Source organism: Xyrauchen texanus, chromosome 17 (genome assembly GCF_025860055.1).
Source record: "Xyrauchen texanus isolate HMW12.3.18 chromosome 17, RBS_HiC_50CHRs, whole genome shotgun sequence".
Taxonomy (NCBI): Eukaryota; Metazoa; Chordata; class Actinopteri; order Cypriniformes; family Catostomidae; genus Xyrauchen; species Xyrauchen texanus.
Window position 1 is genome coordinate 38,108,630 of NC_068292.1, and position 225,000 is coordinate 38,333,629.

At 37.2% G+C, this 225,000-nt stretch overlaps 12 protein-coding genes and 2 long non-coding RNA genes across 22 annotated transcripts in view; 5 read left to right on the forward strand and 9 right to left on the reverse strand.

The window, feature by feature from the left end:
* Window positions 1-2,704, forward strand: part of LOC127657941 (uncharacterized) — a 2,834-nt gene extending 130 nt beyond the window's left edge. The window contains exons 1-3 of the long non-coding RNA XR_007972339.1: window position 1; window positions 189-243; window positions 2,571-2,704. The exon at window position 1 is cut by the window's left edge and continues 130 nt beyond it. This is a non-coding gene — a long non-coding RNA (uncharacterized LOC127657941). The remainder of the gene's footprint in view (window positions 2-188; window positions 244-2,570) is intronic.
* LOC127657930 (thrombospondin-3a-like) lies at window positions 2,374-25,392 on the reverse strand. Of its 2 annotated transcripts, XM_052146931.1 has the most exons (23): window positions 25,213-25,392; window positions 23,872-24,078; window positions 23,533-23,786; window positions 22,642-22,744; window positions 22,490-22,516; window positions 22,293-22,375; window positions 22,150-22,201; window positions 21,595-21,743; window positions 18,515-18,655; window positions 18,169-18,243; window positions 17,924-18,076; window positions 16,053-16,163; window positions 14,269-14,376; window positions 13,994-14,153; window positions 13,786-13,904; window positions 12,167-12,219; window positions 10,603-10,805; window positions 8,056-8,234; window positions 7,457-7,505; window positions 7,172-7,368; window positions 5,310-5,482; window positions 2,979-3,118; window positions 2,374-2,771 (listed from the first exon to the last, which is right to left on the reverse strand). In XM_052146931.1, exons 1-23 carry the CDS (start codon window positions 25,286-25,288, stop codon window positions 2,710-2,712), a joined length of 2,874 nt encoding a protein of 957 aa, XP_052002891.1. In that variant the 5' UTR covers window positions 25,289-25,392; the 3' UTR covers window positions 2,374-2,709. The 2 variants fall into 2 exon arrangements, with proteins under 2 accessions (XP_052002891.1, XP_052002892.1); XM_052146932.1 differs by lacking the exons at window positions 2,374-2,771; window positions 2,979-3,118; window positions 5,310-5,482 and adding an exon at window positions 5,513-6,140.
* A 3,751-nt stretch (window positions 25,393-29,143) lies between these two features.
* LOC127658092 (metaxin-1-like) lies at window positions 29,144-44,933 on the reverse strand. The gene is made up of 8 exons (XM_052147190.1): window positions 44,829-44,933; window positions 36,031-36,100; window positions 35,597-35,676; window positions 35,367-35,459; window positions 35,107-35,289; window positions 31,070-31,146; window positions 30,745-30,902; window positions 29,144-30,019 (listed from the first exon to the last, which is right to left on the reverse strand). The coding sequence occupies exons 1-8, from the start codon at window positions 44,907-44,909 to the stop codon at window positions 29,796-29,798; spliced, it is 966 nt and encodes a 321-aa protein (XP_052003150.1). The 5' UTR covers window positions 44,910-44,933; the 3' UTR covers window positions 29,144-29,795.
* A 3,187-nt stretch (window positions 44,934-48,120) lies between these two features.
* On the forward strand, window positions 48,121-57,432 carry LOC127658280 (uncharacterized). Its single transcript, XM_052147485.1, has 8 exons — window positions 48,121-48,251; window positions 48,562-48,743; window positions 49,768-49,829; window positions 49,964-50,103; window positions 51,056-52,197; window positions 55,658-55,798; window positions 57,028-57,093; window positions 57,178-57,432. Exons 1-7 carry the CDS (start codon window positions 48,188-48,190, stop codon window positions 57,082-57,084), a joined length of 1,788 nt encoding a protein of 595 aa, XP_052003445.1. The 5' UTR covers window positions 48,121-48,187; the 3' UTR covers window positions 57,085-57,093; window positions 57,178-57,432.
* A 5,180-nt stretch (window positions 57,433-62,612) lies between these two features.
* Window positions 62,613-63,797, reverse strand: LOC127657556 (uncharacterized). Its single transcript, XR_007972301.1, has 3 exons — window positions 63,780-63,797; window positions 63,220-63,299; window positions 62,613-63,008 (listed from the first exon to the last, which is right to left on the reverse strand). It is a non-coding gene; the product is annotated as an uncharacterized LOC127657556 (long non-coding RNA).
* A 3,145-nt stretch (window positions 63,798-66,942) lies between these two features.
* On the reverse strand, window positions 66,943-74,330 carry LOC127658373 (uncharacterized). 2 transcript variants are annotated; one of them, XM_052147638.1, is made up of 8 exons: window positions 74,294-74,330; window positions 74,043-74,140; window positions 72,900-73,010; window positions 72,748-72,804; window positions 70,431-70,547; window positions 69,919-69,987; window positions 68,199-68,312; window positions 66,943-67,676 (listed from the first exon to the last, which is right to left on the reverse strand). In XM_052147638.1, the coding sequence occupies exons 2-8, from the start codon at window positions 74,100-74,102 to the stop codon at window positions 67,587-67,589; spliced, it is 618 nt and encodes a 205-aa protein (XP_052003598.1). In that variant the 5' UTR covers window positions 74,103-74,140; window positions 74,294-74,330; the 3' UTR covers window positions 66,943-67,586. The 2 variants fall into 2 exon arrangements, with proteins under 2 accessions (XP_052003598.1, XP_052003599.1); XM_052147639.1 differs by lacking the exon at window positions 69,919-69,987.
* Window positions 74,331-80,434: 6,104 nt separating this feature from the next.
* Window positions 80,435-94,333, reverse strand: LOC127658156 (semaphorin-4A). Its single transcript, XM_052147285.1, is given in 15 exon segments — window positions 80,435-80,965; window positions 80,967-81,397; window positions 81,948-82,024; window positions 82,195-82,358; window positions 83,132-83,247; window positions 83,355-83,544; window positions 87,624-87,765; window positions 87,865-88,046; window positions 88,222-88,355; window positions 88,623-88,745; window positions 89,152-89,245; window positions 89,320-89,415; window positions 90,134-90,190; window positions 90,338-90,498; window positions 94,188-94,333. Coding segments are annotated over 15 exon segments (2,349 nt in total). The 5' UTR covers window positions 94,330-94,333; the 3' UTR covers window positions 80,435-80,725.
* A 7,653-nt stretch (window positions 94,334-101,986) lies between these two features.
* Window positions 101,987-126,703, forward strand: LOC127657559 (RUN domain-containing protein 3B-like). 5 transcript variants are annotated; one of them, XM_052146415.1, is made up of 12 exons: window positions 102,008-102,129; window positions 110,356-110,752; window positions 112,426-112,541; window positions 114,518-114,651; window positions 116,612-116,697; window positions 118,733-118,822; window positions 119,091-119,171; window positions 119,694-119,868; window positions 120,930-121,087; window positions 122,309-122,455; window positions 124,613-124,740; window positions 125,103-126,703. In XM_052146415.1, the coding sequence occupies exons 4-12, from the start codon at window positions 114,622-114,624 to the stop codon at window positions 125,246-125,248; spliced, it is 1,041 nt and encodes a 346-aa protein (XP_052002375.1). In that variant the 5' UTR covers window positions 102,008-102,129; window positions 110,356-110,752; window positions 112,426-112,541; window positions 114,518-114,621; the 3' UTR covers window positions 125,249-126,703. The 5 variants fall into 5 exon arrangements, with proteins under 5 accessions (XP_052002372.1, XP_052002373.1, XP_052002375.1 ...); XM_052146412.1 differs by lacking the exon at window positions 110,356-110,752 and having other exon boundaries at window positions 101,987-102,129; XM_052146413.1 differs by lacking the exon at window positions 110,356-110,752 and having other exon boundaries at window positions 101,987-102,129; window positions 120,990-121,087.
* A 1,174-nt stretch (window positions 126,704-127,877) lies between these two features.
* Window positions 127,878-134,235, reverse strand: LOC127658147 (probable mitochondrial glutathione transporter SLC25A40). The gene is made up of 11 exons (XM_052147268.1): window positions 133,970-134,235; window positions 133,753-133,860; window positions 133,167-133,226; window positions 132,969-133,075; window positions 130,541-130,608; window positions 130,323-130,447; window positions 130,038-130,211; window positions 129,794-129,903; window positions 129,302-129,383; window positions 128,883-128,963; window positions 127,878-128,646 (listed from the first exon to the last, which is right to left on the reverse strand). The coding sequence occupies exons 2-11, from the start codon at window positions 133,850-133,852 to the stop codon at window positions 128,522-128,524; spliced, it is 1,032 nt and encodes a 343-aa protein (XP_052003228.1). The 5' UTR covers window positions 133,853-133,860; window positions 133,970-134,235; the 3' UTR covers window positions 127,878-128,521.
* A 297-nt stretch (window positions 134,236-134,532) lies between these two features.
* Window positions 134,533-141,032, forward strand: LOC127658267 (protein DBF4 homolog A-like). Its single transcript, XM_052147467.1, has 12 exons — window positions 134,533-134,750; window positions 135,102-135,265; window positions 135,618-135,800; window positions 136,584-136,634; window positions 136,760-136,829; window positions 137,040-137,116; window positions 137,597-137,642; window positions 137,775-137,820; window positions 139,168-139,299; window positions 139,438-139,558; window positions 139,724-139,839; window positions 139,961-141,032. The coding sequence occupies exons 1-12, from the start codon at window positions 134,714-134,716 to the stop codon at window positions 140,745-140,747; spliced, it is 1,830 nt and encodes a 609-aa protein (XP_052003427.1). The 5' UTR covers window positions 134,533-134,713; the 3' UTR covers window positions 140,748-141,032.
* A 1,147-nt stretch (window positions 141,033-142,179) lies between these two features.
* On the forward strand, window positions 142,180-211,161 carry LOC127657969 (disintegrin and metalloproteinase domain-containing protein 22-like). The gene is made up of 31 exons (XM_052147010.1): window positions 142,180-142,430; window positions 142,688-142,848; window positions 146,714-146,787; window positions 168,265-168,331; window positions 170,844-170,929; window positions 174,483-174,546; window positions 183,718-183,787; window positions 183,903-183,973; window positions 184,844-184,918; window positions 185,108-185,179; window positions 186,185-186,351; window positions 186,442-186,526; window positions 186,643-186,733; window positions 186,870-186,921; window positions 192,665-192,764; window positions 193,187-193,258; window positions 193,344-193,436; window positions 193,524-193,604; window positions 193,911-193,961; window positions 194,318-194,381; window positions 194,470-194,575; window positions 195,119-195,238; window positions 195,327-195,495; window positions 196,193-196,304; window positions 197,488-197,578; window positions 197,667-197,720; window positions 198,163-198,363; window positions 199,718-199,818; window positions 200,151-200,217; window positions 203,192-203,315; window positions 206,565-211,161. The coding sequence occupies exons 1-31, from the start codon at window positions 142,325-142,327 to the stop codon at window positions 206,583-206,585; spliced, it is 2,868 nt and encodes a 955-aa protein (XP_052002970.1). The 5' UTR covers window positions 142,180-142,324; the 3' UTR covers window positions 206,586-211,161.
* cldn12 (claudin 12) lies at window positions 177,803-181,659 on the reverse strand. Its single transcript, XM_052147011.1, has 3 exons — window positions 181,526-181,659; window positions 180,442-180,755; window positions 177,803-179,450 (listed from the first exon to the last, which is right to left on the reverse strand). The coding sequence occupies exons 2-3, from the start codon at window positions 180,716-180,718 to the stop codon at window positions 178,690-178,692; spliced, it is 1,038 nt and encodes a 345-aa protein (XP_052002971.1). The 5' UTR covers window positions 180,719-180,755; window positions 181,526-181,659; the 3' UTR covers window positions 177,803-178,689.
* Window positions 211,162-212,654: 1,493 nt separating the features above from the next.
* LOC127657532 (WASH complex subunit 5-like) lies at window positions 212,655-218,907 on the reverse strand. Of its 2 annotated transcripts, XR_007972295.1 has the most exons (5): window positions 218,866-218,907; window positions 218,589-218,674; window positions 215,426-215,541; window positions 213,441-213,535; window positions 212,655-212,982 (listed from the first exon to the last, which is right to left on the reverse strand). XR_007972295.1 is itself a non-coding variant. In XM_052146376.1 (3 exons), the coding sequence occupies exons 2-3, from the start codon at window positions 213,506-213,508 to the stop codon at window positions 212,715-212,717; spliced, it is 336 nt and encodes a 111-aa protein (XP_052002336.1). In that variant the 5' UTR covers window positions 213,509-213,535; window positions 215,426-216,353; the 3' UTR covers window positions 212,655-212,714. The 2 variants fall into 2 exon arrangements, 1 of the variants encoding a protein (XP_052002336.1); XM_052146376.1 differs by lacking the exons at window positions 218,589-218,674; window positions 218,866-218,907 and having other exon boundaries at window positions 215,426-216,353.
* A 2,582-nt stretch (window positions 218,908-221,489) lies between these two features.
* Window positions 221,490-225,000, reverse strand: part of LOC127657531 (zinc fingers and homeoboxes protein 1-like) — a 9,037-nt gene continuing 5,526 nt past the window's right edge. For both annotated transcript variants that reach the window (XM_052146375.1, XM_052146374.1), the window contains one exon: window positions 221,490-225,000. This exon is cut by the window's right edge and continues 370 nt beyond it. In XM_052146375.1, coding sequence (XP_052002335.1) covers window positions 223,017-225,000 — 1,984 coding nt within the window. In that variant the 3' untranslated portion in view covers window positions 221,490-223,016.

Genomic DNA, 225,000 nt, shown 5'->3' on the forward strand with positions numbered 1-225,000 from the left:
GGTGAGTAAATACACTCTTCATTAGGTCAGGGGAAAAGTTAAGGGTTCACGAATATTTAATGGTTATTTCTTGTTTGGGATCTTTAGTCATGCACGTTATTATGCAATTTAGTTCCCTTTACAGACAAATATTAACTTAAAAATTTTATTTTTTATTTTTGTCTAATGCACTACTCTTTGGTCAACAGATTACCATAGGCTACTAAGCAACCAGTGGTCCAGGACAGTGATTCGCAAACAGTGGTACGCGTTAAATTGTCCTGGTTAAATCTTAAACATTGAAATAATAATTAAAAACACATTTTTTTTTTTTTTGTAACAATAGGCTATAATATTGTAATAATAGGATATAGGCTAATGTAAATAGTAAGGTGAGAAAAAAAAAATAGGCTAAGTGATCGCAATAAATGACATTTATTTTGTGGCTTTAAAAATACCTTTTAACAAAATAAATCTGCTGTTAACGGTTTATACATTTGCGTGGTTGACACTTTGCAGAACAGAGGTCGATTTATGCAGCATGGCACTTTCTCTTATTCTCTAACGCTCTGTTGGCTACTCTCCTTTCGTAGCTATAATGTCTCAAAGCACAGAAAAAAAAATATTGATTAAATGCAGTTATAAAATAGCATGCACAATCCAAAAATCTCCAGTTGTATCAAATTTCGTGTAAACATTGAACTTGATGCAAATCCGCAATTAATTCTCCACAATGTAAACAGAATGCCTGCATGCCAGGCAAAGTCCCCTGACAGTCTTCTCATTCATTGAAATTACGGGTTTCATTATAGATTTATACTTGTTGATAAAAACGAATTTTTGTTTGGTGTCATTGGCATCAAGAAGTTTGTAAAATTTGGTTTTAGGGCCCTCGGGGGGCATTTGCCATGCATCCTTCAGAAAAGTAGAATTACCGTGAATAACTAAATGACAAATGTATTCCTTTTTTTCATATTATTGTTTTTAATTTATATATATATATATATATATATTTTTTTAAATCTAATAAATAATAAAAAAAATAATTTAACCAAGCACTTTATATGGATGTGTATCTATGTTAGTTCTTTAGTTTTACAGAGCTGTCTTAATCTTTGGAGTGTGTGTTTGTCGTCCTGAGGTCTGGCAGGTGTGGGATGTTGTGCACTGTTGTTCAATCTCCCGCCAATATTGCACTCGTCCCGGCCTCCCTGACCACGAGGAACACGCGACTCCCCGCTGGAATCTCCCGCCACTGCAACGGCACATGACCATCTCGACCGCTGGGGCGGCGCCAAACTGCAGGTGTATGTTCAGGTGTATGAACAGTGTTAAGTGTTAAACTGAGAGTGGGTGAATTTGGATTTCTTAAAGTTTTACTCTTAAAACCAATTGTGTTACTAAATATTTTGAGGATTCATTAAGTTTTAGGGAAGAATTGCTCATAGGTGTAGTATGAAAAGTGCTCCCACAGTGGCCGAGATGCTTGGTTTTATTTGTCTTAATTATTTTTAACAATATAAAAGTGAAATTATTATCTATGTCCATCTTTGTGCGTGAATTCCTGAGTAGAAAAACAGTTTATCTTTAATTCGTCATTAATTTTGTGTATTTTTAAAACTGATCTTTGCATTTGTTATGTATTATTAAAGATTATGGGACAAAGTAGGCCTATTGTAGGGTGTTCATTTTGTTCTAGAAAATACATAATTCCTTTATTTCAATTCATATTATTAATGCATACACATTAAACTGCCCTTTCGCACTTATACGCTCATATTCACTCACTCAACACACAAAAACATTAAAGGAATAGTTCAACCAAAAATTATATTTCTATCATTATTTACTCACCCTCATGTTGTCTTAAAATCGTATGACTTTCTGTCTTTTGCGGAAACACAAATTAAGATATATTAATGAGATGCGATGTCTGTTTGTCCAATGCAAGTAAATGGTGACCAAATTTTCAAGCTCCAAAAAGCACATAAAAGCAGCATAAAGGTAATCCATAAGACTAGTGGTTTAGTCTATATTTTTGGAAGCGAATCCAATCTGTTTTGGGTGAGAACAGACCAAAATGTAACTCCTTTTTCACTGTACATCTTGCCATTGCAGCCTCTAGGCATGATCATGACTTCAAGCTTGATTACACTTTCTAACACTTGACACATGCGCAGAGCGCTAAATTGCACTAGGAAGTGTAATTGAGCTTGAAATCATGATCACCAAGGAGACTGCTAATATCTAGATTTATAGTGAAAAAGAAGTTATATTGTGGTCTATTCTCACCCAAAATGGATTTGATCACTTCAGAAGACATGGATTAAACCACTGGAGTCTAATGGATTAACTTTATGCTGCCTAAATGTGCTTTTTGGAGCTTGAAAATTTAATCACCATTCACTTGCATTGTATGGACAAACAGACATCATATGTCCATTAAAATATATTTGTTTGTGTTCTGTGGAAGAAAGTAAGTCTTACGAGTTTGAGATGACATAAGGATGAGTAAATAATGAGAGAATTCTCATTTTTGGGTGAAATATTCCTTTAAAAGTAAAATTTGTCTTTTATCTCCTTTCACTCAGTCTCTTCAATCCAAAGTGACACAGATGCAGGGTAAATCTCTCTTCTGTCGTGATTGTTTGGTCCATCAAACACAGGAGTTCAGTGGCCCCACACTGGATTTCAGGAGGTCTTGAGAGAGATGGAGGCGTCTCAATCCCCTCACACCTTTATGTGCATTAGAACCTGTTTACGCTGCAGATTAAAGTCATCTGGAACAGTATCTGGGGGGAAAATGTAAATAAATGTTTTATTTACTTTGTGAGTATATCATATTGTTTGTGTTTTGCTGTTTTATAAAAATGTTATTGTAACAATTTTGTCAATAAAGAACTCTTATTCAGAATTTCTAGATTTTAGATTTCTTGAAAATGTATTCTGGGTTTTGAGGAGATCATGATTTAAATATCAAAGAGTGAATTCATATTTACCGTTACAGCGGTAGCGCAGATTGGACCAAATAATGCTCTCTTGAGAAAAGCAGAACACGCCCAAGCGCCCTCCTCTCATGTTGGTGTCAATCACAACGTCTGAGTCAGCCACCATTTCAGTGCCTTCATAGAGCTTCACCCTACAACAGGAACACACACACACACACACACACACACACACACACACACACACACACACACACACACACACACACACACACAAAAGTCCTTTTAGATGTACTGTACTGCTTGATTCTAGAATGTATATTCCAAATGAGGCAGAGAGCTGCTCATGCTACAGGCTGCAGCTACCCTCCACCTGCTGACCATTTAATCACCTGATAATAAATTAGATCTGATTTGATTTAGCAGTGTGCTGGATCTAAATTGCATTATGTATGAGCGGAGCATGTCTGCAGCACAGTCCTGCCTGAGTGTGTGTGTACTGAAGTCCAGTTCTCTATTCACTCTAACTGAATACAAAGCAGGTGTGTGTGTGTTTGAAAGGGGTCTTACAAAGCCCTGGCTACACATTGTCTCTCAAACTAGCATATACGTGAACACACACACACACACACTCTGAGCTCAAGACAGGCTCTCTCCCTGCTGTAGGCATTTATGCATGGAGATTTTATAAACTTCAGAGATATACAGCTTGGTAATTCTGATACTTATGGTTTAAAAGTGGGTAACATTTTCAGAACTATTTAACCATCAAATGAGCATTTATATTAGTCAACTTGTTATGTTTTATTTTTTTTTTCAAAACTAATTTCTGACTCGAATATTTGTAGGAGTTTGTGTATCGTTTTTGGGGAAAGAGTATCTGTTTTACACCCCACAATGCCAAAAAATTATCCAGTACAGGAAATTATACACAATACATCTTTGACTCCTCTGCAGTCTGTTCTCTCTCCGTCTCTTTTTTCAACACCCGTCCACTACAGTAGTTTCCGTTGGATCTGCATATGAACAGGCACCAAGAAAATTCTTGCCAAGGATTTCATTGGCATGGCAACCACAACAATGGATGGCCAGGGGGCCCATCCACTCAGCATAGTCTCATGGGTGTGAAGGGGCAAAAGGAGGGGGCAAGTGGGAAGAAATTTGAAGGATAACCAGTCAGATCATACCCCCATCCACTAGCCCACTTCCTGCCTATCAGCACAAGCTTCCTTCAACTCTAGCTGGTACCAGTGTAGTCCAATCTAGAACAGCACCCTCTTGTGACCACAGAAGATGACAAAGACCATCCACATTGAGATCGGCCCAAAAGTGCCATAAACCAAGATTATTTATTTCAAGTGGTACTAATTAAAAAGACTTAAGAAATATGTATCAGAACCAAAAATGAAAATTATTTTAACATTTACTCACCCTCATGCCATTCCAGATTTGTATAACTTTCTTTATTCTGCTAAACACAAACAAATATATTTAGAAGAATATTTCAACTCTGTAGGTCCTCATAATGCAAGTGAATGGGTACCAACATTTTGAAACTCCAAAAGCACATAAAGGCAATACAAAAGTAATCCATACAACTCCAGTGGTTAAAGCCATGTCTTCAGAAGTGATATGATTGGTGTGGGTGAGAAAGAGATCAATATTTTAGTCCTTTTTTTACAGTCAGTCTGCACTTTTACTTTTAGTTTCACAAAATCCTTCTTTTGTTTTTGGCAATTTGCATTCTTTTGCATATCGCCACCTACTGGGCTGGGAGGAGAATATATATAGTAAAAAAAAAAAGGACTTAAATATTGATCTGTTTCTCTCCCACCCTTATCATATCATTTCAGATGAAATTGATTTAACCACTAGAGTATTATGGATTACTTTTATGCTGCCTTAATGTGCATTTTGTAGCTTCAGAATGTTGGTACCCACTGAGATATTCTAAAAATCTTTGTTTTTGTGTTCAGCAGAATAAAGAAAGTCAAACACATTTGGAATGGCATGAAAGTGAGTAAATGAGAGAATTTTAAGTTGTTGGGGTAAATTATACTACTTTAAGGTTATTCAGAAAGATAAGAAGTTTCTGCAGTTTCAGGACTCCTTATTTTCTTACTGCTGCATTTATTAAAATAATACTCTGGGATAAAGCCTACTAACGTTTTATCAACAGCATCTGCTGCATGCTGATAACTACACAGAAAGTAATTTTGACTCATCCTCTAATTTGTAAACAAGATTGTAAAAAGTGTAATAATTTGGTGGGGATGTAACTATCTGATAGAGCTTGCATTGCAATTAACCCAGAATATTTCTTTAACATTCATAGAACTAAATTATAGTGCGTGGAACTGATTCTAGGTCATTTGTGGGTCTAACCTGATGTAGCCGACCTGTGGCCGGTGGGTGAGCTGCCAGCGGTACGAAGTTTTGTCTTGCCAGCCGATGTTTCGTGGGTCTTTCCACAGAAGTTTCACCTCTCCATCTGTATTTCCTGTGTGCCACAAAGCATTACGAAGAAACTCCCCAGGGCCTGTACGAGACTTCACCGCCTCCAGTACAAAAACAGAAAACCATATTGCAGGTCACAAAAGAGGCCTCTTGTTATTATTTTCCTATGTAAGATATTAAGTCTTGTTTTTAGAAAAATCTAACAACGTTAGTACTTTATGCTTACAACAACAACAAAAAATTATTTACCAATGGGGCAATTTTGTTTTTATTGTTCTTACTCCATTGGCAAATAGTTTAATTTGGTTTTTGTAACATATATTTTTTTAGTTCTCTGAATACTAGATTTAAAATATCTAGTATCCATTTAAGGGCGACTCCTGGCGCCCCAAGATCCGGGGGTCTGGGGGGGCGGCTTCAAGGCTGGGAATGGATCTGGGGGCCTGGGAGGCGGCCACAGGGCAGGGACAAGCGGGCGGAGCCCCGGAAGACACAGAGGGCGGAGCCGAGGAAGAGTCCGAGGGTGGAGCCGAGGAATAGTCCGACGGCAGAGAAGAGGAGGAGTCCGAGGGCGGAACAGAGGAAGAGTTCGAGGGCAGAGCCGAGGAAGAGTCTGAGGGCGGAGCCAAGGGAGGTGGATCCAAGGGAGGCAGCACCGTGAAAGACTCTGGGGAGGAGTCTGCAGAGGAGTTCTGCACCGCGACTGGACAGAGCACTTATTTGGAGAGCGAGATGCTGGACCTCCATTTTTCCCCACATCTGTTTACAAAGCATCGTCACGGTTACGCCTGCGTCGTTACCAAAGCAACCAATGCAGATAGGTTGGTTATGGCTGAACACGCAAATCTGATTAGATCACTTGGAATTAATAATGCGGACAGTTTGCCTGAAAAGATCTGATTTGTGAAAAAAAACCCAGATTTGCCAGCAGTCTGAACATAGCCTTAGAGCAGGGGTGCCCAATACATCGATCGCGATCTACCAGTCGATCGCAAAGGCAATGCTGGTAGATCGCACAAAATTTTAATGTATTTCCTTAAATTTTATTACAAATAAATATTATATTTTTCCATATTTTAGTTTCTGTCTGACTTGCACTTGACGAGTGCATTTTGTCCAGGCGAGATTTTTGTTTATTCAGTTGCCATGACAACTAGGTTCGCGCCTTCCAAGGGCTTCTGAGAACAGAGCGCGAAATTGCGGAGCTAGCAGTTTTTGAGGCTAGCCATCAGCAGATAATGCCCGGATTATACAAAACTGTCTGATTCAATTCAGTGCAAATCATCAGAATAAGGTAAATGCCCTGGCTATTTTTTATATTGTGCTGTAGGTGTTTTGGGTGTAGTGTTAAAATTGAATGATATCAACATTGAACATTATTATTATATATTTTTTTAATTAATTAGAAGATGAATTCCATGTAGGCATAAATGCAATAGTCCCAACAAGCATTTTTTTTTTTTTTAAAGAAAAACTGTGTTTTTTTTAGTTGGTAGATCATATTGAGTTGGTCATTTAAAAGTAGATCATCACGTAAAAAAAGTGTGGACACCCCTGCCTTAGAGTCTTTTGCCTCCACCTGCTGGCTAAAATATATAATGTCACAATATTAAATGGAAAGAGACAGATGGCTTTCAACTCATCTGCACTGCTTTTACACTTTAGTTTAGAACGGCACGAACACAAGCGGAGTGATACACACAGTAAATAAAATATACAGTATATATATTACATTGTAATATTTTATAATATATGTACTTATTTTTTAAGCAGTCTGTTAAGTAATGTACCTTGAGCTGCAGGCCTGGTTCAGCCATGGCCCTGAAGGGGATAGACTGCCAGTATGTCTGCTCTGTCTGCTTCCACATCACCACATAAAAACTGGATGAATCCTGATAGCCAAAGATGAAGCCGGCATAGTCATCGTCAGTCACTGTGTTAACGTGAAACGTACCCTCAAAGTCCACACCATTAAACGCTGTGTAACCTGTGAAGATAATATGTAGAGTTTAAGTCTGTTCAGCTCTGAAGCGTCTGCTGGGAGTTTAGCTCTTGAAATCTTAAATAAGACTCACCCACTGCCAACCCTGGGTCGCTGTTCATGGTTTGAACAATCTCCTTACCCTGAAATGCAAATTCATCTATCACAACACAATCACCTATTTAATGTATTAATTAAATTAATAGGAAGCACTTCTAAACCAAATGTAAAAAAACACAACAAAACTAAAAACATAAAAAGCTTCTAAACATACATTTTCTGCTTAAAGTTAAAGGTGCAATGTGTGATTTGGTTTGTTTGGTGGTTTGATTTTTGAACCACCAGTGGCACGAAACACAATCTTTTTGTTTGAGCAACCCGACTGGGCCAGACATAACAATGCCTCAAGAAATGGTGTGACTTTGGGGTGGATGACCTGCTTGCCTGAGAAATTGCAGATGAGGGGAGTATTTGAATTTGAAATCTGTTTGGTGCCACTAGTGATGCAGAAATGTCACACTTCAACTTGATATCAATGACATCATGGATACACAAAACATAAATGTAATATTTATTAATAATTCAAACCATATGAATCTCTGGGAAGAAAGCAGTACAGTAACCTTAAGTGCATGATGAACTTGTGTTAGTGAGATCAAGAATCAACAGGATTACCATTATACAGTAGTTTACCTGATTGAGCACCACCCAATTCGGGTCAATCTGAGCATCGCCCTCAGGATCCAGTATCACTGTCTGATAGGCTCTAAAATCTGTGAGTGTAACTTCAGCACTTTCGGGACACACGTCAATGAAATCCAGTACAGCATCATTGTCAAAGTCATTTTCACATACATCACCGACCCCATTACCTGAAATATGAAAAAGAAAGCATCAGCAAAAGAATTACATTGGCAGCCAAAAATTTGGAATAATGTATAGAAATTGGTACTTATATTCACCAAAGTGGCATTCAGCTGATCACAATGTATAGTCAGGACATAAATAACATGATAAATTACTATTACAATTTACAATTAAACTATTTCAAAGAGTTCTCATTAAAAATCCTCCATGTGCATCAATGACAGCTTTGCGGATATTTGGCATTCTAGCTGTCAGTTTGTACAGAAACTCCTCTAGCACTTGCCATAGATGTGGCTGTCTTGTCGGGCACTTCTCACTTCCAGTCTAGCTGATCCCAAAAAAGCTCAATGAGGTTAAGATCCATAACACTCTTTTCCAATTATCTGTTGTCCAATGTCTGTGCTTCATTGCCCACTCTAACCATTTCTTTTTGATTTTCTGTTTCAAAAGTGGCTATTTCTTTGCAATTCTTCCCATAAGGCCTGCACCCATGAGTCTTCTCTTTACTGTTGTAAATGAAACTGGTGTTGAGCGGGTAGAATTCAATGAAGCTGTCAGCTGAGGACATGTGAGGCGTCTATTTCTCAAACTAGAGACTCTGATGTACTTATCCTCTTGTTTAGTTGTACATCTGGCCTTCCACATCTCTTTCTGTCCTTGTTAGAGCCCGTTATCCTTTGTCTTTGGAGACTGTAGTGTACACCTTTGTATGAAATCTTCAGTTTTTTGGCAATTTCAAGCATTGTATAGCCTTCATTCCTCAAAACAATTACTGACTGACAAGTTTCTAGAGAAAGCTGTTTCTTTTTTCCCATTTCTGAACTAATATTGACATTAAGACATGCCAGTCTATTGCATACTGTGACAACTAAAAATAAACACAAAAGACAATATTAAGCTACATTAAATGAACTAAACAGCTTTCAACTGTTTTTGATATAATGGCAAGTGATTTTCTAGAACCAAATTAACAATTTAGCATGATTACTCAAAGATAAGGTGTTGGAGTGATGGCTGCTGGAAATGGGGCCTGTCTAGATTTGATTTTAGATAGATAGAATGTCTAGATAGACTTTTTTTCAAATAGTGATGGTGCTGTTTTTTACATCAGTAATGTCCTGACTAGGGATGCAACGATACCCCTTTTTCCCTTCCAATCCAATTCCAGAAATCTCTGTATCGGCTGATACCGATCTGATAAGTGTTGTTTTTTTGCATAATCAGTTTAGAATATCTTTACATTATTGTGTGGAACTAATTGTGAGTACTCTTTAATATGTAAAGAAACACAAACCTCTAACTACACATTTCAATATAAATATATAGTTTATTAAGAAACACTTTATTATTAACTAGTATACTGAATAATGTAGCAGCAAAATTAACAGTAATGCAAGTATAAGTCATCAGTAGAAAAGAAGCCATTTATTTTTGCAAAATGTTTTCAACTTGCATCTGGACATTAAAGGATTCAGATCTCTTTTATTGTTCAATTTAGGTGTAAGATATCAGCTCACTTTTCATTCACACAGTTATTTCTTTCGACTTAAATATTATTTAAATATTATTGTCATTTGTAAACAAATGATAATAATAATAATATATTATAATAGTAATATATCTCAATCATGCACCTTTAACTTTTAAACCCTCACACTTTCATTCTGACATTCTGAACTCTCCAGGAAGTCCTGGATGTGTCTGTTTGTAGGCAAGTTCACAGTAGTTTAATTCGCTTCTTATTCAGATTCTAGTAAAACAAAATTATAAGTGAAGTGACCTTTAGAGCATCTACATCTGAGATGTTGTTTGTGAGTAGCGCTCAACTATTGCGCACCACGTGAAGGCTAAAAATAGCCGCAAGTGTGTGTGTGTGTGTAAACAGAGCAGCATCATTCACCGACGTATTGGAGCTGCGCGTGCATTTTATATTTTTACTTATAAAACAGCCTTGTGTCTTCAAGTGGCTTTGAATAAAATGCACGAGTCATATGAACTACTTTAATGATGTTTTATTTTAGATACATTACTTTAATAAAAGTTTCATTTTTGGGGCTTGACAGTAACAAACATGACTAACACATAGTGTTGGATTTGGATCAGGCTCATCAGACCGATACCGATCAGTCAAAAAACGTCAGTATCGGAGCCGATACCAATCCAGGTATCGGATCGGTGCATCCCTAGACCTGACTACACTTTGTGATCAGTTGAATGCTACTTTAGTGAATTAAAGTACCAATTTCCTTCCGAAACATCAAAATGTCAACATTATTCCAAACTTTTGGCGCCAGTGTATGTGACATTGAGTTATCAATTAGCAAGATTATTCACTGTCAGTTCAGAAGAGCACTAGAATCTGACAGGTCTTACTGTCCGAGTCTTTTTGGTTGGGGTTGGAAATAAGTCTGCAGTTATCGGGTCCAATGCCATTGATGGTCAGATTATCTGGGATCCCATCGTTATCGTCATCATCATCACAGTCATCTCCAATGCCGTCATTATCTGAGTCCAGCTGAGAGCTGTTTGGAATGTTGGGGCAGTTATCTCGAGTGTCCTGAAGTCCATCTCCATCACTAAAATCACACACACACACACACACACGCACACACACGCACACACACGCACACACACGCACACACACGCACACACATGTAGTGTTTCCATGTTTTATGGGGACTTTCCATAGACATAATGGTTTTGTACCAGTACTGTACAAACTTTATATTCTATCCCCTAAACCTTACCCTACCCCTAAACCTAACCCTCACAGAAAACATTCTGCATTTTTACATTTTCAAAAAACATAATTTAGTATGATTTATAAGCTGTTTTCCTCATGGGGACCGACAAAATGTCCCCACAAGGTCAAAGATTTCGGGTTTTACTATCCTTATGGGGACATTTGGTCCCCACAAAGTCAATAAATTTTACTATCCTTACGGGGACACTTGATCCCACACACACACACACACACACACACACACACACACACACACACACACACACACACACACACACAATGAGCAGATCTGTGTCAATTAACTGATAATATAAACTACTGTAACTATCAGTCATTAGATGGCTGCAAAGCAATATTTCCACATATGGATAAATAAGCAAGTGGACACTGCCAGTGTTAATTTCATTAAAGGTGCACTCATGAAAAAAAAAATCCAGATTAAAAGGCTTTTCTCCTAAATAAATGAATAGTCATTTTGAAAAATATGTATACTACTCTTCTAATCTCATTAACTGCCCTGTTATTGAAAACTTTCACTCATGAATTCAATTATTCATGGCTGACTGTGATTAGTGAATTTCTACAATTGCAAGGGCATCTGAAACTATTGTGTATGAATGATGCCTCATCCACACCACTAGGTGTCAATAGCTGGCTGTTCAACCATGTATTTTTATATGTATTTTTATGTTTTATGATGAAAACAACAATAAAATCTCCAAAATGTGCATAAAGAATGCTCGCTTGAGGTGAATATTTTTTTTTAATTTAATAAGAAGAAATGTATATAAACTATGATGAAAACACATTTACTGAATAAACTTCAATTGAATTAATTCGGGGTACAAATGCACATCAAAAAATGTCATTTGACTGAATAATTGGTTCATAACTGGACTAACCAGCATACCAGTCATTGCATCTGAAACGTTCCTCCTTCCTGAAATAACGGTGCCCAGAAATCCCAAAGCCTGCAAAGAGTTTGTAGAACAAATAAGTCCAATAAAAACTAGAACTGTGCCCTAGAGCAGGTTTACTGACACTTTTAAAAAATATCTTCTGCATAAACTTCTGCATAACCTAAATTTGCAACTTGGATGGAGTTCAAAACAAAATAAACATAAAAATGACTGAGTGCACCTTTAAGTTGTGTGATGAGTATTTGGTGTATGAGTTTTGTGTGTGCGTACTCACGTGTCTTGGTTGGTGTCACAAACATCCCCCACTAAGTCATTGTCTATGTCTGTCTGCAAGAGCATTAATTCACTTAATTATACATACTATTAATATGAAGCTTATTATCATGAAAGAAATGTTTGTAAAAAGACCATTCGCTGCAAAAGTTACAGAGATAAGAACTGAAAAAGAATGAAACTTTTGTCATCATTTAGTCCGCCTCATGTGATTTTAAACCTGAAGCAATGTGTCTAAAACTGTAATTTGTGATTTCACAGCTGCTGCAAACTTAAATTTCAGTCTGTACCTTACAAAAAGCTATTGTATGGCTTCATAAGACTTCGAATATAGCCCACTGCTCAGTGTTTAGTCAAAGTCAAAATTTATTTATATAGCACAGTTTATACAACAGCTATTGACCAATGGGCTTTTTCGAAATCAGAAAATCTATAAACACACAATTCAGCAATCTAAAAACAAAAGGAGACATAAAAGAATAAAACAAAACACTGATTAGACAACATTAACAGCCAGAGAGAAAAAGTTCATTTTTAGTAGAGATTTAAAAATTGGTAGTGTCGGCGCGGATCTGATGCGAAGGGGCCAAAGTATGGGACCAGCGTTAGCAAATGCCCGTTCACCCCTTTGCTTTAATCTAGGCCTAGGTTGATTAAGAAGTCTTTGTGTCCCTGATCTAAGATTTCTAGAGGGGTTATAGTAACACGGTAGATCAGAGAGATAATTTTTTTTAAATCAACTCTGAAATGAACGGTAACCAGTAAAGCGAGGCTAAAATGGTCATATGTTCACGTTTTTGAAGACCCATCAGGAGTCTAGCCGCTGCATTCTGGACCATTTGGAGATGGTCCAGAGTCGTGGAGTTAATTCAATAGTATAGAGAACTACAGTAATCTAAGTAAGATGACCTAAACACATCGATCACTCTGTCGAAATCACGCAATGAGAGAAAGTGCTTGACTTTGATGAAAGAAACTAGCTTTAACAACTGAATTTACTTGTTTATCAAGTTTGAGATCACTGTCTATTAGGACACCTATGTACTTTACACATGTTTTAATTTGAAAAGCAAGGTGATCTAGATTAAGATTACTAGAAAGAGAACCATCTGAAGGACGAACAAGACAGACCGATCTCTGTTTTATTTTTTTATTTAGGTTTAGAAAGTTCAGGGACACCCAAAGTTTTATAGCATTTAAGCAAGACATAAGAGGATCAAAAAATATTGTTTCCTGTACGTTTGAGGGGCAAATAGATCTGTGTGTCATCAGCATAACAGTGAAAGGACATACTGTGTTTTCTAAAAATAGATCCTATTGGGAGCATGTATAAAGAAAAGAGAGCAGGGACCAGTATGACCAGTGTTTATATGGTGCTTTCTTGTCAATTTGGAGCTTTCCAGCAACTGCAAAATTATGACAGATTTTTCATTTTTGGGTAAACTCTTTTTTTTTTAACTGATTAAACTGACAAAAACATTTCATTTTGACATTGTAATTGTTTAAGTTTCAAAACTTATAATCATTTAAAGCTTAAAAAAAAAAAAAAAAAAAATCCATGCATTAAAATCTTTTCATTCAAAGTTTGATATAAGGTGGATGGATGTGTGATATCAGTACCTGCATGGGATTGCTAATCTCAGGACAGCTGTCACATGCATCACCCACTCCGTCTCCATCCCGGTCCGTCTGCATCGTGTTTGGCACTTTGGGACAGTTATCCAGCACGTTTTGGATTCCTGCAATACATGCACAATCATCACACATACTGTATAAGATACAGGATGGAAGGACGCAGACCAAATGTTTCATGAAGCTTATTTTTTACCATCTCCATCGATGTCATCATCACAGGAGTCTCCCTCTCCATTGTTGTCTGTGTCTTTCTGATCGATGTTGGGGACGGTAGGGCAGTTATCGCATGCATCACCAAACGAATCAGTGTCCGAGTTCTGCTGATCTTTATTGGACACCAGTCGACAGTTATCCTGAAATAAAGCACACCAATAGAGTCCGGATCACTCTACACACCGACAGACAAAAGTTTGGCTACAGCTCATGTGGGATTTTTTTGCCACAGGATGCAGTGGGCCACAAACACACCTCTACATTCTTTATTCCATCTCCGTCTGCATCCTCATCACACTGGTCTCCAATCCCATCATTGTCTGCATCGTCCTGGCCAGAGTTGGGCGTGAAGACACAGTTATCCTGGAAAGCACAGAGGGGCGAAATCATTTAAATTTTCATGGTATTTTAACATAAAAAATCGTATTTACCAACCACCCACAATCCAGTTCAACAAGCCACCATTTGCCAGGTATAGCGCTGGTTGTTTAATATAAGTCACAAGACCCTAATTTTAAGTGTAAAAATGCCTCTTTTCTGTGTAAATTAGGCTTACTATAAATATTCACAAAAGTCAGCACTATTTGCTTTGTGCAATTAAAGGAATAGTTCAAATTATAATGATTTCATAATTTTCTCAACCCTATGTCATCTCAAACTCGTATGACTTTCTTTCATCCATGGAACATAAGCAGGTATGTCCTTACAATGCCAAAGAATGGGGACCACATTTCTAAAAAGTTCAAAAAAGCACATAAAGGCAGCATAAAAGAAATCCATACAACTCCTGTGGTTTAATCCATGTCTTCTGAAGCAGTCCAATCGATTTTAGGTGAGATCAGTCAAAAATATAACACATTTTGCACTATAAATTTTGACATCAGCAATCATCTTGTCGACGACTGATTTCAAGCTTGATTGGAATTCCAAGGACCATCTAGCTCTCTGCGTATGTGTCAAGAGACAGAAAGTGCAACTGAGCTTCAAATCATAATCGTGCCTAGATTAAACTACTGGAGTCTAATTGTGGTGGTGGGGGTGTGGTTTAACACCGGTTTGTAAATGGAGAGCGAGATCGGGAGATGAAAATGGTAAGGACCATCACCAGCCAATGATTGCATCTAACAGCTGGTTGTCATTGCAGTGAGAGTGGAGAAGGGATTTTAAGGCCTAGCCAGACCCCAATGAGGGGGAGAGAGCTGCACGGAGCAGAGTGTTCCAGAGTGCGATATTTGTGTTGTGCTGTAAAGCCTTTTTTGGGTGTGTCCACTGAAAAGTGTAATTTATAAACTGTGAAAAGTGTGGGAAATAAAGTCCCCTTTGAGTTGGTTTTCGCCGTCTCCCGCTTCCTCCTTGCCACGAAAACTAAGAACTTTGTTACACTAATGGATTACCTTTGTGCTGCCTTGAAGTCCATTTGGAGCTTGGAAATTTGGTCACCATTCACATGCATTGTATGGACAAACAGACATCATATCTCCATTCAAATATCTTTGTTTGTCTTCCACTGAAGAAAGAAAGTTATATGAGTTCGAGACAATATAATGGTGAGTAAATGATGAGAGAATTATTATTTCTAGAACTATTCTTTTAATGTTGCACAGCACCTGCAAATGAACATTAACAGCAGGCGCAATTAATTCTTAGCGAATTCTCCCCTAAATATATAAATAATACACTTCAAGCAAAGACAAATCTAAAGAGCTGGATAAAATCCTGTGCTCAGACCATAATGAATCTATGAGCATTCATGAGAAATAGTTCTGTTACATCAGCTATGGTGAATCTATGAAATAAAACAGTCCAAACAAATACAAAAACAAACTTTGTTTATGTGAATGGATTACCTCATCTAGGATGATTAGCTTAATTTACTTGATAGATTTACAAATATTTTAGCTTTATTTATATAAACAATCTGAATAAGTAGAACAACATGGTTCTCCAGCACATAAAAATCTGATCAATTTAGCAAGTGTTTATACAGCGTCAGCGTGAGCAGGGAGGATGATTTTGGGTAAAAACATTGAGTTTCTGACCTGTTTGCAGTGCTTGTTGTTGTCCATGCAGGGCAAAGAGCGATCTGGATAACCGTCAATATCTGTGTCCTTTCCACAGGTGTGACCGTTACCTGCCCATCCAACATTACACTAAGAGAGAAAGAATGCTTATCAAATAAATGACAATCTGCAATCTTAAAGCAGACTTACAGAGATTTAAATGGTTAGTTCACCCAAAAATTAAAACTCTCTCATCATTTACTCACTCTCCTGCCATCCCAGAGGCATATGACTTTCTTTCATCTGCTGAACTGAAATGAAGAATTTTGGAAGAATTTCTCAGTTCTGTTGGTCCACACAATGCAAGTGAATGGGTACAAAAATATTAAAGCTCCAAAATCCACATAAGGGCAACATAAAAGTATCCAGACAATGGTTAAATCCATATCTTCTAAAGCGATATGACAGGTGTGGGTGAGAAACAGATCAATATTTAAGTCCTTTTTCCTTCACATTCAACTTCTTCTGTTTTTGGTGATTCGCATTCTTTGTGCATATCGCCCCCTACTGGGCAGGGAGGAGAATTTGTTTTTCTCACTCACATCTATCATATCGTGATAAAACACATTGTTTTAACCACTTGAGTCATTACTTTTAAGCACCTTTTATTTTGAAGCTTAAAAAATGTCTTAATTTGTGTTCTGCAGAAGAAAGAAAGTCATTCACATCTGGGATGCCAGTAGAGTGAGTAAATCACAATATAATTTTCATTTTTGGTTGAACTATCCCTTTAAGACTGTGGTGTCTCAACTAGTGGGTTGCAACCCAAAATGGGTCTGTTCAGGCAGGGTCACGAACCACAGGGGAAAATGATGCTGAATGTAAATAATTAAATGCAACTAACCATATAATCTTGCATAGTTAGGATAGTAAAATAAACTTTGAAAAGGGAGGAGTAAATGCTGCCAATATCTGCTTTTTTTTTCTTTGACAGCAAAGGTTTTGTGTCCAGTCAAACTTTATGGTATTTTGACAAATTCATCTGTCACTTGGTAATTTGGCTAAAACTAATACAATATTTGGCCCAGTGTTTGTGTCATGTGTTAGGCTGGTAAATCACACGCTGTTGTTTAGGCATTTGAAAAATTGTCAGTTTTCCTTTTCAGCCTATGTTATGTTAAAGGGGATTTAGTCTATTATCATTTACTCATCCTTGTGTTGTTCCAAACCTGTATCATTTTCTATCTTCCGTGGAACACAAAAGGAGACAGAATGACAGCTTTAGTTAAAGGGATAGTTCACCCAAAAGTGAAAATCTCACTCCAAACCTGTATGGCTTTCTTTCTTCTGTGGAATACAAAAGTAGCAATTCTGACGAATGTTTTTGTCCATACAATGAAAATCAATGGGATCCAAAACAATGGCTCCCCCATTGACTTTCATTGTATAGAGAAAAAATCTATATACATTCCTTTGTGTTCCACAGAAGAAAGAAATGCATACAGGTTTGGAGCGACATAAGGATGAGTAAATGATGACAGAATTTTATTTAGAATTTTTGGGGGGGTGAACAATCCCTTTTTCAATCACATTCATTTTCATCTTTGCTTTTTGTTTCACACAGTGAAGGTACATGTTGACTGACATTTTGCCAAACATACATTTTTGAGTTTAGAACAACACGATGATGAGTAAATTATGACCAGATATTCATTTTGGGGTGAACCATCCATTTAAATCCATTTTGGATCCTGTTGGGCCATGGTAGGTCATATTTGAATTTAAGAACATGTTTGTTTTCTTTTGTACGCTAAACAATTATGTTATTGTAATGGGTCAACACTTGATGTCCAATGAAACAAAACCAGTTAAGAACCACTGGTTTAAGTGACTGAGAATTTTAAACGTACAGCGCAGGTCACGTCTCCGTTCCGCTGAATGACGCAATGTGCGTTAACATCACAGGGGTTGAAACTGAGGGAAGAACATGATTTCCGAAGAAAACATCCAGCTGTCTGATTTCCAACATACCCAACCATACACTGCCCACATCTATATGATCCCTGTGAGAGGGAGAGAGAAGTTGAAAAACATTAGCACACTCTGTGTCTGACCTCTGCGAAAAGGCCAGGGATTTTATTTATTTCATACTCACGATGGTGTTGATGCAAACAGAGTTGGGTGTGCAAGCACTGGCCAAACCAACACACTCATCGATATCAGAGCATTCCTGAAACAGTAGAGCTTGATTTAAACCTTCACATTATTCACACTGCTAATGCCCACTCACACATTCAACACTGTTCATTATCCAAAGGGATTTACTGTTTATGCAAAGCAATTTAAAGTGCATTCAAGATATGCATTTTATCAGTATGTGTGTTTCTTGGAATCAAACCCGTGGCCTAGCGTTGCAATCACCATGCATTCACAGTTAAGCTAGAAGAACAACAAGTTTAAGTGTAACTTAAGTGTGCAAATACTTTTGGGGGCCACTGTACCTGTTGGTGCTTCTTAGCAAATTCCAGACCAACTCCAGAGAGAGGAGGGCCCCACAAACCTAATGGGCAGGGATCACAGGTAAAACCTTTTGCTGTGTTAATACAGGCACCTGGCGAATAACATGGCTGAGCCTGTGCACACTGAGGAGACAGAGAGAAACAGGGAGATCTTGAGCATTCAAATGAGTAAATATGAATCAACCTGGATAAATCACTAATAATTCAGGATCACAGGAAATAAAGCAAAGACTTTAAGACATTGTCAGTTGTCCCAAAAATGACAATTCCCTGATGATTTGCTCACCCTCATGCCATCCCACATGTGTATGACTTTCTTCTGCAGAAAAAAAATTAAATATTTCAGCTCTGTAGGGCCATACAAATCAAGTGAATGGTAAAAAAAAACTTTGAAGATCCAAAAAGCACATAAAGGCACAAAAAGTAATCCATACGACTCCAGTGGTTTAATTAATGTCTTCTGAAGGGATCTATTAGATTCTGGGTGAGAACAGACCAAATTGTAACTCCTTTTTCACTGTAAATCTGCCATTGCAATCTATATTGTGATTTCAAGCTTGATTACACTTCCTACTGCTTGGAGCATGCACAGAGAACTAGATGGTGCTAGGTAGTGTAATCGAGCTTGAAATCATGCTCGCCAAGGAGATTGCTGATATCAAGATTCATAGAGAAAAAGGAGTTATATTTTGGTCTGTTTTATTTGTGAAGCAAACAGAAATGCCAAAGAAATCTAAAAAGAATTTTAAGAAATTGACAGGGAAATCTAATACCATAAATAAAACAATAGAATTCAATATAGAGGGGAACGTGACCCAAAATCCATGTAAGGTGGCAACAGCGTTTAATAATTATTATATTGATTCTACAAAATCTCTGACTTAGAATTTCACTAGATCAAATTATTCAGTCGCTCCCCTAAATACTGATGTTCCCATTCTGACTTTTAGAGAAGTGACCAACTCCAAAGTACATATTGTAATTTTCTCTGTCAACTGTTCAAGGGCAAAGGATGTATATGGATGGCTACAGTATTTATCAAAACCCATAAGGAGGCACTCATTCCTCCTATTTCAAAAATTGTTAATTGGTCCATTAATGGAATGTTTTCAAGTGCTTGGAAAGCTGCAATAATTCAAATCAGGTGAACACATGGTTATTAGTAATTACAGACCCATCAGTATCCTTTGGGCAGTATCAAAAATAGCTCTCTGATCTCTGAACAGAAAATATCACTTTTGAATAGCACTTCATTCTCATTGCATCTGATACAACTTGGGTTTTGAAACATTATTCCACAGAAACTGCTAATTGTTTTCTTCTGGAAAATATTAAAGTTAAATTGTACAAGGGAGGTGTGGTAAGAGCTATCTACCTGGATTTAAAGAAAGCCTTAGATACAGTTAATCATGAGGTTCTATTAACAAGTTATCAAAGTAAAATTAAATTTAATAAAATGGATAACGTCATACCTTACCAATAGAAAACAATATGTTAAGGTAGACCATAAAACTTTCACAAATGGTTGATAATTTCATTGGCGTACCTCAAGGTTCAACATTGGGTTTTTTGTTATTTTGTTTGTATATTATCAGCACCTTAATGTCAGTAAAACTGTATGTATGTTTTCAAAGTCTACAAATAGAGATCCAGACCCAGATGTTATAATAGCAGAAAGAAGACTATAGAGTGGTGGTGGTGTAGTGGTCTAAACCACATAACTGGTAAACTTGTAATCAGAAGGTCGCTGGTTCAATCCCCACAGTCACCACTATTGTGTCCTTGAGCAAGGCACTTAACTCCAGGTTGCTCTGGGGGGATTGTCCCTGTAATAAGTGCACTGTAAGTCGCTTTGGATAAAAGCGTCTGCCAAATGCATAAATGTAAATGTAAGACTATCAGTAGTGCATGAGTATAAATATATTGGCATAATAATAGATTCATAACTCACATTCAAAACACCAGTTAAAAAAAGTTGTGAACAGAATCAAATTCAATTTGGCAAATTTTAGACACATTAGGAACAACTTGACTACTGAGGCCTCATAGTTGTACAACAGTGCCATGATTCTCTCACACATGAACTACTGTCTTACCAGCTGGACACAGACAAGTAGGACCACGTTACAATCAGTAGAAAGACTCCATAAGCAGGCTTTGAAAACATTGCATAAAAAGTCTAATTCATATCATCATTGTAAAATTTTAATTAAATATAATATCTTACACTGGGCTAATATGATCAGATTTGCAGATTTTGTACTTCTGTATAACATTTTCCATGGTCTGGCCCCACCTCACGCTCAATGAGTTAATTAAACAAAATCAAATCTCATTAACTAAAGCTACTACTAGAGTGGATTGTAAAATACCAAATAGAAAAAGTGCTTTTGGGCAGTCAGTCTTTTCTTATAGAGCAGCACATCTGTAGAAAAATATACCCACAGAACTAAGAAACATCACGTCTTTCAACTTCTTCTAAATCTATAAAACAGTGGTTATTAGATAATCAAACATGTTGTAATAACCTGGAGTAATAGCTGGGCTTTTGTTTTAATAATTGTCAGTGTTTATGTGCTTTTGAGTTTGCTTATGTTTTTTTGTTTTGTGCTTATGTGTCTATGTGCGTATGTGTCTTTGTATGTTTCTTTAATGTTTTATATGCCACATGGCTTTTATGTGCTTATGTGCTTTTGTCTATACTTATGAGCTGATGTGCTTATGTGTTTTGTATGTTTTCTATGCCATCAACCTGCCAGGAACTGCAGATGAAAATTAGCCTGTATGGCTAAATCTGGCACATTTACATGGTGGACATAAGTGCTCATGTTAATTATTGTGCATTGTCCCTTTTTTAAAACAAATAAACATAAACATAAAACTCTTCATTTGTGTTCTGCAGAAGAAAGTCATTCACTTCTGGGATGGCATGAGGATGAGTAAATGATGAGAGAACTTTCATTTTTGGGTGAACTATCCCTTTACACAGTCATAGCTGTTACTGGATGAAGACTCATGATAAGAATAGGAAAATAAATGTTGAAACAAATGATCACTCCCACCTCATCTATGTCCTGACAGTGTGTGCCGTTCCCTGTCATGCCCTCTGGACAGGGGCCGCAGCGGTACCCTGGGAAATCGAATGTCTCCATGCAAGGCACGCCATTAAAGCAGGGGTTGGGTTGGCAGCGCAAACGTGGCTCATGAAATCCTTTAAGCAAAGAAATAATATTATTAAGTTGTGTGTGGATGCCATGGAGAATAGCATGAAGCCACCACAAGTGCTATGTCTCTGCGGTAACGTGCTCAACAATCCACATGATAAGATGAGCGATTGATGGTCTCAGACATGGAAGTAAATGAGATTTGTCCACCGCCACCCGGATTGAGGTGAGTCACTACTACGCCACCATGAGGAAAAAAACAAATGAGCTCAGGACATCTCACTTCAAGTGAATTATACGCAAAGCATGAATGAATGTACAGACTCAGCTCAGCAGAGTTGAAATTTAAAGGTCTAAAAAACTATTTTTTCATTATCTTACATAACTGAACTGTATATGAACAACCTTATTTAGCACTCCAAACAGGACTGAAAACCATATTCTTCTACTCACCACACACTTGGCACTCTTGAATAGCATTCCTGATGAGAGACATTTCTTTCACCTAATGAGTACAAAACATTTGAACGTTAATCACACAATCTCAGAACAGATACACTTACATGCTCTACACAAACACGCATGCACTCCCACACCTGCTCTCGGATGTCCTCTCTCAGCTCTCCCAGGATCTGATTAAATATGATGAGTTGTCCAATCAGAGCTTTAGTGTGGTCACCTGTAAATAAACATCCAAAATATCTTCTAGCAAACAAGTATACAAAAAACAACAAATCATGCATAATCCTCACTTCAGTTAAAAACATGCCTTAGGATGCTGTGTAGAACTCACCTAGAATAGAATTCACCTCACCATTCACTGAAAACAGAGTTGAGACAAATGCAAGTTCAGACTTTTAGAATAAGACTTAGCAAGCAATCAAAAAAACATATTCAACTCTCATGTACTCTTTCATGCAGGAAAATGTGTTGGTGCTGTGTAACCTGTATTATATGAAGAGGTGTCTCCATGAAAGGGGCAGTCGGTGAGAGCCCCAGCTTGTGCAATAGTGCCCCCTAGTGCCAGTTTAAGAGACTCCACCGATCCCTGGAAGAGTTACAAGAGTTCAGCTTTCTATTCAGGATCTGATCAAAAAAGTATTTTTTAATATCAGTCATGTTAACTGTATTTCAGCTCTTTATCAGTTTTAGAAGAATAGCTCATCCATAAATGAAATTCCATAATTATTTACCTACCCTAATGTCATTACAAATCTCAGTGAATTTTCGAAGAACCTTCACATGGACAGTTCATAGTGACTACATCTGTTAAGCTAATTAACGACAAACAACACCATTAAAATATAATAAAAGTAGAACACATATATTCTGTCTTCTGATGCCAAACAATAGCTTTGTGTGCGGTTGTTATTTACTGAAAATCTTCCCCATTTATTCTCCAGTCCATATAAAACTGCAATTATTGAATCTGAATGCGAAGAACACTGAGAATTCAGAATTTCGGCAGAGGGGGAGATTATCAGTGAATAACAACTTAAGTTTTTTTGTCAAACACAAATCTTTTGCAAGGCTTCAGAAGACTTAAAATATAGTGTATGTGTCACATTGACTACTTTTATGCTGTCTTTGTTTTTTGTTTGTTTGTTTTTTGGAGCTTCACAGATGTGGTAGTACGACAATTTCTCCTTTTTTCACGCCACACATTTTCTTTGACATATTATAGTATACTGGTTTGGAAAAACATAAGTGTCAGAGATTAGCAACAGCTTTTTATGATTTTTTGTGTGAACGATTCCTTTCAAGTATTAGAGGCACATTCTAGAGACACTGACTGTCTAAAAGAGAAGGCCATATTGAGGTCGAAGCTAGTCTCACATGCATTCGAGCATAAGCCTTGTGGCCATTACGAATCTCCACCAGCTCTGCGTCTTTGGGCAGGGTGACCAATGGGGGCAGCCTCTGGGCAAGGTCAGCCAGACGGCAGTTCACATAAAGCTCAAGACTCAGGTACTCTCTGCGCAGACCACCGATGCGGAGAATAAGAGACTGAGGGCGTCCATCTGCAACATTGGGGCTCTGCAGATTCACTGTGTGCAGTTTTCCATCTTCACGAACGTACCGGACCAGAACTATAGTAGAACAAACCATTCAGAAAGATTTAAGCACCTACATTTGCCTTAAAATTTGTGTCTCAATGGGTCAGAGTAATGTTACCTTTGTTAATCTTGCTCATGATGGCAATCTCCAGGTATTTCTTGTTGTCCTGCTTGTTGTAGAGGCCCAGTAGAACTCCACCCAGTTTAGGAGGCAGACGGAAGGTAGACAACACATACACATCACTGAGTGTCTTCAGAGCAAAAGAGACTTTCTCCACTGTAGCCACGGTTTGCTTCACATCATGCAAACTCAACACATCTATCACTGAGAGACAGAGAATCAGAGAGAGAGTTCATCCAAAAATACAAATTCTGCTATTATCTATTCATACACCCATGTTGTTATTTTTCCTGAGGAACACAAAAGGAAACATTTTTACAAATCTTCAAGGTACTTTTTTCTATACGACAACATTGAGTTCATTGTGACCGCAATTGTCAAGCTATAAAAATGACTTTAACAAGTGAAAACCAATAACATTTTTACCTGAAACCTTTAACTTTTTTTTATTTAAACTCAAACAAATGAGATTTCAGAATTGTGTTGTTGGAGGAGAAAGAAAGATGATCAGTGAATAACTCACATTTTGTTCTGTTTCTCACACAAAACCATTGCATGGCTTATACTATATACTGTAGAATATAGACAAGATGCATGGACTACTTTTATGGTGCTTTTATGGAGGGTTGTATTGTCCTTTTGGGGAGCTTGACAGCTATGGTCAATATGAACTATCCTTGTCTGGATGCCTTGAAGCTGAGTGAAGATGTCTCCTTTTGTGTTTCACGGAAAAAATACAATTTAAGGGTTTGCAGGGCTTCCTGTTCTTCTATTCTAATCTTTTCTATTTGCAAAAGTAATGTTTGGGAGTCTAACATTTATATTTCCTTTTGACACACTAAAGCTGAAGATGTAAATAACCATCTTAAGACAAATGCTTTTGTGAAAAGTCTTAAGTGCCTAAGACTTTTGCAATATATGATTGCAATATATGAGCCAATATATGACAGATATGCTGGATTCCACAGTTCTACAGTCTGTGAGTCAATAAAACTTAAATACTGCAGTGATAAATGTAGTCTCACTCTCTCTCTCTCTCTCTCTCTTTCTCTCTCCTAAAAGTGCCTGGAAAAATCATAAATTTTCTAATAACTTGTCTTCTTCCATTTCATTCTCCTCATTTCCATTCACTCTTTTTCTATTGGTGTTTATATTAAACTTAAAATTTAAAAGCAGAAAAAAGGAGTGAATGAGTGAATTTTTAAAATGAGGAGAAGAGAAAAAGGAGAGCGAGGTTCTGAAATTGAAGTCCATATAAAGAGAACGAATCTAAAGGTTGTGACTATAGTGATTTTTAAAAGTATAAACACATGGAGAAAAAAAAATAAGAATAATTACCTGGCACATCTTGTTTCTGTGCGCTCTCTGCTGACCAGGCGAACATCAACACGAACAGACTGACCCAAACTGTCATATTTAAAAAATAAAAAAAAATACTCGAAGATGTGAAGCAGGAAACAAAGGAGAAGAGATACGTTAGTTATGCATACAAAAGCAAAATATGTCCACTGGAACGCAGGTTTGTGCAGGAGAGAGAGAGAGAGAGAGAGAGAGAGAGAGAGAGAGAGAGAGAGAGAGAGAGAGAGAGAGAGAGAGAGAGAGAGAGAGCTAGAGAGAGAGAGACGAGCTGATCTGAGAACTGGGGGGAGAGCGACTCTGCCCTCTTCAACATCACACACACATCATATTAAACGCGTGTAAAACACAGACGATTGATCGCTGGAATGTTTACAGACTCGGGGGCCGTTCACACAGGGCATGTTCTTGCGTTCCAAAACAGAATGCAGGGGTCTCGAGATGTATTTACCAGACACGTGCAACGCTTCAAGGCGCGAAAAACTTCCGACACTTTTATTTAGCACACAGAACAAAATGTAAACAAATAACGTAAACGGAACGTAATAATCGTTTTTTTATTAATAATAATTTCTATCGGTACTTTTGGGTCGCAATTTGATCGTCTCGAGCGATTCCAAAATTACATTTCGCTAAAATTACAAGACTTTTTAAACAAAACCTAGTTTTTCTATGTGACACACATATGTAGGTCTAAAATAAAGTGGTCAGTTATTATGTTCGGCCGATATTCCGTGAAATAAGGTAAGCGCTTAGCGTAGCTGTTTCGAGGGTAATCCCGAGCGCCTATTTGGCTACAAGTGTAACTTTTATGGTAAGTGAAATGTTGTTTGAAAACGCTTTTTAAAAACTTTCCTCGTGTAATATGAAGAATAATCTGTTTAGTATGTTTATTATTCTAGACCCCGTGCCTTGCTGCACCCTGACCTCTCAACTGACCCCAGACTGACACACAGACGCCAAATATGCAACTTTAAAATAAATAAATAAATAAATAAAACAACCCTCTACGATAAAATCAGTTTGCCAAAGTGTTTTTCTAGAATAGTTTACAAGTACTCTGCATTACCATGGGACAGCGACGGTAAGGTTGTACTCTCAAAATAAATTATTTTAATATTTATGTATTTCAATTTCACAACAAAATTCCATTAAATTAAATTGAATAATGTTAATAAAATAAAATAACCCTAAATATTTTTTTAAGTTTTATTTATTTAATATTGTTCAACATTACACAATTCAATTGAAATGCTTTAATCTTAACATAAGCCAAAATACTTTTGAGTGTAGCATGATGGAGCTAATAGTAATCATATTCATACATCATGGTATGTAGTGCCAGTTTGCATGCAAACACCATTTATTGGTAAGAAGAAAATGCTTTTGACATTTTAAACCAGAGCATTGTGAGAGGGCTGTTCAGTTTTAATGTCCAGTCGGCAGTCTGTCATGGAGTGAGGTTTATTTTTAATTTTCATTTTATATAAAATTTTCGTTTACTTAGAAACAGCTTTTAACAACAGGTGTCAGGGGAACAGTTCTGTCATACTTGAGCTTTACTGGACCCTGCAAGCAGAACAAAAGCATTTGCTCTACACAGGACACACCATCTGAAAGTGAGAGAGACTGCTTAAAATGAGTGGCTTGTTAAGTTGCTCTCTTCCCAGAAGGGAAATTAGGAGCTTGTAAGTGAAAACAATCATTTAATTTTGAGTCATGAATCAAACTTTTACCTCCTGAACAAAACAGAACCTTTCGGTCCATGACACATAGTTCAGAGCATAACCCACCACCCTCCAATTCCCTGTCTAAATCTCTATGGAAAAAGAGCAAAATCGCAAATTCTTTTCCAGATGATATTTTTGGAGGTCATAAAGCACTATTGTGTGGCTTTGGGAAGCTCTGGATTGCTCTGAAACTTCTGGTGGGGGTTCACTCTGTTTCCACAAGCACACACACACAAATATAAATACATGGAAACAAACTCAGGAACAAACAGGAGCCAGGGTGAGATTCCAGTCTGGTGCTGTAACACACAGCTGTGTGTCCCCAGGGCATAAATTCACAGAGCCCTCACTCATCCTCGTTGATGCTTGGAAACTGCTGGCAGGTAAATTGTAACTTAAAAGGTATAACTTTTTCTCTTAAGTAATCTCACACAAAATCTCCAGAGCCTCTTGTTACAACAATGCAACTGGTAAAATAATTATTTCTGAGAATATATACAGTTGACGACAGAAGTTTACATAGCTCAGTTTTTTTAATTGTAGAAAACATTCTGTTTTCTGGTCAGTTGGGATCACTACTTTATTTTAAGAATGTGACATTTCAGAATAATAGTAGAGAGAAATACTTATTTCAGCTTTTATTTCTTTCATCACATTCCCAGTGGGTCAGTAGTTTACATACACATTGTTAGTATTTGGTAGCTTTGCCTTTAAATTGTTTAACTTGGGTCGCCTTCCACAAGCTTCTCACAATAAGTTGCTGGAAGTTTGACCCATTCCTTCAGACAGAACTGGTGTAACTGGCTATCAGGTTATAGGCCTCCTTGCTCGCACACACTTTTTCAGTTCTGCCCACAACTTTTCTATCAGATTGAGGTCAGGGCTTTGTGATGGCCACTTCAATACCTTGACTTTGTTGTCCTTAAGCCATTATGCCACAACTTTGGAGGTGTGCTTGGGGTCATTGTCCCTTTGGAAGACCCATTTGTGACCAAGCTTTAACGTCCTGGCTGATGTCTTGAGATGTTGCTTCAATATATCCACATAATTTGATGCCATCTATTTTCTGAATTGCACCAGTCCCACCTGCAGCAAAGGACCCCCACAACATGATGCTGCCACCCCCATGCTTCACGGTTGGGATAGTGTTCTTCGGCTTGCAAGCCTCACCCTTTTTCCTCCAAACATAATTGTGGTCATTATGGCCAAACAATTCAGTTTTCATTAGACCAGAGGACATTTCTCCAAAAAGTAAGATCATGGTCCCCATGTGCACTTGCAAACTGTAGTTTGGCTTTTTTATGGCGGTTTTGGAGCAGTGGCTTCTTCCTTGCTGAGCAGCCTATCAGGTTATGTCGATGTTTTACTGTGGATATAGATACTTGTCTACCTGTTTCCTCCAGCATCTTCACAAGGTCCTTTGCTGTTGTTCTGGGATTGATTTGCACTTTTGCACCAAATTACAAAAATTTCTAGGAGACTGAATGCGTTTTCTTCCGGAGCGGTATGATAACTGCATGTTCCCATGGTGTTTATACTTGCTTTCTATTGTTTGTACAGATGAACGTGGTACCTTCAGTCATTTGGAAATTGCTCCCAATGATGAACCAGACTTGTGGAGGTCCACAATTGTTTTCTGAGGTCTTGGCTGATTTATTTTGATTTTCCCATTAAGTCAAACAAAGAGGCACTGAGTTTAAGGTAGGCCTTAAAATACATCCACTGGTACACCTCCAATTCAGGACACCTCCTAACAGAAGCTAATTGCCTAAAGGCTTGACATCATTTTCTGGAATTTTCCAAGCTTTTTAAAGGCACAGTTAACTTAAGTGTATGTAAAACTTCTGACCCACTGGAATTGTGATTATAGTCAATTAAAAGTTAAACAATCTGTCTGTAAACAACTGTTGGAAAAATTACTCATGTCATGCACAAAGTAGATGTCCTAAATGACTTGCCAAAACTATAGTTTGCTAATATTAAATCTGTGGGGTGGTTAAAAACATTGTTTTAATGACTTCAACCTAAGTGTATGTAAACTTCTGACTTCAACTGTGTCTAATATATATATATATATATATATATATATATATATATATCCTTTTGTGTTCCACAGAAGAATGAATGTCATATGGATATGGAACAACATGATGAGAAAATGACAAAGAATTTTCCTTTTTGGGTGAGCGTTAAGACTCCAAGTTTATTAAATATTGGTCATTTTCTATTTCACTAAATAGGATCCATCAGATTTATGAGTTTTTCTCTCTCTGGATAACAGCAGTATAACAGTAGACTGGTACTGATAGAATGATTTATGCAGACAGCAAATAAAATTGGCATTATAACAGCAGAAAAATAAACCAGCTGATGTTCAAAAATGTATCATTATTAGAGACAATAAAGCTATTAAATGGGTTCAAATCTCTCCATTGTTATAAATGTTTTGGTCCACTCAATGAAAGTTGAGGCAATCCCTCAGTTGATGACAAGTGAAGAAATCTTAACATTCAATGTATTGTTGTAAGTGCTTTCACAACTTGGCATATCTTAATGTAGCTTAAAAAGCAGCAATTAACAATTATGCTTTTGTGGTTTTGGTAGAAAAAATTCATCAACACTAAAATAAATTATCAGTCAAGAAGTGTCTGCAACATGTACTGCTCAATGGAAAGTTTAAAAAAAATGAGCAAAGATTATCATGCAATTAAAAGCTCAAGATAAGAAATAATAATAATACATAAATCTCCATCAGTATATGGTTCCTGTATGTTCCTCCTCCATGTAGAAGTGACCATCCTTGTGCACTTAACAGTAAGCCCTACTTTCATTCATTCATTCCTCCTCTTCTTCCTCATGGGTGGGGCCTCTGAGTGAGGCGGGGCCTCCAGGCCCCTCCTCCTGCACATGCTCGATAGCAACTATTCCAGTAAGGAGAGCGTAGCTCAACATTGCTGCCACAGCAACCAGCACTGACAGCAGCTGTTTGCGTCTCTTGTACGGCTCATTGTCAAAGTCACTCTCCTTCTGTGTGCTGGATACCGGACGACCAACATCCTCTGAAAAACCGAACAGACATTATCATCAGAGCCCAACAACCCCGAAACCATATTTTACACAAACAGGAATAACATCACCACACACTTTGTTTTTTTGCATGATTTAGGGACCTTTCACATAGGATGCATAATTGTGTTCAAGACAGCTAGACATATTGAGCCTTGGTGGAATGGAAAAGTGTGCAAGTGTCTCAAGACATGTTTTTAAAAGTTTAAAATCCTGGGGTCTGGGAAGCTCAGCGAGTATTGACGCCGACTACCACCCCTGGAGTCGCTAGTTTAAATCCAGGGTGTGCTAAGTGACTCCAGCCAACCAAAGGTCTCCCAAGCAACCAAACTGGCCCAGTTGCTAGGAAGGGTTGAGTCACATAACCTCCTCGTGGTCGAGATTAGTGGTTCTCGCTCTCAATGGGGCATGTGTTAAGTTGTGTGTGAATAGCAGAGTAGCATGAGACTCCACATGTGGAGACTCCTCGGTGTCATGCACAACGAGCCACGTAATAATTGTGCGGATTGACGGTCTCAGAAGCGGAAGGAACTGAGACTTGTCCTCCACCACCCGGATTGAGGGGAGTAATCGTTCCACCACAAGGACCTACTAAATTAGTGGAAATTGGGCATTCCAAATTGGGAGAAAAGAGGATAAAATAAAATAAATAGTTGGAAATTCTTATACCTTGACACTAAAATTCCCTTTGTGCGCGTGAAGGAGGTTGGTCGCTCACCTCTGCCCTCACTGGGGAAGTACAGACTAAGAATGTTCGAGCAAAATGTGTTCAAGTTTTCTAGATTCTTCAAGTGCTGTTGCAATGGACAGTTGGGCAGCCGAATCTTTAAAAGTGGAGCCAGATGACCAAACATGTATGCATCCAGGGAAGAGGGCCTGCAGAACACAAACACAGAAAACAAAAGTATACCAAATTGTACAGTATGCTGAACTCTCCCATTAACATATGAGATTTGCAAAGTGAGGTGCAAAGATCGACCGTAATACGTAAAACACAAAACATCATGTCACACAGTTCCTTTTCATTTAAGCATAGGACTTACGAATCTCCGAAGAAAAATTTGTTCGATCCCAGGCGTTGAGAGAGAAGATTCAGGCACTCCAGAGCATCACCGTAAAGCTGAGAGAAAGACAGACAAATCTAATCATAAAAAAGAATCCCCAGCAGTGTTACGATCAACCTGTTTTAAACAAAAATCAAATGTATTAAAATATGACAAGAAACAAATTGTGCAAGATATTAACAATACGATGACAACGTTTTTATTTCTCTATTTTTTTATAAAGAGAAATCTAGAAAGAATTGATTCAAATAATTTAGTCACGGTATGTAGATTTCCTGTACAACAATCTGTGCAATTAACTTTACTAAAGGGTTAATAACCTCACTCACAAATATCCTATATACTGTATGTGAGATTAATCAGTTATGTTCACAACAAAAACATAACCACTTACATCTGCACAGATAATGAAGTGAATGAACAGGTAACCCACGTTACGTTTCCTAAGTTTCCTAAACAAAACGCAATATCCCAAACTGTCAAAAAGTTACAGAATTAAAAACAAGCTAAAACTTCAGTATATTCATTATGTTGGCTTAATGAACACAGCGGACGACCATAAATAAGAAAAATCTCATAGACTTATTGACAGAATGTTTAAGCGGCCCAACGGAATGCTTGTTAATTCAAACTCCATCTGTCAAAAATTCAAATGTAAACAAACCCACAAAAGGCCTTTGATCTGGGTAGGGCTCTCTCTTTCTCTCACATTCAGCCTTTTCTAGAAAATGTACAGCATTTTTCAGGTTTGAGGTCATGTGTGAACACAGCCTTTTTGAAAATACTGGTAAATTTTGCTCTGGCAATTTCCCTTAATAAGAAGTTGTCCACCGCCACCCGGATTGAGGTGAGTAACCGTGCCACCATGAGGACCTACTCAAGTTGTGGGAATTGGGCATTAAAAATAGAGAAAAGGGGATAAAAAAAAGAATTTGCACATGTGGTACATTTACCAGTAAAGGCAACCCAATGCTAATTTAACTGGTTGCATGTGTGAATGAGGTTTATGTGGCATTCTTGCTGAATATTTATCTATCTAACTAGCTGGTGGTTTGTCTTACATGAATGTCTGTATAACCATCAACATTTTAAAACCAGGGACTAAAAACGTTTCAAGGAACAAAACAAAAACGAACAAAAATGTTTGTAGAACGTAACCGAAAATCGGAAACCAAGTAATTTTCAATTGTTCCGGAGTGAAAACGTATTTTTAAATGCTAGTAACCGGTCATAACCGGTTAATTTTGTTCCAATCAATTTTTCATAAAAACTGAAGGCTAAAGGGTTTATCACAGTACATTTTTGTAACTACACCACTTCATGCTGCCTCAAATGAAACTTTGAAATGAAATGTGCTTTGATCCTGAAGGAAACTGCTCCATTACACATTTCTTTGCCTAATTGTCTGTTGTGGATGTCGCATTCTCTGAAGACCTTTTTAACAACTATTTATAATTAAAACATATACATGCACAGCTAATCCAGGTACAAGAAAAACATTATTAGAGGTAAAAAGTACATTTCTCAGTTGTTTCAAGTCTTCACTGAAGTCTAGTCTTCACTACACAGGAAAAAAAAATGCCTTTCTTTCCACTTATTTTGGTGAGGCAAGTGGCTCATTTTGGGTTTTTTTTCCAGACCATGTTGTTTGATTCTCTTGCGAGATCTGGCAACACTACAATTGGTATTTCACCAACCACTTAGCGCAGAGTAGTCATTTTTAAAAGAACATTATTAACCGTTCTTTTATTTTGCTCTAAATTGTAACCTTTTGGAAAGGAAGATTCAGAACTGGAACGAAAAATACAGTTTTTGCACAGAACGAACTGAAATTAAAAACATAGTTTTTAGTCCCCTGTTTAAATCTAGCTTAAACTTTCACACAATGCTTTGTCAAGCCAACATCAATGTTTCTTGTGACAAATTTGACATCTCTAGTTATATGCTATTCTTTTAGGAGCTGTGGTTTTCAGGGCTTTCTCATGTTGTTTTATCCTAAATATAAAGCATTTCAATTTTAATATGTTTGGTACATTTAAATAATTGTTAGAATTATATAAAATATAAATATAATGCAAGTAGTTTATAAATACACATATTTCGATAAAGTCTGGTCTGTTACAGTACGATATGTGTTTATGTAATTTTGCCCATTATCATCAAATAAAATTTGTTAATTTTGTCGACTAAATTTTAGGGATGCACCGATACCACTTTTTCTCTTCCGATCCGATATTTGAAATCTCAGTATCGGCCGATACCGATCCGATATGTGTTGTTTTATTTGCATAATCAGTTTAGAATATCGTTTCAATATAAATATATAGCTTATTAAGAAACACTTTATTATTAACTAGTATACTGAATAATGTAGCCGCAAAATTAACTGTAATGCAAGTATAAGTCATCAGTAGAAAATATGCCATTTATTTATTTGCTAATATTTTTCAGCTTGTATCTGTACTTTAAAGGATTCAGATCTAATTTTTGTTAAATTTATTTGTAAGATATCAGCTCACTTTTCTTTCACACAGTTATTTTTTGGAACCCATTCAAATTAAATATTGTTATAAATTGTGAACAAATGATAATTATAATATATTATAATAGTAATAATATATCTCAATTGTGCACACACACTTTTTGTCTGTTCTCATCGATAGTATCTCTGAGACTCCAGATCTTTCTACTATGTCAAGCATACCTGTGTCTTCATTATTGCCTGCAAGTATCATAAGACTGTTGCGAGTTATCCGTTCATCGTGTCTATACCCTGTCTGGATATTACTCACCTGCTGTGCCACTCTGCTCAACTGGATTTACTCACAATGTTTACATCACTGTTTCAATCATCTGTTCAATAAACCCTGCTACTGAGTTTATATCTCTGCCTCCATGACACCTTTAACTTTTAAACACTCACACTTTTATTTTGACATTCTAAACTCTCCAGGAATTCCTGTATGTATCTGTTTGTAGGCGAGTTCACAGTAGTTTAATTTGCTTCTTAATCAAATTCTGTAAAAGAAAAAAATATATATATATATATTTTATAAAACTTTTATATATTTACTTATAAAACACAGCCTTTTGTGATTCACAGAGCTATTGCTCGTCTTCAAGTGGCTTTGAATAAAATGCACGAGTCATATGAACTACTTTAATTGTGTTTTTATGGTTCTTTTGTCATTTGTTTTTAGCTTGACAGTAACGAACATGACTAACACACAGTATCGGATTTGGATCGGGCTCGTCGGACCAATACCCGATCAGTTTAAAAACGTCAATATTGGAGCCGATACCAATCGGTGCATCCCTACTAAATTTATGAGTAAAACGTACTAAAATTAATATGACATTACGAAACATTTACAAGATTTAAAAGGAAATTTTCGTCAAAACAATACAATTTTGACAAATTTTGAAAATTTGAGTTTTGATTTAATTCAGATTCATGAAAATAAATTGCTGTTTGAATCACAAAACAAAGATTTATAGGTAACCTCATGAAAACAATACTTAGGAAATGCAATTTCTGAATAAAAAGCACATTAAAATCATTGCAATATTCTTTTCACAATATTGCTTAATTTTACTTTGAGAGCTAAATAGTTTCAAACATATCATGATGAATATTCAGTATATATCACCTAGTAAGTAGAAAAATCTCAGTTAAGTTGGTAAAACAAATGTTCCCAAATATGGGTGAAAATATATAAGTTTAAGAATATGCCACTGAAAAACCTATAATGGTTGACCACTTATCCAAATATGGAGGGCAAGGACGGACAACTAACAGAATGGAAATCCTTTGCTATCGGAGCCCAGATTCCTGAAATCACTTTATTCAAAATCAGTTTATCAGCATCCATTCCTCAGGGACCAGAACACTGTTGACTCTGGCTGAAGCCTAACAGCAGCCCTGATGTCTCATGGAGGGTGTTAAGTGTCACAATATCCAAAATTTTAAATCAAGCTCCCACCCAGAAAACAATATCCTCTTCATCCTTTCTTACCTCCTTCTCTGCCTCCTCTCCCGCCTCCAGTGCACCGTTTCCTCGGATCAGCCGAAGTCGCTCCAGTTGTCTGTTCTGCATACGACTCGGAAGAAAGAAGTTCAGCGGGAAGCAGATATTCTCTGCATACCAGTGCCGTGTCACCTCCATGTAGTTCTTAGGATCGATCCATAATGTATAGATCTGCCGGGAGAAGAGGAGAGTGTTTCATGATGTAAACACCAAAACTTCCATCTTCAGTGTTTGGATTTGAGTCTCACCAGCGCGGGTAACAGTCGCTCTTCCAACAGCGAGATGAAGGCCAGCGTGTCTGCACCCTCTTTGGCTGACAGATCATAGTCTGCATTGTATTTCTGAAACACAAACATTTTACTTTACTACAATGCTCCTGTGACCTCATGTACACTGTGATGTGAAATGCATGATGTAAAGCAAAAAGTGATGGTGACAGAGAAGCAGGTGAAATTAATTGTGGACAAGAGTTGATCACCTGTTTCCTCAACTGGATGATGATCTGACTGGGTTGGGAGCAGCTGCCTTCCTCTCTGGTCCTGAGAGCTGGAAGTGAACCTTCAATGAAGAAATATGTGTCAGTTACATTTCTTTTGTCTGAATGATCTTACAGAAGTTTCGCCATCTACAGCCATACAAAGATGACCAAAAGCACAGCCCATATAAGCTAGCTGTCCATCACTGAACATGCACAGATGGGTCAAACAATGAATGACAAAAGGAGATAAAAAGAAAAAAAACATGAAAGAAAGAAAAACAGACAGACTTAAGATATCAGCAGCACTATAGGAAAGAGGAAGTGGCCTGTGCATTTGAACCACAGACTCTAATTGATACGTGTGCTCAACAATCCTCTTTAACAAGTGTTGAGTGTTTGCCAAGAAACAGATCATTAAAACTGGCACTGCTTACCTGTGGGGCTCCTCCAGGGGTTGGAAATCTTGTGGATTTTGAGCGGAGCTCCAGCGAAGCGAGCATATGCCTGGAAAATTACATAAATGACATTATAAGAATATCCACATTTAATTACATTGGAATCAAGATGCTTAGATCCAATTTACTCTAAGGGCTTTTTCAGACCTGTAGCTTGCTTGATTTGTTCCAAAACTGGCTAAAAATGTTACAACGTTGCATTTTCTTAATGGTTAAGTTTGCTTAAACAAGGGAATATTGCAAAATGGACCAAAACTCAGTTAATTGAAGTCACATGTGAGCAAATCGTCACCTCATTGGTCAGAATGTTTGTGTGCTGTTCCGGGATTTAGCTGATTCACTGGCTGGAAGAGCATACTCAGCGGGGTAAAATTTGCCCAATTGGTGTTAAAGCATACTCACCAAGAGGTATGGCCTCCTCATAGACATGGACGAACAGTGAGTCTTTACAAGACTTATGTGTTTCGAGAAGACCATCCTGCTGCAAAACATTCGCATGGTTTTACAATAGACGTAACGTCTCTCTCTTCACAAGTCCTCTCTATTTAGAGCACTTGCTATTTAATTTGCCAAAACATACTTATGCCCCTCCCTTTTAGTACAGGCTCCCGTTCATTTTACACAACTGCCTGCATTCAGGCCATTTTAATTTACCATAAGTCACAAGCACTTTCATTATATATAAACTCCCACAGGACTGCAGCATCATGTTTTTTCTCTAGAAGGTCATGTCGTGTAGTGGGACGTGATGGGATTCTGTTCCCCATATGCATTAGCAAAACGCAATGTCAAATGTACTGAGTCGTATGGGAATGTCTCGGTAACCTAAGTAAACTTGGTTCCCTGATGCGAAAGGGAATGAGATATTGCGAACGCTGGCCGCACTACAAGACTCAAGAGATCTTTTTTTAGGCGTGAGCAATGCGCTCATTGTCCATCAGTAAGAAATGCTACAAAATGCGTGTTCAATTCAGAGGTTGTGCTGCAAATAAACATTATCTGACACACCGATGGATGAGAGTTTTAAAATTTCCGTTGTGGTTATTTTTATCTGTCATTAGTGTTATAGGTGGTTGGTTAATGACCCTCATCAAAAAAGCCCATCCCCAAATCATGTGGTCCCGAGATATGATTCTGGTCCTTCCTTCAGGCTACAGATTTTTTATTTTTTTTACATATCATAAAATTGCAAAGATAATTCTTTGGAATGATTTGAGGTATTGTTCATGTCTGTGGTACCAAAAAAACATGCAACTACACAACATCAAATTACTGAAAACATCAACAGCAACAAAAGCAATACAGCCAGACTAAACTACAACAAAACAAACTAATAAACAGCTCCAGGCTCTTGGACAGGGTTAGGAGTTCAGGACCATATGCCTTGCTTGTTTTATGATCATGTCTGATTGAGGAACATAATTTTTAACATTCCAGCACATGCAACTGAGAGCTGACAGATTCAACACTTCACACCTGGTAAAGAACGTCTGCACATAATTTAGCAAATTCTTTCCATTGAAAGCATCTTATACTACACAAGGCAGAATCCAAGAATGGGAATTACCAGCCCTGATTCTTTAAAGGAATAGTGCACCCGGAAATGAATATTCTGTCATTATTTAATCTCCCTCGTGTCGTTCAAAATATGTAATTTTTTTTTCATAGAACATAAAAAAAGAGAATGCATTAAGAATCTATACGCAACTCATCCATACAATGAAAATTAATAATGACCACGGCTGTTAAGCTAAGGACAAAAAACCCCATAAAAGAACTATGAAGGTAGACCATGTGACTTGTGAACTATATTCAGAATCTTATGAAGCCATAAAACAGTTTTTTGTTTGGAAGATGACAAAATTTAGGTTACGGTTAAACGATTAATCGAAAGAAATTCAAAATCGTGATATGCGATTATCAAACCTCAAAGGCTGCGATTTAATTAAATAAGTAGGCTGCACACACTGCTCACTGGGCTTAAGGTATGAGCGCAGCTATGTTCACTGTAGCGTATAGCACATACTCAAAGCATGCGTGAGGCTGAGCTGACCGTGTTAAATTTACAGTGCTCTAGATTAACCAATTGCACATTTGTATAATTCCAAATATGCTTGGCCACTAAAAGTTACTATCCAAATCTAAAGTAAACTCATAACACAGTGTTTTCTGTGAACAGTAGACTGGATGAGAACATTTCTACATGACATTACACAATGCATAATAACATTTCAAATGAATGCACAGATAAATCAAAAAAGTATATTCAATGTAGGGATGCTGGGGTGGAGATTTGACAGTTAGATTACAGTCTGAGAAACAAAACAAGTTAACGCGGTTAACCAGTTTTACAATTGTATGCACATTTACTTATTATGCAACAGCACTGATGCAACAAATGCATATCATAAAACAATTGTCTAAACTTATAAGTGGACGTGTTTCAAAATGTCTCCTTTGTGTTTTAAAAAAACAGCATACAGGTTTGGAATGATAAAAGGGCGAGTAAATAATGACAGAATTTAACTTCTGCAATACTAATCTATTCTTTTACTTTACATTATAAGTTCTAGTTTAGGACTCTAAAACTAATTTTTACTGTAAAAGCAGGGAGAGGAAACAGGATCAGTGTAAAAAGCTGAATATTGAGGTTCAGAGATTTTCTCCTTTTTCTGGTTGAAGTTGAGTGGTGAGCTGAAGCATCATTAATGGCATCAAAGGCTGACATAATAGCCTCAGATTTATTACTAAATTGATTCCTACAGAATCTTAAATTGTGGCTCGTAAATTGGAGAGGATTAAGTTTGGAAATCAATCTTTCGTATTAGAAGTACTCAGTATGGTCCAATACAAACATCTGGAGGGAAACTACAGCTGGCTGACTTCCACTTCGACAACTTGGAATTTACAGTTCACACAGTTAAAATAGTTCATCAGACTCCTGCTGTACACATGAACACTGAAATTAGGCCACAGATGACAGAACAGCTGCTCTTGAAAGTGCACATGGTAATAATTAGCTTAGGCCATTCATAAGATTGTTAAATAGAGTGGGGTAGTTGATGATTGGGCAGTCCTGACTTTATGCCCCTCCTCTACCCTGCTGTGAAACCAATCACTGCTCTGTCGTTGAGGAAAAGAGTACCGAAGCACCTTAACAAAGCAGCTTCACCAGGGGTTTCATTGATCAATAAACAACTGCTAGTGCTAATGATTTTGTTGAATAGTAGCATTTCATTGTATCTCTCACCAGAGCACTTATTTATATCAACACTGTAAGGGGCACAAAGTCATTTTTTCACTTCAAAACTGTTTTACACCAAAAGTTAATACTTTGACTAGATTTTGCCCAATACATTGGTTTTACTGATTAATCGGTGTAGAAAGTTTTGGAATTATCAGTTATATTGTTTTTCATTATTAATATTGCTCTGTGGTCCTCTGTGGCTGGAACTGGAGATGTTACAATGGCTTGGTTATAAGAATATAACAACAGCCTCTAGAGGTATAATAAAAACAATCACTGACAACTCATGGATTTGATGTATCTAATTCACATTTCATTCATATTTTAATCCTAAATATAATGCAAATTTTATTTTGATTACATTGATTCGATTATTTCAAATGTGATTATTTTGTTATTTTGAAATATATGAAGTGTTCTAAATTTCATCAAGTATGTATGTATGTGTATATACACTCACCTAAAGGATTATTAGGAACATCATACTAATACTGTGTTTGACCCCCTTTCGCCTTCAGAACTGCCTTAATTCTATGTGGCATTGATTCAACAAGGTGCTGAAAGCATTCTTTGGAAATGTTGGCCCATATTGATAGGATAGCATCTTGCAGTTGATGGAGATTTGTGGGATGCACATCCAGGGCACGAAGCTCCCGTTCCACCACATCCCAAAGATGCTCTATTGGGTTGAGATCTGGTGACTGTGGGGGCCATTTTAGTACAGTGAACTCACTGTCATGTTCAAGAAACCAATTTGAAATGATTCGAGCTTTGTGACATGGTGCATTATCCTGCTGGAAGTAGCCATCAGAGGATGGGTACATGGTGGCCATAAAGGGATGGACATGGTCAGAAACAATGCTCAGGTAGGCCGTGGCATTTAAACGATGCCCAATTGGCACTAAGGGGCCTAAAGTGTGCCAAGAAAACATCCCCCACACCATTACACCACCACCACCAGCCTGCACAGTGGTAACAAGGCATGATGGATCCATGTTCTCATTCTGTTTACGCCAAATTCTGACTCTACCATCTGAATGTCTCAACAGAAATCGAGACTCATCAGACCAGGCAACATTTTTCCAGTCTTCAACTGTCCAATTTTGGTGAGCTCTTGCAAATTGTAGCCTCTTTTTCCTATTTGTAGTGGAGATGAGTGGTACCGGTGGGGTCTTCTGCTGTTGTAGCCCATCCGCCTCAAGGTTGTGCGTGTTGTGGCTTCACAAATGCTTTGCTGCATACCTCGGTTGTAACGAGTGGTTATTTCAGTCAAAGTTGCTCTTCTATCAGCTTGAATCAGTCGGCCCATTCTTCTCTGACCTCTAGCATCAACAAGGCATTTTCGCCCACAGGACTGCCACATACTGGGTGTTTTTCCCTTTTCACACCATTCTTTGTAAACCCTAGAAATGGTTGTGCGTGAAAATCCCAGTAACTGAGCAGATTGTGAAATACTCAGACCGGCCCGTCTGGCACCAACAACCATGCCACGCTCAAAATTGCTTAAATCACCTTTCTTTCCCATTCTGACATTCAGTTTGGAGTTCAGGAGATTGTCTTGACCAGGACCACACCCCTAAATGCATTGAAGCAACTGCCATGTTATTGGTTGATTAGATAATTGCATTAATGAGAAATTGAACAGGTGTTCCTAATAATCCTTTAGGTGAGTGTGTATATATATATATATTACACACACACACACACACACACACATACACATACACAGTATCTCACAAAAGTGAGTATACCCCTCACGTTTTTGTAAATATTTGATTATATCTTTTCATGTGACAATGACTACAATGACTACAATGACTACAATGACTACAATGACTTTGCTGCAATGTAAAGTAGTGTGTGTGTACAGCTTGTATAACAGTGTAAATTTGCTGTCCCCTCAAAATAACTCAACAAACAGCAAAAAGGGATAGTTATCCCAATTTTTTTTATTCTGTTATCATTTAATTACCCTCATGTTGTTCTTAACATGAAAAAACATGTTTGTCTTAGTCACCATTCACTTTCATTGCATCTTTTGTGTTCTACGGAAGAATGAATGTCATTAGAGTTTGGATCAACAATGGGGGGGAGTAAATTATGATTTTCTTTGTGAACTATCCCTTTAAAGACTGGAGCATGAAAAATAAAACAAACAGAGCAATGTTTTGACCTCGTCATAGAGCCATAAAGTTCACATTTTGCAGGGAAATCAATTTACAAATGACTTATTTATAGTTGTCTCTGCATATTGAGCAGCAGCAATCTCTGACAGATCAACTATTGAAATATTTTACAACAGTTTGATTGAGGCCTAAGAATGCTTGGAGATTTGTTCTTCCACTACCAAAAAAAAATTAATGAAAAAAAAAATATATATATATCTTGGTGCAGTGAGATAATCTGAAAGATTCTATATAAACTTCACATTAAAAAACCATCAGAAAGAGGGAGTAAACACTGTTGTGCTTGATAGTCACTTTGATAGCATTGTTAAAAAATAAATGTCACTTTGTACAACCTTCACATTGCATTCCTTCAAAGGCCAAGGGAAGTTTACTCAGAATGAAAGCATTTTCATATGTTTCAGTGTGAACGAGCAACTTTTGGAAAACGCTTGAAAACGTTAGTGTGGACAGAGAGCATTTTGAAACGAAAACGCAGTTTTAAAATGTATCCGGATTAATGAAGACGTAGCCTGTAACACACAGGCATCAACCTAACCGCTACAGTGCTGGGAAAATCTCATCGCACTCAGAGAGTCCAAAACACACAGCTCTGATGTAACCTAATTACTTTAACATGCCATTTCAACAACAGTCATTTTTTGCAGTCAGGTTTTGCCCAGATACAACCTCTGTTGACTGGCTACTGAAGGGAGATGAGATTGATGCAGTGTGACAATGGTTTTGTGGTTTACATAGAGTAGCACAGACAGCGATGCCCTCGTGTGACCAAACTGCAGTGGAAAAGTGGAGGAAATGTATTCCACATTATGATTCATGCAACAACAAAACATTCTATGGATAAGAACTTTGGTTTGAGAATCAAACAGGGATATTAAATCACAAGAGCTTGAATAGGGATGTGAATCGAAGGCATTTAACAATTCTGGTTCCTTAAAGGGATAGTTCACCCAAAAATGAAAATGTTCTCATCATTTGCCATCCCATGTTTGACTTTATTTATTTTAGAAGAATATCTCAGCTTTGTAGGTCTACACAATGCAAGTGAATGGTGGCCAGAATTTTTAAGCTCCGAAAAGCTCATAATGGCAGCATAAAAGTAATTATTATGACTCAGGTAAATATATGCATGTCTTCAGAAGTGATATAATAGGTGTGGGTGAGAAACAGATCCACATTTTAGTTCTTTTTTTCTTTCAATCTCCACTTTAACTTTTGTTTTAGGCGATTCTTATTCTTTGTGCATATCGCCACCTATTGGGCAGGGAGAAGTATTTATAGTAAAAAAGGACTTAAATATTGATCTGTTTAACCCCCACACCTATCATATTTCTTCTCTAGACATGGATTTACCCACTGGAGTCATATGGATTACTTTTATGCTGACTTTGTACTTTTTGGAGCTTCAAAGTTCTGGTCACCATTCACTTGCATTATATGGACCTACAGAGCTGAGATATTCTTCTAAAAATCTTAATATGTGTTCTGCAGAAGAATGAAAGTCATGCACATCTGGGATGGCATGAGGGTGAGTAAATTATTTTTTTGGCAAATTTTTTATTTAATAAATTTTTGTGTGAACTATTCCTTTAACGATTATTTTAGTACTTCTGAGTGTAACGGGAGCCAACTGTTACGTGATAGCAGTGCGGTATGTGCAAACCTCACTCCCCTGTCCTTAAAGGGGTCATGACATGAGAAACCAAATTTGCCTTGATCTTTTGGTATATAAGAGGTCTTTGTATCATTAAAACGTCCTGCAAGTTTAATATTTTAAGACGTCCTCCCCATTCTAAACGAATCATTTATTTAATCAAGCTCAAAATACAGCTCGTTCTGGATTCATGGTTAGAAGTGACGTGTCGGTTAGAAGTGACGTAACAGCGTTTGCATATGACCGCCTCCAGCACAAGATAACTACGCTTTAAGCGCTAAGACAGCTACGCTCATTTCAGTATCGCCGTCGCCTCACAAGTGTTCAGTCGATGGAAAGCGAGCTCTGACAGAGACTACTTGTGCACAGGAAAATTACGATGCCACACAGATGTGCTGTTCCTGGCTGTGGTCAAACAAAACCTCTGAATAAGCTGCCGAAAGATCCAGACGTCAGGGAAAAATGGATGCAGTTTATTTTTTGCGGACGCTCCAGTCACGGCAGTGTTAACTTAAGCGTTTGTTCTGTACATTTTAAGGATGACTGTTTTGAGAACAAATCTCAATATGATGCTGGCTTTGCCAGAAAACTGTTGCTCAAAGATAAGTCCGTGCCGACTATTCTGGGAACAACGACGACGCAAACTGTAAGTAATCTATTTTAAACTTTAAACTACTTTTTAAAGCGCAATTTCATTCATTATGAATAATCACAGTGTTTTTACTTAGTTTACTTGCATATTGTTCTGGCTGGGAGCGTCAATAATTGATACATAGGCACTGACGTTAGCCAATCATAACAGTGGGCGTTAACACTGAAGTCTTAAATGGAAAACGCCCCCAAAACAGACTGTTTGAATCAGAGGATGAGAAACAGGGTGGGAAAAGGTCATAAATCACTAGATTTTAAAAGTTTTTCTTAAAAAAAAAATATATTAATACTATAATTGCACCTAAGGGAACATAATAATACAATAAAAAAAACCATGTCATGACCCCTTTAAGAGGAGCACTAGCGACTGACAATAGGGGCTGTAGTCTTTAGCCTCCTTATTAGTAGGCCTGCCTCCCATGCCGGCTGATGCCAGTTCGAATACCGCTCGGAGCGGGTCGAGCTGGACCGGTTACATGAGGAAGACCCCACTAATAATAATTTGACCTAACTACGTACAAAAAAAAAAAAAAAACAACAACAACAACATTTTGAGTAACAAATGTAATCTTTTTTTTCTCAACCGTTAGGCTATTTCAGAGCAAATGCATAAATAATATGAATATAAAAATAAATATTGATTATTATCAAAAGGCTGAAAAATCATTCACTCCTATCTAATACTCTAAGATAGATTATTCAAACGTCAAAATAAACATAGAAAAGGGCAAAATAATCAGTTACGTATTATTTATGTTATTTATTAAACTGAAACATAATATTTTCATAATCAGACTCATGGTAATACCATGGTATTCTTTGAAGTACCTGGTAGAACACTGTAAATAACAGCACACGAATAAGGAAGTCATTCAGTACCATGTTCTATATCAAAAGTACCATGGTACTGCTACAGTACTTTTCTGTAAGGGATCAGCTCAGATTAGCTGTCCCGAACCAAATCTCTGTACAAAAACACATGGATAGAACACAATCCATGCAAACCTCCAGTTTAAATGAGTCAGTAATGAAAACTCACCAGCACGATAAGACAGTCCGTGTTCACTGACGGTAAACCCAAACCTGCCTTCCAGCAAAACAGCTCACAGGGCGCCGCCATCTTCACAACTCAACACCTCTGACCCGGAAATGACGCTGCCGCAAATACAAGCCTCAACAACTCTATGTAAAACAATCTGCAATATTTTTTAAATTATTATTTTAGATTTATGTGTCGTATTTATATATAACCCTAACTGAAAGAAAAGATTGCCGTTTTTCTCATTCACTTTTCTAAATATATAGCTTATGGAAAGTGCCTCTGACATTTTGGTTGGCCTGTTGGCATTGTGCATTTTATCACTTGTAGGAGGATGGTCAATTGCAAACTTTACAAAACTTTACCACAGTAACCATATTTTTACCACAATACATTGGCTACTACAGTTAATGTTCCTACTGTAAAATAGTAGTACATTAATATCAAATTTGCTATCAGTGTAAGAATCCTACATGATGTTTCGGTCATTTTAATTTCTTCTTTGATGACAATGGATAGCTGATATCAAATTATTACAGGGTTATTGTAATAATCATTTTTATAAATTTTATTATTTGTAAGTGAATTCTTAGTGTTGAAATGTGTAATGTATTAGTAACTAGAAAATAAAGTTTCTCAAGACAAAATTTGACCAAAATTTCCTGAAAGTTTACAAAAATGTACAGGTATGTAGCTTGTATAATAAAGTTTGTATAATAACAGTATGTTGGCTTTATCAAGCCAGCAAAATTAGAAAACAGTCCTTCAGCATTGTAGCAACAGAACACTAACATGTCTGTAAATAAAAACATATTTTCTAAATAAGATCATACTTGCTGTGTGTGTATGTCTGTATTAGTGAGGAGAGAGGGGGTGAGATCATCTACATGTGTTGCAACTCTACATGATGACATCATCTTCAGAGTCCCATGAGATACATATAGTCCAGCACATTCCTATTCAGGACACGGTCACCCATCCCATCCCCTGTGTGAACTCCAGTTTGTACAGTGATTTTTCAAGTCCTCATCTCTCTCTTTACAGCACATCTTCTCAACTGATGGCCTATAATAAATCACATATGTAACCTGTATGTTCTCCTTTTAGATAATTGAGTTTCATAGAGGACAAAGACCAAGTGAAACATATGAAGCATAGCAGAATCTTTGGAGCTGTCCAGAATGGAGCTGTCCGTCAGGACAGGGTGATGTTGTTGACAAAGTGCTTTGGGCGTCATTGGAACATTCAGATTTCAAATTGTTCCACTAACAGGCTAAAGCATTTCACTGTGTTTACTTTACCACAAGAGCTTAGAGTGTGATTTTAGTATTTAAATATTTAAAAGCACCAGATAACAACTCTTACCACTGCACTGTTTGTAAAAATGTCAAACACAAAGATTGGGAAATACACTAAAACTATTGAGCAATTTTACTTTAAAGGGATTGGTGAAATTTCTGTGATCATTTCTTCATCATCTGTTTTTTTTTAAAACATGTAATACTTTCTTTCTTCCATGGAATACAAAGATGTTATTTAGCAGAATGCTAATCTTTTCCATGCAATGACAGTGAATGGTGTCCACAGATGTCATTGAAAAATGATTTGAATTTCTCCTTCAGTTCCTCACATTAAGTCATCATATTGGCTTCAGAACACTTGAAATATTGCACACAGGTCTTATGGACTACATTAATGGTGCTTTGTTGTCCTCTTTGACATTCACGGTCCCCGTACACTTTGATAGCATGGAAAAGAACAGCTTTGAAATTCTGGAAATCTCCTTTCCTGTGTTCCACAGAAGAAAGAGAGCCATACAGGTTGAACAAGGTGAGACGACCTCCCAGGCCAAGACCTGAGGGTGGCATAATGTACTTCAGTGAAACCCTGTGGAAAAACAAAACGAGGCATTTAACAACCTACATTTCAGACACAGACAAATACTCAGACATCAATATAATATCATTTATTCTGTGGAACACCAAAGGAAATGTTAGGCAGAATTTTAACCTCAGGTACCATTCACTTTCATTGTATGGGAAAAAGGATGCAAGGCTAACATTTTGCCTAATAACTACTATTAGGTTCCACAAAAGAAAGTCATATACTGTAGGTTTGGTGAGTAAATTATGACAGAATATTTATATCTGAAAGAACTATCCCTTTAAGTTCAACATGCTTCAGAGCAAACTTATGATTCAACCTGGTGGCAACGTGTAAGAGTATCTTGAATATTAGAGTGAATATTTAAGAATGATGGTAGCATGCATCTCCTGTGACAGACAGATGTGGTTGGGGCTTTTAAATTGATCAGGAGGAGAGAGATGCCCCCTGCTGCAGCTTGTGGAAACACACAGCTAATGTCACTGCTGATGTCACGGGTGATGTCATCCTACAGATTCATTTCAGATGGAGCAATGGTGAGATGTGACATTTATAGTGAGAAATCATGACCATAAATCTAAAAGCCAAGCCAGCAGGAGAATTAAAAAAAAAGGTTTTACCAGGCAGTGACTCCATACCACCATAACCCATTTTCAACAATCAGTAGTCTTTCTGGTTAGTTCTCAGCCTGAGCAAGAAATACATTTGGACCTCTAAACCCCTGAGAATACCAAGGTGTTCATTCTGTTAATGATTATTATATTTTCTAATAATTCAATCTCTCTCTTCAAACCTTATCAGATTAATAATCCAAGTTATTTAGGAATTTACAGAACTAATTCAGATCAACACTTTTGAAAGCTGTCAGTTCTTTTTCATACACTCGTATAAGAATATGTTTTAAAAAAACAGAGGCTCAAATGTTGCGCTTTCATTTCTGAGGAAACTTAATGGAGTTCTGTGTTAAGTTTAATTTAAGTATCAGCTTTGTCTCAAACTTCCTTAGGAGAAATAAGGAGAACATAGCTATAAAACTGATTAATTCGGATCATTTGGTTTTGGATGAATTGAATGAGAATAGTTTGAGTTCATATCAAAATATTTGATGTTGACTCTGTATCGTGGGAAATCTGAGCACAGTGTGAGTCTCTGTTTAGATCTCTTGAGACACGTGAGATTACAGGGGTGATTTTTCTCAGCAGATAAATCTAAGAAGCAAGAGACTTCAAATAAGATAGATCATATTTTTTATTTTTCTTGCCTATGGGGTGGTTTTTAAAAGTTATCTTCGTTGTCTCTCCTTTAGAAATAAACATTAGAGAAAACGAGGCCCAAGAACTCCACCCCCCTATGTGCAGTACCTGCTCAGGTGCTCAAACAATAAAATGACTGTTCACTCTGATAAAGAGGCACTTTCTCCAGAGCATTAGTTTGATGGCAGAGATCGCACACTGAAGGATAACGTCTCTTCAAAGATGATGGAAATTATATCAACAGCCTCTGCCACCATAGTTGCTGGTTGGCTTGTACTTTTCATGGGTAAGTAGCAACTTTGTTTTAAAAAGGTGAATCATTAATAATTGTTTAAAAAACCTTTATTATATCCTTTGCAAATATGGACATACGCCTACAGTATATACTGTTTTAAATACTGATGTATTGATGTTTTTAAGGTTGTTGTCACTTAAATTTAGTGGCACAGTCAGTACATTGAATATACTAATATCTTATATACTGTATTCATATAACTTAAGTAACCAAACAATATTGAAAGTGCCTGATTTTAACTGAAAGTCACATAACTCTGAATTAAAATGTTTCATTAACAATCTATCAAAATCTGATTCAGGCGTGAACTCGGTCGAAATGTCACTGGTGGAGTTCCCCAATGAAAGCACAGATGCCATGACTCCACACCCTTTAACCGCAGTTATCATGGATCTTAGAATCACTAACCGGACTTACAGTGACTCACTGGCTGACCAGCAATCAGTAGAGTATACAATACTCAGGCGAGAGGTGGAGGAACTGGTAAGGGTCTCTTTCAAATAAGTAAGCTGTTATTATCTAAATAAACTGTTTTAATTTAAGGCACAAATATAATTTAACTCAACTAAATCAAACTGACTTCATTTCGTTATACCAGTAAAAGTTATTTTTAACCCTTCTGTGCAGTTGGCAGTCAAGTAACACTGTAGCTCTTAGCAGGTCAAATTGGCCCAGCTCGTCAAATCGCAGTTCAGCTGTCACAATTTGCAAATTTCCCCCCCAAACAACTGTTTTATCATTAGTAACCAACCTTTCCCTTATATACAAATGTAAAAGTTACTGGTTTTATTTCAAGTAAATGCTCCAAATTGACAGTAGAGTATGTTTTATGTATAGTATAAAAGTATGTGTGTGTGTGTGTGTATGCGTGTACATGTGTGTGTGTGTGTGTGTGGGTCAGGATTTGATTAAACTACACACACACACACACACACAGACACACACATTTGATCCTATTTTCCCCATTAGTTTCCAATGACTCCTATTGTTTTTATATTGAGATAATAATATTTTGACAACCCATTTGTGTGTGTGTGTGTGTGTGTTTTTTGGGGTGTATGGGTGTGTGCAGGTCAAGTTTTGCTTGCACACACAAACAAAACCAAAAATGTCCCCATATTTTCCCCTTTGTTTACATTGACTTGCATTGTTTTATATTGAGCTAATAATATTGTGACAATTTATGGATGTATGTGTGTTTGTCTGCATGTGCTTGCTTTGGGTAGGTGTGGGTGTTTACAGAAACCAAAAAGTTAAGTTGATGTACATTTTGAATGGGTCAAATTGACCCGTAAATTAATTGGGTTAGAAAAATGGCATGTTACCACACTCTGCAGTATACTTCACAGAAAACCATACTATTACCAAGTTGAATGTTCAAGAAACCATGGTATTTCCTTAGTACCATGACATTAATTATTTAAAAGACATGAATTAAACCTGAATTCTACAGGTGATGATCATTCATAACAGGAATTATGTCCCTGTTGTATTTTCCCTTTTTTAGTTGAATGAGATCTATGACCCCACTCTTCTGACATATTTGGGGACGAATGAGATGACCTTCAGGTTTGAAATAAACTCTCATAATCTCCGTTTGCATTCATATATTTAAAGAATGTCTTTCTTTGTAGAGTTTAACTCTAACATGACACTTCACAAGGGTTTTAAAATGTCTGATCTTATGAGTTCTTCTCTTGCAGTTTTGGGTCTGTGGTCGCCAACTCTCGATTGTTGTTTGGGACGGCCATGCTTAATCCAGTGCTTGTGAGAAGCATTTTTCTGTCTGCGTACAAGCAAATTCCATCCGCAACATTAGAGATTGACCTCGGCTACTTTGAAAGTAAAATAACAGCAAAATAATTGTTGATTTCAGATCTGTATTTCCTATTGTTATTAAACAAACCAGTGCGTGACTGTTGTATGGCTTGATTTTACATGTGGGGTTTAAGTTGAAGTGTGTAATTTCTGCTAACGACTAGGGCCACTGAACAGAAAAAAAAAATCAACATTGTTATAATCTTTTCACTGTTCCATTTTGCTTTACAAATACAACCCCCGTCTGCTGTTGATCGAACAAACAGACAGTCCCCCAAACACATGCCATCGGTTAAACAGATGCTGTTGTTTCGGGCTAGATGTGTCTGTGTCGGGCTAGATGTGTCACTCAAAACACATTGAATATTTATAGCACCACAGAAACACAATGTTTACAGTTTTTAGTGGAAATCAACCTACAAATTGCTTCCTTATAATAAGTTGTATCTGCATTTTAAAGTATTTAACACTTTTTAAAATTTAAAGGTGGCGCCAGAGATAAATACTTCAAAAGAAAGGTTGGCACACCACAGCTCCAAAAATTTAGTTTTGAGCCATTATAAGACATTTTCTATTTTTGAACTGTGGTGTGCCCACTTTTTTTTTTGAAGCTTGGTCGATTACCTTCACTGAGCTTTTTTGCCACTGGATGTGCGTGCTTTTGCTTAGTGTTTTGCTAAAGATAATTGCAAAAATAATTACTGTTTTCAAATAACCCACCTCGTCTTCAGTTGGTTGAACAAAGAGTTTGTCCCATCCCACACTCATGCCATAGGTTGAGCCAATGTTGCTATGTAGGGCCAAGTTGGGCATCTCAAACAAATTGATAAAACTTCTGTTTGGTGGTGCTAGTGGCACAGAAATTACACACTTCACATTGTCCGAAGAAAATATAATCTCAGAACAAACATTTATGTACTTAGTGGAAAAACACAATATCATCAACTGATTCAAATTCTATTCCTATTCACTCACAGATGAACTACCAGTTCAAGAACCATTAGAAGAACAGGAGCCCACCAGCAGACCACCATCAACACCACAGACAGAAAAACCCATGGCCATGCCCCTCACTTCCACTCCTGACATCATAACAGATGCTGCATCCCTCACCAGTCGCCATCCAATCACATACACACCCAACATGAACACCTCCTTTCTGTTGAGCTCCAGTGCTGATGTCAAAAACACCACACACTCTTTCCTCTCCTCCATCACTCCGAGCCCCACCTCAACACGCCTTAACAACACCACAATGCACCCAAACACCACTCACTTACCAATGAGCAATACAAGCTTCATCTTTGCAGCCCAGAATGACACCACCGCTTCAACTCCCAATGAAAGCACCTCTGCAGCCTTCAAAAGATCCACCAATGCAGCCCCAAATGGCACCATCATTGCAGCCCCCTATGACATCACCACTGCATCCTTTAACAGCACCATCACTGCAGCCCCCAATGACACCACCATTGCAGCTCCCAATTACATCACCACTGCATCCTTTAACAGCACCACCACTGCAGCCCCAAATGGCACCACCATTGCAGCTCCCAATGACATCACCACTGCATCCTTTAACAGCAACACTACTGCAGCCACAAATGGCATCACCATTGCAGCTCCCAATGACATCACCACTGCATCCTTTAACAGCACCACCATTGGAGCTCCCAATGATATCACCACTGCATCCTTTAACAGCACCACCACTGCAGCCCCAAATGGCACCACCATTGCAGCTCCCAATGACATCACCACTGCATCCTTTAACAGCAACACTACTGCAGCCACAAATGGCATCACCACTGCATCCTTTAACAGCACCGCCACTGCAGCCCCAAATGGAACCACCATTGCATTCCATAACAGCACTACAACTGCAGATCCCAATGGCACCACCACTGCACTTGGCAGCACCCTTCCCTCAATCGACAGCACAACTGATATGAACTCTACAGTCAAGACCACTCCATTTACAACAACACAACCTCCAAATACCATAACTGTGAGCCAATCACCTACCACAGCCACTGCTCTGATGCCTGGCTGGGTCATCGCCCTCTTTGTGGTGGCGGCTGTCAGTCTCTTCCTCCTCATCATCCTCCTCATCGTTGTGGTGAGTGATCGAGGGTCAGGATGACTGTGATTGGGGTGTTTGTGTGGGTGTGAGTTTTCTTTAGAAGAACATGTCAGCAACTTTGCTGGCTGAAGTAGTTTGTAATCTGTTTAAAACATAAGTTATATATTCTTGCAAATTAATCAGAATGATTGAAGGAATGTCCGGGGTTCAAAACAAGTTTAGCATAATTAACAGTATTTGTGGTATAATGTTGATTTCAACTTGTCCCTCTTTCATAAAAGAAAAAGAAAAATCGTGGTTACAGTGAGACACATCAATAGAAGTGAATGGGGCCACTCCATTATGTTAAAATACACACTGTTTCAAAAGTATAGGCACAAGATGTAAACATTATGTAACATTGAGGCATAATGTTGATTACCCAAAATAATATTTGAACTCACCCCTCATTTATTAAACTGGTACAGTCAGGCATTTACAGTATAATGGAAGTGAATGGGGCCAGTCACTAAACATTAAAATACAAATAGTTTCAAAAGTTCAAGCCAAAACACATAAACATTATACATGTTATCATAATTTGAGTGTGATAAAATCACTTACTAACCTTACTTGTGTAAAGTTATATCCATTGTCATGACGAAACAAAACCCTGTAATTCCTGTATTTGATATAACTTCACACAGTGACAGTGAGTGGAGTGAGAGAGAGTTACCCTCACGCTGAAGCAGTATCAGGTGAAATGAATTAACAAAATATGCCAAACGTCTTGTAAAATAAGGAATCCTCCCGTAATTGAGGGAAAAAATTGCGTTCTGTATGAAATCCATACGTGAAGCCTTTTGTCCTGTATTTTAGCGTCATACACTCAAACTGCTGAGAAAGTTTCATAAATCAAGAGAAATTGACCTGAAACACACACCTTTCAAGTGAGTTGTGTGAGACATCGGCTGGTGCTTTACAAGGACACTTGACCAAAGATTTTCTTACATTTCCCTTGGGATAAACAATATTTACTGCCAAAACAACGATACTAATCCAAAGAGAAATACACTATTTTCATGTTAAGACTTTTCTCCCACTTTCTTTCTTCTTTATGGTAGTTTTATTAAAGCATTGCTCATTTTAAGTGTAGGGGAAGAGCTTTTGCATCTGTCCAACGCAGTTTTTTTTAATGTATATCATTGTCTCGAGCAGGAGCTTGTAAATTAGGGTCATTCCTACAATTTGGTGACATTTAAGTCCCCATTATAAGTGTGTGTCGTACTTATATTACTTAATTGTATTATTGTTAAAAAGAATAGACTATTTATAATGTTACACATGTTTGTCTGCTTAAAAGTTACATTTTAAATAATTGAAATCCTTTTCAACTATTTCCTCATGCCCCTAAACATAACCCCATATAATTAAGAGTTTAATATTACATCCTAACTAACATGTATTCATTTATGTTACATTTGTAATTTTAAAACTGATAGTGGAGTTTTTTTGTGTGTCCCTTGATTTATCACCCTGGTATGTCATGATACTATGACCTTTCATTGAAGATATATGTTAGGAAATTACATCACACACACTGGAGGTGGACATTACATTTACATTTATGCATTTAGCAAACACTTTTATCCAAAGCGACTTACAGTGCACTTATTACAAGGACAATTCCCCCGGAGCAACCTGGAGTTAAGTGCTTTGCTCAAGGACACAATGGTGGCTGTGGGGATCGAACTAGCGACCTTCTGATTAACAGTTTACCAGTTATGTGGTTTAGACCACTACACCACCACCACTCCAACTTGCATAATGTTAACTGTTCTCCTCAATTATTTTTGAGTTATTTGAAGTTTGTAACTTTATTGATTTATTTATGTTTTCATTTATTTTGTGGTGTTAGTCATATGTGGTCAAGCATAACATTTCCACCATTTTATGGGTAGATATATGGGAAATATGCATGTTACACCACTCTTTGTCTCTCTCCACTGGCTACCGGTTGATGGACGTATCAAATTCAAGGCTCAGATGATAGCATACAGAGCAGTCACTGGGTCTGCTCCAACATACCTAAAATCATTTCTGCAGAGCTACACGCCCACTAGAAGCCTACGTTCGGCTAAGGAACTTTGCATTGCTGTACCAACACAAAGAGGCACCAAAACACTTTCTCTGACTTTCAGATTCATCATATCACGTTGGTGGAATGACCTTCAAAACTCCATCCGTGAAGCTGTCTCACTCTCTGTCTTCAAAAAAACGGCTAAAAACTCATCTTTTCCATGAGCACTTAACAAGTCACTAACAAAAAACTAAAATAAATAAATAATATTTTGCAATTGTATATGTTTTGAATACTATTCTGATGCTAGTGAAACTTTGTAGTATGGCACTTTTGTACCACTGTATCCTTAAGATGATTCACTTGTGTTTTTCTCTTTTGTAAGTCGCTTTGGCGTCTTTTAAAAAAAATCAATTTACAGTATTTATGTTAACAAATAAAATCTAAATCACAGACCATGAAATGGCTAATTTATCCACTGAATGTGCACCCTGTTATTGTCCACCCTCATGCTGCCCATTTACCTGGATGGACATCTGAATTTCTTAGTAATTTAGCTTCACCAGTATGAGTAATACAATCTTTAACATGTCCCTGTAATTATGAAACATGACAAAACTTGTAAAAGTATGTTTTATTTTTCAAAAGTTTCAAAGACGGGAATATCAATGAATTGTAGGACTACGCCATTTATGATATGTACAGAATTGCAGGTCCGACAATAGTAATAGTAAACCATTTTTTTGTACAACTTTACAGCTCAAACAATACATGAGATTTAACAGAAGAATTAATTTAAATGTTTTCATAAATTATAAGCTTCACATTTCTGCACATTTCACAAACGCTCCAAAAATTGGTCCCATTCACTTCCATTGTAAGTGCCTCACTGTAATGTCGATTTTTGCTTTTTCTAAAGAAAAGGAGGGACAAGTCGAAATTAATTTGTGTTGTAATCAACATCATGCCACAAATGCTGTCGATTGAGCTTAACTTGTATTGAACCTGGAATATTGAGTTTCAGTTGAACTGAAACCTGAAAATTTATTTAAATACTATATTAAAAAGGATATTAAATATGTATTGTATTAAATATATTAAAAGTGCATTGATACTAATTAAGCTTCTATGTTTATTCCTATCTTTTACAAAACAAATGACAATAGCAGTACCATGGTAAAGTAATGTTATCATAACTGTACTTCAAAATACCATGCTACTAAATGATTACCATATTTATGTGCTATGCTATTTAGAAATTAATTCCAAGGTACTTGAATTCAAAAATACAATGGGATTACCGTGGAACATGTCCAAAAACAGAGCATAACAGCGATGGTTTTGTACTTTTTGTGATGTGATATTACTATTACTAATGTAGTAATTCTTGAAATCATGAAGTCAATTAACTGTGGTCAGATATGCTCTTCCTCTCAGGTGGTGCTCTGGTGCAATAAACCGAAACAAAGAGGTTTCGTGAATGAACCTGATGAGTCAAATCCCCCCATGTACTTCAATCCAGATATCCCCATGTACTCAACGCACAGCACATTCCATACAGCCAATGGCAAACAAGCGGTGAGTTACTTTTCACAACTTATTCTGACGCAACTCTGTGTTCATTTAAAAGATTGTTAAAAAAGACTCAGATGTCAGGACTTAATTTATCGAGAAACAATAAAAATTTAATGTAAAACCGTGCTTAACAGAATGTAGCATTTCTACCGATTTGCTAAATTATAACGTAAAATGAACAGATGAAAACATGCTCAAATGAAGTCACCTTTTTGTTATGTAAAAACAATATTAAAGCTTACAAATCATGATTTGCAACTTTTGAAGTTGAAGTGTGTAATTTCTGTGAAATTAGAGTTTCAAAGAGCTTTCCAGAATGCTTCCCCTGTTTTCCATTAGTTGCAAAAACAGACAGCCCTGCCCAAAACCGACTCCATTGGTTGAATCAGTGTTGCCACTGTATGTCAAGCAGGTTGCTCCAACAAACAGAGCAAACTAAATAAACCAACGAATTGGGTTCTTACAGTTGTCTCTGCATATTGAGCTGGGATAAAAGGAAGTATCCCAACATCACAAAAATGACACACTTCACCTTTAACCAAATAAATCAAATTGCTGATGCATTTGGAGGGAAACAGATGGGGTTTTCAGGAGGGCTCTGCAGGTCTTCTCCTCCACCATCTCTGTCTATGTAAAACACTGACCTCACAATCACAGATCAGAACTAGGGAAAGTTGGCTACTGTTACCAGGCGTTCCAGCATCCCTGCCATCTGCACAGGCTCCTCTTTGTGAAGCTCAGACTGGGAAACCTGAAGCGTGGGAAACTCGACTCCCACTCAGGGACCGTGAGGCCTCCATCTGCGTCTCCTCCACCGTCCAGTAGCCACAGCGTCACTGCTCACAATGCCCTGCCTACATCCGAACAATACCGAGAGCTAGAAGAGAAAGACTTAAACTCTTAATCTAACCCTCACTGAGGCCTCAAGGGCTGAATTAATCTGAGCAGCAGGTTTTGGTCAACAGCAGAGTAGAGAGTGATTTACTATTTCCTGAATGAATGAAACAGAGCTGCAAATGTTTTTAGTGGGTTACTTTTTAATGAATTTATTTATTGGCATTCATATTTATTAACAAGCTGTTCATAGGCCTACTATTCACAGTAATGATAATGAAATCTCCACAATAAGAGTGCAAGAACACTTCACATGTTCTAATGACATTAGTCTTTGCTGCAGGTGAATGTATAAAGCATGCATGTCATAGTGTGACTAACATTAACTGACTCTGTAGGATGTCAGAGAAAAACCTCCGAAAAACCGAACAGGAATGTACGTGGTGAACAAATGAAGGACACAGGTAAAAAAAACACACCTGCAGCTGTTGGGATGGCACATTTCTCTATCAAACACACTAAAGTTCACACTTATTTTCATAATTTAGGTTCTCTGCCTCCTGCACCATCAACCCTCCTGTGTGTGAAGTTTTGTTGAAAGAAAATTAAACCAGCACTGCTTTGCAGTATGCTGAATGGAGTAGGATTCATGAATACGGATTTATATGCCATTAAATACACTCTTTAAAATGTATTTTCCTAAACTTTGAACAAGACCTCAGTGTACTTTGAAGCTATATAAATGTTTCTTGTACGAATGGATTGAATGATGACAATAATGTGGTGTAAAAACAATGATTTAGCGAAATTAAAATGATTTTCTGAATATGGTAGTGTAATGTCATCATTTCAGGGGCTACAAGTCTAAAAATCAATGCTGAAATAAGTAATTAAACAATACATTTATGCATTTTGTTTATGCATTTCTAAAAAAAAGTGAAATCCAGTGCAAAAACTCTGGTGAACACAGCTTTGAGATGGAGTACAAATATGTGGCTCATGTTAAGCAACCGATTGAGACCAAAAGCAGCTATTTTGTGTGTCAGAGAACAGGTGACAAACTCAATACGGAACAAACTATCTGAACTACATGGCAATAACAGGAGCTCTGTGTCATGTCAGGTTAAATTCCATTTAAAAGTAAATAGGGAAAAATTTGCCAGGCACGTTCCTGGTGGTGAACAAAAGTTTTGAACAATATGAACAAATGATATGGAGAACAGACAATATGAAAACAATTCTGATAGAGAAAGAGTGAGGCTGATGGAATGCTCTAGAATATCTGTGGTGGAATGTGATCTGTTAAGAAATGTGTTTTTTCTCACATTTTGATGTCTTTTGTCAGCGTACAACCTCATTCCACCCGAACAGAATGACGCTGAAACTCAGTCTGATAACAGCTTAAACACAATGAAAGTAAATGGAGCTGTTTAATTATATGACACATTTATCTAAACCCGTGCAAGGCACACTGAATTCATTTCTGTATTACTCTGTCAGGAATGATAGTTTTATAAATTGTGCTTTTACAAAATCACACATGCTCTAGACAGTACATTTCAGCTCAGTCATTGTACATGTAGTTTGTGGGAAGATTTTCCTATTTCATTGTAAAAAACAAAAACAACAAAAAAAAACACGTTGAGCATGAAGGGTTGTCAAAAATGTCTGTACATACACTGCAAGTCAAACATTTGGACACACTCAACAGAATTTGTGTTTCTGAAAACCTTTTGATTTAAAGGCTTATCCTGAAATGCTTGAAATTAGTTTGTATATGAATATGAATATGTGACAAAGTATTAATTTCTTTACAAAACTAACATTTTTATTAAATGTTGTTGTTGTTGTTGTTAATGGATAAATTGGACTGGATAGTGGAGGAAAAGTCACCAAGTGTCCAGCATACATGGAAACACCTTAAATATGGTTTAAAAATCATACCAGGTGGCACCTAATGAATTTAAAAAAATACCAAGAATGTGCATAGTTGTAATCTAGGCAAAGGTGGCTACTTAGAAGAATCTAAAATGGTAAAATAGTTTTGATTTGTTGAAAATTTTTTGTCCCTACATAATTCTCATACTTGCACTGCTGTCTCGAATAAGTGTTATGTCTGTGTGCGTCGATAATTTACCCCATGTGTTTCAGGTGCTGCTGGTGGGTGATTGGCGTTTCCATGGGAATGCTGAGCGCCAGCTTGTCGATGACCTGCGTTTCCATGGGAACGCTGATTGCCTAGCTCATCAGCGGACCAATGGCACCTGCTCCACTTTAATTACCTTTCTGTGACGAGGAGGGGAGCATGACTGGCTGTGATGATGCATGCCTGGTGCTGAGTTGACTAATCAGCGGGGGGCCAGAGATGCCAGTTCGGGAGAGAGACGCACAAAGCTGTGTGTGTGTGTGTGTTTTGTTTTGCAGTTTATGTTATGCTTAAGTTCAGTTTGATATTAAAGTTTTACGTTGACTGTTCAGCTGGTTAGTCCCTCCTTGCTCATCTTAAGAACCTTGTTACACTAGCCATATAAGCTCTCCTGGTGTTGAGTACGGGTCAAATACTTTGTTGTTGTATTGTGATGCTTTGTATCCAGTCGGTCTTGTCCTGTTTTTGTTCACTTGGTCGGTTTCTGGTTTTTGAGTTTTTCAGTTTTATTATTGTGTTTCTGTTTTTCCCCCTCATGGGTGTTTTTGGTTTGTACTTTTGTGTTTTTATAAAGCCCTTATCCTTGCCTCCCTGTATTTGTGTCCTGCCGCTCTCTCCTGATTCGTGACAGAATGATTTAACCAGTTTTGGACACAGTAGAGGAGGTATGGGCATTTTTCTCCACCCAGCTCCTGGCCAGGAGCGGGCCTCTCATGGTGCCACCTTGGGTAAAATTTCACTGGATTGGTGTGGCTTTGGCATTTATGCTGAGAAGTTGGTCCTGGAGCCCCATAGGTGGTCCCATAATGAGACCTGTCTCAAACATCTTTTACTTTCAGGTCTGCATAACCCATATAGTTTTAAGGGGCTGGGAGCGGCCATTCCCGCAGCAGTGCTTCCGCCATTCCCCTGCCCATGTCATTGTTCACGGCAATGGAGCCCATTCCCACCATTGCCAAGGTGTTGCCAGCACTCCTGATCATAGCGGCCGTTGAAGAGCCTGTCCTGTTCCATGTGGTCATAGAGTCTGTCCATTTCCCTGATGCTATCAATGAGCCAGTCCAGTTCCATGTGGCTGTCGACAGTCCTGTCCAGTCCCCTGTGCCCGGCCGTCAGCCTAATCATTCCCAGCAGCCACTGCTCCACCTATCCAATCCAAAGTGTCTGCCACCCTGTCTGCTGACCCCTGCCCAGCGGCCGCTGCCCAGTCCAGTCAGACCCCTGTCCAATGGCTGCCCATGTCCAGTCAGACCCCTGTCCAACGGCTGCCCACGTCCAGTCAGACCACTGTCCAGCGACCGCCCTTGTCCGGTCTGACCCCAGTCCAGCAGCCGCACCTTTCCTGAAGCCACCTCCCAGGCCGCTGGAACCCGTCTCTTTTCTGAGGCCTCCTCCCAGGCTGCTGTTCCTTTTTTGGGTTGCCAGGAGGTGTCCCTTTGAGAGAGGGTAGTGTCAGGATCCTGACACTCTTGTTCTGTGTCTGTTGTTTAGTCGTGTTGTTTAGTTTTTTTTGTCTCTGTGCTAGGGCACTGTTTTGGTTTCTTTACCGTGAGCACTATGGTCTGTTTTGTGTTTCATGTTCAGAGCATGGTGTTGGGCTCCTGACTCTTTTGTCTAGTCCGGTTTTGGTTCTGCTGTCTTCTGCCGGACACTCATGTTCCATGTCTTGTCTTTCTTCCCAACCTCCCTCCCTGGTCGGTCTCCTTGTATCTTGTATCTGTTGTTGATGCCAGCAGGCGTCCATCAGGAGAGGGGTACTGTCACAGTCGGTTCTGACTGTGCCTCCTCTGACTGTCTGTCTATCTCATATTTGTGCAATGTCTGTGTGTGTCCATGTTTTCCCTCATGTGTTTCAAGTGCTGCTGGTGGGTGATTGCTGTTTCCATGGGAACGCTGATTGCCTAGGTCATCAGCGGATTGACGGCACCAGCTCCCCGTTAATTACCTCTCCATATAAGCTCTCCTTGGTGAGTCTGGTAGAGCTGGGGTACTCTAGTTTGCACTCGGATTTGAGTCTGAGTCACAAGTCCAATTTTCATGGACATGTACTTGTCATGGATTCAGATGCATTTTTACTCTGACTTGACTCAGACTAGTCCATGGCATTTGTGATGCAATAAAAAACAAACAAACAATAAATTAACATAACACAGGGTAACCATACGTCCTCTTTTCCCCAGGCATGTCCTCTTTTTCCGGGATTTGATAATTGCTTCAAAATGGCAAAATTTGGCTTTGTCTTCATATTGATGTGCTCTCTAGAGTTAGTACTATCATATATTCTATGTATTATTCCGACTGTGAGCAGCAGTGCGCACTCTTTCAAAGTACTTTTTAACTCTCGCCAGTGCAGTATGTGTGTGTGAGAGATTGCCATTCGCCAGACGTGCTCTGCCGCTCTCATCCAGAAATATCAATAAGATAAGCACACTTTAAAAAGTATGTTCCCAAACTCTGCAAATTATTTCATGGCACACACGTTTTATCAGGCTCACGCTTACTGTGCAAAGTCCTTTCTAACTGAAAATGTTGACTACATCGAGACAAAATCTAATTTACTACATATCAGGGACATTTAAACTAATACAACAGATTAAAAAGACCATGATTAAAATTGTACAACCTCTGTGTGCTATCTGTAAACCTGGCACTTGCTTTTCAATGGCAAAAAAGTCAGAAAATACAATGAAGTACACAAGTGAGGGGAGAAGTCTCTATTCACATATTATTCCTACTAAATATAGTGTGAAAGAAACATCAGCCCAACTGTGTGTTTGTCAGAAATTTGATCATGACTTGAGGGAAGTAGGCTATGCCTGGACACAGCAGGAGGACTGAAAAGTGTTTTTTTTTTCTTCTTCAAGTTTTCTGTTTTTCCCACTTGTGGGTGTTTTTGGTTTGTATTTTTGTGTTTTGATGATAAAGACCTTATCCTTGCCTCCCTGCATTTGGGTCCTGACTCTCTCTCCTGATTCGTGACACTATAGAGTGCAAGAGTGCCTGTCTTATTTCTGGAAGTGTTTTTCCTAGTCATTTTATAGGGATTTAAAAAAAGTCTTTATAACAGAGTTCTAAGCCATGAACCAAACCAATCAGCTTCAAGGTAAATCACAAGATAACAAGCTTTGATTTAAAGCGAAAAAGTCTTTGAAAATCTGACAAAAAGAGACAGGTACAAGACTGTGTCCTTAACGTCTTTCATGACAGAATGAACTACATTTCCATGAAGCAATGTGAATAATGAAAACAAGTTAAAGTTAAAACAATGGAAATATCTAAAATGGTTGATTATTGAAGGTGTTAATTCACAGTGCATCATGTGAGTGGCCAGTTACTTCTGTGCTTGGTTGCCACAATTCCGAAATTGTTGGATCTTTTTCTTCAGGATTCAAGGGTAGTGTAGTTCTTCACAACTAATTCTGCTATTAAACATGGGTTTAAAAAAATAATAATAAGTTGAAAAAAATGGACTGATAGCTTCAACAGAAGCATACAGTATACCATTTATTAAAAACCTTGGATCTAATGATAAATTTGTCTGTAGAGGTTTATAAGTTATCATAAAAAATCACCTCCCCTCCGGAAACATGAATGGGTTTTTACTTCCCTAACCCAAATGTTGCTGGTGCATATAATTGTGTAATGTGTGACATCAAATGTGCTATTAATTTCTTTATATGTAAAGCCAAAAACTTTACTTATTGCACATTAAACAAGCTGTCTATCTAAACAAGCTTTATGCGGAACAAAAGTAAAGGAATAAACTATATTGAATAAACTTTAATTTCTCAACTTCAACAGAGATGTCCACAGTTTTTACCTCCATCTTGTGGTGGATAAAGACATTGCTGATTGCAAATTGACATGCATGAAGAAAACCTGTGTGTTTGACATCAAAAGCAGATTATGGATTAAGGAAACATTTTGATTATTATAAAAACATATTTTAATAAAACCTGTTATTCCATGACAATCGGAGCTGGTTATGATCTAAATGTTCATTAAGCTTAAGTAGCTCAGTCTAGCAGGGGGTGTTGTGTTCATAAAGACAGATCCGAGAGATGAGCAGTTAACCCATCTCAGCAAGAGGCTCCATTGATTTTAACCAGAGCTCTAAGGCATATTTGGTTCTAGTGCTGACTTGCTCAATGTTCTCGCATGGTCCGGGGCTCGGTTACAGAACGGAGAAAAATGCAGTGAGGTGTCGCTCAGCTCAACGTGTGGAGACACCACCTTCACAATGAAAGCAAGCAATACACAGAAAACAAACACTCAATCAATACTACAAATTTCCATTAAAACATTTTTTTTTTTAACTTTAAATCATTGATTCCAGCCAGCGCAGGATTGCTGTTTGAAATGATCTAACTCTCATGTGACATTCGTTCCTCTGTTGTAAACAAAGAGCCAATGATAAAAAACTCCCAGAATTCTGTTAACACACCTCCCAAAGGCCTAGCAGCTGAGAGGAGATCTCACCAGGGCCCAGTTTCAAACCAGCCTCTTCCTGCAGCTCCCTGAGTCCTGCATCCAACAGCTACAGTTAAACACACACACACAGACAGAAAGATGCCACGGTCCAAATAACTGACATCAACATTTTTCCCCATTCTGATGGTTAATGTGAACATTAACTGAAACTCCTGACCCATATCTGGATGATTGGTTGATTAGATAATCGCATGGATGAGTGTTGGTGCCAGAGGACCTGGTTTGAGTATTTCATTAACTTCTGATCTCCTGGGATTTTCACGCAAAACACTCTCTAGGATTTACCCCGAATGGTGCCATATAATTTGTAATAATTTTTTTTTAATGAAAATAATACAAAATAGAAGCATTTGATTAGTGGTCTCAGGTTTTTGGACTCTACTGTAAAGCTTATAACATTTATTATAAAATGGAAAAGGTCAATGAATCACAAAAATCAATAAATCACAAACAAATTCTCTCAAATTAAAATAATTTGATTATATTTGTTTGTGATTGACTGATTGACATTACCGTTTATGCAATCTAGCAGGTACCTTTTCATCCAGTTCCACATGGCCACCTGAGTAAACAAATACATTTTTTTAGTCCTGAACACCTAGCATTCCCACTCACATATGCCACATTTCTGTGACTATTTTATTTCCATCTGATAACCCAGATGACACTTACAATGTCAGGATAGATAAATGAAGAAACTGTGTAAAAATAACTTTGCTTAAAACACGGTTTTCAAAACCTGACCTGACATTTAGGTAGTACGATACGACACACCAGAGATTATTTAGCATACATGGGCCACTTCTGTTAAAATGAATGGGCGAAATTGGAACGCCCAACGGCAACCAGCGGTCAACGGATATAGATAGGAAGTCCCGCCTTACAGGTGAAAGAGCCAATCGCCTTTTAGATTCAGAAGTCGCCTGTCAATCAACTCAACAACGCGCGTGCGTATTAGCTATACAAGCCGGGAACAATGCGTTTTTTTTTTTTGTGTAATCTAAAGTAAAGAAGCACCATTTATGATAACAGTATTATCAGATTTTACTGCTGATTTGACATATGTCCTTTGATCGTAATCTTGCCCAACCTTTCAAAATTTCGATCTTTTCCCATTCAAGTAGATAGGAGCAGCACTGGCATGACTGCCGAGAGAGTTTCAAAAATGGCCGACAGTGGACTGACTTGCAAGAAAGTCTTTGGACACACTCACTCGGGCGGAACCCATAACACTGGGGAAGATCCGAAGGCTGGAGGCGCGTCGCGTTAGCAACAGTCTCTGATTGGTTGACAGCAACGCCCACGTCTACTCCGCGGGTGGGGGTATCTGGGGCCAGGGAAATAAGACTCCTGGATACATCTTACATTTCATCAGACATCATGTCATAACTTTTATGAGGTAACATATGTTGATGATGATGAACATAAGTTCATGATTTAAATATATTAACTACTTATAGCTACACTCAAAACAATATTCTTGCTTATTTTTAAAATGTACACATTTCAATTTCAAAACAAAATCCCATCAAATTGAATTGCGTAATGTTTTACAAAATTAAATTAATAAAACGTAAAATATTTTTTTCTATTAATTCTATTTTAAATATTAATTCTATTTTTTATTTATTTATTTTTCTAAAAATTATTCAATTCTATTTGATGAAATTTTGTTATTAAATAGAAAGGCGTAAATCTTAGAATTATTTTTTGAGTGTATGTTGCAAACTCTGATCTAGGGAAAGTTGGTAACGAGCATCTTGATACCACTTAACCCTAATGAAGCCTGATTGGATTTGGTGAGTTTGGTCAAACTAAGACCAATCCTGGAATCCAGAATTTGTTCAGCTTTTTTTGTGACATCCTACATGGCACTGCATTTTCCTTCGACAGAAGCACCAGAACCTTTCAGTGCTTCTCCATACTGTATGACATCATCACAGAATATGATCATTAACTGCTTTCATCCATTTTTTGATATGTTACATTGTAATTCTACAATTTCCTTACAGAATTACATTATTCTATTAAATTACTATTGTCAGAGTATTTTAGGGAAAGTCATTAAAATGACACTAACTCAGGGCTTGGGTAGCTCAGCAAGTTGCTGACTGCCATACCTGGACTCGCACACTTTAAGGATTTGCTTTTCTCTGGGCACAAAGTGTAAAGATTGAATAACTAAAGTTATTATTATTGAATATTGATGAAGCAACATGATTTTTGTGAAAGTAATAATAATGGAAGGTTGTTTTAATATTGTTATAATTTTTATATATTTTAATGTATTTATATTTAAAACATTTGCAATGTTTTAAAAATAATTAAATAATAGATCAAATTACCTCAAAATCAAACTTTCGACATTGCACGCAATGATATCATGGTGATTTGCTTAATTATGATTTGCCTTTTTGATTCCTATCAGCAGACTTAACCTGTTTGTGCAAAAGTTAAAGTCTGTTGTGTCTAATAAAGTGAGAGCACCAGCTTGTGTATTAAATCAAGTTTATTTGAAATATCATTCAGACAAACACAAACACAGCCATGTTGCTACATACTACATTTTCATGTTACTACATGTCAAGAGGTCACTGACAACAGGCACAATGTAAATCTCACATGCTGTCGAAAGACAGAGATCTACTGACACAAAACAAACAACACATGCTTCCACAAGAGGATTTTACATAATCAAAGTCGAGCCCTTGACTGAGGGTTCAACCTCTGATCTTTAGTTATTAGGGTGTCCATGATTTTGGTCACACGTGGTGGCACTTACACAGTTGGCAGTCATCATAGCTTTCCTGAAGAATCAGTACGGATAAAACGAGATGACAAAAAAGCCAAGCAATGCTGTTTAGTTATTTCACTGGTGTTAAATTTCAGATTATTCTGCTTTAGAGGGGTTTCACTGAACATGGGCCACATTTATCAAGCCTCTTTATTTTTTACTTTTAATATTTACTTTTGTACTTTCAGATTATGATTTCAGATTCATATTAATGAATATCTTGATAAATGTCACCCTGTATGTCCTCACGTGGCTAAAACAAACATACCGATTTAAAGATTCATGCGAAAAATGATGCAAAATGCAAGGTAAATTCAACATGTACTTCTTACCATTCATATTCATGTTCATATTTTTTTTTCTGGTCAGTACCTAATGTATATAATGCATAATTTCACATATTCTGAGGAAAACAAACACACTTCCTTCTCTAACATATATCGATTCTGGTCAATATTTCTGGGTAGACATTTCATGCTAAGAAGCTATAGGTTGTTAGAGCAAAAATGATTGAGGTACGAACAACTACTATGTTGAGCATTCAAAAGTACAGCAATCCTAAAACCTGTGAGAGCAACAGCCAAGCAAAAACGAGACTTCTATTTAAATTCCAAAAACATATTTACAATTTCACAAAAGTCTTTTTTTTTTTTTTTTTTTTTTTTGTTTACCTGTGAGTGGTTGTTTGTAGGTGAAATAGTCCTATTTTGCAGTTGGTGGTAAAACTGTGGTAAAACTGTTCCCTTCTGCTCCCCAAAATGAACATTCTCTCATCATTTACTCACCCTCATGCCATCCCAGATGTGTATGACTTTCTTTCTTCTGAACAAACAAAGGTTTTTAGAAGAATATTTCAGCTCTGTAGGTCCATTCAATGCAAGTAAATGGACACCACAAATTTAAAGCTCCAAAAAGTACATAAAGGCAGCATACAAGTGATTAAACCCATGTCTTTAAAAGCTGTATGATAGGTGTGCATGAGAAACCGAAAAATATTTCAGTCCTATTTACTATGAAATCTCCTACCTGCCCAGTAGGTGGCGATGTGCACAAATAATGTGAATTGCCAAAAACAAAAGAAGAACTCTTAGAAGACGAGATCACTTATGAGGGACAGTGAATGTGGACATTTGTAGTAAATGTAGACTTACATTTTGATTTCTCACCCACACCCCTCATGTCACTTCTGAAAACATACATTTAACCTCTAGAGTCATCTGGAATACTTTTATGCTGCCTTTATGTGCTTTTTAGCTTCAAAATTCTAGTCACCATTCGCTTGCATTGTATGGACCTACAGAGTTGAGATATTCTTCTCAAAAACTTCACTTGTGTTCAGCAGAAGACAGAAATGTATACACATCTGGGATGGCATGAGGGTAAGTAAATGATGAGAGAATTTTTATTTTTGGGTGAAACATTCCTTTAATTTTCACTTTTAAACTATTACTATAATTTGTAATAAATAAATAAAAAAAGAATACATTTAGAAAATAATACAAAGTAGAAGCATTTGATTAGTGGCATCAGGCTTTTCCAGCATGGATTGTATTCTGGTTCTGAACAGCATTACCATAATTGTTGTTTGCTGTGGAGTGAGGGATGGGTGTCAGCTCCTGCAAACAGTGAAAGTAAAAATGGAATGATTCAAAATTGCAACAGAATAGAATCATAACTAGAGGTACATTTACACAGACCATGTAATGTTGCTCAGATCAGGCATAAATGCATTTACACATCAATAAAAACTGCATTAATAATGTTATAAGATTAATGTTTTAAATATAATGAAAATATGAAGTTATTCTTTTAAATATAAAACTAAATTATGAAATATATGCTCTATCGTAACGTTTAAGACTGCTCTGATGCTGCATTTCATTTACACAAAATCTAAGCAACATCAGAACAGAACTGCCTTTGATTCTAGGGGCTGAGGTGGGTCAGAACAGGCTTAATTTTGTCTGGATTTTGCATCTTTATACAGAATTTCGAGCAGGCTCAGAACAGGACTAACCTAAGATGTCTAAAACGGAAAATAAACTGTGAATATCAACAAGAGAAGCTATTTTATTATGAGACCACCCTTATAGTAATACTATATTGCCCCTGTAGTAATAGAGTAATAAAGGACATACCTTAATGGCACTAACAGAAAGGGAGTAAACTCCAAAGAGAGACACAACTAAACCAATGATACACGCTAGCACCAGGAAACCGATCAGTGTTGCCAAGATTCCATTCACTAAGAACTGTAATACAAGCCAGAAAACACAAACCAATAATAATAAGATCCGTATTTCAACAGCTCAGTTTTATGATATAACAACCAGCGTTGGGTATAATCTGATTTCAAGGCAATTTGTTACAGCAAAACTAACCCTAACCTTAACCATTTTAGTCAAAAAGTAGTGAAAAACATTACATTTTAAATTCTTGTAATCAGATTACAGTTACTGATTTTCAATTAAATTCATAATTTTTAAGTTCATTACTTGGGTTACACATATTTATTTTTATTAGGTTAATATGTACGTCTGTTTGTATTTCTGTGACAGCTTAATGGCATGCACACCTCATTGTTAGGGAAAAATGTCTCGGTTACTATCATAGTAACCTATGTTCCCTGATAGAGGGAATGAGAAGTTGTGTCAATGTAGTGACACTAGGGGTCCCACTTGGGAGCCCCAAACACCTCAGATCTTTAAGAAAAGGCCAATGACAATTGGCGAGTGGAATTTGCATGCCACTCCCCCGGACATACGGATATAAAAGGAGCTGGCTCACAACCACTCATTCAGGTTTTGTGCTGAGGAGCCGAGACAGGGTCTCAGGCATTTCAGCGGGTAGTACAGCATTGTGGCAAGGGGACACAATGTCTCATTCACTCCATCAGGGAACAGAGGTTACGACAGTAACCGAGACGTTCCCAAACAGTCACTCACTCGACGTAAAGTATTTCAGTTTAACCGCTGTCCGGCACCTGAATGAATTCAGGCAGTTCAGCACTGACTGCACGCACAGTGAGGCCTGCTATCATTAAAACCGAGTCTTACTCCAAGCCGAGAAAAGAGATGCTCTGAACAGGGGAGAGCTTGCTCTTTTCCCAGTTGACCCGAAGCCCTAGACGGCTGAGGTGCATGAGCACCAGATCCCTGTGTGCACACAGCAACTCTTGCGAGTGAGCTAGAATCAGCCAGTCATTGAGGTAGTTGAGTATGCAGATGCCCACTTCCCTTAACGGGGCAAGAGCTTTACTTTATTTGATGAGGTATCAATAAAGTAATCTGATTACAATTTAGTACAGTAAAAGAAAAATAATTTGACATTTGGTAGATAAACTTCCTTTGAGTTATTTACCCAACACTGATAACATATAAAACAGCTCATTCTTTCTACAATGGTAAATCAATCACATGTATATAATGGACACAAAAGAATGTTTTGACATGATTCTCAGATTGGAAATTGGAAAATGTTATACTTCAATAAAAAAATCTATTTAAATTCCAAAGGTTTAAATGATATATTTGAGATTATCGCCATTAGCAATAACTGGGCCCGCTTGACTGAAGGGCAAGCTCTCTGCACTCTGATGCATGCTATTCTAAATTAAGGAATTTCTGTGAGTTCATTCTCTTCTAAAACAGTGAGGAATGCACATTAAAAATGCTGTGGTCTAAAATGAACATAAATCTGAGGGGAACAGGTATTAAACCATGTTTTAGATTCATATTAAATGTAATCTCAAACTGAATAACAGTTTAAACAACTTTTTGAAGGCTTAATCCAGCTCAGAATCACAGAATTTTGTTTGTGATATTCTTGCTGCATCGTAAAGCTTGTAATATGACTCACCTCTTTCTGTCCCCCTCTCTCTCCTCCGCCACAGCAAGCCCAAACAGAGTGAAGTGGGTCACAACACCACTGAAACAAGCAGGACAGCCTGGAGTCACATCTCTCCTACTCCTGATACTGTACACACTCAACCACAGTCTGCCAGATGTGACGTTTAGTCTCGTTTGTAACTTTAAATTTATGAAGCTTTCTGCTTCATAATTCCTACGCTAAAATAATCTGCTCTTTGGTTCCATGCAGAGCACAGAAAGAAATAGGCAAATGAGAAATAATGATGTCAAAATATGAACAAAATCATGTCATAATCAAATCTTTTTTCCCCCGACAATAAACCAGGCAAACGGTCAGTGGCTTACTGAAGTATAACATTTCCCTTTTTTTTTTTTACAGTCATTAGTTTTGAATAGTCGATTCTATTATAACTTTTGTTCAGTATTTATAATGTTAAGTCACTTGTGGGAAAGTTTTTTGGCTCGGGGGTTAGCAGAATGGTTTTGTCTCTGTTTGTTTACCTCTGTGTCCCTGTAGTAGTATGACTCGCCCCTGAATGGGATGTGTCTGGCCATGAGCCCAAATCCAACGATATCAAATGCTGCTGTTAGTAACTGCAGAACAATAGTTGTCAGCACCTGTGACAAAGGAACAGAAATCTATTTCAACAATAGATAATCTTATTTCCAATTGGTGAAACATTTACAAATACAACACATTTTTACACACTTGACCTCTACTATAGGATGAATTACACCGGCGGCCAACAGTTTGGAATAATGTACAGATTTTGCTGTTTCGGGAGGATTGAAGGTACATTAAGTCACCAAATTGGCATTCAACTTATCACAAAGTATAGTCAGGACATTATGGATGCAACAAAACAGCACAATCTCTATTTGAAAAAATATAGACAGGCCCCATTTCCAGCAGCCATCACTCCAACACCTTATCCTTGAGTAATCATGATAAATTGCTAATTTGGTACAAGAAAATCACTTGCCATTATATCAATCACTGCTGAAAGCTATTTAGTTCTTTGAATTAAATTTAAAATAGTTTGTTTTTGAATAGTCACAGTATGCAATACACTGGCATGATTTAAGGTCAATTTTAGGTAAAACATTTAAAAAAAGAAACAGCTTTCTCTAGAAACTCACCAGTCAATCATTATTTTTAGGAATTAAGGCTATACAATTCTTGAAATTGCCACAAAAAAAAAAAAATGAAGATTTCATACAAAGGTGTACACTACAGCCTTCAAAGACATAGGACAACTGGCCCTAACAAGGACAGAAAGAGATGTGGAAGGCCAGATGTACAACTAAACAAGAGGATAAGTACATCAGAGTCTCTAGCTTGAGAAACAGATGCCTCACATGTCCTCAGCTGACAGCTTCATTGAATTCTACCCGCTCAACACCAGTTTCATGTTCAACAGTAAAGAGAAGACTCGGGGGTGCAGCCTTATGTGAACTGCAAATAAAAGCCACTTTTGAAACAAAAAGAAAAAGTTAGAGTGGGCAAAGAAACACAGACATTGGACAACATATAATTGGAAAAGAGTGTTATGGATCTTAACCCCATTGAGCTTTTGTGGGATCAGCTAGACTGTAAGGTGTTTGAGAAGTGCCTGATGAAGCATGGGGTGAAATGTCACCTGAGTATCTGGACAAACTGACAGCTAGAATGCCAAGGATCTGCAAAGCTGTCATTGTTGCTCTTGGAGGATTATTTGATGAGAACTATTTGATGTTTAAGATTCTAATATTTTTTTGTTTTTTTCAAATTGTAATTGTAATTTTTCACATTATTAATGTCCTGACTATACATTGTGATCAGTTGAATGACACTTTGATGAATAAAAGTACCAATTTCTTTTTATAAGTGCAAAATCTTTCAATACTTTTGGCCGCCAGTGTATAGTGTGTTCTGTAAGTGAAATGGAACTGCTACATTGGGGAATGTAGAGCAAAAGCTCAAACTTCATGTAATGAGAGAGAAAATATTGATTTAAGTTGTACTTTAAAGCCACAAGGTTGCTACACTAATTGTTTTTGATGATTGCCAAAAGCTTTATTGCCAGAAGCTTAATTGCCAGGTTAATGGCATCAGATCTTGGAATTTTGTTTGAGGCGTTTAGTGGTAAAATATCCAGATTTGCATATTCCGCTTAATATTCCGTATATTATTTCATACTTTACTGTTTATTATGTCTGTGAAATAATTTAGTCACTTTTAAACAGATAGAAATTCTGATTACAAAGTCTACAGACATTTTCCATTATTTTTTCAGTGTTTTCTATATAGCCACTTATGGATTGACGATGCTGTGCAATTATTTGAATGAGTTTTTTTCCCCTTTCTTCCAATGTCTTTCTTTATATCAACCACATCAGATAAACCTGCCCTTAAATGGAACATAAAAACTAAATCTGGTTACTTGACATTTCGGTCAGACAATCTCTTCCTATTGAAGAAGGTGGTTTTTTGGCAAAAAAAAGATGCAAAGATGACCTGACTTTATGCCATTGTCATTAAAATTTTGGCTGCGTGAGACTACTGTCGCTGAGACTGCGCTTACTGTAATTTGGTCAATACAGGACAGAGAGCAAGGTCCTTTCTCTGACAGACATTTTAATTCTGACAATAAGACAGTAGTTATTAGGTTCCTGATTGCACTCATAAATTGATGGCATGTAAATATAAATGTTTATATTAAGGCAAATATTTCACAAACATGCATCTTGTTGTAAGTCCCTGCATGTGCATCAGTCTTGAGCACTTTCTCTTAATTTAAATGATTGTGTGAAAATATTTGTGTATGTATTGTCATACCAGACATTTAGATGGTTTCCTCCCGGTATGCACCAGGACAATGCCAGTAATGGTGAGCTGTAGGAAACAGTGGCACGTGGTCACATGACCGATTTTAAACATTACTGTCCTAACCTGATATGAAAGGTCTTTAAATGTGTGTGTGTTTGTACCTGAGCACCATTGATGATAAGGATGATAATTTCACGCTGGATATGATAGTGTAGCTTATACACAATTGTGCTCATGATGACAGTCAGCACTCCAATTATGATCTCAACAGCCTAAACCAATGCGCACACACACACACACACACAAATGCATTAGATTACAACTACAAACAAACTTCACTTATACATGCTGAAATATGTTAGCATCCTTTGCAAAAAGTGTCACATCAGTTTGGTTTAGGAACTCTTATATGACTGTCTACTCCCTATTACTATGGGCTGAATTTAAAAATAATACTGCATTAGTTGAATCTCTTTTAAATCAAATACAATTAAAAAGCACTGTTTTTTCTTTTGTGCACATACATGAAAATTAACATTTCGAGAGAATAAATGTACGCCTTTTTGACATCTGTCTGCATTTGTGTGTGTGTGTGTGTGTGTGTGTGTGTGTGAGAGCGTGTATTCATCACTTTGTGGGAACAAATGTCATGAAATGTAGTAAAACCCAAAATGTTTGACCTTGTGGGGACATTTTGTCAGTCCCCATGAGGAAAACAGCTTATAAATCATACTAAATTAGGATTTTTGAAAATGTAAGAAAGTTTTCTGTGAAGGTTAGGTTTAGGGGTAGGGTTAGGGGATAGAATATAAAGTTTGTACAGTATAAAAACCATTATGTCCATGGAAAGTCCCCATAAAACATGGAAACACAACGTGTGTGTGTGTGTGTGTGTGTGTGTGTGTGTGTGTGTGTGTGTGTGTGTGTGTGTGTGTGTGTGTGTGTGTGTGTGTTTCATATGGGTGTGTCCATGGATGTCAGCCAGTTGTCATTCTATTAAAGACCATACATGTGCATGTATACTGAACTAAAGCTTTTTAAAGAACATCTTCTAAAGGATATAATTTCTAATAATTACAAATATGCCATCTGTTTGACTGTATGTAAACAATCCAAACTACGGCACTTAGTAAAATGATACAGCTGGTTGATCAGATATCTGTCATAATAGACGTAAGAAAGTGGCAATAATCGATATATATATATATATATATATATATATATATATATATATATATATATATATATATATATATATATATATATATATATATGATATTATGTTTGCTGTAGCAAAAACTCACGCCAAGCGTCTTGGGCTCTGCGCTCTTAAACGCTTTAATCTGAGACGCATACAGCGACATCCCGACAGTTCACCCACTCACCAATACAATACAATCCACTGCAAACAACATCACAACAGTATGCATTAACAAAACACATCTGCAAGGCACATTCATTGTGCATGCTCTCTGGAATCAAATAGGCTATACATTATTATTTGTAAGCCTCTGTGTAATACCGTGCACACGTGTGTTGAGGAGCGCTCACTTACCTTTGCGCACTGGCGTTCTACGGAGTCTGTGCGGCGGGTCTCTCCGCTCCGCAGTGTTGATGTCATGATGATGGGAGGCGGCTAAACAGGGAGAAAACCAGGTTGGCTCGGTCCCGAGAAAAACCAACAACTCTCTCATCCCGCCGGACTTTATTTCAGAAAAACACCCCTGCAAGTGCGGAGTATTTTTAACCCAGTTATGAATTATGTAGAACATATGAGCTGAGTCAAGAGTGCGCGCGGAGAAACTGCAAGCGAGTGGATTCATGAAACACCTGTTTATATTCTTCAACCAGAAGAATGGCTTGTTTCTAAGGGAAATGTGCACAGGCATGGGGGTAACTTTGTTTTAAGAAGTGATAGGCAGACTATTATATAAAAAAAAAATATCGTATAAACAACCAATTGTAGCCACAAACTTATTTAATCAACTAGCCTATTTCAAAAGAACATGAACTGTATTCTACCAAAAAAAATAAATAAATGTCCTTCAGTAAGATGTGTGTAATTGTTCTTTCCAATCAATTCCAGTGGTCAAATCAGTTTATTAGTTTATATATATATACTTGGTGTGCACTTTAGCCATGACTTATGACAATATTTACAAGATTATAATCATTTATTATCAATCAATTACTTATTTGTCTTCACCGAATTAAAAATGCTGATGAAAAAGTCTATGAATTATTTTAAAGGATAATTCATTTGTATGGTTTAGCCTTTACTAAAAGTACTGAGGCTGAAAAAGGCTGAGGCTTGGAGTAAAACACATACAAAAACAATCAGACAATATACAGTAGACAATATAATACAATACACAAACACCTAATATTTCAGTTAAATGAATAGTGAATACAGATTATAAAGTTTATATGTTTGTCATTCACAGGAAGTCCAAGAGTGAATATAATCTTAGCAGGCAGTGTGTTGATGACGAATGTGATGGTGCTCAAAGCCATGATTACCAAACCAGTAAACACCTGCACCAACTGCCCAAACAAACAAAAGTTTACTTAACACACACTACACATTCAATTCAAGGATGTATCTCTAATCACATCCCAGTATGCATAATTGTAAGTTCTGAACACCATTTATTTACAGAAATTTTCAGGGTTCAATAAAATGTAAGCTCTCGACACCATGTCGATGACCACAGAAAATGATTTACACCCATCTTTCAACTACATTTACATTTATGCATTTGGCAAACGCTTTTATCCAAAGCGACTTACAGTGCACTAATTACAAGGACAATCTCCCCGGAGCAACCTGGATTAAGTGTCTTGTTCAAGGACACAATGGTGGTGGCTGTGGGGATCGAACCAGCGACCATCTGATTACCAGTTATGTGCTTTAGTCCACTACGCCACCACCACAAACCAAAACAAAAATAGGTCCACAGTAATGCACTTACAATGGAATCTATAGGGCAATTAGATTAGAGGGTTTAGAAGAAGAAACTCATATTTTTGTTAAAGCACTTATATTCATTTAAGAATTGGTTATAACTTTGCACAGTCAAGGCTGGTTAGCAATCATACTAGCTTCATATTATCAGTTATAATGATTACGTTTTGTGTCCAGGGCACTAGTTAGTGGGGTGGAAGGTGGCAGCAATACTAGGGGCCCCCAGGTCCAGGGGGGCCCCCACAACAAATTCTAAACTTTTTTTTTTAATAGGAAAGGGTCCCTGACCAATACATTCAGGGGGCACAGAATACCTTGCTACATCGCTGTTCATTTCTACACTTTCAAAATAGTCTGCAATTTTAACATTGTTGTGGTGTGATGCCTTGCCCCATAGTCTTCCAATGTAGGTGCTTTACTGTACACATGCTTGTTTTTACAAACTGAGGGAGAGGTCAAAATTATTTTCTGCTGCCAATAGAGATTTATTTGAATGTTACTGTGAAACAGGGGCTTTCCCTTCAGGAACATCCTGGTTGCATGTGGCAGACTGGGCTTTTCTGGGACAACCAAGCTCTTTTTGGGTCCAGAAACAAATTTTTTTCCACTGTTGGGATGATATGAGTCATCACCGTCACTCCATTCACTGTAGTTGTCATTGAACATGCCATATCTTACGGGGATATGAGTCACACCTTTATACTGCAACTTTAAACAAAAATCACATGAAAAATGAGGACTAGCCAAATATGCTTCTTGTCTCCATATGTAGGATGAAAATCTTAGGTCTCCCATTTTAAGTTTGCAGTTATGAATGTTTATATTTGTTTTTGTTTTTAAATCTACTAAAATTGTATAATGAAACAGTTCTTTAATCCCTTTATATTACACAATTCAAACATTAAATGGCTGCGTTTTGAAACCTAGCGAAGTGAGCTGCCAACCTACAGCAGCTATGTTCAGACTGGAATCATACTTGACTAATTACTGATTACTGCAAAGTAAGGTATACTGACTGCTTACTATTTTTTTTTATATATATATATCTGAAACACAATATTTAAAAAAAGTATATGCTACCTTGCTGTCCCATGACCTCACTGATTCATGTTTTATATGTTGGTATATTCTGGGTATTTTGCATTTAAATATATATATATATTATTTATTTTTTTATAAAAATGTCATATAATCTCTTGGCAGTCTATTCAAATAATGAATCTAGAAACAAACTGTGGTCTGTGGCATAGTGCATATTTTGGCAAATACATAATAGGCCAAGGTATTCTGTGAATTAGAGAAAAGTATCATACTGTGCAAAGTATACATACTGCACACTACAAATATTTAACATGCCATTCTTAGAATACATTTAGGGTCCTTAATGTTAATACAGAGTATAGCCTACATACTGTAGAAGTAGTCATTTTTACTCCTCTGAACAGAGGCTACTCAAAAATCACCTTCTAGGCAGGCTCACTTTTGAGATGAATCGATTAGGTTTCATAAAATCCCATCTACAGCCGTGGCCAAAAGTATTAGCAGTAAGATACATTTTGTGTTTCGCAAATGTATTTGCTTCAGTTGTTGTGGTGTTGATTCACATTGTTTTTAGATAATTGTGCAGAGTGATCAGATGCATTTTAAATAATTGCAAAACGCTTAATTGGCCAAAAAAAGAACTTTATCACAAAAACCCAAATTTCACTGTTTTTTGGCCCTGGCACAAAATTACCAGCCAACATCATTTCACTAATCATATCAGCAGCACATGGGAAAGTGTGAACGAGTACTAGTCAGGTGGAATCACTCTATCATTCAGATTGGATTATAAGAGTAGACTGTTTGCTATAAAAGGAGGGGAGAATTGCTTCCAATCATTGTGTTCTTGTTAGCATTGGTTACCTCCAAAAAAAGACGGGCAGCCATCATTGTTTTGCATCAAAATGGCCTCACATGCAAGGAAATTGCTGCAAAGAATATATTGCACCTGAAAGAAGCATTTACCGGATCATCAAGCACTTCAAGGAGAGAGGTTCAACTGCAGTGAAGAAGGCTTCAGGACATCCCAGAGTGTCCAGCAAGCGTCAGGACCGCCTCCTCCTGAGGATTCAGCTACGGAATCGTGTCACCACCAGTGCAGAGCTTGCACAATATTGGCAGCAGGTGGATGTGAGCGCATCTGCACGCACAGTGACGCAATGACTTTTGGACAATGGCCTGGTGTCAAGAAGGGCAGCAAAGAAGCCACTTCTCTCCAAGAAAAACATCAAGGACAGACTGAAATTCTGCAGGAAGTACAAGGATTGGACAGCAGAAGACTGGTGCGAAGTTATTTTCTCTGATGAAGCCCCCTTCCGACTGTTTGGGACATCTGGAAAAACGATAGTTCGGAGAAGAAAAGGTGAACGCTACCATGAGTCCTGTGTCGTGCCAGCAGTGAAGCATCCTGAGACCATCCATGTGTGGGGTTGCTTTTCATCCAAGGGAGTGGGCTCTCTCACAATTCTGCCCAAAAACACTGCCAAGAATAAAGAATGGTATCAAAACGTCCTGCAAAGCAACTTCTCCCAACGATCCAGGAGCAATTTGGTGATGATCTGTGCATATTCCAGTATGATGGAGCACCATGTCACAAGGCAAGAGTGATAATGAAGTGGCTCGGAGATCATTACATTGAAATTTTGGATCCGTGGCCAGGCAACTCTCCAGATCTTAAGCCCATCGAAAAGCATCGTCAATCCTCAAAAAGCATGTTGACAAACAGAAGATCACAAATTGTGATCAACTAACTACAAGCACTAATCAGTCAAGAATGGATCGCCATCAGTCAGGATTTGGCCCAGAAGCTGATGTCCAGCATGCCAGAGCGAATTGCAGAGGTTATGAAGAACAAGTCAACACTGTAAATATTGACTCTTTGCATAGATTTAGTGTTTTTGAAATTAAAAGCCTTTAAATGTATTAAATGCTTATAATCCCCCCCCCAGTATAACATAGAAACATGTGAAAAAATAAGCAAACTTTGCAAAACAAAAAATGTATGTCACTGCCAATACTTTTGGCCATATGTAGGCAGCCCACTATAGTGAGACTATAACCAATAAAATGCTGTAGATAGGCAGCTGACTTAGTTTTGAGACTACGATGTACAAAATCACTGCTGATCAGTCGGCAGCTCATTTTAAGGCACAGCCAGAGCTCGAGAAGAGATCAATCAGTTGTTAATCACGTGCGCGGGCTCTCGAGTGTATTTATTTAGCGGAAGGTTTGTCACTAAACAAAAGAACGAACTGTAACCTGTTTACTTACCGATTATTCTGACAGACCCTTTTATTTGCCACGTAATTTACTGACTACTGACTAAACGAAAATGTATTCTCCTCCCACTAACCCGTATAAGACAGGTTTTATTTCTCACGCGTTCAATAAAACGAAACTAATAACCAGTAATAAATTATACACAAAGGGTCAAGTGTACCAACAAGCAGCTATCATTTATTTTGATACAGAACCAAACAAAGTGGTTTCATTTAACGTGCAATAATGATGACGACTCGTTTATACAGTTGGTTACATGCAGATTTTAGCTAAATGGCGAGATGTTTTATGATATATCCCTGTGAGAGAGAAACAAGCTGGTCTTAGCTGTTTTTAGAGGGGGTTGGAAACTTTTTAGCTGGGAGACCAAGCTAGATAAATCTTGGCAAGGTTGAGAGACCCAAGACCAATTCACAAGTTCAAGCTTGTTAGTAGGGATGGGCGGATCGATACTTCCGATACTGATGCGGTATCAAGAATATCGATCCTCACATAAAATATCGATTTTGAAGTTTTTATTTTTTACTAGTGATCTTATTATTTAGATAACATGAATATTAATGTATCCCATAATCTTCGAAGTGGAAAAGAATAATTATATGAGTGAATTGTTGCACAGGCTCCGGAACTATTTTTTCTTCCGCTCATTGTGATGCACAGAAATGCTAAAATACACCAGCAGACAGCGCTCACCCTTTCAGCCACAGCGCTCGATCAAAGAGGGAGCAGTGCTTTCATGAGGTAAATGACAGAAAAACAGCATCTGGAGTTATTCACACCAAGTAATGACAAACCAAGACATCACGTGTATTATAATGGGCTTGTATGACCATTTTTACAGGCTTATTTAAATTCAGAGGTGTTAACACATTGACAATGATCTTTAACCCTCGTTAATAATTATACCCTTATGAAAACTACCAATGGATTTAATGTAGAAATATTGTATCAACTACGACTTTAGTAACAAAGTTTTCTTTCTTTTTGGCAGTAACCAATGTTTTGATACAATTATCCACGGTTTTACTACAGCATTACTGTAGTATTAATTTGGTAACTTGGTTTTAGTAATAGTAGCCATATAATAATATCTATGGTTAATTTTGTGGTTTTAAATAATATCAAAAGAAGTGGCAGGATCCCGACAATCATAACCAATTTTAGGTCAGTCAATGAATAGCCTAAACTTAATTCTCCACCGAAATGCATTTAAATACCCCCATCAGTTCTCTTTCACCAAGGAAGAAAAACTAAATAATTTAAGCAGAAGGGATTGTGGGTATTCCTCATAGCATCAATTGTGTACTCAATCGTTATTAACACTTCAAATCTTAAGTCTATAGATTTTTTAAACAAACAAGTTCAAGGATCTTAGATATTTGATTTATGAGCCTAAAAATTAATTGACATTTCAAGTAATGTTTAATTAAGACAACTTGATTTTTCCAGTAATGACAACATTAGGGTTTACAGTGCAGAGCTGACATAGTTGCGACAGAACATATAAGAATGAAATAAATGAATTATAAATAAAATGGAACTATATTTGTGTCAAGAACATTTGTGATCATCCCTTTGACTAATTTCAAAGTGAAAATGTTGCCATTGTAAAAGTGTGGGACATGATTCGTATCATATCTCAAGAATATGCGTATTCTTTATGACAAACCCTTCTATTATTGGTACTGCAGGTTTTTGGGCTCAGCTGGTAGAGGTTTTATTTTCCTCCATTTCAGTTTGCCAGATATTGTCTGTCTCAGTGTCTTTAGGGGGTTTCTGAGGGGCAGTTCTGTTACATCGCAAACTGTGTCTCCACAGGACCACAAAAGCAGCAAATACACAGAGACACATGACAAACAGAAAGCAAAAAGCAACCATTTCAGTGTAGTAACTTTTCTGGGAGATACAAACAGCTTTTCCAGAAGTGTTTATGTGATTAGTCCTGCGCTTGTTGTGTATTGCCCCTGTCTGTCGTAATAAATTGATCTATCGTTTTCCATTTTGTAGGGTTTGATTCTTCAAACCCATGTGTTGTGTAGTATTCAGGGATTGGCTCCACTTCAGTGTCCTTGCTTTTGTTCAGGGCGATTCCATGATTCTGGTATGTTGGGTCAGAGAGAGAGCGAGGTTGAAAAGGAAGAATTACAGAGAAGGCAGCAATGGTTTGCTTGAAGTCAAGTTCCTCTGAGATGCAGCTGTAGGTGTTCACAGTATCTGGAGTGACACGGAAGGTCAGGCTGCCGTCTGTCTGCTGCAGGTATGGAAACTGGGACACAACACTGTTGTTTGCAAACCTCCATGTCACTTCTGCCAGTCTGGATCTCAATGGACATGGTAAAACCACAATCTCATTAAACTGTGCTATCTGTGTCACTAGAGAAAGACACAAGTATGAAATTTAATACTGACTGATGTTAAACATAAGTACATTCACAAAATATTCACAATCTATGACAAATTTTAGTTAGACTATACAAAAATTATTTAAAATGTTGCTAAAATATGCAAGAGTAGTTTTATATGAGGTCATATTAACTTATACATTTTCATTTGTAAATTAATTTTTCATTCGGAAATTCGTAAAAAAAGTATTTCAGAAGTATGCTTTGATGATAAGCTCTGTTTTTCATGGAAGAAAACACTTATAGTGTGGATGAGAGGCGTAAAGGTAGTAAAAAACGTAGTCATTGTGTTTCCCTCTTCTTCTTTTCAACAAAGCTAGAATTATAGATTGAGTGCAACTTAACTAGCAAAAACGCTGTCTCCATATAAAGCATTGTATGACGATGAATCTTCTCAGTTATCTAGATGAGTTAAGAATTTAGCCATTAATTGGTAAGATCTGGTTTTTAATATTTGTTTTGGTATTAGACATGTGGTGAGAAAATGTAAGTCTTGTAGGTAACACAGAAGATGCATTCACCTGTAGCAGGACCTGCAGCAGTATTTTTTAACTCTACGCAATTTTCATGGACGTCTCCGCCTTCTACGTCCTGGTGTCTGTGTTTGAAACACAAAAAAGATGAGCAGCATTAGGCCTATACAGGTTGTCATTTTCATGAACGATATACAGGTATAGCTTACAACAATTTACCCATTGGATCAGACATTGATTTAATAAAAAGAGTGCATTTAATAGACCAATTTCTGGTACAGAAAGGATAACTCACAGATGAGACCCAATACTAGACACAGTAGTGCACACTCTGGTCTCTGAATCCCAGCCACAGAATGGGTCACGTGCTAACACACACTCTGCACAGTTAGGATAGGCTGAGCAGTTGGACACAGGCACACTAAATACACCCTCAGAAGAGCCAATGAACAGCACACCCTTAAAAGAATTTATAAAAGTCAATAAAGGCCAAAGAATGAGACATGAACACATTATGCATTCAATTATTTATGGCTCTGGTACAAAACCTAGTGAGCTGCCTATGTAGAAGCATTTTCAGGCATCACAGATGTAAAGAATGTTTAAAAAAGTAGGCAGTAGGGATGCACCAATAAAAAAGGTTTTCTGCTGATATGATATCCAATTATTTCAGCCTGGTCTCATAAACATTACGTGACTGTGCAACATTTTTGCAAAAATGAAATGTGCTTCATGACATGTTTGGCTGCAGTTTCCCAGTGAAATGTTCCACAGGGGGTGCCAAAAGCCAGTGAAATGGTGTTGTAATCAGACACATGTTTTAAGGTGAATATTAGATAGATGGAGGTTTACATTAGTAAAACATACCTCCCTAACCTAAAACCTTAACCTGAATGTAACCAATAGTGATCTAAAATAAAATGAGAGTTACACAAAACAGGCATCCTTACCTAAACCAAATCCTTAGCCTAACGGATAGGGTTGGCGAATTCAGGCAAGCTACCGTGGAAGCTAATCACATTGGAATTAGTGTGTAAATGTAAGTCAGTCTGTAATATAAGTGTTAAAATGTATAGTTTTTCAAATTATGAATTAGAGTAAAAGTGGTTAGCAAGGAGGCAGGAGTTAGCAAAGCAGCTAACTAGGTTTTGTAACAGCCAATGTGTGTAAAATGTACCACTGTTTGATCAGCAAAGGGAAAAGACAAAGAAAGAGAATGAATGCTTTAAAACCTTGCTGGTGGAGAGGAGAATATTTTTCATGGTCTGTGGTTGCTTAAAAACCTGAATCTCCTCGATGATATGAGGACCTTTAGACAGCAGGACAACTTTATGAAGAAAGCCAGACTCTGAAGAAAACAGAAAGACAGGAATGGAAGGAGTCTAGCCTTAATAATCAGGAGAAATAACAAATAAACAGAAGTTAACAGTAACTAAATATTCATTATGTATTTACCAGTGATCAGGTATAGGAGGGTGTAGTTGCGTTTATTTGCAGCTTGAGTTCTCTGAGCAGCTATACGGCTATAACGCTCCACCGTGGATGATAGAAGCAGTTTCTTCCCCACAGGGCGCACAGGTTTTTCAGTAAGGAAGCTCTTTTTTACAGTGTTTAACACGCTGTCACTGTCGTTAAATAATCCACACTGTGAAGAGATAAGATAACTATGGAATATGCAAGTTTTGAGATGCAGCAATTTAAAATAGATATGTATATTTCTGCCCTCTTTGCACTTATATACAGAGCTCCCAACTACAAAAAGGATTTTATTCTAGAATTTTCTGAATTTTTATCTTCTGTGATAATTAATTGTGATAGCCTTCTAAATGTAGGCGATTTTAACTATCATGTCTGCTGTCCCAGTAAGCCTCTGGTTAGTGAATTTTTACATTTGCTGGACCCACTCACTCAATCTGTGGTGGGATCCACTCACAGGCAGGTTCACACTTTGGATTTGATGCTGTCATGGGGTGTGGTTTGTGATGTGGTCATAGACAACATTTGCCTCTCGGATCATATGCCGATTACTTTTAATGTTTCTCTTCTGGGTCAATTTCGAACACTAAGCCATTAGGCAGTTGTGTCCGTTCAATAAAGTCTTCATCAGCATGCCAGTTCTTTGATGTATATTATTCATTTCTGGTGTTCCATACCATTGAGTCTTTTCAATCTAGTCTGTGAACAGATGTGTTGGTGTCACATTTTAACAGTACATGCAGTGATATCTTGGACTCTATTGCTCCTTTTAAAACTGTAAAAACCTGAAGCTAGACACCAGCCATGGCTAAATAATGATACCCATATATTTAAACAAAAGTGGAGCAGAGCAGAGGAAGTGGAAAAAATATAAGCTTCAGGTATCTTGTTATATTCTTAGAGATTGTATGACTACTTACAGCACTCTGTTAAAGCAGCAAAGGCATTTCTGATAATCTTGAAGAATTCTTATAGTCACAAAGTACCATTTCACACAATACAGCACTCAATCCTGCCAATACCACATTTCCTGATGAATCTTTGACAGCATGTGAACATTTTCTACATTATTTCATGGATAAGATTGACACTATTAGATCTAGCGTTCCTTCTCTTGACCTTAATCTTGATCTTCCCCCCCGTTCTTCCCACATTATTAAGTTTGAACCTGTCACTCTCTCTCACCATCTGAAGCCTGCCTAATGCTCTGTAGATATTGTTCCCCCTCGCTTTTTAATCCAGGTTCTGGATGTTGTCGGTTCTAGTCTTTTGCCAATAGTCTACAGTAGTTTAATAAATGGCACGGTCCCGTCATGTTTTAAGCATGTGGTAGTGCAACCCCTCCTTAAAAAGTCTAGTCTTGACCCCACATCATTACAGGCTGGGGAGCTTGAGTAGCTCAGCAATTAAAGATGCTGACTACCACACCTGGAGTCGCAAGTTCAAATACAGGGCGTGCTGAGTGACTCCAGTCAGGCTACCTAAGCAACCAATTGGCCCAGTTGCTAGGGTGGGTAGAGTCACATTGGGTTAACCTCCTCGTGGTCGCCATAATGGGGTCCTTGCTCTTGGTGGGGCACGTGATGAGTTGTGCGTGGAAGATAGCACAACTCATCCCCACACGCACTAGGTCTCCATGGTAACATGCTCAACAAGCCACTTGATAAGATGTGTGGATTAACAGTCTCAGACATGGAGGCAACTGAGAGTCACTATACCACCACGAGGACCTAGAGCGCATTGGGAATTAAGCATGCCAAATTGGGGAGAAAAGGGAGAAAACTCACACAAAAAAATAATTATAATAATAATAATTACAGGCTGATTTCAAAATGACCTCTTTTATAAAAACATTTGTTGAATGTTATTTCCCTTCAGCTTTCTGCTTTTTTAAAAGAATATATAAATGTTTATACATTTTAGTCTGGGTATAGTGCAAAACACAGAACAGAGTCTGATCTCCTCAAAGTTTCGAGCAAATTAATTCGGTGGTAAAAGGGGGCTTTTTTCAACCGTTTCTGTCATTCAAGGATCTGGAGACTGTTATTCATTGCATTTGGGGCTTTCAAATGCTTCATTATCACATTTACAGTTAGTGCAAAATGCAGCAGCTAGACTCCTAACTGGCACTGGGAAGCACAATAGTGTTTCTCCTGTGATGGCCTCTTTGCACTGGCTTCCAGTTAAATATATAGTTCAATCTAAGGTTCTCTTGGGTCTGCATGGGGTTGCACCTGATTAAATTTCTGACTTTCTCCATCGATATCAAACCGCTAGACCATTAAGGTCTTCACAGAGTCCGCTTTTAAGTGTCCCCAAGTACCTTTGAAATCTAAAGGTGATAGTGCCCTCTCCTTTGGAATAGTCTGCCTCTCCTCATTAGATCCTGTGGTACAATTGTGTCTTTTAAAGCTCAACTTTTCTCTATTAGCCTGTATTTATATTTTGGTTTATGTTTTTATTGTGTATGTATTTAAATGTGGCCGTATTTAAATGTTTCTATTGTAAAACACTTTGGTCAACTTGTGTTGTTTTAAATGTGCTATAGAAATAAATGTGATTGATTGATTGATTGAAGACACAAAAATAACATGAAATCAGAATTGACAGTGCTATAATGTAATAAATTGCTCCTTCCCCTAAAGTGAAGTTTTTGCCATTATTTCTTTTCTCATATCCTGTTCCACAATATGTCACATTACGCATATATTTCAAATGTGTTGCAAATGTTGTTTCTTGTTCCACCAAACTCAGGCCACTGGTTCTGGGGCTGCTCAAACAAACAGTTTACAATAGAGCGCAACAGTCTGGCTCTGTGAGTAAAAATCACATTTACTTTTTTCTTAGGGAAATTGATTATTAACCATAACTTATAAACATTTAGAGACAGACTTATCATGAGCTCTGAGGTTGTTAATCGGGGGTTTGTGCTTCTGTTGAAGCCTTAAGTCTCTTTTTAAAATTGTGTTTAATAGTGGAATTCCTGGTGAAAGCAACACTATCCATGATCCTGAGGGGAAAAATCCACCAATAAGAGAATCACGTCAAACAAGCAGCAGCAAAAGAGCATTGCAGTGACCGCCCACTCCAGTAACACTTTGTGAATGACGTAATTGAGTCAATCCATAACTCTTGAAGTACTTGTAAATTTGTATTAATCTTAATATTTTACAATATTTCAACTTAATTAATTAATTAAAACAATTTAACATCTATACTGTAGTTCTAAAGTTTCCCATAGTTGTAAAAGGATTATTCAGGGTTCAATGCAAGTTCAATCAACAGCATTAATGTTGATTACCACAAAATATAGTTTTGCCTTGTCTTTCCTTTTCTTCCAAACAAGAAAAGCAAAAATCTGGGTTACAGTGAGGCACATAACATGGAAGTGAATGGGGCCAAACTGTAAATGTTAAATCACTCAATGTTTCACTTGTTTACGTCTTGTGGTATAGCCACGAGACGTAAACAATATTTGTGTTAGCATGATTTAACTGTGATAAAACCACTTACTAACCATTTATGTGTGAAGTTATATAACATTTTTTGAATTCATTGTCATGACCACGCAATGCCAAAAACCTAAAACGACCGGGGGAAAAAAAAATTTAAACAACTTTACAGCTCAAATAATTCACTATTTTTAACAGAAAAATGTATGTAAGTCAATTTTATAAAATTATAAGCTTCACATTTCTGCCTTTAAACCCACAAAAAATTGCCCCATTAACTTCCATTGTACTGTAAGTGCCTCACTGTAACCTTGAGATTTTGCTTTTATTTTTAATGAAAAGGAGGGGCGAGTCGAAATATATATATTTGTTTTTTGTGGTAATCAACATTATGCCAAAAATGTTGTCTATTGATCATAACTTGTATTGAACCTAGAATATTCCCCTTAATCTAATTACATCGTTTGCAATGCTTCATGGGATTGTAGTTTATTACCTTATTAAAGACATTAAGTATTCAGTCTTGTACCTTTGTCTTTTTGTCTGATTTGTTTTTTGTTTTTGCTTTAAATCAAAGTTTGTAATGTGATTCACCTTGGAGTTGATTGGTTCACTTCATGGCTTTAAAACCTTTATAAATGATTTTAAGAAATCCTATAAAAAAGTGAATGGAAAAAAGTCTTCCAAAACCAAGACCTGAAAAAGTGTGCGGGCACTCTGTGATAGTGGCGCAAACACTCTGGACCTTCAACCCAATGTTATAGTAGATGCACTTGGCTGTCTTAGTCTTTGTTACCTTGCCGAGTTTGCCGTATGTGTTTGGCTGGCGTGACCAGAAGTTTCCGTGTATATCATAGGTCTTGTAGTCCCCCGAAAAAGCTTCTTTAATATCTGTCAAACTGAAAGCACACACTGCTGACAGACCAGAGGAAGATGACCTGATAGAGAGAATGATAGATTGGAAGAGTTTAAACAAAAGTCAGAAAAGTTAATTTTTGTCTTGATGGAGGTTTTGATTGAAATGTATTTGTTGGCACCATTGGGGGATAAAGACTCCGTAGAACAGAGTTTTGTCTGGAGACTCATCGTCTGGTGGGGACAGTGTGACAATATCTTGCAACATGTTGAACTGGAGCTCTTGCGCTTGTTGGCAAACCAGCTGAGCCTTAGCAAAGGATGTCCAGCGCTTCTGTAGGACACGGTTTCCCCCTTTGTCATCCTGTTTAAAAGTAATTGTTTTGATGATACTATTAAAACTAGACAGTATCATATATGTAAATCTAAATGTAAATCCAGTTGTTCATGAAATATTTGCAAACAACATTCTAATGGACTAATTGATCTTTAGTTATAGAAGTAATTTATTCAGATTCAGAATGAGAGAAAGATCTCACCGTGCAAACCTGGGCCACACGAGACACAGTAAAAGAGTTCACAAATGAGTCCCCTTTCAAGTCCCCAACCTCAGTGAAGAATAATAGGACCTTGCCTTCACTGCCGATGTGTGTAGAACTTATGAATAAAGGGTCTAAGAGAAGTACAAAACATTTCACTATTAAAAGACTCAATATTTCACTCTTAAAGATGAAGATTGTCATTTTTACATCACCAAACAGAATTACACAAATAATGACTGTTTCCTGTCTGCCGTTGGTCAGATAAAAACAGATAGTTCCACCTCAAACTCACAAAACTTAAACCATTGATTGAATTTAGACAAGAATAATTAAGAAATACATTAAATACAGTGCTTTGTGGTAGCCTTATGTTTGGGTCAGACAGAGTTTATACAAACCATTTAACAATTTTGGCACACTTTCAAGCACCAAGTTGTTATGTGTGCCTTTGCTAAGACAGCGAGCAATGACACGTTTGTCCCCAAAGAAGCCAACATTGGTCGCTGTGTACAGCTCTTCATCTGTAAATGAGAGGCCACAGTTATGTATGTGCAGTGAAATTTTAGCATTTGAAGTGATAGTTTACATCAAGAAATACAATTACCTCATATTGTTCCAAAACTGTAGGACTTTTTTTCTTCTGTCGAACACATAAGCTGTTTAGCAAACTGTTAGCCTCAGCCCCCATTTACTCTCATTGCATCTTTTTCCATACATTAATAGTGCATGGTGACTGAGACTAACTTTCTGCTTAACATCTAATCTTTTTGTGTTCCATGAAAGAAAGAATGTCAAATAGTTTGAAACAACATGAGGGTGAGTAAATGATGACAGAATAAAATTGTTTTGGTAAACTGTCCCTTTAAAAAAGTATATTTCATTGGAATATTTTTGAGGTAATCCTAAATTCAGTTTCTGCCCTCTCACCAACAATGATGGCTGTGTTCCTCTGGGTGGAACTGTAGGGACAGCAGTTTTTGGCATCCTTTGTTTCTCTGTTGGCACTCAGAGAACTTGCTGGCTAAAAAAGAGATGTCCAATATGTTAGTGTTTAAGATTAAATCTATTGATCTTGTGCAATTCTTTTAAACTTACAATGATTATGCCTTGTGGTCCATATGCATTCGTTCCACAGACATAAAGGTGTGTAGAGTTGAAAAATTGTAGAATACGGATGAAGTTGCCACAGTCCTGCACAGTTATGGAGAAACGGTTATATGTTGTACAGTTATACGGTACCATAAATCACATTTAATGACAGGAAATAATAAAGTTTCTATCCCAGGAAATTCTTAAAGGAATATTTTGGGTTCAATACAAGTTAAGTTCAATCAACAGCGTTTGTGACCATCTTGTTTACCAGAAAACAAAAATTTATTAAAAAAAAAAAAGAAAGAAAAAGAAAAAAAGAGGCACTTACAATGGAAGTGAATGAGGCCAATCCATAAATGGTACAATAATCACTGTTCAAAAGTATAGACACAAGATTTAAACATTGTGCGTGTTAATGCGATTTTAGTGTGGTAAAATAGCTTATTAACCTTTTTTTGTAAAGTTATCACCAATTTCACAACTTCGTTGACATAACAATGTAATGTCAACAAACCCTTAAACCATAATACAACTGTAAAATTACAATTTAAACAAATTTACAGCTCAAATACTGCTTAAGTTTTAACAGAAGTGCTTTTATAAAATTATAAGCTTCACGTTCCACCTTTAAACCTTCCCAAATTTGTCCCCATTCACTTCCATTGTAAGTGACTCACTTTAACTTTGATTTTTGTTTTTTAAAGAAAATGTGTAATTTTTGTGGTAATCAGCATTAAGCCACAAGTGACGTTGATTGAGCTGAACTTGTATTAAACCCGAAATATTCCTTATATAGAACATTGGCAATAGCACTTACCGTCTTTGAGGCTGTTGTACATTTATTTAGATTGTCTTTAGATGCTGTCCAATCCAACTGTAAAAATAAATCTATTGAGATCTTCATGAAGGAAGTTCAAAGGAACAGAATCAAACATTCTTGCATATGCAAATTTAAATATAACAGTACTCTCTGTGTGCAAATTCTTCCCCCATCACTAAACTACTTCAAAACCTTACTCACCTTTTCTTTGAGTGTGATATTATCAGGCTGACTGACATCCAGTGAGAGCACAGCATCTCGAGCACCAACAAATAGTGTATGAGCATCAGTGCTGAGGAGCAGAGTGGTGGAGTTCTTCACTGTAGAGCTGTGGTAGATGCCCAAGACACGCTCTGGACTTCCTGTGAGAGAAAAACAGTGGTTAAGTTATATAGTGAATGGCATGACAAACCCATTTCCCAAACCCATTCATTTATACAGTATATAAATATATACATACTGTATATGTATATGTAGGTCCACCTCGTGCCGCCAAAACAGTGCCAACCCACATCTCAGAATAGCATTCTGAGATTATATTCTTCTCACCACAATTGTACAGGGTGGTTATCTGAGTTACCGTAGACATAGTCAGTTCGAACTAGTCTAGAAATTCTCTGTCTCTCTCATCAACAAGGCATTTCCATCCACAGAACTGCCACTCACTGGAAGTTTTTTGTTTTTGGCTCCATTCTGAGAAAATCCCAGGAGATCAGCAGTTACAGAAATACTCAAACCAGCCCATCTGGCACCAACAATCATGCCACGCTCCAAATCACTGAGATCACATTTTTTTCTCATTCTGGTTGTAGATGTGGACATTAACTCCTGACCCATATCTGAATTATTTTATGCACTGCTACCACACGATTGGCTGATTAGATAATCGCATGGATGATTGATAGTGCCATACTGCTGATCTCCTCGGATTTTCACACAAAGAAGTCTCTAGTAGTTACTCAGAATGGTGCCAAAAGCAAAAAAACATCCAGTGAGTAACAGTTCTGCAGATGGAAATGCTTTGTTGATGACAGATGTCAACAGTGAATGGCCAGACTGGTTTGAACTGGCAAAGTCTACGGTATCTCAGATAACAGCTCTGTATAATTGTGGTGAGAAGAATATCATCTCAGAATGCTATTATGAGATGTGGGTTGGCGCTTTTCTGGCGGCACGAAGGGGACCTATACAATAGTAGGCAGGTGGTTTATGTTGTGGCTGATTGGTGTGTGTATATATATATTAGGGCTGTTGATTTAATGCGTTAATTCAGTGCGATTCATTTTATAAAAAATAACGCTTTAAAAAAATTAACACAATTAATCTCATGCACTGTATAAGGAAGATTCCTGAGAAATGCAAGCTTGTAGTACCACCTGTTTACTCCAGAGGGCAGTAAGTGAAACTTCAGCTGTGTGAAAACGCGCAGTTTATACTGTGAAGAAAACCAAAATCTTCACCAGCAACAACACAGACATGCGTTACGTTCTTGCGTTCAAAACACTTGATTGAGCGCAAATCCGAACTAAGGGATCTCAAGATGTGTTTAAAGATGGAGTATTAAACTATATTTAACTTGACACAGTGAACTAAACATTTTATGTTTATGATGCAACGCACCCGAGACGCTACACAAGCATGTCTGACGCAGGTGTAGATTGATGGGTCCTTAAACAAGCCCTCATAATAAATCTCCAACTGATTGACAAATTCACTTGTGAAATGGATTGCTGTGAACTGTATGCCAATGATTGACTTATGATCAATAATATGGTAGTAAACAATACATTGTATTCTAAAGCCGCTTTTTTTGTATTGTCTTATCAATGATTAACTCTTCTGCATTTTAATTATCGGAATATTTTATATATATATAATTGTTAAATATTTAAAGATAACTATGTATAATCTTTTCATCATTATATATCGAATTATTGTTGTATGAGTGGCTTTCTCACCAAAAAATAGTTGTGCCACCATATTAATTTATTACTTTAAAAATGCACTTTGGGGTTGATCAGTGGCGGACTGGCCATTGGGCCGGTAGGTTGGGACCGCAATAAGCAAAAATGAGCTGCAGAACGGACCACAAAACGGCATTTATAAGGCAACTAACAAAAACTCCATTAGTCTTAAGATGTTTAGTTAGTGGAGATATGAAGAATGAAGAAAAACTTAAAAGGCTAAGATTCTTGAAAAAATACCTTTAGTAGTTTGGCACAAAGTTTTCTTTATTACACTTTAAAATAAGGTCACATATGTTAACATTAGTTAACAAATATTTTTAATATGAACTAACAAGGAATAATAATTTTACAGAATGTATTAGTCTTTGTAAATGTTACTTTCAATATATACTAATACATTTTTAAATCAAAAGTTGTATATGTTAACATTATTTAATGCACTATGAACTAACATTAACTATTTGTTTGAAAACCTTTTTGGAAATGATTTAAGAAAATATTATGAATTAAAAAATATGTGTGTTTACATATTTGGATATGTACACTAGAAAAATATATTGTAACTTCTTGATGGTTACCTAAGATTTTTAGAGTCTTAAAATCAAAACTTTTGTTGAAACATGAAACCAACACAAATACAAAGATCACAAATCTTTGCGCATGCATTTTAAATAAGATTGTTGTTTTCATAATCTTATTTGTAATTTAACCTATGTATGTTCACAGTTTTGAAATTAAGCAACAACAGAGACTCTTCCTCTTTTTGTTCTGAGGAAATAAGCATGGGCATGAGGCCAAGGGTTAGCAATCCTGCACACACATACAGAAATGTGACCATAATATGTTTTGTGCTTTACAGTAGTTAACGTAAAAAACAGTCTGAATTATTTATTTTTTCATGCTAATTGCTTTGTTAATGTTCTTATAGCAATTTCGAAAAATAACTTTCCATTTTCCGTTTCTATAGGGGCACCAAATTGTGACTGAGAAACCTCAGTGTGGTCATACATGCAGAGTTTTAATATATGTGAGCGTCTTTATTCTGAAAAAGTAAACGTGTAAGCCAAATATATCAAAGTGAGCTGTGAGTTTCAGAGTAATTTCCCTTCCAAAAACTCATTTATTAATAATTTTCATTTATTTATAATCTTCAAGACAGTGTACATTTAACTTGCCATGACAATTCTACTGATCTATGAAGGATTGTTGCATTTAGCATCTTAGTTATATTTTAGATTATCCGACTGTAGCTCAGATATCTTTGCCAGATATACTGTGTAGAGCAGAAACTAGGCCTAACCACAATCTTAAGATATACATTTTGACAGCAGTATGTTGTTGGTCTTAAAATATGTGGTTGGAGAGAATTGGTTAGTTTACCATCAGCACACTAGGGTGCTGCAATAAGACCATTAAGCATTTGCAAACAGCACTAATGTGTAATACAAAAAACAAAACTAACAAATTCACAGAACATAGATCGCAAGATCTTACAAATTGTGAGATCTTACTGATTGTCTGATTGACTATAGGGTAGAGCAGAGATATTGATATTCTGTTTCTATATCTCTCTAAACCCACATGCCTGAGAAAGGAAATCTTACACCCACTGGTCATTTCCTGGAAAGAATCTGATAATTGATTATATATTATTCTAGTCTAAACCTATACATTTGCATACACTGATGTTTGATTGATTTGTGAATTTCATACCAAACTAACTAACAGTTAGAAGATTGTAATAATCAGTTTCTGACATTTGGATTAACATGTTTACATGAATGATCAAATTCCGATTGATTTAGGAATAATTTTTGTGCATTTATAAGCAGTGAGTGTCTTGTAAGTAGTTGAGCTATTGTTTGATTTGTCAAAGTCACAGCACAAAACTGTAGTCAACAAACATTCTGTATGAAATATGGTTAAATGTGTGATATCAGCAGCCATCTGGATGAAATGTGTAATCAAAATGCAATCACTCTGAAAACGTACACTCTAAATTTGACACACTTGACTACATAAAGGCAAGTTTTCCATTAGTAAAGAATATTTAGCTATTGTTCATCAATCTGAGTTTCACTTACCGTGGGGGAATGACATGCGAGGAGAAAGCAGGGAGGCCTGAAACGAGTCTACTGATCCAAAGACGAGTACTATAAACATCCATATATTGAACAATCCTGCCATACTAACAGGCGATTTCAGATCAGAACCTGCCCTGATCATCTACCAAAACACTTATGAGTGACAGGCCCTTACTTCCTCTGATGAGCTCTTATATACACAGTAGGAAGGAAAGTGAAAACCTCAAACCACACTGAGTTTACTCCTCTTTTAACCAGCATCCACTAAAAACATCCTAATGGCTCGTTTTCTGGCAGCTGCCCAGAATGAGCCATTTGCAATATCTAATTTTTTATTTTATTAAATCAGTGCTCAACTCAAGAATAAATAATAAGTGTGCTTTACACAAAGTATGTTGCCTTTTTTTAGTTGGCCACATTCTATGATCCTGTTGACACCTGGTATTTGGTGATTCCATCACATGTGGTCAGCCCCAAATACAGGTCTAAACGGGTTCTTGTGATCAGACTACTATAAATACAAAGCCAAGGTAGTCAAAAATGCATGTGACCACATCGCATTTGAGGTATAAACGATAATCCATCCAGCCGGTTACAAACGGTTTTAAAAAGAAAGTCAGTATACATTTAAAAACCGTATACATACACAAGCCCGAGAACTTCACAGATCTCATTCAGTGTGTATTATATACACATGCACGGACACAGATGACAAACACAAACATCTGAGGCTCCTTTAATACAGGTAGTCCACTAAAATAACTGAGAATTCTATTCGAAATGTTGCGTTTGTGCTTAGATTGAATTTCAGATGCATCCGGGAGAAACAGCAGATTGTTCTTTGCACTTTCTTTGTCTTTTCTGCCGCTTGGTAGGCAGCTCACTACAGTAGGTTATTGCATGTGGCGAGAAGAAAGTATGTGGGAAAAAACCTTTACTGCACATGCAGGTTGCAATGAGAAAGGCCAGACTGCAATTTTATTTTTAGTCATGAAAGTCACCAAAAGATGTTTCCCTGAAATAGAAGCAGAAGCTGTGCAAAGCTTATACTAAGAGTTTTAACTTTTTCAATAGATCACAGGTAATTACATTTTGACATAAACGTTTGTGTTTAGCAGGAGCCGAGTGGGTGGGCAAGCAATCTTTTTAAGAGTTTAAGAAAACTCCAATGAAACAGTAAGTTGAAAGTCAATATATTTTTCTGCTGTAAGGAACTTCAACATCCTCTAAAGCTGCCTTGAGATCAAAGACTTGACCTTTCCGACTGGACACAGAACTGTGAATGTGCCTCTTCCCCCTACAGTAATTGTTATTACTGTAACAATTCTGCTATAATAATGAAGTACAGTAAAAACCACAGTAAAAATAAGTTTTACTCCTAAAAAAATGTATGGTGATTTTGAAACATATGTATATAATCATGAGGACTCACATGAAATGAAGACTCCAGTCAACTAATTAAAGCTGTTTTATTCTACAAGGAGAGGGCCCCCTCATGGGGGCTGCCACATTTTAACCATTACATTTTATTTACACTTGATTCATTTTAGTCACCCCTCAGACTGTGTATACTTGATAATAGTGCCAGTCAACTTAATTTATTATACTACAGGATTATGTAGTGATAATAAAACCTCTAAAAAAAGTATTCACCCTTTGCCATTATAACAGCTTTGCACACTCATCCAACTTCATGAGTGCCACTGCAGCCGGTCCTGCTCAACACGCTCCGAGTGGGATTCGAACCGGCTTCTTCGATATGGGAGGCGCGCATGCTAACGAGGATGCTAAAGGCTACAACCTCTAGAGCCAGTCGCTAGTGATCCTCCTGAGGCCAGGGGAGTGAGGTTTACACACACTGCACAGCATGTGCCAGCTGGCTACCGTTACACTCACCTCCCTAAACCTCACTCCCATCCGGGTCATGGCACCAATGTAACTGGACCTACTCGACCAACTCTGAGCGGGATGCGAACCAGCATTTCCGGCATTGGAGGTGGGCACGCTAACAAGGAGGCTAAAGGCTACAGCCTCTAGCATCAGTCGCAAGTGCGCCGGCCAGGGGAGGTTTACACACACTGCACAGCTACCGTTGCAACACCTGGAATGCTTTTCCAACAGTCTTGAAGGAATTCCTATGTATTCTGGTGTTATGTTGACAGATCTCCTTCACTATTTGGTTCAACTTTCAAAAATAAACTTTTTTTGTTAAACAACTTGTTTTTGACATACCTCAGTCCAAAAAAAAAAAAAAGCATAGAACAAAGCCGCACGTCCCACTGATGCAGGCAGATAAAGCTCCCACGCTGTTACAGCTCTTTCTCTCCCATCACACCGAAGTGACCTGTTCCCTCTCTGACATCTCACTTCTCTTTGAGGTGAGTGTAAGATATGCTGACCCCTGAAACCAGTTCTCTCTCATAGGCATCATTTAACTCTATGATGTATCTCTTTGATTTTTTTATTTTATTTCATGCACCCTTTTTGTTTGCCCACTATGGGTAAATTCACTGTACAGTTGTGCCACTTCTGCGTGTGGCATTTTTTTTGCATGCCATTTTTCTTTTCTTATTTACTAACCATCCAAAGTGATAAAATAGTATTAAAATTAAGTAATTGTCATTCCTTTCAGTGCAAACATGCCTCCTTTAAGTATTTATGTAAATTAGGCTCATTATAGGTTGTGCTTTTTTGACAAAAATTGCCCCGGGACAATTTATATTGCACTATTACTGCCAGATGAAAGCAGGCAGTAAAATACATTTGGATTAAAAGGGATGTTTGTGTTCATTTTCTGTTGATTATGTCAGCAGTAACTCATCAAATAATGATCAAATTATGGAGAAGAGCATTATAAACTGCAATATTTTCTATTTAGAAAGTAATAAAGAGAAAGGGGAAAAAGGCTCAATTTACATTTTCTTTCATTGTTTAAGCATTTTATTTACATCTTGAATATTTGAAATGCAGATGTGAGCAGCACTGAAATACCCCTTTTATCTGATTGGACAACTTGCCCCGTCTTCTGTAGCCTACTGCCTTCAGCTAGAATTAGAGTTGGGATTGCTCTGCAAATTTGTTCAAATATTCATTAAATATTGTCCCGAACCACCTTTATCTGTGAACTCTGCATGCCATATTGTTACGACCCCTAGGGTAGTCTAAGGGTTTGAGGGGGTAACATTTTAATTGTAAATGGATTTAAGGTGTGTGTTGGGTGGGCATATGACAAAAGCAACCAGGCAAGTAAAAGGTAAAAAAGGTCATTTATTCTTAGTTGTATCACCGTAAAGAAAAGTCAATGATAACTGAATTGGGTGTTTACCTGTTATGCAAAGAACATACTAATAATGAAACCAGAGGGAAAAAGGACATGAGTGGAGCCAAAGAAAAGAAAGAATCAAAGCAAAACAATTCTAACTTGTTTTTATAGCCCTCTAATCTCACTAAATTGTTAGTTCAAACAAATGCAAGAAAGAAAATAAAACAGGTCTTCAGCGTTGGAAACGCCAATGTCTAAACTATTCTGCCTGCTCTCAAAAAACACCAAAAGTACAGGGGTTGGCACTCACTCCTAACCTAAGGTGTCTAATACAAATAACAGTCTATGTGGTGCAAGGTGTATGTCACGTGATGTCTTACCTGTCCACTTTTCCACTCTGGTTAGATGAGCAGCGAGTTATATAAATAATACTGATGAAAAGTCACATAAACAACGAATGTGTAACGAGTGACTTTGTCAGTATACAAAAAGAATGTACAAGGTCACAAAGAACCAGGAACAATACACAAAATCAGAAGCTAACAAGCAAAGCTGTCATCGTGCTGTTGTGAGGTGTTGCCTCTAATGGACAATGCTTGAGAGATCACAAGCCACCTCACTTGGCCATATGCTGACTGGAAGTTGGTCTATTATATATTCTTTTTATTTTTATTTAAACTTTGTATGATTTTGCTATAACTGTGTATTCGTGTCCTATTGATAAATGTAATAAAAAAGAGTTATGTTGCTTTGAATAAAAGTGAATGATAAATACATTTTTAGGCATCATGAACATATCATTTGAATAGCTAAGATTCGGACACAATGCGATACTGTAAGAACTGTCCCTGTTATTGGGAAGTCTAATCGCCCATCTCCATAAGTGCAATGTTAAATTGCTGATAGAGTGTACTAACTCAGCCTGGATGAGCATTTAGTAAATATATTATTAACCCTTGTAAGACCTTGGGGACATTTTGTTCTTTTTATTTTAATTTAATTTGTATTTATTTATTTAGATCATTTTGGCTGTGTTAATGCCAATGTCATAAGTTTGTCATAAAAGGTGTGTATTTTGGGGGAATATTGATATTTCAACCTCAGTTCCTATAATACATCTATAATACTCTGTGTACACAAAATACTAACACTCAGGACCTTAAGGACAAAAATGTCCCCATTGAAACCCATTAAAACTGCAATATTTGATCCCAGTGCCATTAAAGCATAAAATCATGAATTCTATGATATTATGCTTCTTTAATTCCAAAGACCTGGCTTCACATTTTAACTTTTCTTTTCACCAGATGGCGCCATTTTTCTCATGTCTAGTCTATTTTTCCTATTTTCTGTTAGCTATAATAGTCAAGTCAAGTCAAGTGGTTTTTATTGTCGTTCAACCATATACAGATAGTACAGCACATAGTGAAACGAGACAACGTTCCTTCAGGACCATGGTGCTACATAAAACAACATAGGACAAACACAGAACCACATGAGACTACACTAAATAACATACCTATATAAAGTGCACATGCAAACGTGTGCAAAATGTATGGGACAGTACAATGAATTACTAAAAATTAACAGGACAATAGGCACAGTGATAGACAGTGCAGCGCCGACCAGTACACAGTAGTGCAAAAAGATGACAGTTTCTAAAAATGCCAAATGTAAACATAACATACTATGAGATAGTCTTCTATTTTATTCTAGTTATTGAGGTAGCAGCCAGTTATGAAGTGACAAAAATTAAAGTGCAACTCAGTGTGTGTGTGTGTGTGTATCAGTCCAGTCTCTGAGTATTGAGGAGTCTGATGGCTTGGGGGAAGAAGCTGTTACACAGTCTGGCCATGACGGCTCGAATGCTTCGGTACCTCTTGCCAGACAGCAGGAGGGTGAAGAGTTTGTGTGAGGGGTGTGTGGGGTCATCAACAATGCTGGTTGCTTTGCGGATGTAGTGTTTTTTGTAAATGTCTCTTATGGAGGGAAGAGAGACCCCGATGATCTTCTCAGCTGTTCACACTATATCCTCTGCAAGGCTTTGCTGTCCGAAACGGTGCAAGTCCCAAACCAGGCAGAGATGCAGCTGCTCAGGATGCTCTCAATAGTCCCTCTATAGAATGTAGTGAGGATGGGGGGTGGAAGATGTGCTTTCCTCCGCATTCGAAGAAAGTAGAGACGCTGCTGGGCTTTCTTGATAATAGAGCTGGTGTTGAGGGACCAGGTGAGGTTCTCCACCAGGTGAACACCAAGGAATTTGGTGCTCTTGACGATCTCCACTGAGGAGCCGTCGATGTTCAGCGGAGAGCGGTCACTGTGCTCTCCTAAAGTCAACAAACATCTCTTTTGTTTTGTCCACTTTCAGGGACAGGTTGTTGGCTCTACACCAGTCCATTAGCCGCTGCAATTCCTCTCTGTATGCTGACTTGTCGTTCTTGCTGATGAGACCCACCACGGTCGTGTCATCGGCGAACTTAATGATGCGGTTCGAGCTGTGCATTGCTGCACAGTCGTGAGTCAGCAGATTGAACAGCAGTGGACTGAGCACACAGCCCTGGAGGGCCCCAGTGCTCAGTGTGGTGGTGGTGGCGATGCTGTTACAGATCCAGACTGACTGAGGTCTCCCAGTCAGGAAGTCCAGGATCCAGTTGCAGAGGGAGGTGTCCAGGCCCAGCAGGTTCAGCTTTCCAGTCTGGTGCTGAGGAATTATTGTGTTGAATGCTGAGCTGAAGTCTATGAACAGCATTCAAACTTATGAGTCCTTTTTATCTAGGTGGGTCATATGTTGAACGGGGAGGTTGGTGCACTATAGAGCACTGCAGGCCAATTGAATAAATGATGCAGCTAAAATGGTGTGGGTGTGATTGTATGGATGTCAGAATGTGTTTTTTTATTTGTGTTTTGAGAAATGTATGTGTATGTGTGTGTGTGTGTAAAAACAACAGTGACATTATGTAAACAAACTGGCATTTAAAGGGAAAGAGGAAAATAATATGAATATATAATATTTATATGGCAGTTTTTTGATGTGGATATTTTTGTCCTCTAAGATCCTGAGTGTTTTTTTTTTTAATCTGACACTGCACAAAAAATAATAATGCATTCCCCTTAGCATTTTGTATATGGAAAATTATTCATTTTTTTGTTAGGGGGGGTTCATAAAAAACAACAGTGGCATTATGTAAACAAACTGGCATTTAAAGGGTTAAAATCATGAACATTTATGAATATTTGGTAGTTATGATCGACACTGATGTTGGTTTAAAAATGAACCGATTGAAAGTGGAAAATTATATTAATATAGAATATTTGTATGGCAGTTTTTTGATCTGGACATGTTTGTCCTCTCAGGACCTCTGAGTAACTTTTTTTTATTGATGCAAGTGTTGTGTTAAATACAAAGTGAAACAACTTTTTAAAATTACATTTATCAATGGGACGTGGCACTACAGTCACTACAAAATCAATGTTATTAAAAATACAAAATAATATATAATCAGAGTTGGGGAGTAACGGAATACATGAAACGAGATTACGTATTTAAAATACAAAATATAAGTAACTGTATTCCACTAAAGTTACAATTTAAATCGCAGAGAAATATTTGGCATACAGAGTGAGGGAGTAATCTTAATAAACATCTTAATAATGTGTGTAAAAAAAAAAATTTGTCATCGTATTAATTATTATAACACTCGATAATTCTCGTGACAAAAGTGTTAATAATTAGTGTTTTTACCCTATGCAAATTCGACGCTTAATGAAACTATAATCAGCACATGATCAGCACAGATGCTACTACAGTCAGCGGCACATGTCAGAGTCAATTGTTTTATATGAGATCACAATGGCTTCTTCCTCCAGGGGCGCACGGTGGCCCAGAATGTCATATCCCCCATTGAACCGTAATCAAGTCTCAGAAAGCTTTTTGTCTTATTGCTAACACGTGTATACTGATAAATATAGTCTGTTAAGTATATTAATTGCCTAGATTGGTTCCTGACATGCAAATTGGAATCTGTCCAAACAAAGTCAATACAATTATTTAAAAATAAAACATTATACAGCAATCTATGATTGGTCCACCCTGACCAGCGATGAGAAAAGTAACAGTTATAATGTGACAACGCTACTCGCTTCAGCAACGCTCAAAACATAACACATTGAATAGAGACTTAAAGAACAAACAATTTAATTAAAAATACCAATATAAAGTAAAAAAATAAAAATAAATAAATAAATGTATATATATATATATATATATATATATATATATATATATATATATATATATATATTTTTTTTTTTTATTTTTATTTTTTTATGTATTTATTTATTTTTTGCTTTACATTGGTATTTGTAATTCAATTGTTTGTTTTTAAGTTTATATATATATATATATATATATATATATATATATATATATACCCACCGTATCAGTCCAATCAGAACCCCCCACACACCCACTTTATGGATCTGTTTCACGCAAATGACCTTTCCACTCGTTTATTTTATTTCTATGGCTTTAGTAAGAGTCAGTCAGCTGGATATTGATCTAAAGCATCAGAAGAGAAAGGCGGTCATGGCATCGTTAAATCTCGGGTTTAACGGGGCTCGTAAACGAGCAGCGGCGCGAATCAGGTCCATAGAGAGGAGAAATCTGATAACCGTGTGCAGGTAAACTCTGATTACACATTAATCATCAGGTATATGTGGTATATTGCAGCACCAGCAGCAAACGCGTGTTTATGTCATTGTATATATATTTCACGTTTGCTTTTGCTATTTGCTTTTGTTGGATCATGGAAAATGAGATGGTATACATGCGCTGAACAGACGCTCAGATCTGAGACCAGTCAAATAGAGAGCATTACGTCATTATGATGGAGAGATTGTAAGTGCTGTCGTACTGAATGATAACCATGTACCATGGTATTTACATATGCTTAAAGATACTTCAAAGAAGGCCATGGTAACGTTTTGGACCATGTTCAAAAATAAATAATAATAATAAAAATGGCACTACCATGGTCTATAAGCCAAATCATGCTTTATGTCCCAAATTACATGATATAACCATGGTAGTATGCTTATAAAAATATCATCATTGTACATGTAAAAAAAAAAAATGATTACTATGTAACATGACAACAATCATTATGGTAATTTAATTCACCAAAGTGTCATTCAGCTGATCACAAAGTACAGTCACAGCACCATTACTATTTGAAAAAAGTCATTTTTGATCAAATCTAGACAGGCCTCATTTCCAGCACCTTATCCTTGAGTAATCATGCTAATTTGGTACTAGAAAATCACTTGCCATTATATCAAACACAGTTGAAAGCTATTTGCAATGCAATAGACTGGCATGCCTTAAGGTCAATATTAGGTAAAAAAATGGCAAAAAAGAAACAGCTTTCTCTAGAAACTCATCAGTCAATCATTGTTTTGAGGAATGAAGGCTACACAATGCTTGAAATTACCCCAAAAATAGAAGATTTCATACAAAGGTGTACACTACAGTCTTCAAAGACAAAGGACAACTGGCCCTAACAAGGACAGAAAGAGATGTGGAAGGCCAGATGTACAACTAAACAAGAGGATAAGTACATCAGAGTCTCTAGTTTGAGAAATAGACACCTCACATGTTCTCAGCTGACAGCTTCATTGAATTCTACCCGCTCAACACCAGTTTCATGTACAACAGTAAAGAGAAGACTCGGGGGGGTGCAGCCATATGAGAAGAATTGCAAAGAAACACAGACACTGGACAACAGATAATTGGAAAAGTGTGTTATGGATCTTAACCTTATTGAGCTTTTGTTGGATCAGATAGACTGTAAGGTGTTTGAGAAGTGCCCGACAAGACAGTTACATCTATGGCAAATGCTACAGGAAGCGTGGGGTGAAATGTCACCTGAGTTTCTAGACAAACTGACAGCTAGAATGCCAAATATCTGCAAAGCTGTCATTGATGCATGTGGAGGCAGTCAGCCTTTAACCCTCATGGAGGCATAATTAGCCTAATACAGGACCGGGTGCGTAGGATCACGACCCGGCCCCGCCCTCCGCCCTGCCACATTCACGTTATTAATGTCCTGACTATACATTGTGATCAGTTGAATGACACTTTGATTAATAAAAGTACCAATTTCTATCCAAAACATCAAAATCGATACATTATTCCAAACTTTTGGCTGCCAGTGTACAAATGATTGGACATATAACAGAATGGCGTGTATGTGCAAGTGGTAATGTAGTGCAAGACAGGGGTTTGTACAGTTATTGAATTAAGTGTATGAATTTCTATTTATACTGTTATCTTGTTTTATATTCTGTGTCTCACTGTAATGTTCTGTGTGTACTTGTTTCTCATATCACCATATACATATCATAAATTCCTTGTGTACGTGTGAATACTTGGTAATAAAGCTCATTCAGATTCTGATTTTGAAAAACCATGGTATTAGACATGGTAGATGCCCAAAAACATGGTATTACCATAGCACATGTAAAAAACAAAAACATGGTATTACCATAGTACATGTCCAAAAAAAAAACATGGTATTAACATGGTATAGCCTATGCCCAAAAACCATGGTATTACCATGGTGCATATCCCCCCAAAAACCATGGTATTACCGATGTACATGTCTAGTGAGATTCTGGGAGGTGACAGTCAGACTTCTGGATACTTACTGTGTTGTCCTGTAATCATTAATATAGATTTTTAAATTGAACAATCATCCAGTTGTACACATTTTCAGCTGTGTTCTAGTGATCTGCCTTCCTACACTGCACTTTTTGGCAAATATGGCAATGCCCAAAAATGCTACCAACTAGTTAGGCATCTCAGTATGTTAGACAAACCATTAGGTTAGACAAACCCACTCTCCATTTGAAAAGGGGCAGTAAGGAAGATTCTCTAATAAACACACTTAAGCTGCGTTCACACTGCCAGCAACTTTGTCGCTGCATGTCGTCAGTGGCTGGTGGTTAGGTCGCTAGTGGTGTGTATGGAGAGTCTAAACAGCACTGTTTCTTTACAATAAATATTAGGATCACGTGAGCACTACCATCTTCTCTCATATTGGCTGTCGCTGCCGAACGTCGCTCTTCATTTGCTCTCCTGCTGCCATTCTGTGCTGATCTGTCCCATCTGTTTTTAAGGTGTGTGTGCAAACTATTTCTCTGTTGCAGCATATTTTTTATACTGTAAAAGAAATGCTTTTACTGACTTTCTTTAAATAATTGCATTTTCTTTACACAGAGTAATCATTGGAGCTGCTCTGGTTTTGACATTTTATTTATGAGTGGTGATGAAGTCCATGTTATGGGTTTTTGAAAATGACTGACGACAACTGTTGGTGTCTTTATAGCAGGTGGTAATTGGATAACAAGAGAATGGCTTTAAGTATGCCCTTCCTTTCACTGTGTGTCTCAATGGGGTGTTAAGGAGGATGTTGTGAGCATTGATATATCTACAGCAGAACTTTCTGAGACCCTGTCTTTTACATTTATGCATTTGGCAAACGCTTTTATTCAAAGCGACTTACAGTGCACTTATTACAGGGCCAATCCCCCTGGGGCAATCTGGAGTTAAGTGCTTTGCTCAAGGACACAATGTTGGTGGATTGAACCAGCAACCTTCTGATTACCAGTTATGTGCTTTAGCCCACTGCGCCACCACCACTCCCACCACATTTTATTTCACTGAATGTATTACCATGACTGTGAAAGCTTGTGTTGTCAGTTGATACTTCGTGTCTGACATTCTTTGAGTATGGGATGCATAATGAGCACCTCAGAATCCAAACACTATATAAGAACGAGATCATGTCATGTCTGTTATTATCGGAACATACATTTTCACAGAGGGTACATTATCCATTACGTAGCTACCTAATGAATAAATAAATGGACATTAAATATTAATTTGAGTTGAATTTCTTTTTTAATGTGAAAAGAAAAAGACAATGAAGTTAAACCTGAAATGAGACAAAACACTAGTAGCACAGCTATGTAGAAAATCGGTGGCCTGGGACAACAATCAATTATGCAGTCTAGCAATCATCATACAAAATTATTTGACTGCAGAATGTCACAACTGACAAATCATAATAATGTTCAGAGAGCCGTGTTGGCAAATAAATATGAATATGACTGTGGATAAATCCATTTGTAAGTCTTTATTAGGTAGTGCCACACAGAGCACATTTGAAGCAGAAAAAGCATCAGTCTGAATACAAATGAATGTCATATCTATGAAGGAAGGCACAGCAGGAGTCAGCCAATCAAAAGACTTTGATGTGTATGTGATTAACATCCTCTGTAGACTGAAGCTCACGGCTCAGACAAACAAAGTCATTTTACTGAATGAAAGCGGGAGAGTAAACAGAGGAACAGATAAGCAGAAATCCACAGGGACAAAATAAATCTAGAATTCACTTTTTTGGTGAAAATGCTCTGACATTCATAGAGACTTGAGAGGAAGTTCACTTTCTTACTCGGAGTCCTCAATAAAGACATTTATGATTATAATGATAATTAGAATATTGCTTTGAATCTATGTTTTTTTTAAATTGGCTTGAAAGAAAACAAGTCTAAAGATTTTTCAATCTTTTCAACTACCTTCATCTCATATATTTTTGCAGGTGAAGTGTGGAATTTAGCTTCTAACATTAACAAATGCAACAAACAAACCTTATTAGAATCTGTTACAATTTAAAGGTGATGTTTGTCGCTTTTATTCTAAAATAATTTCTCCTATCTGGTTTAATATGCAGACACAATGTTAAGTAAGCCATTCGTAGATTGACATCCTGAAGAGTGGGAACACTTTCAAAACAGTGCTCTGTTTATTTGAGCGGTTTATTGCTTCCGCAGAACACAAATAAAGACTTTAAGAAGAATATCTTAGCTCTGTCCTTCCTCACATTTGCAAGTGAATGGTGACAAGACCTTTGAAGTACCAAAAGTCACATAAAAGCAGCATAAGGTAATCCATAAGACTCCAGTGGTTAATTCCATATATTCTGAAGTGATATGATAGGTGTGGGTGAGGAACAGATCAATGTTTAAATACGCATATACACAAAATAAATAAAAATCAACAAATAAAGGAGAAAATAAAAAATCCACAGAGGATGCAATTTACAATTTCAACCACAAACATGTTTCTCTCCACATGGTTCTCACTGAAAGGCCTCCAGAAGGGTCAAACATTTGTCCCATATATTTCAAGTCTGGCAAACTGTTTTTATAACATCTTTACAAATGACACCACCCTACCCAATTTGGTGAACAATTTTTTAAATGAGGGAGTGCCTTTTTGACTTCCGAATAATAGGTCTGCCAATCATTACACTAGTTTGGACCCATTTATTTGTATATATATCACTTACTTTAAGAACAGGCCCGTTACCCAATATACACAGTGTTTGAGACCATACAAATTGAGATGAAGAAATCCCAAATTGCTGTGTTATATTTCCAAATGATCTCGAAGCTACATTTTCATTAAGGTCACCAAGTGTAGCAACACCCCTCTTGATCCACTCCCTTAAGCAAAAGCAAAAGGGGGACTTCTCAATACATAACTTGGGGTTCAGCCATATATTGAGGAAACATTTGGTAAGTATCAGAATTTAACATTGTGATTTAACCTTTGTCCATACTGAATGTGAAATAATAGGATTTGTTCTTCTCTAGGCAATTTAATAGAAAGACTTTGGAATGGTAAGATTGGGGACAGGACAGCTTGTTCAGTGCTGTACCAGGGAGTGGCTCTCTCTGGTGGAAGAGACCAATTTGCCAGGTGTCTAAGATTAAAAGCATAGAATTAAACAACATTGTGTGGAGGCCTAAGCCTCCTTTGTCAGTTGGTCTATGTAAATTACTGAAATCCAAATAAAAGACTTAGATATTCTATCAAATTGTTTAAAATAAAAATAAGGAACTTCTAGATGGAGAGACTGCAGTAGATAATTTACTTTGGGAATACAATTCATTTTTACAACAGTGACCGTCCCAGCCATAGACAATTGTTGTGAAGCCCAACTATCAACATCGCACGAGAACTTTTTCATGAATGGGTCAAAATGAACTCTTAACTAAATCTCTAAAATTTTGCTGGAAATAAATTGCCTAAATACCTAATGCCTTGCTTTTGCCATTTAAAGGTGCCGGGTTGGAAAGCTATGGTAGGGCAATATGCTGTCAGAGCAAAAGCTTCCAATTTAGACCAGTTCAACCTGTATCCTGAAAATTTGGAGAAAGAATGAATAATTCAATGGAGGGTAGGCTTAGATCTTCAAGGGTCGGAGACAAATAATAATATATCATCTGTGTCGAGTAGAAGTTTATGCACCACACCTGCAGCAACACCAGGAAAATCATCTTCTTTTCTTATTGCGGCTGCTAATGGTTCCAGGGCAAGACAGAACAATAAAGTGGAGAGAGGACAGCGTTGCCGGGTTCTGTGACATAATAACATCTAAAAAATTCTGTGACAAAACCAACTGGCCCCGTTGCCTTACCTGTTGGCAAGGCTTTAATTACCTAAACAAGCTCCTCCAAAGTAATATCTGAGTAAAGAGATTTTTTTTTTAATCATTTGTCAATTTAGGAAGTTCTAATGGCTCTAAGAAATTACTAATATTCTTATCGGTAGATGAGGACATGGAACAATAAAGATTGATGAGTGAAGCATATTGTATGATCCGCCCCTAAGAACCGCCTTAAGTGCCTCCCATGCCACATGATAAAATGTGTGGATTGAAGGTCTCAGAAGAGTAGGCAACTGAGACTTGCCACCACAAGGACCTGATCAGCGATGATCATAAATGCTTCACGAGTGTTTGTAGCCTGCTAGCCTGCTTGGCATTGCTGATTCTTATACATTAGTCGTTTTATCCTTTGTCATTTTACCATGTGTTTCGGGTTTTTCTACTTTTCTACTGTTTCATCTGTGTGTATTTTACCTTTTGCTGTTGGCGCCTAGCTCGAGTTTGTATTTGTAGCCTGCTAGATTTTTTTTAGCATCACTTATCTATCCATTTTCAGCTATTAATCCTTAACATCTGCCATTTTTCAGCATGCATCAGGGTTTCCCCTTCTCTTATCGCGATTAAACTGCATGCATTTGCCGTGTACATCTGCTTTCTATTTTTATCGCGATTAAACTGCATGCATTTTACAGCGTGCACCCTTTTTCTCCTCTGTGTTACAAGGATTATTGCATTTATCTCAAAGCACTGCTTATTAAGAACAACTATAACAACAAACAATTGTGTTAGGGAATCACATTGATCTCAAATGGATCAAGAAAATGGAGAGCAATTGGAAGAATACAAAAAGGTATTTTGTGGTGTATGGAAGGATAGTGTCTGTAGCTACAGACAGGCATTAAAAGCTGCCAAGTCAGCATATTTTAGCAAACTTATAGAAAATAACCACAACAATCCTAGGTGTTTATACTGTACTGTGGCTAAATTGGGTAGGAATAAAGCCTCAACAGAAACAGATATTCCATCGCAGCACAAGAGTAATGACTTCATGAATTTCTTTACTGATAAAATTTAAATAATCAGAAATAAAATTGGAATTATGCAATCATCTGTCACAGTACAACAGAAAACAGTGTCTCATAATTTTCTATAATAACTTCAATCCTATGCTGTCATAGTTCCTGAAGAGCTAACAAAACTTATCGAAACATCAAAAGCCACAACATGTAAGTTAGATCCAATACCAACCAAGCTCTTAAAAGAGGTATTCCCTGTAATCTCAGAACCTCTTCTTAATATTATTAACTCCTCGCTATCCTTAGAACATGTCCTAAGAAACTTTAAAATGTCAGTTATCAAACTGCTTATTAAGAAGCCACAACTTGATCCTGGAGAACTGGCTAATTATAGACTGATTTCAAATCTCCTGTTTATGCCGAAAAATAGAAAAGGTAGTATCCTCCAAAATATGTTCATTTCTACAGAGAAATAGTATATATGAACAATTTCAGTCAGGATTTAGGCCTCATCGCAGTACAAAGACTGCAGTTATCAGAGTTACAATTGACATCTGACCGTGGCTGCATTTCACTTCTAGTGCTTTTAGATCTTAGTGATGCATTAGACAAGATAGATCACAACATTCTCTTGAATAGGCTAGAGAATTATGTTGGCATTTGTGAACTTGCATTAGCATGGTTTAGGTCCTATTTAGAAGACCGCTACCACTTTGTCTATGTAAATGAGTAATTGTCAAACCAAAGAAAAGTAAAGTATGGAGTGCCACAGGAATCAATTTTAGGGACTCTGCTTTTCGCCTTGCATATGCTTCCTCTGGGAGATATTATCAGGAATTGTGGAATAAGTTTCCACTGTTATGCTGACGATACCCAACTTTATATTTCTTCATAACCTGATGAGATTTCACAATTCTCAAAATTACCAGAGTGTATCAATGAAATAAAAGATTGGATGGCCAGAAACTTTCTGCTACACAATTCTGACAAAACAGTGGTATTAATTATTGGACAAAAAACCTCTAAAAACTAGCCAATTCTGGCCTATTAATAGTTCCTAGAATATCAAAATCCACATAGAAGAGGTAGATCCTTTTCATATTTGGCTCCTAAACTATGGAATAGTCTCCCTAACACTGTTTGGGACGCAGACACACTCACTCAGTTTAAGTCTAGACTTAAGACTCATCTATTTAGCCAGGCATACACCTAATTTACCCTTCAACTCACAATTAGGCTGCTTTAGTTAGGTCTGCAGTAACCAGAAACATTGATCATGATCTATATCTCTGCAATAAATTGAATGGCATCTATGCTAATATTATTCTATTTGTTTCCCTGTCACAACCTCGGGACTCCTATACTGAGGTCACCAGAACCGGCTGGATCCAGCTCCATTCCTGCTTCGTGTTGAACTCCACTGCTATGTCGCTGAATGATGATGACTAATTGCAGCCGGTGCCAGTCAAACATCACTTCAGTCTATTACGATGGACTTCAGAGGATGAACTGATGCCAACTTGAACCATAAGACATGGGATACTTCATATGCCATTGCCTGAACCTTGGATTTAGGATAGACCTCAACAAAATTACTGGCCAGGTTGAACTGCGATGAACCTAACTGATCTCTGCCTACATAACCTTGGTCTAATGATGGAATACATAGACTATCAATTAATTGCCAAAAAAAAATTCATCAGCCAACTAACAAGGACAATTTCATCTATGTGAACTTTTGCAGTTAATCCAGGATGGACTTCAAATACATTGGTCATTAATCTTACAGTTCAAACACAATCTTTGTTTAAACAATTACCCTTAACACTTACTTAGTTTAATAATTTTAAACCATGACTTGCACTATACACAATTATATTCATGATGTTAGCCAGAGGGGAACTGGCCCCCACAGTGAGTCTGGTTTCTCCCAAGGTTATTTTTCTCCCATTAACCAACATTTTATGGAGTTTTGTGTTCCTTGCTACAGTCGCCTTCAGCTTGCTCACTGGGGTTATAAATACAATTATTATTTATTTTTAAACACAATTCACAATCGCATTTTATCAAACTACACAATAAAGACATTATAGTTATTACATTTTCTGTTAATTTATGATCTTCTGTAAAACTGCTTTTAAACAATGTGTTGTGAAAGGCGCTATTCAAATAAAAATGACTTGACTTGACCTACTAAGTAGTGGGAATTGGGCATTCCAAATTGGGAGAAAAGGGGATAAAAAAAATAGAAATAACATTCCACGTGGAAATATTTGACCTGTATTAAAGTGACGTATTAACATATAAAGATAAATTGTGTACACGAGGCAAAATTATATATACCGCTTTCCAACATTGATGTAACCATCAAATCCTGAGCATCCCATAGAACAGAAAAAAATGCACTTCAACCACTCATAGAACAAAAGTCTCTGTCAGCCGAATGCATGAATCTTTCCAGGATAGATTGTGATGTGTCCCACCCTGGAAAGCTGACCGAAAACTCAGTTTCAAGCTGGCAGTCTTCTGTGCCGATCAAATTCTGAATAAGCCCGTCCAAAAACTTCACCAAATCCTGACCTTCCTTTGCCTTGGGGATTCCAATGAAACAAGCATTATTACATCTGCTTTGATTTTCCATATTGTCTAGTTTTTCTCACACCCGCTCCACATCAGCCTTGGTAGCAGACGGGTTAGCCTGTAGCTCTCTTTCAGCCGCCTCCAGAAACTAGACCCCGTTTTTCAATATCGTCCATTCTTGTGATCAGGGTGGAACGTTTCGCCTCCATAGATGTGATCGCTCGACGTATTTCTGTAAGGCCCTTCATGTCGGTCAATATTTTCGTCAGTGCTGCAGTAATGTTCGAGATATCCCTACCTACGTCATGAAGCTCACTGCCACTATTGATTGGATCTCCGCCATCTTGAACTGGCGAGGCATCCAACGTGTGAGAACGTAAGTGCTTTTTACTTTCCACACAGGCGATGTTCAATTTGATGACATCCTGCCCTCCCAGCACAGTTTAGCCAACAAAACGAATACAGTTCTCACCGGTTAAAATTGCTTAAAAGGATAATTGTAGCAAAGTTTACGTGAAGCTTGCCTAAGCACCCAACCCTTTCATAGCGTCACATGACTCCCCAAACAAGTAATCAGTAAACCTCTATTTCTAGTCCTGGATGCTGATTGGTCAGTACAGCATTCCAGCCGTGCTAAAATACAATAAAGAAACATCTATGACACGAAACACCTTTTCACATAGCTACTGTGTTTATCACTGTGCATAACCCAAAGAGGCCAACTATTTACATTAGCACATTATGCCATCACAAATCCTCAGTTTGTCAGTCATTGTTTAATGAGCTGTTGGACATGTTTGTGTTGCTTTAAACTGGCTTGTGTAGTAGAGTCAGTCATGGTGTTGTGTGTTTTTTTGTTTCCCCAGGTTTTCAGTGAAGACTCTCATTGATCGCTTGTGTTTTGAGACAATAGACGACACATCTGCTGAGTTCATCAACTTTGTCTCCATTCTGGAACATATTCTGAGCCATAGACTGAAAGGTGAGGCTGGGAACATGCATTTACATTTACATTTATGCATTTGGCAGACGCTTTTATCCAAAGCGACTTAGAGCACTTATTACAGGGACAATCCCCCCAGAGCAACCTGGAGTTAAGTGCCTTGCTCAAGGACACAATGGTGGTGGCCGTGGGGTACAAACCTGTGACCTTCCTATTAACAGCCCTGTGCTTTAGCCACTACGCCACCACATGCACACATAGATTTGTTTTTCTGTCTTTGTGAGGACTTACCATTGACTTCTATTGTTTTATACTGAGCTAACCCTGCCCCTAAAAATAACCCTCACAGAAACCATATGGATTTTTTACATTTAAAAAATACATTATTTAGCCGTTTCCTTCGTCCCCACAATATCAGAGATTTCAGGTTTTACCATTTTTCTAGGGATATTTGGTCCCCACAATGTTGGCAAAACCTGGCCCACACACACCTCTCTAAAACGCTTTGCACATTAATTTTGGGGGGGATGTTCATGAAAAATATAGGAGATATATTTGATAGTTCTGCTGGAATATTCAGGTCACAACAGAGCTGATGCATATTTGCTTATATAAAGACATTAATATCCAACACACATACAGTACACATAGCACAGAGAGACAGTGTAAGTGAGTTATCCAATAACCTTCTCATCTCACTCTCTCACACCATTAGATAATAATGCTGTGGTATATGGAGCTAGGTGCACACATACACACACAACGTCAGAGTTCAGCAGAGGTATAATTAGGTATAAATACAGCAGTGAGTGTCTCATTTTTGGCTAGAGGTAACTCTCACAGCCAGACAAAGCACTGCCTATCCAATATGTAAATGTATATCTAATATAATTTTATACCCTGATATTATTTGCTTTTTGACAGTATTCAGTTGATATCTTGATATTTAGATATTTGCCCTGAAATGGCTTTAAAAGGGTGACTTTGTTTTTAATCAGAGGAAGCATAATTTCAACATAACCATTGTTGCCAAGTAGATTCAAAATAGTTAATGTAAATAACATATTGAAAATCTAGTTCAAAATAACCAAGGCATCTTTTCTACACAGTTTTTCATTAAATTAACACAAGAATGATAGATGAAAAAGTAAAAGAGATGTGTCATTAGATGTTTCTTAAAAGTAGTTAGAGAATTAGTTGCTCGGGTGGAGTTTGGAAGGTCGTTCTATTAGCGAGCAACCGTGGAAGTGAAAGTCAGAGAAAGTGACTTTGTGCCTGTGCGATGGGACCATGAATTGCAGATCTCAAGTTTCTGGAGGGCACATAGACTTGAGTGTAGATAGGGGGGCAGGGAATCAGTGGCTATTCTGTATGTGAGCATTAATGCCTTAAACTTGTAGCAAACAACCATTGGTAGCCAGTGCAGTTTGATGAGGAGAGGTGTGACATGCACTCTCCTGGGCTCGTTGAATACCACAAGAGCATTGCAGTAGTCCAGTCTAGATATGACAAGAACTTGGAAAATAAGTTGTGTAGCATGGTCAGATAGGAAAGTTCTCATTGCTAGATGTTGATGGTAAATGAATCGTTGAAACAATTCAATTGTTGAACCAAGAGTTTTGAATCAATTTACTGATGTGAACATTTTAAACTGATTCACGGAACAGAATCAAACTTTATCAACTTTAACTCCGTTTTTACTTCTGAAGACTGAACTGGAGACGTTATTAAAACATCTTAACACTTGTGAGACATGAGACAAGCAAAGATTACAAAACTAGTCTAATGACAAGGTCTTTAGGAAACTTTATGGTCAGATTGAAAAGCATGTTGAAATGTTCACCATATTCACAATTTTGTTTAACTTTATATAGCCTGAAAATTCGTCATGAATGTATTGTGAATATTCGATACATTGCCCAGACCTGGTCAGCAATGTGTATTCAAATTGAGTGTGCTGTTTTACCTGATGTGTAAACTGCTTGTATTATGTGTTGTTTGTTTTCTCTCTGTAGGTCAGGTCAGTTGGTTTGGCTATGAAAGCACACGCGGTTTCTGGGATTACATACGTGTGGCGTGTGGTAACGTCCCGCACAGCTGCATCCACAGTATTGAGAACATGGAGAATGTCCGCAGTTCTAAAGCAAAGGTCAGGACACACACCTGGGGCGTAGCAGTTATTTTAAAGTTGGGGAGGACACAGCTGTCAATAGGTGGCTTGCATAGATCCAACACTTACAGTGCAGTATTTATATATTACAGTATATATTAATATACAAGTATGATATAAGCAGTGTTGGACAAGTTACTCTAAAAAAGTAATGAATTACTAACTACTACTACTACTATTACATCTTCTACAGTGTAACTAGATTACTGTACTAATTACTCTGTCTGAAAAGTAATTGCATTACCCTTATCAACCGCGACCAGATGAAAAATACAAGGATAGACATGAAACTGTTCTTTTAATTCTTTCAAATAAATCATATAATGAATATATATAGAATTGTTCTATAGTCTAAACTGTATTTAACACAATTATTTCTGAAGTAACTGTAATTAAATTAATTAAAAATTAAGAGTAATCTCTTAATTACATTTTTAAAAATAAAAATATTATTTAATTACAGTAATTGATTACTTAGGCATGCACCCAACACTGGATATAAGTATTATTATTATATTATTAATATATAAGTATTATATATTTGTAGTATTTTAAAGATTCAAGTATTGCAAATTAATGCAAAATTAGCTGCAAGTATCTTGTGGAGCACTTGCTTCTGTTTCACACAGTGCAATAAATGACTGAGCACTAGGTGCTCCTTGAATAAATAATTTAATCAGTTACAATAATGACATTCGTGCATGTGCACAATTACATTTATCGAACACAAAGTGTCCTAAAAACTGTTGGTGTACAGTTTGTCGACTGCACACCAACATAGAGGTAAAAACAGGACCTGATATTAAAAATAGCTTTACATATTTAATGCAGATCTAGTAATCTGCTTAAATTGGCTAAATGAACAGATCAAATTAGTACCTCACAAACATAAGGTAAAAAGTATAGCTTAATGTCAAGCACTGATATAAACTCCACTTACAATGTGCGCTTCAAGAAAGATTGTCCTTTGTTTTTGCTTTTTTCTGTAGTCCATTTCACATAATGGTGCCAATCAAAAACAATGTGCCAATTGTTTGTGTGTTCCTGATTTCTAGATTATTAATTTAGATCAACATCAATGGCCATAAATCAACATGGATAAATGAGCATTGTTGAAAGCAACTTTGTAGAAATGAACGGAGCCCCGCTGATTAGACTGTCTGACTGACGGCCTATTACATAAGGGTTGTTTCGGCTCATGAAACTCACCTGTGATTGGCTGGATGGTTGCTCAATCAGCCCAAAGTAACAGAACACAAATAATTCTGTATAGAAATCCGCCATTTGGACTCTGTATGGGTTTAGCTTGGAAAAGTGTGGTGGACCAAATCACCTTTTTTAAAGAGTGTGAGGGATGTATCCCCCATATCCCTCCTGTCTATTACGCCCTTGACAAACATGAATACACACATTGTATCAGATTTGTTGAGGTATTGCAGGTTATTACAAACAAAATCAGTGACTGAAAGCAAAATCTGTCCTCACTCAAAATCTATGTTACACCCTTGTTTTGGGTTAGGTAAGTTGTAAGTTGGCAGTACTTTCAGACAGTGTTTACACTATAAATTCCATGAGCTCACATGCGCTACTAGTTACCTTTTTAATGTGGTTTGAGTGATTGGAACACAAAGCATTTTGGACCCCATTACACCTGTGTTTAGCACTGACCACTAATTGGATCACCTGAGATGGAAAAATGAGTCAGTATGTTAGTTACAGTCACCATTCACTTTCATTGTATCTTTTTTCATACAATGATGAACATTCTGTCTAACATCCCCTTTTATGTGTCATGTAAGAAAGAAAGTCAGACAGGTTTGTAACGATATGATGAGCTATCATTTTAATACAGGTTGTAAATGGGCCCTCTGTCTTCTGAATTACTTTAGTTTTAAAGACCTATGTGGTTGACAATTAAAGCATTCTCTCTCTCTCTCAGGGTCGTGCCTGGATAAGAGTAGCGTTAATGGAGAAACGTTTGTCTGAATACATCTCTGCAGCATTAAGAGACTTCAAAACTACAAGGTATCTGTATACAACACACACATACATCCACTCAGCAGTTTACTCAAATAATAGAGTGATATTTCATGAAGTTTTGCTACAGTTGACAAGGTTTCAAGGTCTTTGGACAGTTTTTAAATTTTTATGTTGATATTTTGCTTAAGTCACGTTAGATGAGGACAATGGCATGCATGCTTTTCATTTTACGAATCTTTGACCGCATCAAGGCATATGAGGTTCTGAGACACCCCCCACCACTGACTTAACAGAAGGAAAAAACAGTGCCATATGGCACAAAACTTTGATTTAGCAAAATAATATTACTCTACAAAAATAAAATTGTGTCAGCACTTAAAGGAATAGTTCACCCCAAAATTTTATTTCTCTCATGCTTAAACTCACCCTCATGCTATCTCAGATATGTATGACCTTCTTTCTTCTACAGAACACAATTGTATTTTAGAAGATTATCTCAGCTCTGTAGGTCCATTCAATGCAAGTAAAAGGTGGTCAAGCATTTGAAGCTCCAAAAAGTAGATCAAGTCAGCATAAACATAATCCACAAAACTCCAGTGTTTAAATCAATGTCTTCTGAATGCAGTTGGTTTGTAGCTTCAAAGATCTAGTCACCATGTACTTGCATTGTATGGACCTATAGAGCTGAGATATTCTTCTTAAAATCTTAATTTGTGTTCTGCAGAAGTTATACACATCTGGGATGGCATGAGGGTGAGTAAATGATGAGAGAATTACAATTTTTGGGTGAACTATAACCAAATCAGCTGATCCGCAGCTGATTAGCAAAACTATTTAAACACAATAACATCAGGTTAGAAGAGGCCTACAGCTATGCACTGGGTGTACACAGCCGGTTCTCGCCTCCTCCTTTCCATTGATCCCTTTACACTGGTGCCGAAACCCGGGAAGGAGGCGGCGAGAACCGGCTTTTCAATAATAGGTTTAATGATAAACTTAAAAGACAACATAAACACACATGACGGACATGTCCGCTAACGATCTCTCTCTCCCGCACAGCCCTCTGCAGTCAGCCTTTAAACCTCACGGAGGCATAATTAGCCTAATGCGGGACCAGATGTGTAGTATCACGACCCGGCCCCGCCCTCCGCCCTGCCACACATAGCAACAACACAAAACTCCTCATTTGAACTCTCGGTAGCAGATAAATCCACAAATTTAGGTTGTGATCCTGAAGCACCAGATTTCCCAAACAAAGTGGGAACTGCACCATCTTTCAAGAGTAACCATCTTGAAAGTCTGGCATTGGTTGTGGTTGATCTGCTAATTAATTAAAATAACTTTTAACCGCTGATTCTTCAATTCGTCTGCCTTTGAAGTCCAAACAATTTTTGCTTTTGCAGTGAAGAAAACGGCATCTTCTCGACATGGCGACAACACTAACCCAACTCATCCTGGCCTTGACTATAACTACATTTGTTTGAGGGCAGCCAAAGTAGCCCTTAGGCAGCCATTATGCAAATGTGTTGCATAGTGACGTAGATATTTTACGGAAGAAATGGCTGGACTACAAACAGCCCATTTCTTGTCGTTCTTGAGCAGTGTTGTCATGGGAGAGAATAACTCTCTTTTGCTTGGACTTTGTGCTTTGTAACTTTGCAGACCTTTTACATGCACAAACAGCTATATTACTCACTAAAGGAAAGGTAAACTCCCAAAAAGCATTATAGGGCCTCTTTAATGTGCATAGTTAGATAAGTAAACCAATGGTAGGTTGACCTCCTGAAGAGTGTAATATTTATGCACTTTCAAAACTTTGCACTCTTTGTTTGAGTGGCATGACACGTCAACATCTGGCCCAACCAATGCCGTGAATCTGTTTTCTGACCAGATTAAGATGGACAGATTGTTTTGGAAACTGAGGGTTTTTCAGTTCTGTTTAATGCTGCTTGTGGTTCAGAAATCACAAACTTCACATGTAAAACACAAAAGTGCTGCTCATTGCTGATCTCATCTTAATTGGTTTTGTTTAGTCAGGATGTGTATTGACGATCTGTCTTGTGTTGTGTTTGTTTGGCAGGAGGTTTTATGAGGAGGGGGCAGTAGTTCTGGGGGAGGAGGCAGGTCATCTGGCTGACACTCTGATTGGCCTGAATGCCATTGACTTCAGGTACGTGTTCTTCAACATCCTGTCTGTGGGGTGGCAGTGACATTCAGCCGAGCCCCTGCAGGACAGGATGCTGATTACTCATTATATGGGTGGCATTCCATAAACACATGTTGACACAACTCCTGGACACACACTCTTTAAAGCTGCAGAGAACAACCAATGTATTTTAATGTAGGACTATCCCTTCCCATAATACTCTTACACAGTAACATTCTCATCATAAATGTATGTATAGAGTTATGCTGAAATTCTCGTCTTTGATTGACAGTTTCTGTCTGAAGGGGGAGGGGCTTGACGAGAGCTGTCCTATCGTCATTGACTATACACCGTACCTTAAATTCACACAAACGTAAGTTTTAAAAATGGATAGCACAAACACTCTTTTAAGCAGAGAAGTTTCTTTGGGTTTGAAGTTTTGTGCAGTTCAAAATTGAGACAAAAAGGATTCAAACACTTTCTGGTTGTCAAACTTATTGGAATGTGTCCATAGTTAATATGTTGAACTACACCTGTGGTTACTCTGCTAGGACTCCTGTGTGAACTTGAGGAGAACTGACTTCATACATTCACTAAAAATATGAGAAAATATCTAGCATCGTTTGTCCACAGATGCCACTTGGTTTGAAATGTTGTTCTTTAATTCAATGTAATTCATACAATTTTATGTGTGAATAAAGTGTGACAGAGTGCACTTGCTTCATGCTTTTTAATGCATTCGACTGAATATTATATCAGAGTAAATAATAAAGTGTGTGTGTGTGTGTGTGTGTGTGTGTGTGTGTGTGTGTGTGTGTGTGTGTGTGTGTGTGTGTGTGTGTGTGTGTGTGTGTGTGTGTGTTGTTTGTTTGTTTGTTTGTTTGTTTGTGTGCAGTAGGTCTGGCAGCATCAGCAGTGATGAAGAGGAAATGAGAACGCTGGGCAGCAGTGGCAGTGAAGCAGGCACGCCTGAGTCTCACATGGCCGCCTGTCTGATGGCCGATCAGAAAAGCTGGTTCAGCAAGAGCAAGCGAATAGATCAGAAATACAGAGTCGTGCTGGAACAGAAGGTTAGTGTAGGAATGTTTAGAATGACATGCTACAAAACAACTCTTACTGTTTCTGCAGTATGTAGTATGCATATACCGCAGAATGTGAATGGTGATGGCCTATTAGATTTTCCAAAATGTGCAATGTATAACAGAACAACCTGCACGCAATATGGTATCAGCTATGATCAGACTGCACATTTTTACACAAAATTGGATTTAAAAAAATGCAAAATAACCATGTTGACTCAATATGTTGGCTCACCCAAAAATGGAAATTCTGTCAGGATGCACTCACCCTCAAACTTGTATGACGTTCTTTCTTCTGTGGAACACAAACAAAGATATTTTAAAGGATGTATGAGTTTTTTTTTTTTTATCCATACAATGTAAGCCAATAGGGTCTAAATTATTCAACCTCCGCAAAGGACATAAAGGTAGCATAAAAGTAGTCCATATGACTCCAGTGGTTTAATCCATGTCTTTTGAAGAAATATGATCCTTATTCACCATAAATTTTAAGAGACAGATTGCTAATTTTTTGGGTGAACTATCCCTTTAAAATGTCTTTTCTTATGTTTCACTGAAGAAAGAAAGTCATATGGGTTTGGAACAGTATGAAGATGAGTAAATGATGAAAGAAATTTAATTTTGGGTGAACTAACCATTGAAACATGCATTTAATGAGGTCATGTAACAACAATGTAGCATTCTTCTGTTTGAAACGTTTATCGTTGCATACTGCATACGATTTCAAATACTGTAACACTAAAAAAATAGTATGCAGTATGTAAGTGGCAGTAAGCTAGTATCCATTCAGAACAGGTGTGTTTAGCTTTAATGTCAAACTGTGTGGTTGTTTTTAAATCAGTGTCTCTTTACTCTTACCCCCAGCGTTGCACATTTTAGGTCTCTCTCTCTCTAATCTGACACACCCAAAATCAGGACATGGTGCTTCTACTAATGAGCTGATGATTTCAGGTGTGTTCGATAAGAGAGACACCCTTGGGGCCCCCAGGAGCAGAGAAAAGAAACACTGACATTGATTGAATTAACTGTCACAATCGCGCGTGTGTGTTTAGGGTTATCTGGAGGAGTTGGTGCGTTTGAGGGAAGCTCAGATCTCTGAATTTGTCTCTCAGAATAAATCTCTCATGCAACGACTCACAGACACTGAAATCAGCCACAAACTGGAGAAAGAGCAGCTGGAGTTCATCATACTGGAGCTACAGGATCAACTGTAAGTCTGAACGCTGAGACCCATTTTCCATTTCACCCAAAAATTATTACTCACCATCTTGCCATCCCAGATGATTTTCTTTCTTCTGCATAACACAAATGAAGATTTTTAGAAGAATGTCTCTGCACTGGTCCATAATGTAATTATGTGCAAATGTGCAAGTGAATGGTGGCCAGAACCTTGAGGTCCAAAAAGCATTAAAAGGGAGCAAAAAAGTGATCCTTATGTATCCTGTATTTAAATCCATGTCTTCAGAAGTGATATTATAGGTGTGGGTGAGAAACAAATCAATATTTAATTCCTTTTTAACTATAAATCAACTTTCAAACAGCCCTCCTATTCACGTTCAAGAGACATTCTTCTGTTTTTTGGCGATTCACATTCTTTGTGCATATATCACCACCTACTGGGCTGTTGTGCAAATATGATTTATTTTTTCTTTTCCTTTGCCTGTTTTCCCATCCCTGCCCAGTAGGTGGCGATATTCATGAAGGCTGTGTGAAATTAGATTTATAGTAAAAAAGGACTTAAATATTGATCTGATATCACTGGAGTCGCATGGATTACTTTTATTCACTTGCATTGATAGGATTTTGTGACTATGTAAATTAATTACTGTTGTTACTGCATGCTAATAAAGTGCAAAAAAAAAAAAGTGTGCACCGTCTTTCTTCCGTGTATACTTCTGAATATAATTTTATTTGTTTTCTCCTCGCAAAATGTGACAATTCCAGTGTGCGTTACGGAGTCAAATGCTTTTGTAGAAATGGACATATCTGGCCGACTGAGAAGCGATCTGTGCAGTATAATTGTTTTCTATGAGTGAATTTGATGTGGTAACAAATGTTTAATGTTTCAGTTCTGTGATTGGTTGCCTCTTCTTTGCAGAGAACTAGACCAGAGCAGGGTTGCTATGGAAACAGACACAAATAAGTAAATGGACTATGGACCCTTTTTACAGACTGTGATGACTCGTTTCCACCTTATTTAGCAGCAAAAATGGGAACTTAGATGTTAAAAGCGTCTCAGAGCAGCCGTGTTTACAATCATCAGCCAGTCAATATGCGAATGGTTTAATTATAGCTGTCTCTGCACATTTAACTGGGATAAGGGAACATATTTGAACAAAATTACACAAATCACCATTAAATTGTCCACTGATTTTCTCAGTTGGTTAAATGCATGTTCATGACTGTATCTCCTCTCTGCTTGTTTCTCTAGAACAGTGTTGAAGAACCATGACCAGCGCTCCAGACAGGAGCTTACCTCTCACCTGACAAATCAATGGCCCTCACCTTCTGCCTTGGATACCAATGCAGTTGCCTTGGATACACTTCTGTACATGAAACGCACAGGACCATGGGAGGAGTATGTGCTTTATGTATCATACAAAAGTATCCCCCCCAGTTTACTCATCCTCTTAAAGAATACATGCAGCTTCACATCAAATGCCATCCACTGTTGGATTCCAGTCATGTTTCTCTTGTACAGCGAATGATCCAGAAAGGAGAAGTTAGTCAGCTATGGCCATTATCTCAGCCTCTGGTTTTAGCTCAGGCCTGCAGCTCTAAAATCACATTACAGTATTAGCACACTCCAACATCCACCACTTTCATGTATGGGGAACTTTCAGAGGGGTATTATGTAGGTCTATCTAATTGTTACCCAGATATCAGTGGTGTGTTGGTGAATCTCTCAAAACAATTTCCATTTATAATCCTGAATTCTCTTCTCGTGAAATCCCAGATGTGAACGGCTTTCTTTCTTTAGCAGAACACAAACAAAGAGTTTTTATAAAAAATATCTCAGACCTTTGTAGCTCCAAAAATCACATAAAGGAAACATACAAATAATCCATATGACTCAAGTGTTTAAATACATATCTTCAGAAGCGATATTATATGTGTGGGTGAGAAACAGAACAAGATTTATTCCTTTTTTACTCTAAATCTCCATTTTAACTTTCACTTTCAGATGTGAAACCGAAACTAAACAGCCACCACATGTGACTTTCAAAAATGTAAAAGTGAAAGTGGAGATTTAGAAGATTTTTTTTAAGTTAATTTTTTTTTATCTGTTTCTCACCCATACCTATTAAATCGCTTCTGGAGATATACTTTGATTACTATGTTTCCTTTATGTGATTTTTAGCTACAAAGTTCTAATCACCATTCACTTGCACTGTATGGACCTACAGACTGAGATACAGTATTCTTCTAAAAATCTTTTTAGAAAGTCGTACACATCTGGTATGGCATGTGGGTGACTAAATGATGAGTCATTTAGACACTCATAGCTACTTCTGATTCATTTAAATCAGTATATTTTAAAGGCAGTGTCATAATATATATATATATATATATATATATATATATATATATATATATATATATACAACAGTTAGTTCCGGTCCTCAAATCTGATTGGACGAGAGACCTTCCATGAGCACTGATGGTGTGATGCTTCACTGTGTGTGTATCACTCCGCGTTCATGCTGTTCTAAACTAAAGTGTATCTGTTAGGTGTTACTGGTTTTATTTTGGAAATTACATATGTTAGACAGCAGGTGGTGGCAAAAGATCATTTTTGTGTGTAATATGAGCCAGTTGGTGACAAAGTGAATCCTTTAGTCATTGTTTACATAGAACTGCGCTCCGTGATCATTACTAATACATTACCAAAGCTAGGAAATAGCTTTAAATGGCTTAAAACTGACAATTTGAGGATTAAGGCTCATGCTGAGAGACACAACAGACAGATTTATTACAGAACTCAAGTGCTTACCTTTTATCTGAGTTTCCACATTGGATACATACTGTTTAAAATGGCGGAGGACATCGCTGTTCCTATAGTGAATGACTCTTGCGGACCGGCTACCGTGAAATAGAGAGGAATACCACTGCTTGGACGTCTATATTCAACTGAGAAAGCTGACAGCTCTCTCTCTCTCTCACACACACTCACACACATCCAGCCGTCTATCCTTGTTTATCCAATAACTTGTTAGAAACAGCACAAGCTGTGATACTATTTCTGAAGTGAACTTTTTGAATTACTAACGGAGGCTTGGACGCATCATATGTTTTGAACCAGCAACAGCTGATTCTGATCCGCTGCATAAGAATGTAGTTTCATGCACAAATGCGTTTTTATGACCGTACTCAGTTTTTCCAAATTTTTTAAAATGTAGTTGTTCATTGAACTGTTGTATATAAACAATATCACACCCGCAATGGTGCAATATGGCCCTACCTGTAATTACCTACGGCACTGGGCCTGCGGCCAAATCACAGCAGTGCTGATGTAGGGCCGTATCGCCCTCTTGCTCATGTGATTGCTTAAATATATTATGGTGATGAATAAGCTTGTTTTAGAATAATATAATTTTTATAATAATTTTTTAGTTATTTCAATTTTTATACATTTTATTAGTTTATATAATTTTATACAGTATTTTGAGGTGAAATATGACCTGCGCATGTTCTTTCAAGATTTCTTAAGATTCAGCCATGTGTGTGTTCACAGGAAGAGCTTCCAGAGTTTGGAGCAGATGTCTGCTGATATGAGTCTCTCTCAGATGTCTCTCGATCCCGCACAACTGAACACACACAGTCTAGACGGCAAGGCAGGACTAACACACTGGCATAAAGAAGGTTTGTGATATGTGTGTTATGAGTCAGACATGGTGAGATCATTCTCTGAAAACGAGCTTGATTATAGATGATGTCATTTCATTTTAATGGTTGGTTCCACACACATCCTGAGGGAACATATCAGCATCCCTCGAATCACCCCTTTTTGTTTTTATTTGCATTTTCCAAACTTGGAAACTCGTTGTGGTACAAGTAGCCTGGTAGTATGCTATTCCGAACATAACCGTTGTTATCTAGACTGCTTTCTGTAAAAAATGTTCCTGTCTGCTGCTCTGCCTTTTATAACATCACTAGCATCATTGGAACATTTCACATGGGAGATGATGATGTCTCCAACTCTATTAATGTGTTTGTTTTTACAGGGAAAGAAGATACTCCTTCGCTGAGGGGTTTGTGTGGATCATTGACCTCAATGGCCAGTTACAAATCTCTGGCCAGTCTGAAGTCCAGTGAGTATCTGGCCAGTCCAACACCAGACATGACCAGCCCAGGACTCACTCCGTCCTGAACACACAGACATGTATGCGCACACACAAAGACACTCTACCGCTTGAGAAATGACGGTTTGGACTTCGAGTTGAAGTGAAGAAATTGAAGAGAAAAATCCAAAAGGAAAACTACCAGTCGGTACCATGCTCAGAGCTTCAATGGGACATTTCTGACAACCCAACTCTGTTCTTTCTGACTGTTTTAGTCTGATTTTAAGCTAAATCTGTTAAACAAATGAACATCCTGTCATTGCTAGTGTTCATTCATGTTTGACTTTATAACATTCACACAAGTTTAATGGATTAGAGTGAACGACAATCTTGACTCAGGACATCGATGTATTTTAGCTATTTGTGGAACTACTTAGATTTCAACATCAATTCAATAACTGCTGTTTTTGTTTAATTTTTTGCTTTTGTTTTGTTTTTTGCATGGCATTTTTATTTTGTGCTTGAGGAAATCCTGCTCTTAAAATCTGTCCTGTGTGGAAAATGAAGTTAAAACAATCAGCTCAAACTATAAAAATGAGCATGTTTCTCTTGCACATTATTCAACACATTCAGGTCAGCATGAAACTGTTTACAACCCATTTTACATCCACAACAGAACATACTGTATTTTAAACTAAGTTCAAATTATTCTATTAGGGGAGATAATATAGAATGAGACTTTTTATCCGTTAAAAAGAGAGCAAGAGGGATGCCAGCCAAAAGTAAATTTGTGGCGGAGCAAGTTATTACATTTTGATTCAAGTTAACAAAGATAAACATTTTATGTTTTCAAAAATTAACTAAATAGGGTCCGTGTTAATTTAATTATGCTAGACTTTAAAATGCACCACAGATGTCGCCCTAAAAGTATTGAATTTGTTATATGACAGAGACATCAGTGTTTGATCACCTTTTGTCTTCTTAAAATGAATTAGACATAGAGGTTTTTATGTGCATAGCGGAATGCAGTAAAGTAAAAGGTTAAGAATGACTCAAGTGGTGCTTTTTCTTCCGATTGTGTTTCAGGTCAGAGTTTTAGCCTTTACATTTTAGAGAAGTTATGCCTTTACTGATATTTTGAATGTATCCTTTCTCTCTCAAGGCTTTTAAGTCAGATTTGGTGATTATGCTTTTGTTTCTTCCTCTGACTTTTACATTTGTTCTGTTGCAGTGTGACAGAAATGAATGGAGTGAGGATAACAAGGGCATTCTAAGATGAATATCATATATTCATTATAATTATGCCTCAATATATTCCGTCATATTTAATCGTATGTGCTCATCTATGATTAGTCAATAATAAATTAATATATGAACTATATCTTGATGTTGATTTTTTTTTTTTCTCATTTGCTTTGGGCTAAATGAATATTCCGGATTTAATACAAGTTAAGCTCAATCGACAGCATTGTGGCATAATGTTGATCACCACAAAAATTTCGACTCATCCCTCCTTTTCCTTAAAAAAAGAAGCAAAAATCGATGTTACAGTGAGGTACTTACAATGGAAGTGAATGGGAGGACAATTTTGGGAGGGTTTAAATGTAGAAATATGAAGGATATAACTTTATAAAAACACATTTATTCTTTTGTTTAAACTGTCCATTTCGTCATGGCAACGAAGTTGTAAATTAAGCTATTACTTTACACAGAAAATGTCAGTAAGTGATTTTATCACAATAAAATTATGTTTACATGCATGTTATGTCTTGTGGCTATACTTTTTGAAAAGTGAGTATTTTAATGTTCAAAAATTCACCTCCATTGTAAGTGCCTCACTGTAAACTCAATATTAGCTTTTTTTTTTTATTTATTTAAGAAGAGGGACGAGTCAAAATGAAATCTTGTAGTAATCAACATTGCCACAAATGCCATTTATTGAGCTTAAGTTGTATTGAACCCAAGTGTGCCCCACAAGCCCTCAAAAGTGAAGCCAAAACGTCTCGATCGCCCCCCCCTGGTGACTGGTCCTAGTATAAGTCATAAACCCCGCCTCCCCATGTTATTCAACGGGACGTGAGACCAACTAAACAATTAAATTACTCTTCACATATCTTTTTTCCAAAGACAGAAACTACAGTAAATGACAGAAACTATAGTAAATGACAGAAACTATCACGTTGATGTAATTTCAAGTGTTTGTTTTTAGTTAGTTATTTGATGCTATAAAAACGGTGCTGTGACATCATGATTGACAGCTGTGATTGACAGGTTCTCTGAGCAAAGTAGTCACTGAAGCACCAACAGACTTTTTTTCGGGATCTTCGGAGGACTGAGGAGATTGGAGCTTTAAATTTAATATCTACATTTCTATAATTAACTATTTCACACTGTCAAAAGTGCAGGGGCGTGTGCTTGCGATTGATTCAGTGAGAGTGAGGGCGGGGCCTTGATTTCGCGGCTTTACTTCCTGCTCACTACTGCGCAGGTCTGGTCCCGAAATCGCAACTGCGCAGACTCAAGTCTCAAGATGTCAGCGCCATATCGGGACACTGGCGGCTTCAGTTCTCACCAATGGAAAAGAGCGAAGGGGCGTTGTCCATCTTTTTTTATAGTCTATGATTGAACCCAGAATATTGCAGGTGACACTGGCTATGTTTGGAATGGAATTCTAAAAAAAATCAAGACACAAAATGTTTAATCATTTATGCATTTTAAAAATGACATACAGTTCTACTATTTTAAATGCTGTTATCCAATCTTACTTTGTAAGATCAGGATCATTATGTTTTTATTTTAACACAGCATTCAGTTATATATATATATATAACACAATAGAGTTGCTTTAGTTTCGGCACCATTCACAGACATTGTCTTCACTTATAAACACAAAAACAGAAATAACAAATACCCAAACAGAAGGCTATTGATATTTAAATCTAACATTTAGATTAAAACCACCGAAATAAACACTGGGATGTATTAGTGTTTGGCGAGAATAAAATTTGTCAAAATATTAAAGAGCTTCTTGACGAGTTAGATTTAAGAGTTTTTTTATTCACCTCTCTTCATCAATAAATAAATAAAATAATTGAGAATATTAAATGTTCTGATTTTGATCCAAGTAGAAGCTGCATCTTAATATCCAAAACATGTGCATCATGTTCCTCCTTTACACTTTTAAATGAATATTTACTTAAGGCAGATAATTTCACAGCAACAGATCTCAAAGAATATCTGCTATAGACAGAAGCCTACAATGCATGCATGATGTGAAAATGTATTTTTCTAATGCATTTAAACAAAGTCCAGTGATTAAATGTTGTTCGTAATTTAGTGATTTGCTGCGTAGCTGCTGTGTCTCAGGTGTGTGTGGTCACAATTTGTTTCTCCTGGTTGTGTCTGCGGAAGAAAGCTTTTCCAATCTCATATGTGCTGATCATGATGGCACACGCTGGTGCCACTTTAATCAGCCTTGGCATAAAACCTGAGGATGAGAGAAATGAAGAGAGAGAGGAAGTTATTCAGTACTGCTGCGACATCTAGTGGACAATTTACAAAATGTTTCCACTCCTATGCCAACCGTGTGATTCAAAAGCAAGTCATTGTCACTTAGTGTCAACTGAATATAGATTTCTAAATGCCTTGTTAGACATCTAGGTGATCCAAGTGTTTGTGGCTTTTTTAATAAAATTGTGGTATACATCCAAAAGCATTATTTACCTGCAAATAGTCCCGATAGACCATTTTCTGATACTATCCTTTTCATCACATTATATGTGCTGGATGAGACGTGCGTGGACACTACAGAGACGAGAAATGCAGTGAATACCGCACATTAATATGCTATTCTAATATGATTACCGGTAGATATTAAAACACCAAAACTGGAAATCCAAATCAAATGATGGAATGCACTTTTAAGATCATTTGCCATTTCTCGATAAGAATTTAAAAAAAATTATTTATAGAGATTACCAGGATAACAAGGACCACTTTCTAGCCTTTGAAATATTTTAGAACAAAGCATAACATTTAATAACCAGTTAATTTTCCTTTTTTATTAATTTCACTAAGTTTTCCATGACCATTTTAAACCTGACAATAATACTTTAAAGGTTCACCTTATTTTTGATACTCACAATTCATTGCGTGCAGTTCACCCATTTCCACCTGTCGTCTCGTTTTCACCACATCAAACGGCAGAGTGACGATCGCTGCAATCTAAAATGAGAAAGCTTTAGTTTCTTTACAAATTTTAAGATAAAAAGGCAAGCCAAAAAATACAAAGCCTGGTGATTCTGCTGGTCAAAAATAAATGATTTGGAGTGTAAACTTCATTGCCCATAATTCCTCTGCGTATTAACCACGTGTGTCTCCTGTAACTGTGTGTCTCATGTGAATTAATTTAATCAAGGGGAGGATCTTTGATTTCATGACTGACATACATACATACATACATACATTATTTACTATGTTGCTGTGTAATTGTGTTAAAGCGCAAAACGTTTTTTACTAACATAATTGTAATTTACCAGATTCTCATTGATATTTTAGTCAAGCATCTTTATGAACTGAACTTGAGGTGTGTGCGCTTCACTTTTACAAATTTGGTTTAAATAACAGCGACCTACCGATCCAGACAGTGCTCCAGCTGTGAATGTGATAGTAAAGTTTGGATTGGAAGAGCCGTAGTATTCACAGAGCCAGGCTTTACCCTTCTCATAGTTATACCAGTACATCGCTGAGGAAAAAGACCAAACACAAATGTCCAATTAGAAAAGAGGACACGGCAGACAATATACATTTGAGATATTAGCACTGTTATATGAACATGCACAAGGCATGTCCCAATCAACTCAAGACAAAAAGAGTCACCTGAAAAGGGGACGTCTCGGAGCAGTGTGGGACCCCAGCCCCTCCACAAAGACTGCCAGCCTTCGCTGTGCACTGAAGACCAGATCACAGCGCTCAGCTGCCGGTATGACTGTTTCTCAGACTGAAGCTTTGTGCGGATCAGCTCCAGGGGGCTGATTACTGTGGCAGAGCCCACTGATAATCATACATACATGCACAAAACTCATGTGAAGCCGAGGACAATTTAATATTAGATCAACAGGTGGAGAACAGGTCAAACGTTTAATTAGAAGGGTTAAATGGTACCTCTTGCGATAGCACCAGCCAATAGTGGCGCCAAGTCTGATCTGTCTTCCATCCTGACCTTCAGAGCAGCACACAGCTGATCATAACATGTAAAATAGATCATGGTTGCAGGCACCGCCATCACACTGGGAAGCAGAATCAGTTCATCAATCTGCGTTCAAAGTTCATTCGTATTCAGACAGCAGGTTACAGTGCAGAAATTGTGGCTAAACACTCACAGTGTTGGAGGAAGGCCGCTCCACAGAGATCTAACTCCCTCCCGACGTATAATCTTAATGAAGGCATCCTAGATAACAAAAGGCAGAAACAAATCATTATTTAATGAAGTATAATTTCTATACCACTAGCAGAACCAAAGAGAAATATAATAATAATTGTCTCCACCTGGATTCACATATCCTCAAAATGACAGCCAATGAACTTTACATTTTATATATACACATACATACAACCTTAATTCCAAAAAAGTTGGGACAGCATGGGAAATACTAATAAAAACAAAACGGAGTGATTTGTAAATTCTATTCACACTGTGCTATATTATAGGAATGGTTCACCCAAAAATGAAAATTCTCTCATAATATACTCCAAGGTGTGTATTACGGTCTTTCTTTAGCAGAACACAAATGGAAGATTTTTACAAGAATATTTCAGCTCTGTAGGTCCATAAAATGCAAGTAAATGGGTGCCAACTATTCGAAGATCCAAAAAGTACATATAACCATCATAGAAATAATCCATACCATTCCAGTGGTCTTCTGAAGCAAAACGCTAGGTGTAAGAAATAGATAAATATGTATTTATTTATGTTCCTCTGTTGTAAACAACACTGCACTTTTCTTTTTCGTATTTCACGCATTAGCTCTAGCGTGAACTTGTCAACGGGCTTGACCTCGACCCTCATTAATTTTTCGCTTCAGAAGATATCAATTAATCCACTTGGGGTCGAACGGATTCGTTTTTGATGGCTATATGTGCTTTTTTGAGCTTCAAAATCATGTCACCCATTTCCTTGAATTTTATGGACCTACAAAGCTGAAATATTCTTGTACACATCTTAATTTGTGTTCTGAAGAAAGTCGTACACATCTGGGATGGCATGAAAATGAGTAAATTAAGAGAATTTTCAGTTTTGGCTAAACAAATCCTTTAAAAGCACTGCAACAACACATTATTGGATGATTAAAATTAAATTATTATTATTATTTTGAAAATATACACTTATTTAAAATCAGATGATTGTAATGTCACTAGTTCTTCTGATAAGTCTTATTAAGCTTTTGGGAACTGAAGACACAACTTTTTAAGTTTAGCAAGCAGAATGTTCCCCCATTCATCCATTCTGCAGGTCATCAGCTGCTCAATTATATGGACCTTCATTGCCATATTTTGCGCTTCATAATGACATTCTCAATTGGAGACCGGTCAGGACTGCAGGCAGGCCAATCTTGCAAACACACTCTCTGCTTACGCAGCCATGCACTTGTAATCTGGGCAGAATGTGGTTTGGCGTTGCCCTGCTGGAAATCTATTTCTTAAACATACCTTGCATATACGCTTCAGAAGACATTCATTAATCCACTGGAGTCGAACGGATAATATTTATGATGGCTATATGTGCTTTTTGGGCATTGTATGGGCCAACAGAGCTGAAATATTCTTCCAAAAATCTTTGCTGAAGAAAGTCAGTCACACACATCTGGGATGGGCATGAGGGTGAGTAAATGATGAGAGAATTTAGATTTTTGGGTGAACTATTCCTTTAAGGCTTTAATTTGCAAAGCAGAAGCCATACATCAACACTGTCCAGAAGCACTGCTAACTTCTCAGGGCTCGGTCTCATCGGAGATGGAAAGCAGAACAGTGGAATTATGTATTGTGTTCCAACAAGTCCACATTTCAAATAGTTTTTGAAAAAAAAAAAAAACAGCTGTTGTGTTCTCCGGGCCAAAGAGGAAAAGGACCATCCAAGCTGTTATCAGCATCAGGTTCAAAAGCCAGTGTCTGTCATGGTATGGGGATGTATCAGTACCCATGGCATGGGTAACTTGCACATCTGTAATGGCATGATTAATGCAGAAAGATATGTACACATTTTGGATGTGAAAGATATGTACACATAACTACATATACGGGGCGGCTGTGGCTCGGTTGGTAGAGAGGGTCGGCCACTAATCACAGGGTTGGTGGGTCGAATCCCGGCCCACATGACTCCACATGCTGAAATGTCCTTGGGCAAGACACTGAACCCCACCTTACATAGCAGCTCTGCCGCCATTGGTGTATGAATGTGTGTGTGAATGGGTGAATGAGTCACAGTGTAAAGAGCTTTGAATACCGTTAAGGCTTAAAAAGGCGCTATATAAGTGCAGACCATTTTACCATATACTGTAATCCAGATGCCATCTTTTCCAGGAATGTCCCTGCATTTTCCAGCAGGACAAAACCGAACCACAAACTGCCCAAATTACAAATACATGGCTGCGTAAGCAGGGAGTCTGTGTACTTTACTGGCCTGAATTGTCTCCAATTGAGAATGTGTGGTGCATTATGAAGCGCAAAATATGGCAACAAAGGGCCTTGCAGCCAAAGACTTGGATAACAGGGGGATACTCTATATATTTATATGGTTACGAGTATACTTACCACAGTGCCGCTGAAATGGCCGGATGCTTTGTACCATGCCTTTCCATTTCCGTTTTCACAGACACATAAATGATCCATCAAGCCATTACAGTACACGAAACATTTTCCTACCAGTCACCAAAAAATGAGGGTCAACCATGACAATTTCTGGGTATACAAAAACATTTTACTTCAAAACAGACAATGGCTAATATTCACCTTTGGGAAAAGGATTCTTCTGTGCTTGCAGTCTTATCTTCACAACATCCAGAGGAGTTACTGCGGACATGAACACAAGAAACTAAATTTGCAACTTAGCGGTAAAATTGATTGCACAGCTTACAGTACAGTGTCAAAAACTGTCAAGTAATTTTACATGAAAGAAAAGCATCCTGCAAGTTAATCTAAAACACTTCAGGTTCGATAAATATGCAACTAACTCCTTCCAGTTGCTCAACTTTTAGAGCATGCTGCTAGCTATGCCAAGGACATGTGTTTGATTCCCAGAGAACACACATACTGCTAAAATGTAAGCTTTGAAAAAATACCAATTTGCTTTGGATAAAACCATCTGGCAAATGTGTAACTGCAATGTAAATCGAACTGTCAAGCAATGTCATTTTATGCTATTCTGATCTGTAATCAAACATGTTTCTGTTATACATACATTAATACATCCAGCCTTCCTTATTAGGTTAATGCAAACCTTGGCATTGCCATTTCATTTGTTCAAAATCGAAATAAAAAAATGTCAGCACGACCAGCCCTGTGTCATCTGACCTACACCTAAACTACAGACCCTTACCGAACAGTGATGTAATAATTGCCCCAGAGCAGGACGCCACCATCTGCTGGAAAGGTGTAATGGCCTCCGTGGGTTCTAGATAACTTTTTGGAGAGGTCATCTCAAAGGCTGAGATGTAGAGAAAGTTCAGATGAAGAAGTACTGGGTTTTACAAGTTCCATTAAGCACCTTATTTAGTGAATGACAGTCTTTTGCCAAAAAATATTGGTTCACTTACCTTTAACTTTGCTTCTTCTGAATCACATGTTCCTAATAGATCTGAACGGAACACAAACACTCCCCCTGATTGCATTTACTTTCACAAGCTAATCAACAACAAACAGTCAACTGCTATCAGCTAAACATTTTAAATTATGTCAACATTGAATAGAAGCTACACCCGATAATAGAAACCAATGGCAAAAGGGTCGATGATATAATCAAAAGATATCGATGAATTCACACAAGTATGCTGTTTCACGCGTTTACACAACATCACATGTGATTATTGTGCCCACTGAGTATTTCAAGCCAGCAGATTCGTTACTTCCGGATATTTAAATTTCGTCATTCGATACAAAGGAAAACTCATGGACGTTACAATGTATTAGAGTCTACTGTCATAATTTACAGTATTTATATATTGTATACGCTACTTATAAATCAGTTAGTCCATATGTATGCAATTATCCTTAAAATTTTAACATTTTGCAGCGTCGTTTTTTTTAAACCACCAAAAATTAACGACGAATCTCACTACTTGGATCTCAAGATTACAACGAGTTTTGTGGGAGTGTAGAATCCGCTCGAGCGGGAAAATGGAAACGGGTCTCGTCGAGTGTTTATCAAGAATATATTTACAAACACTAACGTCATTTATTGTGTTCAAACTACCTTAAGTAATGGTGAGATAAATTGGTGATATAACTGGCTAGTTTGGCCAGTTTTTAGTCTTAACCGTTAGGACTGGAACCTCTCCATAATGAAACACGAATCTTTCACAAGGTGTAAGGACCGAGGTGTGTGAACTTCTTTTGTTTACGCATGTTTATTAACCTCTATTCGTTTTTACACATTATTACACTAACAAAAAATGGCTATGGTTTAGTTCATTTGTTTTGTAGTACCATATTGTTCTTTGAAGTAATTTGTAGGGTTATGAAAATACTACGTAGAAAGTGTTATATAGAAAAGTCTTGTAAAATGCATGCTGTGCTTTATATCGAAATACTACAGTGTTATCGTCTGAATCAATCACTTTACCACTGTACTCTATCCTTAAAATAGTGAAGGAAATGTGAATGCTGTTACTTATATATGTTAAATATCGATTGTTTTGTTGTCTTATACTGCTATGCTGATCTTCACAGATTCAAAATTGGAGGAACAGATTGGTGCATCATCCAAAAGTAGAAATAAAGCGACATGTGATATTCTTCAAAACAAACCCTTTAAAGGGAGAATCTTTTACTTGGATCTGCCATGCAATAGGAGGGTACAAACCTTGGAAAATGACATAAAAAATCTTGGTGGGGTAAGTGCAGTTTGTTTACTCTCTCACTGTTAATATGTCATAAGTATTGAAGGTGTTTTGTACATCCCTTATAAATACATAGCCTACTCATTAAGGAAGAGACTTTCTCCTATCAGTAGCTTTCTTTTCAGACAACATTGTTTGCAAACACTTAGAGAGAGTTTATAAACGAGCCCAATAGTTTAATATGTCTCACAATGTATACAATGTATACAATGCATTTATAGCCCTGTTGTTCTCTCTTTATTTAAACTAGGCTGTAGAGTTTTCAGTATATATTCAGCCCTTTTATTCTTTTTAGATCTGTTTATTTTAACTTCACATATCTCCTCCTATCTCTTCTGCTCATCAGACAGTGGAGAAGTTCTTCAGTAAGGAGATCAAGTATCTTGTGTCTAGTAAGCCGGAAGCACGTTTTGCTCATCGTCTGCTTCCGGACTCCCCGGCACCTAGTCCGGATTCAGGTGTCAGTTCTCCCCATCCCAGCAGCAGGAGGGACAGGCACAGGGAAAGCTCTCAGGGACCCACAGACACGGTTAGACATGATAATACTTTTGTGATACTTATATATGCTTATGTCCTTGTTATGGTAAAATGTTGTGTCTAATACAGATTTTATCTCATCTTCTGAGTAAAGATATTTCAGCTCAGGCTACCAATATGGGTTTTTATTGGGCAATGTTGATATGTAGAAAGCAGTGTGGCAAATAGCCGATATTATGCTCATAAAATATATACATATTGGACCTTATTAACAGCAGTGCCATTGATTTTTAACAGGATTGAAAATGAGGCTGTAAGGGATCGACTGCCCATCTTTTAATTGGCACACATTATATTAAGCTTCAAGATCCCATCTGATTTTCCACAACTCAAGTTGTCTAGAGTTTTAGTCTAATGAATACTCTTCGAAAGATATTTTTTTTCAATGTTTTGTGCGGAACAATCCGAACACTTTAAACTGCAGTACAGCCCATTGAAGAGACTTTGTCTATCCCTCACAGCATTGTTGTCATTCCCATCAAAAATCAAAGATGCCGCTACTGTGAATATGGCCTGTACAGTTTAATAAGTGAGAAGTATACAAAATCGCACCTATTTGCAGAATATTTACTCAGAATTCTTTAAAACACTAAATTTTCTTTCTGTTGACAAGGGTTTTGCTTGACAAGCCAGCGCGATTAATGGCTGATAATCTTAAATTGGCCTTTTCACTACTTGTGTCTTATTATATTTTTTTATATTGCACTCTCTTACATTGGAAATTGTTTGAAAAAAAAAAACACTGCCATTTTTGTCTTTTTCTGGTATTTCACAGGCAGCTGTAAGTCGAGGTAAATCTCTTGTGGAGAGAGTAGTTAAGGAACAAGTGAGTCATCTTTGTTTATCAAATCGTTTTTGTGGTTGTTTGTGAATTAACTCCCATAAGCAGTTTATCAGTGCTCAATTGAATGAATGAGCGAGTGATTGGGGGTCCTTTTGTTTCCATCTCAGGAACGTGTTCAGATGAATGGGATCTTGGCACATGCTGTGGAATGGGGGGTCAAAGTCCTGCATGTTGACGGTATCATCAACACCTTTGACATTAACATCTGTGTCATTATTAACACCTGCATTGTTAGAGTTTTGTTCCATTTCTGTGTGACTCGGGTCATTAAATAGGACAAAATAAGCAAATTAATGCAATTAATAGTGTTTCACTTACTTTAAGTTTTACATGACTTCTGTTTGTTTTGAAAAGCTGTTTAAACTTGTAATGCATGATTCCAAACAGATGTAATTTCGTATGTTGACAAGAAGAAAGCAAAAATCATTGCAGTAAATGCAGCTAATGCATTGGTCAAAGAAACTGTAAGTAGTTTTTCATTTCTGTTCTTTACACATTTTCCATTATATCTTCTTTAATAAAAGTGAATGTTGCATCCTAAATTTCCAAACGCTTATAGCAAAAATGTAACCAAATATGCAAGATTGGGAGATGAAAAGTTTTTCACTGAAAACCCCATATTTATTGACCACTATCATGAGTATTGGTGTTCTCCATTCAACCCATATTTAAAAATACAAGGCCCACATGGATTCTTTTTCTGCAATTATTGTGGGAGAAATTTGTGAAATGTGTTTAAATATAGTAAAATGTGTTACACAGAACAGAGTATCAACCAACTTGGCTACAAACGTTATTAAACAAGCATTCAACGTGGTGGGTGATGCGTAGAACTTGAAGAATGATGGGCATTAGAACTTCCAGAAACCTTTGGAAATTTCAGCTGAGTTTTGAGAGTGCAGTTATTTCAGTATATAATCAGTTATCTGTCCCTTTATTTGTAGGCCAAAATTCACCCCACTGGGAAAAATACATTTCAGAGATATAATGGTAAGTACAATATCATCATCTGTGTAAATTCATCATCTCTTCCTGATGGACAATATAAGAATGTTGAATGAATCACATGAAATTAACTATCAAGCTTTGAATGATTAAGAGCTCCTTTTATTTTATTTTTAGGTGGAAGAATTAGTCGATCATTTGTGAAAGTGGAAGACTCAAGCAGGTATGAAATATTTTTTTTTTATTATACAACCCCCTACACACACACACACACACACACACACGTTGGAGAAAGATCAGCATTGTCTTGTAAACATTTGTTTTTACTCCCTAGACATTTGACATCATGTAAGCATAATGGAACTGAGGAGGGGGCATCTTCATATACAGTATATTTTTGCAGGGCTGCAGTTTGAAAATTTTGGGCCTGGTACAAAACGTATTTAGCTGGCCCCCTTCCAGTTAGTTGTCCAAGGGGGTGGTGGATGGGACGCGGACAGTTCTTCCATCGACGTACTTTCTCCCGGCAGCGTTCGCTGTTGTGCACTGTCCGTGTTTATATCCGCACTTATATTAACGAGAGCAAAGTAGCACATGGATTTTCCTTCATCCGTGCAATGTATAATTAGCATTAATGTTTATTTATTTTATCACTAACTGATTGTAAATAACAGAAAGGACATTAAAGAGACATGAAATTAAAATGGAGTGTGTCTCTCTCGTCTTTGGACACACAATACACAGAACAAAGCAAAAGTAAACTTTTACTTGAATAATGTGTATGACTTGCTTGTACAAATAAGTTCTCAAATTCAAATCTACAACCTCTCGAGTTTTGCAACACTTTTACCTTCTAACAGCCGTCCAACAGACGTGTTACTGGTCTGTATCCATGATTTAATAAAACAGAGAATGTTGTAAAACAGTCAGTGGAAAAGTTTATTAATTGATAGTCTATGTATTCCATTTCAAGAGTATAGTCCATCAGTAATCAAAGGATATGTAGGCAGAGATCAATGAGGTGCATCGCAGTTCAACCGGCAGGTAATTTCTGTGAGGTTCTTTGGGGTCCAAATCATCATCACTCAGCGACACGTAGCAGTGGATATGAATCCTGAGGTTGAGACAGGAAAACAAATAGAATAATATTAGCGTAGATGCCATTCAATTTATTGCAGAGTTACAGATTATGAGAAATGTTTCTAGTTCCAACAGACCTAACTAAAGCTGCCAAATTGTGAGTTGATGGATAAATTATGCCTGGCTAAATAGATGAATCTTTAGTCTAGACTTAAACTGAGTGAGTGTGTCTGCACCCCAAACGGTGTTAGGGAGACTATTCCATAATTTTGGAGCCAGATAGGAAAATTATCTACCTCCTTTGTGGATTTTGATATTCTAGGAACTATTAACAGGCCAGAATTTTGTGATCATAGTGAAGGTGATGGAATATAGCATGGTAGAAGGTCACTTAAGTTGAGGGCTGTTATATCTTGTTTTAACTTTCACATCATGAACTGAATGAAACATGAGTCAGTGTTTGTGAATCTGTGATGATTTTTTTCTTCAGGCATTACCGTCCCATCTACTTCCCCATGCCCACCATGCCTGTGTGCAACCTCCGTTCTCCCCCACCCTGCAGTCCATTCTTGGTTGAGGAACATGGAAAAGGTGATCAAAAGAAGAAACCGAAAGAGCAAAGGTAAAATGAGAATCATTAACATCTGCCAAAATGTGATACAGATTCCCACAGTCATTGTGGATTTCAGACCTGGAAAAATGACAGAAATAGTTTTTTTGTTTTGTTTTTGCTTGAGTGAGAATCTGTGTTTTCCTTTAGGTCTGGAGAAGAACGAGGGACTCGAGGAAAGAAAGACAGACGCAGAGGGCATGAAGGGAGGGAGAAGAGGAAAGGAGGATACTGTGAGTGCTGTGAGGTCAAATTTGAAAACCTCAAGGCGGTAAGTGTCAAAAATATATTAAATGAAATCACTATACATTTTTGTGCATTTGCTACAAATGTTGATGTTTGTCCTAAAAGCAGTAATTATACATTTTTGGCTGAAGCAGACTTTGCATTCAGTCCAAGACAGCTGTTCTCACCTGTTTGACCTTCTGACCTCTAGCACCTGGAGGGTGAGCAGCATCTGGCTTTCTCTAAGTGTGAGGAGTACAGAGTCGTGGATCAAGTCATTGCAGGACTCACCTGCGACCTCATGAACATCAACTCACATTCAAAAAGGTACAGACAGACATTATTTTATTAAGCAAAATTATCTTTTCCTAGTTTATGACAGTAGATTTGAATTTAAAGCCTTTTACTGGATGTATGGCAGTGTTCAGTTAATGTGTCTCTCCTGTAGTGTGAAATGCAGCATATCCACCCCTCTCCTGCATTTTGGAGCCATGTTGGCGGTGAAGGAAGATGTGGGAACTAGGGGTAGTGATGGAAACCAGGAAATTAAGGGTTTTTTGCTTTGGGACTCTACATCAAATCAACCTCTGTCTGAACAGACCAGAGAAAAACCTCCTCTGGTTCGCAAGCGCAGCAGAGACCAATGTGAAGTTCCCTGGAGCAATAGGGACAGCTTGTTAGACCAATCTGACATTCCGGAGAAGTCCTTGTCCAAGCGTGTAACCTTTGAGTTGGAATTAGACTCAAAATCTGCTGTACAGGATGTTGAAGCTAGATCTTCACTCAGCAGAGATCAACAATGTGCCTCTAAAACTCTTGAATGCAGGACCACTCAAGACCAAAAGACCAGGACAAGCCATGATGTACACCCAGCTCAACAATTCAGTGAGAGAAACGTACAATCCTTAACTGGAAGGGAATGCTGTAGGACACATTGCACGCAGGAAAATCAAATTGAAAATTCAGCTCATTGTCCTTGGGCCAGTACAGCGCCTGAACCAGACATGTACATTCCCTCTAGTTCACTGCAACGGAAGGTTCGTAACGTCAGACCCAGAAGAAGAAAGAAAGAGACTGCTATGCACATCCAAAGCCGTGAAGAGAGTGAATCATTGAACTCTCCTTCAACCGCTAAACCTCTAAAGCAATGTGAGAACTTTTCAACATCTGTTCTGGAACTGTGGCAATTATTCCAGTCCAGTGACAACATGGATGAAGAGTTTAAGGGTTTCTGATATTTGAACTGGATGGAGGAATACAAAGCAAAAACCACGGAGAGTGTATAACATGTATAACTGAGTTTAAAAAAATAATAATATGCCAAATAATATATATTTGTTGATCTGATTTCTTTAATCAGTGGGATGAAAAACAACACTCTAAACCATAAGCCTTTAAGGATTTAAATGAATACATTGATTTAAAAATGGGAAGAAATACTTCCCACCTATGTATGTTAAAAAAAACAATTTATTTGTGTGAATTGAATATGTACATTTATGTTGTGTATGTAATTGAAAAGTATAATGGCATGAATCTATCTTTAAATAATTTTCTGCTTTCTGTAATAAATTGCAAATATTTTGGTAATATTGTTTGGGGTTCCATTTTGAGTGCCATGGTTATACTTAAGCAGCATTCTCTAGCATTAATCAAAAGCTGATTAACAACCTTGAGATCTGATTTGGTTTTGTAAAATGTAAGCATATTTCAACATGGGTTCAGCCTGAAGATTTATTCATAACATATATATGGGAAAATATTTTCCATTATCTACAGTGAGCCAATCAGTTTTTCCAATCTCCAATGATCAGTGTTTCAAGCCTTCACTCCAATAAACTGATTTATCATATACGGAGTAAAGAATCCATTATCCAAATGGAAATCCTGTGTTACACAATGAAATTTAAGCTCTGCTTTTAAGTTGTTCATGGGACACCCTAAAGAAAACATTAAGCAGTAAATTAGATTACCATCTCCTGTTTATTTCAAGCAGTTGTCATACATGCCTAGTTTTAAATAAGCATGAAAGCTTTCACCATGTTTGACATCCCTCTGCATTGTTTTAAATGCACTTTTTTAACACTGGTCATTTTTGGTCAACTGTTAATTCAAATTAATCATGACCTTTCATGATTTGCTCTGTCGGGTTCATGTTCGAGTTTAGTTCACTTATTGCCTTGAGTATTATTGCAGAGTATAGGCCTACTACTAATAAACATTACATATTGCATACTTACACTGTTTAGGATGTAACCAAATAAGGGAGTGACATGTCTATTGTGGTTAGGTCCCTGATTATTATTCATTATAAAGTATGCATTATTTGTGCATACACGATTTAAGTACTTACATCAATCAATGAAAAACAGTTAACTCAGTCTGTTATTCCACTGTCATGGTGCGGGATTCATCTCTGTCAATCACAGGTTTATGTGGTCGGTTTGGCGCAGAAGGTGACAGCAGGTGGAGTGAGCAGCCTAGGATCGCGCGCACAGTACACTACCCGTCATCACGCGTGCAGCTTGCTCATTTATATTTATGAGGCGTTTCTGCAGTGAGGCTGCTGAATATTATTGATGAGGCTTGCTTGTGCTCGGCGAAGAAAACGGGGCTGATTTCACTTTTCCACAGCGCGCCCGCTTTTCGACCAGTCATCCACCCGCGTCTCGATGCAGATGCTGCACGCGCGCGAGAGAGGATGTGTGCTTTTCTGAGGGAGACCGAAAGTCGTGTATAATTTTGGGATTTAAGTCGTATATCTCGTATAATTTGGGATATTTATGATTAATTTATTTTTTTTAAACACTATATGGATGCGGTAATGATGGTTCTTCGTGTCGGGATTTCCTTTCTGTGCCTCTTTGTAGCGGTGATGAGCTCTGTGGTACATGTCAACATCTCCCTTCCTCATTACGGTGAGGGTGTATTTTTATATTTTCCATAAACGAAATCATATAATTATGACGGTTTTTTTATCATAATAATGCCGTGTTTGTCAACCTCAGATAATGTAAACAAGAAACTAAAATGAGCGGCTGCAGCTTTGAGGATTGATTTATCATTATTTATCATTCCTGACCAGCATATTAGGCTCGATGTTATATGTTTACATGAGAGGAAAATATATAAATGTTAAAAGCACCGTGTTTTTTTTTAATTATTATTACTCTAGGAGACGCCTGGGTAAAGACGAGGACTCCGCGTGATGACGGCAGGTTCCTCGGGAGAGATAACTCGGTACCGGTCCGGTTAGTGTACCGAATGGACGGAGATAGTCAGACCGCTCATGATGTTATGAACACAAGGGTTCGAATGAGCTCTGACAGTAAACAGGTGCGTGTTTTTCCTCGTGTTTAGGTGTCAATTGTGTGTCACAGGGATGCTCTCTCCTCCCGTTGCCATTGGAGACGCGCAGCTGTTCAAACGATGTTTACTTTTCTCTTTTACTCTCTTTCTTAGTCTAAGTCAGTTTTTGCTTTTTTGAGAGCTACAAAGTTAATTCCTGTCATTTGAGAGTGACATAATGAACAAGAACAGCATAAATGTGCAGAAGATGCTGATGTTGAGGCCTCCTGAATCATCTCATGGCATCACGGCTTTGGAAACACAAAGGGCCAATAAGCAGTTCCTATAATTTATCTTTATCACCCAATATGTACACTGGTGGCCAAAAGTTTGAAATAATACAGATTTGGCTCTTATGAAAAGAAATTGGTACTTCTATTCACCAGAATGGCATTCAACTGATCACATAGTCAGGTCATTAATAACGTGAAAAATTACTATTACAATTTGAAGAAAAAAAATCAGAACTTTTTAACTACTTTAAAGAGTTCTCATCAAAAAAAATCCTCCATGTGCAGCAATGACAGCTTTGCAGATCCTTGGCATTCTAGCTGTCAGTTTGTCCAGAAACTCAAGTGACATTTCACCCCACGCTTCCTGTTGCACTTACCATAGATGTGGCTGTCTTGTCGGGCACTTCTCAAACACCTTACAGTCTATCTGATCCCACAAAAGCTCAATGAGGTTAAGATCCATAACACTCTTTTCCAATTATCTGTTGTCCAATGTCTGTGATTCTTTGCCCACTCTAACCATTTCTTTTGTTTTTCTGTTTCAAAAGTAGCTATTTCTTTGCAATTCTTCCCATAAGGGCTGCACCCCTGAGTCTTCTCTTTACTGTTGAACATGAAACTGGTGTTGAGCGGGTAGAATTCAATGAAGCTGTCAGCTGAGGACATGTGAGGCGTCTATTTCTCAAACTAGAGACTCTGATGTACTTATCCTCTTGTTCAGTTGTACATCTGACCTTCCATATCTCTTTCTGTCCTTGTTAGGGCCAGTTGTCCTTTGTCTTTGGAGACTGTAGTGTACACCTTTGTATGACATTTCAAGCATTGTATAGCATTCATCCCTCAAAATAATGATTGACTGACAGTTTTCTAGAGAAAGTGGTTTCTTTTTTGCCATTTTTTACCAAATATTGACCTTAACGCATGCCAGTCTATTGCATATGGTGGCAATTCAAAAACAAACACAAAGACAATGTTAAGCTTCATTTAATGAACCAAATAGCTTTCAGCTGTGTTTAATATAATGACAAGTGATTTTCTAGAACCAAATTAAGAATTTATCATGATTACTCAAGGATAAGTTGTTGGAGTGATGGCTTCTGGAAATTGGGTCTGTCTAGATTTGATCAAAAATGACTTTTTTCAAAAAGTGATCGCGCTGTTTTTTTACATCAGTAATGTCCTGACTATATTTGTGATCAGTTGAAAGCCACTTTGGTGAATTAAAGTTCCAATTTCCTTCCGAAACAGCAATATCTGTACATTATTCCAAACTTTTGGCTGCCAGTGTATAATACCCTATTCTTTATAGACCAGAGAATGGTATCGCTTCAGCAGTCATTATTCAGCAAATCACTGTATCTGGGAACTCAAATCATGGGCCATGATGATAAAACAATGAAAACAATAAACTAGCAAAAGCTTTTAATAAAGTGGCAAATAAAAGTTTTTATTTGTTTCTGCGTTTAATCGTGTAATGCTATTAGAGCTTTGCCTAATCACCATGTGCATTTCTTGAGTTCTTGCTTTGCCTGGCTGGGAAGATAGTGAATAAGACTCTTTAAGTGAGCTGAGATCATATTATGTCATAAATTAGCTCTATGCATTGCAATGCAATGAAAAATTGGAAATTTGGAAAAAGTACAGAGTGGAAGCTTTATAAAATATAATAGCATCTCAGTTCATTCTAACTGGTACTTTGGTCATATATGTCTCATCTTTGGTACTCTGCACGACCGAATCTTTCTCAAAGGCACAGACAGGCCAACACTCATGGCCTTGTTACTGTAACTGACTCTTTGGCTGCTTCTGTGCATGTCTGTACATGTGTCCCAACGTCGCCTTTTTGTGCTTCAGGCTGTGGTGTGTGTGTGTGTGTATGAGTGTGTGTGTGTGTGTGTGTGTGTGTGTGTGCACGTGTGGGGCTTAACCCTTTGTCTGCCATTTGGAGCTGTTCTCTATGTGATTCAAGTGAAAGCTCATTCATCAAGCCATTGAATAGTATTGATTTATACATTGCTATGTTGCTTAATTAGAAATTGGATTTGAGGCATAATTTTATGAAATATATACATTTGTCTTTTTAAAGATCTTTTATTTAAATTCGCCATCTACGGTACAGAAATACTGTATTCCAGGCAATACAAGTTAAGCTCAATCAACAGCTTTTGTGGCATAATTTTGATTACCACAGAAATAAATTTAGACTCGTCCACCCTTTTCTTTAAAATAAGGAAAAATCAAGGTTATAATGAGGCTCTTACAATGGAAGTGAATGTGGCCAAGCTGTAAACATTAAAATATTCAAAAGTTTAGCCAAGATGTAAATAAAAGTGAACATTCTGTATGTGCTAACATGATTTTAGAGTGAAAAAAATCACTTGCTAGCCTTTTTTTTGTACAGTTAAATTACATTTTGCCATTTCGTTGCCATGGAGGCTGCTCAAAAAGTATAAAAGTTTTAATAGAAGAATTAATATGTGCTTTTATAAAATTATAAGCTTCACATTTCTGCCTTTTAAACCCTACAAAAATTGGTCCCAATCACTGTAACCTCACTGTAAAAAAATGTTTTTAAGAAAAGGTGGAATGAGTAGAAATATATTTATCAACAATTAACTTGGATTGATTTTGAAATATTCCTTTGAGGATAAGCAAATTATTCTCAAGTCTGTTTTTAGCTTCAGTTCTGGCTGACGTTTCTTGTATGATTTTACATCACCTTCAGTTGCTCTTTGAAAATCAAAGACATTAATATCAATTAATGCCAAGAGCAAACAGATAGCATCTCTTGGCTTGCTAATTTTAGACCTTCTTTATTTAACACAGAATGCAGAAAAAAAATGAGTCTAGCAGTTTTGAAAGATGATATGTTGAAACAGCAATGATACCAAAGATGTAATGGACAGAGAGCGTCAGGCCTCTCATCTTACATAGTCATACCTCCTCTGAACTCTGAGTCTGTCTATTCGATTTGTGTGTGTGTGTGTGTGTGTGTGTGTGTGTGTATTGTGTGTTTATGAAAGAAGGGTTGACATTTTTAGTGTGCATTGTGCTTTAACACAAAAATACGTACCCAAACTGTATGAGGGGCTGTAAATGAATGTGGATGTGTCTCGAGGGGGTCTTCATTCAGGGGGTCATTCATGGGTGAAATTTAGAGGATTTCCCCCTCCTTGTTTCTTGATAACTATGTTTTGCTGGTTTAGGAGAGAGAGGTGTGTTCCCTTGGGGGTTTTAGACTCTCCTCAACTCCCCAATATGCTTCTATTTCTGCCCCCTCTCCCCATCCTCACACACACACATTCACTCATGAGCTTTGAGAACAAAACACTGCAAGCCAAAAGCTCCCCTCTCTCATGAGGGGGTGTTATACGGCCCTGGCCATATGGGCCCCAAGCAGGCAGTGAATTAACCATCAGCTAACACACACACAGCCACCAGTCCTACACACCAAAGTGTACCTATGATTAATTAAATCCAATTAGTACATCTAATTTTACTGCTGTCTCCCAAAACACCAAACATGTTCTAATTTTACAATTTATGTTGTCTCAGCTCATGTGTGGCATCGCTGAGATATGAAAATGACCCAATCTTATCTTGTTTTGTCTCTTCTATAGAATCATATGGCCCAGGCTAGTTTCCAGGTGCAGGCATTTGGGCAGACCTTCATTTTAGACGTGGAACTGAACCAGTGAGTACACGTTTTACCACAAGTTCACACAGCTGTTTGGGTTTAAAGCCACTTTGTTGGTTAAACATGTTATTACAATGTTATTATATAATTATAACTTTTGTTACAGTGCTGCATTGGTGATATACAGTGTGTGTTTGTGTGTTAGGGAAGTGTGTAAGGTATGACTAATGGTTATCAGATGAATTTGAGAAGGGTTTATGATGCTGTTGATGGACTGCAGAGTCATAATGGCTGTGGATTTATGCTGATGGATTGGGAAAGACCTGTCCACTCTATCGATCATGGCATCTGCCTCTGTCTCTTTCTATCCTTCATCTTGCAATGTCTGACGCTCTGTCAGGATTCCCTGTGTTACATATTGTCTTTTTACTGATAAACATGACTATGTGCACAGGTATACTTGTTCTCATTGGACTGATTCTGAAGTGAATGTAATTGCTGTTTTATAGGTTTTATAATTCTTTGGTGTTTCTAGTATTAGAGCTTGAAGCCATGTTGACAAACAAGCTCTAATATAGTTATAGTTATGTCCCAATACATTTTTTTGGAGACAGAGTACAAGTACGATACTTTTCAGTATTTGTGATACCGATACCTGTATTTTGGTTTAATGTTTTTCTATTGTTGTAATTTTGAAATACAATACTGTGAGACTGAGTATTTTAAGACAGTGTATTTATTATTTTTCAGCAACTGCTACTCAAAAAACATTATCACAAAATTATCAAAAATCACCAATCAAATTTCACAGTATAAAGTATATAAAAAAGAATCACTTAGACCTAATTGGGGCAGTGGTGGCTCAGTGGTTGAGGCTCAGGGTTACTGACCAGAGGGTCGGGGGTTCAAGCCCCAGCACCACCAAGATGCCACTGTTGGGCCCTTGAGCAAGGCCCTTAAATCCAAGTTGCTCCAGGGGGATTGTCCCTGTAATAAGTGCACTGTAAGTCGCTTTGGATAAAAGCGTCAGCCAAATGCATAAATGTAAATGTAATGATTATCACAAAATTATCCAAAATCACCAATCAAATTTCACAGTATTCTGTGAATGATTATTCACTGAATCGCTTATTACAAAACAAAGAGAGCTGACCTGCTGACTTTATTGGTTTCAGCAACTGTAACTCATAAAAAAATTCAAATTGTCAAAAACTTTAACAAATAAAACATTTCACTAACAAACCCATATAATAACCAATATGTAAAGGCTGTCTATCAATAAGGATTATTTTGCAAATGTAAGGTGTAAGTGGTAAGGCCTTTTTCACGAACAGTAGCATTTCTGCATGTTAACATGTAAAGCCTTACTAAATCCATTTTTATTTATTTTTCCCATGTTTTCCATTTTATTTAGCAGTTTAATTAAACGTTGTCATCAAAAGGGTGTCTAAATAAATGTATTCTTTAAAACTTTAATCAACCTTAATTCTTAAACTTTAATCAAATTAATTTTCAACATAATGTTGCATTATTTTTACAGAGTGTTTATTTGCACCCCGGTGTAAAAAGCATCTGCCACATTGTGCAGCTGTTTGCACCCAATAGTCTGGTGGAACTACAGAAATATTAGACAAACTAAACAATAGATGTTAAAATGATGTGTGAATGTGTGCTGTTGTCCTAGCCACTGCGGTTCAAATCCGTATTTTGTCCCACTCTTTTTACCACCCGATTTCTTGTTTCCACTCCTAATATTTCCTTTAATACTGCTTAAAATAATAGATAAAAATGGCAGGGTCTGTCGATCGCACTTGTTCCCTTGACTTTTGTGTGTAGATTGCATCACTGGATTACTAATCCTGTAATGACCATGTTTAGCCAGAAACTATAGTTTTAGTTACTGTTAGTACAGTAGTGTCATGGTTAATTTTGTGGTTACTGAAAATGTAAAAACAATACCATGGTGAAACTAAGGTTATTTTTTCTAAGGTAAGGTTAAGGTTAGGTTTAGGGGTAGAAGTTAATGTAGTGTGTCTGCTGGACTCTAAATAAACACAATAAACACACTGCAGTGATGCCCATTCTGTATGTTAGTATTTAAATATGGGTGCAAATAGTATCTGACACCATTTGCACCAGGGTGCAATTAGAATCTACCATTATTTGCACCAGGGTTGGGGTGCAAATAATATCTGCCACTATTTGCATTGGGGCATAAATAGCATATATCATTATTTGCACCAGGGTGCAAATAGCATCTGCCTTATTTTAATCAAATGAAGTGCAGATACTCACTGCACAATCCCAAATACAACATTAAAGTTATCTTTGTCAAATACAGAATAATGTGCTGCACAACAGAGCATCAAAGATGTGAGATATTTCTTAAATATAATACAATTAATATTGATTTATTATTATAGTAGTAGTGCTATTATTGTAGTGAATATTAAATAACTATACAGTAATGATATATTATTATATATTATTGACATATTTTTTTCTATTTAAATAAAAAATTGTGAAGCCCTTTCAGGTTCTGCGTTTTTTACGATAGGCTGTTATTGAATTAAATTAACATGGAGTCTGTATTTGCTGTGTGCTTCAAAGTGAATGAGCTCTCTGGTCTCTGTCATCCTCTACACACAAGAGCCATGTGAAGCTTTTGAGGAGTTATTTTCAGTGTATGAGTCACTTTGATGCATGAAGCACATTCAGATTATATATTTAATTCAATAAATCACAGCATTTGCGGTTTAAAAATCACACCAGGATACTGTAAATCGTTATTTTAAGTTGAATGTTTCTGCAATGACTTTCGAACATCAGTTGGTATCCGTATTTGATACATTGGTTCCCGGGACATCCCTATAATATTGTGTTCTCTCAGCCAACATGGGTTAATCTAATGTTAAATAAAATAAAACAATTTAATTCAATTAAATACTGTATATGAAATATAATTTAATAAGTATTTGTACCATTAAAATGGTAAAGTAAGCACATTTCCTCCACAAATTCTTATTAACATTTTGTGTTTGGATGTTTTACTTTTGAGTTTGTTCTAATTCTGATTTTTCTCAATGGCAATTCCCATTTCTGTAATACAGTAATTATATACTGTATTGCAGTAGAAAATTATTGCAATGCATTTATTATTGAATTTTATTTTTGCTTAGTCTGTATGAGTAATCCATTTGGGTCTGCACCAACACTCTTGAGTCATAACTCACAGTCATAACCTTGACTCTTTTTATATTCATCATGAAAATACAATCCATTAACTCTGTTACTGTTACAACCAGAACCGCCCCTGTACTTTAACCTGCTCCTAGACAGAGTCAGTGTCAGCAGATTTGATCTGATTATAATAATGCATCATGAATATTTCAGTGTCCTTTCTCTAGTCTGTGTGTGTTTCCTATAACAACATCTTGGTGGAGAGAAAATTTGGCTTTTACCATGCAACTCCCTCTGTGCCTTTGTCAGGCTCTTTGTTAATGGAGAGCGTGTGAGTGTGGTGAAAAGGTTGAGGAGCTGCAGTTGTTATACTGTTGGTGTTCTAATTTAGAGCAACCTCTGTAAATGTCTCATTTGTGTTCATGGAGCGACTGGCATGTTGTGAATTACGGCTGTTCAAATGGAAGGGCATTTGAGCCTTTAGGGCAGTCTTTCCTATTTGTATGGTGTGCAGATTGTGTGGAGACTGACTAATTATTTTACCCAAGTTTCTCTCTCCTCAGTCCCCTGCAATCAAAACCCTCAGTCCAAAACTAACTCTGCTGTTCTCTATCCTTATATTGTGACATTTTATCATATGCTTAAACGTTGACTGTTCCAAGTGAATCGCCTTAAGCCTGGTTTATACTTTGGAAGAAGATGAATTTTGTTCTCCTGGAAAACTAAATCACCCTAGGCGAATTATGCCACCATTTATACTACGCACTACATAATTTTAAAATTAGTTCATTTAGAGTGATGTCACGGTGTTTAATGTACTGTTCCAGCCACAAATAAAGCCAATAATGCAGGTTTTTCTTTCCGTGGGCCACCACTTTTAGTGCTGTGGCCCTTCTTTGCTTTATTAAATTTGTCACGGCCCATTTCAATTTGAAAATTCAAATCTCTCCCCACTCATTTATCGTGACTCCACTTTGTATAGTTTGTGTTGCAAATCATGTAAAAAGTATACTTCCACACAATCTCTGAGAAATGGGGTCTTCAAAGTTATCCATTTTAACAACAGTAACCTAGGTAACAACTCCTAAGCTGGTACGCAGGATTGTAAATAAAAAGTGTGACATCTAAACCACACCCATGAATAGTTTTAACCAATCATCAACGCTCTTCGACCAGCTGAGTTCTCATTTTGCCAAGCTAACAACATGATACTCATAAAAATACGTTGCATAAAAATAGTCCATTTGACAGAACTACTTTTATTGATACCTTTCTGTATTTAATGCATAGAGAGCAACAGTCTTGTTCTAGTTGTAAAAGTAATTTTCTCCATAGGGGAAAAGGCTTTTAACAGCAACTTATAAACCATTAAAGACAAACCTACTATGAGCTCCGAGGTTGTTAATCAATAGTAGCCTATATGCTTCTGTCTAATCCAGTGTTTCCAAAAATCTTTTTTGCCACGGCACACTTTTTATGACTAAAATAATACGGCATACCACTATCCCACATAGGCTAACCATTGTCAGTATTTTTCCTTTTCAAGAACTGCCCGTTTTAGTAGCGTGTTTACTTTTAATGTTTGAAATTCGGCTATATCAAGTTTACAATTGTGCAGAATTAGCTGCAAAATAAAGATTATTTTGGTGAGGCTTGCTTCTGTTTCTCAGATATGTTCAATTGTATTAACAGATTAGTTCAATGACCCCTTCTGGAAATGTCACTAGGTGGTGCCAATTGAGTGTCTTATGTGCTATGAGCGAGTCAGTGAATCATTTCAGTGAATCAGCGATTTTACGAGTTTGCCACATAAAAAAGCGGGAGTTATGCACAATAAACATTGAAAACATGTATTTGGAAGAGAGAAAAAAGCTTGCAGTTGCTTTGATAGCAGAAAGTAATAAAAGGACTCATTTATGTGTTTTCTTGTTGAATTTAAATGAGTTCAATAACTAGGGTCTCTGATATTCATAACGACGAGGTAATTTTATATTAAAAGAAATTATGAGACATTCAATATCTCTTCACAAATTTGGACAGTTTTTAAATATTTCTTGTTGCTTAGTACTCTCAAAGACATTATTGGCGATGCAAAAACGTGTGAAAAACACTTTGGTCTTACGTCACCTCATAGACTTCAATGTATTCTGCAGCGCTGATGCGTGTCATGTAAAAGACCCTTAACACGTATAAATAGCAGTCAATTTCGCACATTAATCATTGCTCCTCACAATCACAAAAGTGACCAATTATAGTTTCAAAATGGCGAATTTCTCAGAAAGTTGAGGATTTTGGCTCCCTGAATTGTTTCTTTTTTTTCATGCATTTATTTATTTTGTGGAATTTCATAATTTTCCATGGTACACCTGACAATCATCCACAGCACACTAGAGTGCCATGGCACAGTGGTTGGGAAACACTGAGCTAAGCTATCAGTCAGTGTTATTTCATTTTCATTTTTTTAGCTTCATACAATATACTTAAAATATATTGTTTATATACATATAAGGAACAACTTTAAATCAATAGATTAATGTTTCTCGGTTTCATCATTCACAGTCCTCCATGCAATTGTCATTCATTCCCTTATTAAATGTGTTAAGTACAGTCATGTACATTTGTCATTTTTGTCTGATTTTCGAAAATCTAAGTTTGTAACGTGATTCACCTCAGAACTGGTTGGTTTGCTTCATGGCTTAAAACTGTTTTATAAAGGATTTTATGAAAACCCTATGGTCAAAATTAATTGAAAAAAACTTCCTGAACCAAGATGGCTGAAAAAGTGGACGGGCACTGTTGTAATCCACTTTTGTCTCCTTTGTCCGTTGCTGTGGGTCATGGGATTGTTTTCTCCACAAAGCTACATATGATGCTAACTTAGCATTTGGCTAAAAGAAAATCTCTTAAAAGGCAGCACAATTATACCGCTTACATTTCAGTACACCCTTCACATTGGGGGTGCACATATGATACCTTAAAAAACTGTTTTATAGGAATCTAAATAGGTATTGGAACAGAGGCATTGTGAATCAGAATATTCTGCTCCACAATCTATGTTGTCTCTCTGTCTGTCTGCATTGGTTGGGTTTCTTTATTATGGTTCTGCTTTAATTGGTTCTGACTGGATGTCTTTGATTGCCTCTGTCCCTCTGAGATGGTGATGTGTGAGGGTGTGTGTATAGCTGAGGGAAAAACAAATGTGTGTGTTGTGTTCAGTTTGCTCTTATGTGTCCATGGAGAGCTGGCAGTTGGATTCGTCCATTCTGACCATGCGTCCAGATTACTTTCCCAGTGTCCACTGAGGACACCAATTCAGTCTCTCTCTCTCTCTCTCTCTCTCTCTCTCTCTCTCTCTCTCTTTCACACTCTCTCAAGGATTTTCTTTACTTGTTTGCCTTTTTACCAGCCTCCAACTTGGACCTACTTTCCTTTGGAAGTTTTTCTTTTTTAACGATCAGTGGTTTTGTTTCCCTGTTGTTCATTTAAATTCACAAATACAGAGTCATGTTTTTTTGTTTATGTAATGAGATAGCACAACAACACACTACATGGATAACTACATCTAACAAGTTTTCTTAAACTGTATCTTAGTATATTTACTAAAACTGTTTGATGCAGGTTTGTTTTTACTTGTATTATTTTATGATATATTAATATGGAGTAATTTTCCCCAATATTCTAAACTCTCACACACACACTGGCCTGCACCCTGCACCCTCTCACATGCTCTGAATAATGAATGAGTATGTTTAATTAAAGCGGTCGAAGCAAATGAGTTTTCTGCTTTTCAGTCATGCTGTGTCATCATGACGACGGGCCATGTGGCAGAAAGGAAGCATTAAAGTCAGTCCGATACCGCTGACACTGGGGATGGGAACAAACAGCTGTAACTGAAGAGATAACAAACAAATAAATCCTCACCTCTCTGTTCAAATCTTTGATAAATGCAATAAAGCCTCATGAATCACTGCCTATGTGACTATATGGTCTGCATTTTTTTTTTAATTGCTAGAATAGAAAAAAAAGACCAGTGAGAAATGTACAATAAACCTAATGTATTGTTCTAAACATGACATCCACAAAGAATAAAAGATAGGTTAACCAGTTAAGCAGTCAGTAAATTGTTGAAAACAGCCTTCTTGATCAGCAGGGTAAAAATAATAACAATAAAAAATTGGCTTCTTACTCTTCTTTCTAAAGAGCAAAATTAACATGTCAACATGGTCCGGTAAAATACTGGATCAGACTGATTATCCTGCACTTGAAAAAGCCTGCTTGTCAGGAAAATAACTTGCAAGCATGCACATATGTAAAGAATACTCAAATGTGAAAACATCCATAGCTACAATAATTGCAAGCCAGCGTTTCAGAAATCCACTTCCCACATCACCACCGAAGTGATTTCCATAGCCACTAGTAGCCTTCTTAACACTCGCGCCACTAGAGTGTTAAGAAGGACACACGACCTGAGGTGAATTTAAAGTTTGTATACTTCTGCTCCAGATATCTTTATTTAAATAATTGTGTTATTAATTGTATTTCAAATGTAATATTAACATGACAGTAATTTAAGTGCATCCTTTGTTAAAAATATTAAGCCAAACGTAAAATATTGACCGACTAGTAAGTCCAGTGTCAGTATCATTTAGTCCAGACTGATCTCACAGTGAGTTCGGAAACAATAGGTTGACTTTTCTTTACCTAAAATCAGTGTGTACTTACAGAAATTCTAAACACTGCCCCCTCTGACCAAAGCAGTAAGTGTTTTTGGGTGTAGGTGCATGTGTGACCTTTTCACCCAGAACATTTTCTGGGTGAAATGTTCACGGAGGGGCGTCAAAAACAAGATGTGAAGCTAGTTGTTTTCAACTGTACAGGCATTAATACAGAGAAGAGATGCCTGTTTTATAAAGTCTACCACCCAAACCAAACCTATGTCTATCTCTAACCATTAGTGGAGTAAAAATTTAATGTTAGTGGTGAAAAGGCAACATCCGAATTGTGTGCGTCACTGATTATGGGATCGCGATTACTCCCTGGTCTCGATGTGGAAACCGAATCCTGGTCTACCCTGCTGCTGATGCGACATGTTTCCGGCACGCTTTATTGTGCGCCACAGAGGAAAGCAATCACATTAGAGTCCGTGAGTCAGCATAATGTCTTCCAATCCTAGTGTACCGAAACTATCGGAAACAATATGCCGACATCCTATGTGTCATGTTGTTTAGTCATCTAGTCTCGCACAACCCTAGTTGTTAGTGATGAGTTGTTAGTTTAAATTGCGGTACAGCCCAATGAAGAGACTGTAAGTCTATCCCTCACAGCCTCATTGTCATTCCCATTCAAAATCAAACTGGGCGCTAGTGTGAATAAGGTCTATGAGTTGAGATGAATGACTTAGTGTAATAACTTCACAGTCTTAACTGACAAATGCTGAGGACAGAAATCTTATTGTATATGTGTGACTTTTTATATTATAAAGAGTCACAATATATTAAATGTTACTATGGATATTTACATTATAAACCTGGAACAGAAGTCATTCTAAAATCTTTAGCATTCACTGGCCAAAATGAGCTCTGTTCATGAAATTTCTCAGTGTTAGAGACACCTACAGACTCCTCGCAGAGCCTGAGCTCAGCAAAATGCTGTGCATAAGAATCACAGTGTCATCTGCCATCTGTTACTGTGAGCTTCTGTATGACTCTCTCTACACACATGTAGCTTCGCAATGAAGACACATGAGGCCGATCGCATAAACAGTGTGTTTATTTAAAGCTGTTGTTGGCCACAGCCATGCCCCATCTTGTGCCCCTAGCCAATTATAAATCAAGTTCAGATGACAGTTTGCTTTTAGGACACTTATACACATACTCTTATTCTGTACACACAGACTTCAGGTATTTATGGGAGTGACAAGTGCATTCTACAGCCAAATTAACTCCTGTAAAATTCAAGTAGTGTCAGACAAATTTTGGGAGTGACTCCCCTGTGCACACAAAGAACAATGATTACGTTTAAATGTGGTTGTCACTACCAAAACTTTGCAGTGTGGCCTCAGAGTGGTGAGTAAGTATGTCATGTGATGATTTCTCTGCTCACACAAACCTCTGATGGTTTTAGTTCATGCATTGTCATTTACATCATTATCATCATGTTATCTGTGTCCAACATGCATGAAAGAGGCTAATTGCATACCTCCAGACACATACACTGGTTTAATTTCAGTTGTCAGTTACACCTGGGGGTAGCTGATGTGGTTTCCGTTTATTGTCTTTGTTATTTTGTGGTGAGAAAGAGAGAGAGTATAAGTTGTTGGATAGCGGGAGAGTGAAAGTCTGACCAACAAACATCCTTCATGCAACCTTGAGTCTGTGTGGGTGTGTGACGAGGGGGGAGATCAGGGAGAGAGATGGAATCAAGGAAAACAGCTTGAGTCTGTTCCAAAATCTAGTGAGCATCTTCCGGAGGCAGCATTATTAAGGCATCATAGGCCTTAATAATGCATCTCCTGATGCAAATCCTGATGCAAAGTCTGTTCCAAAAGTAGGTACCTTAATTATGCGGGCTTCTAAGATATCCCGTTTTGGCCAAATTCTAAGGTATGTATTAGTGCTGCATGATTATAGCAAAAATCATAATTGTTGATTATTGCTCTTGATATTATAATCGCAATTATTAATGTCGATTAAACTTTTTTAATTACCATGAAGTCACAAATTAAGCAACCACGTGGTTCTTCAGAGTAGCGGATTTCAATGGTGGATATGTGCTGCGCTCCAGTTTCTTTTAAGCATCTTTTAAGCATTACAGTATATTGTATTGTATTGTATTTTATATTGTAATAATGCTTGTTAAGGTAAGGCAAATTAAAATTATTTTAAATTGATATCTATTGTATAGAATAAATAAAATTATTGCTAAATTACTGCTTAAATTATTAGTCCACGTACAGAAAATATGATGGCATATTCAATATTCAAACTTATTAACAGCTGATTTAAATCAACCAAGTTACTGTGTTCAGAAAGAACTTTCATGGAGAGACAGAGGACCATTCATCCTGTTAGATCTTCAGTGGGGATCTTGTTCATGTAAGATCATTGTTAGATAATTTTTGGCCTCAGTAGTTGCACTTTGGAAATTAAAAACAGTCATTTGCGATCAGAGTTTGTGCGATTCGTGAAAATGTTAAATCTACCAATACAAGCTGCGTGGCAAATGGAAGCACAGCGTAGTTCTAGCGGAAGACTAGCAGCTGTACATCATCACATCATTAGTTGGGTAATTCCTAGCCAATCGCATGTAAGCATTGCTTTATAAGTCTGCTCACAATCTATCACATTGCTGGTTCAGTGTGCTAACACGGCAACCTCCACCACCCCACCACCACCAGTTGAGCCCTGTCCCGCACGGGGGTAGGCTCCTCGCCCCTGCCTCCTATCTCCGGCAGGACATGACGGTTCCGGGTACAATTCCTCGGACCGCCGGACGGGGCCTACGCCGAAGAGAGAGACATTACTTTCTGTTTTACATTTATCAAATAAATAGCATCTTAAACTTCACTCAAGCCTGCGTGTCTTCCCGATAGAAATGGGTCTTATTAGAGCAGACGCAATAACAATGACGCTGATTCCTGAAATATTCTATTTATGTCATATTCTTTATGTTGGCTACACCTCCAAAACACACTAAGAACAGTTAAGCTGAATTATTTTATTGCTATTTTGTACAAATCAAATTCACATTGGCCCACTTATTAACATGACAAAACCAAACTGTGATAACATTTTTAATAAATTGTACACGGAAATCGAGCAACGCGACAAACTCTCCCATTACAATAACTGCTGTCACTCACTGTAGGTTTACACTGTTTGAGACCTGCATTTCGAAGTAAGCTCTTGACACTCTGCACAATGTTCTGCACTCTTGCAAATGCTCTCATTAAAAGCTGTCTAATCAGCATAACAACTCAATTATTTTCACTGCATCTGTGCCTTGATTAGAACGGGATCGTTTTAGTTTTGTTGTGTTGCTCATTTGCCATGTATTTAACATCTACGTTCAAAGCAAGCAGTGCAATATGCAATGAATCCAAAATATTTACAAAGTGCTTTTCGCTCTTGTTCTACAGCTTCTTTTCAAGTGTCAGGTGATGTTTTTTTCAGTATTAATTTTCATGTGCTGCACGAACAAGCAAGAACATAAAGCAAGCATCTGGGCATTCGATGGTTTAAAACTTGCGCATTAGGATCAGTTGTCATTACTGATAGGACGGAGGACTAATCTAAGCGGCTCTGATTGGCCATTGCATTTTCATTGCTCAATGGACATGTTAGTGATTGGTTAGAATACTCAACCACTGCAAAAATATGTTGTAAATAGAAACCATTGATGCAAAAGGAGCAGACTTAAATTGAACGCTGTAATCGTCAGTTTTCACCATTACATAATTGTGGCAGCCATAATCGCAGTTTATATGTCACAAAACCTAAGACACAAAAATTATATTTTACCCAAAATTTGTGTGTGACATGCATATTTAGGCTCACTAGAGGATCGCATAGTTTCTCTTGCATCATCTGTATTGAAATAAGTTGCAAGTCCAGTGTCCTATGCGCTGCATGCGAGAAGCTCTATTTGAATGTTGCACAGAGTTGCAGCCTATGTAGAGCATTCCAAATCGGTCTCTTATGAGGCATAATTTCAGTAAGGATACTGCCATAGCAGACAGCTGCCTATGTAGGCAGGAGACAGCAAGGCAGCTCTCTAAGTTTTGGAACAGACCCAATGTCTCAGAAGGATTGTTGCTCATCATGTATATATATATAGTATAGTTGTATACAGATGATAGTTACTGTGATTTGCGTGATCCCACTTTCAACTTAAGACAGTAGACTCTTCCAACTCTCAAATGCACAGGACTGAAAACTGCAGCTGTACTACCACCCTATTTCGAATCTTCCTTTTTTATCTAAAGTTATGGAGAAGTGTTTGCATCTCGTTTCTGTCCTATTTGGCCACATCTATCATCTCCGTAACATTGTTTCATCCGTAATGCCTTCTTTTCTGGCCTGCAAACTGCAACACATCCAGAATTCAGCAGCTTGGGTTCTCACCTACTCAAAGAAATCCTCTCACATCATTCCCATACTTTGTAGGCTACACTGGGTACCTGTCTGCTATCGTATCCAATACAAAATTCTCCTTTTTTTTGCGTCCTGCAAATCTGCCCAATTCTTCCCCGAAGTTCATAACAGTCTATCCAAGTCCTGGAGCGCAACCTTATATGGTGCGCTCGTGCAGTGACGCCATCCTCTTTAATGTGGATCACAGGGAAGAAAACGGTTCTGCCCAATTATCCCCTGTGGAAGCAGGTTTTTGTAAATAGTGAGTATATTTGATATTAACAAGCACTCAGTGGGAGGGGCTGGTGAAATTCACACACTGACAATGAGAATGTTTGCACCTGCTCCCCTCAGAATAAGTGTTACTGGGGGAGGGGTCTCTCTTTGAAATATACAATTGCAAAGCTCTTGTCTCATTAGTGTGTGCTCATCTGTACACATGTTTTAATGGTTACATTTTGCTGATTCTTCAGGCCTTTTTTGTGAGCACATTTAATTGTAGTGATTATTTGTAAGTACTGTGTGTGTGTGCGTGCATGCATGCATGCGTGTGAGTGTGTGTGTGTGTGTGTGTGGTTAAGATACAAATGCTTTCTGGTCTTTTGTTTGCTGAGGCTGCAGTTTTGTTTCTTTGGAAACACAAGCACATCTGCAGGTTTCAAATCTCCTGGACTGCAAAAGCACAAATTATCTGAAGCAATCAGCACAAACTTCACAATACTGACTTAAGCTTTTCCAAAAACACTCACACACAGTATTTTTGACAGTGTTGATGTTTTAATGTCTAATCAATGTTGGGGAGCAGCTAACTACATGTAGCGAGGCTACTAACTTAACTAAATTTTTCAGTAGCTTGACAGTAGGGCTGAAACGATTAGTTGTCATTATCAACAACGTCGACAATAAAAAATTTCCGTTGTCGAATAGTCATTTGATCTCATTTAACATAGCATGAGATCACATTAAACTGTAATGAATGTGCATGAGAGTAGCACTGCAGTTTGCACAAGACTGAGGAGAGAAAGAATTACACAGATCACAGTCCAGATGCACTTTAAACTTTCCAAACTCCTTCAGGTGGATAAAAACAAATAAGTAAATACAGAAGCACTCTCTTTGTGGAATAAGCAGAGCCAGAGCTCTTTAAAGGTAACATTACATCTTAAATGCAGTTGTAATGTGTTATAGCTTTATTAAAGTTCAAATATTGCAGCAGATCATGTAAATAATTTAAAACTCTGAAACTGGCATTTCTCTGTGCTATCAGTGCCTCTTCTATGAGTTGCGCAAATGTCCTGAGCTAAGGGGGAGAGATTGAAACTGCATCCCGGCTGATGCACATTCTGTCGCGGGGACGCTCGTCCCTCAAGCGTGCACATTTAATGTCAGCTAGATTAGAACGTGATGACTCGCGAATTATTGAGTCATAATATATGTGTCACTGTGCATTTCTTATCACGAAGAAAATTGGCAATAAACAGCTTTATTAATAAGAGGGAGTTCGTTTTTAGTGAGATAAAGATGGATTAGTGAGTTAAAGATGGATTGAAGTGAACAGAAAGGTGAGAGAGGGTAATCTGCAACAAAATAAGTTTTTTATTTCATTTTGTTTTGGCTTGTTTTCCAATATAAATATTTAAAACTCCTTTTAAACTATGTACATTTTCTTTAGCAGCTATATGAATGTTGAATATAATATTAAAAATACAAATATTTTAAAATATCTAAAAGCCCTTTAAAAAATATATTCTTTTTTAGACAATTTTAAATGGAAAACAAGAGAAAGAAACTTGATAACGTTAGGATTTTTGCAGTGAATTTCTTTACTGAATTAAACTTTATTTTAATTAATTCAGTTAATGTCATTTAGAGGTATATATAAAAGATGATTTTGTCCTCTTTATTGTTAGTAAGCACATTTAATCCAACCTTTTAAGTCAGGACACAAGCTGAATAATCGGTTAAGAGCTAATGATTCATCTTTCCAATATTCGGTGAATAGTCGAATAATCGTTCTACTAATCATTAGATTAATCGATTATCAAAATAATCATTAGTTGCAGCCGTACTTGACAGTTGCTCAGCTGCTTTTAAAACAGAGTAGCTTTTCCAGTAGCGAACTACGTTTTCCAGCAAGTAGCGGAGTAGCATGACCAAACGCTACATCATGTTGTTCAGATTATAACTATTAGCCTTCCTTATTGTGTAGAAGCCAAACTTTTGCCTTTTGTGGGATTTTATTTCTGTTCTAAATATGTTTATTTCCCTTCTCATCATCTGTGCGTTACTGGGAGCAGCGAGTGAATTATTATTATAATATTTATAAATATGCAATATATATTATTATAATAATTACTATAATGCAGAACTATTTGATTTCTCGATTTCTTTGCATTTAATTAACTATTATTTTCATTTAAAATAAATAAAAGGATTGGTAAAATAAAATGATCTCCAAGAACGCAAAATCTCGGAGAGCAATGTAGGGACTGGTCTAGCCACTCCTCAATAGTCCGAACAACCCTTGCCCAAAAGGGAGCAGCCAGATGTCAATCCCACATTAAGTGTAAAAATATGCCAATAGAATGACCACACTTCCAACATTCATTACTTTGCATTAAGCCTAACTTATGAAGTTTAACTGGCGTCCAATAATATCGATTGAGTATTTTATAATGTGTACGTTTGCTTCTAATATCCCTTACCAGCCACCCTACACCTGAAACTATAACATCCCTTATCCACTCTTCAAATTCCACTGCCAGGTCTTTTTCCCATATTATTCTCGGATTGTCACTCTTCCCATACAAATTATTTGCGGCCATTCTATAAAATGAAAATTTTTGTACCAAATTTGAGTTTCAAAAACTTGTAACAATATATTTTCTTCTCCTGATTTATATCCAACATATTTTATACTACTGCTTAATTGGAGACATTTCCAAAAACCCATTATCTAATAAACTGAACATGTACTTCAGCCCCTGAAATTAATTAAGCACCCCGTGTCCATACAAATCCTCAATCGTTTTCAGGCCCTTTCTGCGCTAATCATTCCAACACACTGTTTTCTTCCCTATCTGAACAGAAGGATTGTTCTATATTGAAGAATAACCTTGCTTGTAATGAAACAGATGAAATATCTTATGTGAGTGTTTAAGTATGGGGTTAACATCCCCATCTACATGTGAGCTGCACCCCCTCCTGACCAGTGCTTACATATTTTAATAATTTCAAAGGCTGTATTATAAAGCTCTATATCCGGTAGTGCTAATCCCCCCTTAGTTCTAGTGGCATACAATTTTTTCATACTTATTCTCGGTTTCTTTCCATCCCATTGATAATCCCTAACTAACTGATCATATTGTTAAAATATAGATGATGGAAAATTTAAGGGGATCGTCATAAAAATGTTATTGATCTTTGATGTTACCATAATTTTAATTGTATTAACCTTGCCACATAGAGACAAATGTAACATTTTCCATTTGTCAAAATTATTTCTAATACTTTGAAGCACAGGGGCCATATTTATCTGCAAAACATCATGTAAGTCTTTTGAAAGCCTAATACCCAAATATTTAATCCCTATTGGTATCTATTTAAAGGGAAAAGCACCAACATCAACAGGCAAACAGCCAATAGAGACCGGCATCACCTCAGACTTTTGACAATTAACTTTATACCCTGAGATCTGAGAAAGGTTTTCAATAATGTCCATCACACTAGGTATAGAGGTATCTGGGTTTGACAATAACAGAAGAATATAATTTGCATATTAAAAAAGTTTCTGCCCTTATCTCCCACCTGGTTGCCTTTCACTCTTAGATCATTCCTAATCGCAGTTGCCAAAGGTTCCACAAACAAAGTAAAAAGCAACAGAGACAGGGGGTCACCTTGTCTAGTGCCTTGCCCTAACTTAAAGAAGAGTGATAAAATGCCATTTGTAAGGACAGCTGCACGCAGAGCTGAGTAAGAACCTTCACCCACTTAATGAAACTTGGTCCAAATCCAAAAGCCTGCAGAGTATGTATTAAATATCCCCACTCTGTCAAATGCCTTCATCGCATCAAGCCAAAAGGCAGCAACTGGCAAATTCTCCTTACGGTTTTGCCAGATAAGATGGAGTAGACGTCGAAGATTGTCATAAGATGATCTCAATTTAATAAAGTCAACCTGATCAATATGAACAAGACGGGATACGACACCCTCCGATCTCAAAGCCAGCACTTTAGACAAAATTTTAGTCAACATTTTCCAAACTAATTGGCCGAAAACTGCCAGGATCATAGGGATTCTTGTCCTTTTTAATAATTTGAGTAATTAGTGCATCCTTAAATGTTGGAGTTAACTACTCCAGTGCCATTGTTTCTCGATATACGTCTGTTAATATTGGTGCTATAATGTCAATGTACTTCCTATAGGGTTCAGCAGGAAAACCATCCTGCCCTGGTAATTTAGCAGGCTTCTTTGACAATATTGCTGACCTTACTACAGATTCTTCAATTGGTGCATCTAACGTCTCAAGCTGGTCTGGGGACAACATAGGGAGCATGATTTTGAAAATAAATAAATAAATCACTAGCACTATCTGAAGCTGACTCTGCTTGATATAAATCTTTATAAAAGCTCTCAAAAAACTTGTTAATATCCAGATTGTCAATCAACTCACCTTTCTCATTTTTAATTGCTGGAATTAAGAATCCTTTTGTTTCAGCTGTCTTGCCAACAATTTACCAAACCTCTCTCCACTTTAGTAGAAGGCTGTATGCAGCCTAAAAATCACATACTCTGCCATCCTGTTATAAATATCATTAAGCTGATATTTCAACTCACATATTTGCTTTAATAATCCGTCTGAATAATTTAGTGACATCTCCCTGTCTGGACTTTTAATTTTGGATTCAATTGCTTTAACTTTTTCCTTATGCAGCCTCTTTAAATAGCTAGTGTGTTGCATTATCTTCCCACTAATAAATGCTTTTGAGGCTTCCCACACTGTCCCCCGCCTTTCAGTAGTGCCAAAATTAAATTCAAAAAAGTATTTGAAGTCAGTTTCAAGTGTCGTACTAAACCCGGGTCCTGTAACAAAGATGTTAGAATCAAAATCAGAATGAGCTTTATCTCCATGTAAGTTTACACACACAAGGAATTTGTTATGGTGACAGAAGCTTCCAGTGCAAAGAGTATGCAACCATATATACATACATAAAAACATGTACATTTAAACATAGTGTAATGTCATTACAGTTACATTACTAGGTTCACAATGTTCAGTGTTACGTTAGTCAATGATAATGTTGTGTTTATACCTCATTATGGGAGGGGGGTGGAGTTATGTGGGAGGAAGGGAGTTTCTTCTTGTTGTTCATGACTCTTCCGGAAGAGTATGTGTGTTAGAAGCAGTGTGAGACAAGAGCTAGGCGGCTGTGATATTTAGAAATGTAAAGGCATGGGTTACGGCCATAACAGTAGCCCTATCTTTGATTCTAACATCTCCATTTATTCAACATTGAAATAGATTTCAAAAGCACTATGATGTCAATATATAGTACTGTATATGTTCAATGTGTATTTACTAATGCTAGTCAATAAACAACACATCATAAAGTTATGAAGCACAGACTTCAGTGTAAACACAATAGTCATACACTAATATGCCTCAGTTGCTTTCTGTGTATTCTTCATGATTTAAAAGCAGCTCTTACATTGATAAAGACAGGATCATCACAGAAATTTTGAAATATTGACCAAATCAGACCAGAAAACAACACAAAAACATTTGTCAATTCTGAATGAGATATGTTTATGGGGATAAACCGATGGACATGTGTACTTGCCAGTCACACATCAGACTCACAGGTGTTATGAGATGAATCATGAACAAAATAAACTTAAATGTCTGTGAAAGTCAAATTTGGCAATATTTGTGCGTTTCCTGGGACTTGACATGGATCAAAAGCAATTATTGATGTTTTTCTTGATTTCGTTTCATGGGTGTTTTTCCATTTACTGCCATTGCTTCCACCCATTGATTGTCACAAATATGGCATCTGCAGTGAAAAAGTGACATCACTGAAACAGGTCAATACTGTCTATCTCTTCTCTTCTTTCTTCTTTATATCTCTCTATCTCTCTTTCTCCTGCCTTCAGAATCACATTCATGCTAATTTTGTTATGTATGTTTACATTTGTTTGGGATTTGATTTAGAAAGACTTACAGCAGAGCACAAGCAAATTATTTTCAAAATAATCCTTCACTTTATTAGTCAAAGACTACTCTCTCGATGTGCGCATGTAAGTACTGTATGTGTAAAAGAGATGCTCAGTGGGTTGCTGTAGGTTCTGTATAATGTCCTGCAATTGTGGGAACTGTGTGTGAGGTAAAACTGTGGATTCGTTTGACATTTGGTTTCTTCTACCCACGCTCTCTGGAGCCAAATATTTTACAACAATATCATTAGCACAATTAGGTTAAAGAATATATGATTATATCATACAGGCATAAAACATTGAACTCAAATGGTCAATGCTTGTTGTAGCTGGAGAATTATGCCTAAAAATGTTCCGATGGGCTCTCAACTAGCCCTTGTAAGGGACCGTCTGAAAATTCCACCCACAGCACTAAAATATCAGGGTGTCCAAGTATTAATTAATTAATTCATTCAATTAAAGTGTAAGTTATGCATACAGTAAAAAAAAGTGTTTTAAGACAGAACATGCATTGAAAACTTGGACACCAGTGACGTTTTAGCACAGTGTGTGGAATTTTCAGACAATCTCTTATTAACTATAATGAAAGTAATTATTTAATATTGAACTTAAATTAAACTTTACCCTGCTAAATATTATTATGCAGTCATAATGCATTGATGTTTTGTTTAAATATATATTTTTTGGTTTATTTATTATGATTTGGGGTCACTGATCTCTCAGTTGGATGTAAAATGTGAATTCCGCTCTTACCATTCTACCACTCCAATGTAGGGGGTCTAATGGGGGGCCAGGCCTATTGACGGGGACACATCTATCATGCCCTGTGTAGAGGGTACGGGCACAATAATAAATTCAGGTGGCGATATAAACATTAAATTATGTTATTTATTTGCATTTAAAGAAAAATATTGACTTTAGGTTGCCCAAAGGCAATATTAACAAACAAGACTGCCAAAAAAATATGCCTGTTTATAACTTCAACCTTTATATAATACATGTTTGTCCTACTTGTATACACTTCAGGCTTGTATACTACTGAGACCTGAATATTACAATTGGTTTCAGAGTATTTAAAGACCAAAATAACAAACAAATGGAAACAAGACGGTGTTTACAACAGAATTTAAATGGGACAAAACACTCGTAGGAGGCAGCAATCTCCAAGTATCATCTTCCGCATTACTGACACAAATGACACTAAAAGGTCAAAGTGAAATTAGTAGCTTGTTTTTATGCACAAGTGTTAATGTGTGAACTCTGAGATCAGTGTGTGATTGTGTTATTGGCAGCTGTTTCAGAACCACAGACAGCACATATTCCTCTTCTCTCCTCTCTTCTCCTGTGTGTGTATGTGCGTGCATGAGCTCTCTCAGTGAAATCGCTCGCCCCAGTTTACGTAAACTCCTTGAACATGGCTTTGCTGATATTGCAGCACACACAATGAAGTGTACAGCAAGACAAATTTGTGTGAATTCTGATGTATGACATAAGCTGTGGATCTCTCAGCAGGTTAAAGTGACTCTGAGAGGGAGACATGCATTGGAACATACCGCCCTCATACAGTACATTTACATAATATTTTATCCTTCCTCTGAAAGATAAGTGGCAGAACAGAGACATGAGGTAATTCAGCTTGAAACGCTCCAATCAAACTTTGTTTTGTAGCAATTTTTGTGCTGTTTTAGTCTCTTTAACCTATTAAAAAAAGTTAAGATGCAAGTTTAAGTCACACATTAATTACATTGATTGAATTATCATCAATCAAAATCTGACCCATTCAAAATCTAAATGAAAATTATGATATTTGCATGATTTCTTTGCATGATGTTTTGTTTTATTAAAAAAATGTATCGTGATTTATTATTGCATTTATTTCTTTGGATTTTTTGGGGCTTTTTGCCTTAATTTTAGAGGGAACTGCATAAAGGTCTACAACCTGACCCGGGCCCTATGGTTCCTGAGAAACCGTCGGGTTTTGGGTCCGTTTTTTAAAGTATGACTTTGGGTTTGAGTCGGGTTTGTAATTAATGAAAAAATAAAAAGGCCTATCTAACTAGTTTTGTGATTTCACAGACACGCATAAACGCACAAGTAAGGGGCCGTTTGCACCAAATGTGTTTTTTGTGTGCATCTGCTCTTTTTTTCCCACAGTTTTCCTATGTAAGCACAAGCTGGATGGACATCTTTGACAGTTGAACGCATGTCAAGACACCTGTTTCATTTGTTGCACTGCGTCTAGCTTGTTTTTAGTGCAGGTGTCACAAAGATTAAATTATCTGAACAAGTTCAGGCTGCAAGGAGGACTTTATGTGACTGTTACATTGTTTCACATTATTCCAGAATGTTCTGCCAATGTTTTTTTTTCTCCCTTTTGCTCTGGTGTGCTGAGGGACCGCAGTGCCTTGTATGTTTACTGTTACAATACTGTTTCGTGTGTTGCCTACAATGCTTACATAAAATATTGCCTATTGCAACAATACTGGCTAGGACAAGTAATTAGAAAGAAAGTGAGCATTTTGGGTTTGGGTCAGGTTTGGCCTTAAAATCTGATGGTACCATTCTGGTCAGGTAGGGGCGGGCCACACGGTCTCGTGTATGGGTTTCATTTTAAGGCCTGTGCAGACCTCTAGAAGTGGAGAGACAGGAAAAAATAGGCAAGAGTGGGCGAGTGAGACTGAGTCCACAGCTCTGACCTTTTATCTATTTGCATACTGAATTGTTTGTGACTGGTCTTTCCTTTCTTGTATATATTTAGTCATATAGTCACTGTACCTCGAAGGCTGTGCTATGTTGAAAACAAGGTGCATGCTGAGTGTTTTGACAATGGCAAAGCAGCTCCGTTGCAGCATTTCTATTTCACAGAACCAAAGCCTAAACCTAAGCTTATGTAAAGTTTAACACTATTCTTTCTTCTGCCTTGCAAGCACAGATATTTCCATCAGGAAATGCAGCCTATTTTGTCTGTGCATGTTTCTTTTTACCAACTGTGTATTTCAATTTTTTGCAGTGATCTTCTATCATCAAATTACATTGAGAGGCACATATCAGAGGAGGGAAAGTCAGTCATCACCAAAGTGAGTATAAACATCGGGCTGCTTTTATTTCAACATCAAAAAGGTCTCTGCTTATGGCTAAAAGTTTTTCTACACTTAGCTCTGATTATACTGAATAAAACTTGGTTACTTTCTCATGGTAACCACATGAGAATACTAGGAAAGGCATGGTGTACCAAGTCAAAATATATTAATTTGTTCTGAATAATTCATCTATAAAAGTGCTTTGGCAAAAATACTAGCTTGACATTTCTGCTTTTAAAATCAACACAATGATTTCAAAAATGTTACTTCATTATCTGATGTGTTTTATAGTGAAAAAGGATATTAATGAGAAATTATATACAGTCGTACTTGATTAAAAGTGGGTGTTACACACCAGAAAAAGAGCCAGGTGGTTGGAGGGGAGACGTTTAAAAAATAAGAGTGATGTATGAAATCAGCCAATAAGCAAATTCATTTCAGAAGCATAGCATGTTATTGCATTTTGGTAGGAGTATGAAAATATATATATATATATATTTATTTAAAAATAATGTGCACTGATAAATTGCACTGATTACTTTATTAATAAAGTAAATAGGGTAAATTTCGATTTCATATTGACTATAAACCCTTCAGTCAGCTTACCTGCTAGGCCCCCATTGTAAAAATATTACTGTGAACATGTTTTGAGTAACCACAGGAAACATAGAACTTGGGTTGTATTTAACAAGTGAGTTAAATAAATGAGTTTGTCTCTGTGACAGTGTGAAAGGAGAACAGGAGTCCTCAATGACTGTGTTTTACTTTAGAACAGTGAATATAGTGTGATCTGTGTCTCTGTGCCAAATTTCTCAGCTTCATTCTGTCAGAGCACAGAGAAACGTGTGTGTTCAGATGGGACACATCACGCCCAGAGCAGAAGGTGTTTGCTCGTTTTAGCCCAGTGGCAGATTGTTCCTGTCACACACACACACATACAGGGGCAGGGATACAGTGTCCTGTTTGTTTGCTGTATGTTGGACACCATCATTATCTCAAGGTGTGTTTGGGTGTGTTCTATATACATTCTGTATAAGGGATATGTTCTTCTGTTTATCAGAGTTTGATTTTCACAAAAACTTTAGTGAAAGTATTCAGATCAACAGAAACCTCACACAAAACAACCTAGATGTAGAGCCAGAGGAAATTGTGTGTGATTGAGTGTGTAGGTTTGTGTGTGTAGGGTACAAGGGCTCTTTTGAGGCTGTGTTGTATATAAGGATGAATGAAAATTAGAGCAGAGGGTTCTGTGAGGAAGGAGGAAATGATAGAAGAGGAGGGTGCAGAGAAAGAGAGAGAGAGATGAGGAGAAGTACAGATACATTTAGCTCCATCTATCCACAACACAATATTTTGGAAGTTTAAATACAGTTATAGAAAATACAAAGGGATTATTGGAATAATAGAAAAAAATTTAAAAATTTCAGGTTTCAGACACAAGGTTTGCATGCTGAGTCATTGACACTGTCTCTACAACAACAGTACTCTTCAGTAATGTGCGTGATAGAGTCTGTCCTCTGCTCTTGATTAGCTGAGGACTCTTGAGAAGGGACAGCGCTGCATCTGAGATGCTCCAATTCAACAAGCTGGAGGAAAGAGAACAGCAGAGGAATGGATAAAACTCAACGAATTAAGCTTTTTGTCCAGTCGAGAGAGAGAGAGAGAGAGAAAGAGAAAGAAAGTATGAAAGGGTATGAAATGAAATTGATCTGCTGGTAAATGCTGAAGCTTTAGTCCTCTGAGAGAAAGCAGGAAGCGAAAACCTGCAGCCCAAATGGCAGCCAAGCACTTACAGCAAAAACCATTTAGTAAATAACACACACACACACACACACACACACACACACACACACACACACACACACACACACACACACACACACACACACACACACACACACACTCAGGAATGCTCTTACAAGTCTACTGATCACTTGAGTACAAACAAGAGGCTTCAGTGGACAGTCTAAATGTTGCCCCACATACATGCAGAGGTTAAACATGTTATCAGTGGGTGGCATGACCAACAGCTTAAATCTCTGTATAAGTAATTAGTAATGGTATATATCAACAATGTAGTTATTTTTGACATGTGATAATCCAGTGAAGATTATACTTAAAGATATAGTTCACCCAGAAATGTAAATTCTCTCACCATTTACTCACTCTCTTGTCGTTCCAAACCTGTATGTTCTGTCTTCCATGGAACAAAGAAAGGAGACGTTAGACATTTCATTGCATTTTTTTTCATACACTAAAAGTTAATGGTGACTAAGGTTTTACATCTCCTTTGTTTTACATGGAAGAAAGAAATAAAGAAAGTTATAGGGGCTTGGAACAACATAAGAGTGATATATATTCCTTATAACAAATAAAAGTAATGCATTTGAATTTATTATGTACTATTTATTCCTATTTATATTCAGTGTGGACTTAACCATTATAATGCAAACAAATACGTACATTATCTGTATATATGCTGCTTTTGATTATTGCTTGTTTCTCCCAGCAGGGTGGAGAACATTGTTATTACCATGGGAAAGTACGTGATATTCCGAAGTCATATGTGGCACTCTCAACTTGCCATGGATTACAGTAAGTCCCTTTGTCACATGTGCAGGATGTTAACATTAGCAGCGTTAAAGCTCCAAACACACTCACACAATCAGTTTTTCTAACAAACACTCAAGGATAAACATGTTAGCATGCCACAGTGTCAGGCCCAAGCAGCGATTATCCCATTCAACAATTAGAGCTGTATAATTACAGCATGCTATTATCCTCCTCTCATATCACAAATGAAGCTCTATGCACTCTCTTTGTGCATGTTTGTGTTTGTCTGTCTTTCTTTTTTTTTTTGTAGCAGTAAATCCGTTGTTCTGATTTAAACATTAGACAGGGCTATTTACACTGAGTGTTAAGTGTCATAGAAGGTAGATGCTAGTTTGTTTTCAATGTGAGCAAATTACTTGTTGCTGTGTTGCGTCAAGTGTTGCATCATGTCTGATCTCTTGCTATACTGAAATTTAAATATTTTTTGTGTGTTGTAAGAGTTATGTTTTTGTTAAGCACACACACTCATTGGCTACATGTTGTGCTCTGCATAGCTAAACTAAACCTAGTTGTGTTCCTGAGCTGCCCATCTGCCTGAGAATTGAATTAGTCTCTATAGAGCCACACACCCATACACACACACCGCCTCTCTGTGTGGCCCTCTGGGATAGCTCAGTTCCTACCGTCTATATTTTTAGTGTGAGAAGGAGTCAGGTCAGATCCATCTCTCTCTCTCTCTCTCTCTCTCTCTCTCTCTCTCTCTCTCTCTCTCTCTCTCTCTCTCTCTATCTCTCTGTATGTGAACGCAAATAGTCAGGTCAGGTGTAGCTCAGAAATCGAGCACATGCTCTTCACATTTACGCTCATCACATTTAAACATATGAATAAATATCCTCTCTTGAATCATTAATTTCTCTCTTTAGTAAGAGAAAGTTTATCTCTATATCATTTTCACCAAATTTGATCTCTTGATCTTGATCTAAAGAGACATGTAATATCCACACAGATGATGTGTTTTAAAAGAGGAATTACCCAATTATAAAGCAATTTAACATACTGTATAATGATTGGTAAGAGAGAAAATTATATTAATGCTTATATGTGACGAGAACAGTGTAGAACAGTGTGTATGTGTATATGTGTGAGAGAGAAAGGGAGCAGTGCTGTGCTGCTGAGAGTGCAGTTTTATGATGGTTTTTGTTAATGATATATTAAGGGTTAGACAAACAGTGTTACACGTGGAAAACAATCACAGGATGCTGATGAACACAGACTCTTTTAAAAGCCCTCATCGACTGAAAGCTATTTTCCCTCATGCAGAACACTGACCTGAAGCCATTAGATATGTGGTTATGTTGCCAATATAGCAAAGGCTCTCATATGTTATTGCTTAAATGAAACATAAGAGAATATTCAATGGATAACTAGAGAAGGAAAGTTAGCCAAGACAAACATTGATGTTTGAAGGTTGTATAAGCCTTACAAATGCTTACAAAGCTATATAGTGTTAGCGGTTGTGAGAGCGAGAGAGAGAGAGAGATAGAGAGAGAGAGAGACAGACAGACAGACCAACAGTCGGGCTGGATATCGTTACAGATTTCCTGATTTGATTTGATTGTGATTCACAAGCTCTCAATTTGATTCCGAATATCAATTCGATTTGATTCAATTCTGTTTAATTTGGGTATAGTTCAGTTATAATGTCCATTTTGCTTACATATGAAAGATATTTGATGATTCTTAATACTCATTCCGATACCACAAATAAATCCTAAAAATAATATTTTACTGGTGATGACAGGATGGATGTGTGTGTTTATCGTCCTTCTGGACATATTGCTTTCAGAAGTCACCTTGAGTGTCTCCGTGCCGTCTGCAGCCTCTCTAAGAGTCACTGAGTCATTGATCCAGCAAATATGCTTAATGAGAGGAGAGAATGACATCCACTCCTAATGTCTCACAGTTAAAGGAGACGTCTTTAACCCTGAGACATATACATCACAGACACTATCAGGGCTCAACAATAAGGTTGTGAGAGTTTTTCAGGCCAGTTAATGGAACTATCACTTGCCCTATTGCCCTATTGCCCTATTGAACTTAAATGTTTGGTTTCTATGATAATTATTAAAAATATTTGTTTCGTTACTGTGGTTTTACCAAGTTAAGAAAGTTTTCAGGGTATTTCCTGGGTCGAAAATGGTCTTTGTTGATGACTGATGTACATGTTCATCGCTATGCAATTAGTTTTTTTAATACAGTTACAAATAATATGTAAGCAATTGTTGTTGCATTTCATGTTTGTAATGAATATTATTTATTTTTGATCATCTGAGCATCTAGAAACTTTTGGATCAACAGATTTTTTGTACTTCAAGGTGCTGTGGGAAAAAAAACTAACTTTACACCTTATTTCTACAGGGCTAGTTATAATATTCAGTAATTGATTCATGATACTGATTTGGGACTGTGTTTTTATAGTAAATATGTTTGTTTCCTACTTCATAACAGATATTGTTTTTCTTTTATCAAACTCTTAATGATTGAGGAATCAGTGTGATTCTAGGAATATCTGAAGCCAAACCAGGCCAGTTTGTTTCCTGATATAAAACTTCATTAGAACAGGAAATATGTTACAATATTACACATGACTTTCTTCATAATTAATAAAGGCCCAGACTTTTATTCTACATTTTTGCTTAATTGCCCTTGTGCTTATTATAGTTGGCTCCTCAGTGGTTAGTTTGGTAGTCTTTCTTAAACAAATATATAGCCTAAATACATTTTTAAAAAAATACTTTTTTGGTACTGCAGTTGTAATGTAATGAAAAAATCTATTATAGTTTACTGTGATAAATGTAAGTAAGGGTGCTGATTTGTAGATGTAAAAAAGTCTTGTTATTGTTGCTGGTGCAGGTGTTTTCTCTTTCCCTTGTCAGAATGTCAGTTCTGTTTTGCCGTTTGAAACGGTTGAATTGCTCCATAGCGCTTTAAAATAGAAAATTCTAGTGTAAAATTCAAATGGGCCACATTAGGTTTGTTTTGCACCATGATATCGTGGGAACCCCAGTTTAATCATGCTTGTGATCCCACTCTTCGCTAACCTGTTACCAGAGCTCGCATATCGAAGGAAGCCCGGTTGACACGTGCCCGTACCTGCGTGCTCCAGTGTACAGTAGTAGGATAGAGAAGGGCGCATCACTTGCACGAGAGATTCTCGGTAGATCGAGCAACACGCACGCGATCCCAGTCTTCAGTCACCCTGCGCACATCTGCGTAACAAATGAGAAGCATATTTAGCACCTATAAAGCATCAAAAGCAACATGGATATCATAAAATTTGCTTCTGCGGCCAGAAATTTCACATCGGCAGCCTCCGAAATGTTTTTTGTGCAGACACTCCGCTTGGCACAGAATACCCTTTTTTGGGGTAAAAATAACCTCTCATAGATTTAGTGCTTTTTGCCTCTGCTCTGCTATGGTGTCCTTATCAACCTGTTTGGATTTATTTAGCAAAATATGACTTTACATTATCCATAACAAAATACTATATTTTATCATAGGTAGAAAAACTCACCATGTCTCTCTCTCTCTCTAGTGGATTGTTCTTTGATGGGAATCACACATACATGATTGAACCAGGAGGAGAGAATAATAAGAGTGTAAGTATAATATTTTTTTTTTTTACTAGAAACAACAAATGTTCTGCTTAGGGCTCCATGAAATCATCACTATATACAACACACATTAGCATTTGTCATTTTTTAAACGATTGGCATTAGTCTTAATATTCAGATTTTTGAGGCAGGGGTTATTTTTTTCCCATTTCACACAGTAAACTATTTCTATGCCAGGTTGCAAAAGAAACAGTTACCCTTAATTTTTACTCTATTCTACTCAAATTTTTTAAAGCCTGGGATTGTTAGAGGCAGAGAAACAAACCCAGAGGAGTTTAACATGGTTTTCCTGGGTAGGCAGGTCATATGTTGACTGATAAGCTCATCACACAGTTGATAGAGGTACCTGATTCTGCAGAAGCACTGCTATTAGCTACTAATAGCAGAGCCCCATGTGAACACTCCCAGAGAGCAAGGAGGTTATATAATTTTAAGACAAGCTAAAGCTGTGACACTCACTGAGGTTTGAGAGAGGGAAATGTCGTTTCTCGGCAGCCAAACGATGATCTGATTCATTAAGTGATTCACAGAGGAATGAGCTAATGAAGTACTGAAGTTAATTGTGTCATTTAGAACATTCTAAGAGACAGACAGGGTTAAAGTTATCATCTTAATGAGAGAATTAAACCTGTTAAGTACCACAGACAGTTTGCTTTATCTGTCATGTCTGGCAATGGGTACAGCATTTAGCATCTTAAATGAGTGTTTATATGGGTATGATTGGTGAACGGTGACGTCTTCACTAGGATAAAGGCTCCAGGCTTATGGTTAGCGTGTCTTTTTACAGGAAGGGATACTGTATCTGATGACATCTAGCACTGATTACTGCCCATGTCACTCTCTTCTCTGACAGCAATAACTCATGTGCTGGGTTTGAAAAACCACCCGAGTCTGTCACAAAGATGCAAATTGGTCTCTTTACACCTAAATAAATTATTAGTACTTTTGGCAAACCTGCTTAAAATTATGCAAACTCACTCGAGACAAAGACTGCAGTCATATCAGTGGTCTTGAAAAAGCTGTTTTAAAATAAATAAGCATGGTGGCCACCCTCATGGTGGCAGCCATGTTAAGATCACGTGAAAACTTTCACGTTCTGTGTCAGTATCAAGTCCAAGACTAGACTTTATACTTTTCCTGTACTTTCTACTGGCCAAGTATCAAATATTGCTTAGTGCAACTTTAAAGGAAATGGTGCATCAGGTGAGTGTGAGCAGTATGTAGTATTGGTGGTGGCGTAGTGGGCTAAAGCACTGAGCTGGTAAGCAGAAGGTTGTCGGTTCGATCCCCACAGCCACCACCATTGTGTCCTTGAGCAAGGCACTTAACCCCAGGTTGCTCCGGGGGGATTGTCCCTGTAATAAGGGCTCTGTAAGTCGCTTTGGATAAAAGCGTCTGCCAAATGCATAAATGTATGATTCTACACAGTTGTTTCTTCCTCTGCTTGTTGTTGTGTAATGTTTTGCCAGTTTGTCACATAGAACATTTTCCCATTATGCTGATTAATATGGACACAATGAAATGGCTTTTGTAAAAACTGTCATAGGGTTAGGATTACACAGACATAAGTTGCTTTGACTTTAAATGAATATTCCATGTTCAATACAATTTAAGCTCAATTGACAGCATTTTTGGCATATTATTGATTACCACAAAAAATTATTTGTTAATTAATTAATTTGTCCTATTTTAAATAAAGTTGAAATAAAACAAACTGATGACTTCAACAGAAACATATACCATCGATTAACAACCTCAGAGCTCACAGTAGGTCTGCCTTCAAAAGTTTGTAAGTAATCGATAAAAATCAATTAATCTATGGAGAAAATGAATGGGATTTTTTCTTCCAGAACCAGACTGTTGTGCTCAATTGCTAATGTTAGGGATCTGAACAAACCTCTAAGGAACTGTGTGTTTTTGGAACGAGGGTTCAATCTTACAGTATGTTAGGAGGGCTTTGTATGAAAAGAGAGACATCTCTCCATTTTCTCTCTGTCTCTCATTTTCTCTTTATCCTAAGGTCAGTGGACAGTCGTGCTGATGGTGTGGGGGGTGAGTGATCATCTCTGGAATGGGACAGCAGGCATCCCACCCCCTCAACATCCGTAACACATTTTCCAAACAAAAAAAGTGTGCCATCCCCCAACCTGCTTTCTATTCATGATCTAGTCCCCAAGAGATCACACTCACTCACATCCACACACCCTATTCTGCAGAAATCCCCATCTTATTTTAAGCCAATACATCTGAGACCATCTGCGTTCCACGTCTAATCCCTCACAAATTGCCGCCTCTTATACGTGAGTTTATGCGAGAGATAGAGGGAGGGGGTTGAGATGAAGTGCAAGAGCCTCCCTAGTTTTCCTTATCTAGTGCACTAAATATATTCCCCTCTGACACTGAGTGCAAGCGTGCAGTTGTGTGTGGAAGTAGGATGTGTGTGTGTTTATGTTCTCTCTGACAGTTTCAGTACTCTCAAAGGTCTGCTCACACCAAGAACACAGCAAAAAAGCACTCTGGTTATTCAAATGCTTTAATGCAAGATTCAAACCAGATGATAATACTGATATCACCTGCTTTAAACAATTAAGGCACCAAATGACAGCGCAATGTAACTCTAGGAACAAAAACAGCAAATCACAGCAGAACATTTTATTCAATAAACTGCACTTTTATTTAAAACAAAACTTTAAAGGCATTAGTAGTCTATATACTGATATGTGAAGAAAAAAAACATTAATTAGAATAAAGTACATTTGACAACAGAACACTAAAAACAGGCAAAATGAATTTCATCAATGTGCAATATTTCTTAGGCAATATAAAAGGACCTATAGTTTAAGACATTAGTGTTTTTCTCTGACATGATGCAATGGAATGAGTGTAACATAAACCGTAAATATAAACACACATTAGTATATTCAATTTACAATACAATGACTTCTCTGGTATGGCACCTTTAAAAGGCACCAACCAAAACATCTCTACAATTAAAGAGAGAGTGGAATGCAATACCATATCTTTCATTTATGATTTGTTGCTCACATAAGGCTCATTTCAAAGTCTAAATCTTAAAAATGTCTAAATATCATAAAATGTGTAGATCTAGTTCTTTTGATAACTCAAAAACAGTGATTAAACTGCACAAAGGCATCAAACAGAGATTCAAAAGAGAAATAAGCCAAAGTTATTTGCTAATCATTTAAAAAGAAAGTGTTTGCCTATCATTTAAAGCAAAAAAAAAAAAAAAAAACATTTGTATTTAAAAAAAAAATTGTAAAAATTAAGTAAAATAAGGTTACAAGTAAACTTTTCTCTTATACAGTTCATGTTGTACTTCCATTAAACTTAAAAAAAAAAACAGATAAAAACAGAAATTAAAATACAATTTTCTTTCCATAAAAAAATATAAAAAACATTAGCAAATACAAAAAAGGTAAAAATGTCACCTTCACATATGCAATTCTGTAACAACAGCAGGGGAAACATATCAAGATATTAGAACAATAAAGAAACATAAACATTCCTTAAAAGGACATGGCAAAAGACGAAAAGTCAAAAAGACGAAACTTCAAGGCATTGACAGTAATACATGTGTAAGCACTCTTTCTAATATATGTTATTGCTACTAATCATATTAAAATTAGTAGACATTAACTAACAGGTCAGAACAGTGCTTTACATCAGCATTAGTCACCACTGATCAGTTACAATTTAGATTTAAGAGCAAAATAATGACAAAGGGTTCATAAAAAAAATTAAAATTGTTTATGCAACAATTAATGAGACAGATTTATGATTGATTTACACAGAATTTCCTTCTGCTCATGTTTCATGAATGAGGCACACAACTTTCTAACACCACTAGTGTTATTGCTTTTTTTTTCCCCCCCAGCATTGTTCACTTGTCCATTTTCAGTGCTATGACAGAGAGGCATATGCTACATGAACTGAATAGTTTCTTTCAATTTCACCATTTCGTTCACAAATTCACCAAAGTATCACAGCCAAAACTGCTCTCAAAGTAATCCTACATCAAAGTTTTTTTTTTAATTGTAGAAATACATACAATGCCAGTTTCACCACCTTGACCAAAACCTCTGGACACCCAACTCTACATTCTCATTGTCACTCTGTAAGGACAGGAATGTCAATCTCAATGCCTGACATACGGGAGCGTGTGGAGTAGCGGTGCCCAGCATACCTCTGTGAGGGTGCGTATCCCTGAGAAGGGGCATAGCTTTGAGAGGGGGCGTATGACTGTGAAGGGGTGTAGTTTTGAGAGGGGGCATAACTATATGCCTGTGAGGCTCCAACTTCTGATCCATAACCGTCCAGCATCTGTGGCATATAGACGTGGGGTGGCAGAGGCTGTGTGGGTGCAGGCTGAGGGTAACCCATTGCTGGGACAAAAGAGGGGGTATCCAGGAAAGCAGGAGGGAAACTCTGGGGCACATAGGTCACAGGAGAGGGCAGGCCATTGGTCATGAGGGGCTGCGCTGAGAAGCTGTTGGTCATATCGGGTACCTCAGGGAGAGGCAACCAAAAGGGCGAAGGCAGTTTCTTACACATACAATACCACATGAACATCAGCAGAGCAGCTAAGATCAGCCCACCAGCACTGCCAATGGCCACATAAACCCCAAATTCCACCGCAAACAGATTATCGTAGCGTTCATTGAGTTTTCGTGTGTAGAACAGGAACCAGACAGAGGGCGGCATGGCGATTGCCCCGCTTAGAAAAAAAAGCATTCCAGCCACTAGATGGCACCCTGAACTGTTGACCAAGCAACGGCTGTTCTTAATGTCATCTGGGGTCTTTGAGCAGCAAGAGGTTTTACACATGCCAGTGAGACAGAGAAGAAGAGCCAAGCTAGAAAAAAACAGACCTGTGAAGAGGAATGAGTTAACGTCAACACTAAAAAATAATTCAGCAAAAATCTGAGTTAAAGGGGATAATTTTCATCATTTATTCACTCTCATGTTGTTCCAAACAAGAGTTCTGCACCGACATTAAGTTGAAGCCCATACACGACCTGTACCTGAGACCATGTGACCAGATCCAACAGGTACCACCAAACCCGAAATCACTATCTTTATCATTTCTTCTCCAAACAAGTACATTTTTAGCAATAGGCTGCATTTAATTTAAGCATCGTAGGCAACAGTATAGTAACAGTAGACATACAGTTTTAAAGAGGCATGGCAGCCCCTTCACACCAGAGCAAAAAAATAAACAACATTGAAATATATTTGTAACAGATAAACTTCTTCAGAATATTGAATCTTTGCAAAACCTGCACTAAACCAAGCTAGACACAACGCAAAACAGAGAGCAGGTGTCTCAAGATACATTTTTAAAAATGTAAGTTCTTTTTAACTTCACATGGTGTCTAAAAATGCGGCAGTCCGTCCGTTAGATGCTGAAACTGAAAAATATCTATCCAGAACTTGTTTGCATAGAAAAACATGTTTGCAAATGAAAAACAAATGCAAAAGCATGTTCAGTGTGAACAGAGTGTGTGCTTGAAACAAATTATGTTAAAATGTTAAAATATTATAAACTAGATAAATGTAGCCTGTTACATAATAATACAAATACTTTATTTTCATTGTTATATATTTATTATTTTTCCAATTTATACTTGAAAAACTGACCCGAACTCAGCCGGAAATCTGCTGCTGTGTGAACCTGGCCCTCATGTTCCACTAAAGTCATATAGGTTTTGATCAACATAAAAGCGAGCAAATGGCCGAATTACATTTTTTGTGTAAACTGACCCTTTAAAGACAAACGGTGCCCACTACAATTACACTTCAAAAGTGACGAGTGACTAATAATGTCATTGTACACGTTGTGAGGCTGTAATGAACACCTACCAGTAGGTAAACAGAACTGCAGCAGTCTGAGATCCAGCTGGTCTACTTTAGTGTACCAGTCTGCATCAAAGTAATAACAACCTGATGAACCATCTTGCTGCACACACTTGGTCCACAGGCCATCATACACAGTGACATTTTTGGCATTGACGTTAAAGGTTAGAAGGCGTGTGGTTCTCCACTGAGGGATGAGCGTAGCAACTGTCAAACCGCCCACCGACAGCAGTGCGATGATGAAGGAAAACGCATTGGTGGCATGAATGTCACGGCAAGACATGGCTGGGGTGACGTCTACTTTGGGGTAAATTTTAATCCTGAAGGAGAGAAAGAACAAAAAGTTTGCTTACAAAATTGTAATACCAGTGAGTAGATAAGCATGGGAAAATCTGTCATAATCATAGCCTTACTGGAAATTCTACAGTAATATTCACTCCCTTACAGACACAATGTAAGAGAAGTGATGATTGCATTGTTCACACCCATAGTTAGGCTATGCCTTTAAGCGCGCGTGTGTGTGTCATGTTAAGTTTGAGTGTTTGTATGTGTAGAATGAGTGTAAGCTTTGCATGTGTAGACAGTGTATATGAAGATTACATATATGGCTCTGTGTTGAGTATGTGTCTTAGAAAGAATGTAAAGAGAGTTAATGTCTATGTGTAGAGTTTGATCATGTCTAGTATTGATTATACAGTATGAGTCAACTGGATGTCAAGTGTGTGTGTGTGTGTAAGAAAAGTAAGTGTATGTCTATGTTTAAAGTGTGTGTGTATATGTGCTGTCAGTAGCACAATAGATATCAGAGAGTCGCATCTGTCAAGACTTTCTTACTGTCTGCATCAGAAGCGATTTTACTGGTACTGAAGCTGAAAGACATTTGGTTTATTTAACCTCTGTAGCCGGTAGACGATTATAAAGTGTTTTCAGTTGTGGTTTAATTACATTTAAGTTGTGATATATTTAGTAGATTTATTGAAGCTTATTTCCTAAAGCAAACAGGCTAATCTCAGCTAACGGCTAACAACACAACCTGTTGCGCTTGAATTGTATCTGACTGATGTTACCAGCACCGGTACGTCACAAATACCTGATTAACAACAAGTTGTAGAAGACTCTTGTGGCGATATTATTGTCATTGTGTCATGTTGTCGGTGATCATCTGGCCGGTTCCGTGACCTGCGTCGTGTTTTTTTGTGAGTAGGACTCTCGGGTGCGCGCACAAACTTGAGGCGGGTGTGGTGTGACGTCAACGGCACGCTCACAGGTTTACCGCTCACTGCATAGAAATAGAATGTTTTTTTTTTCATCCTTATTGTTTTTAAGTATATCCACCCCTGTCGGGTCGCGGGGGCAGCTGCTCCAGCTGCTCAAAGTATATATTTATTTTTATTTAATTTATAAATATTTTTATTAGAAATTTCATTATTCTTTTTGTAAATGTATAATGTTACTAATGCTTTGATAATGTAATGTAATGGGTCATGAATCCGAATCTGAATAAACGGGATAAAGATGGCCAGTGAAGGAATTATACAGTGACTTTTAAAAAACATTTGTATAGGTAATTTTTAGTGCCTATCTTTTCCATATATTATATGTAGCATTAAAACTGGAAAAAAAATGTCTACCCCTTGGTAAAATCATTAGCTTATCAAATTATTTTATTTATTTTTCCTTGAATTTGAACCTACTTTCTCATAGGGATGTCACGATAATTTGATTAATCATTAAAATTATTTTCAGATTACTCGATTAAAAAAATTATCTATAGTGACAGTCCTACTCTCTCTAACTACGTTTCCATCTAAGGAGTTTTTGCTAAATAACTTTTAGTGCATCAAAAATTGTTAACATAATATTTTTCCGTTTAACTCTAGCGCATAAACTCTATGTCGATACTTCAAATGTTGCGGAAAACTGGTTTGGAAACACTTTTTGTCAAGAAAATTGCCATTTACGCAAAAATGTAGTGTCACATGACAGAGTTTACCCCATTCGTTAGCCTGTGTTAATCATAACGACAAGGTATACATATTTGAAAGCCAAATTATTGTACGTGATTATGGATTGATCTTAACGGCATATAGATCCTAACTGCAAACATGCACTCCAGGATCGCCAACACAAATATCTCGTATCATGCACATCGACAAGTGCACGGTGAACAAATGAATGGCCACTCTTTGTGATTAATTTAATCGTGGTAGCCATCTGTTTATTTATTAAAGTTGCTTTTACACACCATTCAAAATAATAGACAGCAGTGCACAAAGAAGTTTTAAATAAAAAATAAATACACAATACTAGTAGAATAACATCAGTGTGCTTTTTTGGAACACTAACATATTCCCCAATTCTATAAAATTATTGTTTAGTTTACCTTTGAAAAAATGCTGGCAAAATTCCCGTTATGAAATTAAATAAATTAACCCTCTTTACATCAGATCGCATTTGCTGAGCTTCTTCAGAAAATATGAATTGCATTATGATGCTAAAATTAATATTTGATGGCAATGAAGTTCAGTTGGTCATTAAAATATGTTGGATAAATATACAGGAAATAATGTAGTAGTGATGGCGATGCTTTAGATTAGATTATTGTTCAAAATAGCCTATTGAATATCAGAAATGTATCATATGTAAACCCTGATATAACACCACATAAGTTTTTTCTTTTATTGCTGTGGACACAGTATGTACACATGGATGGTCCTTATACTAAGACTGAAAGTTTTCCCCACTACAGGTTCGAGTTTGAACAGGACCATGACGAGTCACACAACATCAGGAGCAATATTACTGTCCTATCAGAAGGGCAACTGTTCCCCTTTGAATGCAATTCCTCCTCTTCTGATTGCTTTTATTTGTGAAATTAAAATGAGAGTAAGCTGGCTAATTTCAATGAATTGTCTCAAAACTCTCCCCATTTTACCAAAACTCGAGGGAAAAAAATAGAGACATCTGGGAGGCGAATTAGCACATTTCTTTATTGAAACGACTTATGGGCAGATTTCTTTTGTGATAAACCAAAACTTATGCAACACAGTGATTTTTTTATCGATATAAGGTCATTTGAATGGAAACAGACAGAAGGCGGAAAAGTTCGTAAAATTTGTTTTACGCATTTTCATATTGCCGATTAAAAAATAGTGCGAAAAGTGGATGGAAACTAGGCTACAATCTCTTATACATATTGAGCCATATGTGTCCCATTAAACCCACTGTGTGTAGATAACACAGATATGAATCATATAATTTTCTCTCATTCTTTTCCTGCAGGAGGATGGTCATGTGCACATGATTTATCAGTCTCCTGGTTTTGAACCCCCTGAGGACTTTATTTCTGCTGGTATGGACCATGGACAATGCTTCATAAAGCAAAGACTTGCAAAATCTGTTAGTTTTCTGTGCAGTAGCGTATGTGTTCAAATGTCCATACTGATATTTATAGTTTTTTTGTGAAGTTCCTCTGGCAGAGTCACCATTCCAGAACCCTCCACTGTCCAGAACAGCTCACAGGAGGAAAAAGAGACAGGTATGTACACTGTCTTAAAACACTCAACACTCATCCTTATAGGGGGCCTGGGTAGCTTAGCAAGTAAAGACACTGACTACCACACCTAGAGTCACAAGTTAGAGTCCAGGGCGTGCTGAGGCAACCATGAGGACCTAGAGTGCATTGGGAATTGGGCATGCAAAATTGGGTAGAAAAGTGGAGAAAAACAAAACACAAAAAATATTCATCCTTATGAAGAGGTTGTGTGTATCCGATAAAGCTTCAACTATCTGAAGTGCTGTGAGTGCTGCTGCTCTGTCTTGCTCTGTGTCTCTCTTTTCTTCAGCTCTCTTACTCTCATTAAATATTTAAAGCAGGCTGTGGACTTCTTTATGGCACTATTATGTATGGATCAGCTTTTTCTTTGCATAAGCAAGTTTTGCAGGCTGCAAGGTGATGATGACATGAAACATGGTTGTCACCAAGGTTGAACTGTGAACTCTTTATTCAGCATGGATTTAATTTTTTTTTTTATATTGGAACCAAATGATTTGAATGAATCAATGGTTCTGGAACAGTTTTCCCACCAATGTGAACTGAATGCTTTAATAAAATATGCATACAATTTACAATATATGCATCAGAGCCATCATAAGCATTGCCATTATCTGTTGTCCATTCTGTCTTCTTCAAAGTACTGAAATAATCCTTAATTAAATTATTAAGGAACCAGAATTCTTAAGTGGTATAGAATCAGAACCTCCTGAATCATTAAATTCCTTATGGTTCCCATCCCTATAGTTGACAATGTATCAGAGCTCTTCTACAGTATAAGTCAGTGCTCTATACATCCAGTACATATGTTCTTAAACTGCAGTAAACTGATGTAGTTTAAAATTTCTTGCACAGATATCTCTAAATCCTAGGAGTGTTGCAGACGAGACCAAGTATATTGAACTGATGGTTATAAATGATCATTTGATGGTAAGTTAAGTGACAATCCATTATTGATCTAATTATAAACCAATCCAGAAGATTGGTCAAGTTCAAGTTTAGAGTTCGCATTATTTTTTATTGTTCAACTTTGTTGTTTGTTCTTCATCATGGCTATAATGCATTCATTTAAGAATTATGTTTTTCTCAGTTTTATCTGCACATTTTTATTTTACTCAGTACAAGAAGCATCGCCTTTCCATTGGACAAACAAATAACTATGCCAAGTCTGTTGTAAATATGGCTGATCTGGTAAGTTTAAAGAATGCTCATATTATATACAGTACATCTTAGTGACTTTTTTTAATTCTTTTCAGGTATGTATTTGAAAATAAATTGACACTGAAGATCCATTAAACAGACCTAGTGTTGTGGAACTGCAAAACACTATTTAGTTTTGTACTCATCATTTCACAAGACAAATAAACGTTATGCAGTGACAGTGACAGCCTGATCTGCTTTGTCTATCTGTCTGTCAGTCTATCTACCCTTGACAGTCACTGACCATCTCTTCCTCTCTCTCTCGCCCTCTGTGAGAGATAATTGACATTTGGCTGAAATAGCTTGTTGCGCAGGATCATTCCGAAATCATCAGCATGCCTTTTGAAAATGAGTGACAATAATTTTTCGGCTTTGGTAGTGGACAGTTTGTTGTATGTAACCAAATTGTGTTGACCAGAACAAATAATTGCTTTTATTATAAATACCAAAAATAATGGTAAAAAAATAAGGCCCTGGGTAGTCAGCATTAAAGATGCTGACTACCTCCCCTGGAGTCGTGAGTTTGAATCCGTGCTGAGTGACTCCAGCCAGGTCTCTTAAGCAACCAAATTGGCCCAGTTGCTAGGGAGGGTGCAGTCACATGGGGTAACCTCCTCGTGGTCGCTAAAATGTGGTTTGCTCTCGGTGAAGCATCCATGTACGCTATGTCTCCACGGTAGCATGCTCAACAAGCCAAGTGATAAGATGCGTGGATTGACGGTCACAGATGCGGAGGCAACTGAGATTCATCCTCCGCCACCCGGATTGAGGCTAGTCACTACACCACCACGAGGACTTAGAGCGCATTGGGAATTGTGGGCATTCCCACAATTCCAAATTGGGGAGAAAAAGGGGGAGAATAAATGTATATCAGTGATTTCGTAGACATGTAATATTATATTAAGTTACTTTTAGGTGTCTAAATTCAGCTTGGAAGTTTTATTAATCTTTTATATCATCTTATTCAACATTTTGTTTATTTGTTTACATCTGCAGTACTTCAAAGAGCAACTCAACACTAGAATTGTCTTGGTTGCTATGGAAACATGGGCAGCAGACAACAGGTTTAACATCAACGATGACCCCATGGTAACATTACGAGAGTTTATGAAGTACCGAAGAGACTTTATCAAAGAAAAGAGCGACTCCGTTCACCTCTTCTCGTAAATTATCAAGAAAACACACACAAAGTAGATATTTGTTGTATGATCATGTGAAAGAGCATTTCTAACAAGTTTTCTCTCTGGTTTCAGGGGCAACCGTTTCCATAGCAACTGGGGAGGAGCCTCTTATATGGATGGAGTCTGCTCCCTCACTAAAGGAGGCGGAGTCAATGAGGTATGCTAATGTGAGAAGCTCTTAGCTAATGAAAATTATTGTTTTTGAACACTCCTTTAAGGCTGTTATCAGGGGATTTTTTTGACTGCTCTGATTTGACCTCTGCTCTCTGTTAGTATGGAAAGACTGAGGAAATGGCCATAACTCTCGCTCAGTCACTGGGACAAAACATCGGCATCTTTTCTGATAAGAAGCGTATTTTAAATGGTGAGTGTTCGCTTTCTGTTTTCTTACCTTTATATTTTGCATGATTTTTAAGGACTGGTTTTTCAATGGCTGTAAACATGGGAATGCTCTCTCACATACATACAGTTTGTCATTGTAATCTGACTTTTCTTTGCAGGGGAGTGCAAGTGTGAAGATAAATGGTCTGGCTGCATAATGGATGATGTTGGGTAAGTTACTAATAAATCAGAATTCCTTAATATCCCAGCAGACACACAGATACACACACATGTTTGAGACCCTATTAAAATGCATATTAATCTTACTAAAAGAGCCTGTCATGTTTGTGCTGAGTCTGTATCCCCAAGTGTTGTGTTGTTGCTCGATTAATAAGCTAATTTAAATATGTTAAATGTATCAGTGTTTTAAATTTGTGCCACTCATTGATCCTTAACACTTTTTCAGACTTTCTTTAACTTAATGGAGAACTTAGAGCCTTTGACACTTTGAGACAGACACACTTATTCTCATGAATGTCCACTAGGGAGCAGAAAATAATTTGGCATCCAAACATATTCTACATCTGTGTCCTGTTTTCATTTTCTGTGTGTCAAATTGATATTACAATCTATGAAGGATTTGTATATCCCCAAAATGTTCATGAGAAAGTGCTATTGATCAATTTAGTGAGGCATTCTATGTTAGGCTGTCCACTGTTGACATTTCATATATTAACATTGACATTTCACTTTCAAGCTACCTACATTTTCAGAATCCTATCAACAGCATTGCAAACAATAAATTATAATTAGTATTTATGCAGAAAGCAATCAGAAATGTTAACAGTGGTCCCTTCCAGAGGCACTGTGAGAAATGCTGTGATGTGTGGTGATCAGATACATGTGATGCGATAGGTGTATGTTTATTTTACAGTGTGCATCTGTATGTCTATATTTGTCTTTACCCGTGTGTTTTAATACCTTTTGCGTTTCCCTTCGATCCCAAATGGGACAGCAGGTGAGCAGACGCTCGCCGTATCATGCTACTCACTCGTGTCCTGTTGACCAATCAGCTGTTGAGTCACTTCAGCCCCGCTCCTAACTTCATCTAATAGCATTATGGCCAAGTTCCTCAATGTTCCAATTTATTTAGTTGAGCGAGCAAAATGGTGGAACTTGCGGCGTTTTCAACCCTTTGCATTTTCCTGCGCTCTCTTTAGTTTTTTACTGGTTTCAAATTTGGCTAGAAGCTCATGGTGGGAAATGTATCATTATGGGTATTTTTGGGCTCCTCTCAAAGTGTAAAGGGGGGAAATTTCATTTACAACCCCTTTTAGCAGCTTTAAACTGTATGCAATCATTCATGCTCAAACAATAGAATGATCATAATTTCACGCTAATGCCGTATGTCATAAAGCCTATAGAACACACAGTCTACATCCAAAAGCTTTTAATCCAATTAATCAGAATTATGGTGACAAATTTACTGACATTTATTATCTGGTGTATAATGGCTTAGTGACAGGACTTTAGCGGAAATTTACACCTGCACTCTCTGTTTGTGTTCACCTTCATCCTGCTGTGTGCTTAGCTTCTGAAGGAATTCTTCTTCTCTTGTCAAGACATCCTCACATTTATTAGTAATTAATTGTTTATTATCAATGCAAATGTTTCCCAACACCTCCCTTGGATCCGTAAACATAAATATAATGTGAGAGAAAAAGTGTTGTTCTGATCGCTACACAAACTTTCTCACTGTCAGGAGAATGTGGGACTCTCGAGTCAAAAAGTCAAATCTTCTGAGCATGAGAAAGTACAGTGGTTCTAACATGCACACATCTCCAGATAGATCAGGTTGGGTTCCTTTCAGGGCTGGATTGGTAATCTGGCATACCGGGCATTTTCCCGGTGGGCCGACACACTGTGGGCCGATCAGGGGCAGACTGGTCATCGGGAGAACTGGGCGGGCCACTGGGCCATCCGCGAAACGGGCCGAATGGGCTGCGATAAGCTGAAATGAGCTGCCGCGTTATGCAGAACGGGCCACAAATGGTGGCGCGATATGCCGAAGGGGACAGCGATATGCAGAAAAGGACAGCGACCCCCCCCAAACAACTTCTATTTAAAATCCCGGGCTGATTTCTAGTCCCAGTCCACCCCTGGTTCCTTTAGATATCCATCATGTCCTGAAAGCTACAGCACACTCTCACAGCTCATGGTATTAACACCAGAATCAATGACCATTCAGACAGATGCACTCATGTTGACTTGTCACTCCATTGATAGATGCTTTGACTCCTTTATAAGGAGTTTTATTTTCATGAAGCCTGCATGTTCAATCTGATCCATTATCTCTAGTGTTGTTGTGACAGGATGTTCTGTTGTCTCTGTTTTCCCCCAAGTGTGTTTTCCTTCTGTTAACATGCCTTTGCATGTGCCTGCAACACTATAAAATTAATTACTTATGCTCAAGCAGGTAAGACAATGTGCCCTAATATGTCAGGAACACACTCAGGATCTGGTAAAAGAAGAGTAACCACTTAAACACTTTCCAATTCGCACATGGCATAATGTGAGATATGCACATATTGATTCTCAGTCTGAGGTTAAGGGTTCCTGAAACTGCCTTGTTGCAGATGTAACAGATTGGAATAGTGCTTAGAAATGAACTTTGCAGGATATTGAGGGCAGTGACCTGGCAAAAACCGAAAGAGACAAAGAGAGAGAAACATTCTCCTCTGGTGCTCTGGGATTTGACCATGCTGCCATGTGATAACAGTCTTTTGAATAAAGAGTAGTTAGAGGAATGATTAAGCATCGAAAGTGTTGTCATAATCCGTGGATTTAGCTAAGACTGAGAGTACTTTGGACATTTGTTATTTGACTATGTTCAAACTTCTATATTGCCTATTGCATACTGCAGAGTATAATGTATACTGTATGTTGCATACAATGTTTTAATTAGTACTGAATGTGAAGCAGCATGCAGTGAAAAACATTTTCAATAGGATGTAACATTGCGGTAACATGACCTCATTTTGTTGTGTTTAATTTAGCACATAATGTCCCCTTCTAATCTCAGAAGTTATTTTGAATTTAAATTTGTGTAATCCAATCAAAAAATGAGTCAAGAAAGTCATGTTAAAATCATAGTTGAAATCTCGACCTTTTCATTCGTCACACTGGAAATGGAAGGTAAAGTTTTGTAGGATATATAATCTCATGCAGTGTACTCTCTCTGTATTCTACAGAATTTGGCAAATGTAGTAGGCCACTCAGCTGTTCCAACTCTGAAACATACTGAGCACAGTATTGCAGCATTCATACTGAATACTGCTTCTAAATAGATGATAGGATGCCATTCTTAACATATCTTGTGTGTCCTTGTCTCCTGGGTTACACACTTGATCATTTGAAAGATTTGTTATCAGATTGAAGGTGATGTTATTTATGACTTTTCATATCTAAAATCAAGTGCTGTGTGCCAAATATATCAAGCAAATTAGGTCTTTTTGTAGAATTCATCACGTTGGATGGGGTTGCAAATCATGTTCACTGGAGACACAAATGTCTTCTCTCTCCCCGCCATTAGTTGCCATGCTCCTGGTGTTTGTGCTTGTGCAGTGTGTTTTGTTGTTCTTTGTGTCTGAGTCCCTCCCTCTGCTGGTTTGAATGAAACACAGGTGGTTACCAAGGCAACAGCAAAAGCTTCTCCATCTAGCCAGTCTGATATTTACATTCAGTGTGACCAGGTCACATAAATCTTAGTCCTGTTGCTTTATGAATTCCAAGCTCATGTTTATATATATATATATATATATATATATATATATATATATATATATATATATATATATATATATATATATATATTTCTCAGACAAATTATAAGCTGCCTCCATGTGTAAATGTGTTAACCTGATTGTTATAACCCAATTAAAACAGTATTCCAGTTTCTAGAAATCTGAATAAGGCAGCTGGCATATGTCTGGATTAATCAAAAATAATTTGTCATGTATCAACCTTATTTTGTAACATTTGAAATCTGACTGTAGAATGTTTATTAAAATCTGTGTATAACCAAACAAAAGTCATTTTAAATGGAGACACAGGCAGTTGAGAAAAGCTGTCAAAGCAATCAAATATTTTAGCAAGGAGGAGACAGATTAATTGGTAGGACTCTACAATAAGGTTTTATTTGTTAAAAAATAGGATTTACAATTAACAGTCTTTTTTACAGCATTTATTAATCTTAATGTACATATTTTAAAATACAATTGTTCATAGTGTATTAACTCATGTTAAAGGAGACCTATTATTCCCCTTTTTACAAGATGTAATATAAGTCTCAGGTATTTCAGCTCAAAATACCCCACGGATCATTTATTATATCATGTTGTAAATGTCTCTTTTTGGGTGGAATGAAAAACATGCTGATGTTGTGTGTGTCTCTTTAAATGCAAATGAGCTGCTGCTCCCCGCCCCCTTTCAGGAAGAGGGCTGTGTCTTTACAGCTCGTGCTTCAGATATTACAGCAACAACAAATCAGAACTAATATGACTGACAGCATAAATGCCGGAGTTCAGCCATATATGTATGAACCAGAGTTGGACACTGATGAAGGAGAGACTCTGGCAGAAGTCACAACTGTGAGAATGAACCAGGATGTTTCTCAATGGTTAACTGACACTACACAGCTGTGGTGAGTCAGTCTGGCAACAAACATCCCTCCTGGTACTGATATGTTGTGCAGATGTGCGGCCTTTGCAAGTAAACATTCCACTTTTAGTACAACTCTCTTATGCTCACAGAAAACGTACATAGTTTTCAAAAAGACAATCACCTTACTGTATTGTGTATAATAAAGGTGCGGTTATGAATTATACAGACAGTAAGCTAAAAATAATGACATAGCTCTGGTCTCTGTGAATACAATCAGAGACAATAGTAACTTTAGCTGGAACATGAACAGTTGGTACTGATCCATGCTTGAAAATATATTTTTTTATATTGACACTCATTCACAAAGTAGTCCGGTGTAAAATGATTTCCACAAACATACACACATTTTTGTATGTTTTGAGGCACATTTCCTTCAAAAACAAAACTTGTCCACTGCGTCTTCAATGGCTCTGATGCCGGCAGTACATGAAGACTCTTATGTTCACTTTTACAGCCGACAACAGAACACTTATGATGCTTATGAAGCTCAGACATTATTCTTCTCACTGTATCTGCTCCAGCACAAAAAAAGAATATGGTGGAGTGTGTGTAGATAACTCAGGGGAGGATCTATGTAATAGGGTGGAGTCCATCACCAGTCGTGGGCGAGGCCTGCTATAACGTGATGTCACTTTAGAGCAGAAACAAAAACCATTCATTTTGACACACTGTGTTTGATTAATAGAAATATAAGAAATAGGAGTGTGTGGACTTTTAGCATTGTAGGGTGGTTGTGTATGCACACTGACGACTCACAATTATGTACAAACACCATGAAAAAGTTAATTTTGCGTAATAGGTCCCCTTTAACATATACAACTTTAAATAAAAAAATAGTACATGTTGAAATGTATGAATCAAACTTAATATGTGCTGAAAAAATATTGTTAATTGTTAGTAAATGTTAACTAATGTAGTTAACTAATTTTAACAAATACATCCTTATTCTTAAGTGTTACAGATAACAAAAGAGTCTTATTTATTACATTGTATTTTTCTATGCTATTTTTAAGGACATGACTGAGAATTAATGAGCTGATAAAATTGCAGTACAGAAACAAATATCTGTTGTATTTACTTAAGAGAATATCCGGATAATAAAGTATGAGTACCCATTTGCATATATTCTTATAACTTTGAAGCATGTAAATAAAGGCTTTTATTTTTATAGTCTAAGGTGTGGAAACTAAGACTATAATGTTGTGTGAATCAAAGGGGAATGTAGGTAAAATCAGACAATTCTCTCTGACAGCTTCTACTTGCCCAAGAGATTTTCTGACTGTAATGTGGAAGAGTATCATGATTTCCTCAACAGTGGAGGTGGTGTCTGTCTCTTCAACAAGCCCTCTAAGGTAAACACATTTCAGAACTGTCTGCATTTACTTTCCTTAGCACTTGTTATTTTGAAGTTAATTCTCACTAGGCCCACACATAATCTGTATTCACAAAACACCATAGAAAGCTTTGCAGATTTCTTTAGAATTGAATGCTCGTCATACACCAAGTTCTACACACCCCGCCACTTAATTTAATTTTTGGCATGCTTTATTGGCACAACAAAAACTGTAGATTTGTATTACCAAAGCTTTACATTATTGCAGCATACAATGAAGTGCAAAACAAGTAAAATATAGTACTATAACAAAAGGAGTAAAAAAATTAAAAACTTGCAAAATTAGTCAAGAAGTAATGATTAAAATATATGGTTAATATAAAACAACAACAGTGCTCTCTCTCTCTCTCTCTCTCTCTCTTGTTTTTTTTTGTTCTGTAGCTCTTGGATCCTCCAGAGTGTGGTAATGGTTTTGTGGAGGCAGGGGAGGAGTGTGACTGTGGAAGCCCTGCTGTGAGTGATATTACAGCGTTATCATGATCACATTAATCTGATGCTTCTTATATAATCTCATTTTTTTCTCTCTGTATTTCTGTAGGAGTGTGCTATAGAAGGAGAGGACTGCTGTAAAAAATGCATGCTGACTCAGGGAGCCAAATGCAGTGATGGTCTCTGCTGTAAGAACTGCCAGGTAGGCGATGAGCTATAGAATAAAACTCTGCAGTCTTCTTTTTATGTGTGTATGTGGCTTTTAATGATCTTTGTGCTGTCTCTATAGCTGGAATTTATGGGTGTCCTCTGTCGTGAGTCTGTCAATGACTGTGACATACCTGAGATGTGCACTGGGAACTCTAGCCAGGTGAGGCCACTGTCACATGCCAGACACATTCCACAGCAGTGAAATATACATTCAATCTACTGCTTACTGTACAGTAGACAGTATGCTGCATACTATTTATTTTACATAGTATGTGAGAAAGTAAGCTGTATACAACAATAAACATTTCAAACAGTTGTTGTAACATGGCCCCTCATTCTTTCAAAAAATAATAATATTCTATTCTGAATAAACTACACACCCTTTAACATTCCTGAAGCAAAAAAATCTTTAAATTAAACATTATGTGTTTTGTTTGAAGTTAAATACTGAATGTTTTTATTACAGTGTCCCTCAAACCTACACAAGATGGATGGATACACCTGTGAGAAAGACCAGGTTAGTTTTTATATATCAAACAGGGATGTAACTTGGAACTTACAGGCCCAAGTGCAATGCATCAATCGGGCCACCCTTGTTTTTGTCTGGGGTGGGGTGGGGTTGGGGTTGGGGTGTATGTCCCTCTTGGTACATTTCGCCTTCCGTTTTCATCGCCCATTGGGTCCGAGGCCATTTCAGTTATTCCCTTTTGGATGGCAATTTTTATCAAATATAAATTGAAACACATTTTAATTTAAAAAAGTTACAATTATGTAGCAAGATGTAGAATTTCAGACATTTCTCTATTATTTATATTTTGTGTTGTTTTTTTTATGTCACAGTAACCTGTATTTCTTAATTTCATCTCATTTCAGGGACGATGTTTCAATGGCAGGTGCAAAACCAAGGACAGGCAGTGCAAGTACCTCTGGGGAGAGAGTGAGTGACATCACTTCATCCTTTTAGAATGGTTTTAAATGTTTTTATGTTTCTGTTAATGTTACTGTGGTTCTGAGGTTCTTTAAAGAAGCAACATCGGCCAATAAATTCTGCTATGAGAAACTCAACATTGAGGGGACAGAGAAGGGCAACTGCGGACGTGACAAAGACACCTGGATTCAGTGCAAAAAACAGTGAGTTTGATTCTCATACAGCACAGACAAGGAAGTTACTTCAAAAGTAATTAGTTACACATTACTGATAGGATTCCCACACTTTTTGGCCAATAACATTTATTTTTTCCCAGTGGTTCACGATTACAAGATAAGGATTTTTATAAATGTATTTAATTTATTTAGAAAATGTATTATAATTTTTATAAAATTCATAATAAGAATTTCCATGACTTTTTCAGGACGTAATAGTAGACCTCACAGGTTTTCCGTCACTGTAAAAACCCTGTACTAATAATTTTTTTCTGGTTTGTAATTGAATCACTTTACTACTTACTCTGTCTGACCTGAATTACTTTACTAATAAATGCATTTTTACTTTCACCAGATAATGGGAAGTGACAAATTCTCCTTTCAGTTCTTTAAAATAAAAAATAGTTTTACAGTTCATAACATAAAATCATCTTCTGTTGTGGTACATGGATCTCAATATGAAGGCATACAAAAGTTGTGTAAGATCATTTAAGTTAGGGCAGAGATTAAAGAGTGTATTTGTGTTTTCAGGGATGTACACTGTGGATATCTGCTGTGCTCCAACATTTCTCCAGCCCCTAGACTAGGAGAGTTGCAGGGAGGTTTGACCTCGTTCTCTGTGGCTCAGCACAGCGCCTCAATGGACTGCAGGTACACATACAAACACACACATCACAGGTATTGCAATTGATGCTGAGCTTGTCAACAAACTACACACATACACGTGTGAATGTTTCAGTGGAGGACATGTGCTGATTGACGGGGACTCTGATCTGGGTTACGTGGAGGATGGAACTGCGTGTGGGACAGATCGGATCTGCTTCAACCACAAATGCCTTCCAGTGCAGGAATTCAACTTCAGCACTTGTCCTGGCACTAACGAAAGGTTGATCTGCTCAGGACATGGGGTGAGAGAACGTGTTTGTTTGTTTTTGTGTGTGTAAGTGAGTGTAAGTGTGAGTATGTGTTTGTGCATGTGTATGTGTGTGAACCTGAGCATGTATCTCTTTGAATTACTGTGTAGGTAAGCAGTCTGTGGATCATCAGTTTAAGGGAGTAACTAACTAAAAGAAGCAATGCTACTTAACTCAATTCTTCAACAGCGTGACAGTGCAAACAGCATTAGATTTTATTTACACTATGTGTATATAGCAAGAAAAAGCATCTTCAAGTAGTGTTAGATGGGGTGCAAATAGCATCTAACACTAATTAAATAATAACATACAGTATAGGGGCATCCCTACAGCATGTTTATTGTGTTTATTTAGAGACACTCTACACCCACTAGCTTTTCCAGCAACAAGCTACTTTTTGATTGGGAAGTGCAATTAATTTTAGCAAATTGGTTCATGTAAATAAACGGTTTACTGCTCCTGTGAAGAAATATTTGTGCTATATATGTCATTAAATGACGCTATTTATAACTATGTTTTCAACTCTGTTATACAAATTATGATGTATTCTGTTTTTCTTGTGTGTAGTATTTCATTTATATGTTCAATTTAATGCTGTCATCCTAATTGAGATGTAGTTTTTTTTTGCCAGATAAATTATTTATAATTAAATAGAATTTAATAATATAATCTGATCATGTGTGTGTTGTAGGTGTGCAGTAATGAGCTCAGGTGTGTGTGTGACCTGGGCTGGGCAGGTGAAGACTGTAACTCCACCTCTAGTTTGAGTTATCTGCTGGTGCGACCTACAGCCAAAACATCAGGTAGGCCAAAGTCTCGCTCTCCCACAGTCTGCACCTCTCAAGAGGATTCTCAGAACCAATCACAATTCCACAACCCATTGATCCTCAACCATGACACTTTACCAAACCAGTTTATGACATGAGTTCAGAGACATCAGACATGGCGGTTGTGTGCTCCAACTCTGAGTCTCTATTACCTCACTCAGAGTTGCATGAATTTCAAGAGGTTTTCTGGGTCATCCAACAAAACAGTTTCCTTTTTTTATTATTGTTGAAATTATGGAATGATGGTTCCTGAAAGAAAAATAATCAAGGAGATTTTAGACAGAATGCTGACAACAGTCAGCATTCACTTTCTTTGTATCTTTTTTCCATACAATCAAAGTGAATGGTGACCGAGTCATTCCACCTAACATCTCTTTTTGTATTCCATGGAAGAAAGTAAGTCATACTGGTTTTGGAACAACTTGATGGTGAATAAATGATAACAGGATTTTAATTTTGTGGGTGAACTATGCCTTTAGCAGCAAATAAATATAAATATCGAGATAAATATCAAATACCGTCAAAAGGATGAAAAATTATTGAGACATTACATTTTTACTTTTATCACCAAGCCCTATTTCTCATCAGTCTGTTACTGTTCTGTTCTGTTCTAATTTTCATGTTCAATGGTTCATTCACACATACACATTTCACATGCTTTTAATTGGTCTTTTTATTTTTCTGTTTTATGGCTTTTATTTTTACGCACTCGTTCTTTTGTGGACAGGCTCAAGTCTTTTGCTGGAGTGACAGTGAGTTTAGATTTGAGTTGTTGATCATTTCTTCTTTGTTTCCATCTGTTGTTCTGTGTCCTCACTCACTATATTATTCCTCTGTGTTACTGTCTGAATGAAAGCTAACAGCCTGTTTATCTGCTTAGCAGTGTTGTTATAAACCTGTCATATTACTCTCTGTTTTGTGGATCTGATTTATATGGATGCCTTTAACAAACAGCCTCTGTTGATGGACATTTTTATAAATCTTTATCGATTGTTTTTTTTTTTCTGTCTTTATCTGTTTTTATTGAGATTTTGGCATGTGGTCAACTTGACAAGCCAAACAAAAGCTAGTAGATTTTTGTCTATTTCCCGATGAATTTCGGTTTGTCCTGTCATTCGCAGATCATTGTTAAAATGTAATTGCTTTATTCCTCTGACAGGGAGTATGACTACTAACATCATCATCGGGGCCATTGCAGGCTCTATCCTGGTCCTCGCACTAATTCTAGGCATTTCCGCATGGGGATACAAGTGAGTCATATGATCACAGATGACTCACTTTCTGTGAATATGTAACTTCAAATGACATTTTACATGCACATCTTTTCTCCCCATGAAGGAGCTACAGACAGCATCAGAATGTTGAATCTGAAGTGCAAAGAAGATTCTGTCGGTTTGTTCACCTTTCTCTTTATTTTATGAGTGTATTTGTTGTGTACTTTTGGCATGTTACTTCAGACAAGGATTGGAAAATGTTAATTAGTCAAAGCAAGAATTTCTAACACTATTGCTTATACTTAAGATCATAGGATCAGGGGTTTGAACAAACCCTAAATATTACACTTCAGCTTGAAAATTGTCCTGCACCAATTGTGATGTGCACCTGGAAGACAGTTTGGGAGCAAAAAATCCCATAGGCTTGACTATAGCCAGAATATTGTAGAGACTTAAGGGGAAAGCTCTTTTGACCCACCAAACAACCACACAGAACACCCTAGCAAATGACATAAATACTTGCTAGAAAACACTCTTAACACCTTAGCAAACCCAAGCCCAAAACCCCACAGCCTGAATTGCAGCCCAGTTTTCAGTACAATTCCTCTTCTGTTTTCCAGGCAAATGCCGCCCGGGGATTACGTGAAGAAGCCAGGAGACGCTGATTCTCTCTACAGTGACATGCCTCAAGGCGTGAGCTCCAACTCCGGAAGCAGCTCCAAGAAGAGGTCTGCTTACCTGTCTCACCTCCAGATCAACACTTGCTCTTTCACCCCATCTATCCCCTCCATCAGCCAAAACATCTCTCTGTTCGGCTTCAGGTGTGCTTCATCTCCATCTTCATCATCATCGCTTTGCCTGCTCTGCTAACAAACACACACAACCGAAAAGTTGCTCTTTCAAAGCTCAGGAGACTTTGTAGTGTTCCTAATTTTGTCCCATTCAAGTATAAACAATGTTTCAAATGTTTCTCCTAAAGAAATATAAATATAAGTAAATGAGACAATTGTTGACATACAGTTATGGGACTTTAATATGAATGTTGATAGCATGCTTAGATAATTTGCTCTTTGAGAATCTATATACAGTATAGTATACAGAATGTAGTATCTTTGGGTAGTCTGAGCACAGCTGAGACATCTCTTATGAATCTCTAAAGGAGAAGCATGTGAGATTACTGGGTTCTTTCAGGAGAAATATCTGAGAAGTAGGAGATTTAAAATAAAAATCAAAATTTGCTCTCCATTTAATTTCATTGCTGTCTAGAGATATTAAAGAGGCCTCATTTGTCCTTTTTCTATCCTATAGGACAGTATATGCTTAGAACACTCAGCTGCATTTAAAAAAAAAATATTACATAATTCTCATAAAATAAATTGTATTTTTTATCCCCTTTTTCTCCCAATTTGGAATGCCCAGTTCCCACTACTTAGTAGGTCCTCATGGTGGCACAGTTACTCACTTCAAACCGGATGGCAGAGGAAAAGTATCAGTTGCCTCCGCTTCATATACAGTCAATTTGCGCATCTTATCACGTGGCTCATTGTGCATGCACCACGGAGACTCCATATGTGGAGGTTCATGCTACTATCCACGATCCACGCACAATTTACCACGCGCCCATTGAGAGCGAGAACCACTAGGAGGTTTCCCCATTTGACTCTACTCTCCCTAGCAACTGGGCCAATTTGGTTGCTTAGGAGACCTGGCTGAAGTCTCTCAGCACACCCTGGATTTGAACTTGCAACTCCAGGGGTGATAGTTAGCGTCAATACTCTCTGAGCTACCCAGGCCCCAATTGTACTGTTTCTTTGGCAAGAAGTCAGTGTTATTGAAAACTACAGGTTTTTATTTGCTCCTTGATGCATTTTTACCTGTGGGTTTGTACTTTCTGCTTAAAACTGTATCACTTTCTTTTTGTCTCTCTTGTAACTGTAAAATTCTCGCCAGACTGTAGGGTCATTAATACTGGGGTAGTAAGTATGTCAGTGTCTTCCTGGTGTCTCATTTTCATTTCCATGATCTCATGCTCATCTCAGTGTGTTTGTTCTGTTCATCACAGTGATGTGACATTTGTCAATCATCTATTTTCCTCATGCACAAAGCACTTTTAATCTCTGCGAGTGTATCAAATTAGCTTAAAAGAGGACTGTTTCTCTGTTTTTTGGTCTAAAGATCTAACGGGCTGTCGCACTCTTGGAGTGAAAGAATCCCAGACGCCAAGCACATTTCTGACGTCTGTGAAAACGGACGACCCAGGAGCAACTCATGGCAAGGTAACACGCCCACAAACGAGGCTACATTTACACTGTCATCCAATTCCAAATTTTTTCCCCCCAACATCTGGCAAAGATCTTGTTGCACGTGTGTAAACAGCAAAAACAGTTATGAGATCTGTTTTTTTTTTTTTTGGCATCCTATTTGGACCTTAAAATGCAATATGTGTCTGACATCTGGTCACAATTTTTTATGTCCTAAGTGGACAAAATCAGATGTTAGAATGCAGATGTGTGCTAGGCCTTGCAGTGTAAAAGCAGCCTTAGTGATGGTGCTTGTGTCATATTTGTCTAGACTACATATCACATGTTCTTCTCCTCTCTCACTGCAGGAAACATCACAGGCACCCGTAGGAAGCTCAAGGGAAAGAAATTCCGTCCACGTTCCAACTCCACAGAGTAAGAGATGTAGTGTTGCCATAGTAATGACATGACATAATTCTTGACCGTTCAACAGCTGATGTAGAAACACTGGGTGGATGTTTGACATTGCCTGTGATCTTAAACTCTATGTATGACATGTATCAGCACAACAGTGCGTAGAAGTCAAAACAAAACTATTTTGAAATGTGATGTTTTGGTGTAAATGTTTGTTTGTTTTGGGTGTGCATTGATGTCTGCATTTGTTTAATCTCTTGAACGAACAGTGTGCTGAAACTGACCTGCAAATCTTTCATTATCTGTACGAACGCAACACCCTTATTTCAGCTTCACATTTGTGACAAGCTGAGTAAAAAGAAAGCAAAACCAATATGCAGCTTACATGCTATTTTCTTTGAATATTCATTAGAATGTTAAATTATAATAATAATAAATTACATATTTTCTGAAGGTTCAAGGAAACTGCATCACACTTCTAAGTGCTTTAAATCTTGAAAAGCTGGCTGGTTGGGAAAGTTCTTCTGCTGAACGCTAAATATTTTGCAATATAATTTACAGGAATTGTTCACATATAAAATAACAATTATGTCACCATTTACTAACCCTTATGTCATTCCAGCCCTTTATTACTTTCTTGTTTTTGTGGAACACACATGAACATATTTCGAAGATTGTTCATGTTGCTCTTTTCCATATAAGGAAAGCATACAGTGACCACAGTTGTGAATCTCCAGAAAAGAGGGAACAGAGTGGTGGTAGCGTAGTGGCTAAAGCACAGGGCTGTTAATCAGAAGGTCACAGGTTAATCAGGTTACAGGTTCTAACCCCACAGCCACCACCATTGTGTCCTTGAGCAAGGCACTTAACTCCAGGTTGCTCTGGGGGATTGTCCCTGTAATAATTGCACTGTAAGTCGCTTTGGATAAAAGCGTCTGCCAAATGCATAAATGTAAATGTACTCACCCTCATACCACCCAATATGTGTATGACTATGTCTTTTGCTGAAAACAAACACATTTTTGTAGAAGAATATCTCATCTCTGTTTAGTCTCACAATGCAAGTGAATGTGTACCAAAATTATGAAGCTCCAAAAGCACATAAAGGCAGCATAAAAGTAATTCATCAGACTCCAGTGGTTAACTATGTATCTTCAGAAGCGATACGATAAGTGTGTGCTGAAAACAGATAAATATTCAAGTTATTTTTAACTTTTAATCTCCACTTTTATTTTCACTTTCACATTCTTTTTTTGTTTTTGGTTAATCACATTCTTTGTTCATATTGCCACCTACTGGGCAGGGAGGAGAATTTACAGTTAAAAAGTACTTGTAGTATTGATCTGTTTCTCACCCACACTTATCATATGAATATATAGATTTAAACACTGGAATCATATGGATTACTGTTATGCTGCGTTTCTGTGCATTTTGGAGCTTCAAAGCTTTGATACACATTCACTTGTATTGTGGACCTACAGAGCTGAAATATTCTTCTAATAGTATCACGTTTCATAGATAGCAGCTGAGTGTTAGGGTTTGAAGAGCCCTGACTCCCAGAAACAACCCCAAAATATCTACAAACTAAACATTTATTTCAATGTTTCTCTTCCATTCCAAAGTGTCACTGGAAACTAAACTGCTATGTTGAATATTAGATAACATTTAAAAAATTGGTGTACATGCTTGAACATTTTTAGAATTTAACTGGAATTTTGTAATCATGAACCATAAATGTTTGTCCTAAGAAATCTTCCATTATTACATCAAGATACAGTCATGTAACTGACTAATTGTCTTTAAAGGAGACAGAAGGTATTTGATAATCAATAGATCAATTGTCAAAAATCATGAGATTACAAGAAAGTATCCAGGAATGGTTTTCCATATGATCATTTCATACATTGTCAACCTCACGAAATCTTTCACCACAAAATCAAAAGGATGAAATAAGAATTTGTTCTTATTTTCTTTTTGCACAAAGAAAATCAAGCCTATTTTTAGGACCTGTAAGATTTTTTGCATTGTATTTTAATCATCCCAACTCCCTCACCAAAATATTCTCATAATAATATATATATATATATACAGTATATGTAAGAATCGCTAATTAGAATGTTGGGAATTACAGGTAAAACTCTGGTGGTGTGTCCTTCCACCATTGTGTCCTTGAGCAAGGCACTTATCTCCAGGTTGCTCCGGAGGCGATTGTCCCTGTAATGAGTGTACTGTAAGTCACTTTGGATAAAAGCGTCTGCCAAATGCAATGCATGAAAATGTCACAATGCAAACAATTTTACTGGTTCTCAAATAGGCTTAATTTTCTTTATGTAAAATATACAGTAATTTATTATTATTATTTTCTTTTCATTTTGGGGTGAAATATTACCTGAATATGTTTTCATGAAATTCACCCAGGTGCTCTCTGTTTGTTCTTTTATTTGTGTATTTGTGTCTGTACATCAAAAGACCAAACCAAATCATTGACTGTAGTTGAAATATATAGTTGTAGTTGAAATGCTATTTTTATTCCTTTATTTTTATCTGTCTCTGTCACATGCAATGTGCTCTCTCTGTATACCAGCTGCAGCTTAATGTGTGCCGCTTAATGTTCCTATGCTCTATGATGTCATCATCACATGGCTGCCATATTCTCTGTACTGTCACGTGTGTGTCCTGATCACCTCATCATGTCCGCCATGTTTGTAAACCCACATGACGACGGGGATGTTTGCTTGTTAAATGTCCTAAAAGCATCACATTGTGCTCACAGTATCTGCCCAGCATCACTCCAGTAAAAAGCCAGTGGGTATTTTTGACAATTACTGATGAAGTCAGTGATTTTGGATTTTTGGATGATTGCTTGCAGTGGAAACCCTCCCTCTGACCTCTTAAAAGGGGTCAAAGGTGACAGCTCCATGTTTGCTCTGACCTTTGATGCTGTAATCCTGTTAAGGCACATCAGTTCTAATATTGCATCTCTCTGATCCCTCAGGACACTGTCACCGGCCAAATCACCAACTTCTTCAACGGGCTCCATTGCCTCCAGCCGGAAATACCCCTACCCCATGCCTCCACTCCCAGATGAGCAGAGGAAGGCCAATAGACAGAGTGCCAGGGTAAGATAGGAAGTTCAATTACATCCCTTTAATTTAATTTGGCACTTGTTATTCAACACAATAGGTCAATTTCATCAGAAATTATGATTACATGTTTTGTTTCTCAAGGGGTGGTCACACTTTATTTCTGTAACATTTTTTACCTTCTTTTAAAGGGATAGGTTACTCAAAATAAAAATTGACTCATCATTTACCCTCCTGCATCCCAGATATATATATGATTTTCTTTCTTCTGCAGAGCACAAATTAAGATTTTTATAAACGTATCTCAGCTCTGTAGGTCCATACAATGAAAGTGAATAGTCTCCAGAACTTTGAAGCTCCAAAAGTAACATAAAAGTTATCCATAAGACTCAAGTGGTTTAATCCATGTCTTCAGAAGTTATATGAATGGTGTGGGTTAGAAACAGATCAATATTTAAGTATTTTTTAATTATCAATCTCCACATTCATTTTCACTTTCACACTCTTCTTTTGTTTTTGGTGATTTACATTCTTTGTGCTTGTCGCCACCTACTGGTCAGGGCTGGTAAAGGTGGAGATTTATAGAAAAAAGGACATATATTGATCTGTTTCTCACCAAAACCATCATTTCACTTCTGAAGACATGGATTTAACCACTGGAGTCTTATGATTACTTTTATGCTGCTTTTATGTGACTTTTGGAGCTTCAAAGTTCTGGTCACGATTCACTTGCAGTGTATGGACCTACACAGTTGAGATATTCTTCTAAAAATCTTCGTTTGTGTTCAGCAGTAGAAACAAAGTCATACACATTTGTGTTGGCGTGAGGTTGAGTAAATGATGAGAGAATTTTCATTTTTGGGTGAACTATCTCTTTAATATGTGTGCGATCGTATAGTTGGAGCCAGGAGTTGCAATGGTCATTTACCAATTTTTCATTGACTGATAATTCCAAATGCTCTTTGTCATTTTGACAGAAACAAGGGAACCATTTTAGTGCATAAGTACTGATTTCACACTCTCTCACTCTCCTACTGTGTGTGTGTGTGTGTGTGTGCACGCACGTGGCCCTGTTAATTGCCTAAGATTAAAGATGCATTTCGGGTGATCTAATCACAAGAGGACAGGCGCCATCACCATTTAGCCTACTGCTGGCATTATGCGTCTCTTTTGACCACTTGTGTTTGGATTTTGAGTTGAGGGTCTATGATTTCATGCCTGCATACATCAGTCTTTATGTCAGTGTATTACTGCATGATAATAAAGTGCAAAAAGAAACCACGTAAAAACCGACGCATCATTTCTGCTAATTATACATGCATTTAATTGAAGTGAAAACATTACGTTTAGAGCAGAATTGTCAGTTATTTCAGTAAACAATTAAAACTGAATGTAGCCCTAGTATTTTCAAAATAAAACAAGTATGACGAATAAAAATAGATAAAAATAGTTGACAGATTTCACCAACAGTATACAGTATGATTGGTAGCGACTCCGATTTCTTATCTCCAACCAGTGGTGGACAAAGTACACTAATACTGTAGTTGAGTAAAAGTACAGATACCCTGATGAAATATTTCTGTAGTTAAAGTGAAATTACTCCTTTAAAATTTCCACTTGAGTAAAAGTACAAAAGTATTTTCTTTCAAATGCACTTAAGTATCAAAAGTACTGGTCTATTAAAGTTACCTCAAAAATGAAAATTTTCTCATCATTAACTCACCCTCAAGCTATCACAGATGTGTTTGACTTTCCTTCTTCTGCAGAACACAAACAAAGATTTTTAGAAGAAAATCTTAGCTATGTAGTTCCATACAGTGCAAGTGAATGGTGGCCAGAACTTTGAGGCTCCAAAAGCACATTAAGGCAGCATAAAAGTAATCCAGATTACTTCAGTGTTTAAATCAATTTCTTCAGAAGATGTAAATATTTATCTTTAGTACAAATATGAACTATTTGCCAATTAGTACATATTTGCTATTTTATCAATCATTTTGTGCTTCATGATTGTTTTATTGTTTATATAATGTAAGGACAACATACCCTGCTAGGTCAACGTGTGTTTAATAATCTGAATCATTGTAATGACCAAAGACTCTAAACAGATGAGATTGTGTATTGCATTAAAGCTAGACGAATCTGGTTTCATGTTTTAGCATTGCTTTTCATTTTATGATTTGATCATTCCTAAAACTGAGATTAATATATGTTATTTGACACATAAAGAGAAATAGGCCTTATAAACTGTTCTCAGCTCTTATATAGCTCTCAAATGCATTGGGCAACACCATCCTCCTTTTTCCTGAACACTGAAGTGTTCCACGATTCGACCGTTTTCAGTCTCGTGTGAGAACAAGAGCTACTAGTCTATTTTTATTTAACACTATTAATTTCATAGTAATTTTTTTAAAATGTTGTGGAGTAAAAAGTAAGATTTTTTTCCTTTTGAATGTAGTGAAGTATAAGTTTTCTAAAATAAAAATGATCTGATAAAGTACAGATTCCTGAAAAGTAAAAATACTTCGTTACTGTCCACCACTGCCTCCAACTATGATTCCATCTAGTCGTAAGGTATCAAACAAAGTTTTCTATTTTTGACCCAACTATCCATGACTACCAAGAATATCTTTAAGTCCTCTGATGCGGACTTGCACGACAGATGTTTGTGTACATCTGTCATTTGGCTCTTAGAACAGGAGGGTGTGTGTGTGTCCACGTGTTTGTAATCAAATTGGATCAACTTGACAGTTAGGTAGTGTGAGATCTTCATTTGTTTGGTGTGTGATGCACAGTTGTTGTCTGTAGCCATTAAATATGTGATGCATTGTATTTTTTAAAGTCCTGTACTGTAATCCAGCCTTCAGATGGCAAGCCAGTCTACTATAGACCTTTTTCACAGACTGTGATGACGCGTTTCCGCCTTATTTAGCAGTGTAAATCTAGCAAACATTTTAGATGATAATTTTTTTTAGGTATTGACCACAGCTGCGAGGGGGTTTCATTTACAGCTACTTTTGAGAATGACATAAATTTGGCACCCCCCCTGGTTGGTTGCTTTTTATGTCGGTCAGACTTCCTGTCTAAGTGGGCAGTTCTGGGGTATAATTAGCTGCAATGTAGACCAGAAGTGCATTTTACGTACATTTTCAAGTATATTTTAACTATTTTAATTGTGTTTCCGTCAGAATCTAGTGTGACTGCCTCTTCAGATGAATACAGCTAAGCTGTTTGACTATTTATATTTACTAAATTGATTATAGCATGTGTTCATGTTATTTATTTCAGCTGTGGGAAACATCAATATAAAAAAACTCTGTGAGGATTTTCATCTGCTTTTGTATGAATGAGAAAATTTAAAACCAATAAGAAAATATGGAACTAAAATGGAGAAACAGAAAAAAAGGGACAAGTGAGTGGAAATGTTGGGTGTGGTCTCCTCCGATGTCTGTTCAGTGTTTGTGGTGTGAAGCCGTCTCACCGTGGATGTTGAAGAGCACGATATTACATTCCCATTTCTGCTGTCATTTTAATAAGGACTCAGGAACATTACTTCATCACGAAACAAACCCGAAGTGGCATCTGTGCTGAACAGATACACAGGCATCAACAGCCACTCATGCCCTCAGTTAACCCTGCCCTCTTGTGACCCATGGCCTGCCCAGCCTCCAAACACACATGCCATCTTATGATTGGTGCCGTAATTGCCCAGGTGGATATAAGAGCAGGAAGTAACTTTTGTTTTGAAAGCACGCTGTCACTGTAGAACCTACTGCTGTATGCATGAGAAAACATGTTTATCGATTCCTTGTAGTGTAATAATGTAAAAATGTTTGAAGATATTTCACTCAAGGGGGCCGCATGTATTGGAGGACAGCTCTGTAGGCTGGTGAGTTCATGTTCATGTTTTAAACATCCTTCCAAGTTCTCATCACAGTTCCTACAGTCAAATTTTCTCAGCGAATTTTGTACATAAGTCATATAATCCAAAAACACCAACTGAAATGGGAGATTGTAGTATTTTTCGGTTTACATGTTTTGTTGTGGAGAGCGAGGCAGAATTGTTTTCTGTTTTAGAGAGTTTGTCCTGTGATTGTCTTCCAAAATTTCCAACATTCATCTTAAATCCCCTTAAGCCTAGCAGACCTAGACAGAAATTGAGTAAAAAGCCAATCAACTTTCTTTAGTGTGTGCACTTCCATCATGTTCCAATTCAGATTTTGTTGTCACAGATGATATGATAAAAGTCTTCAGAAAAAAAAAAAGAAAAAAAAAAAAAAAAAACTTGTTTGACATCTCACCGGTCAGTTTCGAAAGAGCTGCTATGAGCAACAGCAAACTTTTCTATTTCCATTCAATGCAAAAATGATTAAAAAGATATTCCAGTTTCATTGACAGCTTTTTTGTGGCATATTGTTGATTACCACAAAACAAAGTATTCTGATTTGTCACTCCTTTTCTTTAAAAAAAAAAAAAAAAGCAAAAATGGAGGTTAAAATGAGGCACTTACAATGGAAGTGAATGGGGCCAATTTTTGAGGGTTTGAGAGGAATAAATGTGAAGTTTATAATTTAAAAAAAACACATTCATTCTTCTGTTAAAAGTTGTTATTTGAGCCGTAAAGTTGATTAAATCATAATTTTTACAGTTGTTTAGGGTTTACAGAGTTGTAAAATTGGATAACATTACACAGAAAATGTTACTTAGCATTTCTTTTGCACTAAAATCACACTAGAATTATATTGTTTACATTTTGTGGCTATACTTTTGAAACCATGAGTATTTTAACCAGGGACTAAAACGGTTCAAGGTACGAAAACCAAAAGTGAACAAATGTTTTTGCAGAACGTAACTGAAAATGAGAACAAAGTCATTTTCAGTTGTTCCGATAATTCTGATAATTAAACTAAGGACTAAAGGGTTATCACAGTACATTTTTTTAAACTACACCACTTCATGTTGCCCGAAATTTTTTTTTATTAAAAATGAAATGTGCTTTGATCCTGAAGGAAACTGATGCATCACACATTTCTTTGCCTTATCGCCTGTTGTGGCGATTAAATGTACATGCACATTTAATCCAGATAAAAGGAAACCACTATTGAAGGTAAAATGTACATTGCTCAGTGGTTTCCAAGTCTTCACTGAATTATTGTTTGATTTTATGCATTAATACAGTTTTGATGTGGTGGTTTTGACTGAGAAGCAGATCTATAATTAAAATGATACTGAACTGTTAATTAACTGTATGTTTTCTGTGCTGAAAAATTCACAAACCAGGAAAAAAACTTATTGCTTTTTCCCCACTTATTTTGGTGAGAAAAGGGGCTTATTTTGGGCTTGTTTTTCCAGACCAGGTCACTTGTTTCTTTTGCTAGGTCTGGCAACACTACAATTGATATTTCACCGACTGTGCTGTCATTTTAAAAAGTACGTTATTAACAGTTCTTTTATTTTGTTATAACGATTACCATTTTGAAAAACCTTTTGTTTTTAGTCCCTGATTTTAACGTTAACGGATTGACCCCATTCACTTCCATTGTAAGTGCCTTACTGTAACATTGATTTTTGCTTTTTTGTAAGAACAGGGGGGACAAGTCAATACATTTTTTAGCAATCCACATTATGCCACAAATGCTGTCGACTGAGCTTCACTTGTATTGAACCCGGAATATTTCCTTAACATGTCAAGTATAAACTCATAAATAAACTCGTATACTCATAATAATATCACAGGATTGCAAAATAAGAAATCGTGTTTCAGAAAAATAAATGAAAAAAGTATTATGATTTTTCCAAAGTTAGAGTCCTAACTCAAACCTAAAACATAAAGTCCAACCCCTTACCCAAACTCTAAACCTAACCATCAAAAATAAGTTTAGTTTACCATAGAAAACGTTTGTGTATGAATGAGACGAGGGATATTTATAGTTCACAGATATTTTCTTTCTTAAAACATGATAGGAGGCTTGCTAAAATGTAATGCCTATATCATAATGATCTCAAATTATGTTTGTTGATTGGTCAGTCTCTATGGGAACAAAAGTCGTTTGATATTTTACGGTTTTGCCATCTCGTACAAATTATTACAAGTTGTCATTAGACAACTTCAGGACCAGTCTGGGAGAAGAACGACCTTGTAACTGATGCAGCTACAGTAGCTTGCGATTAGTTGCGTCAGGTCCACACCTTATCTGTGACAACATGACTGAAAACAAGAAATATGCGCAGGGTGAAGAACTTTTGTCATGTAACGTGCACAAGGCCTTAGTTTGTTTGAAAGAGTTTATTTTCCCTCATGCTCACAGCAGAATGTAATCATTTCATTTTTTCATCATCTCACATCATTTATAATTCTCTCGTAAGCGTAAGGAATGTGATTTTAGCTGATTGTTTAAGGTGCTTTGCTTATTGTGAAACATGCTGCATTGTCATGGAAATGACAATTAATTTTTAGATTTCTGATGAAGAGGAACAATTTTACATACACAGAACATGAAGTTAACAATAATTACAAGAATTCAAGAAAATGAAGTAGAATTTGGCAAATCATGGTTTGTAATATATTATAGTACAGATGAAAATACCGTTCACAAAAACTAAACCTGGAGATTAGTAAATGTAAAACGTAAAATGTTTCCTCTTTTTGTTTTTTTTGTTTTTTTTGAAAGGGGCCGCTTTCATTAAACTTGAACAGAATGAATTTCAGTTAAAGTTCATAATTGCTCGTAAAACTATTCTTCGTCCACAGAAATGTGTTTCATGATTGATGCCCATTACTTGGTAGACATATTTGCCTTTTGTTTACAGCTTGACACTCTTTTACACTGAGAAACATAAAACTTGGTCACATGACCATTCAGCCTTGATAGATTACTTCTGCATTCAGTATTGTATTAGTAATGGTAGGTTTCATCTGTACATAGCCTGCTGTGCGTTTAATCTGTCTGCACTGATTTTTTGCACTCTGCCTGTAACCCACAAGTAACATCAGATATTGCCATGATGCATATGAAATATTTTTAAGCTAACTTTGTAAAGTCTTTTCCTCCCCAGTATTATTACATGTACATATTTAATCCCAAAAACAATTAAGTGCTTTAGAATGACTTACTAATTACTACTGCAATAGGTTTTTGTGCAAACCTATTGAGGTTTAGCAAAAATATTTTGTATTGTTTGGTAAAACCATGTGAATCACTGCTGACCTGTTTATGTGTTTGTAGCTGCAGTTTACATGCAGAAATGCATTCAATGCCATTGGAATTTCTTCATTTAATTAAGGCCAAAATAACTGACCATCTGAAGCAATACTCTCAGCTCACTGTGACCCTGATCTGTCTGTAAAAAAGGCAGTGTTTATGGCTCACACTGGAATAAACTCTCAGAAAGAGAGATGCAGTTTCAGTTAAACACGAGTCTCATCTCATCCTGACGCCAGTCACTGTCAGGGGTATAGACCCTATATATATCCCCCTCCTTTGTTTAGACTTGTCAATGCAGTGACTGGAGGATAAAACCAAATGCTTTTGAATGTATTTAGGAAAATTCATATTTACACTCACCAAACAGGTCCAGATCACTTATACTGAGATCACATTCACACACATCCTGAACAGCCTTACAAATATAGGACAGTGTCAACTCGAAGTGAATAATGATTTTTAACACCGATTGGTTTTCAGCAGCAAAATTGTACATTTTGGGTCTTTTTAATGCCTTATGCTAATTCAACTGCTGTCACACCCTCAGTTATTTCTATTCTGTTCGCATCAGACTGTGTACACGGTGTTTGTTTTCTTCATGGCTGTTTTCTTACATTGTGTGCTGTACATAGACTGACAATTAAAATGATAAAGCTAATTTTTTTTTTCATACAGTATCCATTCAGTATTGTAATATATTTAAGATAAAGTAAAACTTTCATTCAAATAATGTCTCGTGTGTGTGTGTGTGTGTGTGTGTTGTGTTCAAAAAGTTGAAGTGTGTTTTAGTGTAAGTGTTCATTATTATTAGCTGGTTAAATCAGTTCTGACTCTAAATTTTGATTGGATGTTGCAACTGTTTAATATAAACGCAATAAGCCACTTGAAGCCATGCGGTACAGTGAGTTTTAGACATTCCGGTTTGTGTCTTGCCAAAGAAACACCCCTTACCATGGTAAAACCAATGTAAAGCATACCCTTTTGTGGCTTACTGCTTTACTAGAAAACATTCTTATTCTTTCTTTGAAGGCGCTTCATTTTGCAAAGATTATAGAGCTGTATATAATCGTGGTATTTTATTGCACTAGCAAGCAAACATTAGGTCAATATCAGCTACATGGTACTACCAAAGAGCAATTAAAGTTACAAAATGCAAATTGTTCAAATATTTTTCATTAGTGCGTTCAGAGAAAGACAAATGCTATCAAACATGATTAGACAGTTCTACAGGCACCTTTACAGTACAGTCCTGAATTCATCAAAAATGAAACTTGGCACATGAGCTTCGTCCATATGAAAAAAAAAGAAAATGCTTTTAAAACCCCAAATCATTTTTCTAATGGAATATTTGTCTTTAAAGAAAATTAATATCTCAATATTTCAAACCTTTCTGGGCAGTTTAGTGTAACGCACATCGTCTTCCAGGAACATTAATGCTCCAACTACAGCTGAAGGCAAATCTGGAATTTTCTGGCTGCTCAGCATTTCAGTCACTATCATGCAGAAAAGTGCACAAATTATATTTATTTTGAATAAAGTATTTAAAACTTTAAAATAAGGTTACATTTGTTAACATTAGCAAACAACAGCTGAACATGAACTAAAAATGAACAATACTTTTACAGCATTTATTTACCTTGGTTTATTTTAATTTCAACATATACTAACACTTTTAAAATCAAAAGTTGTAATTTTTATCATTAGATAATGCACTATGAAAAATTATGAACAATGAACAATTGTATTTTCATTACCTAACATTAACAATTATTAATAAAAACTTGAAAAAAAAATATATTGTTCATTATTTGTCAACAGATTTACTCTTTATGTTAACAAATGCAACAAACTGCTACTAAAAAGTGTTCTTTTTATTTTTAATGCATTGTGACTATTATCATGACACTTAAGCACATTTCCCCACCCCAATTGTCATTACTGTAATGGAAAAATTATGTATTTCTAAACTTGCAAATTATTTACATTTGTTGGTAGTGTTTGTTGTACTGCCTTGATTTAAATAAATAAAACCAAAACAAAAGTTAAGAAATAAAAAAATACTTTTAGGAGCAAGAATATACTGAAAATAATAATTGAAAATAATGTGAATAAAAAAAAAAAACCTTAAGTTTAATATCAGACAGCAATATGAGAAATTGGGAGTTAACTTTATTTTCTTGAAAAAAAAAAATCTTAATGTTCCTAAAATAGTTCCTTATACAAATAAAATCTCTCATTTTTCTGGACATGTTTTCATGAGATTCACCCTTCCATTGCCACATACTAAAGTGAAATACCTTGTGCACTGCTCCATTATGGAGCAAATAAACTGGCCAATCAGAGCCAGGAACTGTTGAGTATATCTGGACTGAAACTGTTTGAAGAGCGTCAGGAGACCCAAGATCAGAGGAGCCCAGTCGACCAGATCGAAGGACTTTCCGGTGCTGCGTAAGAGCTTGCAGATGTCATCCAGGTTGGTGTTGGATAAGGAGCGAGCAGCACTGTGGAAATATCATGTTAAATTCATGAGCAATATCTCAGGTCGTCATATAACGTCTAGAAGAATTTATTTAGTAGCATTTTGATGTGTTTGTCGGTTATCTAAACGGCTCATCAACTGAAGATAATCTTCAAAAAAAAAATACAAAATTTTAGTTTATACAAGGGGAGGTGTGTAATTTAATGTTTTGGACGTTAAAATACTTTCTCCTTCCCCAATTTAACATGCAGAAGCAACTATAAGAAGGGCCAGATGGAATCTACTGGCTTTTCTTTTGCTTTTTCTGTACTCATTTTGGGGGAAATTTGGCAGAATTTTGCGGCATTTTCAATCAGTTTGTTGGAGATGCTTGAATTGCCATCTTCTTGCTCAAAAAATGACATGAGTTTAGTTGTACGAATACCCGTTTAACTGAAGAATGAAAGAAGGGGATAACTTGTTTACATAGTCCAGTCTTACCTGTAGTAGGACACCAGCATCCTCTCTCTCATCTCCCCCTCCATCTTCAGATCAATGACCAGTAACATGACTCCATACAGGTACAGAGTCTCACACTGACACAAGACATACGTGTTTACAAACTCATCCACTGGAAAAGTGACCCAATTAAGCCTACCAAAATCGATGTTTTAAACTTTTTATATAGTGGGTAAAGAAATAGTTTAACCAAATGTGTATGAATTTCTTTCTTCTGCAGAACACAAATGAAGATTTTTAGAAGAATATTTTAGCTCTGTAGGTGCATACAATGAAAGTGAATGGGTACCAAAACTTTGAAGCTCTGAAAACTACATAAAGGCAGCATAAAAGTAATTCATAAGACTCCAGTGTTTTAATCACTGTCTACAGAAGTGATATGATAGGTGTGGGTGAGAAACAGATCAATATTTAAGTCCTTTTTAACTATACATCTACCCTTTCGACCAACCCTCCCTATGCATGTTCAAAAGAAGAGTTTTTCTTTTTTTGGCTGATTTGCATTCTTCATGCATATCGCCACCTACTAGGCACTTTTGCAAACATAATTGATTTATTCTTTACTTTATTCCTCCTTTTTTCTTTCTCCTCCCCCCAATATGCATGAAGAATGGGAATAATAACAAAATAACTGTCCTCTTGAGAACGTGCATAGAAGGGCTGGTTGAAAGTGGAGTTTTATAGGAAAAATTTACTTAATTATTAATCTGTTTCTCACCAACACCTATCATTCCACTTCTGAAGACATGGATTAAACCACTGGTGTTTTATGGATTAATTTTATGCTGCTTTTATGCGATTCTTGAAGCTTCAACATTTTGGTAGTCAACTAAGCGTCTATAATATAAGTTCTTCACGTTTTATTAAATAAACACCCTACTTTGAGATATGGTGCGGCTCCTATAGTGACAGCCGGAAACTATTAGTACATTATCTCAAGTGCCTCAAGAATTTAACAGAGTCCAAACAAAATATACAATGTGTGTGTGTGTATACAGATATATATATATGTATATATATATATATATATATATATATATATATATATATATATATATATATATATATATATATATATATACATACACACACACACACACATATACATGCATACATACACAGGGTTGGGGAGTAACGGAATACAATGGGATTACCTTTTTTAAAATACAAAATAAGTAACTGTATTCCACTACAGTTACAATTTAAATCATTGGTAATTACAACACAGTTACATTCAAAAAGTATTTTGATTACTTTGCATTTTATTGTCATTTGTATTTAGTCCTTTCAGATGGAAAATATTTATACATATAAATGATGCGATCCAAAGTGAATTTGAACAGCAGTGAAACACTTTCTTGTGTTACATTCATACGAGCAGACAGAGAAATAAGAGAAGAGAAATAAGAGAAATAAGCAGAAGAAATAGAAATAAACCTTGTGTAAATTGTCAGCTTTACGCTAAGCTAAAATGCTATTTCTAGCAATTTTACATGCACATGTTACCAGACACGATCATGTTTTTTTTATCAAGACAATTCATGTTGGATCATAATCTTTTTCCTTTTTTCTGGTAAGACCTTTGATATTTGGGCAAAAATCATATTCTTGATAATAATTGTTGTATTGTTTTCCTGTAAAAATATCTAAAAATCCTTAAAACAAGATCAATTTGATTAATCTTGTTTTAGAAACAACACTGCATAAGATATTTATGTTTTTATAGCTAAAACAACTGAAAACATAAACCAGTGCTGAAGAAGTAATCCAAAGTATTTAGAAATTGACATTTTAAAGCATGTATTCTGTAGTGGAATACATTTCAAAAGTAACCCTCCCAACACTGTATGTATGTATGCATGTGTAATATATATATATATATATAACAAACCTGGATTTGTTTTTAAATAACTTTTTAAACTTCAAAATAAATTAACAAGTGGGCTTAAATTAGTAATTTACCCTACTTTTTAGTTGAGCAGAAAAATCTAACTGTACGAGGAGCTGTTTTCCATCTTCGTTCAATAAAACAGTTTCCACTGTTTGCTGAATGTCGACCCCTTCATTGAGATCATCCAGGTACCTTTAGAGGAAAACTTCATATTTTAGCTTTACCGAAAGCAATTAACAGAAATCTTTTGGACACAGGCAGAAAAGCATAATAAAGTAACATTATTTCAACTGTAGTTATAAAATGCAGGTATTTGCTCCACTGAAACTAATCTCAAGTTGATTGACAGGCAACGTCTGTATCAAAAAGGTGATTGGCTCTTTTATCATATAAGGCTGGACTTCAATTACATCTACGTCCGTTGGCCGTTCCATTTCATATTAATACAAGTGGTCCATCTCTGCTAAACTGCACTGAAAAAAATAATGTGCTGGATTTGCTTAAAAATATTGTGCATACTTTTTCGCATCCCACTTTTTAAGCAAATTCCACTAGGGATTTTAAGCAACGTTACTTAATAAACTGTAGCTGGCTATGGCCAAATTAATGAGCTTCCATTCAAAAATGTTTATTTAAAATACTGTGCCACGCCACCAGCTACTACATTTAAGTTTTGTTTTGTTTTTTAATCCTAAGAGTCTGTTTACCCAACTATGCATTTTAAAGGTGGGGTATGTGATTTGCAAAACGGCTGGCAGATTTTGAAAATACACAACTCTAAGGTCCTACCTTCTCTCCTCCAACGCTGGCCCTGACTCCACCCATTCGAAAAACATGGACGCGCAATCATGCACGAGCGAAAACTCAGATGCGCAGTGTTCTAGCAGTGTTCTAGACTCACTAGTCAAACAGTGCATTCACCTGTCAGACAATTTTTCAGAGCAAATTGTTGACACAGCAGGAGGAGGGGGTCGCATACCACTCTTGAAAGGTGTAGAGCTGATTTTCTCATAACTGTAAAAAAAAAGAACATAGCCAGCCCTGGCGTCTGTACAGCGGTCTTCTATTCAAAACAGGATTCATAGAAATGTGGAACAACCTCACTAGCACTATAAAAGCTCTATTCTCCATACATAAATACAATCGCTTCCAGTTACTGGGTCACAAGCTTTGAGTATGCGCACGAACGGGACACGCGCGCCAGGGTGGTGGGGGGAGGGGGGCATGGTACGACCGTTTGATTGACACATTTTCTGTCCAATGATTCTAGATGGTCTTGAAAATGATTGGCTGGAGTTTTTCGAGTCCTGCCCGTTCCACAGATGATTAAATTGCTTAATTTTCATTTCAGTGCTTCTAATTTACAGCCAGTAAGTGGGTTAGGAATAGGATTTCAAGTTATTTTGAAAAAATGGTCAAAAAAGAAAATCACATACCCCACCCTTAAGCTCATTTAGCTCAATTGTAAGAGCTATTAGCAGCTTCAAATTCTAGGTTCTGTTCATTTACATTTTATTTGAAACTATTCATTCAAAAGATCTTTTCACCTTGTTCAGATATTGCCATCATCAAAATGCAACACCATTTACAGTACTCAAAGAAAGAAAAAGTGTCAGCTTCTTTGGGTAGATGTGAAGGGCATAAAAGTAGCCCAAAAAGTCAGTGCACTGACCAAAGTTTTGACAGATGTCCCCAGGCTTATTTTCAATGACAATCAATACATCCAGTGGGTTAAAAGGCAACTTTCGCTCCAAAGCATTGATGGTATCTGCTCCTTTCTGTGCTTGGTCAACATTTTCCGGAGTAAAAAGAAAATTGATGCTTAAAGGAATAGTTCACCGCAAAATAACAATTCTCATTTACTCACCACAATGACATTCAAGATGTGTAGAACATTCTTCTGTTGTACAAATATTTTTAGAGGAATATCTCACCTCTGTTGATGCATACGATACAAGTGAATGGTGGTCAAAAAGCACATTAAGGTGGCAAAGTAATCCATAAGTTGGTTGAATCCATGTCTTCAGAAGTTATATGGTAGGTGTGGGTAAGATCAATATTTAAGTACTTTTTTACTATAAATCTCCACTTTCATATTTGTCTTCTCTTGTTTTTGGGGATTCACCTTCTTTGTTCATTTCACCACCTGGAGGGAGGAAAATTAATATTAAAAATGACTTTTAAAATGGAATATTGTTCTGTTTCTCACCCACACTTATTATTTAATTTATGAAGAAATGGAATAAACCACTGGAGTTGTGTTCATATTTTTAATGCTTTAATGTTCTGGTCATCATTCACTTGCATTGTGAGGACCTACAGAGCTGAAATATTCTTCTAAAAATCTTAATTTGTGTTCAGCAGAAGAAAAAAAGTCATACACATCTGGGATGAGAATTTTCATTTGAAGCACACAGCTATTCAATCACTGAACCAAATTCATACATTTATATGAATGTCAGCAGATATGTTAAAACGGTGCTATATAAATATGAATAATATCATCCAAATGTGTTTCCTACATTTTTATTTGTTTTTTTGCCTTGAAAACCTCTGATGACTCTTCTTTAAGTTATAGTTGTAGACCTGCCAGGACTATAATTTAAATGACCCTATCCTGTTAAATAAATAAAAATAGTATAATTGTAACGGACAAGATAAGCAACATGTAGGGCTAGTTTACATTTAAGATTCATGACGAGACAATTTTCAACCACTGCAACAGTATTATACTTATAATGTGACTATTTTTTGCAAACCAACATACACATGTTGATATCATGGTGTCTCCTTGAGGCAAACCAAAAATGACAATTCTCATCATTTATGCAGTCTTATGCCATGTCAAACTCATTTGACTTTCTTCAGGGGAACACAAACAAAGATTTAAGGATATCTGATGTGTGTTTTCCATATAATGGAAGTCAGTGAGGTTAAAAACGTTCAAGATCCATTAAGGCAGCATCAATGTAATCTATATGACTTGAGTGGAAATGTTGGTTTGTGTTCCACAGAAGACAGAGAGTCAAACGAGTTTGAGAAGGCATAAGGGGTGAGAAGGCCACATGACAAGAGACATAGCATTTTTAGGTAAACAACTAAAATCATTTGATGAAGCTGAAAAGTGAACATAAACCAACACTCAGGCGATGTAAGCTGGTTTCCCTTTAAGACGAATGGGTTCAATGAGACATTTAGATTGAAACATGTAGAAAAGCGATTTACGTGTTAAGAGTTACCTGTTGCCTGGGGAGACTCTGACGCTTGAGCAGCGGTTGAAGATGAACTGTCTCTCCGGTGACAATTCCGCGGGAATTCTCCGCCACTGCCCGACAATGAGAAAGCGGAGTATTTTCCCACGAGAAAACATGTAGCATTAAAAAATTTAAATTCATTTGCTGAAGCTGAATATAAACCAACACTCAGAAAACGTTAACTGTATTCAAGATGTACAATTTTAAGTTTGCATTAAACATTTCAACTAGTATAGAAATGCGATTATTTTACTGGAATTACCTGTTGTTTGCGGAGTTTCTGCGATGCGAGTGAGGATTTGAAGCCCCTGAGCAGCTGTTGAAGATGAAGAGTATCTGTCTGGGCTCCTTTGTGATTGTTCGACTGTGAAAATGTACACATCTAATTAACCTCATGCAGACAAACGTTTAATATACTGTAGATTTGCAAACGAAACGTAACGCGAGTTAAAATAACATATTCTGTAAAATTGATAGCAAAAAAAAAAAAAAAAAACCTCTACTGATTTCACACTATGTTTAAAGTAATTTACCTTTGAACTTTTCGGCAAATATTTTGTGTTGCCCACCACGATCTCTCCTCATCCAAAATGGCAGCCAGCCCCAAATAAACTTGCTTAATCGATCACATTCTGCATCACGTGGTTTCCCATGGAACTACATTTCAGACTATTGTCGCTTCACTCAAAATAATCAGCAGATTATTATTATGAGTACAGCATAATCTCAATATCTTGTGATATAGCATATAATTAAGGAAATATGAAAGCAATATGTTTTCAGTCAAATCTGTTATATTTGCTTAAGCAAGGAATCATCCCAGGCAACACTTCATAAAAAAATAAAATACAAATTCTATAGATTGAAGTCCCCTAAAATGTTTTGCACAATGGTTGCAGTTTAAAGGTTAGGCTATTATTGTCTCTTTAATCACTTGCCACTCATTTTTAAGTGTTAAAAGGCTTAATTTAGCCTATCTGAATAGTTTCATTCTGAATTTCAGTGTACACTACCCACAGCATTAATTAAAACTTTCAAGATAATCAGAAGCCAATCATAAGTGCCCCTGACTGAAAAAAACATCTATTTATATTTATAGAAATGAGAGAGTGAGAGATATCAGATAAAGCATAGTTATTTGTTGACATAGACTTATAAGACCACAGACGGCCTGAGAGACTGGTGTTGACCCACCTGAAAAACATCACTGGACCCTTTCTAGATCCCCTGCAATTTGCTTATCTTGCAGTCAACATGGGATTGCATCATATCCTGCAACATCTGGACAGACCAGGGACATATGGAAGGATCCTTTTTGTGGACTCAGTTCGGCTTTCAACACCATCCCAGCTATACTCCAGAATAAATTACACCAACTCTCTGTTCTCATGTCTTTCTGTCAGTGGATTACCAGCTTTCTGACAGACAGGCAGCAGTATGGGAGACAGTGGAAACTCACTTCCAGCACCTGTATGATCAGCACTGGTGCACCCCAGGGATGTGTGCTCTCCCCACTACTCTTCTCCCCCTACACCAATGACTGCATCACCAAGGACCCTCTGTCAAGCTCCTGAAGTTTGCAGATGACACCACTGTCATCTGCCTCATCCGAGATGACGATGAATCTGCATACAGAAGGGAGGTTGAACAGCTGGCTGTCTAGTGCAGTCAAAACAACCTTGAGATGAACACGCTCAAAACGGTGGAGATGATTGTGGACTTTAGGAGGAACACCCCAACACTGAACCCCCTCACCATTCTGAACAGCACTGCGGCAGCAGTGGAGTCATTCAGGTTCCTGGGCACTACCATCTCATAGGACCTGAAGTGGGTGACACACATGGACTTCATTGTGAAAAAGGCCCAGCAGAGGTTGTACTTCCTTCGCCAGCTGAGGCAGCTCAACCTGCCACAGGTGCTGCTGATACAGTTCTACTCAGCTGTCATTGAGTCTGTCCTGTGCACTTCAGTAACTGTCTGGTTTGGTTCAGCTACGAAAACAGACATCAGAAGACTACAATGAACAGTTCAGACTGCAGAGAGGATTATTTGTTGCCCCCCTGCCCCCCCTTCTATACACTTAGAGGCTGGAAAAATCCCTCTGGATCCCACTCACCCAGCCCACTAACTTTTTGAACTGTTGCCTTCTAGGCGACGCTTCAGAGCTCTTTTCCCTCAGGCTATCCTTCTCATGAACAGTTAATACTGTCCCATTGAGCAATAATTATGTGCAATACACAGTTCAGTCTTTTTATATTTATCCATTCATCCATCCAACATCTTCTGCCATTTCATTCCTCTGGAGAAAAAAAAACAAACAAACTGTACATTACAGATAACAGATTTGTATTAGATTTGCACTACGTATGTGTATGAGTGTATGTAGGTACATATGTGTATAATTACTTTTTCTTTTTATTATCTCTGTCTTGCTGCTGTTTTTGTATTGTTGTGCACTGGAAGCTCCTGTCACCAAGACAAACTTCTTGTATCTGTAAGCATACTTCACAATAAAGCTGATTCTGATTCAAAGGAACATGTATTCATTACTGAAAAGAGCACGCGTGGAGGATATCAGCATAAAGTGCGCATCCTGTGCTCTACTTTTCTCAGTAATTGACAAGTCAGATTTGTAGACATAACTAAAATCATTGATTTTAGTAATTTGATCATGTTTTAGTTCAAAGTAGAATAATTGTTAATAAAATACTCACCTAACTTGAATTCATTCTGCATGCCCAGAACTAAACTGCCCCTCAGTAATCAATACAGTTCTATTATATTGTACGTTACAGTATGATTTCTATATACAAGTTATAACTTTAAAATATTTAAGTTCAAATGCAAAACCCTGGATAGAAAGACAGCATCTATTTTTGTTTTCATCCAAATTTATTGTGTTGTCCTCAAACAAGTAGAAAATACAGTATATATTTAGTCTAACAAGCAAAAGCCTATTAAAACAGTTCAATTAAATTAAACGCATTGTACAAAGTCTATGGCTCTGTGAAATAAAGCTTTTGCCACCACAGCAGAATGTCTACAGATTTTAAGGCTTGTCATGAGTTCAAATCACAATCCATAATGGTTCCAGATCTGTATTATTATTATTTGTACATGTAAAAAAACTAAAACAAATCTGAGCCTAGAAACAGCCAGACTAGTTTAAAAAATGTGGCTTTTGAATGCGTTTTAGTGCAGAATTAAGCCAAGATCCCAGTAGCAGGTTCTGAAACTCTATAGAAAATACAAAAGGAGCAACGTAACGATGTTTGAGTGTGCTATTTTGTTCAAACAATACTAATCATGTTCACGGAGGTAAATTTGACCTTGTGTCTATAATACACTACAGTATTCACAAGGAATAAATTCAGAGGGTTGCAAGCAAGTCAAATAAATGTTCACCAGATAGTAAGAAATAATAGACAACATAGAGTTTAGATCTGTAAATATCAGTCTCAAAATGCACAAGAATTATCTGAATGATTGCATTACAAGCAACCCACTTGTGTAAAAGTGAAATTCATCACCATAAATACAAACTTATAAAACACTTTTGTAGAACTACTTGTAGAGCGAAAAAGTATATATGTACAAATTCAAAAACACCTTTTTCATCATTATTCTCATTGTCTGACACATGAAAATATAATGAAGACACTGAATGTCTTACAGATAGGTCCGATATTTTTGTACCTGTTATAGTGCTTTGCATTCAAAGTCCAATTACACAGAGTAATTGTTTATCAGTGGTTCTTGGATGCAGTTAAAATACATTACTCAAAAGAAGCAAAAAAATTGGAAAACATAAAACTTTATAATTAGAGAATTAAGTTATCTTAACATGGCCAATTAAAATGTGTCTAGGAAATTAAAGTTTCTTTTGCCTTGAATTTTTTTAAGGGTCAAAAAAACGCTTCTTGACTGTTTCTGTATAAATGACACCACTTATTCATGCATATTAATTGGACTATAGTGCAGGGAACCATCATATTCAATACAATACCTTTGGCACTAAAAGTTCCCCAATGAAAGGAAAATCCCTCTTAAAAGAAATCAGGAAGTTTCCACTCTTAAAAGAGGCTTTGAATAGGATGTCTTTGCATGTGCAAAGTTTAAGGTGCAGATAAATTCTGGTAGATATCAAAATCAGTTCAAATTGTACGCATAACAATGTCAAGATGATTCAAGGGCTCTTGAGTTATCAATACACTTTAGAGCCGCAGAGAGAAATGCTGTTCATGTTTCACATGGATTTTTTAAGTTTATGAGAAGTCAAACATGTTGACAAAAAGACAGTTTATGATGAAAAGAACTTGTCCAACTTTAAGTGAAGCTATGAAAAATGTCAGTAGAATGGGTGCAGGGAAAGACTTTTGGCCATTCCTCACCAATGCCCAAAACGAACCCATTTCAAAGAGACAAATCCTCAGACGCGGCCATCGTTTTCCGAACACCCTGCGGAGGCTCCCAGGTATCACTGTCATCTGTGTCTTCATCATCGTCATCGTCATCATCATCATCATCATCATCTTCTCCCACTGCAGAAGGTCTTTGCTCCTCAATAGTGGTCTCATTTTCACACTGTGATTCATCCTCTTCCTCGTCTTGTTCTTCATTTCCAGTTTTATCATCAAAAGGGTTGGTTCCCATTTCCTCCTTCCGATGAATCTCTGCAAACCACTCTCTCACCTGCTCGTAGCTCATGTTAGACTTGGCAACCAGTTCATCTAAGTCCTGTTCGTTCAGAAATTTGTGCTTCAAGTAGTATTCCTTCAGAATATCTCTCCCGGACTTGAACTTGATCGGTAATGACTTCTCGGATTCTGCAGGCTTCTTCGGTTTTCTGCTACGGGTTCTCCCCCAACCACGGTTGCGAATCCTTCGTTTTCGGTTTCTGTTGCTATTCACTCCTCCCACGTTTCCACTTTGATAGTAAAAATACCACTTCAGGTTGCCGTTCTTCCATGCGTAGCGCGTGTCGCCAAACCAGTTGACGATGTAGGAGCGAGGCAGTCCACTCTCCTCAGCCAGCTGGTCGTATTCTTCCGTGGAGGGCCACTGGGTGCGAACAAACGCAGTCTTCAGAACGTGGAGCTGCTCTGGAGTTTTCTTACCCAGCTTTTCTTTGCTCAGCCTTTTACCTCCAAGAGGAGTTTGGCTACCCTTCTTCTGGGTTGTTTCGCCATCTGCTTTTGACTCAGAAGACTCTGCTGCCGGGGTTTTTCTCTTTTCAGTGAACCATGCATCAATCTCTCGTCTGGTGAGCTTGGTCACTGCCCTCAGTCGACTGAGCTCTTCATCAGTTGGTGTGTCACATTTCTGAAAGCTTTCCTCCAAGACGACCAACTGCTCTGGGGTCTTTTCTTTAAACTTCTGCAGCGTGAAGTCTGGGAATGGGTTCCAGGTCTTGGAGCGCGTCTCCTTCTCTTTAATGGGAGATGGCATTGGAGACTGAGGCATTTCATCACTGGAATCGATTATTATGGTGGCACTGCTATTGCTCCTGGGATTGTCATTAGAGATGAAGACGTGACTGTTCTTAGAATTGCGCTGGTTGTATCTGGTGTCACTAAACCACTTTTTGATCTCTCCTTTAGTGAGGTTAGTTAACTTCATTAGTCTAGCTATCTCAGCATCACTTGCAAACTGATTCTTCAGATAGCTTGCTTTCAATTCGGCCAGCTGTTCCTTGGATTTCTTAGGCCGCAGGCCAAAGTGGTCAGCACTGAGAGCAGAGTTTTCTTGGAGGGTCAAAGATGGGGGCTGAACTGTAGTCGCTCTCTTAGTTTCACTGAGCGCTGGGCTTGTCTGATTGGTTGCAATCTTGGGTGTCTTGCTCTGATTAGGCATTCCTGCTACAGTCAGTGTTATTGGGGTGGTAACTGGGAGGCTGTTTGTCGTGCCAACCTGGGTCAGAACCAAACCTTGCTGCCCCACAATCTGGCAGGTTTGAAGAATGGACTGCAGGCCATTGGTGGCTGAGAGATGATGGGCTGGGATAACCGTGATGGTCTGGGGCACTGTGTGGACTGTGCCATTAAACTGCTTCCTTCTCGCTTCCTCAACTTCCTCTGGGGTCCAGCTAACACCATGCTTCAACCGCTGAGCAGAAAACCAGATCTTGATCTGCTCTTCACTGAACTTGGTCTGGGCCGCAAGTCCCATGATCTCAGACACTGACGGGTATGGGAACTTCTTGTAAGTGTTGACCAAAACTGCATTGGTGTCCATGGCAGCATTGTAGGTGGGAATACTGCTCACAGGTATTAGAAGTTGCGCTTGAGCACTCTGCTGGGCCTGCAAAGCTGAAAGAACCTGGGCCAGACCAGCTGGAAAAACTGTAGCAGGATTCAGCACCAGCTTCTTCTGATCTGCAACCACAGGATTTGAAATG

Excerpts from the sequence above, each read along its gene's own strand:
- LOC127658267 (XM_052147467.1), top strand. The coding sequence starts at position 134,714 with ATGAAACACGAATCTTTCACAAGGTGTAAGGACCGAG. Across the intron at positions 137,821-139,167 it reads AAAGTGGAAGACTCAAGCAG|GCATTACCGTCCCATCTACT; the intron begins GTATGAAATATT and ends TTTTTTCTTCAG. Across the intron at positions 139,559-139,723 it reads AATTTGAAAACCTCAAGGCG|CACCTGGAGGGTGAGCAGCA; the intron begins GTAAGTGTCAAA and ends TCTGACCTCTAG.
- LOC127657532 (XM_052146376.1), bottom strand. The coding sequence starts at position 213,508 with ATGTTACTGGTCATTGATCTGAAGATGGAGGGGGAGATGAGAGAGAGG. Across the intron at positions 212,983-213,440 it reads ATGCTGGTGTCCTACTACAG|TGCTGCTCGCTCCTTATCCA; the intron begins GTAAGACTGGAC and ends ATATTTCCACAG.
- LOC127657969 (XM_052147010.1), top strand. The coding sequence starts at position 142,325 with ATGGATGCGGTAATGATGGTTCTTCGTGTCGGGATTTCCTTTCTGTGC. Across the intron at positions 193,437-193,523 it reads TCTGCTGTAAGAACTGCCAG|CTGGAATTTATGGGTGTCCT; the intron begins GTAGGCGATGAG and ends CTGTCTCTATAG. Across the intron at positions 199,819-200,150 it reads CAGGAGCAACTCATGGCAAG|GAAACATCACAGGCACCCGT; the intron begins GTAACACGCCCA and ends CTCTCACTGCAG.
- LOC127658147 (XM_052147268.1), bottom strand. The coding sequence starts at position 133,852 with ATGACCTCTCCAAAAAGTTATCTAGAACCCACGGAGGCCATTACACCT. Across the intron at positions 133,227-133,752 it reads AATTATTACATCACTGTTCG|TAACTCCTCTGGATGTTGTG; the intron begins GTAAGGGTCTGT and ends TCATGTCCGCAG. Across the intron at positions 130,448-130,540 it reads AGCGGCCTTCCTCCAACACT|TGTGATGGCGGTGCCTGCAA; the intron begins GTGAGTGTTTAG and ends TCTGCTTCCCAG.
- LOC127657930 (XM_052146931.1), bottom strand. The coding sequence starts at position 25,288 with ATGACAGTTTGGGTCAGTCTGTTCGTGTTGATGTTCGCCTGGTCAGCA. Across the intron at positions 22,376-22,489 it reads TGAGGTGAATTCTATTCTAG|GTGACCACACTAAAGCTCTG; the intron begins GTGAGTTCTACA and ends GTTTATTTACAG. Across the intron at positions 2,772-2,978 it reads TCTGCGCTACCGCTGTAACG|ATACTGTTCCAGATGACTTT; the intron begins GTAAATATGAAT and ends TTTTCCCCCCAG.
- cldn12 (XM_052147011.1), bottom strand. The coding sequence starts at position 180,718 with ATGTCTTGCCGTGACATTCATGCCACCAATGCGTTTTCCTTCATCATC. Across the intron at positions 179,451-180,441 it reads GCAGTTCTGTTTACCTACTG|GTCTGTTTTTTTCTAGCTTG; the intron begins GTAGGTGTTCAT and ends TCCTCTTCACAG.
- LOC127658373 (XM_052147638.1), bottom strand. The coding sequence starts at position 74,102 with ATGTCGCTGTATGCGTCTCAGATTAAAGCGTTTAAGAGCGCAGAGCCC. Across the intron at positions 73,011-74,042 it reads CAGAGCCCAAGACGCTTGGC|GCTGTTGAGATCATAATTGG; the intron begins GTGAGTTTTTGC and ends GCATTGGTTTAG. Across the intron at positions 72,805-72,899 it reads TTATCATCAATGGTGCTCAG|CTCACCATTACTGGCATTGT; the intron begins GTACAAACACAC and ends TGTTTCCTACAG.
- LOC127658280 (XM_052147485.1), top strand. The coding sequence starts at position 48,188 with ATGATGGAAATTATATCAACAGCCTCTGCCACCATAGTTGCTGGTTGG. Across the intron at positions 52,198-55,657 it reads TCATCCTCCTCATCGTTGTG|GTGGTGCTCTGGTGCAATAA; the intron begins GTGAGTGATCGA and ends TCTTCCTCTCAG. Across the intron at positions 55,799-57,027 it reads CAGCCAATGGCAAACAAGCG|GATGTCAGAGAAAAACCTCC; the intron begins GTGAGTTACTTT and ends CTGACTCTGTAG.
- LOC127658092 (XM_052147190.1), bottom strand. The coding sequence starts at position 44,909 with ATGGCGGCGCCCTGTGAGCTGTTTTGCTGGAAGGCAGGTTTGGGTTTA. Across the intron at positions 36,101-44,828 it reads CGGACTGTCTTATCGTGCTG|GCATATGCTCGCTTCGCTGG; the intron begins GTGAGTTTTCAT and ends GTAATTTTCCAG. Across the intron at positions 35,677-36,030 it reads CCCCTGGAGGAGCCCCACAG|GTTCACTTCCAGCTCTCAGG; the intron begins GTAAGCAGTGCC and ends TCTTCATTGAAG.
- LOC127657559 (XM_052146412.1), top strand. The coding sequence starts at position 102,035 with ATGGCATCGTTAAATCTCGGGTTTAACGGGGCTCGTAAACGAGCAGCG. Across the intron at positions 112,542-114,517 it reads TCTGAGCCATAGACTGAAAG|GTCAGGTCAGTTGGTTTGGC; the intron begins GTGAGGCTGGGA and ends TTCTCTCTGTAG. Across the intron at positions 119,869-120,929 it reads GAGTCGTGCTGGAACAGAAG|GGTTATCTGGAGGAGTTGGT; the intron begins GTTAGTGTAGGA and ends GTGTGTGTTTAG.